At 44.5% G+C, this 288,358-nt stretch overlaps 2 protein-coding genes and 1 long non-coding RNA gene across 6 annotated transcripts; 2 read left to right on the forward strand and 1 right to left on the reverse strand.

Moving 5' to 3' along the window:
• The first annotated feature begins 68,956 nt into the window (after positions 1–68,956).
• FANCL (FA complementation group L) lies at positions 68,957–115,611 on the forward strand. 4 transcript variants are annotated; one of them, XM_083432751.1, is made up of 14 exons: positions 68,957–69,266; positions 76,779–76,837; positions 83,688–83,748; positions 84,761–84,817; positions 89,212–89,312; positions 91,547–91,643; positions 98,858–98,926; positions 109,113–109,263; positions 110,051–110,134; positions 111,751–111,796; positions 111,876–111,957; positions 113,456–113,572; positions 114,759–114,830; positions 115,151–115,611. In XM_083432751.1, exons 1-14 carry the CDS (start codon positions 69,171–69,173, stop codon positions 115,184–115,186), a joined length of 1,128 nt encoding a protein of 375 aa, XP_083288877.1. In that variant the 5' UTR covers positions 68,957–69,170; the 3' UTR covers positions 115,187–115,611. The 4 variants fall into 4 exon arrangements, with proteins under 4 accessions (XP_083288877.1, XP_083288880.1, XP_083288878.1 ...); XM_083432752.1 differs by lacking the exon at positions 76,779–76,837 and having other exon boundaries at positions 68,994–69,266; XM_083432754.1 differs by lacking the exons at positions 114,759–114,830; positions 115,151–115,611 and having other exon boundaries at positions 68,989–69,266; positions 113,435–113,517.
• Positions 115,076–187,266, reverse strand: VRK2 (VRK serine/threonine kinase 2). The gene is made up of 14 exons (XM_083432683.1): positions 187,042–187,266; positions 183,116–183,256; positions 173,878–173,933; positions 171,988–172,057; positions 171,547–171,634; positions 170,103–170,211; positions 168,749–168,841; positions 160,978–161,110; positions 143,503–143,623; positions 128,310–128,368; positions 126,655–126,836; positions 117,644–117,811; positions 116,274–116,339; positions 115,076–115,496 (listed from the first exon to the last, which is right to left on the reverse strand). Exons 2-14 carry the CDS (start codon positions 183,249–183,251, stop codon positions 115,257–115,259), a joined length of 1,521 nt encoding a protein of 506 aa, XP_083288809.1. The 5' UTR covers positions 183,252–183,256; positions 187,042–187,266; the 3' UTR covers positions 115,076–115,256.
• On the forward strand, positions 177,900–178,797 carry LOC310673712. The gene is made up of 2 exons (XR_014509208.1): positions 177,900–178,247; positions 178,354–178,797. It is a non-coding gene; the product is annotated as an uncharacterized lncRNA (long non-coding RNA).
• Positions 187,267–288,358: the final 101,092 nt, after the last annotated feature.

Below are 288,358 nucleotides of genomic sequence, written 5' to 3' on the forward strand. Positions count from 1 at the left end.
CCCACACTACGCCACTGAGAAAATGTTCCATTTAACATTTGTTAAAAAACCTGAGGCATTTTTGCCGGGGATTGTAGGGAAAGACCTGCCAAAAAAGTTGAAAAACATTTTCATGTATGCGACAACGGCCGCGAGAGTTCTGGTAGCACAAGGATGGAAGACTGAGGAAACCCCAACTAAAGAATCATGGCAAGAAAAATTGATGGACTATGCAGAACTGGCAAAATTGACATATAAGCTACGGGACAAGGATAACTGTGACTTTAAGGATGAATGGGAACCCTTCACAAAGTATCTGAAGACACAACAACGCGAACTGGACTCCTTGGCAAGTTTTGAATAAACATTCACAATTTTTTTACTGATAATAATCAGCTAAACAGTTTGAGGATCTATACAACTTGGTAACATGCAGAAAATAGCATTATTGGAGAAACCAAAGACTGGAACTGAGGGAAGTCGGGGGTGGGTTCTGTGGGGGGAGGGGGGAGGGAGGAAAAATGGGGGGGATAAGGATATGTTTTTGGATAATAAGTTTTGTTATAACTTTGAATAAAAAAAATTAAAAAGAGACAGAAGCTCTTTTCAGACATTTACTGGGGTAAATTGAATGTTGGGTGTGATTGCAGAGACAGACCCCATCACTTGACCTACAGGTTGCAGTCAAGGCTAGTCCTACTCAGAGTAAACCCATTGAAATTAATAGCCACAGCTAACTTTGGTCTGCCGGCTTATAACCCAACAGGAGAAGCTTTCTCAGCCTTTCGGTTCTAAAGCATTAGAAACTTCTCCTTTGGAATTGCTTTCTGAATCTTGCTGCTAAGCTAGGGAGAGAATAAATGCTAACAACTTTTCCTCCATTCCCCTTCAATTAGCTTGCAGTTGTTCTTTTCCAGGTCTGCTTTCCCTGATGCTAAAGGTCCAACAGAACCCAGAGTGACTTTTATTTATTCATCTAAGGAAATATATACAGTGGTGCCTTGGTTCTCAAATGCCTTGGTATTCAAACAACTCGGAACCCAAACACTGCAAACCCAGAAGTAAGTATTCCGGTTTACGGACTTTTTTCGGAAGCTGAACATGCTCTGTTTTGAGTGCCAAGCTTCCATTTTGAGGTCTGTCTGTTTTTGCTATTTATCTTGTGTTTTTGTTTTTGCTGCTCTTTTTTGTTTTGTTTTTGTGACTGTGTGGAAGTGTGGAACCCAGTTCAGCTACTGGTTGATTGGTTGTGTGACTGTAACACGCTGTCTATTGCTTTCATTTAATGGGTCAATGGTCTCGTTAGATAGCAAAATTCACGTTAAATTGCTGTTTTAGGGGTTGTTTTTAAAAGCCTGGAAAGGATCAATCTGTTTTGCATTACTTTCTATGGGAAAGCGCGTCTTGGTTTTGGAATGCTTTGGTTTTGGAACAGATTTCCAGAACGGATTAAGTTCGAGAACCAAGGTACCACTATATTATGCTTAATCCACATAGAATAATAGAATTGTAGAGTTAGAAGGGGTCCAGGGGTCATCTAATCCAACCCTCTGCAATGCAGGATTTTCAGCTAAAGCATCCATGACAGATGGCCACCCAACCTCTGCTTAAATACCTCCAAGGAAGGAGAGTCCACCACCTCCCGAAGGAGACTCTTCCACTGTCAAACAGCTCTTACTGTCAGAAAGGTTTTCCATATGTTTAGTCGGAATCTCTATTTTTGTAACTTGAAGCCATTGGTTCGAGTCCTACCCTAGCCTCTGAGCAGTTTACAAAAGGGCAACCTAAAATATTAATTTTTTTTAAAAAAAAATTGATAACAGCAAACGTTCACAGCAAGTTATCGTCACATTCATATAAAGAAGAAGAAGAAGAGAAGAGTTTGTATTTGAAATCCCACTTTATCATTATATGAAGGAGTCTCAAAGCGGCTAACAATCTCCTTTCCCTTCCTCCCCCACAACAAACACCCTGTGAGGTGAGTGGGGCTGAGAGACTTCAGAGAAGTGTGAGTAGCCCAAGGTCACCCAGCAGCTGCATGTGGAGGAGCGGGGAAGCGAACCCAGTTCACCAGATTACGAGTCTACTGCTCTTAACCACTACACCACACTGGCTCACGCATTTCAATGCAATCATGCACTGAAATACTGACAGTAGGGTGGGATTTTCTGAAGAGCTGCTCAGGTGCCAAAAAATAAAAGAAAGGGTGGAGGATTCAGTATAAGGCAGCTTCCTGTGATACTTTGATTTATTGCTAGATATGGCTTCATAGCTTCCCATGTTAAAGGGCAACATCATTTTCTCAGGCGGGTCTTGGATAATTTTAGCAGAAAAATATTTAGAGCTCTGATCTTTGGTTATGGCCTCTTATTTAGCAGCCCCGCAAAGCCTTTTGTCTCGGCACTATTTTTCTCCTTTGTTTTCTGCATTAGCAAACAGCTATATCTTGTGTCTATAAAGAACAATTGCCCAATTGATCCTTCTGCCGCCGTGCTCCAGTTTCTTTAAGCGGACGCCACACTTGTTACGAGGGCTGTAAGGCAAAGCCCGTTATTTAGCTGTCGAGTAAAGTACGAAAGTAAGCAAACAGCGTCACTTAGAATCTAGGCAGTTCCGTAGGCCGGTTGGATGTGGCCCTCCGGTCCTCTCCCTGGCCCTTGGAAGGCTTCCCATGCCACACCCCTTCTCACTATCCCTGCTTTTAGGCTGGAAAGTGTCTTGGAACTCTGAGAATGCATCTTGCCTACCTTCCGACATTTCTCTGATGAAAACAATAATAATAATAATAATAATAATAATAATAATAATAATAATAATAATTTATTACTTATACCCCACCCATCTGGCTGAGTTTCCCCAGCCACTCAGGGCGGCTTCCAACAAGAGATTAAAAATACATTAAAAGCCCTAAACAGGTCTGCCTTCAAATAGAGATGTCCCATTCCATAATCATAACAATAATCTTATTATTTATATCCCTCCCATCTGTTTGGGTTGCCCCAGGGGCAACATATATAGAAACAGATATAAAAACATATTAAAACATGAAACATTTTTTTTAAAAAAAAACCTTCCCTACTTATCTCCTTGGCTCAGGGGTAACTCCATAGCCCCTAACAATTCTCGGATGAATATAGGGGTGTCCTAAGAAAAAACAGGACATTCCCGGACTGAATCGGAAACCAGGATGGCTTCTGTAAATCCAGGACTGTCCTTGGAAAATAGGGAAACTTGCAGGGTCTGGGTGGAGGACAGAGAGGGAAGGGCAAAGTTTTGTGAAAACTAGCCTGCTGTTGATAAGTCACATTCCCATTCACTGCCTTTGGCCAGCTGGCTAAAGACTCTGTCTCCAAACCCAAAGGATCAGTGCTGGAAACTGTTTTAGGAAAACTGCCATGCAGGGGTGCCATCTTCTCAAGATGATTGAGGGGGCCGGACGCGACGTCCTGACATTGTGCATAACATGTTGCGAGGAGCTGCAGGGCAGAGCCAAACGCCCTCTGAACATTGAGAACAACAACAACACAGAGACAGGCTTAAAACTATTTAAGCCTGCAATCCTAGAATCATAGAATCATAGAGTTGGAAGAGACCACAAGGGCCATCGAGTCCAACCCCCTGCCAAGCAGGAAACACCATCAGAGCACTCCTGACATATGGTTGTCAAGCCTCTGCTTAAAGACCTCCAAAGAAGGAGACTCCACCACACTCCTTGGCAGCAAATTCCAGTGTCGAACAGCTCTTACTGTCAGGAAGTTCTTCCTAATGTTTAGGTGGAATCTTCTTTCTTGTAGTTTGGATCCATTGCTCCGTGTCCGCTTCTCTGGAGCAGCAGAAAACAACCTTTCTCCCTCCTCTATGTGACATCCTTTTATATATTTGAACATGGCTATCATATCACCCCTTAACCTCCTCTTCTCCAGGCTAAACATGCCCAGCTCCCTTAGCCGTTCCTCATAAGGCATCGTTTCCAGGCCTATACTCTCTTACTTGGGTTCAGGGTTATGCTGTTGAGGTATTTTGGTTTCTACTGATAAAAGGGACCCAGTTGAGTTTCGAAAGAAGCCCTGAGAGTCAATAAAGGTACAGTTGGACCATATTTCCAGGGAAGTGACAATCTGCCCCACAGACCTAAAGGAGGTCTGCCCATAAGGAATTGGCAGAAGTTTGGCAGTTCAGGGGGAGGCAGCAGGAGGAATCTGCGGGTGGATTTTTTGAGGCTTGAGTTGTCTACCAGGCAGGAGAATTCCTTAATTTCAAAGCAACAACAAGGAGATGAGGGATCAAAGTCAAGCACAGAGGTTCACAGCAACCTTTGCACAACATGTCTCATCAGCCTTGGTCAGAGAGTTGAGAAGGGCCATAGCTCTATGCTAGAGCATCTTCCATGCAAACAGAACCATAAATGTCCCATCTGAAATACTACAGAGCTGCTGTCAGTCAGAGTTGACAGTACCAAGCAAGAGGACCAATGGTCTGACTCAGTATAAGTCACCTTCCTATGTTGCAATAATTTTCCTTGTCACTACCTTAAAAAGTAGAGACATCACCTTGCCAACAAAGGTCCGTATAGTAAAAGCTATGGTTTTCCCAGTAGTGATGTATGGAAGTGAGAGCTGGACCATAAAGAAGGCTGGTCGCCGAAGAATTGATGCTTTTGAATTATGGTGCTGGAGGAGACTCTTGAGAGTCCCATGGACTGCAAGAAGATCAAACCTATCCATTCTTAAGGAAATCAGCCCTGAGGGCTCACTGGAAGGACAGATAGTGAAGCTGAGGCTCCAATACTTTGTCCACCTCATGAGAAGACTCCCTGGAAAAGCCCCTGATGTTGGGAAAGATGGAGGGCACAAGGAGAAGGGGACGATAGAGGACAAGATGGTTGGATAGAGTTCTCGAAGCTACCGACATGTGTTTGACCAAACTGCGGGTGGCAGTGGAAGACAGGAGTGCCTGGTGTGCTCTGGTCCATGGGGTCACGAAGAGTCAGACACAACTAAATGACTAAACAACAACAACCTTCCTCACCTTCGCAGAGAAGTGTGTGAATTCTTGGGTGGGATAGGTGCCCGGTGGCCGTGTGTGTGTGTGTGCATTTATCTACCTATATGTGTGTGAGGGTAAGGCACACTAATAAAATAAGAATTATGCACCGTGCGTGTATTCTTTACCTGTCAAAAATCACTTAGTTCTTGACAATTTCTGCGTAAAAATAAACAGTAGATTTACTCTTTATCCTAACAGACAGGGTAGACATATTTATACACACAGGTTTTCCTACACTGCTTTGTCTCGGAAATATTTATCATTATAAAAGGCAAAAGATGACATCCCATAATGCTCCCTCTTAGAGTAGTTAACACTGCGGGGAACAGATCTGTCTTTGTCTTCAAACTCCATTACCATAAAAATAGCAGTAAATGAAATCTAACAGGTACACTTGCAGACCAATAAACTGGTGGTGACCACAAACATGCCTTCTGTTATGGCTGCCATTGGATGCCATTGTCTCATCGGCCAAACAAGCACCCCTGCTTTAGTCCCATAAGGGCTGTGAGGGCATCCGATTTTGCATCTGATTACCAATTTATAGGGAAGCGGGTGGCGCTGTGGGTTAAACCACAGAGCCTAGGACTTGCCAATCAGAAGGTCGGTGGTTCGAATCCCCGTGACAGATTGAGCTCCCATTGCTCGGTCCCTGCTCCTGCCAACCTAGCAGTTCGAAAGCACGTCAAAGTGCAAGTAGATAAATAGGTACCGCTCTGGTGGGAAGGTAAACGGTGTTTCCGTGTGTTGCTCTGGTTTTCCAGAAGTGGCTTAGTCATGCTGGCCACATGACCCAGAAGCTGTCTGCAGACAAACGCTGGCTCCCTCGGCCTATAGAGCGAGATGAGCACTGCAACCCCAGAGTCGCCCACGACTTGACCTAATGGTCAGGGGTCCCTTTACCTTTACCACTTTGGAATCCTCAAAAGAAGAGCCTCAAAAATTCCCAGGTTTTATTCTCTTCCAAGGATGGTATGGGACTAGGGGGTAAGCAAATCTTTCAGATTCAGTTCCTCAGTTTGCAATTAGTACTCATTTTGAAAAAGTCTTCATCGAAATTCATCGGCATCTTAGTACGCGTTGATCCTAATACACACATTCTTGTGTGCAGCTTTGCTTAGTAATTACATATTTTATATAAGGCATTCCCCCTCTGACCTAATGCATTTTTGGATCTTATTTTCTCTAGCGTAGGCACACGATCCCCTGGTACATGCGTTCTTTTGGTGTGCATTATTTTGTTGCAGAACGCCATTGCAAAATTCAGAGAGGTGCAACTTTCACAAGATGGTTGCGTTTCAGGAAGCACGAATTAGGTGGATTCACCATTTGGTGTGAACTAAAACTAATTTCTCTCCCCTTCATGGAGGAGACATCAGCCTTAGTCTCCTCTTGCACCTCCCCACGCAACATTAAGTAACTTTTCCGTAAGTGCTTATTTAGGACATTTTCAACCCTGTCCATTCTATCAGCCTGGCTGGGATCAGCAGCTGCCATCCACTTCCTCTTCTGCCAGAATTATGCCCATCAGCAGACAAATTTACCTGGCTGCATCTGAGGACAGGTAGCACAGGCCACTCCCATCATTTTAGCTCCTTCTCTCAGAGAATTGTCTCCTTAGTAGCCATTCCAGCTGGTCAGCATAATGGAAAGAGGAACCTAATTCACAATTCCCAGACTAAGACCCTGATAAGAATACAGTTATCCTTTGAACTACCCAAATGTGCAACTCTCATTTTTTAAACAACAACAACAACAAACCTGTGTATTTTAGAGAAAAATCAGAAAAGGAGAATCTTAAGGATGGAATTAACATGCATTATGTTTGGTGGTCTCTGGTTCTTCTGCCCCTTCGAAATCCTCGGTCCACATACTGCTTGAGCCTTCCTTGTAGAATTTTAAGCATAAACCCCTAGCCGGAATTAAGATTGTCGGAAGAAATATCAACAACCTCAGATATGCAGATGACACAACCTTGATGACAGAAAGCGAGGAGGAATTAAAGAACCTTTTAATGAGGGTGAAAGGGGAGAGTGCAAAATATGGTCTGAAGCTCAACATCAAAAAAATGAAGATCATGGCCACTGGTCCCATCACCTCCTGGCAAATAGAAGGGGAAGAAATGGAGGCAGTGAGAGATTTTACTTTCTTGGGCTCCATGATCACTGCAGATGGTGACAGCAGCCACGAAATTAAAAGACGCCTGCTTCTTGGGAGAAAAGCAATGACAAACATAGACAGCATCTTAAAAAGCAGAGACATCACCTTGCCAACAAAGGTCCGTATAGTGAAAGCTATGGTTTTCCCAGTAGTGATGCATGGAAGTGAGAGCTGGACCATAAAGAAGGCTGATCGCCGAAGAATTGATGCTTTTGAATTATGGTGCTGGAGGAGACTCTTGAGAGTCCCATGGACTGCAAGAAGATCAAACCTTTCCATTCCGAAGGAAATCAGCCATGAGTGCTCACTGGAAGGACAGATCGTGAAGCTGAGGTTCCAATACTTTGGCCACCCCATGAGAAGAGAAGACTTCCTGGAAAAGACCCTGATGTTGGGAAAGATGGAGGGCACAAGGAGAACGGGACGACAGAGGACAAGATGGTTGTACAGTTTTCTCGAAGCTACCAGCGTGAGCTTAACCAAACTGGGGGAGGCAGTGGAAGACAGGAGTGCCTGGCGTGCTCTGGTCCATGGGGTCATGAAGAGTCAGATACAACTAAACGACTAAACAACAACAAGGAGTCTCAAATCAGTTCACAATCTCCTTTCCCTTCCTCCCCCACAACAAACACTCTGTGAGGTGAGTGAGGCTGAGAGACGTCAAAGAAGTGTGACTAGCCCAAGGTCACCCAGCAGCTGCATGTGGAGGAGCGGGGAAGCAAACTCGGTTCGCCAGATTATGAGTCCACCGCTCCTAATCACTACACCACACTGGCACCTTTCCTGCTTCTGTCTCATTTCCTAGTCATAGTAACCTCCAAAATTTGCCCCTCCTTTTTCCCTTGTAACCAGGATGCATCGTTCCTGTGGTGGGCTCGTTGGAGATCAGTGATTTCCTGGAAGGTATACTGCTACACAATAAACACACAAATAAACATGACAACTTTGCAGAGATGCTCAGGCATGTCTCCTGAGACTAGCCACTCATTAAGAACTCACTGCATTGTGATCTTATAGTGTAATAATATACATCTCCCGGTATGCCCTACGGAGGACCTTAAGGTCCGTAAATAGCAACACCCTACTAGTCCCGGGCCCTAAGGAATTCAGATTAGCCTCAACCATAGCCAGGGCCTTTTCAACACTGGCTCCGGCCTGGTGGAATGCTCTGTCTCTTGAGACCAGGGCCCTGCAGGATCTGATTTCTTTCCGCAGTGCCTGTAAGACAGAGTTGTTCCGCCTGGCCTTTGGCTTGGAGTCAGTTTGATTCCCTCCCCTTCTTTCTTTTTCCTTTCTCCTCCTGTGATGAGGCTGCATTTTAATTGTTTTAATGTTGTATTTTAATCTTATTTTTAAGTTGCATTGCTTCAACTTCTTTTTATTATTGGTTGTTAGCCGCCCTAAGCCCGGCGTTGGCTGGGGAGGGCGGGGTATAAATAAAATTGACTATTATTATTATTATTATTATTATTATTATTATTATTATTATTATTTCCGTATATAAGTAAGTCTTGTGGTGTTCCGTGGGGCTTACTCCCAGGTACATGGGTACAGGATTGCAGCCTAAGCTTTGGTTTACAGTTAGGATTGGCAGAAAGCAAGGTTCTTGTGCCCTTAACAGCTGTATGGCAGGCAGAAATTTGTCAGGTTAAGCCTTTTCTATTATGGAAATACAATTATGGAGAAAGCTTCACCTGCTCACATTCTGTCAGGCGTAAAAGAATGTGTGTGACCAATTTATTTTGGGACCATCTGCAAAAAACAAAAAAAAGGGCCACAAATTTGCCTACGATGTGAATCAGATGCGTATCTGTGTCCTCTTTTGCGATCGGAGAGCCCAATCCACATACAGGGTGCTCAGTTGAGAAAATTGGCACCCTGCATTTAACAAAAATAAATGCATAGTCTTCCGTGGTTTAGCCCTGAGTTTCAGATTGTAAGCCCTTTGTGGCAGGGAACAGTGGTGGCGCATATAATGGTGGGGAAATACGGAGTCCCAATCCAGATATGACAATCTGCATACACACACGTAGCCTTTCTGGTGTAATCAGGAATCAGGAAAATAAATTGGATGAGCATCTGAATATGGAAGCCATCTATTACTTTCAACAGGATGCACAGTTGGTTGTGAAATGATGTGAGAATGCCCATCTACATTTGGGTGGGGATATGCATTCAGATATATGTCCTTTTGGAAGCAACCCAATGTCGAGAGATGACTTCCTTCATTCCGATGCACGTCCAACTGAGATTCTGGTACCCACAGAAGCCCACTTCATAATGCATCAGTGTTTGTGATATATACGTTTACGATTGATTGGACCGGGTGGGGTGGGGTATGCATTTATTTATTTGCATTTCTTCATAGCATTTTGGAGGGGAAAAAATCTATAATGCCATTCCGTGAGAGTTGCTATAATAGACAGTAGCAGCTGCTATGGTCTATTGTGTAAATAAGTAATTATGGAATTTACAGACTATCATGTAAATATGTAATTATGGACTTTTTAAAAAATGTGCATTATTCTCTCCATGTATTATTTACTCAGCTTGCAACAGTTCCTTGGGATGGAGCCCATCCAGTCTATTTGGGTAAACACATCATGGCAAACATGTTTAAGATATGCATTATTTAGCAACTTAAATTTCAGCCCATAGTGCTACTCTCAGTACATCCGAGGCATTTCTGAATGGGAGACAATACTCTGTCCAAGATATCGCAGGTCCTTTTGTAACAGGAGAAGCAGAATCCCATGTATACTGGCACCAAACTGGAAGAAGGAGCTATGGGGTTAGGGAAACGCAAAACTTTGCAGGAGTACAGTAGATTTTTCTAAAGGGGTCAGGAGAGACAAAAATAAAAACTGCCCAGTGAGAGCAGTAGTCTCAGGATGCTGACTTACTTTTAGGAGGAGGCTGAATGCAGGGAAACCAAAATGCTATCTTACAAAGCTATCATACTACCAATTTTACTGTAAGCTTGTGAGCATGGACCACTTACAAACACCATCTCCAACTCCTCAAAAGATTCCATCAATGGTGTCTCTCAGAAATTTTACATATCACTTCGGAAGACGGGAGAACTAGTGTCAGTGTACTGGAAGAAGCAAAGATCACCAGCGCTGAAGCAATGATTCTTCAACATCAACTTTGTTGGACTGGTCATGTTGTGTGGATGCCTGATTATCGTCTTCCAAAGCAATGACTCTATTCCCAACTTTAAAATGGAAAGCGTGATGCCGGTGAACAACAAAAGAGGTTTAAAGACGATCTCCAGGCAAATCTAAAAAAATGTAGTATACCGACACCGACAACTGGGAAACACTGGCCTGTGAGCGCTCCAGTTGGAGAACAGCCTTTACCAAAGGTGCCATGGGCTTTGAAGACACTCAAACTCAGGACGAAAGGGAAAAACGTGCTAAGAGGAAGGCATGTTTGGCAAACCCTCACTGTGATCAACTCCTGCCCAGAAAGCTATGTCCCCACTGTGGAAGGATGTGCGGATTCAGAATTGGCCTCCACACACCATATTCATATTCCATATTCATGGAAGGCAATCTTACTAGGCGACGAGTGATCACAAAAGAAGAAAGACGTATATGGTCACAATGGGTACCCTTTGCCCGCCCACCCTCACCATTGTTCATTTTTAACATGGATCACTTTTGTTGTTGTTGTTGTTTAGTCATTTAGTCATGTCCGACTCTTTGTGACCCCATGGACCAGAGCACGCCAGGCACTTCTGACTAAACAACAACAATATTAAGGGGAGATGCTTGCAAAAAAAAAAAAAAAAGTGTACATTAGGCAAAACAGCACACAAAGGCGTATATTAGAAATTTGCTAATTATTTTTTATGAGGAGTAAGAAGTTAAACAGGCACAAACTGACGTGGAAATGTGTAGACCTGAACTTAAAAGATGGGGGAGTGAGAAAGTGAGAGAAAGTGAAATTGACAGATCCTCCCGTCTGCGTGCATCACCGAGAAAGAGGGCATCCTATCTGCATAACATTTGCATATACTAATGTATATGCATTGTTGCACAGCTAGAAGTGATCACTATCCTTTAGAAAGAAACACAATGCAGCCCACCATAGAGAGGAAGAACTGTTATGAACTGTTCAGTCAGCGTACAAGTGCTAGTTGTTGTTTTTGGGCAACTTCAAGACCCTCCTTGAGAGCCAGTGTGGTGTAGTGGTTAAGAGCGGTAGTCACGTAATCTGGGGAACCGGGTTCACGTCTCCACTCCTCCACATGCAGCTGCTGGGTGACCTTGGGCCAGTCACACTTCTCTGAAGTCTCTCAGCCCCACTCACCTCACAGAGTGTTTGTTGTGGGGGAGGAAGGGAAAAGAGAATGTTAGCCGCTTTGAGACTCCTTAAAGGGAGTGAAAGGCGGGATATCAAATCCAAACTCTTCTTCTTCTTCTTCCTTATGGTTCTTTATTTTAAGCTGGATTTGGAATGAGAAGCCCCTCCAATAAGGAACTTTTTCAAATTTGGTGGACATGTAAAATAACAAAAGCATCCTGGGAAATGATATATAATGAGTTGAAAAAAATGTTTAAAATAGCTTTTACAAAAAACACAGAAGTTTTTCTACTAGGAATTTTAGGCGCTGAAATTCCAAGGGAAAACAGAAAAGACTGTTCATGTATGTGACAACTGCTGTGCAGATGTTGCTAGCCCAGAGATGGATAGAAGATAAAGTCCCTACCATAGAAGAATGGCAGAACAAGTCGATGGACTATGCCGAAATGGCAAAAATGACTGGAAAGATCAGAAATCAGGAAGACCAAAACTTTAAGGGATGGAGGGGGGAATTACAATTTACCTTGGGGACCACTGTAAACAATTAAAATTGTTTTAATTGAGAGAGTTGAGAGCTCTTGCCTCTGAGGGCATGTGTGGATGCCTGCCTAGACCACAGGGCATCCATTTCACACAACACCAAAGCTGTGTGTTATCTCATGCTTAGACTACTGCAATGCGCTCTACATGGGGCTACCTTTGAAGATGACCCGAAAACTGCAATTAATCCAGAATGCGGCAGCTAGACTGGTGACTGGGAGTGGCCACCGGGACCACATAACACCGGTCCTGAGAGATCTGCATTGGCTCCCTGTATGTTTCCGAGCACAATTCAAAGTGTTGGTTCTGACCTTGAAAGCCCTAAACGGCCTCGGTCCAGTATACCTGAAGGAGCGTCTCCAGCCCCATCGTTCAGCTCAGACACTGAGATCCAGTGCTGAGGGCCTTATGGTGGTTCCCTCCCTGCGAGAAATGAGGTTACAGGGAACAGGACAGAGGGCCTTCTCGGTAGTGGCACCCACCTTGTGGAACGCCCTCCCATCAGATGTCAAGGAAATAAGCAGCTGTCTTATTTTTAAAAAACATATGAAGGCAGCCCTGTTTAGGGAAGTTGTTAATATTTAATGCTGCATTGTTTTCTTTTTGTTTTGTTTTTTAAAAATATTTTATTAAGGATTTTTCTTGTTTTACAGAAGTAAGTGTAATGCCTCGTGTATTTTTTTCCATGTAACATTTTTACAAATCCGTTTCATTCGTTGAGGCATTAAGGGGAGAAGAGAAGAAAGAAAAAAGAAAGGGGGGGTGGAGAGAGGGAAGATGGATGGGGGTGGGGTCAGGTGGCGGTGTTTCTATTATGTTTAATGTATGTAGAGTTTGGTGTCAGCGTTGCTTGTCTTGTTCACTTGTGTTCCTTTGGTGGTGAGAAAGGTTGGGGTTGGTCTAGGGTGTGATTGTTTGCTTGTGATTGGCTGTGTTGATCTTTGAATCATAGAATCATAGAGTTGGAAGAGACCACAAGGGCCATTGAGTCCAACCCCCTGCCAAGCAGGAAACACCATCAGAGCACTCCTGACATATGGTTGTCAAGCCTCTGCTTAAAGACCTCCAAAGAAGGAGACTCTACCACACTCCTTGGCAGCAAATTCTACTGTCGAACAGCTCTTACTGTCAGGAAGTTCTTCCTAATGTTTAGGTGGAATCTTCTTTGTTTTCATGTGTGAGTGAGGTGGGTGGGTGTTTTGGATCAGGTTAGCCATATTGATTTGTATGTTGTTGGTGGATTATTGTCATTGTCCTGTTGGGCTGTGTATGTGATAAAGGGGAGCCATACCGGGGTGAAGGTATTGTTTTTAATACTCGTTTGGGAGCCACCCAGAGTGGCTGGGGAAACTCAGCCAGATGGGCAGGGTATAAATTGTTGTTGTTGTTGTTGTTGTTGTTGTTGTTGTTGTTGTTGTTGTTGTTATTAGTCTCGCTCCACAATTTGCTTGCTGCTTCTCCATGCTTTCCCCTCGTTCCTCCTCAACCCCAGTCTCTCCAAGTCCAGTTTTGCTCCTCCCCACGCCTGCCTTTTGTCCCTGGACTGTGGAAAACTGACCTTGCTTGTCTACTTAACCTCCAGTTTTATTTCCCTTTCCATGCCCCAGTCGGACATCCCACCTGACCAGCAGCACCTCTGCACAGCTCCAGATCCTTCTCCTCCCCCCAGGGAAAAAGTGCTGGAATTCCTTTTCTGGATCTCACCATCTGCTCTACATATACCCCCTCACTTTGTTTATTCTGGAAGCCCCGCCGGCATTCGCAAGGTCATGCCGGATATGCTAGTCACACTATATTGCCTATGCGTGAAATCCTCATTTTGTGCAAAGCTCACAAATATATATTCATGTCATAATATCTTAATGTCTGGGAAGGATTGAGCAAGCAGAGGCGAGGGGGTCCGTCGTACGCACTCAACATTACAGTGCCTAAGCAAACCAATGGGAAATGTTGTCAATTCAACGCTGGAAATTGAGAGGGGAGGTGGGGTGGGGTGGGGAGAGGTTTTAAGTTAGTTGGCATTGTTGGAAGTAGGGCATTCGGCCAAAAATGGAAAGAGAGAGAGAAAGCAAAAGGAATGCACTGCTTTTCTGTGATTGCAATTAGTTGTGTGTGAAGCAGACATGTCAATCTGGGGGGGGGGGGGGACGACGACTCTGTCCGCATTTTTGTAAGAATAATTGCAGGGCCATGTTCAAGGTGGGATTATGGACAAGAAGCCCCCAGGGCCCATTGCTGCCCATGCAGTAAATCCTCATTCTGTGCAGATTTAATGAGAAAGAGACTTTCTTGTAATTCATTCCGAGGTTTGTCACTTGTTTCTCCTACATCGAGATGAGGATGTGTCGCTTGCAGAACAGGCAGCGATAATTTGGCGGACAAACCAGAATTAAGACTTTTTTTTTTTCAATATGTATTAATAGCTTTGAGCCAAAGTTTTGTACTAACCCACAAAGCGTGCAAATTCCTTGGTATATCAGCCGCATTCTCCGTCAAGCCACGGTTAAGCATTTGGGCTTGCAAAGCTCTCCGACAAAGGACATTCTGCTTTGTGTTCTACATCCAACAGACGGCAGTGTTTGGGATCATTCAGAGCAACTAATTATGACTAGGTAAATGTAAAGGGACCCCTGACCATTAGGTCCAGTCGTGACCGACTCTGGGGTTGGGCGCTCATCTCGCTCTATAGGCCAAGGGAGCTGGCGTTTGTCCGCAGACAGCTTCCGGGTCATGTGGCCAGCATGACTAAACCGCTTCTGGTGAACCAGAGCAGCACACAGAAACACCATTTACCTTCCTGCTGGAGCAGTACCTATTTATCTACTTGCACTTTGACGTGCTTTCGAACTGCAAGGTTGGCAGGAGCAGGGACCAAACAGCGGGAGCTCACCCCATCGCGGGGATTCGAACCACTGACCTTCTGATCAGCAAGTCCTAGGCTCTGTGGTTTAACCCACAGTGCCACCCGCATCCGTAATTATGACTACCAACTTGCTATTACTGCTACTGGGAAGGCCAGGGGTGTCGATGGTTTTGCTCCCAAAGATGGAAGAGGACAATTGTTGAACAGCTCTTACTGTCACAAAGTTTTTCTGTATATTTAGTTGGAATCTCCTTTCTTGTAACTTGAATCCATTGGTTCGGATCCTACCCTCTAGAGCAGGAGAGAGAAATTTTCTCCCTCCTCCATGTGAAGGTATTTGAAGATGGCTAATGACCTCAGCATAAGGGACATGGGTGGCGCTGTTGGTCGAATCCCCGCAACGGGTTGAGCTACTGTTGCTCGGTCCCTGATCCTACCTACCTAGCACTTCAAAGTTCAAGTAGATAAATAGGTACCACTCTGGCAGGAAGGTAAATGCCATTTCCGTGCGCTGCACTGGATTGCTCTGCTCTGGTTCACCAGAAGCAGCTTAGTCATGCTGGCCACATGACCCAGAAGCTGTATGCCGGCTCCTTCAGCCAATAAAGTGAGATGAGCGCCGCAACCCCAGAGTCAGCCACAACTGGACCTAATGGTCAGGGGTCCCTTTACCTTTAATGTCCTCAGCAATATTTCTGAAGACTGGCATGAGGCTGCCCTGTTGAACCATTTCCTTAATTTCATCCCCCCACACATCCCTTGTCCGCATCCTCAGAGATATGTCAAGTTGGTTACAATGAACTTGAAAGCCAATGCCTTTGTACTGACTGGATAAAATGCTAATACCTGGAATTGCAATAGCCAGTGTAACCCAGTGCCATTGACCTTCTTGTCAACAACCAATAATGAGTACATCATCAAATGTATGGAGAGAAAAAATAAAATAAAAGGAATCAGGGAGATCTTAGTTAGGCCATGCCAACAAAGAGATTTTATGAACCTGGCACAGAATGAGGAAAAGTATTATTAGCAGCATAAAAATGAAAAACGTCCTGTTGATTTTGTGCATGGGGTTTTCTGCAGAATGCATTACGACTCAACTTCCCGCTGAAAGCACAAGGTCATGCCGGATACGACTTGTCACAGTATATTGCCAATGCATGAAATTCTCATTTTGTTCAGCACTCCAAAATATATATTCATGTCATAATACCTTACAGTCCACTTACAGTCTGGGAGAGCCTGCCTATTACATATGCAGCATGGGTGAAGACAAATCCAGCAACGGTCCTGAGATCTATTTCTTCTCCCTCGCTACACATGCTAACTCCCATTAGCTGGGAGTTTTACACCAAACCGCAAGCGGTTCTGCATTAGGCTCACGGCTGAAATGGCCAAAAATGAAAAGAGAAGGATAACTCTGGTTGAATATACATGGACATAGTGAGCTGACTTGTACTGAGTCAGACGGACATTGGCTCATCTAGCCCAATCCTTCGTTTTTGGACTGGAGGTGACTGCTGATGGCCACATTAGGGCTGAGCTGAAAGGATGGTCTGTTAGCACTTCTGCTGCAGCAAAAAGGGGCCCTCCTTTTGCTGATTGTTTGGGAACTGAGAGAGGGAGAGAAGGAGATGGAGAGAGAGGGAGAGGTGTTCCTTCTTTCAATGAGACACACAGTGATCCCATTGGGTAGGATCACTGGAGCAATGAATCAAGGAGCTGGCTTCATTTGCCCAGTGGAGGAGCTAGCTGCTCCGGCACCTGGAGTGGCGTGCACCTGGGGGTGGGGCTAGTGTCCCAGGAGGCGGGACAAGCATCCCGGGGTGCAACACCTGCACCAAGTGTCCCGGAGGGTCGCGTCCCGGGGGCGCTGCCCATGCCAAGTGTCTGGGGGGGGGGGGACACTGCCCGTGGCGAGCATCCCAGGGGGTGGAGTGGCAATGTCAGTCCCCATGACACTTGGGGCGGTCTGCATCCACCTTGCTCCACCTCTGCATTTGCCCCCAGTGACTTTGTCACTTGCTGATCAGAAGGTCGGCGGTTCAAATCCCCGTGACAGGGTGAGCTCCCATTGCTCGGTCCCTGTTCCTGCCAACCTAGCAGTTTGAAAGCACGTCAGAGTGCAAGTAGATAAATAGGTACCACACCGGTGGGAAAGTTAATGGCATTTCTGTGTGCTGCTCTGGTTCGCCAGAAGCAGCTTAGTCATGCTGGCCACATGACCCGGAAGCTGCACGCCGGCTCCCTCGGCCAATAAAGCGAGATGAGCGCCGCAACCCCAGAGTCGGCCACGACTGGACCTAATGGTCAGGGGTCCCTTTACCTTTACGGTGCTGCTAAGATTCCAACCAGAAGTCAACAAATGCAGAAGATATGTCTCCAAATATATTTCATAATATGCTGGCAATACATGCAATACTTGGATGGATATCTAAAAGAGGGGTGTTGTACTTCAAGGTTGGAGTGGGGGGTGGGAAAATATAGTCCTCTAGACATTTTTATCCCTCTAAAAGTTACACCCCCTCCCTGGTCCTGCTGTAGATCCTGAATGTTTTTTGCCTGGCTGGAATGTGCCTTTGTAATTCTCTGATAATGCCTCTTGCTTGTGTGGATGAAGGACAGAGACAAGGTGTGCCAGAGGGTAAGTTAGAACCTAGCCTATCATAGAAAGATAACATTCACGTTTGTCCCTCTGCCCATTTTCACCTCCAGTCCTGCCAAGCACTAGCATATGGCCCTCTGGAGATTCAAGCCTGTTATTCTTGCATTGCAGGGGTTGGAACAGATGACCACTGGGGTCCCTTCCAACTGTGCAATCCTATGATTCTAAGCCAGGCATGGGCAAACTCGGCCCTCCAGATGTTTCGAGACTACCATTCCCATCACCTCTGACCACTGGTCCTGTTAGCTAGGGATGATGGGAGTTGTAGTCCCAAAACATCTGGAGTTTGCCCATGCCTGTTCTAAGCCCTGACATCTCCAGGCAAGCTTTGGGAAGACTCCCTGCCTGAAACTCAGAAGAACCACTACCAGCTGCTGAGCTACTGACCAAAGGTCTAGCTCTGCATATGAAAGTTCCCTGCATTCCTATAAAAGGGAGAATCACCTCCAGGTGTGTCCCAAATGAGAAGAGAAGAGGGCAGCCTATTCATGCCATCACGCCACCTCCTTCCCCTTCCTTTTTCCTTCCAGTTTTTTCCATTTGTTCCTTTCTGCTATTTCCACTCAACCTACGCCACTCCCGTATACTTCAGAGCCCTTTCATGCAGAGAAAGGGTGGGCTTTTGCGCTTTGGTTAGGACTCAACAGCTTAATAACCTTTGAATAGGCGAGTGCTTCTATTCAGCGACGAGGCCCTCTACACATGCTCAGAGGCTGTCTGGAATTTATGATCATTGCAGCCCCTCCAGTAATGAGCTGCCCCCTCCTACTCAAAGCAGGTCTCGGCGCTGACCGGTTCTTCTCTGGAGAGGGACACGGGGTTGTTGTTGCTGCTGCTGCTTCTGGAAATCCAGCGCATTTCTTAAGCCTATTTTCCCCTTCTCCAAGAACTGACGCCGATTTTTAGCTTTCCGTTTACCGTCGAGCGTGCACATTCCTTCTTTTCTCCCAATGAGTTCAAGGAGGCGCCGTTCCCCACGACCTCTCCCTCTTCCCTGCCCAGGGGGCAGAGTCAAAGTGTGCCCGCTCCCACACCAATGTGCAAAACTTCTTTCTCCAGAGCGCGGTTCAGGACAGGCTGGGGGTCTAAGCCACTTAAAGACGGGCGTCTGTCACCTCTCCGGGGGTCCTAACGTGAGAGCCCCGCCCGGAAGCGGCCTCCGCACCCTCTCGGCCCCCACCCCAGGTCTCGCCCCCCAGGTCGAAGGCGGCATCCGGAGCGCCATCCCGCGCCTTTGCGCAGTGGAACGCGCCCCGGCCGCCGCTGCGCAAAGCGAGGGCGCAATCCTCTCCAAGCTGTAGGGCGAGTACAGGCGGTTAGGGGGTCGCTACTGGAGTTTGGCGTAGGGGAGGGGAGACGGGGGTCTTTGGAAGGGGGGGCAGGGAGGGGTTTCCTCCTCCTCCACCCGCCAAAACCCACCCGCCTTGCTGGTGTCGCACTTACCTGGCCCGTGGCGACGCTCCCGACCATCTCCCAGGAGGAAGAGAGAGAGTTGTATTTGGGTATTTTTTAAAAAGTCCATAATCCACGCAAGCCTTGGAGGGCGCCCGATAAATAGGAAGGCTCCGCCATGATTTCTTTTGTTTAGCTAATTCTTTTCTGCATTCTGGCTTGCCTGCTCAACACCCCCCCCCCCACCTCACGCGCGCCTTCTCTCCATTATTTATATATATATAATGCAATAATAATCCTCTTCCTTTATTTAAATATTTCACCGCTCACTTTGTCCCTGGCTGCTGCTGCTGGCGGCTTCTTCTTCCCCAAATACATGAAGAAAGAATCACACTTGTTGGTCACTCTTGTCATGTAAGAAGACCCTTTCCCCTCCTCTCTTTGCTTTCCCTTTATCCCACACCACCAACAAAACTGATTTTTAAAAAAATGAGTAGAAAGTTGAGACTTTGGTGGCTAACTTGTGGTGCTGTAGATGCACCACAGTTCAAGAAGGTCACTGACAAACTGGAACGTGTCCAGAGGAGGGCAACCAAAATGGTCAAAGGCCTGGAAACGATGCCTTATGAGGAACGGCTAAGGGAGCTGGGCATGTTTAGCCTGGAGAAGAGGAGGTTAAGGGGTGATATGATAGCCATGTTCAAATATATAAAAGGATGTCACACAGAGGAGGGAGAAAGGTTGTTTTCTGCTGCTCCAGAGAAGCGGACACGGAGCAGTGGATCCAAACTACAAGAAAGAAGATTCCACCTAAACATTAGGAAGAACTTCCTGACAGTAAGAGCTGTTTGACAGTGGAATTTGCTGCCAAGGAGTGTGGTGGAGTCTCCTTCTTTGGAGGTCTTTAAGCAGAGGCTTGACAACCATATGTCAGGAGTGCTCTGATGGTGTTTCCTGCTTGGCAGGGGGTTGGACTCGATGGCCCTTGTGGTCTCTTCCAACTCTATGATTCTATTATTCTTCTATGATTCTATAGACATACACCTCCCATCAGCCCAAGCCAGCCTTGCCCAGTGATCTGGGATGAGGGCCGCCGTAGTCATAGATTGTAGAGTTGGAAGAGACCATGAGGATCATCTAGTCCAACCCTGTGCGATGCAGGAATCTTTTGCCCAATGTGGGGTTTGGACCCATGGCCCTGAGATTTAAGAATCTCATGCTCAATCAAATCCAGGAACATTTGGAGAGCCACAGGTTCCTGGATTCCGGTTGAGAGCAAAGAGGTAAGGCAATAAGTGAATAAGAGATGGCTTTGTAATCCTCCTTTACAGGGTTTTCTTTGAGCCCTAAGTCAAGGGAGTGATAGGGAAGAAGAGGGTGCATTGGTGCATGTACAAACCGCATCTGAGAGCCAGTGTGCTGTGGTGGACTAGGACCTGGGAGACCTGCGTTCAAATCCCTGCTCTGCCATCACTATGTGACCTCAGGGCAGTCACTGCCTCTTAGCCTAACCTGCCTCACAGGGTTGTTGTGGAGATTAAAGGAAGAGAGGGCAGGGAGCCATGTACAGCACCTTGAGTTCCTTGGAGGAAAAGGTGGGATAACGCTGTGGGTTAAACCACAGAGCCTAGGACTTGCTGATCTGAAGGTCAGCGGTTTGAATCCCCGCGACGGGGTGAGCTCCCGTTGCTCGGTTCCTGTTCCTGCCATCCTAGCAGTTCAAAAGCACGTCGAAGTGCAAGTAGATAAATAGGTACCTCTCTGGCAGGAAGGTAAAAGCCGTTTCCGTGCGCTGCTCTGGTTCACCAGAAGCAGCTTAGTCATGCTGGCCACATGGCCCAGAAGCTGTACGCCGGCTCTCTCGGCCAATGAAGCGAGATGAGCGCCGCAACCCCAGAGTCGGTCACAACTGGACCTAATGGTCAGGGGTCCCTTTACCTTTACCTAAATGCAATAAATAAATAAATATAAAAATATAAAAATATAAAAATATGCCTCCCAATAGGGTTGCCAGCGTGTCAGGTAGCCCTTGTAGCTGTGCCTTTAGCAGCAGCTTGGTGTAGAGCCATTAGCGAATGGCTATTAAAGGCACAAGAGCAGGCCATCCTGGTGGGGTTTTTTTGGGTGTTGGTTGGCAGCCCTTTTAGGAGAGTTTTCCCTCCTCTCCTCAAGGCTCTGGAGCCTCTTTAACACCTGCACGATGGGTAAAAAGTAGGACATGAAACATATTTTTCACTTCAAACCAGGAAAACATCTGATTAAATTTTCACTCAATGCAGATGATAAAAGAACAGTCGTCTTGCTGGGAGGGAAAAGGTGGCAACCCTCTGAGCAACCATGAAATTCCAAAAACAAACCATCACTGAGTTAAACTCCATCACTACATGATTCCTACACCCAAAATTGTGACTATTCTAGTAGTAGGCATGGATTCCATCTGGATTTCCCCACCCCCCTGCTGTGCAGCTATTAAAAGGCACAGGAGCCCTGTCAGAATAAAAGCTGGCAACGTTTTGCAGAGAATATTTGCTTTAAAAACAACAACAATGATCTTTTTTATGTGATGAGGAATCGCCATGGATCAGCGAACACTGCCATTTCTAAGTTCTACCATCCTCACATAACTTCCTAGAAAATCATGTTGCAGCGAACTCAATAGGATTTACTTCTGGGTAAAGGTATTTGGGATTGGGCAGGAAGCTTTCATCAAAGCAGACTTTCCCAGCATTGGCTCCCGCTGTAGTTCAAAACATCTGGAAGCCACCAAGGTTAAGGAAAACCGCTGGAAAGAAAGTCTCGTTGAAAACGACAGGCCTTATTTCTGAGCAAACATATTTAGGACTGGGTTATAAATTTCCTCGTGCAAAGAGAGTGGCCCATTGTTTTTGCTCTTGCAGTGCTTCTGAAAGCTTTCAAAGCTGGATGAAATTCAGCAGTTGTTAAGTTTCCCCCTTCAACATGTAGCCCCATGTTGGTGAAAGACATCTATCTGCGATATTCCTATGTGCCATGCAGCCAGTAAGACCCTGGAGCCCTGGTTAAAAAACGAAAACAGGCAATCCTGAGTAAAAACTCCCATGGCTTAATTTTTTGCACATCTTGTTTACTTCTGATGCTGCTATTTTGGGGGTCCCTCATTTTCCATTGACTTGCGTGACTCTCTATCATCTTCCGTCAAGGCAAGTAACAATCAGGGAGGGTGGCAGCTCCTCTCTGACCCAGGGGATAGGATGTCACATTGAATTAATAAAAGCAAGGCTGGAATACCTCTGCCTGTGCTTTACCTGCACACTTTCCCAAGGCAAGGAAAGCGGCACGTGAGCTAAGAAGAGCAATGCGGGAAGCCAGTCTTCCTGTGCATTTATGAATCACTCTGGCACAGGACTTGATTTGTAAAATACAGTGGTACCTCGGGTTAAGAACTTAATTCGTTCTGGAGGTCCGTTCTTAACCTGAAACTGTTCTTAACCTGAGGTACCACTTTTGCTAATGGGGCCTCCCGCTGCCACTGTGCCACTGCCACATAATTTCTGTTCTCATCCTGAAGCAAAGTTCTTAACCTGAGGTACTACTTCTGGGTTAGCGGAGTCTGTAACCTAAAGCGTCTGTAACCTGAAGCATCTGTAACCTGAGGTACGGCCTTTCGCCTCTCACAGTTCTCTTGAATGTAGGGCCTTTTCGACTGGCTTCTCGCTTAACTGCAAGAGAATCAGGAAATTCAGAGTGTGCAACACACACACACAGAAGTGCATGGAAATGCAACAATGTAGAAATGAGAGCTGGGCCATAAAGAAGGCTGATCGCTGAAGAATTGATGCTTTTGAATTCTGGTGCTGGAGGAGACTCTTGAGAGTCCCATGGACTGCAAGAAGATCAAACCTATCCATTCTGAAGGAAATCAGCCCTGAGTGCTCCCTGGAAGGACAGATTGTGAAGCTGAGGCTCCAGTGCTTTGGCCACCTCATGAGAAGAGAAGACTCCCTGGGAAAGACCCTGATGCTGGGAAAGATGGAGGGCACAAAGAGAAGGGGACGACAGAGGACGAGATGGTTGGACAGTGTTCTCGAAGCTACCAGCATGAGTTTGACCAAACTGCGGGAGGCAGTGGAAGACAGGAGTGCCTGGCGTGCTCTGGTCCTTGGGGTCAAGAAGAGTCAGACATGGCTAAACGACTAAGCAACAACAAAGAAAACTACACCGGTTGAATGTCTCCTTACCAGAAGATAAGGAGAGCCTTGTTTGGTCAGGGTGAAGTCCCAATGAGCCCAGCATACTGTTTCTAAAACTGGGTCTCAGTCAGGTGCCTTTAAGAAATCCACAAACAGCCTGGAGGCAACCACATCTTCTGTTTATAGGTACACTGCCTCTGAGGTTCTATTTAGCTATCATGAACTAGTAACTCTGGATAGACATGGAGGGGGGAGAGAGAGATTTCTCTTTCTAGTACTTTCACTACATCTTGAATGATATGTCCCTATGCACATGCATGCATACGCACACAGTTGCATATTCTCAAAATTTAAAAACACCCAAATGCTTAGCTTACGGTGAGGTGTTGCAACTCCCTGAAGAATGATCATCCTCTTCTGTACCTAATTCAGCCACTGAAAATGCATTATCTATGACACATGACACAGTCACACCATATATTTAAAGCATTGTGGTACCACTTGAAGCAGTCATGGCTTCCCCCAAGGAATTCTGGGAATTTCGGCTCGTTCAGGATGCTGAAAGTTGTTAGGAGGCCTCTGTTCCCCTCGCAGATTGCCGAAGTTCCCTGTAAAGAGGAATTGGTTGTTAAACCACTCTGCAAATTGAAGCTCTGTAAGAGGAATAGGGATCTCCTAACAACTCTCACCGCCCTTAGCAAACTACAGCTCCCAGAATTCCTTGGGGGATAGCCACGACTGTTTAAAGTGGTATCACAGTGCAATAAAAGTATGGCATGAATGTGGCTACATAACTTCTTCCTGGGCACCTGAACCTGCACCATCTGTGGGTTTTTTATTCCTATGTGGAGATGCCGACCAGTTTTGTACAATAAAATCGAAGGAAAAATATGCACCAGCTCTACAAGTGAGTCAGCCAGTGTTAGATGTCCATGCAGACAAGCTAGCCTCCCAACACATGAGCACTGGCGCGGATAGAAATTCAAATAGGACCAATTTTGGGGAAGCTTCCTTATTCTCTGGAGTTGTGGATGGAAATTTAAATAGGGCCAGCTTTTGCAAGCTTATTTTACTGATCATCTGGAGATTAGCTATTGCCCAATATAGGTGACTAGACAAACAACTATGAGAGATAGCAGTGTGTTGTTATACATGGAATGCTAAGCAAGTGTGTACTTAGATCTATTCTTCATTTTTCCAGTCTGCGTCTCTTCCTGGCATGAACTGGCTGCATGATCTGTACATTCATGCAAGTTAGGAATAACAACAAAGCCCAAGAAACTCTCCTGTGAGTCCATCATTGTGGATTCCACAAAGGCATTGTCCTTTGTAAGGCAAAATAAAAGCAATTGTGGTGGGGGGCCGGGGAGTAAACCCCTCCCCGCCCGCAGTTGCGTTATCCTGAGTTACCAAACTGCTATTTTATAACAATAACTGCACATTAATTATGTCAATTTTGCCCCATGATGACAGATTACAGTGAGCAATTCATCATTGTAACATATTAATCGCGAGTATTAGTTTTTAAACGGAAGAATCGCATCTGTAACATACTTGTCATATTAGTGAAAATTACCACAATGATGAAAAATAACCACCCAGCTTGTACATGTATTAGCAAAACAAGGAGTCTGTGTGTGAGTCACAATTCTCCATCTCAGTTTTCTGTAGCCACAGATTGCTATAGAGAATGAGAATGAGAAGTAACCGTATTATTATTATTATTATTATTATTATTATTATTATTATTATTATTGGCTTACCCGATGTGTTGTGAATCATTGTGGGTACAGTTTTGTGTGAAAGTGTCATTTTAAAAAATGGGGGTTGTGGTAGGAGATTGTTAGCCGCTTTGAGACTCCTTAAGGAGAGTGAAAGGTGGTATATCAAGTCCAAATTCTTCTTCTTCTTCTTCTTCTTCTTCTTCTTCTTCTTCTTCTTCTTCTTCTAGCATCAGCTACATAACAGTAGGACTGACTCTTAGCAATAGGTTCCCTGGGATCTGTCCATGGTCCTGAACTGCTCTGGTTTTCTAGCGCAAAGTTTGTTTTGTTTCAAACTGGACCTGCCAGGTGGGTCTATTTGTGTTTGCCGTCAGCTCAAGACTGCTTGCTGGACCTGGTAGCTCCCAACGTTTTTGTGGGCTTAGCATCACTCAGAGTCCACACACACACACACACACACACACACACAAAATATTAGGAAAATCTCACTTGGGAAACAACCCTGTTTATGAGATTATCTTACTCTTACTTCCCCCTGAAAACTGGCTCAAGGGTAGTGAGTGATGTTGTGCTGTCCTGCATACTCTTGAAGGACAATGCAGATGTCCATCAAAACAGATTAGGCTCTATCTCCGGCTGAGGCACTCAGCTGTGAACTAAGCCTTCTTAGCCCTGTTGCTGGCCTGATGTGTGTGTTTGGGTTATTCTACTTTGAGAGCCTTCTTGGGAGAAAAGCAGTGACAAACCTAGACAGCATCTTAAAAAGCAGAGACATCACCTTGCTAACAAAGGTCTGTATACTTAAAGCTATGGTTTTCCCACTAGTGATGTATGGAAGTGAGAGCTGGACCATAAAGAAGGCTGATCGCCGAAGAATTGATGCTTTTGAATTATGGTGCTGGAGGAGACTCTTGAGAGTCCCATGGACTGCAAGAAGATCAAACGCATCCATTCTTAAGGAAATTAGCCCTGAGTGCTCACTGGAAGGATAGATCGTGAAGCCGAGGCTCCAATACTTTGGCCACCTCATGAGAAGAGAAGACTCCCTGGAAAAGCCCCTGATATTGGGAAAGATTGAGGGCAGAAGGAGAAGGGGACGACAGAGGACGAGGTAGTTGGACAGTGTTCTCGAAGCTACCAACATGAGTTTGACCAAACTGTGGGAGGCAGTGGAAGACAGGAGTGCCTGATCTGTTCTGGTCCATGGGGTAAAGAAGAGTTGGATACGACTAAATGACTAAACAACAACAACACTTTGAGAGCAGACAGCTGAGCTATCAGGCATAGGCTGATGTCTTCTCTCCAGCTAGGCTTCCTGAAGTATAAGGCTCAATTCTGGGGTGGTGTATGGCCATCTGTCAGGGACTCTTTAGCTGTGGTTCCTGCATTGCAGGGGGTTGGACTAAATAGCCTTTGGGTTCCCTTCCAACTCTACAGTTCTATGATTCTGTGGAAGCCACAAACCAAATAACTGGACTTCTCAATGCAACAATGAGTTTATTCATTTCAATTGAATATTGGAAATTTAGATGTATTTGCTTTCCGTGTCAATTCAATTTGCTCATATGCTAAAGAGTTACATGTACATTTTTCCACAGTTCTTTTTTTTTTAAGATTTACAAGTCCTCCCCCCCAAATTAAGCTACTCAACATCAATTAAAATGAGGAATAAAAGAAACTTGTGAATGTAACAATGCCGCTGGTTTGTCTACATAAAAAGATATAGTTTTAACATACTCTTTTTTTTTAATTTAAGGAAGCGGCTGTCACGGAACATAACCGGGTTTTGGAATACCCTTCAGATTGTTCTTGTAGGTGTTCATCAGGAATCAAGAGAAAGAGAAAGCTGTTCCAGAGAGATATAAGGCAGCTGACAATTTGCATAAAAGATTCTGCACTTTGTTGTTTTTTTAATATATATGAATAGATATCCACCCATCCATCCATCCTTTGGCACCATAGCTTTTTTCTTTGGATAAATGGGCACCTCCGTTCTCCTGGATGTCAGCGTGGCACGTCTTGCTTCTTAAGTGCTAGCAGTTCAGTTCTTTGAAAAGGCCTGTGGCATCTGACACCTTGGCTTTATTAGCAAGCGTAGCGTTGTCACCCTGTGTGTTTTCAGTCAATTGGAGTGCACTGCAGTCGCCAGAAAAGCACCCAGCATCATATCCCAAGGCAACGGGCTATGGGAATGGCTCTTTTTCCTTTGCTGTACACCACTGTAACTTAACACTCGCACGAAAGCTGCTCCTGGATTTAAAGGCGTCAAGCCAGGTGTTGCATATTCATAGATTGTGCCAGGCAACCGCAGGGGGCGGGTGCTGATTCCTTACAAAATCATGAGAGGACGCTCCATTTTGTTTCTTCGGTATTCTTCTTCTTCTTCTTTGAGAAAAAGGTTGCTTCTTGTCTTTAAGTTTGAATCATAGAATTGTAGAAGGGACCCCGAGGGTCATCTAGTCCAACCCCCTGCAATGCAGGAAACTCAGCTAGAGCATCCATGAGAGATGGCCATCGAAGCTCTGCTTAAATACCTCCAAGGAGAGTCCACCGCCTCACAAGGGAGACCATTCCACTGTCAAACAGCTCTTGCTATCAGTAAGTTCTTTCTGATATTTAGTCAGAATCTCCTTTCCATTGGTTGCGTCTCGAGGCCCCAAGTTGTTGTTGTTGTTTAGTCGTTCAGTCGTGTCCGACTCTTCGTGACCCCATGGACCAGAGCACGCCAGACACTCCTGTCTTCCACTGCCACCCGCAGTTTGGTCAGATTCATGTTTGTAGCTTCAAGAACACTGTCTAACCATCTTGTCCTCTGTCGTCCCCTTCTCCTTGTGCCCTCAATCTTTCCCAGCATCAGGGTCTTTTCCAGGGAGTCTTCTCTTCTCATGAGGTGGCCAAAGTATTGGAGCCTCAGCTTCAGGATCTGTCCTTCCAGTGAGCACTCAGGGCTGATTTCCTTAAGAATGGATAGGTTTGATCTTCTTGCAGTCCATGGGACTCTCAAGAGTCTCCTCCAGCACCATAATTCAAAAGCGTCAATTCTTCGGCGATCAGCCTTCTTTATGGTCCAGCTCTCACTTCCATACATCACTACCCACCCCCAAAATAAATACACACAGACACTTATATTAGTTTAAGTTTTGGGGCAAAGTTTGGCCACAACTTTATTGAAATACAATCACATGAGTGGTATTGGCTTAGGCATTGACTCCCCATTATAACTGACTCCACCTCTCAGGGTGATCGTCCAACAGGGTAAACCAAACGAGGGAGCTGGGTCGATGAGGAACAACTTAAGCTCACCCCGGGGTTCCTGTGGTCCTGGCATGGCCCTAGCCCCTCAAGCGGACTTCGGACGAGATCCAGGACACCCAGATTCCTTTAACGGAATACCCAGTTCCTGGAGGGGCAGGTGATGGTCGCACCTCCTCTCCCCACAACCCAACTGAGCCAATGCCTAACCACAATCTTACAAGTTGTGATGATTTGCTAAGGGGTAGGCGAAAACCAAATGAGCTAAAGCCAATCTGCCAAGTGGAAAAATTCCTACCCAGCCCCTGTTCCAAAACAGGAGACCCAAACCAAAGCAAGGCCAACTGATTCTACCTAAACTAAGGAGGTTGGGCAGTGCAAAGCAAGTGCCCCTGCTTGCGCCACACTGCCGTTTTTAAAGCCCCTGGGATCACGCCACCTACTGGCTATTGGCTAAAACTGCCTGGTGTGATCCCAGGGGAATGGCCAAGACTTCCTGCTCCCCCCCCCCCATTTTAACCCTGTCAAGTGAGCTCTTGGGTCCCACGCACAACCAGGGCCCTCTGTTATGAGGATCCCATTTCAAGTCCAACCCTCCAGAGCAGGAGAAAACAAGTTTGTTCCCTCTTTCATGTGAAAGCCCTTGAAAATGCATCAAACCTTGGAAAAATGGTGCAAGGGGAATGGGGAGAGCAGAATTCTAGGCATCAGGAATGGTGCTTCTTCTGCTTCTTCTGAGGAAGAAGACAAAATTATGCAAGGTAAGGGAATGCAGGCACACCTATGATATATGTAACTTGCAAAGTGCAATGCTTGTCTGGATGCGACGGTGGCAGAAAAGCTTTCTGCTGCCATTAGTGACATGGAGCTGGTCTTAAAATTGACTTAAGCCCATGCTTGGTTGGTTTTCTTTCAAGTTCTTCTATGCCATTGATCCAATCATTGTCTCTATTGTTTCATTGTCCCAAGCATTGTGGGAAACAGAGGGGCCAACTGGACTCCATGTAGTGGTAATAGAAGATCTGGAGTGATCACACCAATGACCCTGACCATTTCCCATAATGGAATTTGGTCAGGGAATTGACAGAACAACCTGCACATTTAGTTAGAAGCTTTCTCCTCACAATTGCTTGCCCCTGATATTGCCTCCTGCTCAGCATGGCAGCAGTATTATAGACAAAAAGGAAATAAGAGCGGGCGGGTCTGGGAATCATTAACTGAAGCCCCACCAGTCTTGGTGGAAACAGCAATTACCAATTAAGATGCAGTTGTGAGGCTGCAATAGCAGGGACAGAAAATACAGGGAGGAAGCGTATAACTGAAGGCACAGTATCCCATAATAATCTCAATAGTCAGATCACCCCAGACAGCCTGGGACCCCACTTTGCATTTTAAAAAAGAAAATAAAAGCTTCCACATTCCAAAATAAAAGATGAAAAAACACCATGCAGAACACTAGAGTGCAACGAGATGGTGGTGAAATTGACCAGATTCTTCATAAAAAGTGAACAACTGGCTAGCAATCAATAATAATAATAATAATAATAATAATAATAATAATAATAATAATAATAATTTATTATTTATACCCCACCCATCTGGCTGGGCTCCCCCAGCCACTCTGGGCGGCTTCCAACAAAATATTGAAATACAGTAATCCATCAAACTTTAATAGTGCCTGGTGTGCTCTGGTCCATGGGGTCACGAAGAGTCGGACACGACTGAACGACTAAACAACAACAACATCAAACTTTAAAAGCTTCCCTAGCCAGTGACCGCTTCATGTTGCATTAGAGAATTCCATTCCAGTATGAAACGAGACACTGGCTACATGCTGAACCTGATGCTAAATTCTGGGGTGCCACATATTATGCAAATTTGGGACGTGCCAAAGTACAGACCTGTCTTCCCAGGGATCATAGAGCTGGGAAGACTCAGAAAGTAATCAGGTGGGACCACCTACCAGTAGCTTCCCACCGCTCAATTTGTGCATTCCTCCCCACAGAGAGGCATAATGGGGGGATCACATTTCCCATCTGAACTCCCAACATCTCCAATTTGAACAACTGATCCAAGCTGTATTCTGCCAAAACGGATGCATTTAAAATTCTTCATCCCTGCATCAAGGACGTATTGCGATTCTTGAAAAATCCCGTTATTTCCCACTCATCCCCCTTTACAAAATGAACCCCCCTCACCCCACCCCTAAAACTGCATTTGCTAGCAAAATACTTGGGAAGTAAAATTTCCACCCAAGCCTTTGTAGTTTACAGCATGCTCACTTGGTAATTGTCAGTTATAATTCCTTTCAATTACCAGGGAGAAGTAGGTCAGCCAATCCTCAGTGCTTACAAAAACTTGTGACGCTGAGCTGGAAGGCAAAACAGTAGAAGTTCAGCTAAAATATGATTGAGCAAACAAGATCCCCCCTGGGCTTCCGAAGTCAGAGTTTAGAAGCGATGCCCTAACAGGACCCCTTGAAGACAAGCACGGTGTCATTGAGATCCTTGGTGCTTGGCAATTTGGGATTGATTCATATGTGACCTGGGCTGCTTTGTGGCAACACAAAGTGCATGCAGGAGCCAGGCCCTGTGACTGGTAGGGCCTTGCAGGACTGGGGACTTCCTGAGTTTGGCCTGGAAGGGTAATAATAATAATAATAATAATTTAATATTTAGAATCATAGAATCATAGAGTTGGAATAGACCACAAGGGCCATCGAGTCCAACCCCCTGCCAAGCAGGAAACACCATCAGAGCACTCCTGACTTATGGTTGTCAAGCCTCTGCTTAAAGACCTCCAAAGAAGGAGACTCCAGCACACTCCTTGGCAGCAAATTCCACTGTTGAACAGCTCTTACTGTCAGGAAGTTCTTCCTAATGTTTAGGTGGAATCTTCTTTCTTGTAGTTTGGATCCATTTATACCCCGCCCATCTGGCTGAGTTTTCCCAGCCACTCTGGGCGGCTCCCAATCAAATGTTTTGCCTGCACAAGGTCCCAGGTTCAATTCCCAGGTTGGGCTGGGAAAGACTCCTATCCGAAATCCTGACGAACTGCTGCCGGTCCGTGTGAACTACATTGAGCTAGATGAACCAATGATATGACTCAGTATAAGGCAACTTCCGGTCTTCTTTATTTCCACCTGCTTTTCCTCTGTAGTAGTTATGGGCGACTGGTTTCTCCCACTTGACCAACTCTTTATGTTTTGCCACGAGGAGTTAAGCTGCGCACTGGAGTTCAGTGTTGTGGTTCTTTCAGCCCAGCCCCATAAGCTTGCAGGGAAACGGTCTGGAGCACTGAAGCTTCTGGCAAAATTCCACCAGAAGTGTCCATGTGGCAAAGAGCACTTGGGCAACATCAAGGCAAAGAGCTGGTCAGTCTCATCCTGTCAACAGAGTCAGGTGCTTAACTGTACAGTCCCTCCTCTTATATTGAAAAGTATTCTGTCTTTATCGCTGTAAACAACTTGGAACATAATGACGCCATTTGAAAGAGCTGATCAAGGCGAGAAAAAATGGTGAGTGCTGTAATAAAGGCATACTAAATGGTGCTATTAACATTTTATAGTTCATCTATGGAGGTGGCGGATGAGGGGGAGGAGAGACAATGGTTCTGAGTTGCAACTACAGAAAAAAGGAGAAATTAATTCTTTTTTAAAAAAAAAAACCAGGACCACGGAAGCAAATGTTTGCCATATATTGACGAAGCACTGCGCAATGTGAAGATTAGCACTGATGCAGCGTTAATTGCACCATAATTATGGTGCTGGAGGAGACTCTTGAGAGTCCCATGGACTGCAAGAAGATCAAACCAATCTGTTCTGAAGGAAATCAGCTCTGAGTGCTCACTGGAAGGACAGATCCTGAAGCTGAGGCTCCAATACTTTGGCCACCTCATGATAAGAGAAGACTCCCTGGAAAAGACCCTGATGTTGGGAAAGACTGAGGGCACAAGGAGAAGGGGACAACAGAGGACGAGATGGTTGGACAGTGTTCTCGAAGCTACCAGCATGAGTTTGACCAAACTGCGGGAGGCAGTGGAAGATAGGAGTGCCTGGTGTGCTCTGGTCCAGGGGACCACGAAGAGCTGGACACGACTAAACGACTAAAGAAGTGTTAACTTCATTGAAGGGCATTGCGCAAGAGAGTGAGGTTGGCTCTTTCTTTGGGCTTCTGTCCATTGTGCAGCCGAAGAGCTCTAGGATAGCTCTGGAGCTAAAAGCAAAGTGCTTATGTATAGATAAAAAGGCTAAATCAGGGAGGGGAAATCTTTTTTCAACCTGAGGCCCACTTTTCTGTCTAGGTAACTTCCCAGAGGCCACATGCCAGTGCAGGGCAGAGTCAGAAGGAAATGTGAGTGGAGAAATGAATGTTGTTTTTACCTTGTTACAAGAGGCTGGTTTCCACACACCTCCTCTCTATCCTCCATCCAGGGGAGGAAGGGGGATTATATCACAGTTCAAGGACACATTCCAGCCCGGTGATAACATACAGGAGTGAAGCACAGTCTCTTTTTCTTCTTCTTTTTCTTCCTCCTCTTTGGCAATCACTCGCAGCCAAGTAAGATTGTCTTCCATGAACACGGCCTTAACAGTGAGTCCGTATGTGACTGCGGAGACCTATTCTGGATCCACACATCCTTCAACAGTGGGGACATTGGTTTTCGGGTGGGAGTTGATCACGGTGAAGGTTTGCCAAGTGTGCCTTCCTCTTAGCACATTTCTCCCTTTCATCCTGAGTTTCAGCATCCTCAAAGCCCACGACACCTTTGGTAAAGGCTGTTCTCCGATTGGAGCGCTTGCAGGCCAGTGTTTCCCAGTTGTTGGTGTTTATACTACATTTTGAGAGTCTTATAACCTCTTTTGTTGACCACCAGCATTATGCTTTCCATTTTTAAGGAATAGAGTAGTTGCTTAGGAAGACGATAATCAGGCATCCGCACAACATGACCAGTCCAAGGACCAGTCTATGAGGGTTGTGGCCTGGGAAGAGGGGTCTGACCTAGCCAAAGTAAAGGTATGTGGCAGCCAGAAGATTGCCAGGATGGGAATCTGACTGGGCTGAAAAATGGTCCCCCACCCCACCCTCCAGCACTGGAATGGATGCAGCAACGGTTCCATTTGATGCAGCTTCAAATAAAGCCCAGCTTTCTTCCGCAGGATGAAAGTTCCTGCATTACAGCTGCAAGAGTCTTGACAGTAGAAGAACCCAAGCAATGATTGAGTGACTTGACACTTTATTACTGGAGAATCCTTTGAAAGTATTTCAAAGTCAGTTTGACATCTTGGAAAGAGAGTCTCAGATTAAGAAACGTCAGCTTGGTGCAGATCAGGAAGAGGAGAGAATGATGGATCATGTTTTGGAGTAGCCAAGGTGGTCCAGGCTGACACCTATAAATGTTTCCTTATGGAGTGATGCAGCGCTCTATATCCTTGGAGTGGAAGGCCCATTACAGACATTTCCAAAATGTTCTGACAAGGAACCCAAAACTGACACTGGCACATAAATCCCAACTCAGCTGTTCTGGACAGAAGACTTTTCTCTATTGCCCTGCTGGTCTTGTCTGATGTCAAAGAGGTGCGCTAAGTGGAATAGGACATATATAAAGTGGGTATGAACGAATCTGTCCGTTTCAGTTTCTCTTAGTTTTTCATTTCTCCAGTCTTAAGTTCTCCATATTTCCACATCATTTTGCGTGTGTTTTAAAGAGGCCCATATGAAAGTTCACCAGCATTTCAACACAAATTTCTCCTGACAGCTTTGTATACAAATTTGCCTGGTATGCACATTGTTCTGCATTTTTTCTCCAAATAATGGATTTTTTAGTTATATGCATTTTTATCAACACCTTAGCCCAGTATATGAATTTTGGTACACATTACTTGGCTGGAAAACTACATTTGGAGAAGTGCGAATTTTTCAGTATGGCTGTGTTTCGGTAGATAATAATAATAATAATAATAATAATAATAATAATAATAATAGATTATTTGTACCCTACCCATCTGGCTGGGTTTCCCCAGCCACTCTGGGCAGCTTCCAACAAAGATTAAAAATACATCAAAATGTCACACATTAAAAACTTCCCTGAACACGGCTGCCTTCAGATGTTTTCTAAATGTCATATAGTTGTTTATTTCCTTGACATCTGGTGGGAGGGCGTTCCACAGGGCGGACGCCACTACTGAGAAGGCCCTCTGCCTGGTTCCCTGTAACTTGGCTTCTCACAGTGAGGAAACTGCCAGAAGGCCCTCGGGGCTGGACCTCAGTGTCTGGGCAGAACGACGGGGGTGGAGATGCTCCTTCAGGTATACCGGGCAGAGGCCGTTTAAGGCTTTAAAGGTCAGCATCAGCACTTTGAATTGTGCTTGGAAACATACTGGGAGCCAATGTAGTTCTTTTGGGACCAGTGTTATATGGTCTCGGCAGCCGCTCCCAGTCACTAGTCCAGCTGCCGCATTCTGGATTAGTTGTAGTTTCCAGGTCACCTTCAAAGGTAGCCCCACGTAGAGCGCATTGCTGTAGTCCAAGGTAGAGTTGGAAGGGACAACAAGGGTCATCTCATTCAACCCACTTCAGGCAACACAGCTAAATAATCCCTGACAGATGGCCGCTCAACCTCTGCTTGAAAACATCCAGTGATGTCCACCACCTTCCAAGGTAGCTCATTCCACTGTCAAACAGCTCTGGACCATTGGCCATGCTGGTTGTGGCTGATGCAAGTTAAGAGTCCAACAAGTTCTTCATCCTTACTTTATTCAAAAAGATTAAGGTATCCCCCCCCCCCCAAAAAAAAACCCAGTACGATTTTACCCACTGGAAGACTGGGCAGGTTATATTACAGAAGCTTATTATTTTGAATAGTTCGTGTTTAAAAGTTCTCTTTGATATGGCAGGATGTCGTTTGACATCCCCTGACCCCCCCTTCCTCTCATACAAGGGAAGAGCAGATCTAGAATATTAAGAACAAGCCCTTTGAAGCTTGCAGTTTCCCTAGAGTTCAACGGTATCCGAAACCGTAGTTCTAGATAAGTGTTCTTGCTCCAGGCTTTCGCAGACTTATTAGAAGCGTAGGCAGGACTCGCTATTACTGCGCTGGAGTACCCATTAAAACTTCAAAGCGCACACTTAATCTGCATTTTGCCCGTTGTGTAGCACAGAGCACTTATTTGAAAAAGGAGGGGTGAGAGACTCTCTCTCTCTCTCTCTCTCTCTCTCTCTCTCTCTTTATGAAACTTCGTCTGTTTTGTAGGCTGGATTCCAAGGAAGGGTCACGGGTGACATTAAGGTTTTGCAACCATCAATAAAGAGCCCAGATTCTCATCTTTCTTGCTTACTCTGGGCTTTGGGAACGTATGAAACAGCAGCCCATATTATGACTGTGGAGCATTGCCTTGGTGCTGCTGTAAGTGTATGAACCCAGTCCGCTTATGAGTAGGAGAGTGGGTTCTTAAAGCAAATTACTAATAAGAGTTTTGGATTTGGATTTGATATCCCGCTTTATCACTCCCCTTAAGGAGTCTCAAAGCGGCTAACATTCTCCTTTCCCTTCCTCCCCCACAACAAACACTCTGTGAGGTGAGTGGGGCTGACAGACTTCAGAGAAGTGTGACTGGCCCAAGGTCACCCAGCAGCTGCATGTGGAGGAGCGGGGACGCGAACCCGGTTCACCAGATTACGAGTCTATCGCTCTTAACTACTACACCACACTGAGTGTGCTGAAAGAAATGGATCCAAGGATAGTAATGTTGGCTATGTTCTAGCACCACGGACAGAGGCAAGGTTACCACTGAATACCAGTGAATGAGAATCACAATAGAGGAGAGCGTTATCGCCCCTGTGCTTTACTTGCGAGCTGCCCACAGGCATCTGGTTGGCCGCTGTGAGAACAGGATGCTCGGGTAGATGGTTCTTTGCCCTGATCCAGCAGCCAGGCATTTCTGGTGTTCTTATTGGGTATTCAAAGGTGGTCTTCTTCTTTGGCGATCACACCTAGCCAAGTAAGATTGTCTTCCATAAACATGGTTTTAACAATGAGTCCGTACGTGACTGTGGAGGCCACTTCTGGATCCACACGTCCTTCCACAGTGGGGACATAGGTTTCTGGGTGGGAGCTGATCAAAGTGAGGGTTTGCCAAGCGTGCCTTCTTCTTAGCACGTTTCTCCCTTTCGTCCTGAGTTTGAGCGTCTTCAAAGCCCTTGACACCTTTGGTCAAGGCTGTTCTCCAATTGGAGCTCGCAGGCCAGTGTTTCCCGGCTGTCGGTGTTTATACTACCTTTTTTTTAGATTTGCCTTGAGAGAGTCTTTAAACCTCTTTTGTTGACCACCAGCATTCAGCTTTCCATTTTTAAGTTCAGAATAGGGTAGTTGCTTTGGAAAATGATCATCAGGCATCCACACAACATGACCAGTCCAACGAAGTTGATGTTGAAGAACCATTGCTTTGACACTGGTGATCTTTGCTTCTTCCAGTACACTGGCATTAGTTCACCTGTCTTCCCAAGTGATGTGTACAATTTTTTTGCAGACACCGTTGATGGAATCTTTCGAGGAGTTCGAGATGGCATTTATAAGTGGTCTATGTTTCACAAGCATAGAGGTATACTGCCTGTCAATCTGAAGGCTCTTCTTAGCTTTGGTGGCTGCCTAACTGGAAAATAAGAAGAGTTCTTGTAGATCAGACCAAAGGCCCACACAGTCCACCATATTGCTTCCAAAAGTGGCTAACAAGACTTCCAGAAAGAGACCTCATCACAATAGCCATGCTCTATCTCCACTGCTAGAAGGGACGCGGGTGGCGCTGTGGGTTAAACCACAGAGCCTAGGGCTGGCCGATCAGAAGGTCTGCGGTTTGAATCCCCACCACAGGGTGAGCTCCCGTTGCTCGGTCCCAGCTCCTGCCAACCTAGCAGTTCGAAAGCACGTCATAGTGCAAGTAGATAAATAGGTACCGCTCCGGCGGGAAGGTAAACGGCATTTCCGTGCACTGCTCTGGTTCACCAGAAGCGGCTTAGTCATGCTGGCCACATGACCCGGAAGCTGTACGCCGGCTCCCTCGGCCAATAAAGCGAGATGAGCGCCGCAACCCCAGAGTCAGCCACGACTGGACCTAATGGTCAGGGGTCCCTTTACCTTTACCTCCACTGCTGGAGGTAGGACTCCACTGAATACCAACTGCTGGGAATTACAAATGGAAAGTGTTCAAGTCCTACTTGCGTGCTTCAAGAAAGTTATCTCATTGGTCACTGTGAAAACGGGATGCTGGACTTGTCTGGAGGTTCATGATGGCTTGGGTGGGGTGGTAGAATAGCTTGTCAAAAAAATGTATTGTTATGAATTGGGTGAGGCAGACTTTGTGCAAACTAGTGCAACTGGACTTCCCCGCGACCGTTCCCCTCTGCAGGGAGGTGGGACCAATTCGGATGGTCCGCCCCCGCCACTTAATGGATCCAAATGGTTTCCAGAGAGTGGTAGGGGATGCTTTATCCCATGTTGATGGCCTTTCAGCTGATTCCCTGGTGGCCCGCTGGAATGCGGAGTTAACCAGGGCTATCGACTGTCTGGCTCCGAAGCGCCCTCTCCAATTGCATGGAGCCCGGACAGCCCCATGGTTTTCTTTGGAGCTGAGGGCGATGAAACAATCGCTGAGACGGCTAGAGCGTCGGTGGCAGAAAACTCACTCTGAATCTGACCGGACACAGGTTAGAGCTCAATCCTGGCTAATAAAAGCAAGCCGGGAAGGGCTGGGCGATGGGCTCTGCGGGGTGGTGAATGCTTCCCTCTGTGAGGGAACATTCCCAGATCCGCTGAAAGAGGCGGTCATTAAACCGCTTCTTAAAAAACCATCTTTAGACCTGGCCAGTATGGCCAACTATCGTCCAGTCTCAAATCTTCCATTCTTGGGCAAGGTGATTGAGCGCGTGGTTGCTGAACAACTCCAGGCGTGCCTGGAGGATGCGGACCATTTGGATCTCTTCCAATCGGGATTCAGGCCTCACCATGGGACTGAAACTGCCTTGGTCACGCTGGTTGATGATCTCCGGCGAGCTAGGGACAAAGATGAGAGTTGTTTCCTGGTTCTGCTGGATCTCTCAGGGGCCTTTGATACAATAGACCATGACATCCTTCTGGACCGTCTAGAGGGGCTGGGAGCTGGGGGCACTGTTATACAGTGGTTTCGCTCCTTCCTCCTGGGCCGTGTTCAGAAAGTGGTGGGGGGGGATGAGTGTTCAGACCCCTGGGCCCTCACTTGTGGGGTGCCTCAAGGTTCCATCCTCTCCCCCATGCTTTTTAACATCTATATGAAGCCGCTGGGAGAGATCATCAGGGGGTTTGGGCTGGGTGTTCATCAGTATGCGGATGATACCCAGCTCTACCTCTCTTTCAAATCAGAACCAATGAAGGCGGTGAAGGTCCTGTGTGAGTGCCTGGAGGCAGTTGGAGGATGGATGGCGGCCAATAGATTGAAGTTGAATCCTGACAAGACAGAAGTACTGTTTTTGGGGGACAGGGGGCGGGCTGGTGTGGAGGACTCCCTGGTCCTGAATAGGGTAACTGTGCCCCTGAAGGACCAGGTGCGCAGCCTGGGAGTCATTTTGGACTCACAGCTGTCCATGGAGGCACAGGTCAATTCTGTATCCAGGGCAGCTGTTTACCAACTCCACCTGGTACGCAGGCTGAGACCCTACCTACCCTCGCCAGAGTGGTGCATGCTCTGGTTATCTCCCGCTTGGACTACTGCAATGCGCTCTACGTGGGGCTACCTTTGAAGGTGACTCGGAAACTACAACTAATCCAGAATGCGGCAGCCAGACTGGTGACTGGGAGCGGCCACCGAGACCATATAACACCGGTCTTGAAAGACCTACATTGGCTCCCAGTACGTTTCCGAGCACAATTCAAAGTGCTGGTATTGACCTTTAAAGCCCTAAACGGCTTCGGCCCAGTATACCTGAAGGAGCGTCTCCACCCCCATCATTCTGCCCGGACGCTGAGGTCCAGTGCCGAGGGCCTTCTGGCAGTTCCCTCATTGCGAGAAGCAAAGCTACAGGGAACCAGGCAGAGGGCCTTCTCGGTAGTGGCGCCCACCCTGTGGAACGCCCTCCCATCAGATGTCAAAGCGATAAATAACTACCTGACATTTAGAAGACATCTTAATGCAGCCCTGTTCAGGGAAGTTTTTAATCTGTGATATTTTACTGTATTTTTGTTTCTATGGAAGCCGCCCAGAGTGGCTGGGGAGGCCCAGCCAGATGGGCGGGGTACAAATAATAAATTATTATTATTATTATTATTAATAATCCCTGAATTTAGGAAGGGCTGGAAATAACACCGGCTAACTTCCTCATGAGGCCAGCCTGGCAATGGTGAGGAAACAATTAGGCCCTCAATAGAAGTCATCAAGCAGGCAAAAGGCTCTGATGAGCACACAGGGAGGTTGCCAAGGTAACAAGGGACGTGATGTCACCACAGGAAGAGAGGGCCACCTTTTGCCACAGAGGTTTTGAGAGCAGGGGTTTCTGGGAAGAAGGAGAAGGAAGTGACCAGAACTCCATGTGAGGACTGAAGGGCTGCAGCAATGCTGGCTGACTGGAGCAGGCTGTTGCAGAGAGAGATGGCTATGGCACATAGGATGCCTCCGAATCTATCGCTGCACTGCTGGGAAGGAGAAGCACCTCTTGGAATGTAAATGCTGTGAACTTGCCCTCCACAAAACTCAGGTGTAAATATGTGTGAATAAACCATATTTCTTAAGGACACTAGTTTCCACTGTGCCTCATTTTCACCGTAAAAATACAAACCCTAGTTAAGTGCCGAGACCCTTGGAATCTCTTGCTACCACTTGGTAGAGATTGTCCATAACAGTATCTAATATAAGATGCAAAGAGAATTTGGGGGCTCCTGCTCAAGTTAGCCATGTGGGGATGCCTCAAACATCCAAGTCATTTCAGTACATGTGTGTAATACAGAAGATCAAACCTCTCCATTCTGAAGGAAATCAGCTCACTGGAAAGACAGATCCTGAAGCTGAGGCTCCAGTCCTTTGGCCACCTCATGAGAAGAGAAGACTCCCTGGAAAAGACCCTGATGTTGGGAAAGATGGAGGGCACAAGGAGAAGGGGATGACAGAGGACGAGATGGTTGGACAGTGTTATCGAAGCTACTAACATGAGTTTGACCAAACTGCGGGAGGCAGTGGAAGACAGGAGTGCCTGGCGTGCTCTGGTCCATGGGGTCACAAAGAGTTGGACATAACTAAACGACTAAACAACAACAATACCAGAGACAGTTTTGTAACAAGTAACATCGTTCATTCCAGCGTTCCATTGAGTGGGGCTTCTTCTGCCTTAATCTCCTGGGGCACCCAGAAATTGATACTGAAATCCAAAACAAAGCCTGATGAAACATTGTTCCATGCATCTGTTGTGATTTATCTTTTGAAGGACTTGATAGCACCACCCCAAGCAAAACCCCAACAGCACGATGACTACAATAGAAACGTGTGCTTACTCAGTCTGTTATTGCATCTTGCTTTAACATGGATCGAACAAATGTTATCATCCCAGTTACATGAAACATAGATGAACATGCACACATATACAGTGGTACCTCGGGTTAAGTACTTAATTCGTTCTGGAGGTCCGTACTTAACCTGAAACTGTTCTTAACCTGAAGCACCACTTTAGCTAATGGGGCCTCCTGCTGTTGCTGCGCCGCCGGAGCACGATTTCTGTTCTCAACCTGAAGCAAAGTTCTTAACCTGAAGCACTATTTCTGGGTTAGCAGAGTATGTAACCTGAAGCGTATGTAACCTGAAGCGTATGTAACCCAAGGTACCACTGTAATAAATAGGACAGGTCAAAACCCAAATGCTTTGCTGCTGGAGATAGGGGAGAAATTCGGCTCAGTTCCCAAATGCTGAAAACCCCGAAGTAAGTGTTCTGGTTTTCAAATGTTTTTCAGAAGCCAAACATCCGATGAGGCTGTCAGCTACTCTTCCCAGGGCACCTGCACCAATCAGAAGCTGTGCCTTGGTACCACTGTAATGTAAAAAGTCAAAATGAGGAAGGAGGAACCTGTGTCTTCCAGATGGAAAATTTGAATCCTGTACCCTGATTTGTAACGTTTTCATTCGCTTAATAGAGGCATTACATTCATGTGGATTTTGACATATTATAATGAATCTGCATTGCTTATGAAACCAATGTTTTATTTTCTCTCGGACAGAAATGTTCTTCATCAGTTTTTAGCATGCATTTAACTCAAGGGGCAACAGTTAATCCTCGATCCAACGAGATGAAAAGCCCTGGTTTGTTTTGCACTCTCTCAAAAACTCCTATCTCATCATCGCCTGCCCCCGAACTCCTCTGCCGCTGCGGCCTAAAACAAAATTGTGATTTACAACTGTATTCCACGTTATCAGAAAATAACACTGTTGCATCCCAGGGAGCTAGACCCAGTTGTCATATACGGTTACCATTGTTTCTTTGGAAATAAATGACTTCTGGTTATCATTGGCCACTCTGACATGATAATGTAAAATCATATTCGGGGCTGTGGTGTTGAAGGCGATAACGTGCGCTGCTAAAGTTACAAAACCGGCAAAAAATAACAATAAGTCTCTCTTGGATTCCTTGCACATTAACACATTCAGATTCTGGCCACAGCAAACTATTGGATGCATTCTTAGGGACATTTCAGGCATTGCACAGTTGCCAGCCCATCTTTCTCATGGGATGTGCGCTGGTCAAGGAGGTCCGGCCAATCTCAGTCTTCTGGCAAGCAGGGATGGGGGAAGAATTTGGTTTGGTTCAGCATTTCAATGCGGAAGGACCTGATTCACACTTGCCAAATTAATTCACATACTGAAAGGCAGCTATCATTTGAAATCCACGTGTCTCTGAATTTTGTGGCACACTTGTGCAAACAAATAATGGGTGCAAAAAAAGCACATATTAGTGGAAAGTATGAGTAAGCGCTGTGGGTTAAACCACAGAGCCTAGGATTTGCTGATCAGAAGGCTGGCAGTTCGAATCCCCGCAACGGGGTGAGCTCCCATTGCTCGGTCCCTGCTCCTGCCAACCTAGCAGTTCGGAAGCATGTCAAAGTGCAAGTAGATAAATAGGTACTGCTCCGGTGGGAAGGTAAACGGCGTTTCCATGCGCTGCTCTGGTTCGCCAGAAGCGGCTTAGTCATGCTGGCCACATGACCCGGAAGCTGTACGCCGGCTCCCTCGGCCAATAAAGCAAGATGAGCGCCGCAACCCCAGAGTTGGTCACGACTGGACCTAATGGTCAGGGGTCCCTTTACCTTTACCTTTATGAATAAGAATGTATAGATTAGTGAAAACAAAATTCAAAGTGCATTAGATCTGTGGAAATGGTTTGCAAAAAGGTGTATATTAGGCAAGATTGCATCCGGATTTTGTATTAGGTGAAATGCACAACAGGATGACAAATGTTCTTGAAGACTTTAATGATGACATCCTTACATTCTTATTACATGGAGATATATTAGTCTATTAGTGTGCATTTGTCCCCTTGGTTTTCAGTTATGCTTTGAAATATTGTTTTGACGTATTTGCGGTATGTATGTGTGTGTGTGGTTTTAAACTGTACTTTGTTGTATGCTCTGCATGTGAATCGTAAACCACTTTGGGAAATAAATATTGCAGATTCAAGAAGAGGGTGGACTGGATGACCTCAAAGACTCCTTCCGACTATTGTGAGTCAAAGAAAGAAATTTTAACAGAAATTTAATGGGCCCACTGACTCTACAGCCAACATCCAAATAACAGAAATTGCTTCTGGAGCTTCGTATAAATAAATGCAGAAGGACTAAAATGAGCAAATGGAATAGTTCCACCCCCACCTCGAAATGTCTCCTATGCAAACCAATTTTGTTCTGCGCTTTACATATTTGCCTGCTGCTAATTAAATTGAGCTCTAATTCCAATTAAAATGCTGGTTTTCTTAAACAGACCACAGTAAAATGACAGTGCCATGCAATTTGGTGAGTTCTTACGTGACTGTTGTAACAATGGTTTGCCTGGCTTTTTTCCTCCCTGCCTAGTGGGTTACGTTCCAAAGCCAATGAAATCAATGGGATTTTACCACCCACTTGGGGTATTGCAAAACTATTGCATTCTCTTATTGTTTTAATTCTCCCCTTCTACAACTGGGCAAAGTGTTTCAGTGGTACGGATGTTTTTAATGGATAGTATTGTTGATTTTATTCTTGCATTCCATCTCGCTATATGTCTATGAAAGTGCAGCTTATAAAACTCCAAAATATAATAAAGGCCCTCCTTTCTTAACTCAACGATGTGAGGCTGGTTGTGAAGGCTGCATATTTGGCGTGTGTTGGCTCTCGCTGGTGGCTGGAGGAGAAATCCGTAGTCGGATTGAGATAGAAAGCTCATAATAGCCCAGATTCCTCCAGGCCTGGAGAGTCAGGTGACACAAGAGGGCCAATTGGCAATTGACAGCGTGTCACCTGGTGGTGACAGTCATTCTTTCAGGCTGTATTGCAGAGGGAGAGAAGGACTGTGCCATTTCTTCTTCTGAGAGACTATCTGGTCTCCACAGACACCTAGCTACAGCTGTTACATCAATTTACCTGAACTGTTCCCATTCCAGCTAGTCTTGATAATGGAGGTGGCTACCCTGTGGACCGTATACAGTGGTACCTCAGGTTACAGACGTTTCAGGTTACAGACTCCGCTAACCCAGAAATAGTACCTTGGGTTAAGAACTTCAGGATGAGAACAGAAATCAGGCAGCAGCAGCAGGAGGCCCCATTAGCTAAAGTGGTGCCTCAGGTTAAGATGGTTAAGAAGAGTTTCAGGTTAAGAACGGGCCTCCAGAACGAATTAAGTTCTTAACCCGAGGTACCACTGTAGAGCCTACTAAGAGGTTTGGAGTGGCGTGAGAGTACAGGTGTGATTTAACTATAGCTTGAGTATGTCCATCATCCTGGGAAGGGTCTTCAGCACACAGGTGTAGCCTTCCCCTTCATCAGTGGGTATTCCTCTGGCAGCCCAACCAGCTGATTGGCATCTCTTTCTCCCTCCCTCCCTCCCTCCCTCCCTCCCTCCCCTCCTTCCTTCTTCCATCCACTTCTGCTCCCCATGGTCTACCTTTTAAATCCCAGACAACCCATGTAGGTTTGAAGCATCATTTCAATCCTTTCTCCTTCTCTGCCTCTTGACTGCTGCCCATCACCACACAATGTTGTAATTTCCTGTGACCCCAGGTTACAAGGGGGGGCCTGGCTCACAGGGCCATAAGCAGAGTTGTATCACTGGCACAACTCAAAAGTTTCCTTCCCCTATGGGGAAGTGACATAGCTCAGTGGTGGTGGATCTCTCTTGTACTGCAGAAAGTCCCATCTCCAGGTATGGCTAGGAGAGACACCTGTCTGAAACCCTGAAGAATTGCTAGCCCGTGTCGACAATACTGTGATCTGACTAGGTAGAAGGCAGCTTCCTATGTTCCCGTTTTGTTTTCCGCTGCACAGTTAAGTTCTGAATTGCTCCTGAACTCCTTGGAAGTGGTCCAAAGGGCAACCAACCCTTGGAAGGGCAACCAAAATGGTCAAAGGCCTGGAAACGATGCCTTATGATGGACGGCTAAGGGAGCTGGGCATGTTTAGCCTGGAGAAGAGGAGGTTAAGGGGTGATATGATAGCCATGTTCAAATATATAAAAGGATGTCACATAGAGGAGGGAGAAAGGTTGTTTTCTGCTGCTCCAGAGAAGCGGACACGGAGCAATGGATCCAAACTACAAGAAAGAAGATTCCACCTAAACATTAGGAAGAACTTCCTGACAGTAAGAGCTGTTCGACAGTGGAATTTGCTGCCAAGGGGTGTGGTGGAGTCTCCTTCTTTGGAGGTCTTTAAGCAGAGGCTTGACAACCATATGTCAGGAGTGCTCTGATGGTGCTTCCTGCTTGGCAGGGGGTTGGACTCAATGGCCCTTGTGGTCTCTTCCAACTCTATGATTCTATGATTCTATGGTCCCCTTCTGTGGAATGCTCTCCTATCTGGTGCCAACTTTAGGTTCTTTCTCGTACATTTTAATTCTGCCAGTCCTTTAAACGTTAATTTAAAAAAACATATTTTAATATCTTTTCAATAGCATTGATATTTTAATAGCATTGATTTCAGCCTCCTGGATTGACAGCTATCACTTGGAGCTGCCGTTTGGATTTGGGTGCTCAGTTGACAGTGAACTGCTTGCTTTGTTTGCAGCGCTGCTTTTGGTTTTGCATTGCTGACGGGTGAGTTTTGCCGGCTTAATCTTGTGTGTTCGAATAGTTAGCTGAAATATACTCGGAGTCAAGAGTGGATTTCATGCTCTTTATTCAGCTCATAGTGGTGAGGAGGAATGGAAGTTCCCCCAGAATGTCTGCTTTATATACATTATTTACACAATGGGTCCCACGTGATTGGCTAATTCCGGGATTCTCCTGTAGGCCAATCAGGTTGCGGATTCATTTCCAACTGGAGCTGGATTGGGTGGCTCCTGTGGACCAATCAGACTGCTGCATTCTGGGTCCTATTGTTCTAGGACCAATCAGACTGCTGCATTTTGGATCCTATTCAACTCAGTACATAACATTAGCAGATAGCTAATAAATGTAATAAACCAATAATGCGGAATATAGTTTTGTTCCAATGACCAGTGATGATCTCCGATTTACATTTGTCCTCCGGAATGAATTCATTTAAAGTCCGTGATTAAAACCCCTATGTTCCTTCCTAATGCAAATATGTCATCCGCCCCACCAAAAAATATTGCAAAGAAAACATCGTGAGGTTGGTGCCTAGAAATGCTCTCTGGTTGAATTCTTAAGTTTGTGAGCTAATTGTATCGGGTATGATTTATGCAAAATCCTGGGATTGGAAGGCCAAAGCTCTTGATTCTATAAATGCAAAAACAGGGCTTGCCTGAAGAAAGGCAATTTTAGAAAAGGAGAAGAAAAGTGTTTATGAGTGAGAGGGGCCTTTGCTAGCAGATCTAGCTGCTTAAGAGACATCAGATGTTTCTGGTGAGGCAAACTTCCCTGGAAGGTTAAATGGGCCATAAGCCATCTCTTTTATTTCAAAGATGAGATGGCTTTTGAAAGAAAAAAGAAAAGCCTACTTGGCTCCTTAATGCGAGGTCTCGCCACGTGAAGCAATCTCTCCAACACCTTGCTGTTGCCACGTGGCTGCTCCTCCTTCCCCTCCCCTGGTCTTCCGTGCATGTCTGAAAGTCTGATAAATTAGTTGACTTCCAGGGTAAAATGTTGATGCCCTCCAAGGGCCCGGCATTTATGCAGAAGAGGGCTAATCCATCGGTCTTTGTCCCACAGGCACCCCCCAAGTTAATTTCTCTGCTACAAAGCAAAGTTGTGTGGCTGTTTTCCCTCGATCAATATGTTGATGAAATGCCTTTGAAACGCCTGCAGATCAAGGACCCCCTTTTCTGGCTCCGAGACTTTTTGAACCACCTCAATTCGCTGTTCTAGCCACCCTGGGATCTGAGTGGAAGGAGTTCTCAAAGGTGTCTTAGAAACCCTTCCCGCTGCTCCTTGTGTTCTTCCAGCAAGACTTTCTGAAGGTTTGAGATGAGAAGAAGAAAAGATCAAGAACCAAAAGTGTCTTTTTCTCTGCGGTTTTTAAAAAATCTTCCTGGGCACCCCTTGCTTAAAACTAAAAATAAGGGTTTGCAACAGCAGTTTACAGGAAGAAAGAAAGGAAAAAACAGCTTCTCCCTGTAATGGAACCCACGGGGGAGAAATAAGCAAAGTTTTAGTCCTTCAGTTACTCCAATAATTTTCTATGATGTTTGAATGTTGTGTGTTTCACCCATGCCATTCTTTAAAGGGTTATCTCTAAAGGACTGTCTCTCCCTCATCCACTGCTATCCTGCCTGGGACTAGATATAGGCTGGGGGGGGGGGTAATACCTTTGCTTTTGCCACCACCTAACAAAGTTTGGGTTTCCATAACTTGCTACAGGGCCCTCTCAATGGTGGCACCTCAACAGCAGAACACATTTTCATTCAGAGGTTAGAAGAGCATCAACATTGGTTAGTTTTGGGAGCCATATAAAAATATTCCCCCTTCTCCAGCCTTTTTGATTAAATAGCTCAGGCACTAGAATATGATAGCTGAAAGGTGGAGAATGCTGGGTCTTATACCGGGATAATTAATTGATTTTATGTCAGTGAACTCTTTGAATGTTTTTACCCACCCTCCGCTCCTTTTATGATGAAAGGTGGAATATGTATTGTAGAAATAAATAAAATTAAATAGTTAAAGCCTTTTCAGCAATCCCCCGAGACGCTTGCCCGACGCCCAAGCTAGGGCCCTTTCAGTGCTGGGTAAATATCTTCTTTTTGTGCTCAGAGGAATGGTTGAGACTCCATATATATATATGCCGCCTTCCAGTAACATGGAAACCAGAATTTCGACACAATGCTTCTCTCCATCCTTTACCCAGATAGCAACACTCAAGGACTGCGCTAAGCAAGAATGATGAGATGTAAACTGAGGAGAAAGTGCAACCTAAGAAAAGTTTCAGGGGCCAGACACAGAGGTCTGGAGGGCCACATGTGAACCCTAAATCTGAGGTCCCCCCTCCTCAATCTATAAAATACTTCAGATTTTGTCCTAAAACCTTTCTGGATTATATGCTGGTTTTCATGGTTTAAGCTGCTGTCTTTTAGCCTGTTTTTAATTATTACTTACTTGCTATTTGGAGGGTACTGCTGGTATTTTTGCTTCTGTGATTTATTAAACTTTTGCTTTTATCTTCAATGTGAATTGCATTTTTTGTTTTTGTTTCTATAAACTGTCCAGAAAGCCAGTGTAGTTTAGTAAAAAGGTAAAGGTAAAGGACCCCTGGACGGTTAAGTCCAGTCAAAGGCAACTATGGGGTGCAGTGCGCATCTTGCTTTCAGGCCAAGGGAGCCGGTGTTTGTCCACAGACAGCTTTCCAGGTCATGTGGCCAGCATGACTAAACCGCTTTTCGTGCAACAGAACACCATGACAGAAACCAGAGCACACAGAAACGCTGTTTACCTTCTGCTGTTTACCTTACCTATTTATCTACTTGCACTGGTATGCTTTCAAACTGCTAGGTTGGCAGGAGCTGGGACAGAGCAATGGGAGCTCACCCTTTCGCAGGGATTCGAACTGCTGACCTTCTTGGGCAAGCCCAAGAGGCTTAGTGGTTTAGACCACAGCGCCACCCGTGTCCCACTTGCAGTTTAGTGTAGCGTAGAGGTTAGAGTAATGGACTAGGACCTGGGAAGATGGGGTTCAAATCTCCATTTAGCTATTAAGCTCACAGGATGATGTTTGGCCAGTCACTGTCTCTCAGCCTAAGCTACCTTACAGGGTCATTGTGAGGGGGGGAAATGGGAGGTGAAGAAGCATGTGTGCCACTTTCAGCTCCACAGAGGAAAGAAGCCCAGCATACTCTTCAAAGTTTAGGGGGGAATAAAAAAAAGATTAAATATTTGTTCTTTCAAACGATCTAAAACAAAATATATTGGGGAGCTTTTCCATCTTGAAATCCTACCTCCTGACCTTACCCTTCCTGACCATGGTACAAAGTCCTTGGGAAACTTCCAGACCACGCCAAGCCAAACTGATTTTGCCATCTTACTCACAGAAGCTGGACTTTGTCAACATGTTGTGACCTGACCTTTTATCTTCAGCAGCTAGAATGTCAGGGTTTTGCTTTGTTTGTTTGCTTGGGGACTTTGCAGCAGATCAGCCAAGGAAAAGACTTAAACCACTCGTGTCATGTTTTTAAGCCTATAATATCTCTGGGTAAGGAGCACAAATGTGCTGCAGCATTCACGTTCTGCTTGAGGGCTTCCCGCAGGCATCTGGTTGGCCACTGTGAGAAGAGGATGCTCTCCAGGAAGTTTGCAAGCTGGGCTTAAACTTTGGAACCAATAGGAGGGTCCCCCCCCCCAAAAGTCTAACTACAGGGTGGGGAGGGTGATCCATTTCTTCCCTGCACCCTTCCCACCCTCCTATTGGGATGTGTCCAAGGGATTGGGGGCAATTCACAGACCCCCAGCTGGCCCCAGCCGGGCGAACTCTGGTCTCCCTTGGAACAGTATCAAAACAGTGGCACACAGCTTTTGAAGCCTTTGGAAGCTTGAGCACGCCTCAATCAGCAGAATGAATAACACACAACAGAAGTGGCAGACAGAGGCATATGTAAAACGCATTTACAAGAAGTTTGTTCAGCATAGATCAAGACAAAGAAAAAAGAGCAGGAAGCACTAAGCAAAAGCAATAAGCAAACGGAAGTTCCCAGCGAGCTGTGCTGGAATGTAAACGGACATGTGACATACAACAATCCACATATCTGTTCCTCTTAGGCAGTGGCGTAGTGTGGGTTGTCAGCACCCGGGGCAAGGCAAGTAATTTGCCCCCCCCCCCGGTGCACTGTCCCTCCCCCAGATAGTCCCTCGCTCTCTCTCCACACCGCACCGCACGCCTGGCACCCTCCCCTCCACAGTGGGCGGCGACCCGGCGGCTCGGATCAGATTCGCACAGCCAGCACTGCAGTGAGAGAGAGTGAGCCAGGTAGGGGCAGAGAGCTGCGAGTGTGAGTGCGCCCCCCCCCCCAGATGTTGCGGCCGGTGCGGCCGGGCCCCCCTGCATCCCCCACACTACGCCACTGCTCTTAGGGTGGAACAGAACATCAATATCCTAACACCTCCATCTTCCAACCCTCCACTTTTACACTGGGTCTGTTAGAACACTGTCTGTTAGAACAGCAAAGAGGGCCCCCCCCCAAAAGAGCTAATTAAGTGTTGGACCAAATTTTTGGCAGCACAGTCACAGCATATGGGGAGGGTAGTGCTGACCCTCCCTCCCTCTGCCATGTAGCCTTCCTTTCTCCCCACCAAGTTTCCATACGGCAAATAGGCATTCCAAGTGTCCTACTGGGTCCAATCTGAGGTGGTTCCTTGCTGCGGTGCTGCAGAGAGGAGTGGTGAGAGAGGACGATGCAGACCAGATGGGGAGGCCTCTCAGTCCACATCCAGCCCACAGGTTGGCCGTTCTCCACCCCTGGCTTACAGGCAGTCCCTCTCTGCTGTTTCATGCAGGCCACCGGTTTGATAGCGTTACATGCCATCTCTGAAGACTGTGGCCCCACTTCGGCATCATGGCTAGCATAATAATAATAATAATAATAATAATAATAATAATAATAATAATAAATTTTATTTATACCCCGCCCTCCCCAGCAAAGAGGGCACCCGGCTCAGGGCGGCTAACAACCAATAATAAAAACAAGTTGATTGAAATGCAACTTTAAAAACAAGATTAAAATACAACATTAAAACATTAAAATGCAGCCTCATCACAGGAGGAGAAAGGAAAAAAGAAAGAGGGGGAGGGAATCAAATTGATTCCAAGCCAAAGGCCAGGCGGAACAACTCTGTCTTACTGGCCCTGTGGAAACAAATCAGATCCTGAAGGGCCCTGGTCTCATGAGGCAGCGCGTTCCACCAGGCCGGAGCCAGTGCTGAAAAGGCCCTGGCTCTGGTTGAGGCTAATCTAACTTCCTTAGGGCCGGGACCTCTAGGGTGTTGCTATTTATGGACCTTAAGGTCCTCCGCGGGGCATACCAGGAGAGGCAGTCCTGTAGGTATGAGGGTCCTAGGCCATGAAAGGCTTTAAAGGTCAAAACCAGCACCTTAAATCTGACCCTGTACTCACTAGGTGAATATTCTCCCACGGCAGAGACCCCGTGAGCCGCCTCGCTGCAGCATTCTGCACCCGCTGGAGTTTCTGGGACAGCTTCAAGGGCAGCCCCACGTAGAGCGAATTACAGTAGTCAAGCCTGGAGGTGCTCATCACATGGATCACTGTGACCAGGTCAGGGCAGGAAAGGTAAGGGACCAACTGTAAGACCATAGTAAGACCATCGGAGATGTAAGATACACAAAGCATGCTGGTCCACAACTTCTTGTTTCTGTGCTGCAGAGAGAAACTCTGAAAGAAAAGTTGGTTTCCGTGGGAAAGCAGGAAAAGTCCATTGCAGCTTCATTTCCCACTTATGATTGGATGCTGATGGCACATCCAAATCTGGGATGAACCATCTAATTTCAGGCAATACGAAGAAGCCCCACTGCCAAGCCCATTTAATCTTTAGAAAAAGCAGGGTTTTATCAGCTTCACTAACAACTTCTTTTTTGGGCACAATATACTCACGTGGCTCGATTGTGCCAAACACCAGTCTCCTCTAGTTATGTACTAGACATCGCTTAACGGGAACAGCCAGCATCCAGCAGTGATGTTGGATAATCAATCGTGTCTTCAAGGATAAAAATAAGCCGGACCAAATCTATGGTTTCTTCTTGCTTCCAGTGTGTTTGGGAAACACTGTTAATGAAAAATGAGGCGGATGTCCCCATTGCACATTTTTGGATTACGGTTTGGTGCCATCAATCTGAAGCCTAATGAAACAAAGACCACCTACAGGGGAAGGATATTGTGTCCATCTGACAAACGGCATCCGACTCACTAGCTGGTTGCAAAGAAGCAAGCTGGCATCGGCTGAGAAATTTCCTGCTTCTGATCAGGCGTAACAAGCAAAGTCCCAAACTTTCCCCCATCTCCTTCCTGAGGGGAATTCAAAAGGGAAACTCACCGTTAGCACAAGAGTGGGAAACCTATGGCCTCCCACATGTCGTTGGACTACAACTCCCATAAGCCCCAACCAGCTTGTCCGGTAGTCAGGGAAGATGGGAGATGTACCGTATTTGTTGCTCCATAAGACTCACTTTTTCCCTCCTAAAAAGTAAGGGGAAATGTGTGTGCATCTTATGGAGCGAATGCAGGCTGCACAGCTATCACAGAAGCCAGAACAGGAAGAGGGATCGCTGCTTTCACTGCACAGCGATTCCTCTTGCTGTTCTGGCTTCTGAGATTCAGAATATTTTTTTTCTTGTTTTCCTCCTCCAAAAACTAGGTGCGTCTTGTGGTCTGGTGCGTCTTATAGAGCGAAAAATACGGTAATCCAGAAACATTTGGAGGACCACAGATTCCCCATCTCTCTGCTCTATAGTCTCTGTGTGAAAGAAAGCCCAGAGAATGGGGCAGCTCTTTCTATGCTTGAGTAATGCTCAATGTGGAAGATCCCAGTAGAACTGGGAATGTCTCCTCTTTGAAACCCTGGGGAACCACTGCCAGTGTAGAAAAAACTTAGCTAGATAGACCAAGGATCTGAAGCAATTATTATTATTATTATTATTATTAATAATAATAATAATAATACCCCACCCTTCTGGCTGGGTTTCCCCCGCCACTCTGGGAGGCTCCCAACAGAATATTAAACAGAATAAAACATCAAACCTGAATAATAATAATAATAATTTATTTATACCCCGCCCATCTGGCTGGGTTTCCCCAGCAACTCTGGGCGGCTTCCAACAAAACACTAAAATACAATAACCTATTAAACATTAAAAGCTTCCCTAAACAGGGCTGCCTTCAGATGTCTTCTAAAAGTTTGGTAGTTATTTTTCTCTTTGACATCTGGTGGGAGGGCGTTCCACAGGGCGGGTGCCACTACCGAGAAGGCCCTCTGCCTGGTTCCCTGTAACTTGGCTTCTCGCAGGGAGGGAACCGCCAGAAGGCCCTCAGTGCTGGACCTCAGTGTCCAGGCAGAATGATGGAGGTGGAGACACTCCTTCAGGTATACTGGACCGAGGGCGTTTAGGGCTTTAAAGGTCAGCACCAACACTTTGAATTGTGCTCGGAAACGTACTGGGAGCCAGTGTAGGTCTTTCAAGACCAGTGTTATATGGTCTCGGCGGCCACTCCCAGTCACCAGTCTAGCTGCCGCATTCTGGATTAGTTGTAGTTTCCGGGTCACCTTCAAAGGTAGCCCCACATAGAGCGCATTGCAGTAGACCAAGCGGGAGATGACTAGAGCATGCACCACTCTGGCGAGACAGGCTGTGGGCAGATAGGGTCTCAGCCTGCGTACCAGATTGAGCTGGTAAACAGCTGCCCTGGACACAGAATTGACCTGTGCCTCCATGGACAGCTGTGAGTCCAAAATGATTCCTAGGCTGCATACCTGGCCCTTCAGGGGCCTTAAAAACTTCCCTAAACAGGGCTGCCTTCAGATGTCTTCTAAAAGTCAGATAGTTGTTTATTTCTTTGACATCTGATGGGAGGGCAATTTCCTATGTTCCTATATATGTTTTCACTGCCAGGTTAAGTTCTGAAGACCTCACTACCTTCTCAGTAGTGGTTCTGTCCTTGTGTTCCTCTTTTCGTTTGTTACTGTCGTTCCTGCTGGATTCAATGGGCCCTTAATGTGATTGAGCAGGGCTTTTCTTAAAACGATTGCTTAAGAAACAGGTTGTTGTTGCTGTTTTTAAAAGAAAGGTATGGATATTTCACAATGAAAGCTTCAGAAAGAGGTGGAAGTGAGCCGCAGTTGGCTTATCATCAAATCAGTTATTGCGTATGTTACTACTGTGGAAATTCTAATTTTGGTGTTTTACAGAAATTTTACAGCATTGTATTTTGGAAACACAATGCTTGTTGTTATTGTTAAAATTTTAATAATATATATATATATATATTTAAGAATCATAGCAAAAAATAAAAATCCTAAAATACAGAACAGATGTCCAATACTGCATCAAATTAATATTCTAAGAAATCTCAGTGAAACAGAAATGTTTTCAGCGGTGATAACTGCAATATTGCTGGTGCACCAGGGAAAAGTCAAGACACTTGCCATTTTCAGCAGCGAGTTCATTTGCTTCTGTACCTTAGTAGCACTGCTAGAATTTCCAGAATATTACTGCTTGTAAGGGTACTTCCAGTTACCTGTTTACTGAGCATTAACCCTGATACATTTTCAGGGAGATTTAATGAGCATTTGGTCTAATCTGCAGAGACGTCAGATGAAATTGCAGGAAAGCAAGTATTATCCCGCACTTCCCAGTGCCTTTTCCTAGCCATATCACAAAAACTCTGATCTTTGGGACAAGGTGCTTTGTTGTACAAAACCTCCCAGGCTGCTGTAATTGTGTAACCTGAATTTCTTGGTATATGACTACATCCCATCTAAAAACAGTCTGGTTGTGTATAGAATAGATTTATGAAAGATTTAGAAAACTTATTGACTAGAATATTTGTGTGAGATTGTATGGGGAAAATATGGAATAACAGATACAATCTTGCTTAAAATGTATATAGGAAGTGCAGTGTAAGCGATGGAAGTCAATCAATGAAATTGTATTAGTGAGAAATTTGTAGAATAAATCTGGAAGAAATTCTTCCAACTTTTCTTCTTCTTCTTCTCTTTATTTTTTATTTTTCTTTCTTCTTTTCTTCCTTTTTTCTCTTTTTCTCCTTATATATATATGTGCGCTCATCTGAAATATATATGTATGTATGTATTTGCAATATTTTGTAATAATTATGTTAAATAAATTAAACAAAAAAACAAAAACAGTCTGGAAGCGCCTTGATTTAACAGGGAGAAGAAGTCAATGCATAATTATGGTTCATATTATTATTCAAAAGCACCCCCGGGTGCAAGTAGATAAATAGGGACCGCTTACCAGCGGGAAGGTAAACGGCGTTCCGTGTACTGTGCTGGCTCGCCAGATGCAGCTTGTCACACTGGCCATGTGACCCGGAAGTGTCTGCGGACAGCGCTGGCTCCTGGCCTATAGAGTGAAATGAGCGCACAACCCTAGAGTCTGTCAAGACTGGCCCGTACGGGCAGGGGTACCTTTACCTTTACCTTTATACCCAGTGTATCAGCCGCCTGGGGGTTTTCACTGTTTGTTTTCACTGTTTGTGTTTTGGTTGTTGGTAAAAAGAAAAAAAGATTTTTAAAAAAAGATTTGTAGTTGTACGTATTTGTTTCTTGAATTTATACCCTGTCCTTTATCATCAAATGATCCTGGGCTGGGTGACCATACAACAAGATTAGAAGTCTCGATATACAACCCAATAAGACGACTCCAACACTCCACTGTTAACCAAAATGCCTGGCAGAAGAGGAAGCTTCTAAGTTGGAACTGAAAAGTATTCAGTGTAGTATGCTTGTTTATGAATGGGATTTATACCTTGCCATTCATCCTGAGGTCACAGGGCTACATCAATGAAGATAACAACAAAGGGCCATATTCACCTAACAGGTCCCATGTAAGATGGTCATCTGCCAGGGATTCATATGCTGTGGTTCCTGCCTTGCAGTGGGTTGGAATAAATGGCCTTTGGGGTCCCTTCCAACTCCATTATTCCAAGAACTCCTGCTAGCAAAATGGGGCCAATTGTATTTGCTGGATTGATTTCCATTCCAGACATGGGATGAATAAGCTCCTTCTGCAGGGCCTGTAAGACAGAGCTATTCTGCCTGGCCTTCAATTTGAATTAGCCTGATCCTCTATTCCCTTTCCTCTTCTATGAAGAAACCCTTTCTGGGACCCCACATTTAAATTCTTCCCTGGTCTCCTTGCTGGCCCTAGTAGGACCAACTTGGCCAGTTAGCCCTGGTGATCATTCAGTGTCTACTGACTGGGTTTTTTCTCTTTTCCAAAAATGACCCTGAATTTTTGAATTCTATTAATATTGATGCTGCATTTTATGTTGTATTCTATGCTGTTTTAAAGTCACATTTTAATCAATGTTTTATATTTGCTGTTAGCCACCCTGAGCTTGGTTTTGAAACCGGGAAGGGTGGGGTATAAATAAAAATTTATTTATTTATTTATTTATTTATTTATTTATTTATTTATTTCCACTCCTGTTTCTGTTGGAATCTTCCAACATCCTCAGCTATTCCTTTTAGATGATTCTTTTTTCTTTCTTTCTTTCTTTTTTGTCGTACTATGTTTATTGAATATTGCCTTTGTTGGTCACCTTGAATGCTTGTTCAAGCGGACAGGGCATAAATACCCGGAAGGGGGCTTTATTAAAGCAGGAATAGGAAACAAGCATCTTTGAGCATTTGGTGACATGTAGTGGAAATATACTGGGGAGCTGAAATGGGCCCAGAACTTAGTAACTAAGTCCACCAACCTTTTGAATCAACCCTATCAACTCTATCCCCATGGCATGCAAAGTATGCAGGAACTTGACGGTTTCTGAGTGAAACTTTGAATGGGGAGCCTTGTTCATTATGACGGACTTTTGTAAGTCAATAGAAAAAAAGTTTGCTGGATTCTTGTTAATGTTCTAGGTGTCCTTTTCGGATAACTCTTGCGCCAGAAAAAAATGCCTCTGCTGCTTACATTGTGCACAATCTATATGACTCCTTAGCAATGTTACTAATCACTTTATGCATATTTATGGGTGGGGTGCAATTTGTATATGTGTGTGTGCCTGTATGTTTACTGCCTTACAATATAGGAGCACTTATCTAACCCCCCCAGATGCTTATGTTGATTATGCTTAGAAGACGAGGGATAAATAAGGAGGTAGAGTTGCCAATTACTGCAAGATGAAATCTATTATCGCTGCAACAACATCCCCACTTTCCACAATCATACCTTTATATTTTACCCATCCCTCGTTTCCTTGTGGGGAAACTAAAGAAGCTCAGCATATGTGTTCTGGAAAGCTAATGTCAATAGACCATTTAGAGCATGGTGTTGCCAAGCATGTAGGATGAGTTAGGGAGAGGTACCAGAGGAAGCCTCTACTTTTTAAGATGCTGTCTAGAAAAAAAAAAAGTAGAGACATCACCTTGCCAACAAAGGTCCGTATAGTAAAAGCTATGGTTTTCCCAGTAGTGATGTATGGAAGTGGAAGCTGGACTATAAAGAAGGCTGATCGCTGAAGAATTGATGCTTTTGAATTATGGTGCTGGAGGAGACTCTTGAGAGTCCCATGGACTGCAAGAAGATCAAACCTATCCATTCTGAAGGAAATCAGCCCTGAGTGCTCACTGGAAGGACAGATCGTGAAGCTGAGACTCCAATACTTTGGCCACCTCATGAGAAGAGAAGACACCCTGGAAAAGACTCTGATGTTGGGAAAGATGGAGGGCACAAGGAGAAGGGGACAACAGAGGACGAGATGGTTGGATAGTGTTCGTGAAGCTACCAGCATGAGTTTGACCAAACTGCGGGAGGCAGTGGAAGACAGGAGTGCCTGGCGTGCTCTGGTCCATGGGGTCACGAAGAGTCGGGCATGACTAAACGACTAAACAACAACAACAACCAGAGGAAGCAGGTATTAGGTGGAGAAATGTCCAAGCAAACCAGCCCCTACAATGAGAGCAAAGAAAGAAAATGATGCCCGTTCCCATTTATCAGAACTATCTTCCGTTTTAGATGCCGTGCTCCCTGGGAAATGAGTGTTGTCCTTCCAAGTACACGAGATTAATTGGCAGTAATTGAACACAGTTTGGAGGCTAATTATGTAAAAATTGATATTAAAGAATACTACCAAATTGATGGAGTTTAGCAGTTCATATTTAGTTTTACAAATTACATGAGTTGAGAGGCAGCAGTAAGAAACAATAAAAATCCACTGAGAGCTGCTAAAGCAAATTAAGGTTTACTAGTCCTTTGAAAGACAAATGATCCAAGCGCTTGTAATGTAGGGAGGGCAGTAAAAATTGTTCCTGACATTTACTATAGATTTAAAATATCAAATGGTCGCACATGCCATATGTTGAACACATTTCATTTTTTTCCCCCTCCCCTTTGAGGGTAAATGCTGCTTTATTCCAAAGGACAGCAAGGAAGGAAGAAATCTGAGACAAGAACTTCTGGATCCAGGTTTCTGGTGCTGCAGCAGAAATATCTTAAGATCAACGGTTTTCAAAACATGCGTTGCGGAAAGCTGGGGTTCCTCCAAAATTTATCAGGGGTTCTCCAACAAGAAAGTCAATAAGAATAGAGTAGCATCTCTGAGGGAGGGACCTTGGCTCGATGGCAGAACAGAAGCTGTCCATTTTTCTCTCCCAGCTTCAATCTCCAACATCTCCCATTTTAAAGAATGGGAGGTGACAAGAAAGAACACCAGATAAACACGGGCAGTCAGAGTCATTGTTAGCTGGCATAGATATTAAGTTCTGTCCGTTTGACTTTTTTTAAAAAAATTGCTGCTTGCTTGCTTACTAGGTTTTTTAAAAATAATAATAATTGTTGGTCTGTTTTAGTGTGCTGTATGTTAAACCTGTGCCTCTTTTTCTATACACTTGCAAACCACCTGGGAATCAACGTTGATGGAGTGGAACATAATTACTGGCAGGTGCTTTCCCAGGTCCCAAATGCTGGCATTTCCCACCATTCCTCTAATTCCTTGAAAAAGACCATTCCAACTCTCATCAGCCCTGACCAGCATAAACTAGAGAGCCATAAGTTTCCCATCCATGAATTAAACTAAGGTATCATGCTATTATCTACCATATAGGAGAGAGAAATTGAGAGAGGTGCTATCACCTGCCATATGGAAAATGACTATTACTTATTTTTATAATAGCCTGACTCAGTGACTAAAGAATAGAAGTTGTCAGGTGGGCTCATTCAGTGCATCCTATACACCTATGCTCAGGCAGTTATATCTCCCCTACCTGTCCACATGTAAGGAATTGTGAGCTGTAGGAAGGTATGACGTGGGTACAGCACAGTCACAGACTAAGTTGAAGATTAAACCCATGAGCATAGCCCACATTGACCCCAAGGGCCATACTTAACAGAAGCTCAGTGGAGAAGTGGTTGTCCCATTACGGCTCGGTTGAGCACATAAGGAGAGCTGGGTGGAAATAGCTTCTGGAAGAGATCTCAAGTTACTGGTCAGTGAAGTTATTATGCAGGCTGGGGCATCAGCCAGTCCTGGGTCAGGAACCAAGTGGAAAACATTGGTGGACAGAGACAGGCACTTCAGCACCCTGGACAGAGCCAGGGAGTAGGTTACTTGTTCGTAAGAATGTAAGAAGACTACTCTTGTGCTTGAATCCTACTTGCATGCTTTCCCCAGGCATCTGGTTGGTCAATATGAGAACAGGGTGCTGGACTAGATGGGCCATTGGCCTGATCCAGCAGGCTTTTTCTATTTTTATAAACATGTATCACAATACTCCAGCACTTCAGGAGGTCAGACTCGATAATCCACCTCTACAATTCTAAGTCCCTAATCAAAATGCAACACATCACATCAAAGCATTTCATTGTGTGACAAAAACACATAATACAGGCATCAAAATAATTCATCTACATGTACACTACATAATACTGTACATTCGTGCTACACAAAATTAATCTAGTTCAGTTGGTAGAACATGAGATTCTTAATCTCAGGGTCAGGCATTTGAGCTCCATATTCTTGCATTGCATGGGGTTGGGCTCGATGACCACAGTGGTCAACTCCAACTCTACAAATTCTATGATTCTATGATACACCTCCATATACACCTCCCCCAAAAATCTCCTTGCACCCACCACATCACTCCATTCACCCAAAGAAAAGATAGTCAAGGACTGGAAGGTGTTTAAAGGATATTTGTAAAATCATATTGAAAAATCAGAACTCCTATTAGAATAAATAAGTCCCGTTATAAATACTGAAATATTAAATAAGATGGATAACAACGTGTAACAGAAAAAGAAGCAGAAAGTTGGTTTAAAAGTGTGTGAAATAAAGTAACAGAAGTGGAAATAAATTGCAATTGAGTAGATTGGAAGCCTAACACAAGGATGGGGTGAGGTGTGAAGGATGGGGGTGGGAAAAGGAAATATGTGTGGGATTGAGGGTGGGTATGTATGAATGCTTTTAAGGACTGTATGAAATGTATGTTTGTATATTCGCAATATGTCTGTATTAATGTTGAATTATTTTAATAAATTAATATTTATTAAAAAAAACAAAAACAAACCAATAATTTGGTGCAGTAAACTTGTGCCACTGGCCCTCCTAATTTGCTTGGCCCCTTTTCTGATCTATCAGAGTCATGACTGAGGTAGGCAGCACAACAGAGTTGTGTTATGAGTTTTTTTTTTGTATTTGTATTGATTTGTCTTCTGTGGATGCCCTGTAACTTAAGAGAATATTCTGGGCCCAGTATTTACTGGGTGCAATGAGGGCTATTGAGTCTAACCAGCACACCATACAAACTGTTTGTATATGTCTCTACAGGGGAAGATCAGTGACAGCAGACAAGCAAATCTGGAAGAAATTATTCAGTATGTGGGCAAAGGGGATGTCACTGAATGCAAGTTGCATTCCTTCCTTGCAGTAGGTCTAGGATTGCTTCCTACGTCCAACAGTGTCCTCATATGGTGAGATTCCCTACCCACACCACCACCAGATGCCAATGACATGTAAGGTGGGCATTGAAACTCACTATCTCACAGAGGGTGGTAGCCGAATAAATTAATTGCACTAGCAGAATAACTTTGGCTTGCAAAACGGAAGTTTCCCTCCTCTCCTCCCCCTGGGCAAATCTGCCCCAGGTGGTTGTGAGAACTCCCCAAACAAATGTAGGGAGTGTGGATGGGAAGATGGAGGAAGAAAGTCCCATCGCATAAGCAGAAGTTGTTCCTCTCTTCAAGGAGTTACTTAGTGATACTTTGGATGCAATCCAATGTTTTGTCATGTTTTTAAGTGCTCCTAAGGGGAAGAAAAGGGACGCCGGTGGCGCTGTGGGTTAAACCACAGAGCCTAGGACTTGCCGATCCGAAGGCTGGCGGTTCAAATCCCCGTGACGGGGTGAGCTCCCGTTGCTCGGTCCCTGCTCCTGCCAACCTAGCAGTTCAAAAGCACATCAAAGTGCAAGTAGATAAATAGGTACCGCTCCGGCGGGAAGGTAAACGGCATTTCCGTGCGCTGCTCTGGTTCGCCAGAAGCGGCTTAGTCATGCTGGCCACATGACCCGGCTTAGTCATGCTCGGCCAATAAAGCGAGATGAGTGACACAACATGGTCAGGGGTTCCTTTACCTTTACCTAGGGGGAAGGAGAGGAACAATATTTCTATAGTTCAATAAAGGTCTGTATCGCTGAGTGGCTAAGCAAATGCCATGCCTACACAAGACTGCAGATTCAGGCCTTTGCAAACTCCAGGTCATGCATAACTTGTTTGAAACTGTGGCAAGCTGCTGCCAGTCAGTGTGGACAACATGGAGATAGATAAATGGTGTGACTTTGTATAAGGCAGCTTCTCATGTTCCTTTCAGGGAGTATATTCACTGTTACAGCCATGCCCAGCTTTGGTACTAGTGAAGGAATCCAGTCTGAAAACTAATGGTATAGAAGAAAGACAATTACTTTATTTAATAAAAGCCTCAGAGACATGCTTTTTAAATTAAAAAAGAAACAAATATTAGAAGTTTTAATAAAAGAATACAATGCACGGTTGAATAAAAGATCTGTTACGGGTAGACAATTTTTGCCTACTAAAGTAGCTGGAAATTTTACTGCTAGCAAAAACTGGATGATGGCTTTTATTGGCATGAGATGTAGGACAAAGAAAAACTCACAAAGTTATAGGTCCCAGCACTCTAGGAAAAGTACATGTGCCATGTAAAAACTCCATGGATGCCGAGAGAGAAAGCAAAAGCCAAGTCTGACCAGATGGTAAAATTGGATGTTACTGAATGACGTCATAGAACAGACTGATCTGTATAATGAAACCAAGCAAGCCAGAAGTTTTTTTAGAGTCCAGGAAGACATGAATGGAAGTGGTGCATGAAAGAAAAGCACTCTCCTTTGAGAATGCTTTGAGGAGATCATGTCTAGACTCCAAATGTTAAGAGGCTTTTCCATTTTGAATTCAGACCGAAGACTATAGCAAGCCAAGCTCTGGGGTAGATATGCTGAATTCTGTGCTTCCTTCCAACAACCACTTTCGTGAAGCAATTTAGGAGCGTATCTGAAAGGGGCACCTGGAGACTGTCGGTTGAGTCTATCGGTGTCTACCCATGCAAGGAGTCCAGCCCAACAGGGATGGATCCCTGAAGAACCTATAATGCCTGAGAGAGATGTTCTCTAGCCAGAAAGCCAGGCAACATACAAGTCTAGGGCTTGAACCTAGAACCTCATGGCTGAAAGTCAGACTTTGACTTGGACTCTGTGTGCCCAGACTCCTCTTCACAGAAGGGGATGCAGGTGAGGCATGGAACATTACGCCTTGTGGTTGGTAGGCTGTTCGAAGCATCAGGAATGGCTAGGCCAGGCATGTCCAACAGGTCGATCGTGATGGGTAGATCACTGCCTGTTTTTTTATTATACTGGATTGCTTGGAAGTTGGACATGCCTGGGATAGGCTATTAGTTCTTGCCTAGTCAAGAGAAGTGTCTTAGTCCTGGCGCCAGATATCACAGTCCTTTGATCTGAAGGACTCAGTCTAGCTGACCAGGGCCTTTGCCTGCTCCCAGCAGGTAAATTTCGCTAGTCCAAAGCACATAGCCAAAGAAAAAGCAGTAGAAAGTCAGGCAAGAGTTTGATACCAAGGACAACAAAGCAGGCCCTTAGAGAAGAGCAACAGCTACTGCTGCCAAGCCTGCCATTAGCCTTTTCCTGCTTCTTTAAATAGGACTGCTGGGAGTTCACTGGAACCAAACCCGATCCTCCGCAGTTGTCAAGACAATACGTGCCAAAGTGCAAGGCAGGGGGTGAATCTCGATGGCCACAGGAGATGTCAACCAAGTTGCACGACTGTGTGCTAAGACTTTTGTACAGTAACTGCTTTTAGCTTGTGCTAAACTCTGCTCAACCCACATTCCCAGCTTGTTCCACTTTGGCTGTGTGAATGGATCAGCTTGCAAGTCAGCAATATATCTAATAACAATAGGCTTATAGTGCAACAGCAATGGTGCTTTTGTCAAATCAGCAACCCAGCACTTTCCATCCCAAGGTTCTTTCTATCAGGTTCCCCTTCTCAAAACATACCATCAGTATCTTCTTCTTCTTTTTAATATTGTGGTTTAGTTAGAAGCCTCTTTATTTTTTAAGACTTATTTTACTGTAGCATTATCACAGCTTAATTTTCATGCAGTTTAATCACATTGGGTTATAAACTAAAATATCTCGGTACTTATGGTAGCATCTAGTGGAACCTACCCATTTGCTCCTTTTAGTACCCCTGACTCATCATCTTACTCTATATTCATTCATCAGTGTTTTAACAACCGTTCTAAAAAATGTGATGTGATAGATAATTTGTCTAAACATGCTTGGCTTTATATTCTCTCTCTCTCTCTCTCTCTCTCTCTCTCTGTGTGTGTGTGTGTGTGTGTGTGTGTGTACAAAGCCATTGGGGCAGCATGCTTACTAGGAAGTAAATCCCACTAAACTCAGTGGGGACCTACTTCAGAGTAGGAATCAACTGCAATTCTTTTCATTCTGCAGCAGTTTCCAGCTTTGTAGTTCTTCCATTTATCCTGAAAACAACCCTAGGAGGTCGATTGTGCTTAGAGCCTGAGCTGTCCAAGACCACCCCCAGCTGAGAAGGGCTTTCTGGCTGAGCGAGGCCTGGAAAAAGAAAAACTCCTACATCTAAAAAAAGTGAACACACAATCCACCACACCGCAGGGTCACGGACTTCATCACACAATCCATTTTTTCCCTAAATAGATCTTCAGAGAGAGAGAAAATGCATTCAAAACACCATCATTTGAAATGCTGCCACAGTCTCACCTCCTTCCATCAGACAAAGGGGAAAGGGATCATTTCTTCCAGTCCCCCCCCCCCCGCCCCACTTTCAGGCTGAGCACAGGGAACAGCTCAAATCTAGGAGTTCCTTCACTGCCTTCTCTCCCTACTGATTCCCAGAAATTATCTTCCTCTCTTTCTTGGGAAGGGGAATAGCTCAATAGCACAGCATGAGCTTTCCATGCAGAAGGTCCTAGGTTCAAAATCCGGCATCTCCAGATAGCTTTCCAGGTCTGAAATCCTAGAGAGTCACTAGAGTAAACTTTGGCCTCCTGTTGTTGAGGGTCTGCGGCTCCCACCACCCCTTGACCACTGGGGATCTCCCCTGAGCCATTTGAAGCTAGATCCCTAGATTATATTGGTTACACCTTGCTCAAACAGTTACCTGGGATGCACATGCCATAGGGAGAACTGGGGGAAGAACTAAACAAAACATTTGCAAGTGGATTCTATTTCTGCATTGATGATTCTTTGAAAAGCCTACGTAAGTATACAGACAAAGGAATTCAAAAGCTACCTGGAGAGTTCTGGCAAATGAAAGAATAAAACTTGAAGATTGGAATGCTGAATTTTAAACCTGGATGAGAGAAAATCACTTTAGTCTGATAACCGGATTACGTAGAACAAAAAAAGGAGAGAAAATTAAGAACTGAAGAGCATAAAATTAAGGTGGAATGCAATTTGAACAGTAAGTACATGATGCAGGCTTTTATATTCATCTCCCCCTCCCAGTGTCCAACTAATTAAAATTACAGTCAAAATGAAAGAAACCAAACTTGTAAATATCTTTTTGCTAATGATGTTGTCTTTTTAATCATCTTCGCATTCAAAGACTTTTCTTTATTCATTTAGAGCTTTACAAATCAAAAATTGTTTTGCTCCATTTCTTAAAATGTTTTCTCTTAAGCTATGAATTTGGAATTTTTCATTTGATTTTCTGGGTTTTTACAACTACCCTTGTGAAATCATGTATTGTATCAATTCACGGGATCTTATTTTTGCTGCAGAATATATTTTGTACATGATAACGGGATTTAATTCAAGTAACCTTATTCATTTAGGAAGGTCAATCCATCTGCTTGTATTATTCATATTTAAGATGCACTTTACATAAAAATACAACAATCACAACCCAGTATTTTATCTGAACTACATTTATCATACATAAACGCACAATATACAAAATAAACAATGATTACGTAATGGAAATGTGTTGAAAAAACAATGCTGATATGCTACTGGAATACTGTAACATTATTAAGAATTATATCACACAAGTGAAGTAATGAATAGACAGAAACTCATTTGACTTACAATGCTCCTTATCCAAAGTCTTCTCTAGGTATAGATTGGAACAGGGTAACCTTCTTTTAGCCCAAGACTCATATCCCTGGGCTTCTACTGAAGAAAAGGTGGGACAGAAGTGCAATAAATAAAATTATTTTTGTCACCCACACATTCCAGTTTCTGGTTTCTTAAACTGCAGTGTCCTGAACTGGACACAGTATGCAAGTATGAGGTCTGACCAAAGCAGAATAGAGTGTTACCTTTACTTTTCATGATCTGGACGCTAAACAGTGGTACCTCGGTTGTCGAACTTACTCTGTTCTGGGAGTCCGTTCAAATCCCGGAACGGTTTGGAAACAAAGGCATGGCTTCTGATTGGCTACAGGAGCTTCCTGCACTCAATCGGAAGCCACGTCGGCCGTTCGACTTCCCAAAAAACGTTCACAAACTAGAACACTCACTTCTGTGTTTGCAGCTTTCGGGAGCTGATTTGTTCCGACAAATAAGCCGTTCGACAGCCAAGGTACCACTGTACTTCTGTTGATGCAACCTAGAACTGCATTAGCCTTAATAGGTGAACTAATAGCAGTGTACTGGAAGAAGCAATGATTCGTCAACATCAACTTCGTTGGACTGGTCATGTTGTGCGGATTCCTGATTATCATCTTCCAAAACAGCTACTCTCTTCTGAACTTAAAAATGGAAAGCGCAATGCTGGTGGTCAACCAAAGAGGTTTAAAGACTGTCTCAAGGCAAATCTTTTTAAAAAATGTAGTATAAACACCAACAATTGGGAAATAATTGCCTGCGAGCGCTCCAATTGGAGAACAGCCTTTACTAAAGGTTTCATGTGCTTTGAAGACACTCGAACTGAGGACGCAAGGGAGAAACGTGCTAAGAGGAAGGCATGCTTGGCAAATCCACACCGTGTTCAACTCCCACCCGGAAACCAATGTCCCCACTGTGGAAGGGCGTGTGGATCCAGAATTCACACTTATGGACTCATTGTCAAAACCTTGTTTATGGAAGACAATCTTACTCCGCTATGAGTGATTGCCAAAGAAGAATAGCAACCACATCACCCTGCTGATACATGTCTGGCTTCTGGCCTACTAATATGCCCAGATCCTGTTCACATGGGCTGCTATCAAGCCAAGTGTCACACATGATTTTATTTGACAATTCTTCCAGTACAAATGGACTTCCCTCTTCTCTCCCTGCAGCCTCCTCCACCTGCTCCAAAGGACTGGGGGGTAACCACCAAAAGAGATTTGGAAGGTGCAGGAGACCTGCAGGGAAAGGAGAAAGAAAATCCCATTGTGCAGGCAGAAGCCTTTGTGCTAATGAGACAACTTCGTTGGGATAGAATGCTATATGCCAAACTTGGCATTTATCTGCGTTGAAATTAATTTCGTTTGGCCCAGTTCTACATCCTATCTTGAATCTATTTTTAAAACACAAGAATGGAGAGATTTACAGGCAGTAGTGGAAGCTTTTTTTTATCTTTTTTAAAAAGATGCAGTTATGATGGTTTAGAAAGATCATACTGAGGATGAATTTTGAAGAAGGGTGGGAACAGGCAAACAGGAATTATGAGCCAAAGCTCTATTTTAGAGATTCAGACCACCCCCGCCAATCATTTCTGAAGGGGAAAACCTTCAGCGGACAGTCTGGAAAACCTCCAAGTATTTTCAAGGTTTGAAAGGGATTAACAGCATCCTTTTGGGCCTTCCAAATCAGTACAGCATATGGATTGGTCTGGTTTTCCAGTGTTGTCAATGTCTGTAATGGGAATATTTTTTGTAATTCAAGATGTAAATGAGGCATTAGAGAACCTATGTACTTTATGTGTAGAAGATAACTGATTTATATGGTTGCTTTTGGACACCTGCCAGGAAGAAATAATTCTAGGGAGCCAAGATTGTGTTTTGCATATGTGAGCAGATGAAAAACTCAAGGCCACTTGATGTTATTTTTAGATAAAGAGGTCTGAACATTGGAATAGCTAGCAGCATGCAGGCCTGTGCGTCCTCCATGATCCTTTGCTAGCGCATAAATTCTTATGGGAGACAGAATTCAGCATCCCTGTGAATCCTAAAATATTTTTTTAAATGGAAAGAGCAAGTTTCTAGTCCCTATAGCTTTGACAATTGGCTTAAAGATGTACAGGCAACACCTGATGGAACTTCAGAAAGTGCGGAGCAGTGAAGGTGGGTTAAGAGACCTTTGTGCCTGAGTTCAACACATTGATTAAAAAAAACCCAACCCCAACTATATACCTGGTCATTTTCTGCCCTCTAATCTATTCCCTGAAGTGGGCTGTCTCACTCAGCCTAACTGGTCAGGAAATTGCCTTATATAGAGTCCGGCCAATTAGTCAATCTAGTTAAGCAAAGAAACATAATTCCCCCAATCTAGATTACAGCAGGGTTGCCATATTTCAAACAGTAAAAATCCAGAAAGAAAAGTTGGTGAGCTTTTTTTTTTTGGCAAAGTTGGCAAAGTTTTTAAGGAAAATAGCCCAAAACGACATGGGTTGCCATACATCCGGATTTTCCCGGACATTTTTAGCGATTTTTGGCCGGACACTGCTTCCGACTGCAGTATTCTGTATATGTCTGGGAAATTCCAGGTGTATGGCAACCCTAGATTACGGCTCTTCTACAGCCTTGGGGCCCCAACTGCAAAGGCCCTGCTATTTTAGGGTGATATGTTTATATAAAGGTGAATAGACAATAATGGAGACTGCAATCCTAACTCCACTTACCCAGGAGTAAGCCCCACTGGATTTAGAAGGGTTTATTTCTGAGTAGACATTTATGGCATTTACCCATTAGCTCAAAAGACTCTCAGAGCAACTTGCAAAAATCAGTACTGAGGTCACCTCCCTCAAGCTCACAATTTGAAAAGACACCACCACACAGAGAGAAAAAAAGAATGACTGGGAAAACCAAGTTCTTTAACTTACATTTCTAAAAACACAGGTTAAATAGGTTTTGCCCTAGAGCAGCCTCTCCCCAGAAGCATTCTTCCCCCTCCCCAGGCCATACTAGGAGCAATCAGAAATTTCCAATCTTTAATAAATGTCAGTAATAATTTTTCTCTAATTAAAACACATTAACTTCGCCGTCCCAGCTAAGTCCAATAATTTTATCAACCATTCCTCCACAGTAGGTGGGGTTGGATATTTCCATCTTTGTGCATATCACAATCAAACCTGTGCATGAGTTCAATGGGACCTACTCCCAGGTAAATTGTGTATATAAGTCGCCCTTAATTCAAGGAGGCCTGCAGTTTTTACTGCACTTATCTTGATGTTTTTAATAGGTGTGTGCATATTATATATAGTATTAACTTTCCCAATGTTTGTTTTGAAGTGATTGTTTTTTTCTGTATGTTTTTAATTGTTCCCATTTTTCTTTGTAAAGCAGCCTTGAGTCCCTGTCAGGGAAAAAGGTGGGGTATAATAATAAAAAAATAATAATAATTTCTTATTAGACGTGTGCAGGGCTGCACCAAAATACAGCGCGAGCCAATATTTAATTGTATTTAACTGCAGCCCCGCCAAAAAGCAGGCGGGAACTTATATCTCTTTTTATGCGTAATCTCACTATATACAAGTTGTACAAGTGACAATAAAGTACAGTATTTCAATTATCTACTTGTCACAACTGGAGATTGACTCAAAATAAGGCGTGGCTTACCTCCAGCCCCGCCCCTCCACTCTCCTCCGCTCGCGCGTTCTGCCCAATCACAGTTAGCGGCGGGAGGCACGGGGCGGATTCAAAACTAAACGGATTTCAACCGTCCCTCATAGAACACAGAACGGCGCGCGCAATGGGCGTGACCATCTCTGACCTCGCCCCCGACTTCCTCCCGCCCCTTTCTTGGCCTTCCTTTCGAGTTGAGAGGGAACGGGTGTAGGGCGCGCGACACTGTCAGTTGCTTCTCTCCGGGGCACGCGCATGCGCCGCGCCGAACCCTCCCTCCGCAAGGGAGGGGGGAGAGAGATTGCGCCTGCGCGTTGTGGTCGAATGGTTCGGTGGCGGTTAAAAGAAACGTTTGCGCGTGAGAAGAGGGAAAACCGAACGGGCGGGAAACAGTAGTAATAATAATAATAATGGCTGCCGGTGTTGGGTCGCTGCTGAGAGAGTGCCCGCTCCTCCTGCCCCAGAACCGGGAGAAGAGCGTCTATGAGGGCTTCGTCACCGCCCAGGTACTGAGACGCTGCACGCCCCCCCCCCCAAACACACGGGAAAATGTTTAACGTGCAGCTTTACCTGAGAGTAAGGTCCCATTTGACCTGAGGAGACAAGTGGCAGGGGTAGTTTGAACGACCTGGGGGCGGGGGGAAAGAGAGAGGGGGCTTACTCGCTACTTTTCTCCTCACAACAATCCATAGCTGCCAACTTTTCCCTTTTCTTGCGTGGAATCCTATTCGGAGTAAGGGAATTTCCTTTAAAAAAAGGGAACGTTGACAGCTATGCAACAACCCCGCGAGGTTGGCCGGGAGTTTCGTGGCTGAGGGAGGATTCGAACCCGCGTCTCTCGCGGCATAGGGGAAGGCGGAAGAGCAGGCTTCGTAACAGGCTTAAAAGACCTGCCTGAGAGCCGCTGGATTCTTCAGCTTGGTGGTCGCGGATCCAAGGCAGGTCGCCATGGATTCCTGTCTTAGAAGAATCACAGAATTGGAAGGGGTATCCGAGGGCCATCTAGTCTTACCCCTTGCAGTGCAGGGTGGTGGCCCGCCTAGGCTTGGACTAGATGACCCCTGCGCCCCATTTCCAGATTTACAGTTCTGATTCTGTGCAATAGGAGCACCCCCCAGCATGCATGCCCAGGTACAAAGCGGGTCTCAAAAAGTTGAAGGTACCTGGAATGTTCTGTGCTGTTATTATGGTTTAATGACATAGTTGCTTATTAAATTTATCAGTCTTTTTTGGGGGAGGGGTTGCCGCAGCAGCTCAAAGCGACTTCAAATATCTTAAGGGAATGCATGCAAGACCAGCCCCCCCCCCCCCCCCGCCAAAAGCATCTGAATGCAAATCAGAAATAATCATCTTTTAGGCTTAATAAACAAATAGCCTGATCTGGTACAGTGGTACCTCAGGTTACAGACGCTTCAGGTTACAGACTCTGCTAACCTGGAAGTAGTACCTCAGGTTAAGAACTTTGCTTCAGGATGAGAACAGAAATTGTGCTCCGGTGGCGCGGTGGCAGCAGGAGGCCCCATTAGCTTAAGTGGTACCTCAGGTTGAGGACAGTTTCAGGTTAAGAATGGACCTCCAGAGCGAATTAAGTTCTTAACCTGAGGTACCACTGTATATGATGGTAGTGTGGCAGCACCTTTGGAACTGCCTGCCTGTTGACATTAGGCAGGTACTACACTGCCTTCAGAAACCTTTTCTGTTTGGGTGGGACTGTACAGACACATGATTTGGTTACATATCTACCTTTTTAAATTTGTTTTAGATGCTGTATTTTTTTTTTTGTTGATTTACCAGTTTTAGAATGTTTTAAATACGTTTTTATTTCATTTTAAAATGCATTTTTATAACAGATGTTTTTGCCACCCTAGGTTCCTTTGGGAGGAAGGTTGGGATATAACTTAAATAAATACATACATTAGTAGTACTACTATGCCTTATTAGTTGCATCTCACAATCCAGTTTAACAAACCAATATTAGTAACTTTCATAGTGTGGTAATAATAATGATGGGCTGGATGGACAAGTAGGCTTCCTATAACTAGAGCAGGAAAGAAGAGAGCTCTTGTTTAATTTTCAATTTAATTATTTGTTATTATTGTAGTTATTTATGCTCCACCTTTTGGGAATGCAGATCCATTCCAGGCAGTTTACAAATACATTAAGCTACATTTTAAATAACCACAGTTAACAATGCTGTTGGTGTTAAAATGTAGTCTTGCCTGCCAAAAGGGTGGTTACAGTTAAAAAGAACACACACAGAGAGACACGCAGAGCATGGAGAGAAATGGATACAAGTCTGAGGATGCCAGAACAAAGAAGTGAGCTGCAAAATAAGTTCTTTAACCAGTTGCTGCCAGGCTGACCTTCCTGATGGTTTTGACTGGATAGAAGTGCTGCAACTGACCCAGTGGACCTTGACCCCCTGGGTGATGTTGGAGGCTAGAGTATGCTTCCTTCCTGTTCTGTAGTATCAGGGCAACTGGAGCAGAGCCTTCTTCTGTAAGAAAGATGCAACAGAAAGAGGTGGCAGAATGGACTATATCTCTTCAAACTGCATTAAAATTGGGGTGAGCTTTGCAACTGAATTCAGTAGGCACAGGATTCCACCCTTAAAATCATTAATGCACTGACAGCTGTATTATCTGAAACAGAACTTTCTTGAGAAATTATGTTTAAGCAAAGGAGTAGCTGGCTGCACACAAAGTGCTGTTGAATGTACAAAGAGAAGATAGGGGGAAAAGAAAGCAACACCCCTTCACCCCCAGTTAAAGCAGAGTTATCAAAGCTATTTTATGTCTAGAATTTACAACATTTGCGTATGGCACCATATTTTTCTGTAGGAGATTTTCTTTTTAAAGGTGTTTTTTAAAGTACCTTTCAGTACTTTAATGAAACACTGAATCATAGTTATTTGACCTTTACAAAAGGTCAGAATTACATCTGCTTTTTATTTTATAAAAAAGGCCATTTAAATGTAATAGAAGTGAGAGTTACAATATACTATGAAGGTAAAGGTTATGGGGTACATTAATTGTGTTTCTGTATTCTTCATTATGACAGTTTCTTGAAATGTCCGTTCCTTTGTACAAATGCTGAAAATAATTAATAACTCTGATAACTGCTTCTAAACTTAGTTAAAATACTTCCCTGATCAGAGATTTATGAACTGTGTTGGGGAGACTTGACACCTTCATTTGTTTCCCAAATTTGGCCAATAGCATCCCTTATTATGAAACTTAATTGAAAGAGTACAGTTACACCTTTAAGATGAACTGAAATTATTTTACTGAAACAGCATGAGCTTTTGTAGGCAATTACCTACTTCATCAGATGCTAGAGTGGAACTGATTAGAAATTAGTCCTTATTAGAAAGAAGATCCTTTCTGCCCATGACATTTCACACTGCTTTAGCCAAGACAAAATGTGTGCTCTGGGGAGTCCTGGTAACTTGCTAAAAAGCGAGTGCAAACTACAGGCCCTGACCAATGCAAGTCATGAAATTATTAACCAACTTTAGTTGATTTTCCAGTTAGAATGTTAGACCATATGGAACCACACAAGGTTCAAGAAGTGACAGAATTTTGCATAGCTATTTCTATGTATGGACACTATTCTGCCCTCTTGAGAGTGAAGAGAGGGAGGCAAAGACACCATCAGGGCCTCTGCCAGTCCCTGCCACAGGGCGAAGGAATATCACCTGCACTGTGAAAATGAAGAAGAGGGCTGGGAGAGGGAGTTTGTGGTGTTTTTTTACCATCTGCTGACCACTGGATGGGATAATTTTAAGCCTCCCTGACTGCCTTGTCAAAAACCCAGTGTATCAAATAAATAAATAATATTTGCAACCTGCAAATGCTCTATTATAGGTCATTCAGTGGCCTACAGCTCTAGCACATCATAGGAAAATTAAAACAAGATCCTGCTTTAGCTTCCATGCAAATTAATGTGTTTTCCCATTTGTGGAATAGTCTCCATGGAATTCTATATAGTAAGAGTGAACTCATTCTCCATGAATGGATCCAAATGTGGTCAAAATGGTACCTCCTATGTATAAGAGGAAGGTGTCAGAAGACTTGAGGGAACCCCATGGTATGCAGAACTAGAGAAAAGCTTCAGGGGGCAGGGAGAGAACCCCAAAACAGTCCAGTAAAGGCTAAGCAAATGCAGAATGGTGCTGAAATATAGCATCCCAGAAGAGGGCATGGCTTGCTGGCCGCATCCTTGAATAGTGAGGATTCTACATGTATTACTTGAGTGCCCAGCATGGTTAACATCCTAAGCATGCACCTTAACCCTTTGCATCTTTTAGCTTCACTCCCCAGGTGGTTGTGAAAAGCGGGAGGGTTTCATAAGCGCGTCAGAAGAAGCAAAACTTGGTGTATGCTAGCTGCCCTTGCTAATAGAAAAACTTGCCTCCAGTGACTGGAAGGTGTAAGAATGCTAAGTAACAATATAAGGGAAGACCTGCCAGAAAGTTAACAGTAACTGCAAGCATTCATATTGGTCAGCTCTAATTGAATTCATTTTTCCAATTTAACAACTGAAGAAGAAGCACAGTAGACTAAGAAAAAACTAGAGCATGGGACTTTTTCCCTCCAGTTTTTCAAGTGAAAAACTGTGTAAATTGGGGAAAACACTGAAAAAATTATGACACCCCCCCCCATTTGCAATGAGTAAAATGCCTTTTAAGATTTTAGCCAGAATGTATAATATGAAGGTTTTTATGTAAGTCAATTCAACATTAGAGAATAATAATTTCCATATATACTATAGATATGTATGTCATTCAAACCCATTACTATTTCTGCACCTAAAGGGTGCTTCCATTTTCACGAGAGGGGCAAAAATGTCTTTGATTTCTTCTGAAGTGATGTTTGTCTTTGGATAAACTTGGATCTAATTTAAGATATGCTGGAAGCAAGTGTCCTATGTCTGTCCTTTTGACCTGACTTCTTTCTTGGAAATGACCTTTTTACCTCCCCTTAAATCCATTGTGACAGGGCACCCTGCTACATACTCTGAAACAAGCAGCTCCTTGTCCTGCCTTGCTGGAGGATAAAATGGTCAGGAGGCACTGCAAACCTATGTATGTTTTTATGGGAGTAAGTTCCATTAAAGAGCATGGGCCTTCTGAGTAAGCATATGTAGGATTGCTCTGTAATAGTGCAATCCTGTTACTATGTCTGCTACTTCAGTATGAAGTAAGACAAACTTTAAGATATCCAAGTCTTCTGTAAATGTTAGTATTTATAATTCAAATTGCAGAAGAGCTATATACTCCTAGCCCAGAACTTCCAGGCATCAGCAACTTAATCAATTAAATACTTCTCTTGTGCAAGCATTCATTTTTTAAAGGTATAGGATTTGCAGCCTAAATTTCATAAGCATACCAAATAGTACAATTTTATTTCAAAAACGTTGAAAATTATGCAACTTGCATATATTTCAGTTTCCACCAACATTTCCATAGTCCCCCATTGTCATTTGATTTCCTCTAAGACTTCAACATTTCCAGAATTTTTACATTTCTGTCAGTATAGTTTCTCATTCTGCTTGGCAAATTAAGAAATCTGGCTCCTGATCCACAGTGTGGACATCACTATGTTGTATTGTACATGCTTGAGTTCTCATCCTGTAAGAATTCTGAATAATGCAAGCCACTTAAAAAGTGAAAGGGGGAAAGACACTCCTATTGATTTTATGAGAAGTGAAGCAGACTTGCCTGAATCACTTCAATATTATAGAGAGATAAAAGAATGTGGGCTATATTAAGATATGGCCTTTCCACACAATGAGAGGCAAAATGTTTCCCAACCACATCTCATCCGTTGTAAGATTTTTCTACAGTATTCAATCTGGCAATGGATTGATGTCCCTTCAATGTGATGTGGGGCTCAGGAGGGAGAGAGAATAACTGCTACTATTTCTGTCTTCTGCCTTCACTTTAAAAAGAGTGTTATCTTGTGCAACTTCCAAAGAATTTAAGATTTTTTAACCCCAAACATTTAAAACGATGGGGCAGTTAGGGTTAGGAAGTAAATAAAAGAAGATCACACAGTGGTGCAAAAATCTGACGTGTCTGTAATACTTGCACACCTGCATTTTCCACATCAACCACTTATTTATAGACCGCTTATATGACAAATTTATAAGTAGTTTTGAACTATAAAAAGTTTAAGAAAACCACTTAAAACCACAGTTAAAACTGTAAAATCAGAAGTTCAATTCAGTGGACTGCTTATCTAAGTTGATGGGGCCTCCTGTTTCAACAGGGAAGGCATTCTATTGCTGCCAACAGTGTTATGGCATGCCCTCCCTGTTGAAATATGAAAAAGCCTCCTTCTGTTATCTCATGCTGATAATTGTCAGGCCACAGCAAAATGAACCAAGTTCCATTAGATGATTGTAGTGCCCTTACCAGTGAAGAGGAAGGCAGTTTTTCAGGTAATCTGGTCCACGGTTATTTAGGGCTTTATATGGAAGTAAAAGGTAAAGGTACCCCTGCCCGTATGGGCCAGTCTTGCCAGACTCTAGGGTTGTGCGCTCATCTCACTCTATAGGCCGGGAGCCAGCGCTGTCCGAAGACACTTCAGGGTCACGTGGCCAGCGTGACAAGCTGCATCTGGCGAGCCAGCGCAGCACACAGAACGCCGTTTACCTTCCCGCTAGTAAGCGGTCCCTATTTATCTACTTGCACCCGAGGGTGCTTTCGAACTGCTAGGTTGGCAGGCGCTGGGACCAAGCGACGGGAGCGCACCCCGCCACGGGGATTCGAACCGCCGACCTTTCGATCGGCAAGTCCTAGGTGCTGAGGCTTTAACCCACAGCGCCACCCGCGGCCCTTTATATGGAAGTACTGCAAGCTTAAAAGTGGCTTGATGGTTATAGGCAACCAGAGCAGATCCCTCAGCCCTGGTGTGACATGTTGCCTGATAAAGAGCACCACTTAGCACCCAGGCTGCAGTATTCTCTAGTAGCCTCTAGACCAACTGCCAAGGAAGCATCACACAGAGCACATTACAGTAGGCCAAACGTGAGGTTGCCAATGCTTGTGTCACAGTGATCACATTATCCCTGTCTAGGAAAAGGTGCAGCTGATGTAGCAGCTGAAACTGATAAGTGCTTTTTGCCACAGACCACTTGGTCAAAAATAGTTCCAAGAGCATCCCTGAGCTGCATACCTGTTTTTTTTCCCCAGTGGGAGTGTCAGCCCATCTAGGCTCTCCAATTCTCCAGTCTGGAAAACACTTAACCACAGTGCTTCCGTCTTAGCAGGATTCAGCTTCAGTCTGTTGACCCTCATCCACTTCACCACTGCATCCAGGTCCTAATTCAGCTCATTGTTTCCAATTCTGAACCAATAGCAATGGGAAGTAATGCATGTTCCCAGATATAAAATACTTCACTCTGAGTGCTTGGAAAATAAAACATCTCTACAACAAGAGCATGGTTTTGAGAGAAGATGGTTGATATAGTACAGATAATAAATAGATCAACAAATGTATCTTAATTGTGTGGAAAGGCACTGAGAATGTCATTATATTGTGTTGAAACCATTCTGCAAATGGAGGGGCTTCTGTGCTGTACATGGAAATAACTCCAGTCCAGCAGAGACTCCCTGGAGGAAGGGGATGCTGCAATTTTTAGTGATCCTTGTTCCCCTGCATCACTTTCCACACTTGTTCTGGAAGGTACGCAACCTTCTGTTGCAGCTTTTAATATTGTATGCTTATTCTGGTTCTTACTATGTTTCCCTCATGACTAGGTGTTGGTCAACTTGCTCCTGCTGCTTTGTACTGACCAGCAGTAGCAGTAGCCACATTTTTTTTGTATTTGGCCATATTTTTTCTATTATTTCATTGCCTAAGGCTTTGAGCTGTAAACTAGTTAAAAAAAATAGTAAAAAAAAATAGGTCAAAGTCTACTTTTAAAAAATTCTTAGATATGCTTTAGCATTCCAGCTGTGCTAAGTTGATATATTTGTAGATATTCTACCTAATGAGATGCTACTTTTCCAGGGCAGAGACTTTCACATAAGGATATTGTTACCATCGGATCTTCAGTTGAAAAATGCCAGGTAAGGTGCATGATTTTTTAAAATATATTTTTGCTATATTGCAAGATAACCTTTTCATTTTTAATAATATGTCTTGTGTGAGAAGTAGTGATGGCTCTTACAGTTTGAAGAGATTTCCAGAGTATCAGCGATTTTAGTTGTTAAATGATTGTTGCTAATTAACTTTGACACCAGTAAGATTTAGTGGAACCAGTCAAGAAAGAGCATGGAAAAATGTAGGAAAATGAGCAAGTATTTTCTGATTCTGCAGACCAGGGAATAACCACAGAAGAATGTAAAGTTGAATTTGGTCTGAAAGTAATCATATTGGGGTTATACTTGGACAATCAGTGACTGTTGCAAAGCTGAAATGTCTTAAGTGAACTAGCCAAGGAAGTAGCATTGTAGGTATTCAGTAAAGTACTGAGGTTTCAGTTGGCACCATCCCCAACCATTGGGGGACAGAGATGCTGTGGTGCGCACACCTCCAGTAAAATATGGCTCATAACATATTCAGGTGGCAACTATACTGACTTGCATGTCATGCAGATCCCAAATTAGGTGGGTTTGTGGTGACACATGCAAATGAGTGGGATTTTGTATATAGAAATTGTTTCACACCAACTGATCATCATAATCTGGGAGCTGCAGCATGCTTAAATTTAAAGTGGCTGTCATACATTTTGAACTGGTATCCATTAGATCAGAGATGTTACAGCTAGAGACAGGTGGGGGAGTGTGACGATTACAATTTTTCTCTTGAGGACACTCAGGTTTTGCATCATGCTTTGATTGAAAATCATATTCCGTGCATTTCAGGCAGAAACTTGTGCCCAGCACAGCTTGACTGATAATTCTGTGTGTGGTTTTCCGTCCCCCTTACCTTGAGTATGAGATTTATCTCACTTTCTTGAATTATGTGGAGCTATGTTTATCATAGTAAAACCTGTTCAATTCTCTTGAATAGATTAATTTGGATTATATAGCTTTATGTTTACAAATGAGTAATTCTGCTCGGGGCAGGGATCAAACATGTGTGCAAGTATTGTTTCCATAGCTTTCATACCTGCAAATGTGCAGGGGCATACACCCTTCGCCGCCTGCACTATTGTACACTCCTGTATCAGAAAAGCCTTCTTACAAAAGAGTCAGTGATTCTGAAGGTGATTCCAGTGTGTGTGTGTGTGTGTGTGCGTGTGTGTGCGTGTCTGTGTGTGTGTGTCTGGCTTTTACATGGCTGAATGTAGCCTACTGCACAAAGGGTAAGAATCTGTTACTCTCCACACTTTAGTTTCTGGATCCACCCATTACTGATATGCCATCCCGGAAGGTTGTCCTTGAGAGAATGTGACCCTTGGGTTGAAAAAGGTTCCTCCCCTGCCCTCATGTCAACTGTGGATTATGCTAATATCATTTCAGTCTGTCTGAGTTCATCCAGGGCTGTAGAAAATTTCAGAAAGCTAATTTGGCTTGCAGAAAGGTGTTAAGGTCTGTGCTTCTTTTATGAAGTTATTGATAAAACACAAGAACCGCCCTCAGTTTCTTGTTTCAGCACCTAAAGCATGCATTGCATGGTCTGAAACGTGCATTGTTCTTTGAGATTCAAAGGTTGAATGGAATTTGTGCTTCAATTCAATGACTATAATGGGAATAAAAGCTGATAGGAACGGTTGGTTACCCAGGTTATGAGGAAGGTTATGAACCCTTTAAGTGAAGCTGAATGGTCAGTAAACACTGGCTCTGTTTCTCTTTTTTAATTATGCCTTCCTAGATATTTACAATAAATGAAGTACTCACGCATGTTTATCTTAAAATGCCGGTTTGAGATACAGTACTGAATTCTGTGCAATTAGGCAACTCAAAGCTATTATATCAGTTAAAGCTGTTGTCCGTGAACCACTTTAAACATGCATACTTATATCTAAATCTGTTTACATCCATCGAGTGTTATAGGCCTAATCTAGTTTAAGTACATATATACCTGTTTAAAAGTTTTATGGTTCATAGTGAATGATATAACTGAATATCACCAGCACATTATAGAAGTTTAAAACCAAAATAAAGCTGCCATGAGAAGAACTATCAGTTGAGCACATCCAAGAGCTGAACCTTGGATAACATCAACAGAGTGAAAAGGATGAAGGGAGAGAACCGTGAATCATGGTGTTTCCACCAGCAAGTGGACTATTATACCAGTTCCTGGTTTCTATGATTAATATTTCTATTTTATTTTATTAAGCTTGTTGCACTGTGATATTTTAATGTTCGATTTCTTTTGTGAACCACCTTGGTATTTATATTTGAGATGAAAAACAGTATAATAGTACTGTGCAAGGTGCACACAAACATCCAGAGCAGAGCTTTTCAAACTTTTAATGTTAGTGTCACACGTTTTAGACATGCATCATTTCGCGATACAGTAATTCAGTTTTACTAGCAAACCGGAGGTTAAACTAATCCCTTTCCAGCCTCGGGGGGAGGAGTGTCCACACAATACATCTACACGCTGCAGCTGCCAAACTAACATGTCACGACACACAGTTTGGAAAGCTCTGCTCCAGAGAGTAGTGAACAGAAGCAAAGCCACTGTCAGCTCTACTGTTAAACCAACTCATTCCTCCATCAGCTGTCATCTGGCAGCAGCCATTCCATCAAACTCTAGCAAAGGGAATGGTGGAAAGCAGGGCTATTCTATTGGCTCAGCAGTTACATTTGACTTGTCCTCTCTATAAGGAAATGGTTATCTCTGACCCTCTTTTTATACGTACAAGATTAAATATTTGTGCTTCTTTAATTTTTATATTTCAACTTTTATATTCATATATGGAACTCTATTTTATACTATTTATTAAATTTATATACTGCCCTTCATCTGAGGATCACAGCACACTTGTTGAGGCCTTCAGAGGAAAGTTCCCTGACACCCTGAGGCAGAATTCAAATGTTTAGTGTGTGGTTTTTTTAAATAAATAAATAAATAAATCCTGTCCCATATGCAAAACTCTCCTCATCCTATGCTACCACCACCCTGACAATTTGCACAGGCTTCCCAGTCAGTTTCTTCTGGCTGACAGAGTTTTGGAAGCTTCGTTTGAACTTCTGCAAGAGTAACTCACTCAGAATTCCTCAACATTCCCCTTTTCTACTGCTATTCCCTTAGTAGCTTGGTATATTTGACAGGCAAGAGAGTGACATCATCCAACATGAGTGACAGAACCAACCACTCTGATTACTCGGTGGGGAGAGCATGAGACGCTTAATCTCAGGGTTGTGAATTCAAGCCTCACCATTGGGCAAATGATTCCTGCATTCCTGGGGGTTGGAGGAGATGGCCCCCATGGTCCCTTCCAACTCTACAGTTCTATGAAAACACATGCTCTTTGAACTATTTTTCATGGCAGTTGTTACAAGAACTTCGTAGCTGAGAACTTTCTTCCTCTCTAATCCCTTTTCCTTTTGTGTTGTATCTTTTGGATTGTACAGTGGCATAGCATAGGTTGCCAATGACCATGTGGAGGGGGGTAGGAGGGAGGGAAATGGATGGAGTATACATGCTCATTCAACTGCCTATCAGCTTCCACATCACCCAGGAGATCACAGCTGCAGAAATAAGAAAGTGTTTCGTTGTCTGGAGAGGTTACTTCATGGTTCGCATGGAGAAGCCATTTTCAACTGAGCCCAGTGATGGAAGTGCATAGCTGTATTGAGGCAGCACAGGATGTAGAAATTCTGCGCCCCCTAACAATTTTGTGCCCCGGGCAAATGACCCGTGACCCCCCCCCCCCGCACTATGCCACTGCGCCTGAGGTCAAGGGCTATCTTATTACAGCGGTACCTTGGGTTACCAACACCTTGGGTTACCAACACTTCACGTTACAAACTCCGCTAACCCGGAAGTAGTACCTCAGGTTAAGAACTTTGCCACAGGATGAGAACAGAAATTACGCGGCGTGGTGGCGGGGGGGGCATTAGCTAAAGTGGTACTTAGATTAAGAATGATTCTGGTTAAGAACGGACCTCTGGAACGAATTAAGTTCGTAACCCGAGGTACCACTGTATTGATCTTCCCAAGCCACTCAGAGCTTTTTGCTTGCTTACTTGCTTAAGAGCAGGGTTAAAGCTCTCAAATAAATAAATTACAAAAAAGGCAAATAGTTTCAGCGGAGACAAGAAGAAAGCATTTTTGCCCCAGTATTTTTTAAAAACTACTGATTGTGTTTGGCGTAGTATATAATGTGACAAGCAGCCATTTTAAACTTGAATTATAGCCCTTACCAATGAAGCTATTTAATTAGAATAACATGATGATTGATGCACGTTTTCCTGTCCTGAACAGATGTAGTCTTACTGAGGCATGTTATCAGTTCCTTATAGCTACTATAGAAACATCTATGCTTTGTAGTGGTGGGTGGGATCGGGGGAGGAGGTGTGGCATCCAGTAGTGGAAAACACAATTGCACCTTTGAACATGCTTCATGAAGATTGATGTGACATCAGTGCTGATCACATAGGAGCTTTAAGTAAGTATGCTTTCATACTTACCTAATTAGATATTTTAATTTATTTGTTTGTGTTATTTATTCCATTTCTGTGCTGCCTTCATCTGAAAATCACAGGACAGTTCACAATATAAAAACACAAGAATGCATACTATAATATAAGACTATGTTTTTTGCTAAAATAAAATATATTTATTTTAAATATATTTATTTATTTAGCCGAGATCACGCTAGTAAAGTCCCCACTACCAAGCTCCCGATTCTCTATATATGGACACAAAAAAGGCGAAACACTCACACAACACACACCTGCCCCTCAACGCACACACTGCAACGGATTAAAGGTCGGAATGGTGCTGCGGGAGCAAGCTGGGTACCGATCCACTAACAAAGAGCCAGCCGCTAAGCGGACGATCGCTCAGGTATCAGGCACACACTAACAGCGCACACACAGTGGCGGACCCTGTGTCGCCCCACTCAGAGGCGCGTTATCCAATACAGGAACAAATAACAGAAGAAAAATCGCTCCCAGATTCTCTCTCCCCCAATCAGCGCAGCGATGCTAAGGACACACAGACACACAGGGTGTCGATTCCCCAGGTCGCTGTAGTTCTGAGGAGCCCACAACACACGCACACGTGGTTACCGACCTAAAGTCGCCGGAGCCCCGGGACTAATCAAAGAGCTGGCAAGGACAGGAGGATCGCTAAACCAACACTCAGGAGCAGGCGCTCACACAGTGACAAAACCCAGCTCGGGCTCCCGCCCACAACCACTCTCCTCTCTTCCAGGAGGAGAGTCTTTTTTTGCTAAAATAAAATATAGTCCAAAATTGGGGATCGTCTTATACACAGATGGTGAATGCACAAGGGTTAAAAAAACCACTATGAAAGCTTCTGCCATGGGAGGTATGCGCAGCTCCCTGTAAGCATTGCCGCCTCCTTTCCTCCTTCCCCAGCCGCACGCAGTGCTCTTTCTCATGCGTGCACACACGGGCGCAGGTCTTTGAGTTGCGCCACAAAAAGAGCAAGGTATGGGGTGGCGACTGGAGCCCTGTGGCTGTGCCAAAAACACTCTGAGGGAAGTGCATCCTGGGCCTGCTCCACCCCTTTGCTTGGCATGTAGCATCGTTGCCCTGGAGAAATCCAAGAAAAGCTCAACAGGGTGACCCCCCCCCCCCAGCTGAGCAATTTCTAAATTTTGGGTTCAAAAAATAGGGGGCGTCTTATACATGGAAAAATACAGTTACTTCCCTCTGAAGATGAATATTGATTTTCATAAACTGAATGTTTTTTCTTTTCTTTTTTATTGTTCAGGATTTAGAATGACTAACAGCACTTTCAGTTTTATGGAGACTGGTTTTCTTCATGTTTTGTTGTAATTATGCTAAGTTTTGCAACCTTGTGATCAGAGAGTCAGAATTGGAAATTACCTCCACCAAGTACAGTGGTACCTCGGATTAAGATCTTAATTCGTTCTGGAGGTCTGTTCTTAACCTGAAGCACCACTTTAGCTAATGGGGCTTCCTGCTGCCGCTGCGATGCCGCTGCACGATTTCTGTTCTCATCCTGAAGCAAAGTTCTTAACCCAAGGTACTATTTCTGGGTTAGCCGAGTCTGTAACCAGAAGCGTATTCAACCTGAAGTGTATGTAATCCGAGGTACCACTGTATGGTAGATTTAGGTTAGAGAATCAGGCTTTCTGAAATTATGTTACAATCAGAAATGTGTTTTCCAGTGTACTGCTACAGTGGTACCTTGGGTTAAGAACGTAATTCGTTCTGGAGGTCCGTTCTTAACCTGAAACTGTTCTTAACCTGAGGTACCACTTTAGCTAACGGGGCCTCCCGCTGCCGCTGCACTGCCGCCACACAATTTCTGTTCTCATCCTGAAGCAAAGTTCTTAACCCGAGGTACTATTTCTGGGTTAGTGGAGTCTATAACCTGAAGCGTCTGTAACCCGAAATACCACTGTACTGAAGCTTAATAGAGGAAAGTGAAGCTTAATAATAATAAAAAGTGTTAGCTAATTGAAAGTTTAAAAATCTGTTACAGTTTGTTATATTTCATACTTCAGTTACCATGCACCTTAATAAAGTGCATTGAAAATAGCGTTTCCTATGGGATAATACAGTACTCTGTTCCAGAGAATATTAGGCATTTTTATAGAGCACATTTGGTAAACATATACATTTGAAATTCATGTATTATGGTAGATGACATAACATACAAGAAACTAAAATTTCTTAAAATAAAGGATATGTTATTGTGTGTGTTATATTTCCCTTTCCGTGTACATAGAACTACCAAAAAGCACTCATTTTAATGTTAGTCTTCTAATTTACTTCATATGGGTTATTTTCTATTTTGTAGGATACAGTGTAGCTGGTATTTGAAAAAGTTGTTGGATGGATACCAGCAAATTCTAAAACAGGTATGTTTGTGAAACGTGTTGCTGAACTTACTGAATTCCAGTAGCTAGTGATGTTATAAATACTTGAGAATGCCTGTAGCCTACAACCCATTTGCTTGTAAGTATATATTTAAAGTGACTCTGTTGTCTTCTGTAGAAATGCTTCAAAGTAAATTAATTTTCAGATCACATCAAAAGTGAGTCTGCTTATGACCCTGACCCTGAGTAGAATCATAGAATCATAGAATTGGAAGAGACCACAAGGGCCATCGAGTCCAACCCCCTGCCAAGCAGGAAACACCATCAGAGCACTCCTGACATATGGTTGTCAAGCCTTTGCTTAAAGACCTCCAAAGAAGGAGACTCCACCACACTCCTTGGCAGCAAATTCCACTGTCGAACAGCTCTTACTGTCAGGAGTAGGGGAAGCTGAATCCTACAATGAAGTCTTATGGAGTGCTCTTCCTATTAGATAGGGAGAAGAATTTGCTCCAAGCTTGGTTGACTGATAGTCTCTCTTTGAGAGCTCTGGCATTCTGACTTCTGAGGATGATGGGAAGACAATGTGGGAATAAAGTCATGGTCATGTATTCATCTATTTCACTACAGGTTTTCTACAATAGGAGGAAGGGCTGTAGCTCAGTGGTAGAGCTTCTGCTTTGCACACAGAAGGTCCTAGGCATCTCCTGGTAGGGCTGGAAGAAGACTTCTCTGAAATCTCAGAGAGCCACAGCCAGACAGTACTGAGCTAGGTGGACCAATGGTCTGACTTGGTACAAGGCATGTTTCCATGTAGAGTGAGAGACTTTCTGGAAACCCTTCAGAAGAGATTTGGGGGTTTGTGTGTAGAGATATTTTTCTCGAAATGTTGAAGCCACGGGGTCATTTTTTATTTCTCACTTGCTGCGAAATGGAGTCCTGTCTAGCTTTAATGGTATCAATCATATGCTTTATGATAAAAAACAGGCCAGTGCAAGAATATTAGCACAAAGCATTACATGAAATAACTAACAAAAAGGAATGTGTTTTTCAGCGGTTGCAGCACTCTTCGGATCTAGTCAGTTTCATGGTGGAGTTGAAGACTGTTTTGGTGAGGAACTATATTACAGAGGATTAGTGATCCTAATTTGTCTCCTTACTGTTTACTTTTACTTACTTGTATAATAATCAAGATACCCTATTTGCTAATCTTCCAGAACAATTGCAGTTTTTCATATGATCCTTCTGGAATTGTGTTGTATCTGCAATGTAATGGCCAATACTATTGCTTATGTAACCTCTTTTTACAAGTTAATAGTTAGAAACTAGGCTATGGTTTTCCAAATGCAACTGTTTTAAGATACTGCTTTTCAAGTGTAGCCTTTTATTAGCCTTGTATTATATTATGTCATGTTACAAAAACCACAAAGTAAACACATGAGAGGGAGCAGTGGGGATGAGTGTGCTGATTTTATCCCCTTTGTTATTTTTGTTTTTCCACTTTTAAAAATTGATTTGTCATAAAGATATGTACAAACTGACACATAACCATGTAAACAATAGCAGAACCATACATGGAGCATATTCAGTATAAAAATCTAATTACAGTGATGCAGTTACATATACAGTAACACAAATTTGAGGAATAGTTTCTAGACCCCAACCACAATGATGAGTGACTCATGGGAGGAATGCTTATATGACTCTCTCAATTTATATGATTTTTAAAAAAGTGAGAACCAATCTGCATCAAAATGGACTGATTTGACTTTGCCCTGGACTATTTGTCTATGTCTAAAGCAACACTCAGTTAAAGCAGTGTTCCATGCATTTGCAAACCTCTTTGTTGTTTTCATTACCTTCAAATTTGTGGAAGATGGCTGTTTGAAGAAGAGAGCCTTTTTGATATGTGGAGACTCATACATTTTGGAACCTTCTAAACACGGAATGGAAAAACAATGACAGAGGAGGCATAGCTAGTGTGCCCCATTGTGCCCCTCGTGTTTATTTCTTGGATTGGTAACCCCTGCGTAGGGCTTGTTTGAACAGGCTGAATATTTTTCAGACTGGAAGGGAGGAAAACGGTTACCTCTTAACTTCATTGCTGGCCATAAAGGAGGAATATGAGGCAATGTGCATCCATTAATTTACCTGCCTATTTAAGTTCTTGGGTATGTCATGTGCAGCACAGTATTACTAGTGTAAGAATATCTCTTTATTGCCTATATATCCATCATAAAGGTGATTCCAGAGCTAAAAAATGAGAGGCATGCTTTATTTTGTTCTGATTTTACCATGGCCATGGTTTCTAATTTATAACTTGCCAAGCAGAAATGCAATAGGAACCGACCATTGCAAGGTGAAATCCAGTTGCGACTTCAAAAGAACCGCAGTTTCATTCCTGTGAAAATGTTAAATTTCAGAACCTGGGGATTTGGATATTTTGGAGAAACCTGAGCTATTTTCAGCTGGATCTAAAGAGGCTCTCTATGACACTGGTGTTTTTTTTAAGTACAATTGAAAGTACATACACACTTTATTTGAACTTGCTTTTCTTTAAATATTTTTCCTGTTTGCTGATAATGTTTAGTGCTGAGGGCTTTTTTAGACTATAATTTTTAGCACAGTGAATGTGCAGCAGTTATACACTTGTTGCAGAAGATCCAGATTCTTCTTGAGTAGCATATCATATTTTTCCAGCACTCAGGCAACAATATTTTGTTGCAGGGTTAAATGATACGCTTTTGTGCATTTCTTCTGCAAATGCTGTGCGAAATGATACTGCTACATGAGGGCACCTCTTGGATAGTGCTTCTGACTGTCTACTGATGAGCAGCATAATTCCCTTCATATCTGCACTATTTTATGACTTCTTATAATTTCTTTTAGAGGTTGATTGCTCTCTCATTGTGCCACTCAAGTGCGTACGTGCCCATGTAACCCTTTTAAAAAGAAAACTGCAGACACCAGCAAGGATTTCATGTCTTCTTTCCCTCTCCCGGCAAAAATTCTACCATTTCATGATTTTTCTTCTTCTCCTTTTTACCCTAAGAGTGTATCCTCCCCTTCCTGAGCTCTGGAGCACACAGATCTTTTTTATTTTTCTGTTTCAAAAAGACAAAAACCACAGCTAACCCATGCAGCAAGGCTATCATTTGCAATCCATTTGGTGTGGACAGTTTGTTGTTCTGCTGCCAATAGATTGTGGCAAGGTGAAAGGCTGAGATTTATCACCTGATAAGCTCTTAGAACTTGTAGTTGGAAATAAAGTTGGAAACTGTCATGATGTTTCTATCATACTACTCTTCATTTTTTAGGATGCCTCATATTAAACTTTTGGATAGCTCTGAGCTTCATTTTCTGAATCATACTGGAGTATATTTCCAGAAGGAACTTGGTCAGTGGTTGTGAATTTTTTTAATAGGTAGTTCCACTAGACATAGGTTTTATGTATCCCTTTCTCTTCACGGCGTCCTTCTAGTCAGAGTGTTTGAGTGTTCCCATTTTTTTTAAATCTCTGAGGCATGCTTCAAATTTGTATTCATATATGCATTGACAATGCCTGATTAAAAATGTGGAGAGATTTCTACCAGAGGGTTCAAAAGCAGTTTAATGGACCCAACCTTTATTAGTATGAGGACCCCCTTTTAACCTCAAAAAAATAAAAAAATAAAATGAAAATGCAAACCCCATCATTCCAATTGTTGCAATTTTAGGCTTCATTAATTGAGAAAATACATAATGAAAAAAAACTATTATGAATTTAATATGGTATAAAACCAATGTAGATCTACGCAGAAGACAGCGCACACTGTGCTGTCAAATGAGCTATTATGATAGGGTGCTATCTTGTACATGTCTACTCAGAAGCAAGTCACAGTGAGTTCAATTGGACTTACTCCAAAGTGTACAGAACTGAAGCCTCAATGCCCATACTTTCCTTTATTTACTGTTAAGGCACACATCACTTCTTTCTTGTTAAAAGGAGAAAGGATATGCTATCTTGGTTCTTCCTTTTTCCTTTGATTAAGGAATGTGACAGAGAAGATTGTCATTCTCCAACTCTTCCCATACTTTTCTTTCCTTAGTTCCCATATCTGTTCTCACCCCTTGAATGCTTTGAATCTGACCATTTTTATGTACAGTGGTACCTTGGTTCCCGAACGGCTTAGTTGTCGAACAAATCGTCTCCCGAACGCCGCAAACCCGGAGGTAAGTGTTCCGGTTTGCGAACGTTTTTCGGAAGCCGAATGTCCGACTCAGCTTCTTTGGCTTCCGATTGAGTGCAGGAAGCTCCTGCGGCCAATCAGAAGCCACGCCTTGGTTTTTGAATGGTTTCAGGAATCGAACGGACTCCCAGAATGGATTAAGTTTGAGAACCAAGGTATCACTGTATAGGGAATAATTTGTAAACTTCAGAAGACAAAATCTGTGTCCTGGTCCCAACGACATGTTTTGTGGAAACGGAAGGCACAAAGAATGAGCAAAAGAGAGCAAATTGGGTAGTAACAAAATTTGGGTGAGAAGAAAGAAACAGGGTTCCTAGGGTGCAAAGAGTAGAAGAGTTATTGGGAGAAAAGGGGAGGCTGATGGGGGGAAATAGTTTTATTCTGGAGAGGCTGTTCAAGCATTCTGTTCCTCAGTGCTTCTGGAGCAAGCCCTGTGGGAGTTGTGGTGTCAGCTGCTACTACGGGTCTGTCCTCCGTGAGGTCCTTGGAATCCACTCCTGGCATACCTGAGCAACCAGGCTAAGCCATGAGCTGAGCACTGGAGAAGCAGGAAGGGACCAGTTCTGTGGTGCTGACAAGGCCCTGCCAGCAAGGCTTGAGGTGTAGAGGAATCAAACTCTAGCAAGTAAGTGTCCATAGCCTTCACACACTTACCTCAGTGTAAGTTCCATCGAATACACCGAAACTTCTGAGTACAGTGGTGCCCCGCAAGACGAATGACTCGCAAGACGGAAAACCCGCAAGACGAAAGGGTTTTCCGTCTGCAGAGGCGCTTCGCAAGACGAATTTCCCTATGGGCTTGCTTCGCAAGACGAAAATTGACGAAAAATTTTGAGGGGTTTTTTTGCTCCAAAACCCCTTTTTCTGAATCGCTAAGCTGCTAAAGCATTTTAGCAGCAAAACCGCTAATCCCTTAAGCCTTAAAAAGCCGTTTTTAGCCCTTAAAGTGCCAATAGCGCTAATAGCGCTAATCCGTCAATGGGCTTGCTTCACAAGACGAAAAAACCGCAAGACGAAAAGACTCGCGGAACGGATTCTTTTCGTCTTGCGAGGCACCACTGTAAATGTGCATAAGATTTCATCCATAAGCCTTGCTGAAAACAAGGAAACTCGTTTTAATTATGAGTGTCTTTTGAATAGACATATAGATTTGCATTGTTAGCCATGACTAACCTTAGCTGGATTGGGATTCGTCTGAATGTATGAAATCAGAATATATATATTTCTAAGTTGTTTAACAGTTAACAAACGTATAAGATGCTATATTTTTCAACAGGAAGTTGCTTTGAAAAAACACACACAAGAAGTTCATGCGCCTCCATCTCCACACTATTACTCTGGTGTCATCGGAGATATAGAAACTTTGGGATGGAATAAGTATGTCATGTTTAATAATTGTGATCTTGAATAAACTGTTTAGGAAATTTAACATGCTTGTTCCTGAAGAAATAGTATTTTCAGGTTTCACACTGATGGATTAAATACAACTTGTGTTTAAATAGCTTTTGTTATTATAACTATCCTTTAATTAAGTTCTTAACATAGATTTTTTAAAAGGTCTTAAGAGGAACCTACAGGTCAAATCTTGTTTACAATTGAAAGTCTTTTCACCAGAGTTTATGTAGTATGTAATTGGGATTCCCCTCAGGGCAGTTAGGGTAACTAGTCTTTTACTCCATTCTTTTTTTGCTGGTTTAAGAAAGGACAAATTGAGAAAGTCAGAGCTTTACTCTTATTGTCCCTTTCCCCTGATTATTATAGGGTAAACAGAGGTAGGGGATCTTCTAGAATAACAGATGCAAAACATTATCCTAGTTACACAGGAGTACTCACTTCATTCTTGGAGGAGGTACATCAAGCCATGCCCTGATAGAAGCTACAAGGCTTTGTCTTCCTGCCTGTATCAATTGGCTGGGGAAGGGTGGCAACCTCCAAAGCAGCTCTGTGGAACCACAAAGGTAGTGAGTGGGTAGCAAAATGCACATAGGAGAAAGCAAGGGGGTAACCTCTGGAGCTCCAAATCCATCTGTACAAGTAACATTTCTTAATGCCCTCCCATGGACAGAAATCACTTGTCTCAAACCTGGCTGACATAGAGAAAAACAACTCATGGTACAGAGCCCCCACAGAATCCCACACTTCACACACCCCTCTTCATTTGCTATTGCAGAGATCTGTACCTTGAATCCTTATCTGGAACCCTGGAGTAATAGTTATGTATTGCATGGAGAAGGACTCTGTGGGTTGTATTCAACTAACTTTTACTTGGAGTCAGAATTAATGGACCTATGTTAGACAGTTTACGCAGAATACAATATCCTTTATTACAACCCTATGAAGGGGGAAGGAGGAAGTGGTGGGCACTGCTTCTGCTAGGGTTGCCATATGTCTTGAATTTCCCAGATATACCCGGAATACTGCAGTCGGAAGTGGTGTCCGGACGTAAATTGGCAAAAGGTCCAGGAAAATCCGGGCGTATGGCAACCCGTGTCGGCAGTGCTGTTTTTGCCAATTTTCCTTAAAAATAGCTCAAAGGTGTCTTTATTTTGCTGTTTTGCCAAAAAAAAGCTTAACAGCATAAAGCCATTGTAATAATTATGCAGTGGAAAGGGCCATAGCTTACTCGTAAGAGCATCTGCTTTGCATGCAGAAAATCTAAGGTTAAGTCCCTGGTATTTCAGACAGCCCTATTTCAAACCCAGAGATCTACTGCCAGCTGTAGACAATACTGAGCTAGATGGACCAAGGTTGTGACTTGATATAAATCTGGCAGCTTCCTATGTTCCTAACATTAATAGTAACTTGGAACTCAGCTGAAAGCAAAGCTTCTTCTTGCACCCAGTTCTGTTTGCGTTTCTGTTTTGTCTGACTCTTTTACAGTGGAACTTCTGTATGTATAATCTGAAATTTCACATAATCTGAAAGTGGTCTTGTTGCCACAATTCAAGATAATGCTTTCACAAAGTTTACTAATCGTATATAAATTGCTGTGCTGAATTTCTTATAGTACCTGTATTTATAATTTGTTGACCAGAACAGGACAGTCCGAGCATGTAACATCGATTGTGGCCTGACTGCTAGCTGATGGATGAGCACTTATATTATGTTTTATTATGTGTTTTGTATTTTAAATATCGAATAACTTTATTTTAATATTTTGTAAGTCTGAGACATTTTGTAAAAAATGATTAACAAATATAACATATATTAAATAATAATAATTATCATGAAAAAGTTCATTGAAGAAGGAAATCCAAGCACAAAAGTCTTCTACTTTAAGGAACTGCAAAAATGGATCAAATAGTTGACAGGAAGTTTAATGTGTAGATAAGTGGAGGCTGACAAGTATATGCTGTGTGTGCCAAAGGTTCCAGTGATGGAAAACTGAAACATAGTGCTCACTGACCACAGCGTGAGCCCTGACACACAATGTAAATAACTCAGAGATATATGACTGCATTAAGCAGCTGGCTGGTGTATTTCAGTGATAAATCTGCAACAGCAGAAATGGGTGTCATACAGATTATTTCTGATTAATATATTTGTAACAGACTAATAGGGGTAAGGCATAAATGAAATTACACCAGAACTTGTTTCTGTTCTTCTTCCAGGGTTGTTTTTGTAGATCCTGGTTTTAGTACCATCAGGTTAAAAGCAGAAGATTCCTGTGGCCGGGAACATCTAATAACATTGAAATTAAATCCAAAGGTGAATGAATGTTTTTTATGGTTTTGGGAATGGGGAAGTACGTTTCTATGACTTGTGCTTCAGATATATTTTTAGTAGTTGATCTGTTGAGTAATATTAAAATTGATATATGTTTAAGCCAATTTAAGAATAGTCATTAAAGACAGGTAGCTTTGTGATGTACAGTGGTAACTCGGGTTAAGTACTTAATTCGTTTCGGAGGTCTGTTCTTAACCTGAAACTGTTCTTAACCTGAAGCACTACTTTAGCTAATGGGGCCTCCTGCTGCCGCCGCGCCGCCGGAGCACGATTTCTGTTCTCATCCTGAAGCAAAGTTCTTAACCCGAGGTACTATTTCTGGGTTAGCGGAGTCTGTAACCTGAAGCGTATGTAACCCAAGGTACCACTGTAATTGCAACCTGTAGAAGTTTCTGATAGAAAGTAAATATCCAAAGTAAAAATTCTACATCAGTGATTTTGCCAGTAGAAACTATTTAATATCCTTTTGGCTTGGTGTGGGCTTTAAATGTATCCATTTCACTTCATCATTGGTCAGTTTTGAAGCTCTCTAAGGATAATGGGCTTTGTATTAGCTGAATGTTTTCCTAGTTGAGTTTTAACTACCGTATTTTTCGCCCTATAGGACGCACCGTCCCATAAGGCGCACCTAGTTTTTTGGGGGGGAAATAAAGGAAAAAAATTATTTCCCCCCCAGGCGCGGGGTTGGGGAAGCCCGAGCTTCCCCCGACCCCAGCCCCCAAACAGGCAGCTCTCTGCAAGCCGTGGGAGCCCAGTGCTGGCTCCCGCTGCTAGCGGAGAGGTCCGCGAAGCCTGGGCGCGCTGAGCTCAGCGCGCGCAGGCTTCGGCATGCAGGCACCTCTCCGCCAGCAGCGGGAGCGTTCCCGCTGCTAGCGGAGAGGTCCGCGAAGCCTGGGCGCGCTGAGCTCAGCGCGCGCAGGCTTCGGCATGCAGGGACCTCTCCGCCAGCAGCGGGAGCGTTCCCGCTGCTAGCGGAGAGGTCCGCGAAGCCTGGGCGCGCTGAGCTCAGCGCGCGCAGGCTTCGGCATGCAGGGACCTCTCCGCCAGCAGCGGGAGCGTTCCCGCTGCTAGCGGAGAGGTCCGCGAAGCCTGGGCGCGCTGAGCTCAGCGCGCGCAGGCTTCGGCATGCAGGCACCTCTCCGCCAGCAGCGGGAGCGTTCCCGCTGCTAGCGGAGAGGTCCGCGAAGCCTGGGCGCGCTGAGCTCAGCGCGCGGAGGCTTCGGCATGCAGGCACCTCTCCGCCAGCAGCGGGAGCGTTCCCGCTGCTAGCGGAGAGGTCCGCGAAGCCTGGGCGCGCTGAGCTCAGCGCGCGCAGGCTTCGGCATGCAGGCACCTCTCCGCCAGCAGCGGGAGCGTTCCCGCTGCTAGCGGAGAGGTCCGCGAAGCCTGGGCGCGCTGAGCTCAGCGCGCGCAGGCTTCGGCATGCAGGCACCTCTCCGCCAGCAGCGGGAGCGTTCCCGCTGCTAGCGGAGAGGTCCGCGAAGCCTGGAGGCGCTGAGCTCAGCGCGCGCAGGCTTCAGCATGCAGGCACCCCTCCGCCAGCAGCGGGAGCGCTCCCGCTGCTGGCGGAGAGGTCCGCGATGCCTGCATTCGCCCCATAGGACGCACCCAGATTTCCCCTTCATTTTTGGAGGGGAAAAAGTGCGTCTTATAGGGCGAAAAATACGGTACCTAGAAGTGGCCTTCCCTTGGACAAGAAACAATTCCCTGCATATGGATTACTTGGCCACAATTGTGGCTCCCTGGCATGTGTGTGGAGTACAGGTTACAGATTCCCCCCCACCCCCCTGTAAGATGGTTTGGAAAGAGAGAGGTCTAAATGAATCTTACAATGCGCTCTTCTGTAGCTGGCTCTGGCATGTGGTTATTTGTTTGCTTTTCATTTAAAACATTTCTGTGCTATTCTTTAGTTAACAAAACTCCCGCAGTGGTTTGCAACAGTCATAACAATATCCGATAAAAGAATATAAATTAACAATGGCAGAATATTTTTTAAAAACACACATACACGCAGGTAAAAAAACAGCAGCAACCAGTAAACATCATCAGATTAAAACCTGCTTGCATGCTGAAAAGACTGGGTAAATGAAATGTATTTGCTTGCTATTACTGAAGAGCTCAGCCTTACTGTTTGTTGTACTATGTATGCCGTAACAAATCTCCATGTTGTCCATAGAAGGCATATCAAGAAGATGCTTGAGACAACAATGGCAAGGTTGAACTTGTGGTCCTTTATCAGCATATACACTATTCATCTTATTTTTAAATTTGTTTTGTTAGAAAAGACAAGAGAGACAATGCCTGTTGTCTGCACTAGAAGGGACTCTTCACCAGCTATGCTTAGTAGCATGAGACTTCTTTAAAATGCAAATATCTATTATTTTCTGTGACTCAATCAAGTTATCCTCTAGGAGGGCACTAGGGCTCTTCTACCTCTACCAACTTTTAACTTTAATCTCAAAGTTTCTGGTTCAATTTAAATATCACCTCCATAATTAACTTCTTATTTCTGCAGCAACCTGTATGTCAGTATTTCCCTTTTGTAACAAATTGTATACTCTTAATGAGACGCTATTTGTGTTCCTCCCATATATGTGAACACTAATACGTAGGGTAGGTCACATGATTACACTCACCTCAAATTGGTAAAAGTAAACCCCTCCACGGAGGGCATTCCACATGTGTGGTGCCAGTACTTAAAAGGCCATTTCTCCAGTCACCACCTCCCTCATGTTTAGACAGTGGGAGGATTTGGAGAAGGGCCTCTGATTTTTACCTTAATAACTGAGCAGGCTTATGTGAGAGAATATGATCCTGTAAATAGATGTTGGTAGGTTCAGGGCAACGGTAGGATTGTCATCTGGGTCTGGTGGAGTTAGACCTGTTGCACCTTCAATTTAATCTGGTGACTCCAGTACTCTGAGCCCAGTCTCTTTTAATTCATTTTACAACTCTCACTTTAAATCTTTAAATCAAAATTCTGATTTCTTTAAGTTTAATGAGAGCTTACAGGGTGAAACTCTAAAGCCTTCACTGCATCAGTTAAAATGTTCCTTGCAAAAAATAGCGGTCCCATTAAGTCAGATTCTTGCAGAAGCCAAGAGTGTTGCAAATTCAATTTATTTTGCACTAATTCTTCATAGCTTTGTTTTATCTAAAGTGAGTATGTTGTTGGAAAAGGAAGTAACTATTTTAGTTTTACTGTGCAGTGACCAGATTATGCAAGTTGCCAGTTGTACCTAGTGGTCATCAATCAACTCTGTTTCACAAGATTATAGTGATGAAAGGATCAATTGTGTTTGTCCTTTTTAAAAATGTGTCTGGCATTTAAACTTGCCAAGGGAGAAAATTAATATATAAAACGTGTGCTTGGTGACACAGGGATTTGATTTCTGGTAATATATGTAATAAATACACTATGCAATGATGCTCATTCATGTTATTTTTTATTTAAAGAATGTCAAGCAGAAAATGTTTGGGCATAGTCCACCAAAACTAAATTTATTTAAATCTCATTTTTTCAAAGTATATATTAAATTCTGCCATTGCAATCAATAGGACTTATGGTACTGAAAAGTGCTCAGTTTTGGCTGGATCTTGCCTGATAGTATTCTAAAAGCTATGCAGGGGTTCTGCATTTTTGAAGAGCCGTTCTAGTATTCCTACATACAATGCTTTTTCTTAATAGGTGTTAGAAGGTTGTGTCCTTCCTTTCTTGGTGTAGATGTGAAACTACCAATCTAATCATGATGGGGAGAGTACTACAGGCTTATTTTCTCTCTCCTTCCTGTTCCTGTCTCTGTGAATTCTACTCTCTTCCATTCTTGAAGGAGGTTTATAAAATATGCATGGTGGAAAGAATATGGATAGAATTTTCTCCCCTTTCTTTTCTATAGTACTAGAAGTCTGTTTATATATACAATGAAATGGATAGACAGAAAAATCAAGAAAGCACTTCTTCTCATAACACATAATTAATTTATAGAATTTGCTCCCGCAAGATGTAATGATGGACATTGGCTTAGATAGCTTTAAGTGGGGATTGGACATAGTAATGAAGGATAAGATTATCAGTAGCTATTAGTCATGATGGCCAAGTGAAACCTTTCTGTTCAGAGGTAGTATATCGCTGAATATCAGCTACTGGGAGCAATAGTAGGAAGCGCCTCCTGGCCTCCTGTCCCATTTGTGTGCTTCCTGGAATCCTCTTGTTGAGCACCATTGGAAGTAGATTGTAGGATTAGATGGACCATTGGTCTAATCCAGTAAGAGCTCCATTTATGTATTTATGTTCACCCCATTCTCTAGCTTATGTTAGCAAATGCTAACCAAAGGCCAAAATCTCTGTGGAATGATAATCCTGTATCTGGGTTACACAGCATAAGATTTTATGAGAGTGGTGAAGTGATTGAGTGTTCCTCCACACGAAAACATTTCCTGAACATGGAACAGAAGATGGAACCCTTCTCCCTAACATTTAATTGATTGTGTGGATTCCAAAGTGGTATAACCTAGACAAATGGATTAGCTCCTCAGTGGAAACTAGACCATAAAAAGGAGGACTGGGATTTGGAGAAAGAAATAGCCTATAGATCACCTTACCAAAGTTAGAAAATTGCTTGTGATGCAACTGTATTGGGTTTATTATTCTGGGTAGCAATTCAGCAAAGAAGTATTGACATGTTTGAATTGTTGGGGCTGGGGGCTCTGCTTAAACTCTGTTTTTAAGAGGCTACATGATTTGGCTACACAATTTGCTACCAAGAATGAAAGTCAGGGTGGAGGGCTTGTGGTCCCTTTTCATCCTCTAATTCAAGCACTGATTGTAGGCACTGCATTATTTTAAAAGACACCATATGAATGCCTTGAAAAAGGACTATTGACTAGTAATATTTGTTGAAAATGCCCATGCTTTTTTCATATCTAGTACAAAATAATATGTTACTATATGTAACAATCCAGGTTTTATTGAAGACTACAGTGAACTCTTCCCCCGCCCCCAATTCAGATCCACGTTATTGTGACTTGGTTTCGTTTTCTGAGTCCATCATTATGGCAATAAGTTAAAAACATAAATAGAACTCATATTCTTAAAAGCATAGGGCAAGCCCACACCTTTCTTGATAAGTGAGAGTGGTGTAGTCAATCCTGTAAAAGGAAAGCAGAATGTTAACTGACATTGGGTTCTTTAAACTCAGAAGAATGATTGTGTTAGTTTCTTGGGCAATTCATTGTATTTTGTCTTTAAAAGGCTGAGAATAAATGCAGATGTGCTTGAGCATGGGGTTGTGTGTGTTAGTAGGTATAAAACACATTTTAAACGATTTAGGTCTTCCATAAATGTATCAAAATTGCAGGCATATGATGTTTAGAAAATCTGGAGTACTTAAGCATACAGTAAGGAGTACTTGTCTCTTGTACAACTGCAATCCTAACCACAGGGTGTAAATCTCACTGATCATCTCAGTAAACATGCCTCGAATCACATACTTACTGTTATTCCTTTTCCCCTTCCATTGTGTGATGTTTTGAGAAACGTATACCTAACTGGTACAGAGTCTAGACTAATTTTCACACTGACTCTTTTCTATTCTATCCTAATATATTTTCTCTCTAATGCAGTAAAGGCTGAAAAGCTAATAGTCTGCACATCTCAACCCAAACTGTCCTCTATGGTCAATCATTTGTCAGGAAGTGGGATGACTTAACCCAACACCTACTGTCCTACAGATAAGGTGTGTGGCAGAAGAAAACCGTTCATGCCTTCCCTTCTCCAGCTGTATTTCCCTAACCACTCCCTCTTCATTTTGTGACTTGTTCAAAAGTCATTAGTGTAACTGACTGAAAAGAGCATGATAAACTGACAAAGCATAAGAGCTTTTGCAAGCCATAAAAGTTTCCTTTAAAAATGGAAAGTACAGCAGGGGACATGAACCATGGTAGGCGTAATAAAATATAAGTGTAAATTTGAATACCAAGTAGCCAGAGAAATAAAAATAAATGTAAGTGTAGCATAGGTGAGGAGCAGGTGTGAGAATCAGTGAGAGATTACCAGAAGCGGATATAAAGTTATAGAGAAGCTAAACTTCATTACCATAAAAGCCAATTGGATGTGGTCTACTACTGAATTAAGTTTAGCAGGGACCATAGTATTAGAAAACAAAGTAGAAGGATAATACATTCAGAGTAGTAGGTGGCAAGTATCCAGGATTAATGTTGGGTGGATTCATTTGGGAAGGTTTAAGTTGTATTTATATTTAACCTCACTTCCTCTTAACACCTCAAATGTTCGTGTTCTGCCTTTTAATCAAGAGTTTTATGAAGGTGGATTAGGGGAAAGGTAGTGGTCTTTTCATCAGTGCTTCTCTTTCAGTTTCAGCCAAACTTGGTTTTCTACATTGCGTTCAGTTGCATGTACAAGTCCATCTTATATCAGTAGGACTTGCATGATATAAATATGTATGTATGTACAGTTTGTGTGAGCACTGAAATAAGTGGAAATTGGAGCATTAACTTCAGTTAGTTATGCTGGATCAATCACCTCTTGTTTTCTTCCCATAGGTTCCAGAAAACTTTAGTTATGCATATGGCAGTATTGTTAGGTTTATTAAGTTTAAAACTCATTTTGGGGTTCAACTTGTGACAGGTGGCCAGGAGATTTTTGTGACAAGAAAATGTCCTACTTTGTCTTTGCATATATAGAAAGAGATTGTGTAAAATACTATATATAGGATGCACCATAAGGCAGAAAGGTTTTTTCCTGATAACATTCTGTGCTTCCCAGAGAGGTCTGCTTTGAAACCCCAGAATACCTGGTTTGTTCAAATTCTGTTTACTCTCAGGGGTGGCCAGTGTCTGCGCTGCCCCTGCTGAAGCCTTGTTCATTGGGGTTATGCAGCTTCGGTTTCCAGATTCTGGTGAGATCTTGCAGTAATCCTGTGAGATTTCACTGGAAGCCACTGCAGCCGCTTCTCCAGCAGGGGGAGCACACCTGTGTGGAGCTTCTTGGATTCTGCTGCCTGAGGTGGTTTTCTCACTCTGTCTCGTGGACGGGCTAGCCCTGTTTACCTTTGTCTTCAACTTGGGATTTATTTAAACTAACCTCAGCTATGTGTATGCTTACATTGCAAAACATAAAAAAATTAAAAATCACTCATAAGGTGTAAAAATGTTGAACTTCCACACTTCTGTCTCAGTATCCCACAGAACCACCAGATTGCCTTGTGGACTTACCAGTTCAGTTCTCAATCTCCTGGATTCCAGAGGTAAGCAGCTTTCCTTCTTTTCTCCGGTTGTCAACGAACTTACCTGCTTAGCCTTCTGCAAGTACCTTGTCTAACATAAACTTGAGCTCTCTTCCTTTTGTTCCATTTATGTGAAAAAAGTAATATAATGAACATTTTATATTCTATGTAAACCACTTAGAGGTTATGTCTGATTAAGCAGTATATAAATCCTGTTACATAAATAAATAAACTTAATTTTGTATTTAGTATTAATAGGACAAAATCCAAAGAGTCAGTGGTCAATTTTTCTGCACTTCATAACAAGCCATAACAACAAAAAATATTATTGTTATTGTTATACCCGAACCATCAGACTGGGTTGCCCCAGCCACTTTGGGCAGCTTCCAATGAAGCATAAAGGAAAACACCAAAACATCAAAGATTAAAAGCTTCCCACTACAGAGCTGTGCACCTGGCCCTTTAGTGGCACAGTTACTTCATTGTGGACCCGGGAGTCCCACCCATACTGTTTCTGTCCAGAATGGAGTACCTTCTGTCTACTTGGGACTCAACCTCAATCCGTTAACCACCATCCATCCAGTGGGAAGTCAGAGCTGTTTCAAATGCAACATTTGATATGTAATGAAGCTCAGCTGCCCAAAGAAAAGTCTTCAAATTCCATTGGCTGGCACAAGATGCTTGCATGTCATGCTGTAGACGATGAATATTATTATTGCTATTATTTTAATTTAAATAGCTTCCTATCAATAAATATTCCCTGGGTGCCTTCCAACTAAACAATATATAATATGCAAAGCAAACAATGAAAGACAATGGGAAAAATTCTGTGCAACAGACAGCCATTCTTTAACTGAATATACTGTTTAAACTATTCACATCACAACTCTGATATACACTCCCCCGCTCCCCTGCACTGCTGTCCTATGCCATTTGGGACACGTGGGGGAATAAAAGACTGCAATATCAGGGAAATGGAGGTGACGCAAAGAATACGAAGAGTTGAAATGCTAGTAATTACCTTCTCCAACAAGAGGAGGAGAATGAGCAATTTCCTTGAGACTCATGGTGACTCAAAGGTTGAGGGATCAGACTGGATACTGAGCCTTCCATAGTGGCTAAGCATCCTCCTCTGGCACTACTTACAGGCTGTAAAAATTGAAAAGCAGACTATGTTTCGTACAGAGAAATTACTATGGTGAGGGGACCAAAGGCATTCAACCCTTCATAGGTCACCCTTGAGCCCCAAACTGTGTGGTTCCAGGAAGGCAACCAGGTTCTTTAGAAATTAGAACTCTTAAAAAATGATGAAAGGTCAAAAAATCACCAGGAAATAAAACATGAAGGGTCATATTCCTAGGAAAAACAAACATGGAGAATAGTCAAGGGCTCAGGAGAGAGAGGGTAGGGTGACTAGCTGGGGTTGAAGCAACCTGTCCTGGAGATGAAGTTTGAAAACATTGCATTCCCAGGCAGATTGAAGAGCATATCTTGAGAACAAGCACTTAAGTCAGTTACCTAAGGGGAAGGGTTATATGAAACAAAGGGAAAATGGGCTGTATCCAGCAGAAGGAAAGCATTACAAGACATGCTGAATGAGTGTAGATATGATGATACAAGTTTCCCACCATAGGATGCAGAGGGTAGTCTTAGGATGGAACAGTGAGGGGTCCTTCGTCTAGATCGGGGATAAGGAACCTGGAAAAGGGGATAGGGAGCTCCAGCCAACATACATACATACTGTGGTACCTCGGGTTAAGTACTTAATTTGTTCCGGAGGTCCGTTCTTAACCTGAAACTGTTCTTAACCTGAAGCACCACTTTAGCTAATGGGGCCTCCTGGTGCCGCCGGAGCACGATTTCTGTTCTCATCCTGAAGTAAAGTTCTTAACCCGAGGTACTATTTCTGGGTTAGTGGAGTGTGTAACCTGAAGCGTATGTAACCTGAAGCGTATGTAACCTGAGTTACTACTGTATATTCAGACATAATTTTATTTGCATACCACCTTTCCACAGTTCAACCCATGCGCAAGGCAGCTTACAGCATGAAAAAACACATTACAAAAGTAGTCACAAATAAGATATGAAATGGGAAAGCTAAACAAGAGAAAGACATAGCTCAGTGGATGAGTGTGTGATTTGAATGCAAAAAGTCCCAGGTTCAGTCTCTGGAATCTCCAGGTGGGACTGGGAAGACTCCTGTCTGAAATCCTAGAGAGCTGTTGCCAGCCCTTTGTAGACAATATGGAGCTAAATAGTAGACTCAGTATAAGGCAGTTTTATGTTTCTAATAGTGAAATGACCATCATAATGCATTAGACATACAACATACAGAAAGCACCTTGGCTTAAGACTGCATAGCTTTTGTGAATTCTGACTGAAAGACAAATCAAATAATTGTCATTTCCATACTTTTCCATTTCTGTCGTGGTGGCTTGCCAGCCTCGCTGAGAAATCCACCCTTTTTCTTTCTTAGGTACAAGTGCAACACACTGATACTAAAATGTTATCCCATGAGCTGCAATCTAATGTGAATTTACAAATATTTTGATGTCTAAAGGTGCTGAAAATCTTTGAATTTGAATTCAATATAATTCTTTATATGGGGAGCTGGTATTTATGATGGCTGTAAATACTACACTCTAGCCCAGTAAAAAATATCGTTACTAGGAATCATTTCATTCCTGTTAAATATAGAAACTTGAGTACCATATATTATTTGTATAGAATTAATAGTTTGTCCTGTTCATGGGATGCCCCCCTCTGGCAAGAATGCAAAATACTTAATTTTCTAAAAGTTTCTCACATTCAAAAAAAAACCATTATTTTGCTTATTTTTTTAATGTAGTGCTGTCAGAGAACATGGTGCTTTACAGAGTAGCATAAGCTCTGTCATGCATGGCTGTGTGGTTTGTGAAAGTTCAGGGTGCACCAATTTGGAGAAGTATTAAAAAAAGGCCTGAAAAAAAGCATCCATATTCAGTATCCTCCTGCAAATTCCCCAGATGGCATTATGGGCACTGTAGGTTATCTTATCAAGGGTGTGCAACCCTTTCATTTGAGGCATCTGTATTGTTCAGCAATGAGCCCTGCTCACATCCATGATACTCCATTGCATCCCTCCTTCTGTTTCCATATTTTTCTTCTTCCCAAAAGTCAGTATTCTGTGGCTACTGAACATGCTCTGTCCTCACTAAGATGTTTTAGGGTATTATTATTATTATTATTATTTTGTACTTTTACAAATCTTGGAGCTTTCCTGACCTGCTGATATTTCTGTCTCACATGTGAGCTGCAGTCAGACAACCAGTCTACATATTGTTTTTCATTACTCATAAAGAGAGAGAAAACAGTGAAGTCTTTTGAAACCATCAGCCAGGACATTAAGACTCAAGGGATAAGCCCCGTTATGCTTACAATTCTATATTGGAATATCAGATTTGTAAAATGTTGGGTGGATTTCCTCGATGCCTTCGACATGTGCTGTGTCAGGAAGATTTGGGCACCACAATGTAGGACAGAGTCTCCAACAAAAATGTGCTCTCCCAAGCCCACATTTCCAGCATGTTTGCACTCCGTCTCAGTGATGTCTGCACTGGCTTAGTCATGTCCACAGAATGGAAGATGGCAAGATCTCCAAGGACATGCTCTACATGGAGCTGGCTTTAGGTCTGTTGGCAGATCAACTCTGTTTTACAAAGATGTCTGCAAATATGTCATAAAGGCTAGCAACGTCAGCCCGGTTGTGTGGGAATACCTTGCAGACAACCACAAGGCCTGGAGAAAGTCAGTCGGACCGTGCATCCAGAGGAGGAATGACCGCTGGGAGGAGTGCAGAGAGAGGAAATGTCTGCCCCAGCTGCAACAAAATATGCCTCTCCCGTATCGGTCTCTACAGCCACATCAGACACGGCAAGCTTCCAACAGTTTGACTTCACCCTCAAATAAACACTCTTCCATTGTCTCCCAAGACAGACGGATGCCAACCAAACAACTGTACTGAAAACATTAAACTGCCAGGTTTTTATGGTAATGCATCTGCATCTGCATAAGAAAACTGCAAATGATTTTTTCCCTTGTCCAGTATTATTCACAAGTACAAACAGTTGGAGTTGCCCCTTGATTCTAAATATCCAGGTTGATGGTTACTTAACTGTTTTCTCTCTCTTTGTGCGCAATGGAAAACAATATGTAGACAGGTTGCCTCTTGTTCTAGATATTTTGGGTATTCAGCATGCATGTGCTAGTTCTTGATAGGTATTTACTTCTTACATCTGTAGGTCACCTTAATGAAAACATTGACAAGACCCTTAACTCAAACAGTGCAAGTGTCACTGTTAGAATACCAGCACACTCTTGTTAAAGGGAATGTAAATAGATTTCAGGTACCATAATTGATTTCCCCCACTAACAGCTGTTTCCTATTTCATCTTCTAGTACTTTTGGACTTTAAGCTTGATGGTTGTCCCCCCACCTCTTTTTTTTATATAATAATAGACATGGCTTTATGGCATCTGTATTAAAAATGGGTAATTTTCCTTATGGTCCCTGTCTTCCTGCTGGGTTGATAATGTTTTGATGTATTTTTCTTGTGCTCTGATGAGAGGTCTGCTGCTGCTGCTCTGACATATTCATTTGGATGAATAATTATAACGTGCACAATGTCAAGCTGAAGATGGTAGGGTTTTGTGCGTCATGACAAGCCTAGTAGCCAGTGCAGGTGTCTCACAGCATGATCAGTAGCAGCCAGTGTATTCTGGCTCAGAGGAGACATTTTAGAATAGTCAGAAATCAGCACCAAGGGCAAGGCGGCTGCCATTGTTTCATGTGCCAAATAAACCAAGAGCTTCCCAATGACAAGTGCGAGTACATCTACTTACTTCAGATACATACTTTATTTTTTTCCTAATTAGCCTGATAAATTTGCTCTCTACTCAGTTTTTGCCAAAATACGCAGTTAAATGCATATATTATTCAAGGGACCTTATATTAAAGCCCTCCCTTTTCCTCTGAATTTTTAGTTAAAGTACATATCCAGTAAAATATGCGATGTAGGATCTTCAAAATAAGCCTGGTGTATTTCTAGCTTCTATTGCTAAGCCTGCAATGGAATTGTGGAATATTGAATCAATAAAACACACAAAAGCTTGGATGGTTGACAAGGGGAGTTTTTTAAAGATTTCAGATCTGATGCTTTCTTTTTTTTCTTTCACTGGTGGATATATCGGAAGAATCGGGAGGGGTACTGAAGAGGGGGTTCAGCTTGAGTAAATGACAAATGGAAACCATTTTCCAGGCAAATCTGAAAGAATCATAAATTACTAGGAGAAGAGACCTAGCGGGTCATCCAATCCATACCCCTGCTGTGTCAGAACCTGTTCACTGCAGTGCATTTTTCTCATGTTTTTGTCTTAATCCTCCAATCAATGTAGTGGATATTGCCTAGCCTAGCAAGTCTTTCCCTCCATTATTTAGTTGAAAGGAATTTAAATTTCTTCTTAAGTTTTAATCATGAACACTTTCTCTTAAGTTCTGTAATTGGGAATCCAGAAGACGTATTGCAAATCACGGAAGCATCTAAAACCTGTGTATTTGTGTTGCAAGATGCAGTTTAAAACTTGCAGATGAATGTTGCCAGGATGAACAACTGCATCCCTTAAGCCATAACAGGTTTTTTTTTGGGGGGGGGGGACCTTGAGAAAGCAAGAGGAAGAGAGCAAAAACTTTAGACACTCTGCTACATCATTTCCTCTAAATAGTGAATTCAATTAGTCAAGTGCCTGATCAGTTTGGAAGCAAACTGTGTGCTTTAGGTACTTGCTATGAATGCAGAAGTAAATAAGTTTGTAAATGAAAAGAAAATGATTTTTTAAAAGACCCCAAAAGCTACCTGACAAACAGAGGTGTGGGAGACGCTCTAAAGATACCAGGTCAGAGGGAGACTTGAGTCGATTGATTGTCTGTAGTTGAGGTAAGGAATGTGAGAAAGTCTTTGAAAAACACCTCTCCTTGCCCCTCAAAAGCAGGACAGCATCCTGAAGGGGTTAAGGGTTGGGGAGGATGCATGCCATGAGATTTAAAAACAAAATGAATGCCCCTTTTCACTGTCCTGCAATGTTTTCTTTTTCTCTTTCTCCATCTTTTTCTACTCACACTTCCAGTGGTGTGGGGCTGGCAATGTTCTAGCGCTATATAGCACAGCAGGAGTACAAGAAAAGTGTGAGGAGGTGGTCACACATTTGAACTTCTCTGCAGACAACTGCACAGAACATCTAGTTGCTTCAGGTAGAAAACCTGGGGTTGGAACAGGGCTAAAAGTGCTTTACATGTGAGTAACATGTGGAGAGCGCTAATTTCTAAATATGGGTATTTGTTGAATCTCTGTGTGTGTGTGTGGAAAGAGCCAGATACTTAGTATCTTTCAAGAGTTTTATTTTACCACCATGATCTGAGCCCAGCATTGGCCATCTGCCTATCACTTTGCCTTCTTCCACCTTGTAAGACAGCAGCACTCTTCTCTAACTGTTAGTTGTCTTGGGACAGAAGAGATTAAGGTATGAATATACTCTGGCTTCTAGCACCGGTGAGGTCACCAGGGGCCAGTGGGAGATTGCACTTCCTGGCCCCATCAACTGTGTAGTGAAGGAACAGCTGCTCCAGTGCTTGCTTATAAAATATTAGGTGCCTTATAATTGTAATCATTATTACTAATGTCATTTCTATACTGCTTTATACTTTTAAGGAAAAAAATTCAAACCAGTTTACAACACATTAAAACATCAAATAAAACAACCCCGATTCACTGAAAAAAGTCAAACATAAAGTACACATTCAAAGCAACATAATTAACAGGAAACTAATTGTCTTAAAGATTTCAAATAAGTGTTAAATAAGGAAAAATTGAAAGTGAAATGGTGCAGCTTGCTTTTCTTGCTCAGTTCCTGTTTGCAGTGGCTCAGCCACTCCTAAACTGAACATGATCCTTAAGCATGCCTATATTTCAATAGATGCCAGGATTGGAGATCCAAACCCAACACCCCACCCCTCTGTTCTGAACAGAGCAGAGGTACAAAGAGATTCTGTCTTTGAGTGATGGTGGCTGATACAGATGCCCTTTCCCCGGGCACCAATGACACACCCTCAAATTTCCAAATTTGCCTTCTGGTTCCTAAAAGGCTCCATCTTACAGTACCCCGGAGATGGTGATGAAGGACAGGCAGATGTATATTTTGAAGTTAAAATGCTTGCTTCCCTGTGCTAATAGAGGGCTGGGGGGAAATAAAAATGGGATGTGCTTTTCTTTCAAACTCCAGGAACGTCTGTGAGTCCCAAACAGTCTGGAGCCCTCGAAAGTGCACTCTTGTTGGGGGGCTGGAGATAATTTACAACATTTTGTTGTGGGTCCTTGCTTGTTCATATTCTTTTTTTAAAAAATGCAACTAACCCCCCCCCCCCCCCGGTTTATTTTGTATAAGTCAGCTTTATTTGCAGGTATAATAATAAATCAGTTGGTGGAATCCAAAGATGACATTCTGTATGCAGAATACATCATCTGCTCCTGGAAAGGCTTTTAAGTTGCACTAGATCATTTTGTGAGAAAAGAGAAACTAAATTCTGCTGGATGTTTGGGAATTGGTAGCATTATTTTCCTTTGGCTTGCACTATTGGGACTTACTCTGTGCTGCTTGTCATTTTTAATACTGTATTTGGTGATTGGTCATTAGCATCACATTCGAAAGGGTCTGGGAGAATGTGATGGTAACAACCAATACCAAGATGAAGGTCTACCAGGCTTGCGTGTTGAGCTTTATGGAAGTGAGAGATGTTGAGCATCACATTGCAGGACAGAGTCTCAAACAAAGATGAACTCTCCCAAGCCCACATCCCCAGCATATTCACACTTCTTTTTCAGCGACGTTTACACGGTCTGGATCAGGTCCACAGAATGGAAAATGGCAGGATCCCCAATGACACGATTTCCGCAGAGCTGGCTTCAGGCACCAGGCCTGTTGTCTGACCAACTCTGCATTACAAAGATGTCTGCAAATGGGACATGAAGGCTGGCAACATTAAACCGCCTTGTGGGAATCCCTTGCAGACGACCTGGAGACAATCAGTCAGGTCATGCATCCACAATAGTGACCAGATGAGGAATGACCACTGGCTTGTGCATCTGCCCCAGCTGCAACAAAACATCTCTCTCCCCTATTGGTCTCAACAGCCACAGCAGGAGGAGCTGTAACTCTCCAACAGTTTGACTTAACCCTCGAAGGCACACACTTCCATTGTCTCTCGAGACAAATCAATGCCACCCGGTGGCTCATACCAGAGTTTCACTGTAACTTGTCCCTCTAAAATCACAAAGCGGCAGAGTCACTCTTTATTTCTTTACCAAGTATCTTGTCACAGATAAAAATGGAATCCATGCAAATTGCTTAAAGGGGAAATGTTCAGAAATAAACTGGTTGAAGTGTAAAATGGATGATAAATTCCTCCATGATTTGCATGACAAAGTAATGCAGCTGATTTTCAGATAGAGATTTAGATATGCATATGGAAAGTCAGTTGGCAACATCAATGAAGCATGCAAATAAGATCAGATGAGCAGATCACTTTAAGAAAAGATTTGGCCACCTTTTAAGGAACATCATCGAAAAATTGCAATTAGTATTAAAATTAATTGGATTTCAAAATGTATCTGTGGATTCTAATCCCTTGATGTTTCTTTATTTCTACTGGAAACCCTTTGAATTCCCTAAAGATAAAGATAAAAATGATTATTAGAGGATTTATCTGTATGTGATGTAGGGAAATGTGAAAAATCAAAATGGAAAGCATCTGTTGCAAGTACCAGAAAATTATGCTATTAATTTAAGTGTCATCAGAGCACAAAAGATCACATTCCAAGACAGTGTGAAAATTATTAAAATACTGGAAATAATAGTACTTAAGATGAAGATATTATGCTCTAAGATCTGGTTAAGTGACTGACACTATTATATCACTTCAGGTATTATAAAAGTAACAAAATGCTTTTAAAGATAATAAGCGTTACATTTTGAGATTGGCAGTATTCACACTTTTCTGCTTAAGTGCTTTCTCACTTTAATATAATTTAATAACAGTAGGGGGAAAATCCAACATTTTCTTTCTCAAGCTCTGCCCTTCCTTTTTTCAATATTTTTCATGTAACAACAAAAAACGGCATCTAAGCAATTTTTGCAACACCCAAAACTTCATTTTTGCCTTTTGACACTATGGTTAAAAGACCCATATTTGTTCTTTACTCTTAGAAGATATAATTTCAGTTCATGGTGCTTTAGAATTGAATACTACATAACTCTGTTAAAAATAATAATACCACACACCTAAAATACCTTGCTGCTGTACTGTAATGAAATTTATATATACATGTATAAACTCTGACATTATACAATTTGGTGATATACGGGCCCTACCAGATGTCCCTGCTAATTCTGCCAAAGGACCCTGGGGTCTCCCAGAGTCTAATTTAAAAGTGTGTTAAATGTAACAGGAGAGCAACCACACAAGTTTCTCTCTCTCTCTCTCTCTCTTCCTGCTGAAATGTGAGTCAGCAGTTGGTTCTTAGCACACATTTTAGTTAGGTTCCCCCCCCCCCCCCAAACCCCACATTATTGGCAGAAGATTATACTGGATACAGTTGTAACGGGATTCCTTTAATTGCAGCATATTTCTAGGCTTCCTGGTATTCTAAATCACTTGATGTTAATTGTGTTGTGCTGTATGTGTTAGAGGCCTTGCAATGCAAACCTGATGTTCTCAGAGGTAAATATCAGATATTCTTGGTGGTTGTTTTTTTATTGACCACTGAATCCATTTGTTATGAGTTAAAAATGAATTTTAAAAATAGCTTTGAGAAATAAGCCATGTTTCCCCTGCTTTCAGCATGGAATACTTTGTATTGGATTTTTTTTTTCTTTTTTAATAGTTTGAAAGGTGACTCATAGCATAGCTCAAAAATGCAGCATTTGTGTGGCCTGTTCAAAACTCTAAAGTGTTTTGGGGGGAAATTCCAGTCTTTCCCCCCCCCCCCCGCCACATATTTTACTGTTGGATGTATGCTAGACTTTAAAATGTTGGAACAGGCTGTTATTAAAAAGCTATTCTGTATTGCTGTTGGTAAAGTGCCATCTATAAAATTTGTTACAATTTCCTTCTCTCTCAGAGCTCCTTATTAAGCATTCACAGTCAGTTCTTGGCAGCATTAGAATCATTGAAGGAGTTTTGGAATGCTCTAGATGAAATTGATGAGAAGACCTGGGTACTTGAGCCAGAAAAACCCACACGGAGTGCCACAATGCGGAGGATTGCCGTTGGTAAGAATAAAAAGGACAACTTCATGTTGACTTCAGGTTAATGGAGATCACAGAAACGGAAATGCAAGACGTTTAAAATTATTAGTTTTCATGCGAAAATGTGGCTTTAAAACAGAACACATTGATTAATATCAGCTATTAAATCCGACATCGTTTCACGAACAGTGCAGTATCAAATCACAATGTGTCAGAATTTAGATTGCAAGTTCCTCGACTAACTTTCAAGTCCCATAGAATTCAGTAGCATAACCATCCCTCGGTTTTTAGATGGTGCATGCAAATGTCATGCAAATGTCACAGCAAGTGCTGTCACAGAAGACTCGTTGCATGCCTCTTTCAAGATTCTACCTGCCTTCCATAGCTTTTTTTTGAACATGTGAATTAAAAAGTATTTAACTTTTTAAAAAAATACACCTGCTGTTTGAATGATTTGGTGGCATTTTTTTAATTGATTAAAAGTAGTTTTAATCAATACCTCTGACCAATGAAGCAACTAGCTAATGTAAGCCTAATTAATTTTTTTAAAAATGTTCTAAATAAGAAGTGGGAAAGCGAAGCATGTGAAATGGATAAAACAATTTGAAGCTAGTAACTTTCGCAGTAGCAAATGTTAAAACTGAAGAAAAGGTCCGATGTATTGTTTTTAGAAATGACCAGCACCATGTTTTGGGCTCAAAGCCTAAACTAAGATTGCTCTTGTAGATTCCTCTTTTGTGTGTGAAGTTTAGTTGAGTAAGGATGAAACTATATGTAGTTATAGCTCTGTTCATCTGCATGTCTGTTCCAGGAAACAACATTTCAATTAATATAGAGGTAGATCCCAGACACCCCACCATGCTTCCTGAGTGTTACTTTCTTGGAGCAGACCACGGTAGGATGACTCCTATTTAAAAATCCATTTTGTCAATCATAATAGCTTTTGTGTCGCAGTGTATATCACTTTATGCTTACCGCAGGTTAACTTTATACTAAATTGAGTCTACTTATTTCAGGCAGACCAAGCTAGAAGCACACCATTGACCTTAATTTTTTGAAAATTGTGTGTGCGTGCGTTGCTCAGAAAAACATTGAAGATTCAATACATTACAAAACAATTTTGCACTGTTTAATATATTGCCAACCTGTTCTATAAGATGAATTTAGCTGCAGTGCTACAGAAAGCTATACTGTGCCCCATGTCTTCTTGGTGGGCTGCATGTCAGTTCTCAATCCATTGAAAAAAGCTGCAGTAAAAGCCTGGGAACGAAGGTTTGGCCAAAGGCAGATGGGTTTCTGGTGACTAATATGCCCTAAGATTTATTCAAAGCTGAGTTGTTTCCAGTTCTGTCAATATATTTGTATAATGTCATTATGGAATTGGCAGTTTCATTTTCAGGCCCTTTCCTATGATCCACCAAATGCAATTTGCCTTTTCACAGCAGTTGCATACCTTGAGCTGATTTTTTTCGTTGAGGCTGCAGTCATTGCCTATTAAGCCCCTATCAGCATACCTGTGAAATTAGGAGTTTTTACCTCCGCGTGCATCGACTTGCACTTACTTAGTTTGAACTGCACTTGCCATTTTACTAGCCTGTTCAGCCAAATTGGAGAGCTACTTAAAAAGTGAATAATATAATATCATCCACAAACTTTGCCATCTCGTGACTCTTTCTCTCAAACTCTGCATCATTGTAAATTAAAAAAAGCAGAGCACCCTTTATAGATCCATGGGCAATATCTGTTTAAAATAATTTATATCCAGATCTTAATCCCCAAGATCAGAGTAGTATACAGTGAATACTAGTAATGTGCTGGAAATGTTTGTTTTTAGAGCGGGACAGAGATTTGTTTTTGTTCTTTTACCATTCTCTATTAAGTAATAAAAAAAGGTATTCAAAGGGGAGGACAAATTTCAGTGAAATTTTCATGGGTTTCCGTGAGTGTTCTTTCATTCTGCAAATAATATCTCCCGTGGTCTGCACTCTGCAGGCTTCCTGAAAATCCCATGGCATCTATGATTGGGCTTTCTTGTAAGTGCCGTTCAGAGATGTAATAACTAAACATTTAATGTCTGTACACATTGTGCCTTGCATTGCAAGTTTACTTAAAATCAACAGTGCAAAATTCAGGGTGCCCAGTTACATGATGTGTTATATGCAGCACACCTAACCTTGCAGTGCATGGACTTACATATCCAGCTGCCTTGAGCCAATATGCAGAAAAGTGGTGTATGCATAGAAAAATAAATACATGCCTGATCATTGAGAATTCATTCTCTGCTGAATCTGGCAGCCCGGGGTGTTATTGTTTTTATTATGACTGTGTTGTGCATTTTGCATATTTATGATGTAAAACTGTGATAAATAAATTTAGTAAATAATAAAAAACACAAAATTTTAGGATGTAGCTGCCCTCCTCCCCCTCCAGTCCCCATTGTCCCCTTTGAAGGAAGTCTGTTCGTAGAATGCTCTTGGGAGTAGTGACAACACATATGATTTTTATTTTCAGTGGTAAATCCCTTGAAAGTCAAGCTGAACAGCAACATACACCTGTGGTAAGTGTGTTTGGTTGTAGACATTTAGTTCATAGCTTTTTTGGGAGTGTTGATACTTAATTTTCCTCCTTCTTTTCAGGGATCCAGAACTCAGTTTACTACAAAATTTGAAAGAGGTTTTAGAAATTGATTTTCCATCTCGAGAAGCTCTAGAAAAATCTGTAAGTTGCTCTGTGGTTATTATGTTCATATTTTGAATACTATGGCAAAAGGGAATTCTGTAGCAGAACAAAATAATAGGAGCATTAATACATGTGATTAAGACATCCAAAATAAGCTTCACCTTTTAAGTTTTAAAGATTTGTTAAAATGTTTACCTTGTCTCAGTAAGAAAAAATTGAAATATGAAAGAGTATGAAATAAGATAATAAATTATTATTTATTTATTATGTTAAAAATTTGTATACTGCACTATACCTGTAGATCTCAGTTCAGTTCACAATAAAAAGAAACCAAATACAATTTACAATAAAGGGTTGTTGCATGATCGTCAAAAATTCATTGAGTTTTATTTTTAATAAGGACATGATTAAAGCTCAAAACACATTGCACACCTAGTGATAATGTAATGATACCTCACTCTTAATTGAAAAATTTCCACACCAACGATTTTCCACAGGATGGTCACTAGTTCAAAGCCAATTGAAACCGACTACCTGGGGTAAACCAAGGACCAACTCTTCAATCTGTTGGGATCTCATAATATGCATTCTGGAGAAATATTCTTAATATCTGTGGGTTGGCACCATTAAGGCAACACTTTAATCTCAGTGTCTTGTCAGGGTAATCATTGCTTCGGTCATTCTTTGAGTGATTGTCATCTGATTAATGAAGCATGAGTAAAAGGGAAGAGGGAAGCACACTTCCCTTGTATCCTGATGTCTTAAAATCGGCAGACTACAGCTTCTATCATGCCTGACCACAGGCCATGCCGGCTCATAGTTGGAGGGTGCAACACACTGGCCACCCCTGTTGTAACAAATGACCATTGCACATTTCCCTCTGTGCGCAAGTAAAGGGATAATACCTGCTACCTACGGATAAATGTGGGATTTATGTGGGACTCGGGTGGCGCTGTGGGTAAAACCTCAGTGCCTAGGACTTGCCGATCGTATGGTCGGCAGTTCGAATCCCCGTGGCGGGGTGAGCTCCCGTCTTTCGGTCCCAGCTCCTGCCCACCTAGCAGTTCGAAAGCACCCCTAAGTGCAAGTAGATAAATAGGTACCGCTTTATAGCGGGAAGGTAAATGGCGTTTCCGTGTGCTGTGCTGGTGCTGGCTCGCCAGAGCAGCTTCGTCATGCTGGCCACGTGACCCGGAAGTGTCTCCGGACAGCGCTGGCCCTTGGCCTCTTAAGTGAGATGGGCGCACAACCCCAGAGTCGGACACGACTGGCCCGTACGGGCAGGGGTAGCTTTACCTTTACCTTTACAGATAAATGTATTAAAAATAAAGGGTAAAAAAGCATTTTCTAACCAGTTGGGGGATGCCTTCAGTTGATAACAATTTTAAAGTTTAGTCCTTAATAAATGATCATAAATGGACTCTCGTACATTTTCTTATAAACGATAAGCCAACCACAAATGTAATTGTTTAAAATAGGTGAAACAAGTTGACATGCTTTATTCTATGTGCTCAAGCTGCGTTCCATGTTTTTTTAGGACTTCTCTATGGATTGCGGGATCTGCTACGCTTACCGTCTTGATGGGACTTTTCCAGACCAAGTCTGTGACGACCCCCGCTGTGGCCAGCCTTTCCATCAAGCTTGTTTATATGAGGTAGAGCAATTTACGGTAGCGTTCTAGGATTATGGAACATTGATGGGTGGGTGCAATCATACGGGTGCTCTTTTGTACTGTTATTGGATGGGAGGCATTTCTTCCTACAGCCTCCAGTGCCCACATCCGCAAAATAAATGTTCTGAAGAATGCTTGTAGATAGCACATTGAAGCTGTTTGTACTCCTGATACAAACCAATCTTACATGTTGTGTTTGATCGCACATTATATGCCAGTCAGCATGAAAGCATGTTTCACCACAGATGTGTGAAATTTCAAAATTTTGGGTTAAGACTCACAGCACAGGAATGTTGTGCTGCAAAGGAAAATGCAAAAGATCAACCAGTTCCAGTTGGGGTTAAATTGAAATTGTAAAGTTCTGTCCCAAAACTGAATAGCCTGGATCATATACTTGGTCTTGAGGAGTGTGTACCAAAATGGAGGTTGAGGATCCTTAAAAGATCCCTGTGGATTAGTTTACTGGTAGGGTGGTGCTGTGGGTTAAACCACAGAGCCTAGGACTTGCCGATCAGAAGGTTGGCGGTTCGAAACGGGGAAACAGGGTGAGCTCCCGTTGCTCAGTCCCTGCTCCTGCCAACCTAGCAGTTCGAAAGCACGTCAAAGTGCAAGTAGATAAATAGGTACTGCTCCGGCGGGAAGGTAAACAGCATTTCCATGCACTGCTCTGGTTCACCAGAAGCGGCTTAGTCATGTTGGCCACATGACCCAGAAGCTGTACGCCAGCTCCCTCGGCCAATAAAGCGAGATGAGCGCCGCAACCCCAGAGTCGGCCACAACTGGACCTAATGGTCAGGGGTCCCTTTACCTTTACCGACAATACTTAGTGGAGAAGCAGCCGCTTTTGTTCTCACCAGGACCAAGTATGGCCAAATATGCTCAGCTTGGCAGTTGGCAAATAGATTGGGGGCCAGAATTAGATATTTCTGGAGCTCTTCTACTCAGACAATGGGGGCAGGTTTGTTTCCTAAAAATGAGGACAACCAGTTACACCAAGCTTTGCGTTCTCTGTCCTGCTAGTCAAAGGCTCATGCTGTGAGCAGCCACCTGGAGAGTGAGACTGGGCAACATGATTTAAGGCCTTGAATAGTAAGAGAGCTTGCTGTATTTGAGGCCTATTCTTTTGAGTCTTCTTGGGACTTACCTAATAACATGCATTTCTCTGTAGTGGCTGCGTGGACTTCCTTCCAGTCGGCAAAGCTTTAATGTCATATTTGGTGAATGTCCATATTGTAACAAGGTAAGGAAAGCAACAAGGATAATTGGAACTGTTTCTGTATGAGCTTAAGTTAGGGTTTCAAAATACAACTGAAATTAGCTTGTCTTCTTTTAGGAGACTTTGCTGCAAAGTTACTGTCGTGCGCATACTTAAATCTCTCAGATACCGGTGTCTCTTGATACTTAGCGGGGGGAAACAATTCCAGTGTTTGAGTTAAAAATTAGGGGAGGGGGAATTATTCTTTGTAATAAATACCTTGGAAAATCTTGTAAGCAAAATTCAAGTACTTTATTGATTTTTAATTTTGTAACAACTCACCTTGCTTTGAAAAACCATTCCAGCCAATAACACTGAAAATGTCTATGAAGAAAGTCTGAAGTGGAATTTCAGAAGCCTGTAACTATGTAAACATACAGTCTTAAGAATGCTAACACATTAGACATGATATCAAAGAAAATACACAGAAAGCAGTATTAAGAAGAAGAGGACAATGATGGTCATCGTGTATTGGTACAATTCTTTACGAAGTCCAGACGCTTCATGAAGTCCAGACTCCAAAGTGCTGCATAAAGAAGAGCTAGTCGAAGTCTGAAAGCGTTGTGGTTGAAAGGCTTCAGAATATGTAACTCCATTTCCTATGGATTTTTCCTCAATTTGCCAGCAGGTGTTGCAGATAGGTTGTGGTTTCTGAGAAGGAAGCAGAAAACAAATCTATCCATATCTTCAACAGATCTGCATAAGAATAAATATTTAAATGACTTTTTTGTACAATAATAATAATAAAATCATGGTACAAAGATAATTGACTAAGTGCAATAATTCACCAGATACATTTATAATCTATAACAGCTTTTCTACGTCCATTATCTCAGTTACTCTTTTCACAGAGAGCCCACTGCAAAAAGCCATACCATTGTCCTACAAAGTAATCCTCCTTGTTTGGATCTCTTGAAGACTGAATTTGTTTAGCCAGCTTCTGTAATAAAGCTGTATGCTGAGCATCGAGACACCTTACAGGAATGGATTGACAGTCCAGTTTTGGGCTATGACTTCTCTTTCAGCCCAACAACAGAAATGATAGCCAAAAGACAGAACTTCCAGATAAGGGAATGCCATCATAATTTTTTACAAGGCAAGTGGGGGGTGTTACACCTAGTCAATCTTGCTACATTCAGCACTCCCACTATATCAGCATATAAGTCCCTATGGTTTTACGTTTCCTCCAGCTTTCTCAGTGTTACATGCCAACTTCTAGTTGAAACGAGTCAGGGTTAGGAAACTTGCAGGACAATTAACAGCACTCCTCTGGATAATTCAGTGATTGAGCTGGGAAAGAAGGGCTCTGGTGGTCCTTGAGGTATCTTGGGCCCAAGTTGCTCAGGGCTTCACATATTAATAGAACCGTGAACCTGGCTCAGTAGCGTATGAGCATCACAGATGCTTCAAGCTGCCTGCTGAACTCACCTTGACTAACTTCCTCCTGTAAACATCGGTTGTGGCTCCAGCTGGCTCTCTTCCAGTCTCAGCGGGCTAGGAAGAACAAACAGAACTAGCCAGTAGTAAAAGCCTTTAGAGTAAGGGTGAAGTTTGGGGGTGGTGGGGAATGCAACCAGCAGCTGGCTTTAAAGTAACACATTTCTTGCCTCGGGGAGAACACAGTTCATAGAAAGATCTATTAAGGTGACACAGGTGTATATGCAAGTTCGGGGCGAACGCCTTTGAAGTAACAGAATTGTAGAGTTGCAAGGGTCCCTGAGGGTCATCTTAATTCTGTTCCGCTTTTAGTGGAGAGCAAAAGGGCTCAGGGGCGGGGGCCGCCACCCCTGGGCTTACAAAGCCTTCATGTGTGGTAGCTGCTTTTCAGCCTTCCTCTCTCTCCCCTGTGCATAGCAGTGTATGTGTGGGCCAGGGCACATAGTAAATGCTTTTAGAGTTTACCCAGGTACGTGTAGAATACTTGCATTGGTATGGGTTTTAATGGGCAACAGCAAGTCAGCCCCAGTTAGCAGGGGAGAAAACAATCATTAACCTTTCTAAATTTCAGAAGACCTAGCAGTTAGAACATGAGAAGCTATACTATACTAACCCGTCATATTGGTTTAAATGAGTGTGAAAAGGGGAATGTGTTAAGTTCTCAAGGGCCTGTACCATTTCAAAGTGGTGGAGCATCACAGCATCCATCAAAATCCTGCCCTCCACCAATCCACGCCGAGACCATATAACACCGGTCTTGAAAGACCTACACTGGCTCCCAGTACGTTTCTGAGCACAATTCAAAGTGTTGGTGCTGACATTTAAAGCCCTAAACGGCCTCGGTCCAGTATACTTGAAGGAGCATCTCCACACCCATCGTTCTGCCCGGACACTGAGGTCCAGCACCGAGGGCCTTCTGACGGTTCCCTCGCTGCAAGAAGCCAAATTACAGGGAACCAGGCAGAGGGCCTTCTCGGTAGTGGCACCCACCCTGTGGAACGCCCTCCCACCAGACGTCAAAGAGAAAAATAAGTACCAAACTTTAGAAGACATCTGAAGGCAGCCCTGTTTAGGGAAACTTTTAATATTTAATAGGTTATTGTATTTTAGTGTTTTGTTGGAAGCCGCCCAGAGTGGCTGGGGAAACCCAGCCAGATGGGCAGGGTATAAATTATTATTATTATTATTATTATTTATTAGCAACGTACATTGCAGGAAAAGTAACCTTTGTTCGGCCGTTTCTCACCTGCGCTCAATATTTTCCAAGGTGTGCAGGGAGTGGGGGAATGTACAGCTAGAAAAGCAGGAGTTTTCCACAAGCCAGGTACAATGCAGCAATTTTATTTATTTTAAGAACTCACCGCTTCATTCTGAAGCTGCTTGCTCAGCCCAGCCAGCATCTGCTCATCTTGTCCTTGGCTGCTTTTCATCCCCACAGCGGCTCTTCTACGGTAGGAGAGGTCCTTGCTTTCGAACTCCTTTCCCTTCTCGTCTTTAACTTGCCTTGGCACTGGCTTTGGCAAATCAACCTGTTAAATGTACAAGCTGAGTGACTCGTGCAGCTGCTACTCCTGCTTTACAGAATCTGTTCCATATACTGCGGCTTGTGTGTGAAATGAATGGCTTCTGCGCAACTTCTAGCAAAAGCATCACTAATCCGCCAACACAAGGAACGGCCAACATTTACCGCGAGTTGGAACTGCACAGGGCAGTCATTTCGTTGAGCTCTTGAGCAGAGTGCTTGCACTTGTGCTATCCTAAGGGGCAACGTTATTTATTGCGAAAATTTGTTCCAAGGATTCTTAAAGAACTCTTAGATGAATGTTATTAACCTTTACTGGATGCAAAACCAATAAGTCTCTGTCAATTAAGCTTGCATTTACTATATCTAAGTAAGTTGTTTTTATTGTGGTGATTCTAATTAATGTCAGTGCCTGGAATGAGAAAATAATCACTACTTATTCCATTAGTGAGGTGATCTGACCCGCCCTAAATGGGGCGACAAATTTCTCATCTTCCCCATAATACTGATATACTTGCTCTCGGGGCACCCTGAAAGGTCATGCAGCCCCCGCCCACTTGAGAAGCTGCATTTACATTAAAAATGTTGTTTCACTGCTAAGCATATCATTTGTCAAATTTCTAGGTTGCCCTCCCTGGGATTATTTTATTTTTAACTTGCAGCAACGACATGTAGTAGGGTGAACTGAGCAATACGTTGAGTGAGCTGCGCTCTTCAAGCAACAATTGAAGTGTGGATTTCCCATGTCCATTCCCTTACAGGAGGAGAGGGCAAAAGGCAGACTGGGATCTACTGGTCGATGGCTGGGTGATCTGTAATAAATAGGCAAAGGCTTCCAAATCCCAATAGTAACGAAAGTAGTACCTCCCCCCCCCCAATAAATTAAGATAGAATCTGTATTAGTTGATATATATTTGTTCTTATATATTCAGGTTAAGCAGATCGTGAAGCTGAGGCTCCAATACTTTGGCCACCTCATGAGAAGAGAAGACTCCCTGGAAAAGACCCTGATGTTGGGAAAGATGGAGGGCACAAGGAGAAGGGGACGACAGAGGACCAGATGGTTAGACAGTGTTCTCGAAGCTACAAACATGAATTTGATCAAACTGCGGGAGGCAGTGGAGGACAGAAGTGCCTGGCGTGCTCTGGTCCATGGGGGTCACGAAGAGTCGGACACGACTAAATGACTAAACAACAACAACAATTCAGGTTAAGGCAACATACTTCTTACTGCAGAGCTAGGGAATCTGTCGCCCTGCATATGATGTTGAACTCCTAACTGCCATCAACCTCACCAACCATGGTCAATAATCTGGGATGCTGGGAGTTGTACTCCAACAACCATATGGAGAGGCACAGCTTCCCTGTACCTGGCTTATAAGGTGAACTGACCCATCCTATGATGGTGACTAATTCAACGGTTCTCAACCTGTGGTCCCAAGATGTTGTTGGACTACAACTCCCATCATCCCTGAGCTCTGGCCTTGCTAGCTAGGGGTGATGGGAGTTGTAGTCCAACAACATCTGGGGACCCACAGGTTGAGAAAGGCTGCAGTAATTTGTTTTAAATTTTTGTATTATACCTTGGAGCTTAGGGTGAAGGGTAGATAATAAAGGGGGGGGGGAGTTGCATCTGAACCTGTAGAGTCTATAGCCACAGTGACTAATAACCATTGAAAGGCCTTCCCTAAGTTAAATTGTCCAATCCCCTTTTTATGGAGTTGTAGAGTTGGAAGAGACCCTGAGGGTCATCTAGTCCAACCGCCTGCAAGGCAGTAATTTCAACTAAAGCATCCATGAAAGATGCCCATCCAGCCAAAACACTTCCAAAGAAGGAGAGTCCACAAGTCCCGAGGGAGTCTGTTCCACTGTCAAACAGCTCTTACTGTCAGAAAGTTCTTCCTGATGTTTAGTCAGAATTTTTCTTGTAAATTGAAGCCACTGGTTTGAGTCCTACCCTCTGCAGCAGAAGAAAACAAGCTTGTTCCCTCTTCCATGTGGCAGCCCTTGAGATATTTGAAGGTGGCTATCATATCTCCTCTCAGTGTGCTCTTTTCCCAGGCTAAACACACCCAGCTCCTTAAACTGTTCCTCAAAAAGCGTGGTTTCCAGACCCTTTATCATCCTGGTTGCTCTCTTCCGCATGCATTCCATCTTTAAAAACACCTGTGCCTGCATCCATCAGTACAACTTCTGGCATCACGACGAATAGCCTGCTTCACAACAGACATTTCAATATCTAAACAGCCCAAGTGACTAGGTGCCTTTTCCCACTACAATCACATCCTTCAGTCTTTGCCTGCTCCACACTGGGAATACAGAGCAGCCCTTGCACCACTTCTTCCTAATGCACAGGCATCAATGGCAACAAGAAGGTATTGTAAAGGTAAAGGACCCCTGGACAGTTAAGTCCAGTCAAAAGCGACTATGGGGTTGTGGTGCTCATCTCACTTTCAGGCCAAGGGATCCGGCGTTTGTCCATAGAGTTTTCTGGGTCATGTGGCCAGCATGACTACACTACTGGCACACGGAGGACCGTGACGAGTGCCAGAGAGCATGGAAATGCCGTTTACCGTTCCGCCGCAGCGGTACCTATTTATCTACTTGCACTGGTGTGCTTTTGAATTGCTAGGGTTGGCAGGAGCTGGGACAGAGCAATAGGAGCTCACCCCATTGCACAGATTCAAACAGCCAACCTGATCGGCAAGCCCAAGAGGCTCAGTGGTTTAGACCTCAGTGCCACCCACTTCTCCTAATGTATTATATCTCTACAGTGGTGCCTCGGGTTACAAACACTTTGGGTTACAGACTCCGCTAACCTGGAAGCAGTATGGGTTAAGAACTTTGCCCCAGGATGAGAAAAAGAATTTGCGCTGCAGCAGGAGGCCCCATTAGCTAAAGTGGTACCTCGGTTAAGAACAGTTTCAGGTTAAGAACAGACCTCTGGAACGAATTAAGTTCGTAACCAGAGGTACCACTGTACTTGAGATCAGATATGTGGTCTCCCATTCATTCAGAGATGTGTTGGGATTTCTGGCTTTGTAGGTTGGAGTTTTGAACAATTAACGGGTAAATGCTTCCAGTACCGGCTAATTTGGAGCCATTTTTAATCTGATCACGTGGCAATATATGCAAGATTATTCGCTCTCCTTCTCCCCCAGAATCCAAACTGATTATCGCCTTCATTGTATTCTGTATGGCTACTCCATTTTCACCTACACAATCGTTAACTGAATTGGGGGTGAAGTAGAATGCTTTTCAAACTCAAAAGCAGTTGAAGCTTTTCACAGAAAATGGACTTTCCTGCCTTTATTCCCTATTTGCCGACGGTTCACAACACGCTATATTTTAGAATACCCTCGAGTCAGAAACAGCTCTCAAATCTGAGATGATGCAAAGTATGCATTTCATGCTAATGAAAGAGGATATTTGAAATCTCCACGAAAAACTCAGAGGATGATGGGGACGAGGTTCAAGTCATCTGCAAACAGCACAGTTCTCTCCCTGACCTTGTTATTGGCCATTAAAAATACTTCTGCCTGTGTCTGAGGAACAGAAGCTGTGATAATTGACACTCCTCGCTCGTGGACTTTAAATGGGGTTATGCACTTGCAAATAGCAAATACTATTGCAGATCTCTCTTTTCTTGCAATCAAAGTTCAGCAACATCTTGTTTGACATCAATATCCAAGGTAAGTTTTAAGCTAAATACAAAACGTAATAGATTTCTGCGCTTTTGGAGGAAATGGAAGAGGGGGGAAGGAAAAAGGAACTGCTTTGTCCAGCGGCCTGGTAGAGTTTCAGGGGATACTCTCCATAATCCAGCCTGTACGAAAACATAAATCTTTCCAGTACCCTGGAACTGGGATAATTGGGATGAATAGTCCTTTTCCCAAACATTCTTCTATGACCCCCTACTCGTTTTCCTGCGCAGGAGCTGGACACAGAGCAGGTATGAGGGGTCCTGGCTGGTTGTCACTGGATAGCTCAGTTGGTGAGAGCCTGGTGCTGATAATGTCAAGGTTGCAGGTTCAATCCCCAGATGGGATAGCTGCATATTCCTGCATTGCCAGAGGTTGGACTAGATCAGGGGTCTGCAACCTTTAAGACAAAAAGAGCCACTTGGACCCGTTTCCGAAGAGAAAAAAAACTGGGAGCCGCAAAACTCGTCATTATAAAAATAACTTTTTTGTCACTTTTTTATTATTTCTTTGTTTGACCCCTCAGAATTACTCCTCCTCATAGAAATAAACGTTAAATTAACAAGTTACCTTTTTTTGTGTGTGTGTTCTTCACTCCCCTTCAAAACAGTGACCAGCATACATGCCCCCTTTCAATGCAGTGACCAGCGTACATGCCCCTTACAATGTAGCGGGCGGACGGGAAGGTGACGTCGGGATGGTGCGTGACTAACGCACGCACCGCCCCCATGCGACGTCACAGCCAGTACAGCGCCCGCCACAGTGGGGAGTGTCGGGGCGCACAATGCGCCTCCTCCCCTCGCTAGTATCCGCCCCGGAGCCGCGGCAAACGTGTAAAAGAGCCACATGCGGCTCCAGAGCCGCGGGTTGCAGACCCCTGGAGTAGATGATCCTTCCTCAAGGTCCCTTCCAACTCTACAATTCTGGACCTGATTGGGCAGAAAGCCTGCCCAGGGGAAATGAGAAACTGTTGACCTGCTGGCACCCTGCCCTTCTTGTCTAAACAAAATGGCTGTGTTACACTCATAGTCCCTAGCCCCAAAATGTCTGGTCAAAGGGTCCTGTTGGCATGTGCTATGACAGGGGCGGATCTTCGTACGAGTCCAAAATTGGATGCTTCCCAGCCCTTGTTCTGCCTTCCAAAGCCAGATAAGGGAGGTACCGGTATCTGACAGAGGTCTAAAGCCCTCCCATCTCCTTCCCAAAGCTGGACAAGTGCTAACTAGGCTTTGGGAAGGAGGCAGGAAGACACTAGGACCCTGTCAGAGCTTTCATGCCTCCTTCCTCAGGTCCAGTGATTATTAGGATTCGGGATGGAGACAAAATGGCTCCCCCTTGGCCTCTGCACCCTGTGTAGGGGAACCAGTCACAATGCCCCAATTCCGCAAGTTTATGATAAACAATGAATACACATCAGCAAGCCAAATATGCCTGTGCTGGACCAACAAACTGACTTTTCCTAAGGAAATGGAACATACAAGATCCATATCACAGAACTAGTTCATTGAGGCAAGATGGTGGGTTAAGCTTGTTTCTCTCGGGTTGTTGTTGTTGTTTAGTTGTGTCCGACTCTTTGTGACCCCTTGGACCAGAGCACGCCAGGCACTCCTGTCTTCCACTGCCTCCCGCAGTTTGGTCAAACTCATGCTGGTAGCTTTGAGAACACTGTCCAACCATCTGGTCCTCTGTCGTCCCCTTCTGCTTGAGCACTCCATCTTTCCCAACATCAGGGTCTTTTCCAGGGCATCTTCTCTTCTCATGAGGTGGCCAAAGTATTGGAACCTCAGCTTCAGGATTTGTCCTTCCAGTGAGCACTCAGGGCTGATTTCCTTCAGAATGGATCGGTTTGATCTTCCTGCAGTCCATGGGACTCTCAAGAGTCTCCTCCAGCACCATAATTCAAAAGCATCAATTCTTTGGCAATCAGCCTTCTTTATGGTCCAGATCTCACTTCCATATATCACTAATGGGAAAACCATAGCTTTTCTCTTGGGTAGCATCTCCCAATGTTGCCCGGCAAGTTGCTTTCGAAGTGAACAGAAGTTTAAGAACCTAAGAAGAGTCCGCTGGGTTGGGCCAGTGGTTTCCACGTAGTCTAGCATCCTGGCTGCTCAAGTGCTTATGGGAACTCCAAGCAGGATCTGAACATCTTCCAGCAGCTGGAATTCAAAAGTGTGCCGCCTCCAACAGTGGAATTGTTAAGGTGACATTTGGGAAAGGCAGGTCAAGTGTTAGAAGAAGAAAAAACACTTCTGGATCACAACCACTGGCTAGGACCCCCCCAAATACCACCAGCATCATAGTTCTAAGTCCAGATTCGTTGTGCATCAATAAATCAAACAGCAACCGCACAGCAAAGCAGTTTTGCAACGATGGGAAATATCCAAAGTTTGCAAAATGGCTTGGTAAGGGGGAATGTGGTCCATAGTTTGGTGGGAAAGTCAAAATCCCAGGGCAGGGACATCTGTGCAAATTCCTAGGACTACTGAGAGCACTTTGAATTACAGCTGTTGCTGCTGTTTTTATAAAGTTCTAAATGGTTGTCTAAAGCAGAAGGGGTAACCCAAGTCACTTTCCCCTTCAATCTAGCAGCAAAAATATATACAGCCCAATTTAACGCAGGTAGTTCTGACTGTAATAGGCAGTAGTTACTAGTTCTTAAATCTGCACATTTAAGAATGGGCGAGGGGAAATCAAATTGGCCGGACATCAGAAGTTTAGAGAGCAGATGCGTTTTGTGAAAAAGGAAGAGAAAAAAAAAGAAACTTACATATTTCAATTAACTTTAGAAAACTACAAATTGCAGAAACAGAGAGCCACCACTCAAATTAGCATAGATTAAATGGTGACCACAACAGCAAGCAAACTACTGTCAAAGAAATGGCTTTTTGCTTTGTTGTAAAAGTGATAAAAAAAAAATACCAAAGTCTATAAAACTCTGGGGGGAAAAAAGAGTCTTGGTAATTACCAAGATCAAAATCCAGTAGCTTTTTATTAAAGATGAACTTTTGTTCTGCTTTTCTACACAATGTAAATAGTGCTGACAATTGGGTTTGCAAAGGCATTCGCTACAATAAAATGTAATTGTATCATGAGAGAAAGGTGACAATCGGGAGATCATGAAAAAATTACATATTCTCACTGGTAGTTAATTAGCCATGCAAAAGCCCCTCAAACAGAGATTCTCTTCTATTAGGAATGATTACTATGCAGACCTACAGATGTCAATACTGGAGTCATTCAAATACTTCTTTCGCTACTAATTGAAGGTTGTAAAGCTCTGGTGCCAAGGTTTGGCTTCCAAAGAGCTAATTTATGACTAGGCGGCTATTTTATGTCTTCAGTTGCAGCAGCTACAGAACTCGGCAAATCAGAACCATCTGTGCGCCGGGATTTGAATCGCCATTCATCTCGCAGCCCATCAGTCGCGTTAGTTTGCATCCCACATTTTTTTGGCACATGTACCGTTCTGACAGTCCAAAGTTCACGAGGAATATTAAAAATGAACCGATGCTTTGACCCTGCCATATTGTGTCAGCAAAGGCTGCGGGCTCATATGGCGACTAACATCCCCGGCCGACGCTCCTAATCAGGCCCTGTGAATACTGCTAATTACACCGGTCTAAGTTTATTAAAAACAAAGGGGTTTGCATTTATTTGTTGGTTAGCTGTATATTGACAGGACTGGGAGGCGGAAAGGGAAGAGCGTGGGCGTCTCAAAAAAGCAAGCATGCGCCAAAATTCGAGGAAAGCAGCTTCTTGAAGGCCAGAGCAAAAAGAGAGAACAAAGTTATTTTAGGGGAACAATGGTTGCATCAATAAAGGCAACTCGGCTTTTGATCCGTTCTGAAGGGACAGCTGTCATGCAAAGCTGTCCCTTGTGAACAACTCTAGCACTGTCCCACTGCACAGGAAGCAAAGAAATTTGCACAAGTCTTACTGTTTGGAGCCGTGGTTCCCAATGTGGGGCAACCCCCCCCCCCCACAGGGCAGCAATTTGATTTTTAGGGGGGGGGGCAATTTGATAATGAGTTGTTAATAGTGAATGGCCTTTTAGGTTTCCTCCGCGTGAATAGGACTTCACTTTTTGAATAATAAGAATTATATGTCATGGGGTGGTGGCATCAGGATTTTAGAGATGCTTAGGTGGGGCATGGCCAAGAAAAGGTTGGGAACCACTGGTTAGGAGGCAAGAAAAGAGCTATGGGTCAAAAAGGAGTTAGGGCAGTTTCCCTCTTATAGGATGGCATCCAACCTCTGAACATAACCCTCAAATCTTTCCTTAGCTATTGACAAGCAAATCATCCTATTAGCACAAGGACATCTGTAAGGGCACTTCCTCTCCTTGCCCCAGCCCCCGCCAAAAACCTGTTCTGAGGTTCCCCCCAAAACTCTAGGGCATATTGGGGGGAACAGGGGTGTGTGGGGAGAGAAATCCCCATTGCATGGGATTATGTCTTTAGGTGCAACCCTAAACACGTACTTTAACATTTTACATCAGCAGCTCCTTCCTTGAGTAGAGAAGGGGAGGCTCATCCTTATATACTGAATCTCTGGCTCCACCCATTAAGGTAAAGGTAAAGGTAACCCTGCCCGTACGGGCCAGTCTTGACAGACTGTAGGGTTGTGCGCTCATCTCACTCTATAGGCCGGGAGCCAGCGCTGTCCGCAGACACTTCCGGGTCACGTGGCCAGCGTGAAGAAGCTGCTCTGGCGAACCAGCACCAGAGCAGCACACGGAAACGCCGTTTACCTTCCCGCTGGTAAGCGGTCCCTATTTATCTACTTGCACCCGGGGGTGCTTTCGAACTGCTAAGTTGGCAGGCGCTGGGACCGAACGGCGGGAGCTCACCCCGTCGCGGGGATTCGAACTGCCGACCATGCGATCGGCAAGTCCTAGGCGCTGAGGTTTTACTCACAGCGCCACCCGCGTCCCCACCCATTAAGTTACTGTTGCTTAAAAAAAAATGGTGATATTTCCTTTGTTGGCGATTAACTTCCAAAAAGTAGCATTTTTTAAAAAATACGTACCGCTTCCATGAGCGTCACTTTCCCCCACGTTAAATTTAGCTGTAACCGAAACTATTCCTTAACAGGACATGTGTTATATTTATCCAGCCTTGACCAAATCCAGTGGCTATGTACTCACTTTCTTGTGTTTAGCAGCAGATTCATTCGGAGGTCTTTTGGCAGCGGTAAAATTCAGTGCTCCATTGAAACAGACTCCTTTGTGTTCCAGACCGTCCAGGAGGATTTTCCTTAGCGCTTCATAATCAGGTTTTTCCTTGTACGCTAAATCAGATGCATTTTTCAAAAACCTGGCTATTTCACCTATAGAAACACAACATTCAATTTGTTGGAGGTCAGACATTTTTTAAGGATGCAAGAGCTTTGATGCATCGGACCGAAAGCCTCTCTGGCCTACGTTAAACTTTCCAAAGTGGCCAACCAGATTGGCTGAAGTACGCAGACATATCTTAGCAAGTGTTGCTTATTAAATGACTTGGAGGTCGCCAGCTCTCTGATGGCCGTGCCCAACTGGATTTGTGTGACCAGCTAGAAAGATGGCCAGCAATTGTGAAACCTCGTGCAATCTAGTGTTAACACTTGAACTTGGCAACACGAACCGAAACAGGGGAAGGTGATTAGGCTGTAATGCTATAAGCTTCTTGGGACTAAGCACAATGACCTTAATAGACTTACTTCAGAGTAGACAAGTACTACTGCTGCTGCTTTTAAGCAGTTGTTAACAGCTTCAAAAACAGAATCCCTAGCCGGGTAATGGAGCTGAGTACAGGACAGTAGTGTTAATCTTTCTGTTGAGTGCAGAAGAGTCGGTGCGAGGTGTGTGCGATATGCAAAGGACCTAGGAGCGCAATCTAGGTTTCATAAGCTCAAGTAACACACGCATGCATCATAAACTCATTTTCAGACTTGTGCCAGTAATGTAGCTCAAACGAAAATCAAAGAAGGAAGCAGGCAGCATTCAGGGTAGACGCAGAGCACTTGCGAGCATAAGATCCTAACAAAATAGGAGCAGGCCAATGGAACATCTAGTCATGCATTCTGTTCTCCCAGGGGCCAACCAGATGGGCAAGCAGAATTTGAACTCAACAGCAGTCTCCCTGGGGTTTCCTTTGTTGCAAAAGCATTACTCTTCTCCCAGGCCTTTAACTAAAGAAACAGCCAATGGCGTTTTTGTTTATTATGCATTTTTGGGTTTTTCATATTGTAGACCACCCTGTGATCTTTCGATGAATTCAATTAATATATCCTGAATCTTCCAACATTCAGCTTCATTGAATGTCCATAGACAGTGCCTTTTTATCTAGAATATTAGCCTAGCTTAGAGAGGTCTTGGTCACAGCCAAGGTAGTTAGGTGTAAAGAAAACAAATTGCTCACAATTTGCAATGTGCTGCCATGCAAAACTTCGCTCAGATGCCTACAATATCCTTGTATTCTCTGTTGACTACACCTTTCCTTCCCTGTTTCAACTCAGAGATGCTTCCGATGTGAGCCAAAGAAATTGCTGCTGCTGCTGCTAAATTTGAGTAGTTTTGAATGGAAGCAGGTTCCTTTGGAACAGGGGCGCACCATCATAAGTTTCTGGACTACACCTCCCATCAGCCCCAGCCAGAGATCAGGAATGATGGGAGTTGTAGTCCAGAAACATCTGGAGGGCTACAGCTTGTGCACCCTTGATCTGGAAGGTGGCAATCCGAATGACACTCCCATTCCAAACCATAACGGGCTTCGAAGGTTGATTTCTGAATGAGAATGTTGGTCAATCGGCTCAACTTACTGCAGTCTGTTCCTGCGGGAGCCCATCTTGTCACTGAATCGGGGAGTTCATCCAGGAGCCTGAAAAAGTGAGGAGGCACAGAATGTTAGATCAGAAGGTTGCAAAATCCAAAGGTTGTCAGGGATGAGACGGAGAGGCAAAGCCAGTGGCGTATCGTGGGTTGTCAGCACCCGGGGCAAGGCAAGTAATTTGCGCCCCCTAACCCGTGGAGCCAGGTAGGGGCAGAGAGCTGCGAGTGCGAGCGCGCCCCCCCAGATGTTGCGCCCGGTGCGGACGGCCCCCCCTGCACCCCCCACGCTACGCCACTGGGCAAAGAGATCAGCCTCCTCTTGAAAGCTGGAGACTCCTGGAAATTGGGAAGACCTGTCTACCCACTGTGGTTTTTTTTTTATAATAATTTTTATTAATTTACAACAAAAACAAATCACACAATAATTTCACATCCAATTTTCACAAAGTCTTTCTTTTCTGGACTTCCTTCAGCTTTTCCGTAAATCTTTCGTAGTCCTTATTAATATAAGCATTTCTTAGGTTTGTATTGTCATTATTTAAACCTTTCTTTTTCTATTCCCTTTTAACAATACTTCTTGCGTTTCACAGTGCTTTTTTAAATCCCTCTAGCGTTATTTGGCCCTCACTTATACTCTCCAGATATTCCACAAATTTTCCCCAGACTTCTGTGAACTTTTGGTCTCTTAAGTATCTAATCTTCCCAGTCATTTTATCCAACTCAGCATAGTCTAGCAGCTTCCTTCTCCATTCTTCCATTGTCGGTATTTCCTGTTGCTTCCATTTCTGAGCCAGTAACATCCTTGCAGCTGTCACTGCATATTGAAAGAGTTTACTATCCTTTCTCTTTATCTCTTTTCCTAAAATACCTAACAGAAAGGCCTCTGGCTTCTTTATGAATGTATATTTTAATAGTCTACCCACTGCGTTAACCCCCTTTGCATCGTGTGACTATAAGCACCACTGTAGCCTGAGCAGAATTACGGCCAAGGAAATGTCTTCGCTTTCCAGAGCTCTTGCCAAATGTTTTACAGGGTAAATGTAAAGTATTGCACTTGGGCAAAAAAAATGAGAGGCACAAATACAAGATGGGTGACACCTGGCTTGAGAGCAGTACATGTGAAAAGGATCTAGGAGTCTTGGTTGACCACAAACTTGACATGAGCCGACAGTGTGACGCGGCAGCTAAAAAAGCCAATGCAATTCTGGGCTGCATCAATAGGAGTATAGCATCTAGATCAAGGGAAGTTATAGTGCCACTGTATTCTGCTCTGGTCAGACCTCATCTGGAGTACTGTGTCCAGTTCTGGGCACCACAGTTCAAGAAGGACACTGACAAACTGGAACGTGTCCAGAGGAGGGCAAAATGGTCAAAGGCCTGGAAACGATGCCTTATGAGGAACGGCTAAGGGAGCTGGGCATGTTTAGCCTGGAGAAGAGGAGGTTAAGGGGTGATATGATAGCCATGTTCAAATATATAAAAGGATGTCACATAAAGGAGGGAGAAAGGTTGTTTTCTGCTGCTCCAGAGAAGCGGACACGGAGCAATGGATTCAAACTACAAGAAAGAAGATTCCACCTAAACAGTAAGAGCTGTTTGACAGTGGAATTTGCTGTCAAGGAGCTCTGATGGTGTTTCCTGCTTGGCAGGGGGTTGGACTTGATGGCCCTTGTGGTCTCTTCCAACTCTATGATTCTATGATTCACAAACACACATCACTCCGAGATAAATTTGCTTTCTTTACTCCCAAGTCCACAGATTAATGGCCGTCTAAAGTTCAGCACGGTTCACCAGGCTGGTGCTTGTTGCTCAAAAGTAGATTCTGAATGCAAAATGGCAACAGATGGATAAGGTAATAATAATAATAATAATAATAATAATAATAATAGTTCTAAAGCAGCACCGAATTAAGCTGTCCTGGGCAGTGAGCGTGTGGACTTCTAAAGAGAGTTTGCATGCCTTTTTTGCAGTTAGCACCAAGAGTCAAGGAGGGTTTCAGCAAAAGTTGGTGCCCACATTTTGAACATACACAAGCACAAAAACACATCTCCAGGAGGGAGGAATTGACTGGAACTCACAGGTGTGTGTTTAAAGCATGCTTTCAGAGCTACCACTGCCCTTGAAACGATATAGGAAAAGTCCTCCCACCTTCCCTAATTGCTAAGGAATGTTTTAAACGCTGGATTTTATTTTTTTTATAATGTGTTTACTGCATCTTGTTTTTTATTTGTAACATTTCATTGCACTTGCTGCAATTTGATCTTTATCTGCAAAGCTTTATAATGCACATAAACCACTTAAGAGATTTTAAGCGGCATATAAATTGCCTAAATGAGTACATTAAATAATTACTTTCCCCATCCTATGTTCGTATGATGATTTTAGCTTCTTAAAAACAACAACTATATAGCCATTTTTTTGGAACTTTAATAAAAAAAAAGATTAAAAATAAAAGTTTAAAGAAAGAGATGGTGGACCAATAGCAGGTTCCATTTCTTGCTAGGAAGTCCAAGCAGCCTTCACTTTTTGGTAAGACATTCTATAGGGACTCAAAAACTCCTGCACAAGTTTACAGAAATGTCAATTCACCAGGGGTGCCAATGCTCCATCATGTATATTTTGTTGACATTGTGCGCGTGCGCGCGCACACACACACACACACACACACTGTTCCCAATATTGAAATTTCAGAATCCCTAAATCATCTTTCATTCCTTACCGGCCTTATCAGTCAGCCAGAGAGCAAAAAGGGGAATAGGGACATTTTAGCACTTGATATTGGTTCGTGCAAGGGACGTGGGTGGCGCTGTGGGTTAAACCACAGAGCCTAGGACTTGCCGATCAGAAGGTTGGCGGTTCGAATCCCCACGACGGGGTGAGCTCCCATTGCTCAGTCCCTGCTCCTGCCAACCTAGCAGTTCGAAAGCACGTCAAAAGTGCAAGTAGATAAATAGGTACCGCTCCGGCGGGAAGGTAAATGGCATTTCCATGTGCTGCTCTGGTTCACCAGAAGCGGCTTAGTCATGCTGGCCACATGACCCGGAAGCTGTAGGCTGGCTCCCTCGGCCAATAAAGTGAGATGAGCGCCGCAACCCTAGAGTCGGCCATGACTGGACCTAATGGTCAGGGGTCCCTTTACCTTTACGGATTCGTGCAGCAGACCACCCTGTCCTGACTTTCTACTCCCAGTGTATAGTCCGGATTCTGCACAGGGAGAAGAGGGAGCAACAGAAACGAGAGGCAAGAGCCTAGCCCTAGATTATCCCATCTGCTTGCCAAGAAGGCTATGACAGATTTCACACCTTATAGTGAGAGCAGATTTGAGTAAGCATGAAAACCAGATCAGGTTTGTTTGTTTGTTGATGGCTATGCCAGTTGAGGCAGACGGAATCTGTAGTCCAAAATATCCCCAGGGCACGAGGTTGGGGAAGGCTGTCCTAAAGTGTGATAAATACAAGAGTCTTATGCCTTTCCATATGTGGTGTGGATGATAGGAACATTGGTTGACCAAAATGCTTTGCAGTTGGCATCAGTCTGCCTTGGGAGACATTGGAACAGTGTGCCGTTGGGGGTAAAGTCAAGGTGTTGGATAGAGGCATGGGAAAGACTGTGGAAGACAGACATAAAATCTGCAGCATGTTATGATTTAAGAGAAAACTATAGGGGAATGTTATACAGATGGTATCAAGCACCAAGTAGATTGGCAAACATATGAATCAAAATTGAATTATGTGCTGGAAATGCAAAGAGAAAGAAGGTACCTTTTTCCATATGTAGTGGTCTTGCAATAAGGTTAAAGATTACTGGGAAATGATATATAATGAATTGAAAAAGAAGTTAGCATTTGTAAAGAAGAAAAAGAAGCTGAAGCTTTTGTCTTGGGAATTATGGGATCGGAGTTACCTAAACAAAATAATAATGATGATAATAATAATAATAATAATAATAATAATAATAATAATAATATTAATGGCCCAATACCCTTGTCCAGCACTACATCAATGGAGACATTGCTGGTGATGGTGGAACCCAGGCAGGCAAAATCGTCCCCCACCTTAAGTGTGTGGTCACTAATGCTGATACGTGGAGTGCAGGTGATGTTCTGACCCAGGAAGTAGGGTCTTTGTAAGGCTGAGACCAAACTCCATGCAGCCTTGGACAAAATGGTTGACGAGGCTCTGCAGAGCTTTTTCTTATCGCTGTACTGAACTGAAACCGAACATAAAAAAGATCTTTGCTGGATCAGAGCAAAGGACCTTCGACCATTCTGTTCTCACAGCAGCCAACGAGACACCTATGGAAAGTCTGGAAGCAGGACCTGAGCACAAAATATGTCTCCCAATTTCAAGCAAGAAGCATTTGGTGGAGGTAGAACACAACCACTGCAGCCAAAAGCCTTTGACAGCTTCATCCTCCAAGTTAGTGGACATTACTGTATTTTGTGGCAGTCAATTCCAATTTAACTATGTGCTGTGTGGAACAGAACTTCCTTTGTCCTGAATTTAGCGTAATCGGATGGCCCTGGGTTCTAGAAACATGAGGAGTGATGTGGACTAAGCAAGCCTGCATGGAGATTTCCCCAGATCTTTCTTTCCCAGTTTTTCTCCTGTTTCGTAAATTCATTCGTAACAACGAACGGAGGCCAATATCAAATACCGCATTAGACAAGCCTGGCAGTTTGCTTACTAAATGCAAGTAAAAGAAACATGGTAAATTAGATCACCCTCTAGGGCATCAGAAGATGTTCCGATGTAAACTTAAAAATCTCAGAGGCAAATTATGTTATTCAAATGGTCCTAATTTGCATAGGATGTGTTTTTCCCCCCCAGATTGTAAGAGTGGGAGAAATAAACCTCTATCTGTTTGCTCCGCACCATACTAAACGGGTTTGGAAGCACTGCTTTAGATTGGAAAAAATGATAACCAAATCCAGGATGCTTCATGAAAAGCAAGAACACATGCTCTCCTTTAAAGTTTAGCCCCTTGTCACAAAATACAAAGCTGTGCACATCGGCACCTAAAGAGCCACGACGATATTCAACTCAAGCAGCAACGTAGGAAGTGTGTTTCACTAGTGAGGTCAGCCAACGTACACGACACTCCCTCACACTGATGCTGCCCAGAGGGGGATTTCAGCTTAGTCCTGTTGACTGATGATCAGTGTTTGGCAAAACCGGGGGTTAAGAATGTGGTGCCCTCCAGTTCCCATCATCCTTGACTACTGGGCAAGCTGGTTGGGGCTGATGGGAGTTAGGAGCCAGTGTGGTGTAGTGGTTAAGAGAGGTGGACTCATAATCTGGTGAACCGGGTTCGCTTCCCCGCTCCTCCACATGCAGCTGCTGGGTGACCTTGGGCCAGTCACACTTCTCTGAAGTCTCTCAGCCCCACTCACCTCACAGAGTGTTTGTTGTGGGGGAGGAAGGGAAAGGAGAATGTTAGCCGATTTGAGACTCCTTAGAATCATAGAATCATAGAGTTGGAATAGACCACAAGGGCCATCGAGTCCAACCCTCTGCCAAGCAGGAAACACCATCAGAGGACTCCTGACATATGGTTGTCAAGCCTCTGCTTAAAGACCTCCAAAGAAGGAGACTCCACCACACTCCTTGGCAGCAAATTCCACTGTCAAACAGCTCTTACTGTCAGGAAGTTCTTCCTAATGTTTAGGTGGAATCTTCTTTCTTGTAGTTTGGATCCATTGCTCCGTGTCCGCTTCTCTCGAGCAGCAGAAAACAACCTTTCTCCCTCCTCTATGTGACATCCTTTTATATATTTGAACATGGCTATCATATCACCCCTTAACCTCCTCTTCTCCAGGCTAAACATGCCCAGCTCCCTTAGCCGTTCCTCATAAGGCATCGTTTCCAGGCCTTTGACCATTTTGGTTGCCCTCCTCTGGACACATTCCAGTTTGTCAGTGTCCTTCTTGAACTGTGGTGCCCAGAACTGGACACAGTACTCCAGGTGAGGTCTGACCAGAGCAGAATACAGTGGCACTATAACTTCCCTTGATCTAGATGCTATACTCCTATTGATGCAGCCCAGAATTGCATTGGCTTTTTTAGCTGCCGCGTCACTACACCTTCGGGTAGTGATAAAGCGGGATATCAAATCCAAACTCTTCTTCTTCTTAGGAGATCGGCAACGCCTGGAGGCAGGGCCGTCTTACCCATAGGCACTAGGGGTGTGGGGCACCTGGGCGTCGGACTCTCAGGGGCACCAAGCTGAGAGTCCAGGGCCTGAGAGTTGAGTCTGGGGAAGAGGCAGCCCATCGGTCAGAGTGCCGTGGCGGGCTCTTCTGCTGCGGCTGGCTCTGCGCCACGAGTTTGGGGGCAAGTGAGCTAGCGAGGCGCTGAGGCGGCCAGCCGCCTCTGCCCTCCTGCGCACCTGGGATTGGTGTAGGGCCATGGAGAGGCCCACACAGTACATTTCTGAGCACAACGCAAAGTGTTGGTGTTGACCTTTAAAGCCCTAAACGGCCTCGGCCCAGCATACCTGAAGGAGCGTCTCCACCCCCATCGTGCCTGGACGCTGAGGTCTAGTGCCGAGGGCCTTCTGGCAGTTCCCTCACTGCAAGGAGCTAAGCTACAGGGAACCAGGCAGAGGGCCTTCTCGGTAGTGGCACCTGCCCTGTGGAACGCCCTCCCATCAGATGTCAAAGAGATAAACAACTACCTGACATTTAGAAGACATCTGAAGGCAGCCCTGTTCAGGGAAGTTTTTAATGTGTGACATTTTTATGTATTTTTAATCTTTGTTGGAAGCCGCCCAGAGTGGCTGGGGAGGCCCAGCCAGATGGGCGGGGTACAAATGACAAATTATTATTATTATTATGCAGCTTACACCACGAGGCGCCCGGCTTTGCTCAGATGCTGACACTTTGGGCTGGTTTGTTGCGCTGGGCTCCTCTGCTGCTTGCGTTGGTTGCCCACCTCAGGAGCCCGACAACTCTGGGAAACCTTTCCTAAAAACTTTGGGGCATATGCTTAAGACACAGCATTTGCTACCCCTGCCTTTGACAGAGGATCTTCCCAGTCCGGTTACCTGAAATTCTATAATGACATCATTGCTCATGGGGATAGCTCAGTTGGTTAGAGCGTGGTGCTGATAACGCCAAGGTTGCAGGTTCGATCAGCTGCATATTTCCGCACTGCAGGGGGTTGGACTAGCTGATCCTGAGGGTCCCTTCCAACTCTATGATTCACTATTGATAAAATCTTGTGCTCTGCCACTGAGCTGCAACCCTTCCTTCAGCCACCCCATTCTTAAAAATTAAAAGAAGTGCAACACGCACACACAATAGTGTATATGGATTTAGTTTGGAGTCTTGGGGAGGGGGGGAAAGGAAGTATCATCCCTCTAAGGGGTTAATCCTTGGCTGGAGAATTAATAAAGAAGCTTGATGGATTACATTGATTGGTTGCTGAATGGCGCTAGGGGTGGTCTGTGAGGGACTCTAATGATCAGAAGTTCTAAAGGAGGGGGGGTGGGAAAGAATATATATATTAAACAATACTGTACAAAGTCAACATTTACAGATGCAATCTGTATTATCTGTAGCCTGCAGGCTCACCCCGCTCTCCCCCACCCCTCTCTCTGCAGAGAGCCAGTGCCAAACTGAATGCACAGATTGATTTCTGCAGATCAGCTATCCCCATTGTGTACCTCTGTTGTGACTTGCCCTACTTAAAAGTTTGCTGCCTCCAACACTCGCAGCACCTCCATCGCAGCGTTGCCGGTGTTCGAGCGACCGGCTACGCGGGGCCACAAGCAATTAGCTTCCTCAAGTCCCACCAGTAAGAGCAAAAGAGCGACAACAGGCAGTGCATTTAACCAGGGCTAATTACAGTACGCATGCTGGGTGGAGGGGGAAAAGGGCGAGGGGGAAAAGGGAAATGCTAAATGTTTGTGTGTGTTTTCCCCCCCTACATTCATGAAATGCTTTCCCAAAAGAGATGAGAGGGGAAAACACCCAATAAAATCTCCTTCCAATATCCAAAGCACTGTCACATGGAAGAAGGAACAAGCTTCTGCTCTGGAGGAACAAGCTCCTGCTCTGGAGGGTAGGACTCGAATCCATCTCTATAATTCTTACAGGGGGCAGGAGGAAGCAACAGCATTTAGAACAGGGGTCAGCAAACTCAAGTCACTGTGATGGAAGAGGCGACTTAAGTGGAACTGCCTGGCATTCCCTTGTCATTGAGCTTAGCAATGTAAGAGGCAGCCTTACCCAAATACTGCCTCCATCTAGGCAAAGAGAGCTATGCTTTATTTTATTATTTGGAAATCATGAACTGTGGCTAGGTAAAGGTAAAGGTAAAGGTACCCCTGCCCGTTCGGGCCAGTCTTGCCAGACTCTAGGGTTGTGCGCTCATCTCACTCTATAGGCCAGGAGCCAGTGCTGTCCGCAGACACTTCCGGGTCACGTGGCCAGCGTGACAAGCTGCATCTGGCGAACCAGAGCAGTGCACGGAAACGCCGTTTACCTTCCCGCTAGTAACCGGTCCCTATTTATCTACTTGCACCTGGAGGTGCTTTCGAACTGCTAGGTGGGCAGGAGCTGGGACCGAACGACGGGAGCTCACCCCGCCACGGGGATTCGAACCGCGACCTGATGATCGTCAAGTCCTAGGCGCTGAGGTTTTACCCACAGCGCCACCCGCGTCCAACTGCAATTCTGACACTGCTTAAATGCGGGTGGGGGGTGGCACACACTTTAGAGCAGGGCTCAGCAAACTTTTTCAGCAGGGGGCTGGTCCACTGTCCCTCAGACCTTGTGAGGGGCCAGACTATATTTTGAAAAAAATAATAATGAACGAATTCCGATGCCCCACAAACAACCCAGAGATGCATTTTAAATAAAAGCACACATTCTACTCATGTAAAAACACCAGGCAGGCCCCACAAATAACCCAGAGATCCATTTTAAATAAAAGGGCACATTCTGCTCATGTAAAAACACGCTGATTCCCAGACCGTCCGCGGGCCGGATTTAGAAGGCAATTGGGCCGAATCCGCCCCCCAGCCTTTAGTTTGCCTATCCATGATTTAGAACATTAAATGACTGCAGGAAAGTTACCAAACTAAGCATACATTTGTGTGGGTAGGCTGTGGCTCTCTGGACATTGTTGGGACTCCAACTCCCATGAGCCTCAGACAGCACAAGGGATGCTGGGAGCTGTAGTTCAGCAACACTCATGCTGGTAGCTTCGAGCACACTGTCCAACCATCTCGTCCTCTGTCGTCCCCTTCTCCTTGTGCCCTCCATCTTTCCCAACATCAGGGTCTTTTCCAGGGAGTCTTCTCTTCTCATGAGGTGGCCAAAGTATTGGAGCCTCAGCTTCAGGATCTGTCCTTCCAGTGAGCACTCACGGCTGATTTCCTTCAGAATGAATAGCTTTGATCTTCCTTAATTTCATGCAATTTAGCTGCTAGTCCTTGGTCCTGATCAAGCTGCAGAGATATTCATGGCCTTTATATCCAAGTTTGATCCCTGGGATCATCTGCAGGAGTGTCGCTGGCCGTTCCCCAGGTTGGCTTGGTTCCTTTGACAATAAGAAACTACCCCCCCCCCAGTTATTGACCCAGAATTATGGGATGCTCTGCCAACAGTGATTCAATAGCCACTTTCCGTCTCTGCTTTTAAACGCTTGCTGGAAACTTTTCTATTCTGTCAGGCTTCTGTGGGCAATTAGGAACACACCTTTCTGCAACAGTTAGCTGATTTCTAACTTTTTATATGGTTTTACTGTGCAGTTTTATGCATAATTTGTTGCAAACTGCTTGGAGATTTTTCTACGAACAGCAGTACGTATTTTTATAACTACCTAGCTATGCCCTTTGAGCCAATGGAACAAGTGAGCTACCTTTCTTCTGCTTTCCAGAGCGGCTGTTCAGCCACGACGACTTTTAACGTGATTTGCGTGGTGGTGGAGGGTAGATAATACTGTACAGTGGTGCCTCGCAAGACGAAATTAATTCGTTCTGCGAGTTTTTTCGTAGAGTGAGTTTTTTCGTCTTGCGAAGCACCACGGCGGGGAGGGGTGGGGAGAAGCAGGGCAGCTGCCACAGCCGGTCCTTGGACTCACCCGCGCCTTGTGGACACCGCGCGACGTGTCTGCTGGAGGGCGGCGGGGCTCAGGAGCGCGACTCCAGCTGCAACGCTGGCTGCTGGCGGCAACGGCTCTCAGAGGAGCGCGCGAGGGCGGTGGGCAGCGGCGCGAGGCAGCCGGAAGTTCGGAAGGTTGGCCGGAAGGTCGGAGGGAGCCGGAGGAGCCATCAGCAGGAAGGTGGGAGGGAGCGGGGAAGCGAGCGTGCGTGCGTGCAGTGACCGTCGCCATGACAGGAGAGGCAGGGCTGTTTCGTCTAGCGAAGCAAGCCCTTAGAAAAATCCGTCTTGCGAAGCACCTCAGAAAACGAAAAACCCTTTCGTCTAGCGGGTTTTTCGTCTTCCGAGGCATTCGTCTTGCGGGGTACCACTGTACTTTGTTCCAAAGTTTAGTTTACGGACAGATTTTAAACATTGCTTTTAGGCAACAAGATCTCCTTGATTCTTAGCCCTTAAAATGTCCTGGGTTGGTACATATACAGGATGAAATCATAGCCATATAAAAATATGAGAGACACGGAGAGAAAGAGGCAAATTTCACAGAGATTTCTCTTTGCTTTGCCCAGTTCCGCTTCCTTAAAGATCATACGCAGGGCTGTATGTAATTTCACGCTTAAAAATAAACCCGACTTTTGGCACCAAATTAGCCAAAAACCCCACACCAAAGAAAAAGAAAAAAAGGCAGAATTGAGCAGGCTGGATCAAATTTCATCAAATCAAGCTGGCATGCCACTGTGATACACTGCACAGCATGCTGGGACTAGGCAAACCTGGGTTCGAATCCTCATTCAGCTATGAACAGCTGGCTTAGATTAGACATAAACAGCCTGTTCATCTTTGCAGGGCTGTTGTGAAAGCAACATGCGACCCAGCCAGCCAGCCATGGCTGGAGAAAACAGTGGGGTTTATACAGTCATAGGTAAAGGTAAAGGGACCCCTGACCATTAGGTCCAGTCGTGGCCGACTCTGGGGTCGCTTCCCGCCAGAGTGGTACCTATTTATCTACTTGCACTTTGACGTGCTTTCGAACTGCTAGGTTGGCAGGAGCAGGGACAGAGCAACGGGAGCTCACCCCGTCGTGGGGATTCGAACCGCCAACCTTCTGATCGGCAAGTCCTAGGCTCTGTGGTTTAACCCACAGCGCCACCCGCGTCCTTGTCATACCTTGGGTTAACCCAGTCATGCCTTGGGTTAAAGACGCTTCGGGTTAAATCTTTTCTGGTTGCATCCCGTGGCGACCCGGAAGTACCGGAAAGGGTTTCTTCCGAGTTTCACCATTCATGCATGTGCAGACACTCAAAATGACGTCACGTGCATGTGCAGAAGCGGCGAATCGCGACCCACACACACGGAGATGCACAGACGTGGGTTGCATTCTGCTCAGGTTGCAAACGGGGCTCCGGAATGGATCCCTTTCACAACCAGAGGTACCACTGTACAGTGGTTCCTCGGGTTATTACATACGCTTCAGGTTACATACACTTCAGGTTACAGACTCCGCTAACCCAGAAAGAAGATGATGAAGAGTTTGGATTTGATATCCCGCCTTTCACTCCCTTTAAGGAGTCTCAAAGCGGCTAACATTCTCCTTTCCCTTCCTCCCCCACAACAAACACTCTGTGAGGTGAGTGGGGCTGAGAGACTTCAGAGAAGTGTGACTGGCCCAAGGTCACCCAGCAGCTGCATGTGGAGGAGTGGAGACGCGAACCCGGTTCCCCAGATTACGAGACTACCGCTCTTAACCACTACACCACCCTGGCTCCTGAAACAGTACCTCGGGTTAAGAACTTTGCTTCAGGATGAGAACAGAAATTTTGAGGAGGTGGAACAGTGGCAGCTAAAGTGGTACCTCAGTTTAAGAACGGTTTCAGGTTAAGAACGGACCTTCGGAACGAATTAAGTACTTAACCCGAGATACCACTGTATAGGCAATTTGTACACCTCGATCAAATTCGGTCTGAAAGAAAGACTCTCAGGAAGAATGATGTCAATTCAGCAAATGCCAAATGTGAGGGCAGATGTAGAAATCAACCATGGGCAGAGCCCAGCCTTGCACTGAATAATTCAATGGTGCTAGTTCTCCAGCTCTAACCTTGCACCAGATTTTTACATTTTTAAAAACAAGCATTTAAAAAGCATTTTTTAAAAAACAAGCTGTAAGAGACTGACAAATTTGTCAGTTTCAGTTCCTCGGGGTTTTTTTCCCAATTTTAAATTCAAGTTTCTGACATTTCTGAATTCTTATTATTATTAAAAATAGTCCTAACCAAAATTTGGCAGCATTTCTCCCAATATGCATTAAAAAAATCAAGACTTTTTACTGCTATTTTAACTTCATAATAGTTAAAATAGCAACCTGGTAAGAATTATGAAATAACATAAATAAATAAAAAGAGTAAGATAAACAGTACAACATATACACACACACCAGGGTGCAGAGTTAATACTTCATAAAACAAGGAACATTCCCAAGAGACTACAGTGATTTAGATGTTACAACAGAAACCAACCTGATAAAGAAAAATACAAAGCAAATGTTATGAATATCAAAAAAGGGTCATATTTCATTGGAACTTGCCATCCCCATGACTGGCCTGTCATGTAAGCTACCAAACAGAGGCAAAATCCATAGCTTTAGCTGCACCTCAAGATACTCTTAATTTATAAGTCAATCTTTCAGTAATGAGAATAAACATTAAATATTTGGTTCAATAAAGTAAAAAATAAATAAAAATAAAAGCTCCGAGAAATCCTTCCAGCCCTGTGATATGGTCAAGCGAGGAGCTACTAATAGCAACGATTATAAGTGGTTTACATAATTAAATCCATATTTGACTCATCAAAGTTGGGTTTTTAAAAAGCAATTTGGGGTTTAAAGGCACCAGTGCGCCTATTATTTCAGAAATTTCCTTCATGACGCCTTCCCAAAATTTGCACACAAGTTTGTAAGACCACCACATGTGCCCATAGGTTCCCCTTTCGTTCTGAACGCAATTTTGCCTAACGTACACATTTTTGCAAGGGCATTGCTGGAAATTAAGAACGTTAGCAACTAGTCCAGGATCCTGTTCTCACAGTGGCCAACCAGATTTTTTATTACGTATTTATACCCTGCCTTTTTCCCTGATGGGACTCAAAAGACGTCTCACAAATATAAACAAGGATCAGTAAAGACATAGAAAATAAGACCAATTGTTTTTTGAAAGCAATATTACAAGTAGGGAGGGGCACAGTTGCGTTCAGATCATGATAGCAGGATTCCCACTGAAATATCTGCTTGGCCACTTTGAGAAGAGGATGCTAGACTAGATGGGCCTGATCCAGAATGGGATGCCTGTGTTTCATGATTTGCATGTTGTTGCGGGAAGGGCATATCAGGGAGCTGCTGGAAATTGAACCTGCAACCTCAGGCATGCCGAGTTACGGATTCCTCCCCAATAATTGATAACAAATCACTGTCATCTGCCTGCTAGCCAGAGGAAGGCTCAGGACAGACTGGCCCATATCCGTGGAGCAACAGCTACAAGTGATTTGAGTCCTTTCTCTACGAAGACGACAAAGGGCTCATGCAATGGCAGCTCTGATCATAAACTCATTTAGACTGACAGCTGTCCAATGGAATAGACAATGCAAGAGAGGGGTGACTCTCCCCACCCTGCAATAAGGAATATACCTTAACCCCGACCCCACCCCCCGCAGCTGCTCCCCATTCCTAGAACTCTGTGGTTATGTAAAGAAAAGGCACTTTTCATATACTGAATCATACACTGGAAATTAAGAAGAAGAAGAAGAAGAGGAGGAGGAGGAGGAGGAGTTTGGATTTGCTATCCCGCCTTTCACTCCCTTTAAGGAGTCTCAAAGCAGCTAACATTCTCCTTTCCCTTCCTCCCCCACAACAAACACTCTGTGAGGTGAGTGGGGCTGAGAGACTTCAGAGAAGTGTGACTAGCCCAAGGTCACCCAGCAGCTGCATGTGGAGGAGCCGAGATGTGAACCCGATTCCCCAGATTACAAGACTACCGCTCTTAACCACTACACCATATACATATATATATATATACTACAAATATATAAAAGGATGTCACATAGAGGAGGGAGAAAGGTTGTTTTCTGCTGCTCCAGAGAAGCGGACACGGAGCAATGGATCCAAACTACAGGAAAGAAGATTCCACCTAAACATTAGGAAGAACTTCCTGACAGTAAGAGCTGTTCGACAGTGGAATTTGCTGCCAAGGAGTGTGGTGGAGTCTCCTTCTTTGGAGGTCTTTAAGCAGAGGCTTGACAACCATATGTCAGGAGTGCTCTGATGGTGTTTCCTGCTTGGCAGGGGGTTGGACTCGATGGCCCTTGTGGTCTCTTCCAACTCTATGATTCTATGATTCTACACCATACTGGCTCTCAAATTAAATGAGGTTGCAGTCCTAAGCATGGTTCCTTGAAAGTTAAATTAGTCAAAATCACATTAAGAGTTACTCCAGATAATGCATGTTTAGCAATGTGGGGAGGGTGCGTTTGTTAACATGAAGTGCACTAATATCTGTCTTCTGGAAATCTAGCAATGGGAGAGTGCTCACCCCGCTCTCCAGAAATGCACACCCACCCTTGTGGCCAGCACTGTTCTCTGGTTTCATGACCATTTGAGAGCTATTTTGCAGAATTGTAGAGTTGGAAAGGGACCGCAAGGGTCATCCAGTCCAACCCCCTGCAATGCCAGAATCTTTTTGCCCAATGTGGGTTTTGAACCCGCATGTCCTGAGATTAAGACTTGTGGAATTGTTGAAGGAAATACCTATCTCTTTCAGTTAGGAACACTGGAGCAGGTACCTCAATGTTGTCGGCACTGGATGGCAACAGCTCTCCTCCAGGGTTTCAGACAGAGGACGTTCCCTTACCTGGAGACGCCAGCGTTCGAACCCAGAACCTTCTGCACACAAAGCAAGCGCCCCTGCGATCCTTCCCTCCCCATTTTACAGATGTAACTGTTTCACCATCATAACCTGCCCTGAGCTTTGGAGGGAGGTGAGAATACCCCAAAATACGTATTAAATAAATCACGCTTCTGTTTTTGTTTTTACTTTGCTTTTGCATCCCGGACGGCATCGGGGTTCCTCAAATTCCGATCCCAGGGCAGATTCCCACACATCCACTGGAGCATGCAGAAGCCAAGAATTTCAAGGTCTCCTCGTCTGGATGGAGCTAAAAGGAGAGAGAAAGGGAGGGAGAGATGGAATGTAAAAGAGCACTTTTAAAAGGTGGGGAGAGACAGGGGGGTGATGTTTAGTTGGTCCCCCTTTTTTGTGAGGGAGGGAAAGGGAGAAATGGAAATGCCAGTAACTTGAATCTGCAGTTCAGTGCAGCAGAGCAACAGGCAGAATTGCGTTCTGTTTGTTCAGCTGCCCCACGAACTCCGAACGGCCCCAAATTTTGGCTGCGGCCCACAGACAGGCAAGGATTTGTTGCTGCTGAGAGAGGAGAGAGGGAGAGGGTCAGTTTCCTCACCTCTTCAGACTCCATCCTTCCCTTTAGCTTGGCCTGTCACATGAACTTGATCCCCGTGGCCTCTGACATGCTCCAGACAGCCCATAACCCAGCACCGACACTTTCTCCAAGAGCCAGGCAGTAAAACAAAGAAATAAATGTCTGCTGCTAAATTGCTAACACATGTTTCGGGAAGTCCATGGGGTCCACACTGGTCATGTGGAGACCCTTCGAGAGCAGACTAAACAGAGATGGCCTTCCCTGCTCCAGCGAGCAAGAGGCGTCTGCGGGTGGAAGGCAAGGCAACAGTGCGCTCTAGTGGGCAGACGAACTCCGGCAAGATGCGCAGGGAAGTTCCCTCGCATCGGCTGAAATCATAAAAGCCCACTTGGCTCTTCGAGCGAAACTGCTTGTCAAAATTCAAACTTGGCTTTCGTTTCCGAAGCCTCGGACGCAAATGGTTTGAAGGGGCACAGTCAACTGCGGCTGGCCTAAGCGGCACGTTGAATTAAACATATGCATGAAACGCACACAAACCCTCTCTCTTTTCTCCTAGCAACATTAAACCCAAAACACGTATTTGCAGGCAGATAGTTGAAAATCGCACGACAGAACGGTTATTCCCAAGGGCAGAGGTCATGTGCACGGAAGAAAAGAATCAGGCACACATTATAATCCGAGATCCCTGACATCCACGGCCGTTTTAAGCTTCATTCTCAAACAAAGATTGCGGGAGCAAAAGGAGAATTCTGCATATTTGAAGCTTGCTCTTGGATTTAGGGCACATTCAGGCATATTGTTTGTGGAACGTTCACCCAGGTCTGTCTTCAGGGAGAGTAGATGACGTTGGCTATTTTATGAAAATTCATCCCGATTTCTTCCAGGGGCGGTAAAGTGATTTTGCATCCAAGCAAGTTTTGCTTCTTGGTGCATTCACCCATCGCTTCTTGCAAATGGTCCAGTCTTTGGGGAGGGGAGAAGGAAGTTCGTTGTGAAAGACCTCTCAATGAACTACGATTGTGAAAGCTGAATTTGCGAGGATGCGGCTTAATCCCAGCTAAAAACAGCCAACAGTCTGGAAGCATCCATATAATAGAAAGAGGGAGGAGGGTTGAAGCTAGGGGAGAGAAAACCAGCCACAAATGCTTTGACAAAATCCGTTATTAAGAATTGTGCGTTTGCGCTGAATTTCAGTGCAAGTTTCAGTTTTGGTTATTTTGACGGTGCAATGTTTTCCCGACCTCTCTATTTGCATCCTGCTCTAAGAACAGGAGAGCACGTGTTTAGCGAGGGATGCAGGAAAGTACCAGAGACGGATGACGACCCTCGGAGGATGCGGCTGTTAACCCAACAGGTTCTGTATTATGAACTTTCATTACAGGAATTCCAACAGAGACCCCCTCAGCACTCTTTTTAATTATAAGAGGTGACTTCTTGGAAGGCCAGTTCTATGAGACCACCGTCCCTGTTATCCCCCTCTCCTCTCTCCCGCACCTCTCTCTGATATGATGAAAGCACATAAATTCTTAACATGTTCTCTCTATATTAACTGCTGCTAGACTATCGGATTATGAAAGGCCCTTCCATCTAGCTGGATGCCATTTTATCCCCCTGGGGGTCGTTTGCATCCTACGCCAGCCTCGGCTGCGTCCGAAAGCCAAAGGCTCGGCGCGTCTTGTATAAAAGCCAGCCGGCCTCGTCTTTTAACACTTGCCGTACTGTTGTCGTTTCTCGAGCCGGAGTCGCCGTAATTAAAAGACAGTGGGGCAAAATATTTCCATGCGAGTTCAGGCAGCACTCCTCCCTACACACACACAAACACACACACACACACACACAGAGAGAGAGAGAGAGAGAGCTTTTCCTGCCCCACAAACCAATTATGTTGCTTCCTTCATCACTCTCACTCCGCTTTCTCCAAAAATGCTGCTCTGGTACCTGTTTTGTCTTTTCCCAGAGGAACGACAGCTAAATCCTCTGGATGAAAGTTGTCAGAATTATAATGATCCAGTTCTTCCCCCACCTACACACGGGTGTGTGTGTTTCAGTTTTTTATTAAAGTTTAAAATCCTTACCTACGAATTCCAACTTTCAAATGTCTTCTGAACTTTAACTTCTTGCCTTCCCCTCCATGCTGTTCTTAACCCCATCCCATTCACAAATGGCATTCCAATAAACATTTCACCCAAGACATATTTTTATTTCAAATATTATCGTTCTCCTTCCGCTCCTCCCATTTCAAATCCTGCTCGCGATTTCATCTGATATTTTTTTCCAGGTATCCCAAAAAGGGCTTCCATTCCTTCATAAATAGTCTGTCCTGTTGGTTTCTTAATTTTCTTAGTTTCACCAGCCCTGAATAGTCCATTAACTTTAAAGTCCATTTTTCTATGCCATTATTATTATTATTATTATTATTATTATTATTATTATTATTAAAATTTATATACAACCCTTTGTAGATCTCAGGGTGGCTCACAACATACAAATATTCCTCCTCTACTCCCAGCTGAAGATGCAATTTGACACGAAGCCAGGAGGAAACATTAAGCCATTTAAAATCCTGTAGCTAAATTATTGCAACTCTTCTTCAGGAGAAAAAGACCCCAGAGACACAATTTCCCTCCACTTCTGCACACGATGTACCTATATCCAAGCTGCTTTGAAATCTTAAAAAAAAAAAAAAAAGATTCCCCACGATGCATTTTGCTTTGCAGTTTTTAAATGTATTTAAAACTTGCACGTTTGAGACATTTGGGAAGCTGGCATGTTCGCTGTGCTCCCTGTTCCCTGACAGAGAGGAAGAGGGTCACCATTCTTTTATTCACTCTAGTCCTTGTGTGCATTAGCGAGCACACACACACACACAAAATAAATAAGTATGCAAACTGCCAAAGATGAGAAGGCGAGAGGAAATTATTAAGGATGCCTTGAGACAACTAAGCTGAACGAGTACCAAATAGAAAGTTGTAATGCAAGGCATTTATCAGCCGCCTTGTGTTATTTGTCAGCCTGCTTCCTTGAATAAAACTCACCTGGTCCTCATTTAAAAGTAAATAACAAAAAGTTACAATTTCTAAGCAAATCATTTCATAATGCATTGATCTGTACCCCCACATCAAAATCCACACAGTTTTTTACACAAAGGGGCACATATTTCTTTTTCGCTGCATTTCTCCTCAAATCAGATTGTGAGGGCAGAATATTTATACTCTTTTAAAAGAAATATTGGCAAATTATTATGCTGTTACTGGGTGTGGAAGGTTGGTTAAGAATCCAGAGACAGTGTTACTGAGGGCTTCCTGTCAATTTCAAAAAAGGATAAATTTCACTGAGGATCGTGTTGCTTCATTTTTAAGATGTCATAAACAAAGTGACAATTCTGATAATTTCGTGTCTGGAAAATCCAACACTTCCTCTCTATAATCCGTCACTTTTACAGGCCTATATTTTTCCCAAGGAGAGACCCAGCCCTCATTTAGAATCAGATTAAGTTCAATTTCTCTGTGGACAAACCAGAACTATGAAGGGGGGGAAAAGTAGGCATTTGAAAATTGTTTTGCTCGTTAACAGCATAATTCTTCAGTGACCGTTCTAAGCCAAGCAAAATAAATTTGTGTGGGGTGGAGGCAATCCAGGAACAGGAGATGGCACACGCTAAGTAAATGTCCATAAATTGGCACATTTTATAGCCGATGCATACACAAAACCAGACCAAGCTTAAGAGGAGAATAGCAAGCTTTAGGGAAGCGTCACGACTGGGCAGAGTTTTCTTTTGTTTGACAGCCGTGGCCAAATCATGTCTGTGATGTATGATTTCTAGAAGAATGAAACAAGAGCTGCGTTGAGAGGTATTGGGGGGGGGTGGCAATTGGCTGTGGGAACTGAAGACACCAAGGTTTAGTAGTCTAATGGTTTCCTAAGGAAGGAGCACAGCTTCAATGACCTCCCTGCAAATGCAGAATCTGGCCATGGGAATAATAATAATAATAATAATAATAATAATAATAATTTATTATTTGTACCCCGCCCATCTGGCTGGGCCTCCCCAGCCACTCTGAGCGGGTTCCAACAAAGATGAAAAATACACTAAAATGCCACAAATTAAAAACTTCCCTGAACAGGGCTGCCTTCAGATGTCTTCTGAATGTCAGGTAGTTGTTTATCACTTTGACATCTGGTGGAAGGGCGTTCCACAGGGCGGGCGCCACTACCGAGAAGGCCCTCTGCCTGGTTCCCTGTAGCTTTGCTTCTCGCAGTGAGGGAACTGCCAGAAGGCCCTCGGAGCTGGACCTCAGTGTCCGGGCAGAACGATGGGGGTGGAGATGCTCCTTCAGATATACTGGACCGAGGCCGTTTAGGGCTTTAAAGGTCAGCACCAACACTTTGAATTGTGCTCGGAAACGTACTGGGAGCCAATGTAGGTCTTTCAAGACCGGTGTTATATGGTCTCGGCGGCCGCTCCCAGTCACCAGTCTAGCTGCCGCATTCTGGATTAGTTGTAGTTTCCGGATCACCTTCAAAGGTAGCCCCACGTAGAGCGCATTGCAGTAGTCCAAGCGGGAGATAACCAGAGCATGCACCACTCTGGCGAGACAGTCTGTGGGCAGATAGTGTCTCAGCCTGCATACCAGATGGAGCTGGTAAACAGTTGCCCTGGATACAGATTTGACCTGTGCCTCCATGGACAGCTGTGAGTCCAAAATGACTCCCAGGCTGTGCACCTGGTCCTTCAGGGGCACAGTTACCCCATTCAGGGAAAGGGGGATGTGGCCTTGCAGTTGCGACATTCCTTCCCCCAGGAAATGTACACGGTCCCAGCAGCCTCAGTTTTCAAGGGGAAACTTTTAGAAGTTTTCATTTCAATCTGCATTTTATTAACTGCTGTGCTGCGGTTAACTTTGACCACTCGTTTTAAGAGGGGTGTAGCGTGGGTTTTAGGGACGCGGGTGGCGCTGTGGGTTAAACCGCAGAGCCTAGGACTTGCCGATCAGAAGGTCGGCGGTTTGAATCCCTGTGACGGAGCGAGCTCCCATTGCTCGGTCCCTGCTCCTGCCAACCTAGCAGTTCGGAAGCATGAAGTGCAAGTAGATAAATAGGTACTGCTCCAGTGGGAAGGTAAACGGCGTTTCCATGCACTGCTCTGGTTTGCCAGAAGCGGCTTAGTCATGCTGGCATGCTGTACGCCGGCTCCCTTGGCCAATAAAGCGAGATAAGCACTGCAAGCCCAGAGTCGGTCACGACTGGACCTAATGGTCAGGGGTCCCTTTACCTTTACCGTGGGTTTTAATTTGATGGTACTATGCATCACATCCTGGGTTTTTTGTTGTTGTTTTAAACCTCTTGGTAAATAAAATAAAGAATCGGCATCTTGAAAATCTCAGCTTCCAGTACCAAAAGATATGAAACAAAAATAAAAGGTTTCAATGTGTGCTGATATCTCAGAAAACAGATCTGGGATTTTTTTGGAGGTGGGCTGGAGGAGATGATATGGTGGTGGTTATTCAGTGCTGCGCATAACTCTTTGCGTGTATTTACTTATCCTGAGTAATTATTCTTCTGCAAGCCTTAAAGGGCAAACATGCTTCATTTGCATAATTAATAGAAATAGCACTCATTTTTATTTTTATTTAACCCACAACCGCCAAAGCACGGAGTACCCCCATTGTTCTAGTTTCATGGGGCAGGTGGTTTTAAAACAACAACTACAATGTTTTATCCATTTAACCTACTACTGTCCCCAATGAATGGCAGAGACTCTGCAATGCTCTCAAGCTGGGGTCTTTCCAATATCTGCCTCCTGGACTCTTTAACCCTGGTTGCCAAGAACTGAACTCAAGACCTCATGTGATTTCCTCCCCGAGCTGCAGCCTCCTCCACTCATGGTCCTCTGAAGCCTGATGTTGGCAAAAGTCTTAACAACAGAGATTCTTCTAGGGTGCTCAAAACTACTCTGGGGTTATTTCTAAATGAAGAATACATAGGAAAGGGAACAGGAGTTGGGAAAGAAGTGCAGGTTTTTTAAGTTAAATATTAGCTAAAAATACAACAAATATGTACTCCAAGGTTTTCTAACTGCAGCAGAGATTCCTGGAGTTGCTCAAAAACTGATCAATTGCCCTTTATTTAACAAATGATCAGTAATCTTAGTCCAAAACCCAGCCACATTGTTTCTGATGGGGACTGGTCTTTCAGAATGCATGCTTATGTTTTCTACTTTTAGTCTCTTTTTATGATTTTCCATTTTATACATTTCAATAATTTTATAATCATTTTTTTACATTTCAAAACTTGTCTTCCTTCCCACTCTTTCTGCAGTTCCTTAAATTTATTCTTCATATTTTCTGCATATCCAAATTAACTTAATTTGCTCATTTATTCATCTACTTTAAATACATACTCTTATAATACATACTTTTATAAAACTGCAGGTTATTACAATAATCCTGCCAAAATTCTTATCTGTTTACAGTTCATTTGTAAATATTCAATAAACCATTTCCATCCTTTTATTACAAGTTTGTTATCTTGGTTTCTTATTTTTTCACCATTTCTGCATATTCCACAGGTTTTTGTATCTATTCTTCTTTTTCTGGGACTTCCTTCTTCTTTCCATTTTTGGGCAAGTAACATTCTTGCCGCTGTAGCAGCATACATGAATAAATTTCTATACGGTTTTGGAAGTTCTGTCCCTATAATTCCCGAAAGGACTTTTAGTCTCAACAGGTTTCACCTACACTGTCACAAGCAAGATTACATTTTGCCAAGCCAGAATCAGGCCTAATAGTTTCAGTCTAAGATTGCGACACATCTAGCAACATTTTCTATGCATGCTGTGTTGACTTTGCAAGGAGAGAAAGAAAAGGAGGCTAAATAGGGATGGTGGTTTTCACAATGGCCAAAATAATTCTATCCTCCTCCTTTATCTGGCCTAAACTAGGGATATATCATCCAAAATGGGTCTCAAGTCCATATCGTGACATCCGTTTCCTAGTTTTTGACCTGGCAATATATTGCAAATCATGATGTGTGTGCGCATCCTATGGCAAAAATCACTATGTGGGGGAAACTGTGAAGCCAGCCAATGCCTCAACGTAGCTCCATCCATACTTCAGACACTGTGATATATCATTGTATAGCAATGTTTAGCTGGTGGCATAACACAAAGTTGATAACCAGGTATCGCCCAGCCCAAACTTCTCAAAGTGGCTAACCATTTCAAAAACACACGAGATGGAAAATCCACAGCAAAAAAACTACATAAAGATATGCTAGTTTAAACAACAGAGCATATGTCTCCGCCAGGATGAAAACACTTTGTGAACGCAGAAATTAAAAAGGCCCAGGGAAATAAAATACTAAAAAGCTGTTTTGTCTGGTACGGAAAGCACATCAAACCTTCCCAGAGATAGTTCTGGAGTTAGGGTCACCTTCCAGAACTGCTCACCTTCCTTACTGCTGAAGTGAAGGAGAACTGGAGGATCTAGGTGGCGGTTCTGGCAGAACGGACCACGGTGCCAGGTCAACGTGGGAACTTTCTAAGAGATCCAGCCCCAATGTGATTCTGTCATTTAAACATCATTGGTGCAGTGTGGGATCTGCCCAGCATTAAGGACGTGGGAGACTGCAGCACCACACTAGATTTCAAATGCCATTAAATAATAATAATAAATAATAATAATAATAATAATAATGTCCTAAGCTAGTAAACCATTGTGTCTCATTCATTTCACAGAACCACAGAATGGTAGAAGTCGAAGCTGATGGTAGAAGTTGATGTTCTTCAACATCAACTTTGTTGGACTGGTCATGTTGTGCGGATGCCTGGTTATCATCTTCCATAGCAACTATTTTGGAACTTAAAAATGGAAACTTAAAAATAGAAAGTGTAATGCTGGTGGTCAACAAAAGAGGTTTAAAGACTGTCTCAAGGTAAATTTTTAAAAAGTAGTATAAACACCAACAATTGGGAAACACTGGCCTGCAAGCGCACCAATTGGAGAACAGCCTTTACCAAAGGTGTCATGGGTTTTGAAGATGCTTGAACTCAGGATGCAAGGGAGAAACGTGCTAAGAGGAAGGTACGTTTGGCAAATCCACACTGTGATCAACTCCCGCCCAGAAACCTATGTTCCCAATGTGGAATGATGTGTGGATCCAGAATTGGCCTCCAGAGTCACTTATGGACTCATGGGTAAAACCGTGTTTATGGAAGACAATCTTACTCGGCTATGAATGATCGCCGAAGAAGAGAATGGTAGAGTTGGAAAGGACCCTGAGAGACATCTAGTCCACTCCCCCACCGGCCGCACTGCAGGAATCTCAACTAAAGCATCCATGACAAATGGCAAATTTGCTGCACTGGGTTTAAAACAAACCAAACAAAAACCAGCCATTTTGGTGCTTTCCTTGCTGCTCCAGTGGCGTAGCGTGGGGGGTGCAGGGGGGGCCGGCCGCACCAGGCGCAACATCTGGGGGGGCGCGCTCGCACTCGCAGCTCTCTGCCCCTACCTGGCTCACTCACTCTCTCTCACTGCAGTGCTGGCTGTGCAAATCCGAGCCGAGCTGCCGGGTCGCCGCCCACTGTGGAGGGGGGGGTGTGCCAGGCGTGCGGTGCGGAGAGAGAGTGAGGGACTATCTGGGGGAGGGACAGTGCAGCGGGGGGCGCAAATTACTTGCCTTGCCCCGGGTGCTGACAACCCACGCAACGCCACTGTGCTGCTCTTCTACATTGCTTTGCTTTTTACATGGTCTTGCAAGCCGCTTTGTGTCTCCTTAGCGGCGGAAAAGTGGCATCGAAATCAAATCCTCGTTAATAAATCTCAGGTCACTTAACTGGGATTATTATGCCGCCGCAAAGTTTGTGGCCAAAAGAGGATCTGAACGCTGTACCAAGTTTATCTTATTCTTAAAGGTATTTCTAGACTGCTTTTCATTTTAAAACACCAAAGCGGTTTACGGCGACAGTACGTGAAACCACACAATCAAGGCCATATAAAAAAAGCTAAAAACAGACGGCAGTTAACTGCTGTGGAAAGATGTGCTCTTAATTGCCTGCGTAGGGCAGACGGAATTGAAAAGTTTTCAGCTTGCATTTTACAAGCTGAAATGGAATCCGCTTGCTGAATCTTTTATCGGCAAGAAACTGGCCCAATGACCACTTAAAAGCTCTATTTCTCGTTATCAAACGAGTCTAACAAGCTCGGCGAATCGTCCTGCCACTTTAAACCACTGTTAAGGAATCCTGGGCATTACAATTTGTTTAAGGGTGTTGAGAGTTGTTAGGAGATGGCTACACGGAACTACAACTCCCAGACTGGTTTCCCAGTCCATCCCTTTTCCTGGGGGACTCTGGGAACTGTAGCTCTGAGAGGGGAATAGCAGTCTCTTAACCAGGCACAGGCAAACTCAACCCTCCAGATGTTTTGGGACTACAACTCCCATCATCCCTAGCTAAAAGAACCAATGGTCAGGGATGATGGGAGTTGTAGTCCCAAAACATCTGGAGGGCTGAGTTTGCCCACGCCTGCTTTTACAGTGCTCAGAACCCTCAACAAACTGCCGTTCCCAGTATGCTTTGGGCGAAGCCGCAACTGTTTAAAGTGGTATCACAGTGCTTTAAATTTCTGCTGCGAATGTGGATTCAGGTCCAACAACACATCTCTCATCACACGCCGCAGCCTCTCTGCATATTTAAAACTTCGTGCCTGAGAATGCCCCGGTATCACTACAAAACGCTTGTGCAGAAGTGCTTCAGCATCGCTTTGTCGAATTAATAAAAAAAGCATATTGAGATGAAGATTTCCACCTCTCTTAGGAAAGGAACAAACCTCTTAGCATCAGCTGTGTAATTTACTTGTTAAAAGCAATTGGACAGGAGACAGCACCTGAACTCTTCCTCCCCACCCCACTCCACCCCCCCAGCCAGCCAAGCCAGCCAACCCCTTACAAATAAACACACTGGAACAAATTTAATTCAGACAGTTCATATTCCTCTTATGTTCATCAATGATGGCAAATTAAAACCAGTCTCATGCACTCTGCGTGCAGGGCCCAGAGTATTTAAAAGAAGCTCGATATGTTAAGCGCAGTATATCTCCAGAGAAATTAGGTATTGACTGCATGCCTCAGTGAGTAGAAAATCTGCAAAAATCCATATGCCACATTGATCCAAATATTACTTTTTAACACTACTAACAATGTAACAAATTTTTAAGAGGTATGCTTGACGCAGGTATAATTCTCTTTAATTATCAAGGAACAAGCAAGGAAGGCAACACTATTTGCACAACGCGGCTTTCGGGAAAGAAAACGAATGCTCCACAAGATCTGGGCAGATTCTGGGATTAAAATTTGGGGTGGGAGGGAGAGAGACCCAAGCCAATCATACGGTTGCTTAGACCACTGGTTTCAAGCACAAAAAAATTGAATTTGGTGGAAATAAGAGCCCCCAATGCCAAATGTTTATCGCTCATATAGCAATTTTATGGCTTTACAGCTATTTTATCACTTCTGCCGCAAGGTGGGCTGTGATTCTGTTTAAGACCGAGACACAAACAACCCCAGTTCTGCATGCGGGGGGGGGGGGGGGGAGATTTTTTAGCAACGCAGAAAAGCAGTCTGTGGCAGAGCCAGTCTGTGGAGCCTCCTAGCTCACCTGTGTTGACTGACAGCAGTTTTCCAGGGCTTCAGACAGGGGACTTCCCTGGAGATCCCAAGGATTAAATCTGGGTCCTTTCATATGCAAATCACACGCACAGGTTTAGGAGCAAGCCAGTGATGCAATGCAGGCAAGGGGTGCAGAGGCAGGGAAGCCCATGTGCGTGTTCAGAGATACGGCACTGGACCCAAGAAGGGTTACGTCTTAGAACCCCCCTTTGGTGTTGCTGCTGCGGCAAGCGAGTCACTGTAGCAGGCAACCTTCACACGTCACGTGACGGAGATGAAAGGAAAATGGAAACAGCCTTGTTATGACAGTCTATCATCATCGTGAATGGACTTGGATGCATTTTGAGACAAACTGAGCCACTTGAACTAAGGCATGCAGTTTTCCAAAATGCCAAAAGGGGGCCTAAACTGAACCTTGTGATTGATGCACGCTCCTAGTTTCTAGGCCCCCTAGAATTGTACATTCAGAGGGGACCCTGCGGGTCATCCAGCCCAACTCTCTGCAATGAAGGAATCTCATAGAATCATAGAATCATAGAGTTGAAAGAACCACAAGGGCCATCGAGTCCAACCCCCTGCCAAGCAGGAAACACCATCAGAGCACTCCTGACATATGGTTGTCAAGCCTCTGCTTAAAGACCTCCAAAGGAGACTCCACCACACTCCTTGGCAGCAAATTCCACTGTCGAACAGCTCTTACTGTCAGGAAGTTCTTCCTAATGTTTAGGTGGAAACTTCTTTCTTGTAGTTTGGATCCATTGCTCCGTGTCCGCTTCTCTGGAGCAGCAGAAAACAACCTTTCTCCCTCCTCTATGTGACATCCTTTTATATATTTGAACATGGCTATCATCTCACCCCTTAACCTCCTCTTCTCCAGGCTAAACATGCCCAGCTCCCTTAGCCGTTCCTCATAAGGCATCGTTTCCAGGCCTTTGACCATTTTGGTTGCCCTCCTCTGGACACGTTCCAGTTTGTCAGTGTCCTTCTTGAACTGTGGTGCCCAGAACTGGACACAGTACTCCAGGTGAGGTCTGACCAGAGCAGAATACAGTGGCACTATTACTTCCCTTGATCTAGATGCTATACTCCTATTGATGCAGCCCAGCATTTCATTGGCTTTTTTAGCTGCCGCGTCACACTGTTGGCTCATGTCAAGTTTGTGGTCAACCAAGACTCCTAGATCCTTTTCACATGTACTGATCCTTTTCTCAACTGAAGCATCCATGATTGGTGACCACCCAACCTCTGCTCAAAAACCTCCAAGGAAGGGAGAGTCCACCACCTGCCAAGGGAGACCATCCCACTGTCAAACAGCTCTTACTGTCAGAAACTTTGGAAAGAATCTCCTTTTTTGTAACTTGAACCCCAGAGAGGCTGGGGAAACCCAGCCAGATGGGCGGGGTATAAATAACAAAATTACTATTATTATTAATTCATCTGTGGCGATCACACAGGGTCCCCAGACATTTCACCATCTATTGATCCCTGTGCCACCACTTGATTTCTCACTGCCACCACCCAGGCCCTACTGAGTCCAGTCAGGGTTAAACTGGAACATAAACTTCTGTTTATTTATTGCAGTTTAACAAATGTAGGGTTTCATAAACGGTATCAGTCAATTACAATCAGGGGGTGCCTATCCAGACCTATAACTTCCACTACCTGCTCTTACTCACTAAACCACCTCTCAGATATTTACTTCTCTTCCTAGCTCCTAACTGTTCCTGACTCAGTTTATTTCGCTACAGTAACTCAACCTACCCACAGACTCTATCCCAATTCACTCCCACTCTAACCAACCTCCCAATTCACCTTTTACCCTGCCCAGAGCTGGCTATATAGTCCCTCTGACTCCACCCCCTGGGTTCTGATTGGGTAACCGGTTTAACTATTTCACCTCCAGCACTCTCATATGTTAACATCACACCATCCATCGGATCAAGTCCTCATGAGCACAGAAATGTCTGCTTTCTTCATCAACTCACTTCCCCTTGGCCAAAAACTTTTACCCCCACATATGCAAAAAAGAAAAAGCCCATTACACAAATGTGGAGCACATTACACAAATGCACTCAGGCTACGCAACTACAACTCACAACATAATTCAGCTATTTGAGTGTCTGTGGAGTAACTATTCCCTATTCCCTTGAACCAGGGAAACAGTGAGCGCTCAAACGCCATCCGTTCAGGAGCCGTTTTTCACCCGATAATTCCTTTCATAGACTAATGCAGGTGCCTTTTACGGAACAGGCCATGCTTGCCTGTCGCCACATGTCTCACAGCATCAGTGGACTTAACAGATTTCCACCCTCTTCGTCCCATTGCACGGGCCAGAAAAAGCTTGCCCATTATGGCCCCTTTCCTCCTGAAATGCTTCCAGCGGGTCAAACAGTGCAATTGTCTCAGCACCAGAGAGGCGCAAGAGTCCCATTTCATTTTTCCTAATGACCAGCGTTAAATGACTGCAGGTCTTAACAGTGCTGGCAAATTATCAAGGCCCTCTACATTACATGGTCAATGGTCCTTTTAATAGAAAAAGCAATAACGTATAGCTGTTTGTGCCAAGTAAAACTCGTTAGAAAGTATTAGTTTAAGATAACAGTTCAGCAGCTATTAACGACCACAAATGTTTGCCGACGCGCACATACGCCCCTTCTTCTGGTGGGCAGAAGGTGGGGTGGGAGGGAAGAGAGAGAAAGAAAAGGCCTGTCACTTTTTCTTAAGTATGGACATTATTGCTTATACAGAGCCATCAATGTATATGAGGCTTGAAGGAGGAGCCTTGGAGAATGGGCAACAGCTCAGCGGTCAAGGGCATGTTTCAAATTCAGGATCGATGCCCGGTTATCACCAGCTACAAAGTTTGCAGATAAAAAAGCTGGGAAAGATCTACAAGAGCTGCTGCAAGCTAAATTACACAGTATTGGCATATATCTGTAATCTCACTTCTGTGCCACATTTTTTTAAATGGATCTCACAAGAGGGAGAGAGGGAAGACAGGGGCAAGGCTAACAGAAGTATACAAGGCATGGGTAGGCAAAATAAGGCCCGGGGGCCGGATCTGGCCCAATCGCCTTCTAAATCTGGCCTGTGGACGGTCAGGGATTCAGTGTGTTTTTACATGAGTAGAATGTGTCCTTTTATTTAAAATGCATCTCTGGGTTATTTGTGGGGCCTGCCTAGTGTTTTTACATGAGTAGGATGTGTGCTTTTGTTTAAAATGCATCTCTGGGTTATTTGTGGGGCATAGGAATTTGTTCAATTCCCCCCCCCCCCCGAAATATAGTCCGCGCCCTCCAAGGTCTGAGGGACAATGAACCGGCCCCCTGCTGAAAACGTTTGCTGGCCCCTGATACAAGGTATGCATATTGGCAAATGCACCAACACTGACTTAAGTCCTTAAAAGCCCCAGACAGCTTTGGCCCTGTATACCTGAAGGAGCGTCTCCACCCTCATCGTCCAGCCCGAACACTGAGGTCCAGCTCTGAGGGCCCTCACTGCGAGAAGTGAAGCTACAGGGAGCTAGGCAGAGGGCCTTCTCAGTAGTGGCACCTGCCCTGTGGAGCACCTTCCCATCAGATGTCAAGGAGACAAATAACTAGACAACTTTCCGAAGACATCTGAAGGCAGCCCCGCATTGGGAAGTTTTTAATGTATGATGTTTTGTTGTTCTTTTATATTCTGTTCAAAGCCTCTCAGAGTGGCTGGGGCAACCACGTCACATGGGTGGGGTACAAGACCTGTATTATTATTATTATTATTATTATTATTATTATTAGGCAAGGGTAAGCCAACCCTCCAAATGTTGCTTATCTCCAACTTTCATCATCCCTGACCATGCTTGTGGAAGCTGATGGAAATTAGAGCCCAACAACATCTATGAGAGCAGGAGAGATTCTCCTAAAGGTTCCCTGAAGATCAGAAGCCACAGGAGATCGGGGCCTTTAGTGTGGTTGCCCCTGTTCTGTGGAACGGCATTCCTGTCGCTATTCAACCGGTGCCTGCTATCCACACTTACCAGAAACAACTGAAGACGTTTCTGTTCTGGCAACCTTTTCCAGCCACGTGAACAGGTCTCTGCCAGGGGTGTTAACTCAGCAGCACTGCTTTAAAATTTACCCGATGTTACTTCCTATGTTTGTTCCCAACTGTTTCTTAGCTGCTTTTGTTGAATTCCGTGCATTGCCCCGAGGCATTTGTGGAAGGCAATATGATAACATCTGGAAAGCACATGTTTGCTACCCATGGACTTTGGGTGGGGGAGATCAAATTAATAAGCTTTATAGAAGAGGCAGGGGTTTTGGGGGGGGAGGGCAGCGGTTGAAGCTGGTAGGAGAAAGAGGAGGAGGATTCTTATTGGAACGTTGGGAAGGAATTTGAGACAGAACTCCTAAATAGCACCTACTCCCGCCCCCTCCCCAAAAAAGTCTCAAGTTAAACAGTAGTCAAAAGTTTGGCAATAATCACTTTTATTTTTTCCACACTAGCATAACATTAGAATTGACTTTGTGTCTTGCTGACATAGCAACTAAGAAAGTCGTGTTGCATTGACCACCATCGATTGCAAGCAATGCAGCCATTGGGGGGACGGACAGGCTCGCCCAAGTGCCATATGTTTTCGATATTGACCTTTTTCTCTTTTTCTATGGCTCTTTGGGCCGGCTATTGAATTTGGACTGCAGTGTAATAAACAGCTGAGGTTTAATTAATGGTAAATGAATACAAGACACAGGTTATGACTTTAACTAATTAGGGAATTGTTGAATTAAGTCTGCCTTGGAATGCAAGGCAGTGCAATCAATATCCAATAAAAGGACTATGTATGTAATTTACCTGCAAATGTGTTTCCAATACCGTCAAAGTGAGTTTAAATAAGTAAGATATATGAAAGGCTACTGGGGGGGGGGGAGCTTGAGGGAGCAGGGGCGGACAAGAATTTTTTAAAAAGTTAACACTTCACATAGCTTGCAAAATAACGAGAAAAGATGATGAGCTTTGGGAAGTTTAATCAGAAGGAGAGCCGTCTTGCCAAGAGGACGGCAGAAGATAGTTGGGAAGGGCAAAAATGATCGCTGATTTCGGCCAACTGGTGATATGTAGGCAGGAGGATTCCTATGTGTTTTGATATGAGTAGAAAAATAAAGACAGATGAAGCCGCAAGGTTAAATCTCTGCTGAATTAATTTAGCTTGCACTCTGTTACAGACCAGTCCCATTTCTGTGTGTGGATTTTCCCTACAAATGTAGGAATATTCCGCAGGTAAATTGTAGACATTTTGTAGGCATTCTTCCTATACAGTGGTACCTCTGGTTACATACTTAATTCATTCTGCAGGTCCGTTCTTAACCTGAAACTGTTCTTAACCTGAAGCACCACTTTAGCTAATGGGGCCTCCTGCTGCCACCGTGCCACTGCTGCAAGATTTCTGTTCTCATCCTGAAGCAAAGTTCTTAACCTGAGGTACTATTTCTGGGTTAGCGGAGTCTGTAACCTGAAGCGTATGTAACCTGAAACGTATGTAACCTGAGGTACCACTGTATAGCAAAAATGCATAATTATCATTATTATTTTGCATTCTTTTAGGGACCAAAGGTGAACTGCAAAATCTAGAGGTGCACATAATGAGGGGGGAATCTTCCACATTCCATTCTGGATAATTTTCTGGAGGGCCAGAGGCAAAAGAATGCGGAGTCCTGAATTTAAACTTCACCTTATACAGTCGGCTGGTTTCTATGCACAGTCATCCTGCCGCCTCTCTATTCTCGCATCCAGGCAAGAAAGAATCACCGTTAGAGGTTAAAGACACACACTCCAGCTAGGCAAATTTATTCGGGAATGGTGTCAATCAAGGCCAGTGAGGGGCGTGGCCTGCAGAGAGGCTCAAAGGCCGAGACGGAGAGGCCTGGAGGGCCAGGGGGATGCCCGCGATTCTCCTTTCCCCCGCATCTAAATTTGCAAGCAGGGATGTCAAAACAGATTCATCTGCTGCAAAAAGCGGACTGAACGAATTACTTGGCCTGCTCCCAAGTCAGGCTGGAAGCAGTGAGGGGAAAAAGAGTGAGAGAGTTCCACTCTACTACTGATCTGATTGTACAGCTTCACAGTGCACGACATCAAAGTTTACTTAAAGGCAGTAATTTCCTTTCTTTAAAAAAAAAGGGAAAAAAGAAGTTCTCTTCGCCTTACAGCATTATTCAAAATCCACTGTTCTGTATCATGCTTTCTCCCTTGCTGCACTCCAGATTGCCACACCGACTTAGGGGGACAGGAAGTCGCCACACAAAGCCCCATAAACCTGCTGCTTCTCCAAGTACGCTTCACACCAGCCCAATTACTCATTCCCCCCCCCCCGAAATGTTTTTGAAGGGGTGAAGGAAGACTGAGGGAGTTAGAGAGCAACCTACCTACTCCCTTGTGAGCATCCAAGCTGGTAAACTCTATGGTCCCATTATGGCCCTTCTTAGGATTTTCCCGATACTCTTTGTGGTTCCCATCGGGACAATATCTGTAGGCGAGTCCATAATCAGCAAGATAAACCTGGAAGACAAGAGGAGAGAAATGAACGATGCTTTTGTCCTCTGGAAAAAGTATAACCTTTCTAATTAAGCTGGAGGAAAACGGTGGCTTGAGGAGACTCTCAGATCTGCATTTTATTAAGCCAAATGGCATCTCAGGATAAAATATGTCCATCGAGGGGCTGCTAAGCGCTACCCTCGCCTTCCTGAGTTGCGTGCCTCTTCCATACCCAGTCTTATTTCAGAGCAGAAAGGAATTTTTGTCTGTTTTGCTCCTAAGCTATCTTCTCTCCAGGTGGGCCTCCAGACATCATAAAGTGCAAGATGTCTTTTATCTGTCTCCATGCTGCTTATGGGACCCCTTCTCCTCCTTACTAAACACACTCACACACGCAGGCACGACAGATCGTGCCTTTCAACAGCCAGCCCTTCGACAAGTTCATAACAGCCGTGCTTACAGAAAAAGGACGGAAGAGGAAAGTTTTCTGCAAACACCAAGCGTATGACATACTAATTTTTCCTTCTGGCGGGGGGACGAAAAGGCTCCAGGAGAGAACATCTCTCTGTAGTTGCAACAGAAGCTTTTGAAAGTTTTCCAACAGCAACACGAAAAAAGGACCGCAAATAATCCTGAAAGAGAAGGCCCCCCCAGTTGTCAGTTTTGCCATGTCTGAGTCTGGCAGCAATAAGGAAGAAATGGTAACCCATTAGGGGCGATGTCTCAAGCAAACCCAGCTACGCTCTCAGAATCTGATAGCCGCCTTGCTGAGCAGTTGTTTAATGAACTTTCATATAGAGCATGCCAATTTGACTTGGTAAACTCTAGGTTAGATTACTGCAATGCGTTATACGTGGAGCTGCCTCTGAAGACGGTTCGGAAACTTCAGCTGGTGCAGAAGTTGGCTGCTAGGTTGCTCAGTGGGGCAAGAAGGTGTGAGCGTATTACACCAAACCTGGCCCAAATGCACTGGCTGCCAGTTAGCTTCCTGCCCAATTAAAACAGCTGCTTTTGACCGATAAAGCCTTAAACGGCTCCGGACCACAATACCTCAAAGACCACCTCTCCCCATATGAACCTACCCAGACCCCAAAATCATCCTCTGAGGTCCTTCTTTGTGTGTCTCCTCCATGTGAGGTCCAGAGGGTGGCAACGCGGGAAAGGGCATTTTTTTTTGAAGTGGCTCTCCATTTGTAGAATGATCTCAACAGGGAGGCTCACCTGGCACCTTCATTGCGTAACTTGAGGTACCAGGCGAAAACATTCCTCTTCTCCCAGGCCTTTGGCTAATTAAAGAATCAATGTCCTTTTAATCCCAGTCATGGCCAACTCTGGGGTTACGGCGCTCATCTCTCTTTACTGGCCGAGGGAGCCGGCGTACAGCTTCCGGGTCATGTGGCCAGCATGACCAAGCCGCTTCTGGCAAACCAGAGCAGCAGACGTAAATGCCGTTTACCTTCTCGCCGGAGCGGTACCTATGTATCTACTTGCACTTTGATGTGCTTTCGAACTGCTAGGTTGGCAGGAGCAGGACCGAGCAACGGGAGCTCACCCCGTCGCGGGGATTCGAACCGCCGACCTTCTGATCAGCAAGTCCTAGGCTCTGTGGTTTAACCCACAGTGCCACCCACGTCCCATGCATGGAGTACAGTGGCCACCTGAGCCTCCAGCGACAGTGCTGAATCCAGGAGCACCTGCAAGATGCAGACCTGCTCCTTTCAAGGGAGTGTAACTCCCCACCTACCGGACAGGCTACCCCCTGCGCTAGACTAAACGTGAAAAGATACGTTAAAAAAACAAATTATGGAGTTAAAGCACCACCGAAGAAACAGCCCAAAGTCTTCGGAGAATAAGCACCTGTTAAAAGCTTGGCAATAATAAGTGGACATTAAGCAGCAGCAGCAGCAACAGCCACTGCCCTTAAGGCTCGTGTTCCCGACCAACACCTTCGAAGCATCACCAGCGTTAAGAAAATCACTGCATTAATTTGCAAGCTGCTAAGTTGGAGAAACTACTTTCCGCATCACTCTTTAACTAGTTTTGTGCTTTCCTGGCAGGCAAATCCCTGCCCTGGAAAATATATATATATATTAACAGCGCCAGCCTGACCTTGCTCTTAATTTAATTATATTGCTCTTGATGGGCTTCTTTCTTTTCCGTCTCCCTTTTCTCTTTTTCTCCACCAAAAAAAGGCAGTCAGGCTATCTGGTAGCTGATTCTATTAAAATTACTGACTCCTGTTTGTGCCCCCGGCAGATTTACAGTCTTGGGATGGCTGGTCTGTGTCTTAAAGGGGAGGGAGACCCTGTTTCTTGCTGCTGCATTTTCTGCGCCTATTTGGAGCGTGTCACCAGGACTGCAGCTTTCTCTTCCTGCAGGGGCAACAGCTTTTAAAGATTATACTGATTATATTTCTCACCTGACGACCTGTACAAACTGCAATACAAAGATTAAAGACTGGAGGCGGCGTTTGGAAATCTGGGACAAGGCATAAAGTTTTGTCAGGTCGACCGACTCTTATTTCCTCCCGTATCCTCTAGCAGATTCATGCTGCTTGCTACCCAACCTAGCCGAGCTGGAAAGACAATAATGCGTCAAGTCACTGTGACGGAAGAGGCGACTTAAGTGGAACTGGCTGGCATTCCCTTGTCATTGAGCTTAGCTCAATGTAAGAGGCAGCCTTGCCCAAGCATTGCCTCCATCTAGGCACAGAGAGATATGCTTTATTTTATTATTTGGAAATCACGAACTGTGGCTAGCCAACTGCAATTCTGACACTGCTTAAATGCAGGGGGGGGGGACACTTTAGAGCAGGGGACAGCGAACTTTTTCAGCAGGGGGCCAGTCCACTGTCCCTCAGACCTTGTGGGCGGCCAGACTATATTTTTTTTGGGGGGAATGAATGAATTCCTATGCCCCACAAATAACCCAGAGATGCATTTTAAATAAAAGCACACATTCTACTCATGTAAAAACACCAGGCAGGCCCCACAAATAACCCAGTGATGTATTTTAAATAAAAGCACACATTCTACTCATGTAAAAACTCACTGATTTCTGGATCGTCCACGAGCCGGATTGAGAAGGTGATTGAGCCGGATCCGGCCCCCAGGCCCTAGTTTGCCTACCCATGCTTTAGAGCACTTTCCAAAGTAGTTTAAGCAACTTTTAACGGAACAGAAAGGATGCCATAAAATAAACTCTGAAAGAAGAAAGATTCCACCAGCCTTAAGACAAAAAGTCACAGATGTAACGAGACAGGGAGACAAAATTTTGGTCAAAAGTGAGGAAGCTCTTCCTCAATGTAAGAGCAGTTTGGTCAAGGAAAGCAGCCGGTCAGATAATTTGAGGAACCATACTCCTTGAATATTTCCAAGGAAACGCTGGATGAGCAACTGTTGTGGATGTTTCAAGTATTTTATTTATTCATCGATTCAGATTTCAATTAAATCTTATTGTAATTATCTGATGGCTCAAGGCATAAAGTACATGCTTCACACCTGATCCTTAGCAGCTACACGGAACTGAAAAATACACAGCAGTCCAAGAAGCGCTTTGAAGGCTATTGCCAGGGCAGAAGGCTCAGCACCCTCTCCTGATGCACTGCAACAACCCTCAAAACGTTAAGAGGCTTATTGATAAAAAGAGAGGCTCTTTTGCCCTGAAGATTCGCTCAATGGCCTAACGCTTCCCTGCAAGTGAATGAAATCAGCAGCAAGCTGACCTTCCGGAGGTCAGCAGATTCCGATCATCTTACAATTCCCAACACATCATTTAGGAGGTCAAAGGAAAAGGAGAGGGCTGGTTTTATTTGCTTGCCTTTCTCACTCCCATACGAGTAAACAAATAATTACTTGCTTTACACCCCCCATTGTTGTTGCTGTGTGTGTGCTTTGCATTGCCTATAATGCTGGGAACATTTCAGACAAAAATCATTATAAAACACTTCTATGTGGTATGAGATGTATGGATATATGGATATATGGATATATAGATATATAGAGATAGAGATAGCTAGAGATATAGATATAGATGATATAGATATAGATGATTAGATATAGATATAGATATAGATATAGATATAGATATAGATATATGAATGAAAGAAAGAAAAGCAGATATTCTGGAATGGAAATTTCCAGCAGAAATTAATAAAATTCCGACACAAACTTTCTTGGTTATTTCACAAATTTTAACATACCACTTGACTGTAAAACAAGAAAGAAAGAAAAAGCCCTCAAGGCGATTGTAAGAAAGCTTTTCTTAAACCTGGTTTGGAATTAACTACAGTCACACCTCATGTTACATTTGCTTCATGTTACGTTCTTTCAGGTTATGTCCCACAGCAACCCGGAAGCACTGGAAAGGGTTACTTCCGGGTTTTGCCGCTCGCGCATGTGCAGAAGCGCTAAATCGCACTTCGCGCATGTGCACAAGCGCCAAATCGCGCTGTGCACCTGCACAGATATGGCGCTTCGGGTTGCTCTCTTTTCATGTTGCGAACCAGCCTCCAGAACGGATCCCGTTTGCAACCAGAGGTACCACTGTATGTCTTAGTGCAGGGATTCCCGCAGCCCTCAACAGCTGCTTTGAGTGATGTTTTGCCTGGCAGGAATGTGTCATTGAACATTGTGCTTCTGACTGGAAAGCTCAGTTGGTTAGAGAACAGAGCTGATAGCGCCAAGGTTGCAGGTTTGATCCCTGTATGGGACAACCGCATATTCCTGCATTGCAGGGGGTTGGACTAGATGATCCTCAGGGTCCCTTCCAATTCTACGATTCTATGATTCTCACCTGCCAGGATGGAAACCTCTGGCTACTGTGGGGCATACTGCCTTCCTCCCGCACTTTTGCATCTGGCCTCACTTATCCCTAGCATGTTGTCCTATGAAAGAATCTGGCCCTTAGGATTTTCCCTTCCTCACCCTGAGGTTTAGTGTAATGTCTGAACTGGCAAAGCTAGCAAATCAGAGTCTAAAGTCATGCACTTAACTGTTGCCTTGTTTGGGAGCCTTTAGGCAGTGCATGCAAATATAGGCACTAAACGACAACATCAAAAGCAGGTTCAACTCCAACAGAATTATCACAAACTAAGGGACGCGGGTGGCGCTGTGGGTTAAACCACAGAGCCTAGGACTTGCTGATCAGAAGGTCGGCGGTTCGAATCCCCGCAACGGGGTGAGCTCCCGTTGCTCGGTCCCTCCTCCTTCCAACCTAGCAGTTCGAAAGCACGTCAACGTGCAAGTAGATAAATAGGTACCGCTCCGTCAGGAAGGTAAACGGTGTTTCCGTGTGCTGCTCTGGTTCTCCAGAAGCGGCTTAGTCATGCTGGCCACATGACCCGGACGTTGTATGCCGGCTCCCTTGGCCAATAAAGCGAGATGAGCGCCGCAACCCCAGAGTCAGTCACGACTGGACCTAATGGTCAGGGGTCCCTTTACCTTTAAGGATCCCAAAGAGCAATCATGGTCAGAATTAAACTCCTATAAATCATACTAAACACAACCTAGAATCATAAAACTGTAGAGTTTGGTTGTCTAGCCCCACCCCTAGCAGTGCAGGAATCATGAGCAGGGGACTTAATGTCAGAAAAGCATCACAACTATAGAAAGAAGATATTGAGGGGAAGGCATTAAAAACATGGAATGTATTTCATCCTTTCATATACAGTGGTACCTTGGTTCTTAAACTTAATCTGTTCCAGAAGTCCGTTCGAAAACCAAAGCGTTCCAATACCAAGGCACACTTTCCCATAGAAAGTAATGAAAAATGGATTAATCCGCCCCAGACTTTTAAAAACAACCCCTAAAACAGCAATTTAACATGAAAATTTTACTATCTAACAAGACCACTGATCCATAAAATGAAAGCAATAAATAATGTACTGCAGTCAGACAATCAATCATTCGGTAGCTGAACTGGGTTCCACACAGTCACACACAAAAAAGAGCCGCAAAAACAAAAATGCAAAATATATACCAAAAACAGACAGAGCTCAGCGTAACACTCAAAACAGAAGTGTGGCACTCAAATCAGAAGCGAAACACTCACAATGGAGCTTGTTCGGCTTCCGAAAAAAGTTTGCAACTTATTTCCGGGTTTGCAGTGTTTGGGTTCCAAGTTGTTTGAGTACCAAGACGTTTGAGAACCAAGGCACCACTGTATATTGTTTTAGTCAACAGAGCTGCCATGTAAAACCTGGCGAGATATATTGCTTTGTTAGCTCAGCAACAAATCTGGATCAGCAGTGTATTAGCAGGCCAACTTAATTAGGGCTGCAAGAACTCAACGACAGCATTATTAGCAGCAAAGCGGCAATCAACCGCGCTGCAAGATGCAACACCTGATCTCTCCAAAGCATTCGTCCCTGGGGCGCAAGGAGTTCCCATCCACTTCAGTGGCATTTGCAGACAGGGAGTCTCATCCAGCTGGCCTGTGCATGGACACAAAGACCAAGGTGTGCATAGGGAGCTGAACGAAGGATTTCAAGCTGCAGGGACCACTTTGAAGGCAAGTCCTCACAGTGTGTGCAAAGCTACACCCGAGCCGCCCGAAACTGCTTTAGCGTGCATGCGCTACACTTCAAAAACCCGTCTGCATACTGCACTTTCAACTCTTAAAATGTTTTCTTATGATTATATATAAACTGTCTTAAAGGTAAAGGGACCCCTGACCATTAGGTCCGGTCGTGGACGACTCTGGGGTTGCAGTGCTCATCTCGCTTTATTGGACGAGGGAGCCGGCATACAGCTTCCGGGTCATGTGGCCAGCATGACTAAGCCGCTTCTGGCGAACCAGAGCAGCGCATGGAAACGCCGTTGACCTTCCCGCCAGAGTGCTACCTATTTATCTACTTGCACTTTGATGTGCTTTTGAACTGCTAGGTTGGCAGGAGCAGGGACCGAGTAACGGGAGCTCACCCCATCGTAGGGATTCGAACCGCCAACCTTCTCATTGGCAAGTCCTAGGCTCTGTGGTTTAACCCACAGCGCCACCCGCGTCCCGTATAAACTGTCTTAAGTTAAAACAAAAAGAAGGTACTGCCTACTCGTACTGCAGTCACGATTTTATTTATTTGTTTCATAAAATTTACACACTGCTTGATTACAAAAGAACCTCAAAGTGGTTTTGCAGGGGGGAGAAGATAATATAACGAAACCATCACTAAGAAAAACGAGCAACAATAATTTAAGACACCTGAAGAGTTAAAAGGGACAATAGACTAACAACAGGTTAAAACTCGCACCAGCTTTCTAAGCATCTGAGTAGGTTTGATGTCTAAATGAAAGTGTTTTCTGCAGGTGCCGGGGAAAAAGAGTACAGCGAAGGAGCCTGACAGATATCCATAGGCAGGGAGTTCCAATGTTCAGGTGCTGCCACACTAAAAGATCATATTCTTAATGGACAATGAATGGGATCGAAGCAGAAATTGTGCACGGGTTACTTCCGGGTTTCAGTGCTCGCACATGCGCAGAAGCACAAAATGATGTCATGCGCAGAAGCGCCGAATCGCGTCACGCGCATGTGCAGCACTTCAGGCTGCGAGTGCTGCAGGTTTCGAATGTGCCTCCCGCACGGATCATGTTCACAACCAGAGGTACGACTGTATAGCACACATCCCACCAAAACAAATTTAACAATCAAGCAAAATATGATGCTTACCTCATGTGGATTTCTGTAGCCCAAAAGCAAATTTCCTGCTTTAATGTCCCCATGAATGTATTCATGTTCATGTATGTATTCCAAAGCATCCAGCTAGTGGAGGAGAGGGGGAAAGACAAATTGCAAAGGAAACTAAGAGTCATACTGATATTAGGCCAGTGGGTCAGCCAGTTTTAGTCGGAAAGCAATAAGCTGAAGAGGAAAAGCAGATCATTTTCTTAACTTGCGATGAAAGTGGGGGGTGAGGGAGGCATTGCAATGTTGATCTAAACCCATCTACAGTGGTACCTCGGGTTACAAACACCTCAGGTTACAAACACTTCGGGCTACAGACTCCGCTAACCCATAAGTAGTACCTCGGGTTAAGAACTTTACCTCAGGATGAGTACAGAAATTGCGCACCAGCAGCGCAGTGGCCCCATTAGCTAAAGTGGTACTTCAGGTTAAGAGCGGTTCAGGTTAAGAACGGACCTCTGGAACAAATTAAGTTTGTAACCAGAGGCACCACTGTACAAGGTTCATGGCTGAGTACAGCCTCCCCAGCTACCACAATACACAACCTCCCCAATATCAATGAGTAAACAACAAGTGATGAAAAAACTTCATCTCAGTAATTCGTATCAACTTCATTCAATTAAATCTGCCTATGGAAAAAGAAAGCAATGAGTTGTATTCAATGTTACTCCTGGTTAAAGAAGGCCCATTAAAGTTGACAGGCATGGCTAACTTGGGTTAACATCAACAGATCTGAGTAGAACTTGGTTGGATACAACCCAATATTTTTGAAGCAATATGTACCGTATTTTTCGCCCTATAGGACGCACCGTCCCATAAGGCACACCTAGTTTTTTGGGGGGGAAATAAAGGGGGGGGGGATTATTTCCCCCCCCCCAGGCGCGGGGCTGGGGTGGGGGAAGCCCAAGCTTTCCCCGACCCCAGCCCCCAAACAGGCAGCTCTCTGCTTGCTGAGAGGTCCACGAAGCCTGGACGCGCTGAGCTCAGTGAGCACAGGCTTCAGCATGCAGGCAACTCTCCGCAAGCAGCGGGAGCCCAGCGCTGGGCTCCCGCTGCTTGTGGAGAGGTGCGTGAAGCCTGTATTCGCCCCATAGGACGCACACACATTTCCCCTTCATTTTTGGAGAGGGGAAAGTGTGTCCTATAGGGCGAAAAATACGGTAATTCCTTTAACGATAACTTATGAAAATGGCACAGCAATCTGCATCTGGATGACGTTGCAGAAGTTCCCCATTAGAGGAGCTCCTTTCAGGTTAACAGTACACAAGCATCTGTTAGAGACTGTTTAGACAACACACATTTCCTTCAAGCTTTGTACTGCTAAGGGCCCAATACCCACCATGCGGACACCAATCTGTAGAACCGTTCCCTTGCTGAACTTTCGCCCTCCTCTTTCAAAGATGCTTTGCAGATCCTCTCCTAACCTTTCCATCACCATAAATCTGTAACTATATAAAACACACACAGAGAGACATAAGCATAGGAATGTCATGGCTTGTTGCCTTGTAAATATAAGCAACAAAACGTATTCTTCTTTTTGTTTCTTTATATATGTACCACTTAATGTTAAAATAGGCTTCTACGAAGTATAAAAGGCCATTACACAGACATTAAAGTATAAGCACCCACAACAAAACAATCCTATTAAAACCACACAGCAATTCAAACCAGGGACTCAGCGCGAGAGATCAAGGGAAGGACTGTGTACACAGGTCCATGCACTAGGACTGCACTAAACTGCCTTTTAGCAGATTAGACCACTGGGTCTAATGCTCCAGTCGGTAGTTGGACTACTCAAGACCAGTGGCGTAGCCCGGGTTGTCAGCACCCGGGGCAAGGCAAGTAATTTGCGCCCCCTAACCCGTGGATTTGCGCCTCCTAACCCGTGGATTTGCGCCCCCTAACCCGTGGATTTGCGCCCCCTAACCCTAACCCCCAGATGTTGCGCCTGGTGCGGCCGGCCCCCCCTGCACCCCCCATGCTACGCCTTCTTCTAATTTGAGAGGTATTGGTTTGCCTGTCTTCCCAAGTGATGTGTAACATTTTTCAGAGACATCGTTGATGGGAAGACAGGCAAACTAATACCAGTGTACTGGAAGAAGCAAAGATCACCAGTGTCAAAGCAATGATTCGTCAATATCAACTTCGATGGACTGGTCATGTTGTGCGGATGCCTGATTATCGTCTTCCAAAGCAACTACTCTAGTCTGAACTTAAAAATGGAAATGGCGGTCAGCAAAATAGGTTTAAAGACTGTCTCAAGGCATATTTTAAGAAAGTAGTATAAACACCATCAATTGGGAAACACTGGCCTGTGAGCACTCAAATAGGAGAACAGCCTTTACCAAAGGTGTCATGGGTTTTGAAGACGCTTGAACTCAGGATGCAAGGGAGAAACGTGCTAAGAGGAAGGTACGTTTGGCAAATCCACACTGTGATCAACTCCCGCCCAGAAACCAATGTCCCCACTGTGGAAGGAGGTGTGGATCCAGAATTGGCCTCCACAGTCATTTACTGACTCACTTTTAAAACTGTGTTTATGGAAGACAATCTTACTCAGCTACGAGTGATCGCCAAAAGAAGAAGAAGAAGAATTTGAGAAACCACGGGGACAGCAGCTGGGAGCTTCAGTCTGCAAACCATGAGGTCTACCACTGACCTAAACAGCTTCCTCCTCCTTTTCAGGAAATGGACAACTGAACTCCCCACCCTCAAAAATGCTGATTCTTATTCACTTACATAGTGTGTGTGTGTGTGTGTGTGTGTGTGTGCGTTTTCCTTACCTTTTGCCATTATGTTCAGTCTGGCCAGCTCCCCAGAAGAAAGGAATTCCTAAAAATGTCAATTGTTTCAGCTTCATCCACTTCTTGACTGGCAAAAATGTAAAGAACATAATTGTTTAAAAAAGAAGTTTCCTCTTTTTTTTATTTAAAAAATATGCTTGCTTGTTTAAGGTTTTTTAAAAAACAACAACAGTTGAGCTTACGGTTTTTATTTATTATTATTTATTCTATTTATATGTGATTCATCAAAAGATCCCAAGGCTGTGTACAACGTTAAGAACACATGTTTCGAAACTGTTAGTAGAAAATAACAGCATGGAAATAATAATACACGCAACTACATTTGCGGAAGACAACAACTGTGTGCTTCTGTATTTGGAAAAGCTTTATTGCACTATAAGAAGTGCGTAAATGCTTCGACTCGTCTGCCACTCCACTTACTATGCTCTTGTTTTGCAGCTCGCTGGTAGAATTTCAGTTCAGAAAACAAAGGTCCGTTTTCAAGATATTCCTGCATTAAAAAACAAAGAAGCAGATGCACTGGACCCATCCAGTTAATGAATGTCGCTCACAACTAGGGCTGGGCGATATCTGTTTTTCAACATCATTCTATATCACCAGCTAAACATCACATCACCAGCTAAACATCTCAAGAGTTGAACAATGGCTGGAGGCACCCCAAAATTAAAAAAACCCTCAGGCCACAAAGCTTCATACGGTTACATATTTTAGACCAGGCATGTCCAGCTTCCAAAAGACTGTGATCTACTCCCACTATGAATAAACTGGCAGTGATCTACCCATTGAATTGACCAGAGTTGTTGAGTTTTTTTGTGGAGGCTTCATCAAAGCTGTTTTTATATATATATAATTAACCTCACAGAATTGTTGGAAAGAAAAAGGGAAGGCTGGTGGTTGTGGTGAGGAACCCTATACATCACTGTAATGTCCTTAGAGGAAGGATGCGATAAAGTTGTGAAAAATGAATAAAGAGGATAGATAACGGGGTTGATTCCAGTGTAGGACTTTACTGTCCTCTGCCCATGTACCCCCAAAAGTCTATCCTAGGGGGACCTCCTCCCAGCCCACTGGAGCAGATTCTGAGGGTGCACGTTTAAGGAAGAGGAAATTCTCCTGTGCAAGTTTACACAGGTCTCCTTCCCTCCAAACCCTCTCAGGTGTTAAGATAAGCAGAGGAGGGACTTTTGGCAATTCCACTGTGCCCCGTTCAGGGTGGTGAGGTGGCCTAGGAGAGGACATTCTTCATGGCAGCTCCTAGGTTGTGGAACTGCCCCCCCCCAGGTGCACCTGCCATCTCCATTCTGCAAATCTAGAGCAAGAATTATTACTCCAATAAGGATGAATATTAATACTAGAAGGTACATCAGGAAATTATGCTGTGCTGTTAGGGACAAGGCCTATAGACATTGTGAAATTGCATTGAAAACAAGGCAAAAATAATAATAGAAGTCTCATATGTAGGGAAAGCAACATTGAGGAACTGCAGGATAGATTTCAGCATCTGTTGAGATACATTGCACTCTTAAGGCCCCTCCAGGGGTGGCGCTATGGGTTAAACCACAGAGCCTAGGACTTGCCGATCAGAAGGTCACGGTTCAAATCCCCACGACGGGGTGAGCTCCCGTTGCTCGGTCCTTGCTCCTGCCAACCTAGCAGTTCAAAAGCACGTCAAAGTGCAAGTAGATAAATAGGCACTGCTCTGGCGGGAAGGTAAACGGTGTTTCCGTGTGCTGCTCTGGTTTGCCAGAAGCGGCTTAGTCCTGCTGGCCACATGACCCGGAAGCTGTACACCGGCTCCCTCGGCCAATAAAGCAAGATGAGCACCGCAACCCCAGAGTCGGTCATGACTTGACCTAATGGTCAGGGGTCCCTTTACCTTTACCTTTTAAGGCCCCTCCAGACAGGGGTTTGTTTGCAGAAGTATTCTGCAAGTATTAACACTGGTGGATTTATAATGGGCTGTCCACACATCATTCTGTTTTATTAGTTGTTCTGTGGTGCTTTCCCCATGTTATTGCATTATTGCCATCTGGAGGGGCACTCCAGGGACAAAACAAACAAACCCTGGAATTCTTGTTGTGTGCAAAGTTACAGGATTTCAGCAGGAAGTTACAGGACATGAGACAAAGCAGTCTGTCTACCCCCAAGGCGCAAACATTACTGAAAGCATGATCAAGTATAACTGCCCCAATATCATCGTGAGTTCAAATCATCACAAATGCGTAACAAAAAGGACATACAGAGAGGACCTTGCAGTAACTTACAGCCCTTTGCCAAGGAAGTTGATTTTTAAAAAGGTATGAAAATTACCACTTTAATGACATGCTCTGCACTGTCTTCTACGGGAACATCAAGGCGAGGGGAAGCTGCAGGACAGAATGTGGGTGGAAAGAGAGAGAGAGAGGTGGGTTACGGATGAACTGATCTCTCTAGCTATGAACAGAATTTAAACTAAGCATCAGCAGAGACAATATGACAAGTCCCATACAGACCTTGTTGCGTAATAACAAACAACACCATTTATTTAAATGCTTCTCTAAACAGATTAATAACTAAACACCTCTGGGCAATATAAATAAGGTAAAGAACACAAATAGTATCAAGAAAATCAAAAACATAGTAACAATAACAACAATAGCAGTGACAACAATTAAAATATCTTCTCACTGCATAACAAGAACCTCATGTAGACCTTTACCCATTTTCTTCATTCCTTCAATTACTATTACAGTGGTACCTCGGGTTAAGTACTTAATTCGTTCCGGAGGTCCGTTCTTAACGTGAAACTGTTCTTAACCTGAAGCACCACTTTAGCGAATGGGGCCTCCTGCTGCTGCCGCACCGCCGGAGCACGATTTCTGTTCTCATCCTGAAGCAAAGTTCTTAACCCGAGGTAATATTTCTGGGTTAGCAGAGTCTGTAACCTGAAGCATATGTAACCCGAAGCGTATGTAACCCAAGGTACCACTGTATTCCTATATATTCCCATTTCATCAGATGAGAAAATGCAGCCGAAATAACCCCAGCAACTTGCTCCAAAGCCATCCAGGGAACAAGTGGTTGAGCAAAGACCGGAACCCAAGTCCCCACAAATTCTAGGAGGAAGAGCAGACCTGGGCAGAAGCGGGCAAGGTTCTCCAACCCATGCAGCGTGGCAATATGACAAAATGCATCTGCCAAAATTCCCTATTTAGCTCCGGCTGCACTGCAGGAATGATCAACTGCCATGGACAACAATCAATTTCCAAATGACTTTGGGGTCTTCTTCCCCACCCCACCCCCATTGTGGTTCTTCTCCAGGTTCTGTGGAGCAGAATGGGGACTACACTACTTGTACCCCATTTTTCCACTCAAAGATGGGCAATGAGGCATTAAGGCTGTGGGTTGGGGTGGCTAATCTATGGCACTCCATATGTTGCAACCTGTATCGTCCCTAACTATTGGCCACGGTGGCAGGGGATGATTGGAGTTGGAGCTCAGGAACAACCTGATGGCCAAAGGTTAAAGACCTCTGCTGTAAAGGTAAAGGTAAAGGGACCCCTGACCATTAGGTCCAGTCGTGACCAGCTCTGGGGTTGTGGCGCTCATCTAGCTTTATTGGCCGAGGAAGCCCGCATACAGCTTCCGGGGCATGTGGCCAGCATGACTAAGCCGCTTCTGGCGAACCAGAGCAGCGCACGGAAACACCGTTTACCATCCCGCTGAAGTGGTACCTATTTATCTACTTGCACTTTGACGTGCTTTCGAACTGCTAGGTTGGCAGGAGCAGGGACCAAGAAACAGGAGCTCACCCCGTCGCGGGGATTTGAACCGCCAACCTTCTGATTGGCAAGTCCTAGGCTCTGTGGTTTAACCTGCTAAACTAGGGGTGAATATACCCTGTGACCATACAGATGATGATGATGGCCATGCTGGGCTGGGGAAATAATAATAATAATAACAACAATTATTATTATTATTATTATTATTATTATTATTATTATTATTATTAATATGAATGGGAAAAGGTGTTGAAATATACATTTATAAAAAAAACCAGAAGCATTTCTATTTGGCATTGTAGGGGAGGATATTAATAGACAGGATAATAAACTGTTTTTATATGCATCAACGGCAGCAAGAGTACTATTGGCATAGAAATGGAAACAAGAAGAATTACCGATGAAAGAAGAATGCCAGACGAAATTAATGGACTATGCAGAATTAGATAAGATGACAGGAAGGATTCGAAACCTGTGGGATCAGAGATTCTCAGAGGACTGGAGTAAACATGTGAATTATTTGAAAAGCAATTGTAATCAACAGACTGCGCTAGTAGGATTGCTATAAGTTTTGTAAGGAGGACTATGCGAAATATTGCAGAGAAAAGTATGAAGAGAATTATTAGTGAAGGACTATTAAAAGTAATAGTGAAACTAATGAAATGCAGATTAAGTGATAAAGATTGAAAAATCTTCAGATGTGGTTGATGGAAGTCCAAAACATTGTATAAGGTAAGAAAATATATTGTATGATTTTTGGAAATGTTATGTAAAAATCAATAAAACTATATTTTTTAAAAAAGAAATATGCCTAATAAATAATAATAAATAATAATAATAATAATAAATTACTTATATCCCACCCTCCCCAGCCATAACGGGGCTCAGGGCAAAATATAAATACATTAAAACTTAAAATTCAGCAATCGACTGAAATACATCTTAAAATCAGATTAAAATCAAATACGGAGTCAACTGGCAAATTATGACTGTAGGGGTTGGGAACCTTAGGTACTCACCAAGCTCAGCTATTTATATGAGCCAGTGAGAGGAGTTAGAGAGGCCTCATATATAGGGTATTGTAGGAGGAGAGGGGTCAGTCTGGGTCCCGACCAAAGGCTTGGCGGAACAGCTCTGTCTTACAGGCCCTGTGAAAAGATGTCAAGTCCTGCAGGGCCCTGGTCTCTTGCAGCAGGGCATTCCACCAGGCTGGGGCCAGGACCGAAAAGGCCCTGGCTCTGGTTGAGGCCAGTCTAACCTCCTTGAGGCCCGGGACCTCCAAGACGTTATTGTTTGCAGACTGTAGGGTCCTCCGCGGGGCATATGGAATTGAGGTCCAATAACACCCAGAAGGGCCACACCATGGACATCACACTAAGGGCAATGCTAAAAAGTAACTGGTCCTTGAGTGAAGTTGGAGACTAAGTCCAAATTCACATGAAACTGTTGCATACCATTAAGTGCTTCTGCCATTATGCAAATATTATAATTATAATTAACTTTAAAGACTTGATTTAAATTATCTTAAGAATAAGAGACTTTAAAATATCTTTATGAAAATGTAACTGGGACCAAACTGATCAAGAAAGAGATAGAACTATTGAGTTAAAGCCTTTAACTATAATTAATAAAGTCAAAATTACAACCTTACAACCAATCATTATTTGAAATAAAAAGAAACTTGTCCGTTAAAGGAAGAAAAACAGATTGTTGAGGAATAATGATTTATTCAATAAAATTAAAATGAACTGAAGATAATTGAAGATAGTATCATTGATTTTGAATGATTAGCACCTTCCATACAAACCCAACTTAACTGGACTTTACCAATAACTTTGTACGAGACCTTACGTCTGATAATTTTATTTTATGACCCGAAAACTGAAAGAAAGGAAAAGGAAAAATCAGCTGGTTAAGAACACTGAATAAGATGAGATAGCAAGGCCAGAGCAATAGAAACTCAAACCTTGCACCATTTTCTCCAGTAAAATAAGGGTAAAAGACAAATAATCTGCAACTGAAACTCTTCTCACTTTTTCTGTCTTATTCTTCTCATACTTTCTTTCCCAACTTTTAAAGTTAAATTGACACTCTCTCTTTACAATTATATTTCACGATGAAATCATTGAAGATTACGTCACTTAATGTTAAAGGCCTATATTATATTATATTACAGTGGTACCTCAGTTTACAGACTCCGCTAACCCAGAAATAGTGCTTCAGGTTAAGAACTTTGCTTCAGGATAAGAACAGAAATCGGACTCCGGCGGCATGGCAGCAGCAGGAGGCCCCATTAGCTAAAGTGGTGCTTCAGGTTAAGAACAGTTTCAGGTTAAGAACGGACCTCCGGAACAAATTAAGTACTTAACCCGAGGTACCACTGTATATTATATTATATTATATTATATTATATTATATTATATTATATTATATTATATTATATTATATTACATTATATTATATTATATTATATTACCGCAGGGATATCTGCTTCTTTTCGTTTCAATTGTTCAGAATTTTTATATATCTATATAACCTTTTAAAGCAGAAGTTAGATGGCCATCTGTCATGGATGCTTTAGCTGATATTCATACATTGCAGGGGGTTGGACTAGATGACCCCTGGGGTCCCTTCCACCTCTATGATTCTATAATATATATATTATATGCCTGAGTGGGCACATATGCAGGAAAGGCAATCTGACAGGTAAACTGGTCCTAAGCTGTCAAGGGCTTTCTCTTCCAATAGTAACGCAATGAGCTTGACCTGGTAACAAATCAGCAATGAGCGGACACCTCCGGGAAGCATAGCTGTCAACTTTTCCCTTTGCTTGCAAGGAATCCTATTCGGAATAAGGGAATTTCCCTTTAAAAAAGGGGGAAGTTGACAGCTATGCCAGGCAGAAACGCTATTTTGATTGTTGATAGCCGCCCTGAGCCCAGCTTTGGCTGGGGAGGGCGGGGTATAAATAAAATTTCTTATTATTATTATTATTATTATTATTATTATTATAATATGCTGGCAGCAGGATCTAAATGCAGTTTCCACGTCAAGTGCAAAGGAAGCCTCACACAACAAGAGTGCACTGCGGCGATCCAATCTTAAAAGCCACCAATGCCTGAACTGCTGTGGTCCAGAAACGGTCAAAGCTGTCCTACCAGGCACAGATGCTAAGAGGCGCTTCCAGCCACTGAGATCACCTGTGCCTCCATGGATAAAATGAACACTCAAATGAAAAGCATGATGTAGGAATGCCGCAGGTTAGGAACATGGCCAAAGATTCCCTAATGTGAGTCACAGGTGGTCCACCTTGACTGCCTTACCACCACTCCTTGACTCGCCCCCCACAACTCAAGTTTCCTTCTACCTCTAGCTACACCAACAACTTGTATCCCGCTAGAATGCACACCATGTGATTTCCCAAGTGTTAGGATTTGGAAGAAGCTTGGAACACCTCTTTTTTTAATTTAAGTGCAAGGCAGCACCAGCAGCCAGCGGTCTCCAGATGTTCTGCACTACTACAAGTCCTATCAGACCTACCTAGAACATGCTGGCTGGGGTTAATGGGAGTTGCAGTGCAAAACGTCTCTGAAGAACAAGCTCGTGAGAGGTGGTGTAATGGAAGTAGAATCTGATTCTACTATAAAAAGGGACACCTAACCGTTAGGTCCAGTCGCGGACAACTCGGGGGTTACGGCGCTCATCTTGCTTTACTGGCCAAGGGAGCCGGCGTACAGCTTCCGGGTCATGTGGCCAGCATGACTAAGCCACTTCTGGCGAACCAGAGCAGCGTACGGAAATGCCATTTACCTTCCCGCTGGAGTGGTACCTATTTATCTACAGTGGTACCTCGGGTTACATACACTTCAGGTTACATACGCTTCAGATTACAGACTCCACTAACCCAGAAAAAGTACCTCAGGTTAAGAACTTTGCTTCAGGATGAGAACAGAAATCGCACAGCGGCAGTGTGGCAGCAGCGGGAGGCCCCATTAGCTAAAGTTGTGCTTCAGGTTAAGAACAGTTTCAGGTTAAGAATGGACCTCCGGAATGAATTAAGTACGAGGTACCACAGTACTTGCACTTTGACATGCTTTCTAACTGCTAGGTTGGCAGGAGCAGGGACCGAGCAACAGGAGCTCACCCCGTCGCGGGGATTCAAACTGCTGACCTTCTGATCGGCAAGTCCTAGGCTCTGTGGTTTAGACCACAGCACCACCCGCATCCCTATTCTACTATAGAAATGTGATTAACCAGCTTGCAAGCAGCTGGGTGCTACAGCGTAAGCTGCCTTCCTCCCTTCGACATGGCTTAAGAAGCTGGTCACCCCATCCGACAAACTCTGGAGAACAACTTCAAGGCCAGAGGTCATGTGTGTACAAACACAGGTCCTTTGCACAGTACATTAACGCCTAGGTTTCTTTTTCCTTCACCTGAATGAAAACCCTTTAACAACTCTTCATGAAATCAAACATAACTGAACTTCTTGGAGATCCTAGGGATTGAACCTGCGACCCTCTGCATGCAAAGCTGATGTTTTACTAGTGAGCTACAGCCTCTCCACAAACGAAACCCATATGCACCAGCTATTTGACCCACCTAAACCTGAACTGCCTATTCCTACTGGTCTCCCTCTGCTCTCCTATCTAGAGAGACTGAGCCCAGGATGTTCTACATGCAGAGCATGTTCTTTGCCACTGAGCTATGGCGCTCCCCCACAGCTTTTATTAGTTTTAATAAGCAAGCAGCAACATTGGAGCACATTTCTGGAGGAAATTGCCATTCTCCGCCTCCCCGCTCACTGACAGCCTGGCACCACAGCACCCAGAAGTCCGACAAAGTTAACTTGCTGGTTTGGTCTGCCAGCTGGAGCCTGCCAGCTTTCACTTACAGCGGTTCATTTTCGTGGCAATCATCTCTTGGAATATAATGGAGAAAAGTGTCTGCCATAGATCTTAGGGAGCCGGATTTGCAGGCAAAGTTTGCACACTGGGGGAGAGCAAAAAAGCTATGCCTATTGGCAATTAAATAGAATTCCCCAACTCCTGTCCACAGCTGATCTCACTGCTGCTGCTGGAGGTTTTGGCAACAGATGCTCATTTTGCAAACACTGATGGCCTCAAGAAAGTGTATTTGTGTACGTGCACATACACAGGGAAAGAAGGGTGGGGTTTTTTAACCAGTGTTCCTCAGAAATTATTCTTCTGCTAGGTTTACTGTATTTTTCGCCCTATAGGACGCACCTAGATTGGGGGGGGGATTATTTCCCACCCCCCAGGCACGGGGCCTGGGGTGGGGGAAGCCCGAGCTTCCCCCGACCCCAGCCCCCAGAACGGGAGCCAGAGCGATGCTGAAGCTGTGCGCAGCTTTGGCATCGCTCTGGGAGCTTGCGGGGCTGGGGGGATAGCTTCCTGAAGCCTGGAGAGCGAGAGGGGTCGGTGCGCACTGACCCCTCTCGCTCTCGAGGCTTCAGTGAAAGCCTGCATTCGCCCCATAGGACGCACACACATTTCCCCTTCATTTTTGGAGGGGGAAAAGTGCATCCTATAGGGCGAAAAATGCGGTACATACTGGAGTGTTTCTCAAACTTGGGTCCCCAGCTGTTGCTGGACTACAACTCCCATCATCCCTAGCTAGCAGGTCCAGTGGTCAAGAATGATGGGAGTTGCAGTGCCACAACAGCTGGGGACCCAAAGTTTGAGAAACACTGCACTAACATCACAATAACCATGCTAGGAAGGCATATTTCAGCACCAGAAAGTTTAAAAAAATAGCAATGTTTTCAAACTCAACTTAAATATGGTCCAGTAGACCCTTTTAGAAAAACAACAACATTGTGAAAGTCTTAACATGCACGAAAGACGTTAAGTGAAGCTCAGTCTGTGGATAAGTGTTTTACTTAAGCTTGAGGCCTGCAGAGCTCAGGGGAAATATTATGTTACTTTTGAGAGAAGATCTATACAGACAGAGCTATCTGATATCAAAGCTGTAATTGTCTAGCAACGTCTTCTCTCATAGGTCTATGTTTCTGCGCACCCATCTTCTTCACTGTCTCCTTCATGCTTGTAATCAAGTCAGATCCTGGCTGCAAAATCTCTCATCCCCACAAAACAGTCAGTCTTTCAGCGTGACATGACTATTTGGACGCATCCAGACAGATGCCAATGTTGAAGTGAAATTCAATCTATTGTTATTGGCATCTGTTGGTCTTGAGAGACAATGGAGTGTGCCACCGGGGGTGAAGTCAAACCGCTGAATTAGCAGCACAGTAGTGACCTCCCCAGCCTGGGCAGTGTGTATGGAGGCACTGGGCTGCCCAGATGACCCCTCCTGGCCTTGCTGATGTGCTCCAAAGGAAAGCAGAGCAATACATTAGGGACCAGCTTGGCTGCAGGAGTTGCTGCAAGGAGGTGTACAAGGCGCCATCAACCTCCTTAGGGATTTCATTCCAGGGTTTACTCCTTAGCCTTTTCTACTCCCAACGTTATCCCGCATGGTGGAAGTGATTTCATTTGGCCACTGTCTCTTAGGCTCCTTGTTCCTCTTTCAGTTAACCAACAGCACAGATGCAAGCCAATGGGTTAGAAAGAGGAACATGCAGAAATATTTGCTGTTAGGCGGATTACAGACAATCCGCAAAGATATGTTTCCCTTAAATTGGCGCTGTGGCACTGGCTGTGTTGTGGAATTGGCACCTAGACCCTGTTGAAACTGGCATGGCACCTTCTGAATGGGCACAGGGACAGGACAGCAGATGGTCAGGAGCTGAGATGTGTCTGAAGACACCATGCGTAGCCCAGTTAAGCTTCCAGTGCCAAGAGGGACATCCAGAAAAATTCACTCTTGCTCCTAAAGGTTAACGTCAGCTCTGAAAGTCAAACAGTGGTTTCTGAAGCTGTAGGAGTCAGGAATATCATCAGTGTTGCTATTTAGGGTTGTATGGAAGTGAGAGCTGGGCCATAAAGAAGGCTGATCGCTGAAGAATTGATGCTTTTGAATTATGGTGCTGGAGGAGGCTCTTGAGAGTCCCATGGACTGCAAGAAGATCAAACCTCTCCATTCTTAAGGAAATCAGCCCTGAGTGCTCACTGGAAGGACAGATCGTGAAGCTGAGGCTCCAATACTTTGGCCACCTCATGAGAAGAGAAGACTCCCTGGAAAAGACCCTGATGTTGGGAAAGATGGAGGGCACAAGGAGAAGGGGACGACAGAGGACGAGATGGTTGGACAATGTTCTCGAAGCTACAAACATGAGCCTGACCAAACTGCGGAAGGCAGTGGAAGACAGGAGTGCCTGGCGTGCTCTGGTCCATGGGGTCATGAAGAGTCGGACACGACTAAACGACTAAACAACAACAAAGTCATGAGAACCCAGAAATTACATATTACCAGCATCTGTGCTGGGTTAAAAATTGCATGGCAATAATTTAGAGACGGGAATAGGGTAATCTAGGATAGCTATCCTCAGCCTGGTGTCCTCCATATTCATTGGACTACAGCTTCCATCAGGCACAGTCAGTGCTCAGAGATAACGCAAGTTGTCATCCAAAATGTCTAGAAGGTACCAGGTTGCGAAAGGATGATTTAGGAGCAAAATTCTCAAGTACCCCCAACTGTGCCTTATAAAGTTGTGTTTGAAAGCAACACGAAGATTGAACTGGTTAAGAGATGAAACCAACACAGAGATTGAAGAACTAACAGTTATAAGGATGGAACACAAGCACACAGAAATCACCAACAGTAAAGGCAGCACGTTGCAATGACTCAGGTGATGATCTATACTTTACCTAGGTAGATTAGGCCAAATCCTCCCTGGCCAATCATACGACCTAGTCTCCACTCTCTTTTTTCGGTGTCTTTCAGTATTACCCCTTCTTGAAGAGGAGTGGGGAGGTTGCTTTTTCCATGCCTTTTAGGAGGCATCACACCTGAATGGGAGAAAAGGAGGAATACAAAGGAACATATGAAGAGTTCTTTCATCTATATATTCTTTCCTGAATGCCCCACTCTATCCAGTGTTCGAAATTAGCCAGGCGCCAGGCACATTTCGCACCTGGCTTTTGACCACCTGTGACCACGTAATGGCACCTGGCATCTCCACTGTCTGCGGAGATCATTGGATCTGGACTGTTTTCACACACTAATACGAAAGGCTGGGCTGGATGAATCCCAAACCGGAATTAAGATTGCCAGAAGAAATATCAACAACCTCAGATATTCAGATATGCAGATGACACAACCTTGATGGCAGAAAGTGAGGAGGAATTAAAGAACCTTTTAATGAGGGTGAAAGAGGAGAGCGCAAAATATGGTCTGAAGCTCAACATCAAAAAAATGAAGATCATGGCCACTGGTCCCATCACCTCCTGGCAAATAGAAGGGGAGTGCCTGGCGTGCTCTGGTCCATGGGGTCACGAAGAGTCAGACACGACTAAATGACTAAACAACAACAGCAATATCCCTTCCTGCAGAATTCTATCAGTTATATTTTATCTGCACAATTGGAATGAATTTCTAGAACCGAATTGCTTTTTCTGCCCTGTGAAATGGGCCAATATAAATGTGGACTGTCTCTGGATTCAAGTGACTTTTCTTATTTAAGTTCTCAAAGCTCTTAACCTAGCTCAAGGTTGTCATCTGAACTAGCCAGATGTTTAACTGAGAATCAATCACAGACAGTCCATCATTTGAAAAATAAGCCTTTAGAGCAGTCTTGCCCCAAAATGGCAACTAGACATTCCATTTGGGCAACCGCAACCTTGACTTAAGGAGCCAAACAATAACACTTATTCAATGGAGCATTCATGAATTGTTAATTTGCTGATTTAATGTTCATGAGCATTTATCAACTCTATTAATAGAATTGTTATTGCAGTCTATTGTTATCTATTGCTGTTTACTGCTCATGCAGTAAACACCTGTTATGTGTTGTAAGTGGCTTATATGTGTATGATCATAATTTATTATTTGGCCCAGACTGCATTTTTTATTTTTATTTCTTAAATTTGTTAGTTGAAAAGTGACTTAAAACAAACCAAACAGACAGACAAAACCCTGACAGAATACATTAAAACAAAGAGGAGAAAGAAACACATCTTTTCTTTAAAAAAATCCCACCCACTTATGCATATGTACTCAGATGTCATGCTGAATGCTTCAAAACTTACTCCCAACTAAGGACATAAGCACATCATGCATTTAGAGCACATTCAATGCACATTTAAAGCACATGACTTCACCTAAGGAATCCTGGGAACTGTGGTTTGTTAAGCGTACTGGGAATTGTAGTTCCTTTTTAAAAATAATAATAATACATTTTTATTGATTTTTTAACATATCAGTTCCAACAGTCATACAACATATCTTCACATCTTATGCAATATTTTGACTTCCGTCAACACCTCTGATGATTTTCTGTTCTTTATCATACTTCTGCATTTCTTAATTTTCTATTACTTTTAATTATCCTTAGCTAATAATTCGGGAATTGTAGTTCCATGAGGGAACTACAGCTCCCATGGTTCTTTGAGGGAAGTGATGTGCTTTACATGTGTGGCGTGAATCTGCCCTAAGTGAGTACAGGACTGCAGCTGCAGTCACTTTTTTAAAAAACAAGCATCTCCCCACTCAACTCCCAGGAGTCTTTCCAATACACGAGCCACACCTAGCTACATGCTACAGTACTAGCAAACGCAATTCTCCAAGTCAACACTGCCACTCCTGCACAAAAGGGATGCACCACAGAATTTATGGAGGGAGGAGACTAAATTTTGCAGGGAATTCCACCCCTAAAAAGGAGTGAGAAGAAAACTCAAAAGGGAACCACCCAAGCAGCTGAAAGAGCATGCCCAGTGGATGCAGAATATCTGTGTTTTCCCAAGGGAGGGGAAGAAACATGGGGAGGAATGCAATGGAGTACCCTGGAAGGGGCTGGCTGGCTGAAACCACCACTCCACTGCTGCAATATTTCACTCCAGCTTCCACTTCCCAAAAGTCTCAGCAATTTTTTTGCATTATTAAAAAAAATATCTAATTTTGCAAAGAGCCTGAGGACAGGAGGGTAGAGAAGCAGAACACCGAGTCCACTATTTCTTAGCTGGAACAGCCAATTTCCCGGGGGTTCCTCTGTCACTGGAGATTTCCCCCCCCCCTTTAAAAATATTTATTTTATTTTTCATATTCATGTTTTACAATCACATATCCAAGAAACAGCATAAAAACAAGACTCCAAAGAATGCCGCCTCCCCTTTGTGGGTCTTACTGCTGATTATTTCCTCCTGCATCTTTTATAATAATCCAAATCTTTTACGCCTCTTATATCCAAAATTCAATGATAAACTACATGTGTTAGTCCAACCCAACTAACGATTTTAACTGTTTAGAATGGTTTTCAAGATAAATTATCAATTTCCCCCATTCCTTCTTAAAATTTCCGATTCTTCCGGTCGTTTTTGCCATTTCGCCATAATCCATCAACTTAAATCTGCCATTCTTCTCTGGTAAGGACTTCTTTCCATCTCTGGGCCAACAGCATCCGAGCAGCTGTGGTCGCATAAATAGTCTTTTTTTCTGCTCTATTGGGATTTCGGCACCTCACTGGAGATTTTTTTAAACCAGGAGGTTGGCTGGCCCTCCCTTGGGGAGTCTTTTAACTTTGCTGGGGAGGGTTAGACTAGATTACTCCTGGGGGTCCCTTCCGACGCTACCATTCAGGGCCGGATTTAGGTTTGATGAGGCCCTAAGCTACTGAAGGTTAACGGGGCCCTTTATATGTCCAGCTGTCCTCTGTCAGCAACAAACTGTCACTGGTTTGTTTTTTTTTGTGTGTGTGTGTGTGTTGAATATATGCTATATGGCAATTTATGGACCTAACAGGTATCTAAAGCCATTTGAACATAACAAAATATGTATTTTATCAAAGTCATTGTCGAATTGAAGCACAAACAGTGAAATAATTAAGCTCTAACATAAATGATTGCGGGCCCATTACTTACATCATAGGAGCCTACACAAAACACTGTTGCTGTATGTAGGTTTTATTTTGTTTTTTATCTTATATTTTAGAAATCTATATCCAGTTTTTTTACCTTTAAATTTTTTTTGGGGGGGGGGTGCGCTCCTGCACGTAGGTTTTATTCTATTTGTTCTTATCGAGGGTGCAATGAGATTAAGGGCCACTATCTGAACGATAACCTTGGTCATTTGATTGCCCTTTTTACCAACTGCTGTCTGTTTATTTGTATATATTGCTTGTTTTATGTTGCCATGGCCGTTGGCTAATGCGAATAAAGTTTATCTATCTATTCTATTTGTTTCTTATCTTATATACTAGAAATGTACATCCAGGGTTTTTTTTTCCCCTTTAATTTTTTTGGGGGGCCCTAAGCTATAGCTTGTTTAATAATAATAATAATAATAATAATAATAATAATAATAATAATAATAGATTTTTATTTATACCCCGCCCTCCCCAGCCAAGACCGGGCTCAGGGCGGCTAAATATGTTATGTTTAGCTTAATACTGTGCGTAAATTCGGCAGTGCTTCCGACGCTACCATTCTATGGTTTGGGGGGGGGTGTTTGTTGTTGCGGTCCTGCCTCCCCCCTGCCCTGGCTTAGCTCAAACTTCAAGTCACCCCAAACTTTCAGGGGGACCCCACCCTACTTCTGCCCCCCCCTTCTTTTGGGAGAGGCCGCCAAGTCCTCAGCCTACCGCCGGGAGAAGACTCCGGGGCTCGGGAAAGTCTGTCTTTCTCCCCGCTGGAAACTTTGTATCTTCTTCCTTTCCTTCCTCTCCTTCCTGAGGCGCCGGGCGAATGGGAGGCCGAGCGTGACGGCGGCCGGTCAGAGCGCGGCTCCCACGCCAAGGAGCCTGGTCACGTGGTCCGGAGAGAGGGACTCCAAGGAGGTGCCGGCCGGCTGCTGGGCTGGGCTGGGCGGGGGAGGCGTGTTCACGCGCGGGCGCGCCCGCCCGAGAACAGCCTATCGGAAGCGGAGGCGGCGGACACGCCTCCTCAGCAAACAAACGCCCGGCTCGAGAGCGCGCGCGAGCGAGAAAAGCGGCAGCGCAGGGCAATCGCGGAATCGCGAAGTTGGAAAAGGGGCACGAGGGTCATCCAAACCAACCCCCAACCCCCAGGGCCGGATTTAGGTTTGATGAGGCCCTCTAAGCTACAGTGGTACTTAATTCGTTCCGGAGTTCCGTGCTAAACCTGAAAGTGTTCTTAACCTGATGCACCACTTTAGCTAATGGGGCCTACTGCTGCTGCCGCGCCGCCGGAGAATGATTTCTGTTCTCATCCTGAAGCAAAGTTCTAAACCCAAGGTACTATTTCTGGGTTAGCGGAGTCTGTAACCTGAAGCGTATGTAACCTGAAGAGTATGTAACCCGAGCAGTGGCGTAGTGTGTTGTCAGCACCCGGGGCAAGGCAAGTAATTTGCGCCCCCTAACCCATGGATTTGCGCCCCCTAACCCGTGGATTTGACCCCCTAACCCTAACCCCCAGATGTTGCGCTTTGGGGTCCCAAAGCGGGTCGGAGAGCGCTGGCGAAGGTGAGCGCACTTTCAGCATCGCTCTGGGAGCTTGCGCGGCTGGGGGCGGGGGAAGCCCGAGTTTCGCCGGATCCCAGCCCCCAGAACGGGTCCCAGAGCGATGGCGAAGCTGCGCACAGCTTTGGCATTGCTCTGGGAGCTTGCCGGGCTGGGCGGATAGCTTCCTGAAGCCTGGAGAGCAAGATGGGTTGGTGCGCACCGACCCCTCTCGCTCTCCAGGCTTCAGCAAAAGTCTGCATTCGCCCCATAGGACGCACACACATTTCCCCTTCATTTTTGGAGGGGAAAAGGTGCGTCCTATAGGGCGAAAAATACGGTACTTGGAAGTAAGTCGCACTGAACTTCCCAGGGTTTCAGGCATGACTTTGAAAGAAGAAGGTGGGGGGGTTGAGATAACAAGGCCTATAGTTAAAAGAAAGGGGTGGAGTACAGGGATAGGATGGCGAATGCACATAGAAGAAGCTCCTCATCAAAACTGTTGGGTATTATATGCTGAGTTGAATAGGATCCAAAATGCAGCAGTCTGATTGGTCCTAGAACAATAGGATCCAAATTGCAGCAGTCTGATTGGTCCTAGAACAATACAGCAGCATGATTGGTCCGCAGGAGCCACCCAATCCAGGTGGAAGTGAATCCGCAACCTGATTGGCCTACAGAAGAATCCTGGGATTAGCCAATCACGTGTGGCCCATTGTGTAAATAATGTTTATAAAGCAGATATTTTGGGGGAACTTCCATTCCTCACTACTATGAGCTGAATAAAGAGCATTAAATCCACACTCGACTCTGAGTATATTTCATTGGCTCTGGGCATGATCCGGTTAGGATTAAGCGTGAATTCCCATTGTCTTTAGTGGACGCTTCAGCCTCCTGCGGAAATCAGTGGGGAACAGAAAGTGGTTAATTTTCATTGCATCATTACCCAAATGAGTCACTTGGAAAGAAGCTTTATCAGGCGATTCCTGCTCCTTTGCTTTCGCTTCTCTTTTTCCTGTTGCTTTCTGAGGGCTGTTGAGAAGTCAATGAGTCTTTAAATCAGAGCCACTTCACACATTCTGGCATTCATTCTGGGTGATTTTAAAAGATAAAGGTACCCCTGCCCGTACGGGCCAGTCTTGACAGACTCTAGGTTATGCGCCCATCTCACTCAAGAGGCCGGGGGCCAGCACTGTCCGGAGACACTTCCGGGTCACGTGGCCAGCATGATGAAGCTGCTCTGGCAAGCCAGAGCCGCACACGGAAACGCCGTTTACCTTCCCGCTAGTAAGCGGTCCCTATTTATCTACTTGCACCCGGGAGTGCTTTCGAACTGCTAGATTGGCAGGCGCTGGGACCGAACGACGGGAGCGCACCCCGCCGCGGGGATTCGAACCGCCGACCTTTCAATCGGCAAGCCCTAGGCGCTGAGGCTTTTACCCACAGCGCCACCTGCGTCCCTTCTGGGTGATTTTTAGTGTAAACCTTAAAATGGGACATGAATGTAATGCTTGCTTGCCAGAGACCTATGTACGCATTCCAAGGATTGACTGTTGCTCTCTACCTACTGTAGACATCAGCTACCATGCAGGGGCTCTCCAGGGTTTCAGACAGGATCTCTCCCTGCCAAACCTGGGGATGCCAGGGATTGAATCTGGATCCTGCTACACGTGAAGCAGATGCTTTTGTCACTGAGCCAAGGGCCTTTCCCACCCCTTTCCCAGATGAGGAAGAGGATATGAGCAGCTTCCAACATAATAAAAACACAGCAAGCATTAATAATAATAATAATAATAATGATTTATTTATACCCCGCCCATCTGGCTGAGTTTCCCAAGCCACTCTGGGCGCGTTCCAATCGAGTGTTAAAAACAGTACAGCATTAAATATTAAAAATTTCCCTGAACTTCAGATGTCTTTTAAAGATAGAATAGCAGCTTATTTCCTTCACATCTGAAGGGAGGGTGTTCCACAGGGCGGGTGCCACTACCGAGAAGGCCCTCTGCCTGGTTCCCTGTAACCTCACTTCTCGCAATGAGGGAACTGCCAGAAGGCCCTCGGCGCTGGATCTCAGTGTCCAGGCTGAACGATGGGGGTGGAGACGCTCCTTCAGGTATACAGGACCGAGGCCGTTAAGGGCTTTAAAGGTCAGCACCTTTAAAGGTCAGCACCCTTTGAATTGTGCTCGGAAACGTACTGGGAGCCAATGCAGATCTCTCAGAACTGGTGTTATGTGGTCCCGGCGGCCACTCCCAGTCACCAGTCTAGCTGCCGCATTCTGGATTAATTGCAGTTTCCGGGTCACCTTCAAAGGTAGCCCCACGTAGAGCGTGTTGCAGTAGTCCAAGCAGGAAATAACTAGAGCATGCACCATCAAACATTAAACACTTCCCAATACAGGGCTGTCTTTGGAAAGTTGTTTATCTCCTTGACATCTGTTGGGAGGGCGTTCCACAGGGCGGGTGCCACTACCAAGAAGGCCCTCTGCCTGGTTCCCTGTAACTTCACTTCTCGCAGTGAAGGAATCACCAGAAGGCCCTCTGAGGTGGACCTTAGTGTCCAGACTGGATGATGGGGGTGGAGATGCTCCTTCAGGTATACAGGGCCGAGGCCGTTTAGGGCTTTGAATTGTGCTGTGAGCGAATGTAGATCCTTTAGAACCAGGGTTATGTGGTTCCAGCAGCTGCTCCTGGTCACCAGTCTAGCAGCCGCATTCTGGATCATTTGTAGTTTCTGAGACAGACCTTATCCTCCATGAATTCATCTAATACAGTAGTACCTCAGGTTACATACGCTTCAGGTTACAGACTCCACTAACCCAGAAATACTACCTCGGGTTAAGAACTTTGCTTCAGGATGAGAACAGAAATCGTGCTCTGGGGGCGCGGCAGCAGCAGGAGGCCCCATTTGCTAAAGTGGTGCTTCAGCTTAAGAACAGTTTCAGGTTAAGAACGGATCTCCAGAGCGAATTAAGTTCTTAACCAGAGGTACCACTGTGGTCTTCTAAAGCTTTCTAAGATAATTCATGACAGTGAATTAAGAACTTAAGGAGGGCCTGCTGGACCAGGTTAGTGGTCCATATAGTCCTTCATCCTGATCAGACATGGGCCAACCAGATGCCTATGGGAAACCAGCAAGCAAAACCTGAGCACAAGAGCTCATTCTCCTGCTGTTTCCCGCAATCGATGTTCAGAAGCATTCTGTCCTTCAACTGTGGAGCCAGAGCACAGCCACTGTAGCTAGTAGCCATTGGTAGCCATCTCCTCCACAAATTTGTCTAATCCTCTTTCAAAGCCAACCAAGTTGGTGGCCACGACTGCTTCTAGTGGGAGAGAGTTCCATAGCTCAAGCATGTGCTGCATGCACTGCATGTTTTATCTGTCCTGAATCTTCCAGTTCTGTACACTGATGGTTCCACCAAGGGACCACCCATGAACCAGTTCCTGCCTCATGTTGCTGTTTAGTTGTTCAGTCGTTTCCGACTCTTCGTGACCCCATGGACCAGAGCACGCCAGGCACTGAAATCAATTCAGAATCAAATTAATGGCAACCATTGGGCTAGAGTTCTGTGATGATTACAGAAGGAGAGAGGGGGTCAGACTGTTCCTCAGCCAAAAGCCTGGTGGAACAGCTCTGTCTTGCAGGCCCTGCAGAAAGATGTCAAGTCCCGCAGGGCCCTAGTCTCGTGTGACAGAGCGTTCCACCAGATTGGGGCCACAGCCGAAAAAGCCCTGCCTCTGGTTGAGGCCAGCCTAACCTCTCTGTGGCCCGGGACTTCCAAGATGTTTTTGTTTGAAGACTGTAAGGTCCTCTGTGGGATATACCAGGAGAGGTGGTCCTATGGGGACAAGGGTCCTAGGCTATATTTGCAGTCTGAATATTGCCTCCCATAACCACTTGCTCCTCCATTTCCCACTGGAGACTTCTTTTGTTTCTAAAATTCAGGGAAGTGGGAAATCGTCTGGTTGGCAGTTTTCATGGCCAGGTTTAGTTGTTGTTGTTGTTTAATCATTTAGTCGTGTCCGACTCTTCGTGACCCCATGGACCAGAGCACGCCAGGCACTTCTGTCTTCCACTGCCTCTCGCAGTTTGGTCAAACTCATTCTGGTAGCTTCGAGAACACTGTCCAACCATCTCGTCCTCTGTCGTCCCCTTCTCCTTGTGCCCTCCATCTTTCCCAACATCAGCGTCTTTTCCAGGGAGTCCTTTCTTCTCATGAGGTGGCCAAAGTATTGGAGTCTCAGCTTCACGATCTGCCCTTCCAGTGAGCACTCAGGGCTGATTTCCTTCAGAATGGAGAGGTTTGATCTTCTTGCAGTTCATGGGACTCTCAAGAGTCTCCTCCAGCACCATAATTCAAAAGCATCAATTCTTCAGCGATCAGCCTTCTTTATGGCCCAGCCATAAAGACATTCAAATCAAGAAAGGAGGTTAAACATGACAGAGGGAAGGGATTTGTTGTTAAATTGTATGAATTGGAATACAGGGAAGGGAGACTCGGGGAAGTCAGAGAAACAAGTTAATGCAAGATGAATATGAAGATAAGACTGTTTTTATTTCTGTTGTCTGTAGTATGTTATGTTTGTGTAATTCTGTATGTTTTTGGTGTATTGTTCATTGTTTTTGTTTTGCTTTGTTGTTTTGTATGTAAAAACGAATAAAATATTTATTAAAAAAAAAGAGAGATGCCAAACAAAACTTCGTCACTTTCCTGAGCTACTCTTTATTCCTCAGTCTTGTAGATAATGCATAAAATAATAAAAATAGGTTGGCATTTTTAAAAAACAAACGAACAAAAAAAAAAAAGCATAAATTCTTCGGCCATCAGCCTTCTTTATGGTCCAGCTCTCACTTCCATACATCACTACTGGGAAAACCATAGCTTTAACTATACTTTGTCGGCAAGGTGATGTCTCTGCTTTTTAAGATGCTGTCTAGGTTTGTCATTGCTTTTCTCCCAAGAAGCAGCATCTTTTAATTTCGTGGCTGCTGTCACCATCTGCAGTGATCATGGAGCCCAAGAAAGTAAAATCTCTCACTGCCTCCATTTCTTCCATTCTTCCTGCCTCATAGAATCATAGAATTGTGGAGTTGGAAGGGACCCTGAGGATCATCTTGTCGAACCCCCGGCAAGGCAGGAATATGCAGCTGTCCCTTCGATTATACTCAGACCTCCTTATAGCTGAAATAGGAGATACGCAGCTTGAACGCCTAGCCTATCGTTTTATAAAAAGGAGCAGATCCAAGCACAAACCAATCATTTGCCAAAATGAGAAAAAACGGCAATCCTTTCGTTTTCCACCCCACACCCTGCGGTCTGTGCCCTTCCTGTTTGCAACACCACTATTTTTATACTGCAAAACTCTTGCCTCTCTGAAGAGTCTGGTCCTTTTCCTTTTTTCCTTTTGCTGTTGAAGAATAGCTCTGACCTCCAGCGCCGCTTATGCCTTTATGACAATCTGTAGTCATCAGTGAAGTATGCTGGCTTTTAGGTCATCACTAATGTCAGCTGCAGACCTCAAAGGTCTGCGCAGAATGGATGGCAGCACTGCTACTGCTTGCATTGAGTTACGGCTTCTCCCTACAGAGAGGATAAGGCTGCGAGGTGGGGGAGGAATCTCAGTGTTATTCATAAATCCAGATATTTCAATTGCCTAAAAGGTTTCTGCTTGGGCTTTTTTCTCCCTGGTCTCCCTTAGTGTTTTAGAACCTAGTGTTTTAAACAGTGCAGTATATGAGATCCTCTTAGTTTCCCTATTTTCCAGGGACATCCCTGATTTAGAGAAGCCGTACTGGTTTCTGATTTGATGCCGGAATGCCCCACTTTTCCTTAAAAAAGGTAAAGGGACCCCTGACCATTAGGTCCAGTCGCGGACGACTCTGGGGTTAGGGTATGACCATGTCTAAGGCATGTTTCTATGTTTTCCCCACTCACATGGGCAAGGATGTTTCTTCTGAAGCAACACAATGAATGAACAACCGTTTCCACCACCCCCTTCACAACGATCATGGTATTCATATGCAAATTTATGCACAAGCCAATCAATTAATCAACTGAGACATCTTTAAAAAGCCCAGGTCACAGGTGCTGTTTACGGTCACATTCACTTCCTTCTGCAAATGTGTGAACACACATGAAAAAAGTGCTTAGGAGTTTGAACTCGCAGCGCGTCACAGAACGTTAACAATTGTCCACTTGAGGGGGGGGTGGCGCGGAAATAACGGGGGGGGGGAATAAACCCTTAATCAGTCACCGCCTTGGTAAATTACACTCCTGCGCCATCCGTACGGAGCCCACATTCTCCTAGACATAGTACATTAACTGACTCATTAGCTATTTCCAACCATATGGACTTAGGTTTGGGTGGGTCACTTTGATAATATCCAGAGGTGAGCTTCCTTAATTATTGCAATTACGTGATCTCAATCAGGAGGCCAGACAGAGGAAATCTTGCTGGGGACTTCAAAATGGGTGTCAGCGCGCCCCAGACATTGACGGAAATGAGTGGTGTGGCCTTTGGGCGATCAAGGCCCCCTGGTACCTGGGGAAGTAATTGCCTGAAAAGTTTTTGAGAACCCGGGGATGGAGAAAAAAAAAGTACCATCCGTAGCAAGGATAGATCTCTGTTTGGACACAAAGAACTTTCTCTCAGCTGCAGCTTCTGGGGGAATTGCTCCACACTTTGCTAGGTTGTATTGCTGATGTGCTTGATATCAAGGTTGTTATGTCTCTCCCTTCCTCCCCCCCCCCCCGTGTAATTTTAGCGATGATATTTTAAGCACTCTCGGACTAAAAGGAGGGATGCGGAGAGGAGGTGCTGAAATGTCAGTGTTAAATACCACAGGGGTGTCACACCAGGCAACAGTGTGAGAAGTCGCAAGTCGACTAGCAACCGCTGTTGCAGATCTAAGGTGTGAAACGGCAAGATTTCAAGATAATTGAGCCATCCGGTTTATCCCTAGCTACAGTTTGCTTTGACCAAAAAAAATAACAAAAACCCACCAAGAGAAAAAAATGAAGGGGGAAAAAGTGGATCTAAGCAGTAAAGTGTCTCAGTTCGACAAAGAAAAATGTAAATGCTGAATCAGGGCAATATTGTTCACGGTATTCAAGGCACTGTATAAATTTAAACGATAACCCCAGTTCATACATTATTATTTTTTTTTGCCATTGATGGAAGCATCGGATAGATCGAAGCCTCCCAGCAACTGTAGTGGTCACCAGACCCTTGAAGGCCACTACAGGCATTTGTGCTTCGGGCTCTCCTTACTAGCCTCAGTCCGTACATCAGGTAAGAACAGAATTCTCATTGTTCACTGACCTTCACAGCCATTCAGAACCTGCTGAAGCTGAACAGGGATTTTATATAGATATGTGTGTGTGTGTGTGTGTGTGTGTGTGTGTGTACATATATATATGTGTATACATATATATACTGGTGGTTTTATGGCTGAGATATATATGTGTGTGCAGGAGAGCTAGTGTCCGTGAATCTCGAATATATCCCGGAACCCCATGGAAAGCCCTTCCCTCAAAGAATTCTGGGCACTGCAATCTGTTAAGGGTTGCTGGGAATCTTAACTCTGTGGGGGGTAAAATGACAGTGGCCAGAAATCTTTGAGGGAAAGGGTGCTCTTCAAATGCGCTTTAACGGTGTAGTGTAAAGGTAAAGGTAAAGGTACCCCTGCCCGTACGGGCCAGTCTTGACAGACTCTAGGGTTGTGCGCCCATCTCACTCAAGAGGCCGGGGGCCAGCGCTGTCCGGAGACAGTTCCAGGCCACGTGGCCAGCGTGCCAATGGTATAAAGCGGTACCTATTTATCTACTTGCACTTAGGGGTGCTTTCGAACTGCTAGGTGGGCAGGAGCTGGAACCGAATGACGGGAGCTCACCCCGCCACGGGGATTCAAACCGCCAACCTTACGGTCAGCAAGTCCTAGGCACTGAGGTTTTACCCACAGCACCACCCATAAAATAAATAAATAAATACAAAAACCTCAAAGCAGTTTGCAAAATGATGAAATAATAAAATCAAGAAATGTATTTATTGCCTGTTTTCATTATACAATTTAATTCCACTTTTATGTAGTAAATTTTGTTAATGCTGGAAGATGGTTAAGCAATGCCACCTTGCCAATTTGCTACTGCTCTGCTCCCTTCTTACAGCCATCCATTCTGCTTTTTGTAAATATTAGCAAGCTGATACGACCTCCTGGGGTAATAGACTAACTGATATAAATCAACTTCAAATGTTCAGATATGTTCTTTTTTGATAAGAGTTTAAAAACAAAACAGGAAAAATATTTATCTGTAAGGGGAAGGGGTGCTGGTGGTAGAAATGAGTGCTGAAGATGTCTGAAATAAATTATTTTGAAAACTTCCCCATCACCAGCCAGTAGCTTATTATTTTACCGACCTCAAAGAAAATTGCTTCAGAATTATGTATTCCCGGTCTCTTATTCCACAAAAGGTTTTAAAGATCTATAAAACTGCTAATGATGATGGTTGACACTGTTCAAAATCAGAAGCTTCCACATATGTCTAGCGGACCGACTCCCAAAATACAAGCATGTGGGGGTGGGTGGGGGGGAAATCGTCTATATAATTAAATTAATGATAGATTATGATAGTCCTCTCTACTCATTAAAAATTTTGTTGGGTTATTTATACAGCCCTATTAAAAAGGAACATTACACAACTTAATTTAGAATCTTATTACAGCCATAAGCGCAAAGCGACAGCAAAACCAAACAAGTGCAATCAGAACTTTGTACAACTCAAGAAGAGACTCCTCCCTCTCCCAGAATCCTTTGCAACATAGAGTGGTTCCATGTTGGAATAATCCTTGGTGGAATACCAATTGCTGGGCATCAGAAGCGGGAAGATGGCTGGTTGCTCTTACATATCCGCAGGCATTTCTTCAATGAAAATAGGAATGGCCTATACAACAACAAGAAGGGACGTGGGTGGCACTCTGGGTTAAATCACAGAGCCTAGGACTTGCCGATCATAAGGTCAGCGGTTCGAAGCCGCGCGACGGGGTGAGCTCCCATTGCTCTGTCCCTGCTCCTGCCCACCTAGCAGTTCGAAAGCACGTCAAAGTACAAGTAGATAAATAGGTACTGCTCCGGCGGGAAGGTAAACGGCGTTTCCGTGCGCTGCTCTGGTTTATCAGAAGCGGCTTAGTCATGTTGGCCCCGTGACCCGGAAGCTGTACGCCGGCTCCCTCGGTCAATAAAGCGAGATGAGCGCCGCAACCCCAGAGTCGGTCACAACTGGACTAATGGTCAGGGGTCCCTTTACCTTTATACAACAACAACAACAACATTAACATTAACATTTCTTCTTCTTCTTCTCTGGCAATCACTCATAGCCGAGTAAGATTGTCTTCCATGAATATTGTCTTAACAGTGTGTCCGTAAGTGACTATAGAGGCCTGTTCTGGATCCTTCCACAGTGGAGACATAGGTTTTTTGGGCGAGAGTTGCTCACAGGATTTGCAAAACATGCCCTCCCTTATTTCTCCCTTTCATCCTGAGTTTGGGCTTCCTCAAAGCATTTATTTATATATTCCCCAATATTTATATTGCCCCAGCCACTTTGGGTGGCTTCCAACGTAAATAAAAACCATAATATGAAACATTAAAAACTTCCCTATACAGGGCTGCCTTCAGATGTCTTCTAAAGGTTGAATAGTTACTTATCTCCTTGGCTTGGGGTATCGGATAACTTCATACCCTCCAACATTTCTCTGATGAGAATAGGGGTGTCCTAAGGAAAAGTGGGCCATTATGGGAGCAAGTCAGAAACTAGGACGGCTTCTGTAAATCCAGGACTGTCCCTGAAATTACGGACACTTGGAGTGTCTGCTCTTAGGCTCTGCTTGTGGGTTTCCCACAGGCATCGGGTTGGCCCTGTGATCCTGGTCTAGACAGGCCATTGGACAATTCCAACAGGGATCTACTTATGTCCTTATGTCTTGTTGCTGTTTGGCTCATCACTTTCCTCCCTGTTGACCTCTAAAACCAAATGCAATATAGCATGACTGTGCACCCATGTGCTGGAATTTCACTGCATTTGAACATCTAAGGCAGGCAGGGGTTATTTCGGTATGCACACATCTCTAATTCATGCTATTGGGAGGTAGTTATTGCAATACCTCCCCCTGTTCCCCCCTTCCTTTGGTTCCTCCGCTCATAATTACACCACTGTGTCTATAATAATACCTTAAATGCCAGCAATATGTTCTCCGTTCAGTAGTTAAATGTGTATGTAGTGCATAGTGCAGTAAAACAAACAGCTGTACCCTGAGCAGAATCATTCAACCTTCCGAACAAATCTTTACAGTAAGTCTCATTTTATTGCACAGGGAGAAAGCTCTTTACCAAGCAGAAGTATTATTTTTGATGGAGGGCTAGCACTTAGCTTTCGAAAAACCATTGGAACCTCTTCTCGGGACATTTACTTGCAGGCTGTGATGGTGGGTACCCAGCTGCCTTCTCTCTCTTTAAAAAACCACACACACACGGCATTAGCGTATTATCTTTTATATTATTTATACTTGGAAACAAGCAGAGCAGGCGAGTGTTGGAATTTGGGGGCCGGCCATCTCTGCAAACCACTCATCAAAACCCCCTCCCTGCATTCGAAAAGTCTTTAGTGATTACCAGCCAACTGGCAATCTCCTCTTCTTGGGCAAGGTTCATGAGTGGGTGGTCACGGACCAGATCCAGGTGCTCTCTGAGGAAACTGATTGTCTATTGGGGTTTAGGCCTGGTTTTGGCACAGAAGCTGCTTGGGTCACCTAGTAGGATGACCAACGTCAGGAGAAAGACATGGGAAATGTGTCCTAATTAATTCTCCTCAACCTCTTGTTATAAAAATTTAAGGTCTCAAGTATATAAGTAAAATATTCAGAAATTTAGAAGGCAAACACATAAGTGTCATGAATTTAAGGTCTCAAGTATATAAGTAAAATATTCAGAAATTTACAAGGCAAACTCATAAGTGTCATGGTCCAGGCTACAGGCAATCGAAATCCTGGCTGGGGACTGGGGGCAAGATGGCGGGGTGGGAGCAGGAACGAGAGTCCAGAAGCCAGGGGTCCGAGGGTCAGGAAGCAGGGAGTCATGAAGTCAAGGGTCTGAGGGTCAAGAAGCAAGGAGTCACGAAGTCAAGGATCGAGAAGCAAGGAGTCACAAAGCTGAGGCCCGAGGATCAGGAAGCAAGAAGCCAAATGCAGCAAGGCAGGAAACGAGTTGCTGTGGCAAAGATCCCAAGGGAAAATGCTGACCTTATATTCATTCCCAGCGCTTGCCACCAGGTGCAGTGAGTTACCAAGCGGCCTCACCTGTGCAGCCACACCTTGCATCTCCAGAACAAACTTAGGAAGGCCCCAGTCCTGCGAAGCTCTACTGGTCACAGGGCCCAGCTCCTGCACACACTCCTGACACATAAGTATATAAACCATGTGTCTGAAATAGTACAGGAGAACAGTCCTGAAGCCATTTTGACTCTCCCAGTGACCTCAAATATTCCTCTGCAGTAAGGGAGGAAAATGGGGAAAGCCTTCCCTTTTTCTTTTTGCTCATAAATCCTGTCTTAAGCGTAGCGTAGAGCAAGTTTGTTTTCTTCTCTGGAGGCTGGGACCTGAACCAATGGGTTCAAGCTACAAGAAAGGAGATTCTGATTAAATATCAGGAAGAACCTTCTGATGGTAAGGGTTTTTTTGACAGTGGAACAGACTCCCTGAGAAGGTGGTGGAGTCTCCATTCTTGGAGGTTTTTAACCAGAGGTTGGACGGCCATTTGTCAGGGATTCTTTAGCTGTGATTCCTGCATTTCAGGGGGTTGGGTCTAGATGACCCTCAGGGACCCTTCCAGCTCTGCAGTTCTATGACTCGATGATGGTTGGTCTGTATATGTTTGCAAATGTAAAGGCACCGGTACTCATAAAAGTGCCACAGGTGACAGCACAAAATGGCGGCCATGGGCAGCCAAAAAAATAAAATAAAAAGAGCTGTTGGTCCCATCTACTGCATATGATACAATATGGTCTCAAGATGTGAGAACAAAATGCTGAACTATATGGGCTGCTCTCTCTCTCTCTTTTATAATTGTTATTAAATTTTTCTATTTCACATTTTAGAATAGTCATTTGAACAACCTTAAAATATCAGTGACACCAGTGTGGTGTAGTGGTTAAGAGCGGTAGTCTCGTAATCTGGGGAACCGGGTTCGCGTCTCCGCTCCTCCACATGCAGCTGCTGGGTGACCTTGGGCCAGACACACTTCTTTGAAGTCTCTCAGCCCCACTCACCTCACAGAGTGTTGTGGGGGAGGAAGGGAAAGGAGATTGTTAGCCACTTTGAGACTCCTTAAAGGGAGTGAAAGGCGGAATATCAAATCCAAACTCCTCTTCTTCTTCTTCTTCTTATTCTCCTTCCATGGTTCAATTTGCATGCCATAGATCCCTGCATATTTTACATAAACTAAACCATTCAGTGTTCCATTTTTACATCCGTCAATACTTATTTACACTGTTGAATTTATCTCAATGCTGCCAATGTTTTGAAATGTACACAATTTTCACTCATATATTCAGTAAACATTTTCCAGTCTTCTTTAAACATATATTCTTCTTGTTCTCTTATTCTGTTAGTTAAGTCTGCCAGCTGCATGTATTCCATCGGTTTAAGTTGCCATTCTTCTTTCATTGGGACCTCACTCGTTTTCCATTTTGGGGCTAACAAAAACACAGGCCACAGTAGTGGCATACATAAATAGCCTTTTTTGATACCTGGGAATTTCCATCTGAATTATCCCCAACAAAAAAAACTCTGGGTTTTTTTGGGAGGGGGGGAAGTACAGTGGTACCTCGGGTTACATACGCTTCAGGTTACATACGCTTCAGGTTACAGACTCCGCTAACCCAGAAATAGTGCTTCAGGTTAAGAACTTTGCTTCAGGATGAGAACAGAAATTGTGCTCCGGTGGCGCGGTAGCAGCAGGAGGCCCCATTAGCTAAAGTGGTGCTTCAGGTTAAGAACAGTTTCAGGTTAAGTACAGACCTCCGGAACGAATTAAGTAGTTAACCCGAGGTACCACTGTACTTTTAAACTCCCCCCCCCAATTCATTCTAAATTATTTCCCAGTACTCTTTTACCCTTTTACAAGTCCACCACATATGATAGAAAGTACACACAGCCTCATTGCATCTCTAGCACTTAACTGAGTCAGTCATATAAGAATCAGTTTTATACATTTTATAGATGGACTCTTTTTATGCTCTAGCCAGGGACGGGGTCAAGGGCCATATTTCTCCACAGACAACCTCTTGGGGGCCACATACCAGTGATGGGCAGAGCTATGAATGTTCAAGGACAGGTAGGCAAAACCACTCAGGGTGTGAAGCCGGGCCAGTGAAGTGTGGGGTTTGATGGACAGCAGGTGTGGCCCAGGGAGAATTCTGAGGGCCAGACAGAGAAGTCTGGAGGGCCGCATCTTGGGCCCCATCTTGGGAAGTCTACCACCACTACTCTAGCCAATGGCTTCTCGACTTCCTTGGCAAGGCCAGCCAGGGACAATCTGTGGGCACTGAATCCAGGTCTGGTTTTCTTACCAGCTGTCCAGCACTGTGGGAGGAGAGGAGGACCACACTCTGCTCCCATGACCATCTCTGGTTCTTCTGCCTTGGCCAATAACTTCAGTCTTTGACAACCCCGGGTGCTTTGAGAGGCCTCGAGGGTTCTCGCGCCGTTAGCTTTACGACTAAGACAGGACCATTGAGTACGGAGGCAGACAATTATTATATTTACATTAAATGAAATTAAAGCAGGATGCCCATCTCTTTAACTTTATGTTCCTTTAATAGACAATCATCCTTCATCTTCCCCCTTCAAGCCGGAGAGCGCTCGGATGGCGTAAAACCAGCTTCATTTTAATAAGGTGAAGGAAGAAGGCCGCCGGATCGAAAATGACTAAATTATGCTCAGTTTAGGGGGTTTCACTTCGGTCTTTTGCCTCAGGCTTCGGGGACATTAAGGCCACGCTATAAATCCCGGCCACTGCTTTCTTCTAAAGAGCAGAAATGAGAGTTTATTAGTATCACAGTGGTTGCCTCAATAATGACAAAACAGTTGCTCATTACTGCTCATTAGATTCATATTAGATTCATTTGCAGAAGCAATACATCTTCTATTCAGAGTCGATTGCAAAACAACGGATATGATTTGACACCTGCTGTAGGACCGAATTCATTAGACGGTAATAACACAAACAGGAATTCAAAGGATGGCCTTCTGCTCGCGCCCTCTCTCCGAGGGAGCCGAAATGTTGGAGAATTTGTACGGAATAAATATAGGCAGCAATCAATCCTTTTAAACACTACGCTATAAAACACTTGTTTCGTAGACACGGGAGCCAAGCAGGCGCCCTTCTGACAGGTGCAGGGTGTGTGAGTGTGTTGTGGACTTGTGCTTTGCAAGCACCCCATGGAGTCCTGTGGGTATCTGTGGGCACAGGGAGACATAGCACACTTCCAGCGACACCCTTCCTCAGGGTCCCTTCCAACTGGTAAAATGCGGTCTTGACTATGCTACCACTCAGTGGATTTGTAACTGGCTGACTGACCAGACCCAAAGGGTGCTCATCAATGGTTCCTCTTCATCCTGGAGAAGAGTGACTAGTGGGGTGCCACAGGGTTCTGTCTTGGGCCCGATCTTATTCAACATCTTTATCAACGACTTGGATGATGGACTCAAGGGCATCCTGATCTAATTTGCAGATGACACCAAACTGGGAGGGGTGGCTAACACCCCAGAAGACAGGATCACACTTCAAAACGACCTTGACAGATTAGAGAACTGGGCCAAAACAAACAAGATGAATTTTAACAGGGAGAAATGTAAAGTATTGCACTTGGGCAAAAAAAATGAGAGGCACAAATACAAGATGGGTGACACCTGGCTTGAGAGCAGTACATGTGAAAAGGATCTAGGAGTCTTGGTTGACCACAAACTTGACATGAGCCAATAGTGTGACGCGGCAGCTAAAAAAGCCAATGCAATTCTGGGCTGCATCAATAGGAGTATAGCATCTAGATCAAGGGAAGTAATAGTGCCACTGTATTCTGCTCTGGTCAGACCTCACCTGGAGTACTGTGTCCAGTTCTGGGCACCACAGGTCAAGAAGGACACTGACAAACTGGAACGTGTCCAGAGGAGGGCAACCAAAATGGTCAAAGGCCTGGAAACGATGCCTTATGAGGAACGGCTAAGGGAGCTGGGCATGTTTAGCCTGGAGAAGAGGAGGTTAAGGGGTGATGTGATAGCCATGTTCAAATATATAAAAGGATGTCACATAGAGGAGGGAGAAAGGTTGTTTTCTGCTGCTCCAGAGAAGCGGACACGGAGCAATGGATCCAAACTACAAGAAAGAAGATTCCACCTAAACATTAGGAAGAACTTCCTGACAGTAAGAGCTGTTCGACAGTGGAATTTGCTGCCAAGGAGTGTGGTGGAGTCTCCTTCTTTGGAGGTCTTTAAGCAGAGGCTTGACAACCATATGTCAGGAGTGCTCTGATGGTGTTTCCTGCTTGGCAGGGGGTTGGACTCGATGGCCCTTGTGGTCTCTTCCAACTCTATGATTCTATGATTCTATGAACTCTACAATTCTGTGACTCTATGATTCATCAACTGGGGCCAGTTGACACACTGACCACCCGTACTTACAGGAACGCCTCTCCCAGTATGTCCTGCAGAGGATCCTAAGGTCTATGAATAATAATACAGTGGTACCTCTGGTTGCGAACAGAATCCGTTCCAGAGGCCTGTTCGCAACATGAAAGGAAGGCAACCCGCAGCGGCGCATCTGCGCATGCACGGGTTGTGATTTGCAGCTTCTGCGCATGCGCATGACGTCATTTTGCGCGTCTGCACATGCACGAAACCCGGAAGTAACTATTTTCGGTACTTCTGGGTCGCCGCGGGATGCAACCTGAAAAAACGTATCATGAAGCAAACGTAACATGAGGTGTGACAGTAGCTTAAAGGTCCCGGGCCCTAAGGAAGCCAGACTATCCTCCACCAGGGCCAGGGCCTTTTCAGTGATGGCTCCGACCTGGTGGAATGCTCTGTCCCACGAGACTAGGGCCCCGCAGGACTTGATCTGCTTCCGCAGGGCCTGTAAGACAGAGTTATTCCGCCTGGCCTTCAATTTGAATTAGCCTGATCCTCTATTCCCTTTTCCCTTTTCTCTTCTATGAAGAAACCCTTTTAGGACTCCACATTTAAACTCTTCCCTGGTCTCCTTGCTGGCCCTAGTAGGACCAACTTGGCCAGTTAGCCCTGGTGAGCATTTGATGTTTACTGACTGATTCCCCCCCCCCATGACCCATGAAATTTTTGAATTTTATTGACATTGATGCTGTATTTATGTTGTATTTTATGCTGTTTTTATGCTATTTTTAAGTCACTTTAAAAAAAAAAAGCCAGAGTATCGAACTGTCGTTAAGCAATTAGTGATTCTTCAAATGTAGATTCGAAGTAACCACTAGGCTAAGCTGGCCCTTAAGTCGCATTTTAATCAATGTTTTATATCTGCTGTTATCTAGTCAGAAAAGAAATGGGTGTCAAAATTACAGATGCTATGATGTAAAACTGGAATTATGAAAACCATGAGGTGGGATGGAGGGAAATCGATAGCTCATATGAGCAAATAATGAGTTTTAGAAGGATGTATTTAACATTGTAAAATGGAAAGCTTAATAAATATATTATAAAAAAGAAATAAATTGGAAAACAAAAAGAAACAACTTCTGGCAATGGTTGATTTATAGCACCAAACACAACTACTTTATAATATGATCATAGGGCATCCAGAACGTATACTGTAGAACTATGCAGCTACATATGAACATGAATTATTCCCCAAAATATAATCAACACTTAGGACTGTCCTCGGTATCACCTGACGCTCTTGCAAGTAGCTGAGCTGCTTCACTGACGACATTTCATTTTTTTAGCTAGATAGAAATGGCTAAAAATTCTGATGGGGCATAAGAATGCAAAGATATTAATACTGCATGGTCAGGGCTGCTTCCTATTAATATGCCATTAATATAATAATCCTTGGACTGCATTTAAAGATCACAGAGATCAATATGTATTCAGAGGTCAGGAGGAAATCGATTCTGCAGTAAAAGTGAGTCGTATTTAATATATTCCCCATCGCAATAATTAAGTTATTATAATTATTATATATATAAATAGAAAGAGAGAGAGAGAGTAGCTCTGATATATGAATAATGAACAGTGTCACCGATGAGTTCTCCATAACCAAGCAACATATAGTGATGGTGTAAGGTAATTAAAAATATTTAGATGAACTTGGCTGACCTCCTTATACCCCGCCCATCTGGCTGAGATTCCCCAGCCACTCTGGGCGGCTCCCAATCGAGTGTTGAAAACAATACAGCATTAAATATTAAAAACTTCCCTTGGTCCAGTATCCCTGAAAGAGCATCTCCATCCCCATCATTCTGCCCGGATACTGAGGTCCAGCTCCGAGGGCCTTCTGGCTGTTCCCTCACTGCAAAAAGTGAGGTTACGGGGAACCAGGCCTTCTCAGTAGTGGCACCCGCCCTGTGGAACGCCCTCCCATCAGATGTTAAGGAGATAAAGAACTACACAATTTTTTGAAGACATCTGAAGGCAACCCTGTATACGGAAGTTTTTTTAATGTTTCATGTTTTCTTATGTTTTTATATTTTGCTGGAAGCTACCCAGAATAGGGAGACCCAGCCATTTGAGCAGGGAATAATAATAATAATAATAATAATAATAATAATAATAATAATAATATTGTATGGTCCCCAATATCTGCCCTGGAGAGCTGCTGCGCATCAGAGTAAGCAATGAGAATTTAATAAACAAAATAAAATAAGTGTTGTGGAAGGGGGAATTATTGGGTTGTCTTTGTTTCTATTTTTATTATGTAGTTTGTTTTTTTATATTGTGAGTTTATGTTGTGAACCGCCTTGAAGTCAACGGGTATAGGGCAGTTGTAGTTTGTGGTTTTTTTATATTGTGCTTTCATGTTGTATGTATACAAATTTAATAAATAAAAAGAAAAGAAAAGAAATACTGGGCTATATGGTCAAACGAAGCCTGACCTAATATGAGGCAGCCTTCTATGTGAAAACACGATGGCCCGTCTGATTTTGACAGTGGCTTTGCTCTCTGGAGAACCACGTGATGTAAACAGAAACATTCCCCTCGTCTCTTTCTGCTGGATATTACATCTTGATGCTGAACAAAAGACAGGGCATGTTTATCTGCTTTCGTGGGCTTTGGTTCACTGATCTCTTCGGTGGTCTGAGGGGAATCAGCCCAAAGACAACAAATCACTCTTTCCGAGGCCTTTGAGGAAGCAAAGTTCACCGTCTGACTGGTCCAGGCCACGGGGCAGTGAGGAGAGACCATGTTGCCCATAATCCTTTGCTACCGAAGTTTACATTTTGTAGGTCTGCCAAATGCATCTACCAACATGCAATTTTGCATTATTTGCTTCCTTGTTTTAGAAGTCTGTGCTGATAGCAGAAGCAAAGCACCTACCAGCTCCAGCAAAAACTGGAGAACTGAAGGTTATTGATTGGTTCAAAATTGGGAAAGGAGTACGACAAAGCTGTATACTGTCTCCCTGCTTATTTAACTTATATGCAGAATTCATCATGCGAAAGGCTGGGCTGGATGAATCCCATGCCGGAATTAAGATTGCTGGAAGAAATATCAACAACCTCAGATATGCAGATGACACAATCTTGATGGCAGAAAGTGAGGAGGAATTAAAGAACCTTTTATTGAGGGTGAAATAGGAGAGCGCAAAATATGGTCTGAAGCTCAACATCAAAAAAATGAAGATCATGGCCACTGGGCCCATCACCTCTTGGCAAATAGAAGGGGAAGAAATGGAGGCAGTGAGAGATTTTACTTTTTTGGGCTCCATGATCACTGCAGATGGTGACAGCAAAATTAAAAGATGCCTGCTTCTTAGGAGAAAAGCAATGACAATCCTAGACAGCACCTTAAAAAGTAGAGACATCACCTTGCCAACAAATGTCCGTATAGTAAAAGCTATGGTTTTCCCAGCAGTGATGTATGGAAGTGAAAGCTGGACCATAAAGAAGGCTGATTGCTGAAGAATTGATGCTTTTGAATTATGGTGCTGGAGGAGACTCTTGAGAGTCCCATGGACTGCAAGAAGATCAGACCTATCCATTCTGAAGGAAATCAGCCCTGAGTGCGCACTGGAAGGACAGATCCTGAAGCTGAGGTGCCAATACTTTGGCCACCTCATGAGAAGAGAAGACTCCCTGGAAAAGACCCTGGTGTTGGGAAAGATGGAGGGCACAAGGAGAAGGGGACGAGAGAGGATGAGATGGTTAGACAGTGTTCTCGAAGCTACCAGCATGAGTTTGACCAAACTGCGGGAGGCAGTGGAAGACAATGCATTTTGGCACACATTCCCTCTGTTAAATTTGCATTTCAGTGCACGTTTATAAAAAGAGTGGGCTTCTGTTACAAATTTCAGAGATGTGTGTTGACCCAAGGATAGCTGTGTTCTGATTCTCATGTAAGCCTGGGACCAGCTATTTAGCTGAGGATGCCTCTGGGTACCAGTTGCTGGAGAGCACAAATGGGGGGTGTTAATGCTGTTGCACTCATGTCCTGCTTCCAGGCTTCTGCCACAGGCACCCAGCTGACCCCGGTGAGAACCAGATGCTGGCCTACCTGGGTCTTTGATTTGAGCCTGCAGGACTCAATGACTTGGGGTCCCAAATCACTTTTTTAAAAAACTCACACAAACACACACAGAGAATGACCAATCTCATAGGAGCAGAGAATCTCATTCATTGATATATCCTCGTAGCTTTCATCCTGAATCAGACCCTGATGCCATTTTAAAAAAAATAATTTTAGTTGATTATACTAGTGTAGAGTTGTAACAATACCAAATAAATACCCACATTTAGAGATTTATCTGAATATAGACTCCCCCTCCCCTCAATCCCATCCTTGGGTCTTATTGTCAATGTTTTCAACTGCATATTATTTCATAATCCGTATTTTGAGCCTATCCATATTGTCCATAATACTTGTTGCGTTACAAGTGTTATTAAAACCCTGCTAATGTTTCCATCTGCTTACATATCATTTCCCAGAATGCTTTTATTACTTTACATGACCACCACATATTGTCAAAGGTGTCTTATACATTTTTGCTAACTTAAAATGAAAGAAAGGTAAAGAACCCCTGACAGTTAAGTCCAGTTGAACGACTCTGCGGTTGCGGCGTTCACCTCGCTTTACTGGCCAAGGGAGGTGGCCTTTGTCCGCAGACAGTTTTTCCGGGTCATGTGGCCAGCATGACTAAGCCGCTTCTGGCAAACCAGAGCTGTGCACGGAAACACTGTTTACATTTCTGCCGGAGCGGTACCTATTAATCTACTTGCGCTTTTTGGTGTGCTTTCAAACTGCCTAGGTTGGCAGGAGCTGGGACTGAGCAATGGAAGCTCACCCCATCACGGGGATTTGAACCGCTGACCTTCCATTCGGCAAGCCCTACGCTCTGTGGTTTAGACCACAGCACCACCCACGTCCCAACTTTGCTAACTTAAAAAGGTAAAGGTACCCCTGCCCGTACGGGCCAGTCTTGACAGACTCTAGGGTTGTGCGCCCATCTCACTCAAGAGGCCGGGGGCCAGTCCTGTGCGGAGACACTTCCGGGTCACGTGGCCAGTGTGACATCGCTGCTCTGGCAAGCCAGAGCCGCACACGGAACGCCATTTACCTTCCCGCTAGTAAGCGGTCCCTATTTATCTACTTGCACCCGGGAGTGCTTTCGAACTGCTAGGTTGGCAGGCGCTGGGACCGAACAACGGGAGCGCACCCCGCCGCGGGGATTCGAACCGCCAACCTTTCGATTGGCAAGCCCTAGGCGCTGAGGCTTTTACCCACAGCGCCACCCGCGTCCCATTGCTAACTTACTAGGAGTCAAATACCACCTGTACATCACCTGGATGCTATTCTTGTCATGTCTATGGCAATCTGTACCTGTCGCCTGACCTGGGAGTGAGGATTATTACATTACATTAAACAATTATATTTACATGTACATTAAACAATGATATTTAACAAGTAAGGCTCTATCCACAGTGGAGGAAGCAAGGAAAGGGCTCTCAGGGCATCAGCAGAAAGCTACGTTGGCTGTTGCCTATAGCAAAAGCCCCTGGCGAGTTTCCCACATTTTAAGTCTTAAAGTCTAAGACATCTAGGCTCAGAAAATCAGACCTAAGCACTTTAGGCTGTTAATATCCAGCTGAAATAGCACTATGGACACCCAGAGCATTAGGGTAGACTCCTACCTTAAGGAGCCATTGATATACCCTAATCCTAATAGCCAGGTCAACAGCGTGGGAAAGTTAGGGGCCTGCGGATGTCTTGCGAGACGTGGGAGAACTTTGAAAACCACAAGCTACTCCCTGGTTCTGAGTTCTTTCTTCCTTCTTCTTCTTCTTTTACTCCAGAGACTTGCAGCAATTTCATCGCATTCTTGCCGTTATTACTCGTAACAGGAGTTGTTGATATTGTTATGATGGTTGCCAGGCCTGAGTCTAAATAGTTGTGTGCTCAATAAATTCTCAGCGAGGGATCGGCAGACACACGCGCCGCGCGCACGCAGAGAGTCACGCAAGTTGGACAATAATCGTAACGTTAGAGACAAAAGGACGGGGGAGAACAAAGATCTCTCTCCCCTCCCCCCCCTTCCCTCCCACCCCTGTAAAGATTCTAAAATCACACACAAAACATTTGTTCTGCTCCAGCTCTTTGTGAACTAATTGGCTCTCCTGGAGGGACAGGTAATTGTACTTGACTACACAAGCTGTCCTCAAGCTTCCATGGAAAGCTCCAGCAAGCGCGCAGCCTTTTCTGCCATCAAGGATTTTACAGGTCAGGCATCCGATCGATACAGCTAAAAGCAGCAGGGACTGTAATGTCGACAGCAGGTTTCAGAAAACGCTGCAAGTGCCAGTTTGTCCCCCCGCTTCATGCAGAAGCTCGAGACAGCTTAATTAACCCTTGGAAAATACAATTTATCCACAGGCTCTTTTGGGTCCGGACTAGGCCTTATTGAGGAAACTGATAGCGAAGATAACAGCGCTGGCAGCTCGGAATTCCACACACTCCCAAGCAAATGCAAACACCCCCCCCAGCCCCCATTTAACGCCACCCCAGTTAGGATGCAAAGGAAATGTGGCTTTTAGGCGGAGACTGTCCACGTGGTCACGAAATGCGTAGGACACCAGGAGAGAGCTTTTTTCGCTCTCCAGTGTCATTTTGTGTGGGGCGGGGGGCATTGATCACTCACTTCCTGGAGAGAGAGAATGAGGGAGGGTATGCAACTTAGGTCTAAATGCTTCTTTCCCCTTTTGATACTTGTCTCTTCCTACTAGTAGTGATGTATGGAAGTGAGAGCTGGACCATAAAGAAGGCTGATCGCTGAAAAATTGATGCTTTTGAATTCTGGTGCTGGAGGAGACTCTTGAGAGTCCCATGGACTGCAAGAAGATCAAACCTATCCATTCTGAAGGAAATCACCCCTGAGTGCTCACTGGAAGGACAGATCCTGAAGCTCAGACTCCAATACTTTGGCCACCTCATGAGAAGAGAAGCCTCCCTGGGAAAGACCCTGATGTTGGGAAAGTTTGAGGGCACAAGGAGAAGGGGACGACAGAGGACGAGATGGCTGGATAGTGTTCTTGAAGCTACCAGCATGAGTTTGACCTAACTGCGGGAGGCAGTGGAAGACAGGAGTGCCTGGCATGCTCTGGTCCATGGGGTCACAAAGAGTCGGACACGACTAAACGACTAAACAGCAACAACTAACACCTGGCCACGAAAAGTGCCAACTGGGCAATTTCGCACTTCCCCAAATTTTAGACAGCAAAAGAACTCACTAGCTGGGAATGGAGGAGCAAGTGGTTATGGGAGCCATATTCAAATTGCAAATACAGCCTAGGACCCTCGTACCTACGGGACCGCCTCTCCTGGTATGTCCCACGGAGGACCTTACAGTCTTCAAACAAAAACATCTTGGAGATCCCGGGCCACAGGGAGGTTAGGCTGGCCTCAGCCAGAGCCAGGGCTTTTTCGGCTGTGGCCCCGATCTGGTGGAACGCTTTGTCACAAGAGACTAGGGCCCTGCGGGACTTGACATCTTTCCGCAGAGCCTGTAAGACAGAGCTGTTCCACCAGGCCTTTGGCCAAGGCACAGTCTGACCCCCTCCTTTGGTAATCCTCATAGAACTCTAGTCCAATGGTTGCCATTAATTTGACTCTGAATTGATTTTAGAATGAATTGATTTTAGAATGCTGTGTTACTTTTACTGTTGTTAGCCGCTCTGAGCCCGGCTTTGGCTGGGGAGGGCGGGATATAAATAAATAAATTATTATTATTATTATTATTATTATTATTATTATTATTATTATGCCTCCAAAGTCTGGCCATGGGGTCAAAGGGTTTCTCCTTTTGCCTTTAGCTTCCCCTTTGCATGGCTCACTTCAGTCTAAGATGCATCACGCTCTGTTTTAAAAAGTCTTTAAAGTTCGCGACACTTAGCAATTTCACTCCAATGGTGGGGGCCTGCCCTGCTTCTGCCCAGGAATGATGACAAGTGCACTTCATTGCACATAAGAACAGACCCTCCAATATCCCTATTTTCCAGGGACAGTCCTGGATTTACAGAAGCTGTTCCGGTTTCTGATTTCATCCCAAAATGTCTCCCTTTTCCTTAGGACGTCCCTATTTTCATTGGAGGGGTATGGAGTTATGTGACCCCGAAGCCAAGGGCTGCTCTTTCCCTTCTCTCCCACATAAACATTCCCTGCACAGTTGGAATGCTTGTGAATGTTCCGTGCCACCACACTCCCTCCACCAGGCCAACAGACTGTAGCATAATACGGAATTCAAAACAAAAACCCTGATACTCAAACAGTGGATTTGAAGCAAAGAGCCTTACTGGATGCTGGTGATAGCAGCATACCCTGAAGTAAAAAACTCCCAAATTCTTATTACCAGTAAGTGAGACCTTGGCTTGGTCCTAGGAATGTTGGACAGTTTCGACCAAAATGCGAGTGTATAGAGCCAATGTTCTCAAATATGTATTATGTCTGGAATGAAAATAAATCCAGCGAACACAATCTATTACATTTGTATGCCACTCTCCATCTGTAGGTTTCAGGGATCTCAGTTCACGGCATCAAAATGCAAAATAAAAAAACACAAATGCATAAATAATACCATTTGCTGTTGTTGTTTCTTTCAGTAGGCAAATGATATGCAAAGTGATTACATCCCCCTATTTGCATTGGGTTTTCCTTGGCACTGAAATGGAAAAGGTGGAATAACAATGTCATTTACACAATCAGTTGCATAGGGTCATGTTTAGGGAAGTTTTAAATGACTGATATTTTAATGTATTTTTAATCTTTTGTTGGAAGCCGCCCAGAGTGCCTGGGGAAACCCAGCCAGATGGGCAGGGTATAAATAAGAAATTATTATTATTATTATTATTATTATTATACATAATTTTGTCGCATTGTGATGAGCAACGTAGTTTTTGGCGGAAGACAAACTGCAGCATAACGGAAGCAGCACTGCGTGCAAGGAACACAGAGGACGGAATGGAAAGTGATGCTTGCCTGTATCCCTACTTGATTTCCTCCTGAAAAAAAAATATGCCCCACGATTTGGGTCTAGGTATGCGAAAGGCTGGGCTGGATGAATCCCTAGCCGGAATTAAGATTGCCAGAAGAAATATCAACAACCTCAGATATGCAGATAATACAACCTTGATGGCAGAAAGTGAGGACGAATTAAATAACTTCTTAATGAGGGTGAAAGAGGAGAGTGCAAAATATGGTCTGAAGCTCAACATCAAAAAAGCGAAGATCATGGCCACTGGTCCCATCACCTCCTGGCAAATAGAAGGGGAAGAAATGGAGGCAGTGAGAGATTTTACTTTCTTGGGCTCCATGATAACTGCAGATGGTGACAGCAGCCACGAAATGAAAAGACACCTGCTTCTTGGGAGAAAAGCAATGACAAACCTAGACAGCACCTTAAAAAGCAGATACATCACCTTGCCAACAAAGGCCCGTATAGTTAAAGCTATGGTTTTCCCAGTAGTGATGTATGGAAGTGAAAGCTGGACCATAAAGAAGGCTGATCGCCGAAGAATTGATGCTTTTGAATTCTGGTGCTGGAGGAGACTCTTGAGAGTCCCATGGACTGCAAGAAGGTCAGACCTCTCCATTCTGAAGGAAATCAGCCCTGAGTACTCACTGGAAGGACAGATCCTGAAGCTGAGACTCCAATACTTTGGCCACCTCATGAGAAGAGAAGACTCCCTGGAAAAGACCCTGATGTTGGGAAAGATGGAGGGCACAAGGAGAAGGGGCCGACAGAGGACGAGATGGTTAGACAGTGTTCTTGAAGCTACCAGCATGAGTTTGACTAAACTGCGGGAGGCGGTGGAAGACAGGAGTGCCTGGCGTGCTCTGGTCCATGGGGTCACAAAGAGTCGGACACGACTAAACGACTAAACAACAACAGCAAAAAGAGGAGAGACTGCACTTCACAGTGACATCTCTGTGTCCTCCACGAAAACTCAATCTTTACACAGGTTTGTTGTTGTTTTATTTGCAATATAAGCCGGCATAAAAATACTCAAAAATGCAGCCTCTTTTAGTTCTGTCAGAAGTGCTGTGTTCCACTTTATGAACTCTGCAGTAATAACTCTGCACGAGGTGCTTGTAGCAGCCGGTTATTGACTGTGAAGGCATTCTTTACCGATTGACTGCAAAAGAGAGCCTTGGTTTTTGCACTCATCCCCGCACCTGGATAATAACCCATTTTTGAACCTTTGATTTGATTGATATATCTTAGCAGCAGGACACTGAAGTATTTATGCCATCAAAAGGAGGAGCGGGGGTGGGAGACGGAATATTTTATGCCCCCCATCTGCAACAAGACGGCAAGCAGGATTTAAAATCAAATAAGAGTTCAAATAGTTTCATTCGTTATTAAACATTGGGAACTTTAAAAAGCTTAAATTAGTGGAGGCTTTTTCTTTTAATGTGCCTTCAGGAAAACACCGTAAAATTCAAGGGACGGTCAATGGAAGTAGCCATATTTAATGTTTTGCAATGACGGTCTGCAAAACTGTACTGTTGACAGGGCTGGGAAATAAAACTCAGATGATTTCATGAAGCAATGAGTGCTACTTGATGATGGATTATGAGGGCCGATTCTCACACCGCGGCAACCAGTGGCTGGTCCAATCCAATGTCATGATGCTGACCAAGTTTGCAGTGATCTGGTTCAGAATTAAAATTTAACAGGACCAAACCGCTTGGAGGCAGGAAGCTCCGTCACACTGAGTCAGAACAGTTGGCCCAATATTTTCCAACACCAGAGGTGGAGAACCTTTTCGGCTCCACAGACTGGATCTCCATCAGATCCTAGCCTTATCAGAAAGGGCACCCCATCTGCAGGATTTAACTTCCTTCGACAGGGCCTGTAAGACAGAGCTATTCCGCCTGGCTTTCAATTTGAATTTAGCCTGATCTTTTATTCCCCTTCCTTCCCTCCCCTTCCCCTTTTTATGAAGATTACCCGCTCTGGAATCCCACAGCTAATTCTCCCTTGGTCTCCTCGCTGGCCTAAATAGGACTAATTTAGCCAGCTAGCCCTGGTGATCATCTAATGTTTATTGGATGGATTTTCCCCCTAAATTGATTTTTGAATTCTGAATTTATTGTTATTCATGTTTTATACTGTATTTTATGTTGTTTTTTGTTGCAGCAATTAAGAGTTTTAAGTTTGTTGTTAGCTGCCCTGAGCCCGGTTTTCTGAACCGGGAAGGGGGGCGGAGTGTATAAATAAAAAAAATATTATTATTATTATCTGTCAGTCACCTGACACCACAATGACATCAGATGATTGGGCTTCAGAGCACCACAAAGGGCTCATAAATAGTGCTGTGTAGTGATTCCCCTTGCCAATGCTCAAATTGAAGAACATTTTAAGGCTGCCAGCTGTGCATTGGCATCGCTGCCTTCCCCACATATGATATCAGGTGTGGGGTGGCTGGATGTGGTTTGGGGAAAACAGCCTTGCAGGCCCCATTTGAACCCCTGGAGGGACTGGGGAGGAAGGTACTGTTGGGTACCGTCTGAAGTCACATGAAGCCACCAGCTTGCTGAAGTTAAGCAGGTCTCGATCTGGTCAGTGCCTAGATATATAGAGAGAGCTTGCAGGAAGACCATTGCACTGTGACTCCAGAGTAAAACTGGATTGGTGTATGCACTGGAGATGTGGTTCTGAAGGGAGAGAGAAGTAAAAAAAAACCATACCAGCCACCAGGAAGATCAGTGATGCCATGTGCATGGGTCAGAGGGCAATTAACCCACCAACCGTAGGCCTTGCAAAAAGTGAGATCATGTTGATGGAGAGTAGAATGGTTCTGTCCTAACGCAGGGGTCAGCAAACTTTCTCAGAAAGAGGCCAGTCCACTGTCCCTCAGACCTTGTGGGGGCCGGACTATATTTTGATGAAAAAAATGAACGAATTCCTATGCCCCACAAATAACCCAGAGATGCATTTTAAATAAAAGCACACATTCTACTCATGTAAAAACACCAGGCAGGCCCCACAAATAACCCAGAGATGCATTTTAAATAAAAGGACACATTCTACTCTCCCAAAAAACATGCTTATTCCCGGACCATCCATGGGCCGGATTTAGAAGGCAATAGGGCCGGATCCGGCCCCTGGATCTTAGTTTGCCTACCCATGAACTAGAAGCCTTGGGTGGGCGGGGGGAGGAAGTGAGATTGTGGTGCAACCTCAAATTTTTGACGTGATACTAGGGATGGAGGGCCTTATATGCAAGGGTTGATGATATGATAGATCAATAAATAACCAGGTATAGGAAGCACAGTCATGGCAACAAGAAATATATCAGATAAAGTCTGAACGTGCACTACCTTGACTTTCATGATGGAAGAAAGATGGGGGTCAAAATGCAAGAAAACAATTAGACTCCGCTAGGAGGTATCAGTGCCAGGCAGCGCTTCCGTTCGTTTTTCAAAAGCAGGGATTGGGAGACATATACTCCAGTGCCCATCAGCCCCAGCCAGTTGACACTCAGGAATGATGGGAGTTGTAGTTCAGCAACATCTATAGACCCATAGACCTGCAATAGCACAGGAGGATATAAGTGACGCCCCATATCTCTGAGGCAGAATGCCGCAGAGAACTCGCCCAAAAGGACACCACGGCTCCATAATGTTGCTTATCTTTGAAATTTTGACCTGGCAGCCCTCACCACAGATCCAAAGCATCTAGTTATCCAAATTCACTGTGTGTCACCCACGTAGCCTTAGGGTCAGCGTAACCCCTGTGTAAATAGCACTTACCTTTATTGGAGCATTTGATTACCTGAACATTTTGGATGTCCTCCAAGCCCATTTGGACAAATGAAGTCATGCAGTATCCATTGTTTGTTTCACATTGTCCTGGGGTGTCTCAGAAATGTCTTTCCTGATGACTTTCCTTCTTATCTCTGCAAGGGCAGAGGCGGTATCCTTAACTAACTGATCACAGAGACAAATCCTCAAATAGTGTTCATTTTTTCCAAATAAAAGTTGCCCTGATCATGTGTTTGGAGCATGAACCTGGCATTGGGATCATAGGGCAGCTGTGAGAAAACTTTGGTCCTCCCAATGGAACTGAACTAGAAGAGTCTGGATTTGATATCCCGCTTTATCACTACCTGAAGGAGTCTCAAAGCGGCTAACATTCTCCTTTCCCTTCCTCCCCCACAACAAACACTCTGTGAGGTGAGTGGGGCTGAGAGACTTCAAAGAAGTGTGACTGGCCCAAGGTCACCCAGCAGCTGCATGTGGAGGAGCGGGGACGCGAACCCAGTTCGCCAGATTACGAGTCTACCGCTCTTAACCACTACACCACACTGGCTCTCACAATAATAATAATAATAATAATAATAATAATAATAATAATAATAATAATAATTTATTATTTATACCCCGCCCATCTGGCTGGGTTTCCCCAGCCACTCTGGGCGGCTTCCAAAAGAATATTAAAATACTGTGATACATCAAACATTAAAAGCTTCCCTAAACAGGGCTGCCTTCAGATGTCTTCTAAAAGTCTGGTAGTTGTTGTTCTCTTTGACATCTGGTGGGAGGGCGTTCCACAGGGAGGGCGCCACTACCGAGAAGGCCCTCTGCCTGGTTCCCTGTAACTTGGCTTCTCGCAGTGAGGGAACCGCCAGAAGGCTCTGGGTGCTGGACCTCAGTGTCCGGGTAGAGCGATGGGGGTGGAGACGCTCCTTCAGGTATACTGGACCGAGGCCGTTTAGGGCTTTAAAGGTCAGCACCAACACTTTGAATTGTGCTCGGAAACGTACTGGGAGCCAATGTAGGTCTTTCAAGACCGGTGTTATATGGTCTCGGCGGCTGCTCCCAGTCACCAGTCTGGCCGCTGCATTCTGGATTAGTTGTAGTTTCCGGGTCACCTTCAAAGGTAGCCCCACGTAGAGTGCATTGCAGTAGTCCAAGCGGGAGATAACCAGAGCATGCACCACTCTGGCAAGGCAGTCCGCGGGCAGATAGGGTCTCAGCCTACGTACCAGATGGAGCTGGTACACAGCTGCCCTGGACACGGATTTAACCTGTGCCTCCATGGACAGCTGTGAGTCCAAAATGACTCACTACAACTTCCATAATTCTTGACCATTGACCATGCTTGCTAAGGTTGATGGGATTTGTACTGGATGGTCAAAGGTTCTCCAGAGCTGCCATGGAGCTATCAGGATCTGGGGGCAAGGCAGGAAGTAGGACGAAAGAACAAGCCCAAAGGGAGGAGCCAAGAGTGAGACCAGACCATAAGAAGAGCTTTCTTGGATCAGGCCCATCTATTCCAGTATCCTGTTCTCACAACATGAGCAACTCATTGTAAGCCCACAAGTAGGACCTGAGTCAACAGCGTTCTTCCCACTTGTGGTTCCAAGCAGCTGGTACTCAGAGGCACAATGTGTCTGACAGTGGGCATAGAACATGGCCAATACAGCTAGTAGCCACCAATAGCTTCATCCTCCAGACATGCAACTCTATAATGCTATGACGTTAGAGCTCAGGTAGACCGTCGTGCTCATAGAATCATAGAATCATAGAGTTGGAAGAGACTACAAGGGCCATTGAGTCCAACCCCCTGCCAAGCAGGAAACACCATCAGAGCACTCCTGACATATGGTTGTCAAGCCTCTGCTTAAAGACCTCCAAAGAAGGAGACTCCACCACACTCCTTGGCAGCAAATTCCACTGTCAAACAGCTCTTACTGTCAGGAAGTTCTTCCTAATGTTTAGGTGGAATCTTCTTTCTTGTAGTTTGGATCCATTGCTCCGTGTCCGCTTCTCTGGAACAGCAGAAAACAACCTTTCTCCCTCCTCTATGACATCCTTTTATATATTTGAACATGGCTATCATATCACCCCTTAACCTCCTCTTCTCCAGGCTAAACATGCCCAGCTCCCTTAGCCTTCCTCCTTTATACTGCTTCCTGCCACGAAGGGCAAATGTTTAGCCCAGGAGGTTGGATCTGGGAAGTTCTTTCCCATGAGGTTGCAGTTACATGGCTTACCAGATAGGGCAGCAGTTCCTGACACAGAGGCATCAAGCCAACCATCGTATGGACGGCCATCTGCCATGGATGCTTTATCTGAGATTCCTGCATTGCAGGGGATTGAGCTTTTGGGATCCCTTCCAACTCTGTGATTCTGTAGTAGCATGGACAATGTATCCTGTGACCCTTTGGCCTTCTGGGCAGTCTACAGCTATGGACTGTCAGGAGTTCAGGCTACACTCAAGCAGGACCCTGGCAGAGACACATGCCCAACTGGCATGTTCCCTCCCTCCTGGTCGAACATTCAGGAGCTTCAAAAGCTTTCTTCAGCCCGAAGATCACAGTGACCAATGCCAACCAACACCGGCACACTTAGGGATCCACAGAGTTTGCGCATCTTGCGTGACACACCTCAGCAACTCAGCATTTTGGCTAATCTACTTTATTTACATATAAGCACACACGGAGCGCTGCAACATGGCTCCGTCTCTCTCTAGCATCAGACAGCAAATAGAGAAAGAACAAAGGACAATAGTCCCACTTCACGAAACACAGTAACACAAACATCCTGTCTCCGTCACTTCCCACTCTGTGGAGTCAAAACACATACCGTCATGTGAAAGACCAAAACCCCATGACTGCAATCATGGAGCAGGAATTCTAACATGGACAACAAGGCATGGCTAATTTTCCCTGGAAGCCCCTCTTACACAATGGGTCCCGTGTGATTGGCTGATTAAACTCCCCTCCTGGAGCCTGATTGGACTGTTCCGGCGGGCCAATCAGGTTGCTGATTCACTTCCTCCTGGAGCAGGATTGGGCGGCTCCTGCCGACCAATCAGGTTGCTGCCTTCTAGGATCCTACCTGCCTATTGTTCTAGGATCCAAGCTCAGTACATAACAAGAAGGGTGAGCTGGTACAGTGCCAACATACCCGTCTTGCCAATCCAATGTTCCTTTTTGGTGTTTTTGGACAGTGTCAACCTGACCGCTTTCCTTCCTGACGCTAAAGATGGGAGGTCAGGGAAACACCAATGCCCTTCCCCCCCAATGGCCAAGTCGTCCAAGTACACCCAACATGGGGCTATTGGGGTCCATGTCTTGTCTGAGGCTTTCTGCACAGCCCTAACACATTCACCCGGTGCTATACCAGCTGCACTGGCTCCCGGTGGAGTACAGAGTCAGGTTTAAGGTGCTGGTTTTTACGTTTAAAGCCCTATGCGGCCTAGGACCTAGGACCTATGGGACCACCTCTCCTGGTATGCCCCTTAAGGTCCACAAATGACAACATTTGGAGGTCCCAAGTCTCAAGGTGGTTAGATTGGTCTCAACTAGGGCCAGGGCCTTTTCAGTACTGGCCCTGACTTGGTGGAATGCTCTGTCACAAGAGACCAGGGCCCTGCGGGACTTGACATCTTTCTGCAGGGCCTGCAAGACGGAGCTGTTCCCCCTGGCCTTTGGTTTGGACTCATGTTTCCCTCCCGCTATGGTTTTGATCTATGGGCTACTTTTAAAATGAGGCTGCATTTTAAATTGCATTTTAACCTCTATTTTAAATTGGTTCCCCTCCCCTTATGTTTTTACTGTAATTTTACCAGTGTTAGCCACCCTGAGCCTGGCTCTGGCCGGGCAGGGCGGGGTATAAATAAAATTTATTATTATTATATTATTAACAACGATCTAATTGTGGAGCTTTCTCGTACTTTGGTGCTATCGTGTCTGTTTGTTGATCCTTGTTTGCTTGTTTCAAAAGATACCTCTTCCTCCGGACTTCAGGGGAAAAGGGAGACAAACATCCAACTCAATGTGAGATGTTCCCTTGAACCATTCCAAGACAGCATTAGCCATTTCCCTTTCTGCCTATTAATGTGGGAAGCCTTCAATCAGCTCAGAGAATTCTCTATTTCCAGGGTAATAATGTATTGGTTTCAAAAGAAAGAAAAGGAAAGGAAGAAAGAGAAGAGAAGAAAATCAGTTTAAGAAACTTACTCCAACTTCTAATGCAATGATCTGCCCATCTTGACAAGTTTTGAACTTCAGGATACTCTGGTTCATTACTCAATTAAAACCCAGCGCAGCTAAGCTGTAACTTGCTTCTCTATTACTTCAACCTTAAGCCCCATCAGAAGTGGATTATCCAATGTCTTGGGAACAATTAAGGCGTCCTTTCCCTACAAAACAGGGTTTTTCTTGTGTGTTTTTTTTAAAGCGAGAGAGAGAAAGAGAGAGACATTAAATGGACAAAAACGTATTTCATAGTTGAGTTTGCAGTGCACCAATTGAAAACTCAATGAAAACCATTGGGGATAAGCATTTATCCTAACAAGCAACAAGTTCCTAATAACTCGCCCAAACATCTTGGGAATATAGTATCAGATATGTATTCCTGAAATGCTCTCAGCGATAGGTTTAGTGCTGGGGGGGGGGGAGAGGAGAGGGGGAGAACTTATAGGAACAGCCAGCTAAAGAAGTACATTGAACAGCAACGCTAATGCAGATTTAATATGCATATGAATATTGATCTTTTTTCAGCAAAGGGGGAGAGGGAGTGAGAAAGGAGAGAAGACTTCATGAATAACAGCCACACTTTGCTGTTAGATGCCGGAGGAGCCTGGGAATTAGACTTCAGCCGAAGAGCAATTGATAGATTTCGACAGGTCAGACAATGTCATTCCGAAAGCATCTAATCAATATGGACAAATGTGTCAGAAAGGTGATTTGAAAAAAAATGACTTTATAATAAAGGAAAGGGGGCGGGTGGGGGGGGGGGAAGGCAGGATAACTTCAGGCTCCCTTGCCTATCTCACATTTTTCTGCCTCAACCATTTCACATTTTCACAGCTGACAAGGGAAAAAACCCCCAAAGTTGCTGTGAGTTCTAAAACTTCTGGAAAGGCTAAGTAAAGGTAAAGGGACCCCTGACCATTAGGTCCAGTCGTGACCGACTCTGGGGTTGCAGTGCTCATCTCACTTTATTGGCCGAGGGAGCCGGCGTACAGCTTCCGGGTCATGTGGCCAGCATGACTAAGCCGCTTCTGGCAAACCAGAGCAGCGCACGGAAACACCGTTTACCTTCCCACCAGAGTGGTACCTATTTATCTACTTGCACTTTGACGTGCTTTCGAACTGCTAGGTTGGCAGGAGCAGGGACCGAGCAACGGGAGCTCACCTCGTCGCGGGGATTTGAACCGCCAACCTTCTGATCGGCAAGTCCTAGGCTCTGTGGTTTAACCCATAGCGCCACTCGTGTCCCATTCTGGAAAGGCTAGGGAAGCTTTTAATGTTTGATGCATTACTGTATTTTAATATTTTGTTGAAAGCTGCCCAGAGTGGCTGGGGAAGCCCAGCCAGATGGGCGGGGTATAAATAATAAATTATTATTATTATATTATTATAAATGAATATGTACCACGTACATTGGAGCAGCGAGTCCTGTTTGCCTCATGGTCCCGTGGTGTGTGGTTTGAGGACCCAGGAGGCCACCTCCTCATTGAAGTGAAGGAGGTTTCGGTCTGGTCAGTGATGGGTGACTTTCTGGGACCTCCATCATTCCACAGGCAGGCTAAGGCTGCTGCCCAGGACTGACCTGCTGGGGGCCTGAAGGGACCTGTCCTGCTTCTGTCCACCTGGCTTGGGGAGGGACCTGACAGGCTCCACAGAGGAGTGCTGCTGCTGCTGCTACTGGGCAGAGAGGGCTCCATTTTTATTTTTAATAAAATAATAATAATTTTTATTTATATCCCGCCCTCTCCAGCTGAGGCTGGGCTCTGAGCGGCTAACAACAATGAAAAGTAGCACAGCATTCTAAAATCAATTCATTCTAAAATCAGTTCAAAATCAAATTCATGGCAACCATTGGGCTAGAGTTCTATGAGGATTACCAAAGGAGGGGGGTCAGGCTATGCCTTGGCCAAAGGCCTGGTGGAACAGCTCTGTCTTGCAGGCCCTGCCGAAAGATGTAACTTAGCCACTGTCTTGGGTTGCTCCTGGTCTCTCCCCTGTAATAAGAAGCGTATAACCTCCGTCTCTGGTTTCCATGTTGGATACATAGATGGTCTAGAAATTGTTGGCGGAGATCATCATACCTTTTACAGTTAAGCAGTGGCGTAGCATGGGGGGTGCAGGGGGGGCCGGCCGCACCGGGCGCAACATCTGGGGGTTAGGGTTAGGGGGCGCAAATCCACAGGTTAGGGGGCGCAAATCCACGGGTTAGGGGGCGCAAATTACTTGTCTTGCCCCGGGTGCTGACAACCCACGCTACGCCACTGCAGTTAAGGGCCGTGTGAGCTAGAGTTTCCACCAGGTGGGCATTGCATGGGCAGATCCTATCTCCTTTTGCCATATCCGCAAACCTACCCCAAAGAAGGTTAGAAGGATTAGAATTGAACCTAGCCAGTAAAAAAAAACCCTTCTTTCTTGCAGGTTAAACAAAAATTGTAAATAATTAAGGTTAAATTCCTGCACCCAAGAGAGTCGAAAATAAAGAGGGGATCCAATCAGAAACATGGACGGCTTCTGTAAATCCAGGACTGTCCTCCCAAAACGCTTGGAGGGTCTGAGGTCCATCTGGTTCAACAACGCACCAATGCTGAAGTCACAGCTAAATGACTGGGTTCCACTTCACATATTGTTTCCGGAAAGGTAGATTTATCTATATAAGTGCAAGCTGAACTTAATTCCACCCCCTCTTCCCTAATGATGCCCTAATTGTGTTGGAACTGAACACAAGAGCCAGGCTTGAATCTGTTTGCTGATTAGCCTGGCAGGTGTGCTGCTGTTGATCAAGCAACTTGTTGTACTCTGTGCAGATAACAAAAGGGGAGGAAGTGCAAAACTTTTGCGACTCCCTCATGGGGGAAATAGAAGGGCCCAATATTGCCATTAATTTGGGTTCATCTTTTTTCCCTTCTCCTTCCTCCAGAAGAGCGAATGAACGCATTGTTCCTTTGCACCATCTGGAAACAATGGGAAGCATAATAAATAATGACGAACAATGGGGTCTGTTTCAAAAGATTCAGATTGTAAATATAGGTATTAGATCAGTGGATGGCAAATGCGGCATAGAGGAGCAAAATTGTTTGGAACAAGAAGGCGAGCTGGGGAATATTTTTCCTAAACAAAACAATTACACGGCGCGCTGATTAGGGGTGGGTGGGAGGGGAAGCGATGCGAGGTTTTGTTGCGAGGCCACCGCTCAAACAATGGGCCAAGTGTTTTAAAAAATGCTCATGGAAATTGGGATGCCATTTGTATGGTTCACGTCAGGTTATTCTCCCAAAGAGACAAATACAAGATAAATGCCTAATAACAATGACTTTTAATAGATGGAGGCCATGATAAAAGAAAACAAACAATGGCTTTAAATTATAGGGAGGTAGATTTAGGTGGGAGATTAGGAGAGGGGGAGGAAGACAACTCTGCTTCCAGTTGAGAGACCTCCCTTTTAATATCAGTTTTAGCAAGGCAACTTGATGTCTAAGGAGGTGGTAAAACTGGTTCACCACCCAGGGACAATTTTAAGAAGCCGTTAGATCAGGGATAGCCAAAGTTGTGCCTTCGAGATGTTGTTGGGACTCCAAATCTCACCATCCCCAAGCAGCATGGCCAATGGTAATTTGGAAAGCACCATGCTGGCTCCCTGTAAGTTGGGTCAAACTTTGTCACCGCTTCGTCATCATGGAGGAAACAAAACAATCCTTGTCCTGGGTGCCTAACTGGAAAGTCAGGGAAGAAAAATTGGAATCGCTTCCTGTTTCCCCTCCCCGAAGGTCTTGATATCTGCGCTCATGGAAAGTTCTTCATGGACTAATATTTATTCAAACACGACAGCAGTAGCCACAACCTACAACTCGCGTCCTTCCTGTTACGGCAAAAAGGGGGAGAAAGTCACCTCCAGTTCTGTCCTTTCCCACAAAGAGTTGAAAGTTCTAAAAATTCCCCAGCGTCTAACAGAAGGACATCCCCAGCCCTGAACTTCTTCGCTGGAAAAAACAAATGAAAGCACATACTTCATGACATCACATACATAACACATTAACCTTGGCATCTCCCTGGATGCTCTTTAGAAAAGAAAGGGGTTTTTTAAAACCCAAATGTGCTTACTTATCTGATATTGGGGTCAAAGAGTGCCCAATTAAGTTATAGTTTTAGGGGGAAACAGGAGATGCGTTTAACAATGAGTGGTTTACATTTTTCTTTTTAAAAAAAGAAGAAAAGAAATTGCATTAAGAATGATTGTTCATAGTGCAAGGATATAATTATACCAGAATGGTATCTAGTATCTGTAATGAGCCCATAGGGGCTTCATGGACCTCTGAGTCTTTCATTCCTACCTTTTACATGCACTTTTCCCTTTCAACTAAAAACAACAACAAAGAACTAAAATACACCAACACACACCCTCCCCAAAAGAACCACAGATGTCTTGTGGAAACTTGAAGTTGCAGATGAGTGCAACAGAAACTCGTATTCAGAGGCCATATTGCCTGAAGAGTTTGGAAGAGTTTGGATTTGATATCCCGCTTTATCACTACCCGAAGGAGTCTCAAAGCGGCTAACATTCTCCTTTCCCTTCCTCCCCCACAACAAACACTGTGAGGTGAGTGGGGCTGAGAGAATTCAGAGAAGTGTGACTGGCCCAAGGTCACCCAGCAGCTGCATGTGGAGGTGCGGGGAAGCGAACCCGGTTCACCAGATTACGAGTCTACCACTCTTAACCACTACACCACAGCAGCAGTAGGCGAGCGACCATCTCCACCTTTTGCCCACAACCCCTTCCTCCACCTCTGCCCCTGTAATTCACCGCATAATGGTTGCAATCCCCTTTTTTCTGAAAAGAAAGGCATAAAATCTGCAGCCATTATGTGGTGAATTACGGTACAGTCAAACCTTGGTTCCCGAACGCCTCCATTTTGGAACGTTTCAGCTCTCGAATGCCTGAAACCCAGAAGTAGCTGCTCCGGTTTTCAAATGATTTTCAGGAGCCGAACGTGCTACGTGGCTTCGGTTTTGAGTTTCCCTGTTGTTTTGAGGCTTCCGCTTTCAGTTTTCGGTTGCTGAACGTTTTGGAAGTCGGACGGCCTTCCGGAATGGATTACATTCGACAACAGAGGTTTGACTGTAGTTTGCATTTTGGACTCCACCGAAGAAAGAAGAAGAAGAAGAGTTTGGATTTGATATCCCGCTTTGTCACTACCCTAAGGAGTCTCAAAGCGGCTAACATTCTCCTTTCCCTTCCTCCCCCACAACAAACACTCTGTGAGGTGAGTGAGGCTGAGAGACTTCAGAGAAGTGTGACTAACCCAAGGTCACCCAGCAGCTGCATGTGGAGGAGCGGGGAATTGAACCCGGTTCACCAGATTACGAGTCTACCGCTCTTAACCACTACATCACACTGGCTCTCTGGCAAGAAACATGCTTGCCCTCCCCCCTCCCTTGCATACAATAAGATGTGTGGCTGAAATTCATTTCCATTCATGTTATCGAAATGGCTAGAGCTGCCTGGATCCTGACTAGCGAAACAGGAATCCACGGGGGCCACAGAAGTCCACGGCCATGCCTGCGTGTGCAAATTCCCTTTATGCCGAGGGAGATTGCGCAGCGAGATGTAAAAGAAAACTCAGCTCTCTGATGAAATGTAGGACAGGCTAGGAAAGATGTTCCGCCTGCATTCTTTTTGCCCATAGGCCTGCCTTTGAAATAAACTGCGAACATGGTTACCATGTAATTAGCTGAGCAATAAGTTAGGTGTTTAAAAATATTTTTTTTTCAGGTGCTTTTTTGTATGCACGCTGGCTTCTCAGCCTCAATCAAAGCTGCAACCGAGTTTATCATAAATTATCATGAAAAGGTTTTCTACTGAGTAGATGGTTAATTACTGCCTCATTTGAATAATTTTGCATATTAATGAGAAATCATTTTCAGATTTTTAACTTCAGCCGAGAAACCCGTAGAGATAATGGGCCCCCTTTTTTTCAGATGTGTGTGTTCCTGTTTCTATAAAAAAGAAGGAAAATTAAAATAAAATAAAGCATATGCACGCACAAAAAAACCCAAAACCTTTTCCTTCCTTTTACCAACTTGTTTTTCAATTGATTAATAGATTAGTGTTTTGTGTCATTAATAAACTATATTCAAATGAAATGCTAGTTCATTATACCGTTTTCTGCTGGAGGAAAAAGAGAACGATGGGAGGAGGGGAGGGAGAAGAGAAATGGGTAGAAAACAGATTAAAGGCTCCATCTACTGGGATGATCTCTAGGGTATGACCCACTGAAATGGACGGGGACTGTTCAGGAGCACACTTGCTTCTGAAGAGGCAAGAACGGAATTCTATTGTGAGCCCCGCTGAGTTCCGCAAGCCCGGCAAATGTGCCTGTGATGGCAGCTCCCATGCATCTCAGCGGGATTTGTAGGGGCAGAAGGTTTCAGTGGAATTCAGATCCGGCACAAGCACTGTTTTGTGCGTGTGGCAGACAGCTTTTGCATAAAAGCGACCCCTAAGTTATGGGTTAGGGGTGTGGGTGCGGCTGTGGTCTAAACCACTGAGCCTCTTGGCCTTGCCGATCAGAAGGTTGGCTGTTCAAATCCTAGGACGGAGTGAGCTCCCATTGCTCAGTCCCAGCTCCTGCCAATTCAAAAGCACGCCAGTGCAAGTAGATAAATAGGTACCACTCCGGTGGGAAGGTAAACAGCCTTTCCGTACACTGCTCTGGTTTTGGTGTTCCGTTGTGCCAGAACCGGCTTAGTCGTGCTGGCCACATGACCCAGAAAAACTGTCTGCGGACAAACGCCGGCTCCCTCGGCCTGTAAAGTGAGATGAGCACCACAACCCCAAAGTTGTTTGCAACTGGACTTAACTGTCATTTAAGTTGCATTTAAGTTATGGGTGGCGATTGAAGCAATGAAGGAGAGGTGGATGCTCACAACTTGGAAGGGGTTCTGGGCATAGCTGTCAATAGTTCCATTTTTTAAAGGGAAATTCCTTTATTCTGAATAGGATTCCTCGCAAGAAAAGGGAAAAGTTGACAGCTGTGGTTCTGAGAAGCAGCCACACTTATAGAGAAATCTCAGTGTCTCCGTAATTCCCTCCCTCAGGATGAAGGTAAAGGTAAAGGTACCCCTGCCCGTACGGCCAGTCTTGACAGACTCTAGGGTTGTGCGCCCATCTCACTCAAGAGGCCGAGGGCCAGTGCTGTCCGGAGACACTTCCGGGTCACGTGGCCAGCGTGACAAAGCTGCATCTGGCGAGCCAGCGCAGCACACGGAAACGCCGTTTACCTTCCCGCCGGTAAGCGGTCCTTATTTATCTACTTGCACCCGGGGGTGCTTTCAAACTGCTAGGTTGGCAGGCGCTGGGACCGAGCAACGGGAGCGCACCCCGCTGCGGGGATTCGAACCGCCAACCTTTTGATCGGCAAGCCCTAGGCGCTGAGGCTTTTACCCACAGCGCCACCCGCATACAAGGGCCCATATCTAAGCAGAAAAGGGTTGGGTGAGGATCTCTCTGGTGGGCAAAGTGTGTGATGCAGGGAACATGATGGCTTCTTCTTCTTTAGGCACACTACATGCACGTGAGTGCATAGTTTGGAACTAACCAGTTCTGAAACTTCTGTTCATACAAAAAGACAATATGGATGACTCCATAGAGGAGGTTAAGGGGTGATATGATAGCCATGTTCAAATATATAAAAGGATGTCACATAAAGGAGGGAGAAAGGTTGTTTTCTGCTGCTCCAGAGAAGCGGACACGGAGCAATGGATCCAAACTACAAGAAAGAAGATTCCACCTAAACATTAGGAAGAACTTCCTGACAGTAAGAGCTGTTCGACAGTGGAATTTGCTGCCAAGGAGTGTGGTGGAGTCTCCTTCTTTGGAGGTCTTTAAGCAGAGGCTTGACAACCATATGTCAGGAGTGCTCTGATGGTGTTTCCTGCTTGGCAGGGGGTTGGACTCGATGGCCCTTGTGGTCTCTTCCAACTCTATAATTCTATGATTCTATGATATTGGCCATTCCTGCCCATTACTGTGGTCTTAAATAAAGTGTTGCTTGCACTGAATCAGCTAGGGTTGGGATGTTTATGGTTTTCTAAAATGTGAGGTCTAGTTAGTTTGTAGTCCGACAAAGGTCCTCTAAATCACCCTGTATGTTTAGATAGAGCTATTGGGTTCCTGCCAAAAGTGGTAGAAGCACTCCGGTAATTGTTTGCAGGTTATACCCCTGATGTCATCCAAGCATGGAGGTGGTCTCCTTGGCTTTTCAGATCCTACTGAGGAGACACACATTAATAAACATAATGCATCTGCCTTTGTTTCACACAAACTTCAGGAGAAGGTCGGACATTCTGCACCGTGCTAGTGCCTAAGATCCAGATCTCACGTTGAAAAAGTATACTTTCCAAATTTATCTCTGCTGTTGCCAAGGCAGCGACTTGCTTGTGCTTGACCATGCAATAACCCTTTGAAGCCTGTCGCAGAAGGCTTAGAGCAGCATTCTTCATATGTCATTGGACTACAAGGCCCATCATCCCCAATAGTCATGGATGATGGGGGCTGTAGTCCAGCAACATTTGGAGACCCAAGATGGAAGAACACAAGCTTATAGAGGCATTCCTTTTGAGAAGGAAGGAACTCTGCCACCAGAGATGTAGCGAAGTCAGGTGGTACCTGGAGCGAAATTTTTTTTGTTGCCCACCCACATTGCTCAGAGTTGTTGCCACATAGCACCTTTGTGTTCACATTGGCCTTTCCTAGCACCCTAGGATCCTCTCATGAACCCCTCCACCTGCTGATCTGAAAGAAACACTTCATTGTAACCAAGGAACAGACTGCAGTATGGCCTTGGTTCGGTTGTGTGTGTGGTGTCCAGGAGAATTTCTGATTTGATGTTTGCTATCCTGGACATCCTGCTGCCAACCTAGCAGTTCGAAAGCACGTCAAAGAGCAAGTAGATAAATAGGTACCACTCTGGCGGGAAGGTAAACGGCGTTTCCATTCGCTGCTCTGGTTTCGGTGCTGGCCACATGACCCAGAAAAACTGTCTGCTGACAAATGCCAGCTCCCTCGGCCTGTAAAGTGAGATGAGCTCTGCAACCCCAGTAGTTTGTGACTGGACTTAACTATCAGGGGTCCTTTACCTTTACCTTTACCCTGGACATCTCCGGGAGGAAGGGCAGGAAATGAATTTTATCATCCTCTTTGCTCGTGTTACAGATCTCTCTCTGTAAGGTTACAGACCTTCTTGGGTGCTCTGTGCAAAGCTAGAATGACTGTTTTGTTGGGGGGTAAGGAATACTTTTTGGCCTTGAAGGTTCTGGGCCTGCCATTAAGTACCTGGTTCTTCCTTCGCCATTTATTTTAGCAGTATACAGTAGCAGCAAAAAGTCTGCATTTTCACAGCAGCAGCAGCAGAAGAAGAGGAAAAAGAAGGTGGGGGAAGAGGGGAGTTAAGTGTTCGCCAGGCACTCTTACCTGACGTTCCTTTCTTCAGAAGAAGGGCCTGAAGTCAACACATTCTCTTAAAATAAAATAAAAATGAAGGAATAGCAGCCGCCAAATGTTAAGAGCTTTGCTGGCACTCCCCTTTTCTCCCTTTCTTTAACCGGGTGAGAGGTTTGCCCTTTTTGCCACGTAAATGAGATTTATATCTAATTTTCTGATGGGATCCTTTCATGCGTGGCCCAAACCTCTGTTTCAAACCTAGCCAAATCAAAGATTTCTTTTCCTGGAAGCTGACAGAACATCGAAGAGCACAAAAGAGCACAATTCACCGAGAACGAGACTCGTGCCAAATAATTTGCAAGGCGTAATGACTGGCAAATTCCTGGAATTCACACAGAGGGGTTTGGAGAAAGTTCTGTAGCTGGTGTTTATTTCATTTTATTATTATTAAACTTAGACCCACCTCTTTGACTCTTGGAGCTCAGTCTACATACCTGGTAGGCACTTATGGATCACCAAAAAAAAAAAAAAAGAGGATGTAGATTTGCATAAATTCATGTATGCTATTATATATGCATAGATGCACTTTTAGAAACCATAATTTTATACTTAATAATAATTTATTTGTACCCCGCCCATCTGGCTGGGTTTCCTCACCAAGGGGAAAACGGTGACCTGCATACCTGCTGTCTAGATGCTAACTTCTGATGCAGAAAGCTCCTCTTGATCTGCCTTCTTTAGATTGGACTTGGACCAGAGAGTTTTTCATTTAAAGCAGAGGTAACAAAAATGGTGTGCTCCAGATCTTCTGAACTACAGCTCCCATCACCAGCAGCCATCATGGCCAGTGGTTAGGGAGAAGGGGAATTGTAGGTCAACAACATCCAGAGATCATGACGTTGACTACTCTTGAAATGGGGCACTTCTTCAATAGAGAACTGTCCTCTGTCCATTAGGGCATGAGGCCAGCCAAATTACTTGTGATTCCTTTGATGTTTGCTTTACACGGATCTTAAGGGACCAGCTTTGCTTGGCTTTAGGGATGCTTGTGGAATTGGATCTTCATGAATTCTGATACAAGTGGACCTCTTGGACTAATATGTGGGCTGAGTCTTAGAAGAGCCTTGCTGGATCAAGTCAATGTCCCACCTAGTCCAGCATCCTATTCTCCCAGTGGCAGGTCCATGGAAAGCCTAAAAAGCAGGACCTGAACGCAACAGCATTCTCCCTACTTGTGATTCTCAGCAACAATGGCAGGAAACCATAGCCATCGTGGTCAATAGCCATTCAAAGCCTTATTTGTACAGTTCATCAATTTGTCCAATTCTCTTTGAAAGTCATCCAAGTTGGTAGCCATCCATAGATCTTGTGGGAGGAGATTCCTGTTGACCCTCACAGAGATCATAGAATCATAGAGTTGGAAGAGACCACAAGGGCCATCGAGTCCAACCCCCTGCCAAGCAGCAAACACCATCAGAGCACTCCTGACATATGGTTGTCAAGCCTCTGCTTAAAGACCTCCAAAGAAGGAGACTCCACCACACTCCTTGGCAGCAAATTCCACTGTCAAACAGCTCTTACTGTCAGGAAGTTCTTCCTAATGTTTAGGTGGAATCTTCTTTCTTGTAGTTTGGATCCATTGCTCCGTGTCCGCTTCTCTGGAGCAGCAGACAACAACCTTTCTCCCTCCTCTATGTGACATCCTTTTATATATTTGAACATGGCTATCATATCACCCCTTAACCTCCTCTTCTCCAGGCTAAACATGCCCAGCTCCCTTAGCCGTTCCTCATAAGGCATCGTTTCCAGGCCTTTGACCATTTTGGTTGCCCTCCTCTGGACACGTTCCAGTTTGTCCGTGTCCTTCTTGAACTGTGGTGCCCAGAACTGGACACAGTACTCCAGGTGAGGTTTGACCAGAGCAGAATACAGTGGCACTATTACTTCCCTTGATCTAGATGCTATACTCCTATTGATGCAGCCCAGAATTGCTAAATGCTATTGGTTCGGTCAAACTAATTAGTTACAAATTAAAAACATTTCTTTTTAAAATAATTTTTAAATTGGGTTTTTGATAATTTTATACATATTAAACATAACCATTTCAGACATTAAAATACAAGTTTCTTTTGACCTTCAGGCCTCCCTCCCTCCCTCCATGGGTTCCATGTTTAAATTTGCTGCATCTTTTACCATTACCCATCTATTATATAACCACAATTGCCATAATAATTCCACATTACAAATGTCATTACATCCCTGCCAAAGATTTTAACTGTTTACAGTGGTCTCTCCCCCCACCCCCATTTTATTTGACTTTTTAATGCTTCACAAAGAAAGCATACATTCAGAAAAAGCAAAACACATATTCCCATATTCTTAGTTTCCCCCCTTATACATACTTTCTATAACACCTTCCTATCACCTCATTGTGGATCCTAAATGCTTTAACACGTCACACTTTTCTTTATCAGTCCAAATCAATCTGCATTATTTTATTATCCTATAGTTTCCTATAGTTTCTACAGTGGTCTTTTAAATAAATTACAAATTGACTCCAGTCTTTAGAAAATACTTGATCTTCCTGGTTTCGAATCTTCCCCGTCAGTTTCGCCATCTCCGCATATTCCATCAGTTTCATCTGCCATTCTTCTTTTGTTGTTATTTCTCCTTCCTTCCATCTCTGGGCTAGTAGCATTCTACATTAAAAACATTTCAACCAACTAAAACATTGTTTTGATCGAGCTGTCAGCAGATTGAAAACACTTTAGAATGCATTTTAATGCCTGTGCTTATAACTACAGATGACAAGCATGATCTTTAAAGAGGGATTTCATCCTGTTTGAGAAAGATCAGAAAATGATCTCGGCTGAAATAATGTCTGTAGTATATAAAAAGACTGCCCTCCCCAACTTCAGAACGATTGTTTATTTCATAGGCAAATAAATGGAGATTTCGTCACTTGCCGAATCAACTAAATTTGATAAATCAGTCAACTTTGACTTCTCTAATTGGGTGACACCTAGGAATGGGGAGAAATCAGCTTTGGTTCATATTTTAACCTACAAAATTTCACTTTTCCTGAAACGATATGCAAACTGAAACACAGCTGTCCCATGAAACTGGCACAACTTTGAAATTTGCAGTGAAGTTCTCAAAAAAAAAAAAAGTGTACAGAAAGGAATATATTAGGAAAAATTGTGCATGAAAAATGCATCTATTATTTCTGCTTTTTTTTACACTGTTTTATTCTCTGTTTTTATTTTTGCATATGGCTTTGAGACTTTGCACCACTTTGAGATTTTAAATATTTTTTAATGTTAAGTGTTTTGGTGACGTCTAAAATAAATGGTGAAAAAAAATGCATGATATTAGGGGATACTGATGGCAAAATTAATTATTATTGTATCAGCAATCTTTTTAAAAAAAATCAAGCATCTCTAATCAGTTTGTAGCCTAAAAAACCAACAATATATCACTAAAATATTTTTTTAAATTATATTTTATTAGGTTTCAACATTTTTAATATATGCAGTCATTAAACAATTTTGTCTTTTCTCTTATTTTTGTTGACTTCCGACTTCCTTTTCCATGGAGTTGTTTTTTTCTCCCCCCTTTTTTTCCTCCCGTATCTAATGTATCAATAAAATGTTGAAAGAGAAACAGAACCTTAAAAACAGTAAAACAGTAAACCCGCGGCCCCTGAAAGGCTGCTTTTGAGCGAAAGTGGCCTTCTGGATGGAAAAAAAGGTTCCCTGCTATTGGTACAAAGCCAGTAGGTTGACTAAAGAAAATGATAAGGTAAAGGTAAAGGTACCCCTGCCCGTACGGGCCAGTCTTGAGAGACTCTAGGGTTGTGCGCTCATCTCACTCTAGAGGCCGGGGGCCAGCGCTGTCCGGAGACACTTCCGGGTCACGTGGCCAGCGTGACGAAGCTGCTCTGGCGAGCCGGCACCAGAGCAGCACACGGAAACGCCGTTTACCTTCCTGCTATAAAGCGGTACCTATTTATCTACTTGCACTTAGGGGTGCTTTCGAACTGCTAGGTGGGCAGGAGCTGGGACCGAACGACGGGAGCTCACCCCGCCGCGGGGATTCGAACCGCCGACCATGCGATCGGCAAGTCCTAGGCGCTGAGGTTTTACCCACAGCGCCACACGCGTCCCTAAAGAAAATGATACATTGGAATAAAAGAAATATAGGGAGGGGGTATCCTTCGGCCCCCTCTAAGTGACAGCTCCCCAGCAAAGTATTCAAGGACCTCAAAGGAGCCTGGGAAAAAAATACATTGATCTTCACGGCCACTTTGAATTTCCCCGTCTGTTTTCCACACAACACCTCTCCTGTCTCTCCCCCAACCCCTTGCCTTTGTATGTGCTGTAAATTAAAAGTCAATATCATAGGCTTTAATATGTCAGGCAGTTGGATATATATTTATATTCAAATGAGATAACTAGTAAACTTAGGGAAAGATGCTCCAGAAATCAAAATAGCCAATATTAAACACTGCAAGTACAGCTGCAGTTTTTAAATATTTTATAATCCAATCAAATTGTTTGAGTAGTAATGCATTTAAATGTTGTTACGGAATCCCCTCTAGACTTTTTAAAATGGTTACTTCGTTCCTGGCTTTGCTATTTATGAAATTCATACAGGATGACATTTTTAATAATAGAGCATTTAACTTACAGAGGAGCTCCCCTACCTCCACTTTTTCTCCCCCTGCAGTCTCAGATATAATCTATAATTTTCTGGCTTCTCTCAGAGAGGAGGAGGGGCAGGTGCGTATTATACTTTTATTAATGAGTGCACGCATCTGTTGTTGCTATAATTTTGTAATGACCTTAAGTTAAAAGAGTTGCATGTTTCATATATATGAAATATATCCATTTGGGTGGATGAATGAATCGCAAAGATAACACGCTGTCAGATGAACGTGAGGTGGGGGGCATTGCAAATATTGCCGATCAATTACTCTGTAGCTGGTGACAACATTGGGGGGGATTGCTCCCCACACCCCGGTGTTTTAGACATCATGCAGGTCTTCCACTTCTGCACAAGCCTTCTTATGGGAAAATGCTTGCCTGAGCATGTTAAAAGGGGTTAGAAGGGTGGAGGGAACATTTAATGTTTGATTCTTCCCTCTCCCTCTGTGTGGCTGGGGTACCCAGTCAGATGGGCAGGGTATAAGAGATTTATTACAGTCATACCTTGGGTTACAGACACTTCGGGTTGCGCGATTTCAGGTTGCACACCACGTTCATCCGGAAGTACCAGAACGGGTTACTTCCAGGTTTCGGCCTAAATCGTGCTTTGCGCATGCATAGAAGCACCGAATTGTGACCCGTGCATGCGCAGATGCACAGGTCACGGGTTGTGAACGTTCGCAACCCGATTGTCCACTGTGTTGTTGTTGTTGTTAAACATTCCTGTATGCAATATTTATTATTATTGCATTTATTTATCATTGTAAATATTTGTCATTATTATTGCAAATGTTGTTGTTAAACTACTCACACACCCCTTCCTCTGTACATCTCAGATGAAAAGCACAACATACATAATCAAAAGCAAAAGCAAATCAATAACTCCCTCCTTCAAAAACCTTTAAATCAGGTATTAATCAGACCTGGTTCAAGAGGAACTCCTCTCAGGTCTTAGCGCTTTGAGGCCTGAAGGGGACGACAGAGAGCCAAGCTTCGCTGGCAAAATGGCGGATTTCTGACCTGTAACACATCAGATTTCAGGTGGGGTTGTGCTTATCCTATTTTTATTTATTTTTTTGGCTTCCTGGTAAAGAACCCCTCCAGACCTACACCGTATGTTTAGAACACATTCAGCACATTTAAGCCACATGGCTTCCCCCAGAGAATCTTGGGAAAGGTAGTTTGTTCAGGGTGCTGTGAACAGGAGCTCTCTGAGGATGAAACTATGGTATGCAGGTTTCTTTGGGGGCAGTAATGCGACTTGAACGTGGATTGAATGTGCTTTGAATGTGTGGCGTGGTTCCGCCCTAACCCATGTGAGAAAAATATTTATTACTTAATCATACCTTTCTGTAGTCTAAACCACTGAGCCTCTTGGGCTTGCTGATCGGAAGGTCAGCGGTTCGAATCCCCACGATGGAGTGAGCTCCCATTGCTCTGTCCCAGCTCCTGCCAAGCCAGCAGTTTGAAAGCACACCAGTGCAAATAGATAAATAGGTACCACTGCGGCAGGAAGGTAAACAGTGCTTCAGTGCACTCTGATTTCCGTCACAGTGTCCCGTTGTGCCGGAAGCGGTTTAGTCCTGCTGGCCACATGACCCGGAAAGCTATCTGTGGACAAACGCCGGCTCGCTCGGCCTGAAAGCAAGATGAGCGCCACAACCCCATAGTCGCCTTTGACTTGACTTAACCATCCAGGGGTCCTTTAACCTTTTTACCTTTATACATGGAGCTTTTCACATAGCGGAGTACTCTGACTTGAATCAGATAATACCACAATTTTCTATGATCAAATTTCGGAAGGATCGTTAGCCCATAGGAGCCAACTCCTAGGGGCCAATGGGCATTGCCATTCAAATGGTGTGTGCCCACCATGTCATGTGATCGTTTATGTGGGGTGGAGCATACCTGCCCCCCCCATTTTTTTAATTTAAATTGGTACCTCTACTCCAGCACGTAAACCTACTTCTTATGTATTTCCAGAATGGATTTGGAACCAGAACTGGAAAGTGAATCTTGACTCCCCATCAGAAATATTCCCATCCTGCCTGGAAACCATAGATTTGTCTCATATGTACCTCAGGACAGCTTGTGCCAGGCTAAATAGAGAATGCCCAACTGCAAATCACTGCAAAGGCCAAAAACCGATCGAAACAGATGCAAGTGAAACCCAAAGCACTAACTTCTCCTCAGATTTATTCTGAACTATGATTAATTTGGGTAAGTGAGAGCTGATTCTGGTTAAGGGAGAATAAGTCACACTTAATAATAATTAGAGAGGGAAAGATATTAGTTGTGATACATTGGCTTAATGTGCTAAAGAGACAGGTCAGTAAAAAATTGAACTGATAATTTTACAAATTGGCAAAACATTTTCTTCGAGAAACGTTGCTAATTGAGCCTTTAAAAAAGTTTTGCACAGCGCGGGGAGGCCAGCAAACCCCTTCCAGAGTTTCTAGCATTTAACTGCTAAATCTCCAGCTGGAACAGTGCATTATTGTGGCAAGATGGAAGGCACAAGAAGTTTAGAACAGGTGGCGGGAGGCCTGTACCTCTCCAGATTTTGTTGGACTACAGTTCCCATCATCCCTGACCATTTGCCATGCCGGCTGGTGCTGGTGGGAGTCTGAGTCCAACAACATCCATAATTCAAAAATATGTCACAAAGCTCAGAACATTTCAGCCTCAGAACATGTCAGTGGATGGATTAAGACCTTTTGGGAGATGATCTATAATGAACTGAAGAAAGTGTTTAAATACACATTCCCGAAGAAACCGGAGGCCTTTCTCCTGGGCATGGTCAATCAAGAGGTACGTATGAAAGACAGGACATTCTTTATGTACGCCACAACAGCAGCAAGAATACTCATTGCAAAGTATTGGAAGACACAAGAATTACCCACGCTGGAGGAATGGCAGATGAAAGTCATGGACTATATGGAATCCACAGAAATGACTGGCAGAATCAGAGACCAGGGAGAAGAGACGGTGGAGGAAGACTGGAAGAAATTTAAAGACAGAAACACTACAAGATTAATGAATGTTAAAATAACATCAGATTGAATGTATAAGGTTATTGGAGTAAAACTTTAAAGATTAGAAGACCCAACATCTTAAATTCTAAGCATTGAATAAGCTATATTAAGACATTCAAATCAAGAAAGGAGGTTAAACATGACAGAGGGAAGGGATTTGTTGTTTAATTGTATGAGTTGGAATACAGGGAAGGGAGACTCGGGGAAGTCAGAGAAACAAGTTAATGCAAGATCAATATGAATATAAGATTGTTTTTATTTCTGTTGTCTGTAGTATGTTATGTTTGTGTAATTCTGTATGTTTTTGGTGTATTGTTCGTTGTTTTTGTTTTGCTTTGTCGTTTTGTATGTAAAATCGAATAAAATATTTATATATATATATATATAAAAGAACATGTCAGTGGATGATGCCCAGAGGCGGAGCTACTTGCCTCAGCACCCAGAGCTGTGGGGGGTGGAGCTAGTTGGCCTGTGGGGGTGGGGCTAGCCACCCACACGGTGAGCGTGGGGGGGCACTGTTAGTTGCCCATGCAGCAAGCGTCAGGGGGGCGCCGCTAGCTGCCTGCGGCAACATAGTTCCTAGAGGCTCGTCGCCTGAGCAGCAAGCATGGGGTGGAGTTGTGGGTGGTGTGGCGATGTCACCCGTCCTCACGCCTGACACCCAGTGCCTTCCTTGATGTCAAGGACTAAAACTCCAGTCATCTCTATCCCATCCTTGGAACTTGCCCTTCCCAGGTGCCTCCTCTCACTGCCTCAGCCCTTCAGGTACTTTTGCACAGCTGGAATCAGAGAATCAGAGAATTGTCCAACCCTCTTCACTAAAGCATCAATGACAGCCATCCAACCTCTCACTGGAGTCTGTTCTACTGTCAGCCATTACTGTCGGAGGTCTGAATATCCTTTTCTAGTAAGCCATTGGTTTGGGTCCTAGTCTCTGGAGCAGGTAGAAAAAAGTTTCCACGTGAGAGGCCTTTCGATGTTTGAAGATAGGTATCATATCTCCTCTCCAAGAGCTGGACCATAAAGAAGGCTAATTGCTGAAGAATGGATGCTTTTGAATTATGGTGCTGGAGGAGACTCTTGAGCAGCCTTTCTCAACCTGTGGGTCTCCAGATGTTGTTGAACTACAACTCCCATTACCCCTAGCTAGCAAGGCCAGAGCTCAGGGATGATGGGAGTTGTAGTCCAACAACATCTGGGGACCCACAGGTTGAGAACCGCTGCTCTTGAGAGTCCCATGGACTGCAAGAAGATCCAACCTATCCATTCTTTAGGAAATCAGCCCTGAGTGCTCACTGGAAGGACCGATCCTGAAGCTGAGGCTCCAATACTTTGGCCATCTCATGAGAAGAGAAGACTCCCTGGAAAAGACCCTGATGTTGGGAAAGATTGAGGGCACAAGGAGAAGGGGACGACAGAGGATGAGATGGTTGGACAGTGTTCTCGAAGCTACTAATATCAGTTTGACCAAACTGCAGGTGGCAGTGGAAGACAGGAGTGCTTGGCGTGCTCTGGTTCATGGAGTCACGAAGAGTCGGACACGACTAAACGACTAAACAACAACAATCATATCTCCTCTCCAAGTTAAACATACCCAACTCTCTCAATTGGTCCTCATAAGGCTTGGTTTCCAGATCCTTGATCATCTTGGTTACCTTCTTCTTCTATCTTGTCATTATCCTTCTTAAATTGTGGCACCCAGAACTGGAAACAGTATTCCAGGTGTGGTCTTTTCCTTGATCTGGGCACTAGATTTCTGTGGATATAGCCTAGAATAGCATTAGCTTTTGTTGCTGCTGCATCATACTGTTGCCTCATGTTTACCTTGTGGTCTACTAAGGCTCCTAGATCCTTTTCACCTGTACTACTGGCAGGCCTGGTGTCCCCCATCTTATATTTGTGTAACTGGTTTGTCCTACCTAAGTGCAGACCCTTACATTTGTTGCTATTAAAATTCATTGCTATTAAAAGCCAGTGTGGTGTAGTGGTTAGGAGCAGTAGACTCGTAATCTGGTGAACCGAGTTCGCTTCCCCGCTCTTCCACATGCAGTTGCTGGGTGACCTTGGGCTAGTCACACTTCTCTGAAGTCTCTCAGCCCCACTCACCTCACAGAATGTTTGTTGTGGGGGAGGAAGGGAAAGGAGAATGTTAGCCGCTTTGAGATTCCTTAGGGTAGTGATAAAGCGGGATATCAAATCCAAACTCTTCTTCTTCATTTTCTTAGTTTTGGCTCAGTTCTCCAATCTGACAAGGCCTTGTTGAATCCCAATTTTGTCTTCTGTGGCATTAGCTAACCCTCCCAGTTTGGTGTCAACTGCAAAGTGGATGAGCACCCCCTCAATTTCTGCATCCAATTCATTTATAAAGACACCCACAGGACTGAAGCCTGCGGCACCCCCACTTGTCACTTTTTTCTAGGATGATGAGGGAACCATTAGTGAGCTTTTTTTTGGGGTTCGATCAGTCAGCCTCATCCAACCCACATTTTCCCCAGCTTCTCCACAGAATATAAAGGAGGACTTTGTCAAAAGCCTTGCTGAAATCAAGATACACTAGGTCCATAGCATTCCCCTGATCCACCAACCTTGTAACTCAGGGGTCAGCAAGGCTTACCAGGCATGGGCCAGATCACTCCCGTGGAGATCCTCTGTGGGCTGGGCCGGCGCAGTGCGACACCGGAAATTGCGTCTGCACATACCCAGATGCCGGAAATCATGCCTGCGCAGTAGCTATCTCCGGCACCATGGACATGTGCAGAAGTGACTTCAGGCACCGTGGACATGTGCAGATGTGATTTCCGGTGTCTGGGCATGCGCAGAAGCGATTTCCGGAGCCACGGAGGAGTCCCTGCGCTGCACTGCGCTGGTTTAGCGCAGCACGCGGGGACTTGCCGAGCAGGTCGCTTGGTTCGGGGGCTGGTTAAATGGCCTCCATGGTCCGCTTCTGGCCCATGGGCCTTAGGTTGCTGACCTCTGTTGTGATGCCAGTCTACCAAATGATGTGCTGTCACGGCAGGGGGCAGGTCTATACGTTGACCAATCATAGCAGCTGAGAAAATTCCCTTGCGCCAGTAGGCTGGAAAAGGTCAGGTGATACTCCTTGACTCCCTCCAGGAAAAGCTTCTAGGTTAGACTAGCTCACTAATTTGATCAACTAGAAAACCTATTTCTGCTAAGCGACAGAGAGCCTAAGGCTCAGCTCAGTTGCACCGGATCAAAGTCTTTACAACTAGTGGAAATTTGGGTTTGTTCTCCAAAGGAACAGATAAAAGGGCTCATCTTCGAGATTTTATTACCTTTGCAATGGAGGTGCGGGTTTACGTGATTCAGTAGAGATACAATTCCAGCCCAGCTAGATGTCAAGTAGGTTTTAAACCAGGCATAGGCAAACTCCGGCCCTCCAGATGTTTGGGACTACAATTCCCATCATCCCTGACCACTGGTCCTGTTAGCTAGGGATGATGGGAATTGTAGACCAAACATCTGGAGGGCCGGAGTTTGCCCATGCCTGTTTTAAACTATTCATCTCTTTGAAATGCTACTTAAAAAAAAAAATGTTTAGGGAGTAATGAAAAGAAAAAAGTCTATGTTTGGAGGAACGATCAACTATGTGAGCCTGAAGTGGTACAGCCCTCAGTGAGAGCTAGGCTAAAAAAAATTGCAGACACAGTAGTGTTATTTCTAAATAAGAAAGGGAAAAATCAATTTAGACACTCTCATAAGCAACTGCACAACAGCAAAACAGCATGTGTTCATGGTTGGGGGAAAGGCACATTTGATAAGGAAAGAGATTCCTTTTTAGTTCAACCATCCGGTGGGTCCCCAGGGGGGAAGGAAAAAGAAACAATACAGAGAAAATTATTTTAACCGTTGAGTGGTAAGAGAAGGTGTTTTGTTGTTGTTTGCCTGGAGATCTTTTGACGCTGTTTCAGCCAACAGATGTTCATCGAACCATCCATGCAGTTGCTTAGGCTGATATAAATAGATGGGTAATGACAATATTTCACTCTGGGAAGGGTAAGACGAGAGCAAGGCATCCCATGCAATGCAGGGGAAGTTCATTTCACTCGAGTAAAATGGGAACAGAGGAACTTTTGAAGAGCCCTGCTGCATCAGGCCAAAGGTGGATCGGGTCCAGCCTCCTGTGGGAAGCTGTGAGGAGCACTTATGGTTCCCAGCAACTGCTATTCAGAAGCACAAAACCGCTGACATTCAAGCTATAACCTAGCCACCATGGCTAGTAGCTATTGACAGGCTTATCCTCCATTTTTGTGTCAAATCCTCTTCTAAAGCCAAGTTGATAGCTATTGGCTAGGGCTTTTTTTCCCAGCCAGAACTCAGTGGAACTCAGTTTTGGCACCTCTCAGGTAGGCGCCATTGCCATTGTAAGAACAGGTGGTGCCACTGCTGGATTTACGTATAAGCTAAACAAGCTATAGCTTAGAACCCCACTCTTTTGGGGGGGCCCAAAAAATTAAAGAAAAAATTTTTGTACATTTCCAAAATATCAGATAAAGAAAAGTAAAATAAAACCTACATACAGCAACAGTGTTTTGTGTTGTATAGGCTTCTATGATGTAAGAAAGTAATGGGCCTACTCCACAAAATATCACTGGTTTGCTCATTTCTATATATAGGGTGCCTACATTCTGCATGGACTAGTTGCAGGGCAACATGTGCAAATGGCTTTAGATACCTATTAGGTCCATAAATTACCATATAGCATACAGTCAACCCAAAAAACAGTGACAATTTGTTGCTGACAAAGGACAGCTGGACATAAAAGGACCCCATTTCCTTCAGTAGCTTAGGGCCTCATCAAACTTAATCCGGCCCTGGGTGGCGCTGTGATGTAAACCACAGAGCCCCTTGAGCAGGAATCTTTTGCCCAGCGTGGTGCTCGAACCCACAGGCCTGAGATTAAGAGCCTCATGCTCTACCAACCGAGCTATCCCAGCACAATATGCCCACTTGACTGCTTCTATTTTAAGGCTGCCATACGTCTGGGAATCAGTCTGCCAAAATGGCGTTGGGGCAGATTTTTGCTGAATCGGCAAACTCTGGGGGAACCCGGATGTATGGCAGGTAGGGCAATTTATTTATTTATTTTTAAAGCTTAAAAAATCCCATAAAGGTCCCAAAATCCTTTTTTGGGGAGGGCGGGGGAGGGAGATGTCCCCCCAAAAGTTTGACAACGTTTACCAGAACAGAGAGAACAGCTCAACAGCTTTTATCACAGGTTTCATTACAGTCAAGCAATATATCAATCTTGTGAAACAAATGAGTAAGTCAAAACAAAATAGCCTCTCCATCACTGCCCCTTTCAAATTTGGGTTAGAACGAAAGTGTGTGTGTGTGTGTGTGTGTGTGTGTGAGAGAGAGAGAGAGAGAGAGAGAGGATGTGCAGTTTCTTTTGACAGCCAAGACCACATAGTTCCTGATCTGATTTGGGAAACATTGGTAATGGCACACAAACTGAATCAGGAATGTGAGAACCTTTCCCGAATCACTCAATTTCCCTGCTCATTTGGGGTTTACACAGAGCCAGTGCATGCCCCTAGTATGCTCCTTAGGCTATCAAGAAATGGTAATGATAATCATTTGAAAAATAGGTTGGATTTTCTATGTTGTTGTCGATTGTGCTCTGCAGCAAGAAACATCATGGCAAGAAGCATATTTAGCAATTAATAAGGTCACTCAGCAAACAATTCCTTTAACTTCTGAGACTTATTTATTATCTTACTTGAAAGGAGCAGTAGCGAGGGACAAAGAAAAAATGATTTTTTTTCCACATGGTTGTAGCGATGTGATTCCTCTATATGCTGAATATTGGAAAAAGAAGGAAATACCTTGATTAAGGGAGTTGTATATCAAAGTAGCTCTGAGAAGAATCACACAATCTTTTTGGGTGAAACAAGATAGATATAAAGTGATTAAATTTAAACCACAATGGAAAGCTCAAAAGAGGTTCTAGAACTCTATGCGAAGAATAATAAAGAGGTAATCTATTTCCTTTATTGTAATTAAAAGATGTTAAATTAGTAGATCAGAAGGATTTAAATTGGGAAAGGCCCAGAATTAGTTTGTTGATGTCTTTTGTATTGTGTAAAGCTGTCCTAATGGTGTCCTATAATTCAATCCCATGGCCTTCTCGGAATCAAGTCCCACTGAGTTCCGTGGCACTTACTCCCTGGTAAGTGGGCACAGAATTGCAGCCTTTCAGAGGAATCACATTCCCCTCAGCTCAGACATATGTCCCATTACATCTCACTGAAGTGCAGGGGTCAGCAAACTTTTTCAGCAGGGGGCTGGTCCATTGTCCTTCAGACCTTGTGGGGGGCCGGACTATATTTTGAAAATAGAAATAAAAATGAACAAATGCCCCACAAATAACCCAGAGATGCATTTTAAATAAAAGCACACATTCTACTCATGTAGAAACACGCTGATTTCCGGACCGTCCGCGGGCCGGATTGAGAAGGTGACTGGGCCGGATCTGGCCCCCGGGCCTTAGTTTGCCTACCCATGGCTTTGCGCTTACCTGGGAGTAAACCTCACTGACGTTAAGGGGATGAGAAGTCAGGATGCAGACGTGGAAAAGTGTTTTTGACAGACTGCAAGATTTGTGATGATAATCTCAATGGTTCATGCCTTAAACAATTCCCCTGGTGAAATTTCTGTTTCTCGTGGTAAAATAATGAAGCAATTATGTGAATAATAATGATAATGATAATGATAATGATAATGATAATATTGCCCATATTGTTAAAAACAACAACAGTTTGTTCTGTATTGAAAGACTGTATATTTCCAAGGTAGAGGTGTTGGAGGATGTGGGATAGATAGATAGCAGTGCCATTCTTGTGAACAACATCTGGATAAAACAATGCCGATTGACCTTTGGTCTGATCCTGCAGAGCTCTGCCTGCGTTCTGAACAGAACAGTACACCAAAGCTGAACAGAGAAGAATCTCCCGACAAGAAAAGGATCAAACCGGCATTTGCCATGAGACGCACAACCAGAACTTTATACAACAGCATAGACTAGTGGCAACAGGAAGGAATGAAGAAGAAAAACTAGCTTGCAGTCTCACTGTCCGATAGTGCAACTTACATTTAAGCTACAATTAAAGCACACTTACCTGTAGCTTTTGGACGGAATCTTTGGGGAATAAGGTGACATCGGTGTAAGTGATAACTATTTTAATTACCTTCAATCGTACTTATCGTTGAAGAGGTGAGGATTTTCTAAAAAAAATAATAATATAAAAACCACACTCTCTTTTTCCTCCTCTTCCGACTGCTACAATGAGGAATGTGATAATGATCCCACAGACACCAAATATGGAGACTGAAAGGTGTGACTTTTTAAATAGAAAGTCATTTACTTTTTTTAAAAAAAGCAGGTAGCCTGCCCACCCCCCCAAATCCTTGTTAAATGAAAGAGACGGAAATTCATCCGAAGTACAAATCCCACTGAAATCCCTTAAAAGGCATTTTTGCAAATGACCCAGGGAAAGCAATGTGCCCCCCCCCCCTCATTAACACACCTGTTTTTGAACTCCCAACAAAGTTTCTGATTTGAGAAACTGCACTTTGAAACGAGAAGGCCACACATACTGTAATAGTGTTCATTTACGCTCATCTCAAAGGAGCTAGTTTATGCGTGTCCCTATCTGGGTTTTTGGGACGTGGGTGGCGCTGTGAGTTAAACCACAGAGCCTAGGACTTGCCGAACAGAAGGTCGGCGGTTCGAATCCCTGCAACGGGGTGAGCTCCCGTTGCTCGGTCCCTGTTCCTGCCAACCTAGCAGTTCGAAAGCACGTCAAAGTGCTAGTAGATAAATAGGTACCGCTCTGGCGGGAAGGTAAACGGCGTTTCCGTGCGCTGCTCTGGTTTGCCAGAAGCGGCTTAGTCATGCTGGCCACATGACCCAGAAGCTGAACGCTGGCTCCCTCGGCCAATAAAGCCGCAACACCAGTGCAAGCAGATAAGGCCATTTCTGCCTTAAGGAGGAGGTGGTGGTGCGGGCTCTCACGACCCCCCCCTATGTCCGCAGGGGGTGGGGGGCCAGCCCTGCACGACTGGTGGATTCCCGGCTGCGTCACTGGCCAGGCTGACCAATCTGGTTGTTCTGAGGGTGTGGCCTGCCCCATAAAGGCAGGACGCGGCTGGGAGATTTCTCTCTTTCTGGCTTCCAGCTGCTCTGGTTTTCCCAACCTCCCACCCTTTAAGGTTTTCATCTCACCTTGCTATGGACCTCATTTGGTCGCCGTTGAGGGGCCTGGTAGGAATTTTCCCACTTGGCAAATTGGCACCAGCCACTTGGTTTTCGCCTACTTCGTAGCAAATCATCACAACTGTCTGAGTATTGGCGGTTAGGCATTGGAATAGTTCTGTCTATGGAAAGAGGGGAGGTAGTGCCATCACCTGCCCCACATATTGAAGGGTAGTCCGTCGAATGATTCTGGGGGGCATGGCCCTGTCCGAAGCGTATGGAAGTGAGGGCCTAAGGCACACCCCCTATCAGTGACCCCCAGGGGAGCTCCTAGTTGATGTGCATCAGCAGGACTCCCCCTACTGATGGTTAACCCTTCCCAGACTCCCGACAGACGGGCTGGAGTCAGATATAGTCAGTTAGATCCAATGCCTAAGCCAATACCGCTCATCATCTTTAACCAATAAAGTTGTGGCCTTTTTTAGCCCATTAACCTTAAATATCTGAGTCATGTGTCTTTATTCTACCGGGGGTGGGGAGGTGGGACCTTGCCCCGCAAATAGGTCCTGCTGTGGTGGGAAGGTAAATGGCATTTCCATGCGCTCTGGTTTCTGTCACTGTCCTCCATGCACCAGAAGTGGTTTAGTCATGCCGGCCACATGACCCGGAAAGCTGTCTGTGGACAAATGACGGCTCCCTCAGCCTGCAAAGCAAGATGAACACAGCGCCCCATAGTCGCCTTTGACTGGACTTAACCATCCAGGAGTCCTTTACTTTTGCCTCTTTTTTTACTACTAGTACTCTACTGCTAGGGACGCGGGTGGCGCTGTGGGTAAAAGCCTCAGTGCCTAGGGCTTGCCGATCGAAAGGTCGGCGGTTCAAATCCCCGCGGCGGGTGCGCTCCCGTTGTTCAGTCCCAGCGCCTGCCAACCTAGCAGTTCAAAAGCACTCTTAAGTGCAAGTAGATAAATAGGGACCGCTTTCTAGCGGGAAGGTAAATGGCGTTTCCGTGTGCGGCTCTGGCTCGCCAGAGCAGCTTTGTCACGCTGACCACGTGACCCGGAAGTGTCTGCGGACAGCACTGGCCCCCGGCCTCTTAAGTGAGATGGGCGCACAACCCTAGAGTCTGTCAAGACTGGCCCGTATGGGCAGGGGTACCTTTACCTTTACCTTACTCTACTGCTATACTGCTAGTATTGCCTTGTGTAAGTCGGGAACAGACGATGACTTTCTGCAGGGAGTAAAGGACTTGGTTCTTTGAACCGGATGATAACATCAGGTGTTAAGGATTTTGTTGTGTTGGGGAAGGCGCTGAGCAGGGATTTGAAGGCCAAAATGCATGTGTGATTACAAAGTATACCTCCAAGACATTTTCTGTTTCTTCTTTGATGCTGACTCAGGACCAAGATAGCAGTCGGCTGAAGAGGTAATAATACCAGGTTGATAAGCTTATCTCTTGATAAGCTTGGTTCTTCAGACAGGTACTGCTCTCGTGAGATAAGGAACCTTTATCTCTGATAGGTGATCTGTGATAGGGCCACAGAAACACTCCTCCCAAACAGCGTCATGGAAACCTTGGCTATTGCTGACCGCTATATTGAAACTATATATTTATAAGCAACAATTTTGCTTATGGTTCCTTTGTTGGCAAACTGCCTGAGTGTACAGCCTTAATGTTCGAAGCAAACTTAGCAAGTGAGCATTTCTTAGCCTGCCTTGGGACTAGAGATGTCAGTGATGTTTGCAGCATAAGAATATTCCTTACGTCTTAGGTCCTGATGTATTATGAATCGAGTGTCCTTTCAGCACATAAGCTTTCTTCCCAGGCTTGGAATGCAACATGTAAGAAGAGCCTTGTAGCAGGATCAGGCCGTAGCCACATTCCAGTCCACCATCTTGTTCTTCCTAGGGCTGAACAGCTACCCATGGAAAGCCCAACAGCACTTTATTTACTTCACTTAACAAAATGTATATACCGCTCCATTGTACAAAGAAACCAAACCAAACTCTACCGCATGTATGACATTGAAATAAAATATAATGAAAATGATATATAGATGGTATTTGACTCCAACTAAATTAGCGAAAATGTATAGAATGAGAAATGAGAGTTGTTGCGAAAGCAATGTTAAAGATCGGGACTTTTATCATATGTGGTGGACATGCGATAAGGTTAAAGTATTTTGGGATACTGTTTTATATCTAATTTTTATTGGAATTTTATTTACAACATAACATCAACCCCCCAATACACAATCCACCCTCATTAAACGTGAACATAACATACAGTGAGCATAACATACAACAATACAAACAACGAGATAAAAATCTTCCTTTATCCTGTATCTGGCCTCCTTATTTACTTCTTATAAACCGTTTCCTTTATGAATAATTATTAAGATTTTTCTAATTATAACTTAAATATCCACAAAGCCTCATGCAGACATTAATCGAAACAAGTCCAGGTATAATAATAATAATAATAATAATAATAATAATAATAATAATAAATTTTATTTATATCCCGCCCTCCCCAGCCGAAGCCGGGCTCAGGGCGGCTAACAACAATTAAATAATCAAACAATCAAATAATCAAACATTCTAAAAACATTCCATTATAAAAATTAATTAAAGTCAAATTAATGGCAACCGTTAAGCAAAATTCTGTGCAGGTTGCCAGAGGAGGGAGTCAGGCTGGGCCCTGACCAAAGGCCTGGTGGAACAACTCTGTCTTGCAGGCTCTGCGGAAGGATGTCAGGTCCCGCAGGGCCCTAGTCTCTTGTGACAGAGCGTTCCACCAGATTGGAGCCGCAGCCGAGAAAGCCCTGGCTCTAGTTGAGGCCAGCCTAACCTCTCTGAGGCCTGGGACCTTCAGGATGTTTTTATTTGACGAGCGTAGGTTTCTCTGTGGGGCATACCAGGAGAGGCGGTCCCGTAGGTACGAGGGTCCTAGGCCGTATAGGGCTTTAAAGGTTAAAACCAGCACCTTAGACCTGATCCTGTACTCCACCGGGAGCCAGTGCAGCTGGTATAGCACCGGATGAATGTGATCTCGCAGTGAAGACCCTGTAAGGAGTCTCGCTGCGGCATTCTGCACCCTCTGGAGTTTCTGGGTCAGTCTCAAGGGCAGCCCCACGTAGAGCGAGTTACAATAATCCAGTCTGGAGGTGACCGTCGCATGAATCACAGTGGCTAGGTCAGGGCGAGAGAGGTAAGGAGCCAACTGCTTAGCTTGGCGGAGATGAAAAAATGCCGCCTTTGTTATAGCTGCAATCTGCGCCTCCATGGAGAGGGAGGTGTCGAAGATTACACCCAAACTCTTAACGGACGGTGCTGGCACTAATTGCACCCCCGCTAGAGATGGGAGTTGCCCCCTCAATCCCATATCGTCCCGTCCCAGCCAGAGGACCTCTGTCTTCGAAGGATTTAACTTCAACCGGCTCCCACGTAACCATCCAGCCACAGCTTCCAAGCATCTGATCAGTGTGTCTGGGGCCGAGTCAGGATGGCCATCCATCAACAGATAGAGTTGGGTGTCATCAGCATACTGATGGCAGCCCAGCCCAAAACTCCGGACAAGCTGGGCGAGGGGGCGCATAAAGATGTTAAAAAGCATCGGGGAGAGTATCGCACCCTGGGGCACTCCACACACCAAGGAGTGGTGGGATGACAATTCCCCCCCAAGCGCCACCCTCTGTCCCCGACCGGAGAGAAACGAGCGCAGCCATTGAAGGACTGCCCTGGATCCCCACGTCGGCAAGGTGGTGGTCCAGGAGTTCGTGATCGACCATGTCGAAGGCTGCTGACAGGTCTATTTTAGGGCATTGTTTTGTGAAGTATTCTCTGCATTTTCTCCATGCTTTTTGAAACTCTTGTTTAGTGTGATCTACTGTATATATACCATCTAGTGTGATGGTATATACAATGAATTTTAAAAAAAATGTTTAGATACACGTTCCCAAAGAAACCAAAAGCATTCCTGTTGGGAATGGTGGGAAGAGAAATATCTAGAATAGATCAAAATTTGTTTATGTATGCCACAACAGCAGCTAGAATTTTGCTTGTTACCAACTATAGAAGAATCGCAGATGAAGCTGATGGAATTTGCAGAACTGGCAAAGCTGACTGGGTGAATCTGGAGTTCCAGAGAGAATGGACTAAATCTGTATCATATTTAGAGAATCATTGTAAACACACAAAGACACTAACAGGCCTGAGATAAGACTCATAACGTTTGATTAAGGAACATCCTATTTGAGATAAAACTAGACAATATATTAAGTTTGATAGAGGATGTTGAAATTAAAAATGCGGGGAAATACATTTGACATAAGAAAACCAGAAGAAGGAGGGAGGGAAATTGAGCTCAGCAGAGCACAGGTTACAAGGTCGCTATATCAATGTATTATATAATCGTTAAAAGTTGTAAAATCAATAAAAATTATATATAAAAAAGAAAGAAACCAAACAAAACTCTAAGCGGGTTGCAAAAAGATAAAAATAAAACATTAAAGTTCTCAATTAAAAATCAGTTAAAACTATTTTGATTATTTAACAAAACTATTTTATTTATATGGTATTTTAATTATTTTTTAAAAATGATTTTATCTCTTTAAAATGCCCCAAAATGATTCCCAGCAACTTGTTTAAAACAGTGGAGGTAGAACAAAGACATTGCAATGAGTAGCTCCATGAATTTGTCTAATCTATGTTTAAAGGCATCTAACTTGGTGGTCAACCCTACTTTTTGTGTTAGTGAATTCTCTCTAGTTTAAGAATGTGCAGCTTCACTGCATGGACCCAAGTTCCAGTATTAGGAGGGCAAGAGAGAAACTTCAGCTTCTTCACACGACGCCTAATTTCACACCATGCTTCCCCTTGGATGAGTTCTGCTCATGAATTTCTGGCATTCAGGCTAGCCAGGCTGCTTTGTTGCTTATAAGACAATATATGCCCTTACTTCTCAATGGATTTCTGATTGGCTCCCAGTATGTTTCCGAGCACAATTCAAAGTGTTGGTGCTGACCTTGAAAGCCCTAAATAGCCTCGGTCCTGTATACCTGAAGGAGCATCTCCACCCCCATCGTTCTGCCCGGACACTGAGGTCCAGAGCCAAGGGCCATCTGGCGATTTCCTCACTGTGAGAAGTGAGGTTACAGGGAACTAGGCAGAGGGCCTTCTCGGTAGTGGCACCCACCCTGTGGAACGCCCTCCCACCAGATGTCAAGGAAATAAGCTGCTATCTTGTTTTTAGAAGACATCGGAAGGCAGCCCTGTTTAGAGAGTTTTTAATATTTAATGCTGTATTGTTTTTAACACTTGATTGGGAGCTGCCCAGAGTGGCTGGGGAAACTCAGCCAGATAAGCGGGGAATAAATAATAAATTATTACTATTACTATTATTACTATTGTTGTTGTTGTTGTTGTTATTATTATTATTATTATTATTATTTCCAGACATCTCTCCACCATAGCTGGCGCTATGGAGAAGTGAACGAAACCACAATTGCTGGCAGTAAAATGCAGCAGTGGAATTCCACTAGAAGCCAGGAGAGAACTCTCAACAAACGGGTGAGCTTTTTCTGAGAATTCTCAAAGAAAGCTTTATTTCTTTATTTCAGCTATTTCTAAGCGTACATAAAAATTACAAAAAAGCAGGGTGGGTAAAAATAAGACAAGTTCCATAAGACGCCTGCTGGCATAAAGGTAAAGGTAAAGGTACCCCTGCCCGTACGGGCCAGTCTTGACAGACTCTAGGGTTGTGCACTCATCTCACTCAAGAGGCGTGGGGCCAGCGCTGTCCGGAGACACTTCTGGGTCACGTGGCCAGCGTGACATCGCTGCTCTGGCGAGCCAGAGCCGCACACGGAAACGCCGTTTACCTTCCCGCCAGTAAGCGGTCCCTATTTATCTACTTGCACCCAGAGGTGCTTTCGAACTGCTAGGTTGGCAGGCGCTGGGACCGAACAACGGGAGCGCACCCCGCCGCGGGGATTTGAACTGCCGACCTTTCGATCAGCAAGCCCTAGGTGCTAAGGCTTTTACCCACAGCGCCACCCGCGTCCCCCTACCTGCTGGCATAGAAAGGTTATTTCCAAGCAACAGGATTTCAACAGGGAGGGGACCTGTCGGATCTCAATTGAGAGAGAGTTCAACAAAGTCACTCACATTCCTGAAAACTTGACTCCTGGTGGGTACAAGCCATGTACCTGAGCCATGGAAGACTACAAACAGCGACTCCCTTGAAGATCTCAGTGACTAGGCCGGGACATAAGGAATCAGGCAACGCTCACGGTATCCCAGAGTCATGTTGTTAAGGGCCTTATATATTAATATAAGAACCTTGAACATCCTGCCTCCCTAGGACTCAGCTACGTTAGCAAAGAAATAGCGATTTGAATGCGCTATAAACATGCAACACCAGATGACGCCAGAGAGAAGGAAATTTTTAACACAATTTTCCATAGGGATTTTTTTTCTTTTTTCTAATTTCTGACTTATTTATAGCGTTTTTTCCTCTGGGTTTAAATCCACCACTAGTATGACCTCTGCATTGATAATACTGAAGGCGTAATTAGTCTGCTCAAACAGTTGTTGTTGTTGTTTAGTCGTTCAGTCGTGTCCGACTCTTCATGACCCCATGGACCAGAGCACGCCAGGCACTTCTGTCTTCCACTGCCACCCGCAGTTTGGTCAGATTCATGTTTGTAGCTTCGAGAACACTGTCTAACCATCTCGTCTTCTGTCGTCCCCTTCTCCTTGTGCCCTCCATCTTTCCCAACATCAGAGTCTTTTCCAGTGAGTCTTCTCTTCTCATGAGGTGGCCAAAGTATTGGAGCCTCAGCTTCACGATCTGTCCTTCCAGTGAGCACTCAGGGCTGATTTCCTTAAGAATGGATGCGTTTGATCTTCTTGCAGTCCATGGGACTCTCAAGAGTCTCCTCCAGCACCATAATTCAAAAGCGTCAATTCTTCGGCGATCAGCCTTCTTTATGGTCCAGCTCTCACTTCCATACATGACTACTGGGAAAACCATCGCTTTTACTATACGGACCTTTGTTGGTAAGGTGATGTCTCTACTTTTTAGAATGCTATCTAGGTTTGCCATTGCTTTCCTCCCTAGAAGCAGGCGTCTCTTAATTTCGTGGCTGCTGTCACCATCTGCAGTGATCATGGAGCCCAAGAAAGTAAAATCTCTCACTGCCTCCATTTCCTCCCCTTCTATTTGCCAGGAGGTGATGGGACCAGTGGCCATGATCTTCGTTTTTTTTATGTTGAGCTTCAGACCATATTTTGTGCTCTCCTCTTTCACCCTCAATAAAAGGTTTTTTAATTCCTCCTCACTTTCTGCCATCAAGGTTGTGTCATCTGTATATCTGAGGTTGTTGATATTTCTTCCAGCAATCTTAATTCCGGCTAGGGATTCATCCAGCCCAGCCTTTCGCATGATGAATTCTGCATATAAGTTAAATAAGCAGGGAGACAAAATACAGCCTTGTCGTACTCCTTTCCCAATTTTGAACCAATCAGTTGTTCCATATCCAGTTCTAACTGTAGCTTCTTGTCCCACATAGAGATTTCTCAGGAGACAGATGAGGTGATCAGGCACTCCCATTTCTTTAAGAACTTGCCATAGTTTGCTGTGATCGACACAGTCAAAGGCTTTTGCATAGTCAATGAAGCAGAAGTAGATGTCTTTCTGGAACTCTCTAGCTTTCTCCATAATCCAGCGCATGTTTGCAATTTGGTCTCTGGTTCCCCTGCCTCTTCTAAATCCAGCTTGCACTTCTGGGAGTTCTTGGTCCACATACTGCTTGAGCCTTCCTTGAAGAATTTTAAGCATAACCTTGCTAGCGTGTGAAATGAGTGCAATTGTGCGGTAGTTGGAGCACTCTTTAGCACTGCCCTTCTTTGGGATTGGGATGTAGACTGACCTTCTCCAATCTTCTGGCCACTGCTGAGTTTTCCAAACTTGCTGGCATATTGAGTGTAGCACCTTAACAGCATCATCTTTTAAAATTTTAAATAGTTCAGCTGGAATACCATCACTTCCACTGGCCTTGTTATTTGCAATGCTTTCTAAGGCCCATTTGACTTCACTCTCCAGGATGTCTGGCTCAAGGTCAGCAACCACACTACCTGGGGTGTACGAGACATCCATATCTTTCTGGTATAATTCCTCTGTGTATTCTTGCCACCTCTTCTTGATGTCTTCTGCTTCTGTTAGGTCCTTACCATTTTTGTCCTTTATTATGGTAATCTTTGAACGAAATGTTCCTTTCATATCTCCAATTTTCTTGAACAGATCTCTGGTTCTTCCCATTCTGTTGTTTTCCTCTATTTCTTTGCATTGCTCATTTAAGAAGGCCTTCTTGTCTCTCCTTGCTATTTTTTGGAATTCTGCATTCAATTTCCTGTATCTTCCTCTATCTCCCTCGCATTTTGCTTGCCTTCTCTCCTCCGCTATTTGTAAGGCCTCATTGGACAGCCACTTTGCTTTCTTGCATTTCCTTTTCATTGGGATGGTTTTCGTTGCTGCCTCCTGTATAATGTTTCGAGCCTCCATCCATAGTTCTTCAGGCACTCTGTCCAGAAATTCTAAATCCTTAAACCTGTTCCTCACTTCCACTGTGTATTCATAAGGGATTTGGTTTAGATTGTATCTTACCGGCCCAGTGGTTTTTCCTACTTTCTTCAGTTTAAGCTTGAATTTTGCTATAAGAAGCTGGTGATCTGAGCCACAGTCAGCTCCAGGTCTTGTTTTTGCTGACTGTATAGAGCTTCTCCACCTTAGGCTGCAGAGAATATAATCAATCTGATTTCGATGCTGCCCATCTGGTGATGTCCATGTGTAGAGTCGTCTCTTGTGTTGTTGGAAAAGAGTGTTTGTGATGACCAGCTTGTTCTCTTGACAGAACTCTATTAGCCTTTGCCCTGCTTCGTTTTGAATTCCAAGACCAAATTTGCCAGTTGTTCCTTTTATCTCTTGATTCCCTACTTTAGCATTTCAATCCCCTATAATGAGAAGAACATCCTTCTTTGGTGTCACTTCTATAAGCTGTTGTAAGTCTTCATAGAATTGGTCAATTTCAGTTTCTTCAGCACCAGTAGTTGGTGCATAAACTTGGATTACTGTGATGTTAAAAGGTCTGCCTTGGATTCGTATCGAGATCATTCTATCATTTTTGAGATTGCATCCCAGTACAGCTTTCACCACTCTTTTGTTGACTATGAAGGCCACTCCATTTCTTTTGCGGGTTTCTTGCCCACAGTAGTAGATATGATAGTCATCCGAACTGAATTCGCCCATTCCCGTCCATTTTAGTTCACTGATGCCCAAGATGTCAATGTTTATTCTTGCCATCTCATTTTTGACCACATCCAACTTACCCAGGTTCATGGTTCTTACATTCCAGGTTCCTATGCAATATTTTTCTTTACAGCATTGGACTTTCCTTTCGCTTCCATGCATATCCGCAACTGAGCATCCTTTCGGCTTTGGCCCAGCCGCTTCATCAGCTCTGGATCTACTTGTACTTGTCCTCCGCTCTTCCCCAGTAGCATGTTGGACGCCTTCCGACCTGAGGGGCTCATCTTCCAGCGTCATAACTTTTATATACCTGTTGTCTTTGTCCATGGAGTTTTCTTGGCAGGGATACTGGAGTGGCTTGCCGATTCCTACTCCAGGTGGATCACGTTTGGTCAAAACTCTCCACTATGACCTGTTCATCTTGGGTGCCCTGCTCGGCATAGTTCATAGCTTCTCTGAGTTCTTCAAGCCCCTTCGCCACGGCAAGGCAGTGATCCATGAAGGGGGCTCAAACAGTAGGTGGAGCTATATCAAGCTTACCTGTTTCTCTTTCTCTGCCTAAGCTTGTTTCACTTTCACTGTGCCAGGGAGTATTGGGAAGCCTTGACTTGCTCATTGGCTGTAGAAGCTGCAGGAATGTGAATGTAGGGAGGAAGACTGGAGCATGTGGGATTGGAGCAGAAGAAGCGACTTTGAACTGAGTCAGGGCATTGGTCCACCTGGCTCAGGTAATGTCCATAGTGAGCAACAATGGCTCTCCAAGGTTTCAGGTGGAGGAATTTCCCAGGCTTGGCTGGAGATGCCACAGATGGAGCTTGCCACATCCTTTATGCAAAGCATGGCTGGATTTAGGGTTGATGAGGCCCTAAGCTACTGAAGGTAATGGGGCCCTTTATACGTCCAGCTGTCCTTTGTCAACAACAAATTATCTCTATGTTTAGTGTTGACTATATGCTATATGGTAATTTATGGACCTAATAGGTATCTAAAGCCATTTGCACATGTTGCCCTGCAACTAGTTCATGCAAAATGTAGACACCCTATATATAGAAATGAGCAAACCAGTGATATTTGAGGGAGCAGGCTAGCAGGTGGGGCCCATTGCTTACATCATAGGAGCCTACACAACAGAAAACACTTGCTGTATAGTGGTACCTCAGGTTACAGACGCTTCAGGTTACAGACACTTCAGGTTACAGACTCTGCTAACCCAGAAATATAGTACCTTGGGTTAAGAACTTTGCTTCAGGATGAGAACAGAAATTGTGTAGCGGCGGTGCAGCAGCAGTGGGAGGCCCCATTAGCTAAAGTGGTGTCTCAGGTTAAGAACAGTTTCAGGTTAAGAACGGACCTCCACAACTAATTAAGTACATAACCAGAGGTACCACTGTATTGGTTTTTTATCTTACAATTTGGAAATGTACATCCAGTCCCCCCCTTTAAATTTTTTGGGGGCCCCCAAGAGAGTGGGACCCTAAGCTATAGCTTGTTTAGCTTATACGTAAATCCGGCAGTGCCCCTTTTCTTTCCCCTACCACATCAATGCCCCAGTTTCATGATCCTAAAAGGCAGTCCTGCTCCAGTGTGGGATCCAGGCACACAGAAGCAGGCATCTTGCCCCCGAGTCAGCTCTATAAATCTGTGGAGATGATGCGAGCTGTACATGGAAAGAAGCCATGGTTCACAGACTGGGTCCTCCAGTAGAATTCCTATTCCAGATCTCTCTCTCCTTCTCTGTCTCTCTCTGCCTCTCTCCCTCTCTCTTGCTTTCATCCACAGCCAGACTCTAATTGCTGGCCCTTCTCTAGCCTTTTGATCAGCACTCAGCTACTCTTGGCACAATGCCTAAAGAGAACCCTATAGAAGGAACAAGCCACTCTGCTCTTTTTAGAAAGGAAGCCGGCGATAGAGAAAGGTGACTGTGACAATATTCTGCATTCATGTCTCTGGGCATTTACCTTGTGGTGCCTCGTCTTTTGGCCTCTGTTGAAATTTCAACTGTGTTGAGATATTTGCAGTGCTTTTAGTCAATTTTTGTTGTTGTTTCCTTGTAGGAAAATAGGAAGCTGCCTGAGTCAGACCAATGGTCCGTCTAACACAGTATTATCTGCACCAGAGGTAGTCAATAGGTTGCCCTCTATATGCTGCTGAACTACAACTCCCAGCATCCCTTGCTGTGCTGACTGCGGTTGATGGGAACTGGATTTGGATTTGATATCCTGCTTTATCACTACCCGAAGGAGTCTCAAAGCGGCTAACATTCTCCTTTCCCTTCCTCCCCCACAACAAACACTCTGTGAGGTGAGTGGGGCTGAGAGACTTCAAAGAAGTGTGACTAGCCCAAGGTCACCCAGCAGCTGCATGTGGAGGAGCGGAGACACGAACCCGGTTCACCAGAATACGAGTCTACTGCTCTTAACCACTACACCACACTAGCTGGAGCCCCTCAACATTGGGAGAGCACCATACTCTGATTGGGAGTAGCTCTCCAGGGTTTCAAACGGCCCTATCTGGAGGTGCTGACGACTGAATCAGGAACTTTTTGCATGTGCAATAGAAGCTTTAACACTGAGTATACGGATGGTATTTAACTCCTAGTAAATTAGAAAAAAGGGTACAAAACATGCTCAAATGTGTGCTGGAAATGTAAGGAAAAAGAAGGCACCTTCTATCATATGTGGTGGAATTGTAAAAGGATTTTGGGAAATGATATATAATGAGTTGAAAAAAATGTTTACAACCTGAAGCTTTCCTTTTAGGAATTGGAGGTGCCGAAATCCCAAGGGAGCAGAAAAGACTATTTATGTATGTGACCATGGCTGCGCGGATGTTATTGACCCAGAAATGGAAAGAAGATAAAGTTCCTACCAAAGAAGAATGGCAGATGAAGTTGATGGATTATGCCGAAATGGCTAAAATGACCGGAAGAATCAGAAATCAGGAAGACCAACATTTTAATAAGGAATAGGGAAAATTTGTAACTTATCTTAAAGACCATTGCAAACAGTTAAAATTGTGAGTAGGGTTGGAATATCACTTGAAGTTTAAGGGGGAATTCTGGATACAACGTAAAAGATTTGGATCATCATAGAAGATGCGGGAGGAAATGATTAAAATAGGACCCACAAAGGGGAGGATGGAAGTCCAGGAGATTATGATTTATGTTTGATATATCTCTGTAAAATTTTAATTTGAAAAACCAAATAAACAAATATATATATATATATATATATATATATATATATATATATAAAAACTTTGCCACTGAACATCTCCCTTGCCCCCAGCCAAGCCTGACTGAAGGTGTAAGATCAGTAACCAAGATGGGAAGTGCTCCTGGGTTCAAAGGAAAAGAAAAAAACAAGTCTCTTCATTGTATCCCTTAGCTAGATCGACTCACATCAGATCATGTGACTAGGGATGGACTGACTGGTTAGTTTCAATTTCTCTCTATTTTGCATTTCTGCAGCCTTAAGCTCAGTTCATCCCATTTCTGCAATCATTGGCATTAAAATAAAACGTCTGCACAAAAAATTATCCTAGTATATAAAATGTGGTTTGCAGTTTCCCTTAAGATAGGTAAACAGTTCATTACGAACAGAATTATCATTTTTGCAGTATTGTGCTTGGATTTCCCCTGATAGACACATTTTTGAAAGCAATTCCTGCAATACAGTGCATTTTAATGTCATTTTCATTAATACAAACCTTTTTGTGTACTTTCCCCTAATTTATGTTATTTTGTTTAGCATTTTTAGGATGGAGAAGTGCGTTGCAAAATTCGGGGAAGTCTGTGCATTTGAAGGATGGCTGTGTTTCGGTTCGTCTGTTGATCTGGGAAGTGGGCCTGATTCAAATGTATTTTTACCCCACCCCTATGTAGGCCTCTTCAGTCATTCTATGAACCTATGGACTTGGGCTTATGGAGGGAGATTATATATATATTAAATTAATGTCTTTCCTTCTGCAGTGTTGGATGGCAGGTTGAGAGGTGTTCCCTACCAGGACAGACTTTGCTCGTGTGCTCAAGACATCGATTCCATAAAACATATTTTGTTGCACTGTGCAAAATATGAGCAAGCCAGGGCTGAACTGATACTACCCTTGTTGGTACCTTTCCCAGGAAAATCAGAGGCTCACTATGTCAGGTTCCTATTGGAAGACCGGACAAATGCTAGAACATTAGCAGTGGCAAAGTTTTTATCGGTGGTTGCAATGATCCCTATATTCTGAACAAAATGCTTGTTTAACCTGGAGGTAGGCTGTATGAATTGTGTATTGCTTTGTAACGATTTGTTGGGTCTCTGGACCGTAATAAAGATTGTTGTTGTTGTTGTTTGTTTATTATGAAGTTTTAAAATATATAATCCACCTTTTCATCCTGACCACAGGGCAATCTTTGTCAAATAAAGCTATTACAGATGGTCAAAACGATAAAAAGAAGAGGTAACTATTACTAGTGGGAACACCTTGAAAGATGGCATCAACTTGCTGATTGTATGCATATTTAACTGACCAACTTCCATTAATTGTAAGGTCTGAAAGAGCCCCTGCACGCAGGAGACTCAGAATAAAGAAGAGCCCCGCGCAGTCGTGCATAGGATCAGTGGCGTAGCGTGGGTTGTCAGCACCCGGGGCAAGGCAAGTAATTTCCGCCCCCTAACCCGGGGCAAGGCAAGTAATTTGTGCCCCCCCCCGCTGCACTGTCCCTCCCCCAGATAGTCCCTCACTCTCTCTCCGCACCGCACCGCACGCCTGGCACCCTCCCCTCCACAGTGGGCGGCGACCCGGCGGCTCGGATCGGATTCACACAGCCAGCACTGCAGTGAGAGTGAGTGAGTGAGCCAGGTAGGGGCAGAGAGCTGCGAGTGCGAGCGCGCCTCCCCCCCCAGATGTTGTGCCCGCCCCCCTGCACCCCCCACGCTACGCCACTGCATAGGATAAAGACGGGAGGAGAAATTCAATTAACTTTGCATTTGAAAGCAAAACTTACCCAATTTGCACTTTCGGAACCAATATGAGACCTGAAACAAGGCATCCTTTGAAATTCTCCAAATTTTGCAATGCAGTTTTGCGGCCAAGTAAATAACAAAAATTGCAAATGGTTATTGTATTAGTAGTTTAAGCCAATGTTAAATGACTAAGTACTAACGGCAGCAATTTATTACCCATCTGACTGGTTGCCCCAGCCACTCAAAGAGGAAGGCATTGTTTGAGGGGCAAATGAATTTCAAACATGCATGCAAACATGTATACAGTAGACCCTCGGCTTATATTACCCTCGGGTAACGTTAACTTCCGGTTGCGAAAGCGGCAAACCCGGAAGTATTTTTCTAGGTTTCGCCGCTTGCGCAGAAGTGCTCTACGCACCACAGAAGCTCTAAACCATGCCGCGCGCATGCGCAGAAGCGGTCCTCCAGTTGCAAATTCCTTGGGATGCGGCCAGACCTCCGGAATGGATCATGTTCACAATCGGAGCTACCACTGTATTGGGAGAAATTTGCATTCAAACACCGATGAAGTCCCACGAGGGCTTGTGAAAACGGAATCCGCAAACTTGATGTGGAAATGTGGAGAAATAGAGAAACCGGAATCGAGAGATTTGCCCATCCCTAGCAGAGAGCCCCCTCTACATCTACAGTTTCCAGTCATACTATGAATAATAATAATAATAATAATAATAATAATAATAATAATAATTTATTATTTATACCCCACCCATCTGGCTGGGCTTCCCCAGCCACTCTGGGCGGCTTCCAACAAAATATTAAAATACATCAAACACTAAAAGCTTCCCTAAACAGGGCTGCCTTCAGATGTCTTCTAAAAGTCTGGTAGTAGTTGTTCTCTTGGACATCTGGTGGGAGGGCGTTCCACAGGGCGGGTGCCACGACCGAGAAGGCCCTCTGTCTGGTTCCCCGTAACTTGGCTTCTCGCAGTGAGGGAACCGCCAGAAGGCCCTTGGCGCTGGATCTCAGTGTCCGGGCAGAACGATGGGGGTGGAGACGCTCCTTCAGATATACTGGACCGAGGCCATTTAGGGCTTTCAAGGTCACCACCAATTGTGCTCAGAAATGTACTGGGAGCCAATGTGGGTCTTTCAGGACCGGTGTTATGTGGTCCCGGCGGCCGCTCCCAGTCACCAGTCTAGGTGCCGCGTGCTTGATTAGTTGTAGTTTCCGGGTCACCTTCAAAGGTAGCCCCACGTAGAGCGCAATGCGTGAATGCAATATATGTTGGGGTGTGTGATCCTGTTCCCCTCCTTCTGTCCCCACACAGTCTTATAATGTCTGCAATGATCTACACTCACTCAAAGTGTAAGAGAAAGCTTGGAATGCAAACTCTAGGCTAGCACACAACTTTCCTTCGTAACTAATTTGAAGATGTGTTGTGCGTTGCCTTTTTTCTGGGTTCAGTTGACCAGGATCGAAAGGAAGGGGGCTTGCAGAAATCAGTGCCAGAGTGGGTAGCGGTGGCAATTAAAGGAAGGCGGCGAGGGGGTGGAAGGGGGAGAGGAAGCAACCAACTTGGCTGCTTGCCCAGGGGAGCTGCTGGTCCCTTCATGTGAGTAGGTAAAGGGCAAGTTTGTATGGCTGTTTTTAAGCAATTTTAATTGGTTCAGCTTTGAGAACTTTGACTTCAAACACGGCGCTTGGGAAGTTTGGGTTTCTTTAATTTGCTGCTGCAATTTTTGCGTGACTTAATTTGCATCAGACCGCTCAACTACACTTAATTTGCTGCCATAACTTTGATTATGAAATGCTGTGTTGTGTTTCCCCTCACCCAACCCGCTTTCTTCTTGAGCTGCTTAGCTCTCCAAAACGCTCCTCCCAGGACCCCACAAAGTTCAGTACTAACTGATGCAGAAGAAGATGGCTTCAAACAAACAAATAAACAAACAATCAAACTTGTTAACTCCAGAGCAGAGCTTGGAACAAAACTTGCAGAGTGGAAACCTCCGTTTGCTGATTGAAGAAGAAGAAGAGAAGAGTTTGGATTTGATATCCCACTTTATCACTCCCCTTAAGGAGTCTCAAAGCAGCTAACATTCTCCTTTCCCTTCCTCCCCCACAACAAACACTCTGTGAGGTGAGTGGGGCTGAGAGACTTCAGAGAAGTGTGACTAGCCCAAGGTCACCCATCAGCTGCATGTGGAGGAGCGGAGACGCGAACCCGGTTCCCCAGATTACGAGACTACCGCTCTTAACCACTACACCACACTGGCCCTTCCTTGCAGGAAGAAAGGCAGAAGGGGTGGTGTAGGAGAGGCACTGTGCTATCCTGTGTAAAAATTAGTGACGTTAAATCCTTGAGAATAATCTTTTGGAGAATATTCTCGATTAAGGAGGTGTGTGCACATTTAAAGCAGCTGCGTAGACGACACACAGAATTTACAGTTTGTGGAGAATATTCTCCAGAGAATTTTCTAGCAGAAATCGTTCTCGAGAACGTTCTCCAGAGAATCTTCTCACCTCACATCACAAGTAACAATAGAGCATTCCTTCTCAGAGTGCAGGTCTTGGAAAATATGGACGCTTGGGAAAAATTGTGGCCCTTGCTTGACTATCACTAGATTTGGGTAGGTTCCCAGAATCTGAAACCAATTCAGGGTGGTTCTGGATCTCAGCTGCTAAGTATCGCAAGCGAGGAGAGAGCTGTTGCATTCAAGAACTGCTCGTGGGCTTCCCCCAAAGCACCTGGTAGACCATTGTAGGGAAAATAATGTTGTAGCAGATGAACCTTTGACCAGTTCCAGCAGGCCTCAAGTTTTTACGTCCGAAACCCCATTGGGAGCACAGAACTAGACCTCAAGATCTTTGCTATCCCGGTCATTATTTCTGGAGCAGTCTCCGGAGAGGGCGAGAGAGGTATTTTTTTAAAAAAATACAAAACAAAAACACCTTTTTTTTTTTAAGGAACAAAAGGGAAAGATTCTGACTGCTGAGGCAATTTAATTAGATTTAAGGCTAATTAAATTCATTTCTCCCCCCTTCATATTAACCATGTTCACAAATATTACTGCGTCTCATTAGATTTCGTTCTTCCATCCTTACCGAACAATATTCACTGGTAGTTTCAGCTTGCAATAAGTTCATTATGAAGATAAGGTGGAATTAGTGTAGGAAGCTCAGCTGGTTGAAGGGGTCTGTGCTTTAATTACTGCAGAGGGTGTGCATATTAATTACAACACAAGTGATATTTACTGTACCTCAGGAACATATGACAGGGTAAAGATACTGACAGCACTAGCTAATAAACTCGGTATGATAATGAGGGAGAAAAGACCATAAAAATAGAAGGAAATAAAATTATTCATAAAGTATATTGATCCCAAAGTAAAGACATTAAGCTCTGGTGAAGGGCAACAACAGAGAGGCTCCTCACTTTATCAAACAAATAACCAAAGGAGAAAAATGTTAGCAGAGAGACAGATTGTCATTATACCGGTCACGTGAGCTCGCTCCAGAGAACGCCAAAGAAGCAGTAAAAATAAGTTTCGGTTAAAAGAAAAAAGCAACCCTTAAAAATCCAGCCGTAAATAGAGACATCTCCTGTGCCAGTGTGGGTCAGAGGAATTGCTCTAAATCAGACTCCCCCTTCAAGTGCTCTAGACTATGTTTCCCATCGGCTGCACCCAATATGGCCCATGTCCTAGGTGTTAGAATTCCTGCTCCATGATTGCAGTCATGGGATTGTTGTCTATCACATGACGGTACATGTTTTGACTCCACAAAGTGGGAAGTGACGGAGACAGGATGTTTGTGTTACTGTGTTCCGTGAAGTGGGACTATCGTCCTTTGTTCTTTTTCTCTTTGCTGTCTGATGCTAGAGAGAGAGGGAGCCAGGTTGCAGTGCTCCATGTGTGTTTATATGTAAATAAAGTAGATTAGCCAAACTGCTGAGTTGCTGAGGTCTGTCACGCATGATGCGCAAACTCTGCGGATCCCTAAGTGTACCGGTGTCGGTTGGTATTGGTCGCTGTGATGTTCGGGCCAAAGAAAGCTTATGAAGCTCCCGAACGATCAACCAGGAGGGAGGGAACATGCCAGTTGGGCATGTGTCTCTGCCAGGGTCCTACTCGAGTGTAGACTGAACTCCTGACACTCGGGTGGCACTCTGGTCTAAACCACCGCGCCTCTTTGCCTTGCCGATTGTAAAGGCCGGCATTTCGAATTCGTGCAATGCGGCGAGCTTCACCCCAGCTCCTGCCAACCTAGCAGCACACCAGCGCAAGTAGATAAATAGGTACCACTGCAGCAGGGAGGTAGACGGTGTTTTCATGCGCTCTGGCACTCATCACAATGTTCTGTGCACCAGAAGTGGTTTAGTCATGCTGGCCACACGACCTGGAAAAGCTGTCTTCAGACAAACGCCGACTCCCTTGGCCTGAAAGTGAAAATGAGTGCCGCACCCTATAGTCAAATTTGACTGGACTTAACCATCCAGGGGTCCTTTACCTTTGCCTTACCTAGGGTGATGGGAAATAAAGTTCAAAAACTTGAAAGACTGTCTCAAGGCAAATCTAAAAAAAATGTAGTATAAACACCAACAATTGGGAAACACTTGCCTGTGAGCGCTCCAATTGGAGAACAATAATTATTTTTCCTGTACATCCTTTGGCCTGTGTGTGTGGATTGGAGCTATTTAGTGAGGCTTCGTGATGTATAGATTGATAACCAATCTTCTTTTGTAAATCAGATGATGGAGCAATTTTTTTTTATCAATTGATGGACCTAATTAAAGGACATTTTTAAAAAACGAGGGGAAATTATTTAGTATTTATCACATTTTTCTCATTTCCGTAATTTCTCCATTTATTCCAGAAGTAGTCAACCTGGTGTTCAGCCATCTCTGATCACTGAACCTGCTGATTGGGATTATTATTATTATTAGTGCTTGCTTCTTGCAAAATTTAAATACATACAGAATAATATAAAACTAGAAAAAGAAAATGTTACAATAAGAACTGTACATAAATCCAGTAAATCAGCAGCAAAAAACGACAGTAGCAGAAGGTGTCCTTGACTAGCATAATAAACCATCAAAAACCTAGGATAAGAGATACAGTTTTACCTGGAGCTGAAAGGACAGCAAGGATGGTGCCCGGTGGGCCTTACAGGGGAGAGCATTGATGACCAGGCGGCGACAGCCCCAGTCCCCAGGGATCACAAGAAAGGAATAAAGACTCTGACAACGATGCCTTATGAGGAACGGCTAAGGGAGCTGGGCATGTTTAGCCTGGAGAAGAGGAGGTTAAGGGGTGATATGATAGCCATGTTCAAATATATAAAAGGATGTCACATAGAGGAGGGAGAAAGGTTGTTTTCTGCTGCTCCAGAGAAGCAGACACGGAGCAATGGATCCAAACTACAAGAAAGAAGATTCCACCTAAACATTAGGAAGAACCTCCTGACAGTAAGAGCTGTTTGACAGTGGAATTTGCTGCCAAGGAGTGTGGTGGAGTCTCCTTCTTTGGAGGTCTTTAAGCAGAGGCTTGACAACCATATGTCAGGAGTGGTCTGATGGTGTTTCCTGCTTGGCAGGGGGTTGGACTCGATGGCTCTTGTGGTCTCTTCCAACTCTATGATTCTATGATTCTATTCTAACGTGTTATTAGAATTAGGCCACAACTTTATTAAACTTCTGAATGTAGGAAGACCTTGGCTTAGGCCTTGGGCGTGTATCCCTCCCAGTCCCCCAGCCGGGGGGAACTGGGGAACATCAGGGTAAATGGGATATGAGGGTGCTCTGTGAGACGTAAGTATAGCAGGCAGCCACAGGTAGTTCACTGACGACCTTTCAGTGCATGGCCATTGACACCCATATATATAACCCCTTTAAGAGGGGGACCCTTGAATTGCTGCCGCAGGGGGGTGAGCCACCACTTCACACAGACACACACACACGGAAGAGAAGACTAAAGGCCATAACCGCCAAAGTTGTGACGAATTGCTACGGGGAAGACAAAACCTGCCAATGCAGGAAAATTTCTTCCCGGTCCTTCAATAGCAACCAAAGACCATAGCAGCGCCCACTAAACAGGAAGAAAAAGTTAACCTGCAAACAAGAAAACATTAAACAAAAGGAGGGGAGGGAGGGTGAATCTCCAGAGCCAACTGCCTGGCTGTTGTCAGCTCCACCCCCTTTTTATAAATGGGGCTGGCCCCACCTCCCAGCAAGAAACTTGATTACTGAGGCTGGGCATGAACCTCCAAATAATAACACTGAGAAGCAAGCCAGCCCCCTCTCTACTAGTAAGTTCCCTGGGAAATGTAGCCCCGCGCGCGATCCCGCAAAGGGCACCCACAATGTAAAGTGTGAGTGCTCATTGCACAAGTGGGGAGCCACAACGGAAAAGGCTCTCTCCTTTGTTGCCACCCTCCAAACCTTCCTCAAAGGGAGCGTCCAGAGGAGCGCCTCAGGTAAGGCTCCTGTAATGTTGATATTGGGAGAGAAATTTTGAAAGTTGTCAGAAGTTGGAGTCCAACAATGTCCGGAAGGTACATTGGCTCCGCCTGATTTACTGTCCCGTGGGCTCACTCTGACCAGAGTTGCAAATTCATGCTCGGTTTTGAGAATTTATGCTTGGGGGAAATGCAATATATTATATTATATTATATTATATTATATTATATTATATTATATTATATTATATTATATTATATTATATTATATTATATTATATTATATTATATTATATTATATTATATTATATTATATTATATTATATTATATTATATTATATTATTTATTTTAAAAAATAGCAGAAAAAATAATATACAAAAATCTAGGGGAGAGATAGCCACTTAAGGTGAGAAAGGTAAATAAACAGCCGAGTAAATTTGTGCTGCCTGCAAGAACGAAGACAAGGGATTGCAACGAAGTCCAGGAAGACTTCTGCATACTGGAAGCGCTGCAGAGAAAATGGAATTCAATATTAGCATTCGAACTCTTTTGATGTTAATTAATTATAACCTCTCAGGAACAAGGTCTAGGAAGTGGGATGGTCAACTCAATTAAAATTCCTGCTAGATGTGCACCAGTGGACAGATGAAATGCGTGTGTGCGCGCGCGAGAGGGTATTATATATTTGAAATGCATTGTAATGGCATTATACAAATCGGAATCAATGGCACACCCTCAACCTTGAGAACCGCTTGCGTTCTCTTGTAGTCACGTTGTGTCAAAGACGCAAGCAGAGATAGAAATAGTCCGGCGAAGGGCAAAAGGAATTTATTAGAGGCATGGGAAGGTCTTTTACTCAAGGAGACATTCAGCATGGTTGGCTTGCTATTGAAGAGAAAACAGGAGAAGACAAAAGGGACACAGTATCACAGGCAGACTCATGTGGTACGGCCTTGGACAGAAAGTACCATTTCAGGTTGAACCATCTATGGCGGAGGAAAGTTCATGTGTAGAGACTCCTCAGCCCTTAGGAGTTGGCTTCTATGCTTGGCAAGGTCTCAGCCCATTGGCAGTGCCTAGTTGTGGCCTGCCTTGTCCTTCCTAATTTAATCACTGTATTTTTTGCTCCATAAGACAAACTTTTTTCCTCCTAAAAAGTAAGGGGAAATGTCTGTGCGTCTTATGGAGTGAATGCGTGGTCCCTAGAGCCGAATTGCCCAGGGGCGAAAAGCAGATCATGCTGTTGTTTTTTTAAAAAAGTGGGTGTTGAAACAAAGCCACTGATCGGCAAGCGATCGGGAGGGAGATAAGGCTGCTGGTAAAGGAGGCTGCCAGGGGACTGGAGGAGGTAAAGACAGCAAACTTGGAAGGAGAGGAGACAGGAATACTTAAACAAGCAATGAGGAGAGAAATTAGAAGAAAAGGAGGAGCAAAAAACTGCTCCAGTTAAGGAAAAGACACTAAGGAAAACAAGAGGGAAGGGGGTGCTGAAAGGAAACAGCTGATCGGCAAGCGATCGGAGGGAGATAAGGGAGGCTAGCAATAAAGGAGGCTGCCTGGGAGGGAGGAGGTAAAAGCCTATGGATCCTCAGGATTTTTGCATTGTGTCACCCCAAATTCACCATCAGCTATGGGATCGCATGTCCATGGCTACAGCCTGCACCAAAACAATCACACATCCACTGTTTCATGGGGCCACAATGGCGCAAAAACGTGGTTACAAAGCACAGATCCTCAGGATCTTTGCACTGGGCTACCCCAAACTCGCCATCAAATCACATATCATGTCTGTGGCCACGGCATGAGCCACAAAAAATCATACATCCACTGTTTCGTTCAGAATATTTTTTTTCTTGTTTTCCCCCTCTAAAAACTAGGCGCGTCTTATTGTCAGGTGCGTCTTATGGAGCGAAAAATACAGTAATAAAAGAAACAAACACCGAAGTTGTTCTTCCTCATCCTGCCTTTCCTCATCCATAAAACTCCCCATGGGTTGTTGGCCGGATCCAGCAGGCCTTGTCTTACATTAGGAAGCTAACCTTGGAAATATTTTCCTCACCAGGCAGAGGGTTTTCTCGGCAGTGGCACCCTCCCTGTGGAAAGCTCATCTCAGATGTTAAGGAGAATGTTTCTCCAAAAGCTTACTAACTGAAAACAGATAACCGGAAATATGTATTGTTAGGGACCATTTAGGGGTGGACGGAAGTCAAGATATAAATCAGGGAGGCAAGCCAGAAGTAGCAAAAGGAGATATTATTAAAATAGAAGATGTCAATAAGATGGCTTGAATTCCTTCTATAAGATGTGTATTTGAGAGTATTTTTCTTTTAGTTTTTCTTTTCTTTATCTTTTTTCTTTCTTTTTTGTTTGTATATGTAATATGAATACGTACATGTAATATGTATATGGCTAAATTAAATAAAATGTCAAAAGTAGAAAAAGCAAAACAACAACAACAAAACAACAACCCAGATCTTAAGGAGATAAAGAATTACACAACTTTTAGAAGACAGCACTGTTTCAGGGAGTTTTTAATGTTTGACGTCTTAGGTTTCTATGTGTGCTGGAGTCTGCCCGGAGTTGCTGGGGGAACCCGGCCAGATGGGTGGGGTATTATTATTATTACAGTGGACACTCGGGTTGCGAACGTGATCTGTGCGGGATGCACGTTCGCAACCCACAGTGTTCACAACCTGCGTCTGCGCATGCGCGGGTTGCAATTCGGTGCTGCTGCGCATACGCAAAGCTTGATTTAGCGCTTATGTGCATGCGTGACTGCCGAAACCCAGAAGTAACCTGTTCTGGTACTTCCAGGTTTCGGCAGTCCGCAACCCGAAAAAACACAACCTGAAGTGGACGCAACCTGAGGTATGACTGTATTATTATTATCAGTGGCGTAGCGTGGGGGTGCAGGGGGGGCCGGCCGCACCGGGCACAACATCGGGGGGCGCGCGCTCGTGCGTGCAGCTCTCTGCCCCACCTGGCTCACTCTGTCTCTCTCACTGCAGTGCTGGCTGTGCGAATCCAATCTGAGCCGCCGGGTCGCCGCCCACTGTGGAGGGGAGGGTGCCAGGCGTGTGGTGCGGAGAGAGAGAGAGGGACTATCTGGGGGAGGGACAGTGCAGCGGGGGGTGGTGGTGGTGCAAATTACTTGCCTTGCCCCGGGTGCTGACAACCCACGCTACGCCACTGATTATTATTATTATTATTATGTCAACACCTGCCGTCCAAACTCCTTCTGGCTTCACCAGGCTTGAGGATCAGAGCTTCGGCCTGGACTTCTCAGGCTGGTTACAGGAGATCCTGTCCCTTGAGACTCGTGGGGCTTCTCTGGAGTAAAATGGCTTGGGAAAGATCACAGCTCTGCTGTGGGCACAGCAGCTTCCAGAGGCACCATTCGCCCTCGCTGAAATGCTAAGTGCTGTCATTACTTTGCAGGCTGCACATTAGAAGCCATTCACCAGCTGGGGTGCGGAAACGCATGCCCCCCCCTCAAGCATTCTATTGCACAATTAGGTACATTATGGGGGTTGTTGGGGGGGGGAGATGGTGTGCTTTTTTGCTGAAACATCCAGCATTGGCTACAGTCGCAAACAAGACACTGTTCAGCATGAATCATTCATAGGTTTCTTGTGTGGCAATTTCTATGTTAATTGCATATTGATAATTTTTTTTATTTATTTTTTTTTAAAAATCTGCTAATGATTCCCTATGCAAAGAAATTCTGCTTAATTTTCTTTGGTGCCTGGGCTTCAATTAGTTTAAGATTGTGCCCTTTGTTTTCATATTTGGCACTCTGACAGGCTGGGAGCCGCTCATCATAATTTGGAAGACTGAACCAGAACTACTACTAATATTCCTCTTTATTCTCGCAGCGCAGGGACTACAGGAAGATCAGAATCGATACAGAATGTTGCCATTAAAACGCACGCACAAATCAATGTCCCTCCCCACCCCTCCGTTCCAAAAAAATATTATTGGTATTGTTTTAGTATAAGTATTCCTGCGAAGGTGGAAATTAGACTCGCCACTGAAATCGTTTTTCTAATGCATGTGGATTGAATGAGATGAACTGAACTTGTCTTATAAAATTCTCCTCTAATGATTTTGGTTGTGGTTCTTCTCCAGATAGCCTCCACATTCTGATATCGGTATCACCCTTGTTTATCTTGGAAGGTTGTATGTATGCTCTGATGAGGTACTGAAGAAGAGTTAAGGGCAGAAGAGAACAAGTGTGGCGCAATGGTTAGAGTGTTGGACTAGGACCTGGGAGAGCAGGGTTCGAATCTCCACTCAGCCATACGTAAAGCTTGCTGGGTGACTTTGGGCCAGTCACAGTCTCTTCGTCTAACCTACCTCACAGGGGTGTTGTGAAGAGGAAATGGAGAGAAGGAAAACCATGTACACCGCCTTGGGATCCGTGGTAGTTAAAGGTGGTATATAAAATAAAATAAAATAAAATAAAATAAAATAAATGCAGCCAATGCGTTTTCAGTCCTGTCTGGATGCTCTCCAACCCAAACAGAAGGCACTGAAGATCTAGAAATGCTGTAGCAAATTGTCATTAAGCTGACCCGTAACCTGAAATTTAAAAGTTTTCGTTATTTTTATTTTTACGGTTTTGGAAGTATATGTTTCTCTTTACCATAAAACGTTAATTTGTTAAGAGACCCCATAGTCTATTGAGACTGGGGTAAGGATCTGAAGGAGTCAGCATTTTATTTCATTTTGCTTCAGCTGCTAATAGTTGTATCTAGCCATATAGTCTAAATATTGGCACCCTGTAACATCAGCTTAGAATTACAACCTCCATGCTGGATATTCTGGTAGATCTCTCTCTCTCTCTCTCTCTCTCTCTCTCTCTCTCTCTCTCTCTCTCACACACACACACACACACACACACACAAACACACAAACTTTTGTTTTGATATCTACATTCTTCAAATCTTTTCCAGAAAGGTGGGCTTTGTTTATTAATTAATAGCATGGGAAAATTAAGCACAATATATATTTCTTTTTAATAAGTTCCCCCACCCCGTCAGTTTAAGTAATTAATCTCCACCTCTCGATGGAAAAGACGCAAGTATTTAAGAGGTTGTATAATTGAGCTACATTTTTCTCTGCTTTATCTTTTTGTTCCCTGCTGTAATTATCATAAATAAAAAATAAACAAGTTGCTAGAATCTTAAACCTCAGGTTTTTCTCCTTGTTCTAATATGTATCTAGAGAAGGTCAAATGCCACGGTTTGTAAGATGATTTCGTGCAAAATGTATCTGGGAGAGAGCCTCCACACCCTGCCGGTCACTGAATCTTATCTCCCTCCTGCCTATGACTTGCAGAAGATGTTACATTGTTCGGAACATCAGTGTTTGGCACTTGTCTGGTCCAATGCTTGCTCGTCACCATCCTGCTGTCAACACGACACTGTGTACATGTTAGCAGCAGTATATTACTGTTGTCAAAAGGGCCATGCTGTCATGTTGCCGTTTAGACGTCAAAGATCTGGGTGGTGATGTTTGGCTAGAGCAATTCCGCTCAGCTCTGGGAACTGGAATATTGAAAAGTTAAGTCAGGCTTACTGTAAGATTAAATACCAGAAAGCAAACTGGTAATGGCCAGAGTCTCAGGGCCTAATTTTGCACCCTTCATCAACCTAGGTGCTGTGGTTTCAACACACATGTATGGTATGTTTAGCGGTGTCCTATAAAGTATAACTGTTTAATTGACACTGAAATGGAGAACGCCTATATGTGTATTACTGAAGGTTTTAACATGGGGAGATTCCACTGGAGTATACTAAATGGTCTCTGAACTGCTTGATAATAATTAACTGTCAATGTTTTCTGCTAGCTAACACTGGAGTGTTTAACCTTAGATCAGGTGACAAAGGTATTTGCTTGCAAATCTGCATTTTGTTCTCAGGCTCTGTGAGAGTAAATAAGTTGACTCTTTAGGACCACACAGTCTCAGGCTGTAACGAAGGCTGCAATGGGGGAGAGACAGAGTTATGATTTCAATCCTCTTTAAAGTTATTTCTAAGATGATGCTGAACCTGTGCTGGATATGCACAAGATATTGAATTATTTTTTGGTTGTATCGTTTTTGCTTTTGGTTCTGTTTTGAATAAAGTTATGCAAATAAAGCTTTAATTCAACTTATGGGCCTTAACAATGTTTTATTTCAAAAAAGGAGTCATAGATCATAGAATTGGAGAGTTGGAAGGGACCACAAGGGTCATCTAGTCCAACCCTCTGCAGTGCAAGAATCTTTTGCCCACTGTTAGGGCTGCCATACATAGCTTGAATGTGCCCTTCCAAAATGGCGTCCATGTGGAATTTCCAAGAAGTGGCTAAAAGTGGTCACTCAAATCGGAAGTGTTATTTTTTTGGCGCTTTACCTTAAAAAGGAACTAGTGCAAGTTAGGAAGGATATTAATGAACAACATGTCCTCTCCTGCTTCCCTGAACATTCCCACATTCATTACCCCCTTCCCATGAGGGGGAGGGGTTATCTCCTGGGGGTAAATCACATCATTTGCATGCAGAAGATCTCAGGTTCAATCCTAGGTATCTGTCAGGGGCTGGACTGATGAGGAATGGTACTTGCTAAGAATTCTTCTTGTTTATCTGCTTCTTGGCTGCCACTGTGGGAGGGATCGGATTCTCTGAAGCCAGACAGCATCTCCACTTAAAATATATCAGGCAGCAGGTAGAATCATAGAGAGTTGGAAGTGACTATGAAGATCATCTAGTTCAACCCCTTGCGATGCAGGAATCTTTCACCCAATGCGGGGCTCGAACCCATAACCCTGAGACATATACTGTCATGTGATAGACAAAAATCCCATGACTGCAATCATGGAGCAGGAATTCTAACAGTCAGATGGAAGATCATAGAATCATAGAATCATAGAGTTGGAAGAGACCACAAGGGCCATCGAGTCCAACCCCCTGCCAAGCAGGAAACACCATCAGAGCACTCCTGACATATGGTTGTCAAGCCTCTGCTTAGAGACCTCCAAAGAAGGAGACTCCACCACACTCCTTGGCAGCAAATTCCACTGTCGAACAGCTCTTACTGTCAGGAAGTTCTTCCTAATGTTTAGGTGGAATCTTCTTTCTTGTAGTTTGGATCCATTGCTCCGTGTCCGCTTCTCTGGAGCAGCAGAAAACAACCTTTCTCCCTCCTCTATGTGACATCCTTTTATATATTTGAACATGGCTATCATATCACCCCTTAGCCTCCTCTTCTCCAGGCTAAACATGCCCAGCTCCCTTAGCCGTTCCTCATAAGGCATCGTTTCCAGGCCTTTGAGCATTTTGGTTGCCCTCCTCTGGATGGATGGAGCACACTTGTTTTCTCCTGCTCTGGAGGATAGGACTTGAACCAACGGCTTCAAATCTCAAGAAAGGAGATTCCAAACAAACATTATGAAGAACCTTCTGATGGTAAGAGCTGTCTCGTGCTCCACCAACTGAGTTATCCCTCATGGTGAGGTGGTGGGAAACAGCACTGATCAAAGACCTGGAGACCTGCTGACAAAATATTTCCCTCCACAACATACGTAAACTGCCTATGCTCCTCTAAATCTTCAGGATTGTTTTTGTTTTGTCTGTGAAAGTGCTCTCTAGTTTCAACCCAAAGCCCAAGAAGCCTTCTTTGCCATCTCAGACAGGCGGCAAAGAAAAGTTAACCAAACTTTGACAGGGCTGCTATTCATGGTCGATTGCTTTCGTAGCTTGGCAGGTCGCAGGTTCTCAAGACCTGCTGTAAATCATCGCTACATCCATGTATTAATAAACAAACCCTGATGCTCCCAATTAGTCATTAGTTTTGGCATTGTTTTGGCATCAGCACCTACAATCTGTCAATTTGTTATGGATCCTTCTGTGGAACCTGCACATTAAATTCTTGAAAGGAGCCAATAATAATGCTTGCCAGCTTCTCTCCCTCCTCCAAGAAGAAATAAGTTATCGTTTCAACACATCATTTGGGTTAGTCCTACAATGCCACGATGTGAATGTTGTGTTATACTATTTTGGGGTTAAAAAAAAAAAGCTGGTTCTTTTTAGTGGCCTCTAACTTTTATCCCTCCCAATCCTGCCTTCTGTTCTAGAGTTCAGTGTGATGACATCTTCCAGACCTTCTGACAATTAATAATAATAATAATATTTATTTGTATCCTGCCCATCTGGCTGGGTTTCCCCAGCCACTCTGGGCAGCTTCCAACAAAAGATTTAAAATACATTAAAATGTCAGACATTAAAAACTTCCCTGAACAGGGCTGCCTTCAGATATCTTTTAAACATCAGATAGTTGTTTATCTCTTTGACATCTGGTGGGAGGGTGTTCCACAGGGACTTATCTGACTTATCGAAAGTGTGTGGAGGTAATGAGGACAGAGTTACCTGTAAGGAGGACTTGCTCAGAGTAGTGTCCTTATCGTCGAGATGTGGACCTAAAGCATCATCTCTGAGGTTTAATCAAGATCCTTGCACAATCCTTTGTCACTCTAAGACCGGGAGTCATATGGAAGATGGAGCACCCTTGTTTTCTCCTGCTCTGGAGGCTAGGACTTGAACCAACAGCTTCAAATCACAAGAAAGGAGATTCCAAACAAACCTTCTGAAGAACCTTCTGATGGTAAGAGCTGTTCAATAGTGGAATGGACTTCCTTGGATGGTGGTGGACTCTCCTTCATGGGAGGTCTTTAAGCAGAGGTTGGATGGCCATCTGTCATGGATGCTTCAGTTGAGATTCTTGCATAGCAGAACGGAATATCGGAAGCTGCCTTACATTGAGTCAGATCATTGGGCCATCTGGTTCAGTATTGTCAGACCAGTTGTGGTGCTCCAGGATTCCAGGCAACAACACAGCTTGTGCATGTCAGGGCTTCAACCTGGGACCTTTTGCCCACCAAGCATGTGTTCCACTGCACTGTAAGGTAAAGGGACCCCTGACTGTTAGGTCCAGTCGTGGCCGACTCTGGGGTTGCGGCGCTCATATCGCTTTATTAGCTGAGGGAGCTGGCATACAGCTTCCAGGTCATGTGGCCAGCATGACTAAGCCACTTCTGGCAAACCAGAGCAGTGCACGGAAACGCCGTTTACCTTCCCGCCGGAGTGGTACCTATTTATCTACTTGCACTTTGATGTGCTTTCAAACTGCTAGGTTGGCAGGAGCAGGGACCGAACAATGGGAGCTCACCCCATCGCGGGGATTCAAACCACTGACCTTCTGATCGGCAAGTCCTAGGCTCTGTGGTTTAACCCACAGCACCACCAGCGTCCCTCCACCGCACTGTACGATGACCCTAATAGGAGGGAGAGCTTTGGCTGTGTGTTTGCTTGGCTGCTGCTCCCACAAATACCTGGCAAGTTGAAAGCTAAATTTAAGATGATCCACAATATTGTAAAGGCAATTTTGCAAATGGGTTTCCCTGACCCATAACATCCATTGCTGTTTGTAGTTGTTTGAGTTTGCTGAATCCTTTGATTGTATCCCAAGGTGCAGTAAGTCACAGTCCCATCAGGGCAAGGATTTCCACTTGTGCAATGGGACTCTCTCCTCCCATGTTCTCTTAATTCTGTTCTAGAGCTTCTCCCAACCCTCTGGAGCAAATGTGAGCATGGGGATGGAGATGTGTGGGGGAAGCCCTATTGGCTTAGTCATGCTGGCCACATGACCTGGAGGCTGTACACCGGCTCCCTCGGCCAATAAAGTGAGATGAGCGCCGCAACCCCAGAGTCGGCCACGACTGGATAATGGTCAGAGGTCCCTTACCACTTTGAAAATTTTAAAATATTAACGAGTTTAAAATGAATACAACTCTCTCCATCTCTGATTACTATTATTATCAGCATCAATATTATATAGGACGACCACATATACATGCTGGTTTGCAGAGCTCTATAAGCAAAAAAAATAGGGACATGGGTGGCGCTGTGGTCTAAACCATTGAGCCTCTTGGGCTTGCTGATCTGAAGGTTGGTGCTTCGAATCCCCACAACAGGGTGAGTTCCCGTTGCTCGGTCCCTGCTCCTGCCAACCTAGTAGTTCGAAAGCACACCAAAAAGTGCAAGTAGATTAATAGGTACTGCTCTGGCAGGAAGGTAAACAGCGTTTCTGTGCGCTGCTCTGGTGTCGGTGTTCTGTTGTGCCAGAAACAGCTTAGTCATGCTGGCCACATGACCTGGAAAAACTGTCTGTGGATAAATGCCAGCTCCCTCAGCCTGTAAAGCGAGATGAGCGCCGCAACCTCAGAGTCGTCTGCGACTGGACTTAACTGTTAGGGGTCCTTTACCTTTACCTTTATAAGCAAAAAAGACAGGTCCCCTCAAAATTTCGATGCTATATAGCAAGGACCTATATTTTGACTGTAGGGAAAACTACAGAAGGTAGAAATGGGAGGGCAACTAGCAACAAATGTGAGCAGTATAGCATCTAGATCAAGGGAAGTCATAGTGCCACTGTATTCTGCTCTGGTCAGACCTCACCTGGAGTACTGTGTCCAGTTCTGGGCACCACAGTTCAAGAAGTACACTGACAAACTGGAACGTGTCCAGAGGAGGGCAACCAAAATGGTCAAAGGCCTGGAAACGATGCCTTATGAGGAATGGCTAAGGGGGCTGGGCATGTTTAGCCTGGAGAAGAGGAGGTTAAGGGGTGATATGATAGCCATGTTCAAATATATAAAAGGATGTCACATAAAGGAGGGAGAAAGGTTGTTTTCTGCTGCTCCAGAGAAGCGGACACGGAGCAATGGATCCAAACTACAAAAAAGAAGATTCCACCTAAACATTAGGAAGAACTTCCTGACAGTAAGAGCTGTTTGACAGTGGAATTTGCTGCCAAGGAGTGTGGTGGAGTCTCCTTCTTTGGAGGTCTTTAAGCAGAGGCTTGACAACCATATGTCAGGAGTGCTCTGATGGTGTTTCCTGCTTGGCCGGGGGTTGGACTCGATGGCCCTTGTGGTCTCTTCCAACTCTATGATTCTATGAGCAAATGCGCACAAGCATTCCTTGTACACATGTACATGGACAGTATTCTGTTTGGAATAATTCTCCTGCACTCCCACTGATCACACAAAGCCTTCCCTTTCAACATCTCCTGAAAATAAGACCCCAGCTTGTATTGCAACTTTCAACTGGTTATGCTCTTTCCGAGTGCATCATGGTTTAAGAGACAGTTCTATGGATGCATTTCAGCCCTGGTCTTTCAGAAAACTCTGTGCCATTTGCTCTGTCAGGAAACCTGCCCTAAATCTTCTCCCTCCTCCCACGTGAGACTGGGAAGCGCTCCGTGACTTTGAGATTCTTTAAACTGTCAAAGGTGATCGCCATTGTGTGCCTTTGCAGCAATGATTAATAAAAATAGCATTAATGGCCAGCCAAAGAAGGACCGAGCCATTTCTCTCGCCTGTTATCTTTCTGTCGCCTTTTGTCAGCTGACTTCCGAAGACCACCTTCTGTTACAAAAGAGCACCGTGACATTTTCAAAACATGCGGTCCCTTGAGCCTGAAACCTAACGCAGACAAGAAAGCTCCGCTTGGTGCCAACGTGGCTTTGTAAATTGCAGGCTTCTATTTTTTATTATTATTATTTAAAAGGCGAGAAAGAAAGAAAGCAGGACTACAAGAGCAGCTCAAGGCACCCTTCAAAATGTTTCCCCTACACTTAAGGATTCAGTACTGCAAAGGTTTTATGTGGGTTCTCTGTCTCGGGCTCTTTGGTTCCTCAGCATTCAAAAGGGCACCTGTCTGCTGATTTGGAGCTCGTTGATCCTCTCCTCCAAAAATAACCTTTTACTGACATTTTAGTAACCACCCAGATTCAGAGCAATTGCTGAATGCTTTGTAGGACTGGGGCTGCCAAAGGGCCTTAGGTTCCTCAGGGGGTGGAGCCTGTGAGTGGAAGGGAGGTGCCTAGGAAACAAGGAGGCAGAGCCTACTGTCATCTGGTAAAAGCCTCATTGGACTTGTTATTGTTGTTTAGTCGTTTAGTCGTGTCTGACTCTTCGTGACCCCATGGACCAGGCACTCCTGTCTTCCACTGCCTCCTGCAGTTGGGTCAAACTCGTGTTGGTTGGAGAACACTGTCCAACCATCTCATCCTCTGTCTGCCCCTTCTCCTTGTGCCCTCCTTGTGCCCTCAATCTTTCCCAACATCAGGGTCTTTTCTCATGATGTGGCCAAAGTATTGGAGCCTCAGCTTCAGGATCTGTCCTTCCAGTGAGCACTCAGGGCTGATTTCCTTCAGAATGGATAGGTTTGATCTTCTTGCAGTCCATGGGACTCTCAAGAGTCTCCTCCAGCACCAGAATTCAAAAGCATCAATTCTTCGGCGATCAGCCTTCTTTATGGTCCAGCTCTCACTTCCATACATCACTACCGGGAAATCTTCATTGGACTAGAGTTGCCAAATTGCCCGAGTCTCAAACTCTGATACCATTTCTGCCAGCTGACTTGCTTTGAGTGGGACATCCTGGATCTACAGAAGCCATCCTGTTTCTGTTTTAAAACCTTGATGTCTCGCTTCTGTTTCTTCCATCATGAGGCCTCCACCCCTCTGCACCCACTGCAGTGTGGTCTCCTCCTCTGCAAGGCCTCAGCCGATGCTCACCAAGGCCTCTGATGTACTTAAAGAAGTTGGGGAGGGTATGTGATACTCAGGGGGATGGAGGCCGAGACTGGAATAAGTGTGCCTGGCAAATCAAGTGGGAGCCAAGTCCAACCTTGAGAAGCCAGATTGGGCCTTTCGTGTGGTGGCACCTATCCTTGGGAATGTTCTTCCCTTTAATGTGAGACAGACACCATCTCTGTTATGTTTTTGGCACCTACTGAAGACCTTCCTCTCTTTTCAAAAATATATGTTTATTAATTTCTGAGAATACAGCTGTAAAAAGTCAATAGAATGTACAACTCAAAGGAAGAAAAAAACCATAACTGTAACCGTGATTGTATCTGAGCGAAGTAGAGAGATTCCTTACATCAACTTCATCTTCATCTTTCAACACGACTTTTACATTGAGAACTTTCCCAGTCTACATCTGTTAGAATTATTTTAAAGCTTCTTTTATTATCCAGGCTTTTTTTTCCCCAGCCAGAACTTGCTGGAACCCCATTCCAGCACCTCTCAAGTGGACGCCATTGCCATTCTAAGAGAATGAGGGAGGTGTTCATGGCAAATTCCAACACCTCTTTTTCTAGAAAGATGGTGTCACAGTCTGGTTCACGGGCAATTGAAGTCCCGGCTGGGGACGTTGGGACCGGCGGCAAGATGGTGGGGTGGGAGCAGGAACGGGAGTCCAGAAGCCAGGAAGCCAAGAGTCCGAGGGTCAGAGAGCCGGGAGTCAAGAAGCCAAGGGTCCGAGGATCAAGAAGCAAGGCGTCAAGGAGCCAAACGCAGCAGGGCAGGGAATGTGTTGCTTTGGCAAAGAGTCGAAGGGAAATGCTGACCTTATATCCCGTCCGGGCTCTTGCCATCAGGTGCTGTGAGTTACCAATCAGCCTCACCTGTGCGGCTGCGCCTTGACTCTTCACAACAAACTTAGGAAGGCCCCAGTCCTGCAAAGTCCTATTTGTTACAGGGCCTGGCTCCTGCACGCACACCTGACAGATAGCATTGGTTTTATCCCCTGTTGTTGGGGTGTTCAGGGCAATAGGGGAGGGGTAGTCCCCCTGGTGGGGGACACGTCATGCTCATTCTGTGGTAGTCTGGCCACCGTTGAGCCTCACCTTTTACTTAGCTCTCACCTGTGGCTCTTAGAAGGTGCCAACATGCAACAGAGGCCACATCCCAGGAAACTTCTTCGACTGGCTGGCTAAAGAAGGTGAGGATACCCGATGGGCCTCAACCCCTCAGTGAGTTAGGGAGTTCCCTGCATGTGAAGACAGACTCCAACGGATTGAGTAGACAAGACCAAGAGTGGGTCCAATGGTGAAGAAGGTGGTTTCTGCACATGGTGTAGAGCAGGGATGTCCAAGTTCCAAGAGACTGTGATCAACTCCCACTATAAAAACACTGGCAGTGATCTACCCATTGGATTGTCCAAAGTTGTTGAGCATTTTTTTGGGGGGGGGGCGATCCACCAGAAGAAGAAGAAGAAGAAGAAGAAGAAGAAGAGGAAGAAGAGGAGTTTGGATTTGATAGCCCACTTTATCACTACCCTAAAGAGTCTCAAAACGGCTAACATTCTCCTTTCCCTTCCTCCCCCACAACAAACACTCTGTGAGGTGAGTGAGGCTGAGAGACTTCAGAGAAGTGTGACTAGCCCAAGGTCACCCAGCAGCTGCATGTGGAGGAGAGGGGAAGTGAACCCGGTTCCCCAGATTACAAGTCCACTCCTCTTAACCACTACACCACACTGGTTCCCAGGATCGAGTACGAATGCCCCATGATCAACCAGTAGACTGCAATTGACCAGTTAGACATCCCTGCTGTAGAGGGAAGTGAGGAGCCGATGGGGCTTGTCAACCTGGTAAGGTGACCCATCTTGGAGAAGGAAAACTCTGATTTCTAGGCAAGGGACATGTTTTTTGCTTTGTCCTGGCTGCTTTGCACAGGAAAGCTCCTTGAGTACTGCTGTATCGGAACAAATGTCAACCCACAGAAAACCCAACTGACATTTGTTCCGATTCAGTGGTTTTTCTGATTCACGGGTTTTCCTGGAGAAAGTGGCAGGACAAAAGGAAGCTTCTCAGATCTATACTATACCTAGAAGTCCCAGGACAAACAGAATTGTGGCTGAGCCGTTGGTTGGGTGAGATGCAATTCTGCTTTGGGGGCCCTAAATTGGCAACACTCAGAACTCACTTGATAGGACCCATTGAAGCACTTACGTTTTGGTTAAAATGAGTCAATTCAACTCCAGAAATTACTTTTTTTTTTTTACCTTTTGGGGGGAATAGCTCTCCATCGGTCTCAATCCTTCTTGTGCAAATTATTTGTTCATCCATTTAAACAATTTATAAATCACCGAACCCCATTGCTTTCAAGCAATATGCAATAAGGTTACAAAAGAAATACAAGAGGTTGAAATTAACCATAAGATGATAAAAAGTTTACCTGAAATGTCTGATGAAATAAAATAAAAATGTTGCAGGGAGGTCACTGGGGATGCTATTTTAGTCCTGTGGATGTTGGCTTGTGGTGTTTCACAAAGGTCACAGTTCCTACATCTGAAGCCACTGGGAGAGATATCAGTTGTTTTAGTTCTGGAGTGATGTTCCATCTTCACTCAAGTCTATTTTTCAGTTACTAAGCATTTGGGAGCTGCTGTCTGTGCCCTGAATCGAAGACTAGAGGCTCTGGTCAGGTGGACGACGCCAAGCAGATTGAACTTGAATCCAGGCAAGTCAGAGGTGATACGTGTGACTTCAAATGGATATCTTTTGAACAAGCGGAATTTGATTCAAGGCGCCAAGCTCTTGCGCACCGTCACAAAGTCTACCGTTCACTGGGATGAAGTCGAGCAAAACACTTACAGTTCTCCAGGCTGTTGCATTTTCAATCCAGTTTGCTTCCTGTTGCAACTCAGCAAACGGATAATAGCCAATTAAGAACATTGGAGATGGATGCGGGTGGCGCTGTGGGTTAAACCACAGAGCCTAGGGCTTGCCGATCAGAAGGTCGGTGGTTCAAATCCCCGCGACGAGGTGAGCTCCTGTTGCTCGGTCCCTGCTCCTGCCAACCTAGCAGCTCGAAAGCACCTCAAAGTGCAAGTAGATAAATAGATACCGCTCTGGCGGGAAGGTAAATGACGTTTCTGTGCGCTGCTCTTGTTCACCAGAAGCGGCTTAGTAATGCTGGCCACATGACCCAGAAGCTGTACGCCGGCTCCCTCGGCCAATAAAGCGAGATGAGCGCCACAAGCCCAGAGTCGGCCACGACTGGACCTAATGGTCAGGGGTCCCTTTACCTTAAGATCATTGGAAGGGCTTGCTGAATTAGCCCAAAGGTCCACCTGGTCCAATATCCTGTGAGAGGCACACAAGCAGGACTTGAGTGCAAAACTGCTTTGCTCCTGTGGTTCCCAGCAACTGGGATTCAGAAACACACTGCTTCCAACCAGCTGAATCCATAATACTAAGCAAGTTTTTTAAAAATCGACTATGCAGAGAGATTGGGCCAGCATCAGCCAGTGACATAGGGTGGAAAGTGGTATATGGCTGGAGCCACGGAGATGGCTATGGTCTTTGGGAAACACAAAGAGGGAGAGCAATGATGCACTCAGATAATCCTCAGGGGCTTCCTAGAGACTGACCGTGGTGAAAACAGAATGATGGACTAAATGGGTCTTTGACCTGATCCTGAAGGGCTGTTCTTCAGGGTAACCTTAAAACCAGTTAAAACACACCATAAGCAACACAGAAGAATAAAGCAATGGGCTCCGATTTCCAGTTTCCAAAGGCTCAGGTGAATCAACATGTTTTTAACTGTCATGTCCTGTTTATGGACTTTCCATAGGCATCTGGTCGGCCATTGTATGAACAGAATGCCATACTTGCCAAGTGTCCTGGAAAAAAACAGAACGGCCTGTTCTTTTTCATGTGAGATTGCAGTGGCCATTTTGGGCACCACAATCTCATGGTCTCACCCCACCCCCAATCACTTGGGGTGGGGGTGAGACCATGGCATGGGTCATGTGACTCGCCTGGGAGTGTGTCCAGGAAGACATGTGTCCTGGTTTTTTATCTGAAAAAGTTGGATGGTATGGCCTCGGTCCAGTATACCTGAAGGAGCGTTTCCATCCCCATCGTTCTGCCCGGACACTGAGGTCCAGCGCCGATGGCCTTCTGGCGGTTCCCTCACTGCGAGAAGCCAAGTTACAGGGAACCAGGCAGAGGGCCTTCTTGGTAGTGGCACCCGCCCTGTGGAACGCCCTCCCACCAGATGTCAAAGAGAACAACAACTACCAGACTTTCAGAAGACATCTGAAGGCAGCCCTGTTTAGGGAAGCTTTTAATGTTTAATAGACTATTGTATTTTAATACTTTGCTGGAAGCAGTCCAGAGTGGCTGGGGAAACCCAGCCAGATGGGCGGGGTATAAATAATAAATTATAATATTATTATTATGCCAATTATATTATTATTATGCTAATCAGACTTTAGCCAGCGTGGTGTAGTGGTTAAGAGCAGTGAAATCGTAATCTGGTGAACCGGGTTCGATTCCCTGCTCCTCCACATGCAGCTGCTGGGTGACCTTGGGCCAGTCACACTTCTCTGATGTCTCTCAGCCCCACTCACCTCACAGAGTGTTTGTTGTGGGGGAGGAAGGGAAAGGAGACTGTTAGCCACTTTGAGACTCCTTAGGGTAGTGATAAAGCGGGATATCAAATCCAAACTCTTCTTCTTCTTCTTTGGCCTGATCCAGCAGATTCTTCTTGCATTGAGAGCGTTTGACACATCCCTTGTAGCTGCAGTTCTGCCCTACATGCAGGTCACTGCTGCCTCTCCTTTTCCTCCTTTTACCGTATTTTTTGCTCTATAAGACTCACTTTTTCCCTCCTAAAAAGTAAGGGGAAATGTGTGTGCGTCTTATGGAGCGAATGCAGGCTGCGCAACTATCCCAGAAGCCAGAACAGCAAGAGGGATTGCTGCTTTCACTGTGCAGCAAACCCTCTTGCTGTTCTGGCTTCTGAGATTCAGAATATTTTTTTTCTTGTTTTCCTCCTCCAAAAACTAGGTGCGTCTTGTGGTCTGGTGCGTCTTATAGAGCACAAAATACGGTATGTTAAATCTGCCCTTGCAGATTTGGTTGGTTAGAGTGTGGTTCTCATAATAACACCAAGGTTGCAGGTTTGTTCCCCGTAGCGGACAACTGCATATTCCTGCATTGCAGGGGGCTGGACTAGATGGCTTGCAGGGTCCCTTTCCAACTCTAGAATTCCATGAATCTCTAGCCACTGCTAGTTCCTGCTCTCATTAGATGGGCAGGCAAGCTGCGTCCTCAGGCACCAAAGCCAGCTGTTGGAACAGACTGGCAAGCCTCCCACTTCCCTTCCAAACCGCTGTCTTCAAGATTGACTCTATTATCTCGATGGCTCCATGACATGCCCCAGGGTTGTACAGGCCAAGGGGCAAACAAATCAATATCGCTCGCCCCTTACTGCTCCTCCGTTGCTGTGCTGCTTGGGGCATACCCATAGCCTCGAAAACTGCCTGGTGGCCAGAAAGGGGGGAAAGGGGAGGGGAAAGGAGAAGCGAAAGGGTTATCTGCTCTTCGTGCTGGAAGCTGGGCAATAACGTTCCATGCAGTCAAATGAAAATATGACTTTTTGGCAGGGAATGGGCATTATAATGTAAAACCCCATATGCCGTTATACAGTATGCTGCAATCTGTTTTACTGCCGCCTCTATTCTAACGAGTGAATACTGCCAATAAAGCAATTGAAGATAACACTAATTGCTTATTTCTGTGATCCATAATTTTTATGGTCTCCTTATAGCTCTTCAGTCAAATAGTTGTGGGGATTGTTTTTTTGGCGCTCTCTCTTTTTTCCTTTGCCTTTTTAAGACCTAGAACTTGGCTGTTTTGCAACACTGGTGGCTCACAATCTGCCCTGAGTTGAAGAGGTTGCCTCTTGTTTGGTTAAAGGCTGCAGCTCAGCAGCTGAGTCATCTGCCTTGTGTCTAGAGCAGTGGCGTTGCGTGGGTTGTCAGCACCCGGGGCAAGGCAAGTAATTTGCACCCCCCGCTGCACTGTCCCTCCCCTAGATAGTCCCTCGCTCTCTCTCCACACCGCACCGCACGGATGGCACCCTCCCCTCCACAGTGGGCGGCGACCCGGCGGCTCGGATCGGATTCGCACAGCCAGCACTGCAGTGAGAGAGAGTGAGTGAGCCAGGTAGGGGCAGAGAGCTGCGAGTGGAGTGCCTCCCCCAGATGTTGCGCCCGGTGCGGCCGGCCTCCCCTGCACCCCCCACGCTACGCCACTGGTCTAGAGAGCTCTGGGTTCAATCCCCGATATATTTATATGCCACAATGAACTGTGCTCAATCTCACAGTGTAAGTTTTCCATGGTCTTGAGTCCACTTGCTCAGATACAGGACTGGTTCCAGATTTCATGCACTCACGCCCACACCCCCCCAGACACCATGTTCCTGCACCATTGTGAGTGTCCACAGGATTTTATTTTTTAGAGGGAGGGGGGACGAAAGAAAGCAAAACACCGAAAGGCTAGCTTCTCACGAAACCGCGAGAAGAATAGCGGCTGCACATTTTGCCTCAGGTTCTACAAATGCTAGAGCAACAGCAGCCGATACGTTCTTCGCTTACGACAATATTTTATTCTCTTGCTAATTATGCTGCTTTAAATGTGCATTTTGCATTTGACTTCCTTTAGTAATGTTTCCTTTTGAAACGTTTCTGATAATTCCTTCCGTTAGCTTTGCTGCATGGAATGCGCCTTCCGCAGTCGACCTCCTTTGCGATGTTCTATTTTGAAATCTTTAAGATAATATTTCAGTTCCCGGTCAATTGCGTTGCTTTGAATGTATACGCCAGATTTTGCTTTCTTCAGGAATGCTATATTCCGGCTGGTTTTATTTGATGTTTTAATGTGTTGTTAACTGCTTCGAGATCTTTCTCCTTAAACATAAAAAGAGGTATAGTAATGCAATGAATAGTAAAAATATTTGTAATAAAAACTGAACCATTTTTTTAAAAAATGAAACCTGGTGATGGTGCACTTGGGGAGTGGGGCTGCACACCTTTGCTCTCCTGGGGGGGGGGGGGAGGGCATGCAGGCAAGGCTGTTCATCACCTCCAGATGAATATTGGGACTAATCTACACTGGTGAGTTATAACGTTAAAAGTGCGTTATAAAAATGTGACACCAGAGGGCGCTGTAGAGCAGCAATCTTTTGCCAATGGGAATTTGCATTGGGAGCAATCTTTTTTTATACAGCGCTTTCTTAAAACAGCACTTTCCAGGTCATTGTAGATCCAACCCTGGATTGTGCACCGTTTCAGGCTGATTCAGGTTAACCCTGGATTTGGTTCTTGCAGATATTACTATTACAGGATGTTTTTCCCCTCAGTTGAACAATCCTTATTTTCTTTGAATTTTGATGCTGTGAGTCTAAATTAATTCCATGAAAACATGTTCATTTAGGATTTGTGTTCTGTATAGCTAGCTTCCTAAGGAGTCATACGAAGCAGCCAGTGTGGTGTAGTGGCTAAGAGTGGTAGACTCGTAATCTGGTGAACCGGGTTCGCGTCTCCGCTCTTCCACATGCAGCTGCTGGGTGACCTTGGGCTAGTCACACTTCTCTGAAGTCTCTCAGCCTCACTCACCTCACAGAGTGTTTGTTGTGGGGGAGGAAGGGAAAGGAGAATGTTAGCCGCTTTGCGACTCCTTCGGGTAGTGATAAAGCGGGATATCAAATCCAAACTCCTCCTCCTCTTCTTCTTCTTCTTCTTCTTCTTCTTCTTCTTCTTCTTCTTCTCCTGGACAGCTCAGTCAGTAGAGCATGAGATTCTTAATCTCAAGGTTGTGGGTTCCAGCCTCACATTGGACAAAAAGATTCCTGCATTATTATTCTTTGGCGATCACTCGTAGCCAAGTAAGATTGTCTTCCATAAACACAATTTTAACAATGAGTCCGTAAGTGACTGTGGAGGCCAGTTCTGGACCCACACATCCTTCCACAGTGGGGACATAGGTTTCTGGGCAGGAGTTGATCACGGTGTGGATTTGCCAAGCGTTCCTTCCTCTTAGCACGTTTCTCCCATGCGTCCTGAAGGGGGTTGGACTAGATGACCCTCCTGGTCCCATCCAACTTTACAATTCTATGAATCAGACGGAGTCTTGCAGCGGTCCCATCAATATTTTCCTTAGGACTCCCCCTCCCCAACCCACCATATATTGTCAGTTCCAATGCAATGTTTTCCTCCCACGTATCGGAAACACTCCTATGGCTGGGAGAGAATGTTACATCGGTAAGTCTAAGGTTTCCTTTGTTTTACGCTAGATTTTATCTGTATTTTTTATTATTATTGTGAAGAAGAGAAGGGGGCGGGATGAGATCACCGCTTTGCCAATTGTTACGTTTTCAAGGTTACTTAGGCAATTGCCGTTTTAATATGGGAGAAAGTTTCCTGACCGCTTCTTCCAAAGAGCAAGAGCAAGTGACAGGCAGATAGAGATCTAATGTGGCATTATATTACGACAACATAAAACCGCACATTTCGAAAGCGAAGAAAGGCCAAAGCACAGATGGTTAAATCCAAGCAAATGATCAGAGAGAGAGAGAGATGGAATAAGAGAGAGGGGGATAGATTGCGTTGCAGTTATTGCTCTGCCGTATCAGCTTTTGTAGGTCTGCATCTGAATTTGAAATTCAAATAAGGCTTCTTTAGATACACATAAGACAAGACTTCTTCTTTCTTTTAATGAACAAGAGTGTTGAGAACAGGACGTACAAGCTGAATGAGAAAGTCTGAACTCTTCGTTTGATTGCTGTGCAAATGATCTTCAGAGAAAATCGAAAACAGAGCATCTTTCCACAGTTTGCTCTAGAAGAGACTTAGGAAAGGGTGTCCCAACGCTGAATTTATAAGTCTGTACAATAAGCATCAGGGTAAGGGTGGTGCTGTGGGTTAAACCACAGA

The sequence above is a fragment of the Podarcis tiliguerta genome, assembly GCF_965153285.1.
Source record: "Podarcis tiliguerta genome assembly, chromosome: 3".
In the NCBI taxonomy this organism is placed as follows: domain Eukaryota; kingdom Metazoa; phylum Chordata; class Lepidosauria; order Squamata; family Lacertidae; genus Podarcis; species Podarcis tiliguerta.

Bases quoted from the DNA above. Each gene is read 5' to 3' on its own strand.
- FANCL (XM_083432751.1), top strand. From the start codon at position 69,171: ATGGCTGCCGGTGTTGGGTCGCTGCTGAGAGAGTGCCCGCTCCTCCTG. The intron at 69,267-76,778 runs GTACTGAGACGC...CTACTTTTCCAG, and splicing joins AGGGCTTCGTCACCGCCCAG to GGCAGAGACTTTCACATAAG. The intron at 91,644-98,857 runs GTGAATGAATGT...CTTCTGTCTCAG, and splicing joins CATTGAAATTAAATCCAAAG to TATCCCACAGAACCACCAGA.
- VRK2 (XM_083432683.1), bottom strand. From the start codon at position 183,251: ATGCCTCCTAAAAGGCATGGAAAAAGCAACCTCCCCACTCCTCTTCAA. The intron at 171,635-171,987 runs GTAAGTGGAGTG...CATTTTTGCCAG, and splicing joins AGCTGCAAAACAAGAGCATA to TCAAGAAGTGGATGAAGCTG. The intron at 117,812-126,654 runs GTGAGTACATAG...TACATTTAACAG, and splicing joins CTGCTGCTAAACACAAGAAA to GTTGATTTGCCAAAGCCAGT.